The sequence below is a fragment of the Bacillus rossius genome, chromosome 2, assembly GCF_032445375.1.
Source record: "Bacillus rossius redtenbacheri isolate Brsri chromosome 2, Brsri_v3, whole genome shotgun sequence".
Classification (NCBI taxonomy): Eukaryota; Metazoa; Arthropoda; class Insecta; order Phasmatodea; family Bacillidae; genus Bacillus; species Bacillus rossius.
This window is the reverse complement of record NC_086331.1, coordinates 78,922,701-79,211,058: the sequence shown is the minus strand read 5'-3', so window position 1 is coordinate 79,211,058 and position 288,358 is coordinate 78,922,701. Positions and strand designations below refer to the sequence as shown.

The window sequence follows — 288,358 nt, the reverse complement described above, 5'->3', positions numbered from 1 at the left end:
CCTCAAGTTTCACTACAAATATCAAGTTGGTATTCAAACTCATCCCACACTTTGTGCAATGTATCAGCTTTGATGGACTCAATTGCCAATAAGATATGCTGCTTCAGATCTGGCAAAGATAGCAGCAGAGGTAGCACAAACACTTTGTCTTTGACATAACCGCATAGAAAAAATTGGATGGAGTTAAGTCTGGTGATTATAGTGACAACCTATACCACACCACGTTGTTGACACGTGCATGATCAAAACATATCCCAGGGAGAAGTGTACTTAGGTTAACCCTTACAGCCAAATGGAAGTGACACAGAGCAGCACCTTGTGCGAAGAAGAAGTCGTTTTAATCATCTCCTAACCGAGGAAGATGCCGAAAGGTAAGCATGTCGAGGCAGGAATGATATGTGCTAGTTTTTTCAACTGAAAAGAAGGCACATCCACATGGCACAGAACACATTCACGTTTGGGAAATCTTTCTAATGCTCGATGGTGACATAAGGATTTTCTGTTCCCCAAAAATGTACTTTGTAGCTATTCACTTTCCCATTCAATTTTAATGTGGCCTTTTGACTGTAAATTTATCTCATGGGTACGTTGGTGTTGTCGATCCTTGTTAGCTCCTCGGAGCAGCAGTTCCTGTCTAGCACTCGGGCTAGCAGGTCGATTTTTACACGAGCTCTGCACCCGAAGGACCAGCCAGGTATCTGAGGAAGGGTAGAGGTGGCCAGCCATCTCCCCTTCCTCCGGCCCAGTAAGCAGAGTGTAGACTTAAGGGGTGAGTCAGTCACACACAGCAGGTCCGCAGGGGCGACAATTCCCCCCCCCCTTTCCGTGCAGGACTCCTGTGTAATAGGATCTCGGCAGGATGTGCAACAAGGGCAAACTATCCCGAACTCGGGCTGCAGCGAGCTCGCCCCGAGACTCGAGACTCGAGTGGATCCAGTGATGAGGCCACAGATGAGCAGTCCCTGAGTGACTCGGAGTCTGATAAATTGCATCTGCTTGATGTTACCACCTGGTCATAGAGTGAGGACGAACAGTCAAGCCTAAGTGCGGCTCTCGCCGCACCTCTACCAAGCAACCTCTGCCACCACTGCCCCTCCCATGGACCAGGCGGTCTCTGTAAATGCAGATAGAGGCTTCCTCTTCTCAACCCAACTCACCCCAATCGTAATCCTTATGGGAGGTGCAGTCATACTCCCCTCAGTGCCAGGGCTTTCAACCCTTGGCCCATCGAATGGACCTGAGAGGTCAGTTAAATCCCAATCTGCCAATGAAGCTCAGTCTGTCGTCCTCGGCCCACCAGGGGAAAGATTATCAGTAACCGGCACTATCATCTCTCCTGGGGGGTCGGAAGGGGAGCAAACCCACCCAGTTTGTCCCCCAGTCAGCCCAGATCTGCCGGGCAATGCCTCTGATGACGATAGAGAGTATTTCACCGTCAAAAAAGGCAAAACAAAATTATGGGAAATGACTGGGAGAGACAACTAACACAGCTCCAGCCCCGAACAAGACTACCCAAAATAACACCCAGACAAAGCCCAGCATGCGGCATCGCCGGTGGTACGAGATAGTAGTGCAGGACGCCTTGCTGTACCTGAAGTTTGCACAAGTATGCAAGGAGAAGTGTAGAGCAAACTACACAATCGGATATACCTGGGGCAGAATGTTGCGGCTAAAATTTATGACTGTCCAGGACTTCGAGGAAATAAGAGACTTGGTGCGCAGATCGGACTACACGGCACACTGGTACTGCACCGACAGAGAGAAGTCGGTGTGCATCTGCGTCTGTAAGGTCCCGACCTGTGTAAAAGCAAATAAGCTCTTTCAGGCCTTTGTAGATGAAAGAATACCAGCTATCAGGTGCGAGAAGATCGCACAGGCGCTCACTTATGGTGCCTCTGACCAATGGCACATTCTGCCTACTCCAGTATACATACTGCACCTGACCGCAGGCACCGATGTGCAGCCTCTTTTAGCCATTCACCAGGTTGGCCATCTGTGGTGCAAACTCGTTCCCTACAGTCCGAGGACAACGCAGATTGCCCAGTGTCATAGATGCCAGCGCTATGATCACACCAAAAACAATTGCAACTGGCCTGTACACTGTGTAAAGTGTGTGGGGGTGCATGCCATGGTGGCCTGCACGAAAGACCCAATGATGCCACCGAAATGCTGCTTGTGCATTGGTTCTCACACAGCAAACTATAAACAGTTCCCTTGACACCTCGAGCTCCAGAGAGGTGCCTCGAGCAGGGTTCAGGCCTGGGCCTGCCGACAGGGAGCCAGCCAGCTCAGTGCGGAGCCCATGGCACCTGGAGGGGGTGTAGCGAGGGAGCATGGGGAGCAGCAGCAGCGGGCCCCAGGACTCACCCCCCCCCCCCTACTCAAGGCTACTCGGTGACAGCCAGGCAGAAGCAACATGCCAAAAGGTCCGTTCCTGCACAGACAAGGACACAAACAATGGTGCTGGCAGGGGCCAGGGGAAGCACAGGGCGTGTGGTGCAGAGCAAACACGGCCGAGCTTACAAGCAACCGCCTGCACACCAGTAGAATGCACCTCCTCCGTCTCCTCCATCAACCGTAACGGGACAGATAGAGAATGCCTGGCCTGGGCTGTTGAAACAGTGGCATGCAGCACAGCGGGACACAATGCGGAGCGAGGAGCAGGTAGCCCAGGGCTGACATCACCCTACCCCACCCCCACAGCACCTAACCATTACTACTCCCATCCCTGCCATGCCTGCTGCTCCAGAACATCAAGTCAGTTCCCAAACGCATGCTGAATACTCCCAGATGCCTCAAAACCTGGCCACAGCATCCCTAGGAGAGCTTTTTGCATTTCTGCGAGAGATGGACCTCCCGAGGATGCTGCATATCTTTCAACCACACCTGATTGCCATGCATTCGGTTACAGACCCGACGCAGCGCAAGATGGTGTTTCTATAGGCCATGTCCGAGTACATGATCTATCTCAATGACAGACACGACTGACGGGACTGACGAGACATTCAAAATACTATACTGTAACTCAAATGGACTGCGACCACAATTGCACAAGTTCAAATAAGTGCTAATAACATATGGAATTTCAATTGCACTTATCCACACAGTGTCTGAGCATTCCTGACTACATAATTTACAGAGACGACTCAGGCCGAGGTATAGATGTGCTCAAAAGCGTGGACTACAACATTATCTCATCACATTTACAAACTTACAAATCTAGAAATCTTCGCAGTTGTGTTGCCTTCACAGGCAGGGGACTTCTTAGTGGCCGCGGCATACAGGTCCCCCAATAAACGTTTCTACGAAGACGACCTTGACATGGTTGCAAGTCACTACCCTCACTTTTTATGGCAGGTTACAAAACACATAGATTGGTACTCCAGCATTATCTATACAGTATGCTGGCGACTAGCGACCTATGCAGCTGAAAAAACTACTTAGTTCGGGACCCAGAACTCCCAACGCACTTCCTGTATTCGCGGGGAGGGGAGCGGGGATGTACTGGATGTGGTTCTGACGAATGATATTAGATACCACTTTACTCTGACGTCACTAGACGAACTAGACTCGGACCACAGCACTGTGTTTAGTGAGATGCGGCTTCGAGCTGACGTGCAGCCTAGGGCCGAGATGAAATACTCAATTACAAACTGGACAGAATACTCTTACACTCTAGAGGACATAGTTCCCGGACATTGGCCTTGAGACCCCAGATGACGTATAGGTGGCTGTGGAGTGCTTCACAAACACACTTCACACAGCAGCATGCGATGCGACGACGCGCCTCACCAGGCGCGAGGTCCAGCGCACTCAGTACCCTGACCTCGACTACCACATTGCGGTGAAGAATGCAGAACGGTGGGAGTACCAGCGCACTCGCGCGCCCGCAGTCAAGACAGCCTACAACAGGCTCAAAGCACAGCTGAGACACACAACACCGTGACTCATAATCAGGTATTGGGAGGACCATATTCACGAGGCGGAGAGGACTGATGTCTGATTGTGGAAGCTGGCGAGCACACTGTGTGGCGCTAAGGCACGGTGTACCATCCCTGCAACCCATGGCTTGCACGGAATGGCATACACGGCCGAAGAAAAGGCAGAAGCTATTGCTGAATCACTCGAGCGTCAGTTCGAGCCGAACTCGAACCCCCAGGATGATGATGTTACAGATGAGGTGGAGCACACTGTGCGCCAATATCTCCGCACAACAGTCGCGCCTGAACTCGAACCCCAAGAACATGTCACGGTCGCCGAAGGCGTATAATGCGAGATTTTCCAGCACAGAGAGCTTCAGGGGCGGACCGAGTTTCCAACCTGATGCTAAAGAAACTGCCACCCTGTGCGGTGGAGTTCTTGGTTCGGGTTTTGAACGCGGTACTGCGAACTGGGGTATCCGCGTGCCTGGAAGGAGGCCCACATCATTACACAGCCTAAACCAGGCAATAACCCAATCTTCCCACAAAATCGCCACCCGATCAGCTTGCTGAGCTCGCTTAGCAAGCTGGCCGAAAAGTTAATTTTGAGTTGGCTGTCAGTGCATGCCACCGTGTTCGGGGTGCTACCGGACTTTCAATATGGCTTCCGGGAGATCCACTGAATGACACACCCTCTGACATGGATTGTCGAGTCGTCCACAGGTGCCTTCAATGCCCGGGAACACATAATGGGTGTGTCCCTGGATGTTGAAAAGTCATTTGGGAGGGCAAGCTGTCCAGGCCACTGCCAATCTCTAGTGGAGTGCAACAAGGGGTGTGGCTAAGCCCCTTCCTTTACAGTTTGTATGTCGCCGACATCCCCACAGCACCGTATGTGCGCATCCAGCTCTTCGCTGACGACACTGTGCTGTTGGCCACAGGTCCGGACATCGACCAGGTCCAACAGCACCTGCAGGACTACCTAGGGCTCTTCGAGTGGTGGCTTGAGAGATGGTGAATTAAGGCCAATGCTGAGAAATCTCAAGCCATCATCTTCACTGGTCGCAGGCCGGAACCACCTCTACCTCAGGATAGAGGTGGGTCGAAAAGTAACAACCTGATACTTTGTTACTGATACGCGCCTGTATCAGGAACGGCAAACGAGTACACTTGAAAAGTATCAGAGACTTTAGTATCAGTTCAGAATTCGCCTGGAACAACACCACGGCCAATGAGCGCAGTACCCGATCGCAGATGACGGTCACTTGGGCGGAGCTTGTGAAAGGGGAGGGAGCAGGAACGACGAATAAGGGATAAAGAAGGGAAAGAATGTAGTGGAGGAAGCGCAGGGGAAGGCGTTGAAGCCTTGAAGGAGAGGCGCAAAGCGATATTGTTACAAGCAGGGCTGCCACTCATGGGTTTTTCCACCCAGATCTGGGTTTTTCCAATGGTGTTTGGGTTTCTGGGTTTTTAAATAATGAATTCAAACAATTCTAGGTTTTTTATAATTTTAATTATTTTTATACCTAAAACAATAATAAAGGTAGTAGCTACTGTATCTGTTGCAATATCTGTTTGATAAATGCAAACAAGTCTATGTGTTCCACACACAAAAATACATATATACACAAAACTAGTTTTCAAGAAGCTAAGTCGAATATTAAATTAGACACATTCTTCAAAGAGGCTTGCAGAATACAAAACCAATGCAACAATTAACCTTCAAACCAATCTTGTAGAATCAGATTCTGAATAAAGACTAACGTACATGATGCAGTTTTATAAAAACAATTACCGGTTTAAAGAATGCAGTGATGGTGTTTGTTTTGTCATGTATATATTTGTAGGTTTTTTTATGATATGTGCTGGTCCAATAATTACTTATACAGCCATTTTGCTGCAGTGTAATTTTCTTGTATTGGTTGTATTTAACCGTTTTCAGTCTTGTAAGGTAATTAATTGTTTTATATTAAAACCAGTTATGTTTATATTTTTGAATTAGTACGCAAACATTTTCAACGATAGCATTTTAGACGCATCTGGGTTTTTTACCCATGTGTCTGGGTTTTTTTGTAGGTTATCTAGGTTTTTCATGAATATCAGAGTGGCAGCCCTGGTTACAAGTCATTTTGTTTATTGTCCTACTTCAAAGTACGCTCAGTGCGCAGTGCGTGCACCGTCTCGTTCAATAATAAAACTAATGAAATTTTAATATTAAAAAGTACATTAATACAAGATATAATATTTATATTTGTGCACCTAACAGCTATGAAAATGCAAATAAATTCTCAGTTGGCACTAATAACAGATGTAATCAACATATGGACTTTCTTTTTTCGAAAACAATTAGTAACTAGTGTTTTTATACATTAAAAATTCACGATTTTATCAAAAATAAAAAATAAAAAAACAGATAGGTACATTAGTGAGCATACTATATCAATGTTTTTTCAAATGTTTCTTCAGATTAGTCGATGATTTATAACTCAGTTTTTGTTTACACAAATTACAATTAGCAAACTCATTATTTTCCGTGAAAAAATTCCACACAAATGAAGTCTTTTTCGTGCACTTATCCATTCCTTATTTCACTATAAAGATACTAACTATAAAGCATGACAGCCCGCAACATGGTGATACACGGCCAGGACGAACTGCAGTGAATGTTGAACTGATTGATACTGGTTGTATCAGGCGGGCATGAGAGTATCAGAGGTAGAGAATTACCAGGCGTGATAAATAATGTATCAGATTCTCCTTCCGGTCGCACGGTCTGCGTACGCGGAGCTTTGTTGCCTCCTGGGACCGTCTGATACAGAAGTATCAGAGACCTGTAACATGGTACAATGCTGTATCAGTATCAGGTTGGAACAGATACCGAAAATTGCTGTAACAACCCACCTCTACCTCAGGAGGTATTTGTCATTTCCATTCCCCGAGGAGCCATGGCTAAATACCTGGGCCTAAATTTAGATTCCCTCACCTGGCAGCATCATGCAGCCAGCAGAGTAGCGGATTGCAAGAAGAGAGTGGGAGCACACTACCCACTACTGAAGGGCCGAGTACTGCCAGACAGGCTTAAAGTACGTATTTACAAAGCAGTTGTCCTGCCCGCAATGCCTTATGCCACCGATTTGTGGGGTTATGCAGCCAGCCGCACCATCAAACGACTCCATGTCACACAAAACCTAGCCCTACGACTCATCACTAGTATGGATCGTCTCAAACGCATTCGCATTCTTCACAGACTCACAAACATGCATCTCATCTCACAGCTGATCCTCACCAGAAACATCAAATTCTACAACTCTGCCATGGCGCACAGAAATGCTCTAATTCGCGAAATGGGGAGCTACGACCCAGAGGAGATCATTAGCTACAAACGCCCACGTCTCGCAGCACCCTGGGCGCTCCACAGATGCTGGTGGGACTCGTGCACTAGCTGCCCACAGCTACCGGATGTGGGAACCTCGCGAGCAGGAGCGCAACAACTAAATTTGCCCCCACTTAAAGGTTTCAGAGGGGGGCAAAATACCCTTGCCCCCCCCCCCCCCCCCTGTTGTTGCGCCCCTGCTCGCGAGGGAGATGAGCCACGCACCACAGACTCCGGGAACGATACCACACTCACACCTGAAAGAGAGGGAAGAGGGACACAACACTGCCAACCCACACTCGCTCCACAGCCACTCCACTCAGTGCGTGCTGCCCATGGTTCTCCGCGCTGAGGGTCAGCAGTGTGCGGCCACAGGAGGTCGACAAAGGCAAACCTAAGAGGACGCAGTCGTTAAAGGCACCTCAAAATGGTGCGGGGCAGGCAAGCACGGTGCTCAACATGCCACGGCTGTACTGGTGCCTGCAGCTCCCGCAGTGTGACAGCCGCGAGTTCTCTCGGGGGCTCAAAGCCGGTAGTTCCAGGCGAGACAGAAACAGCTGGGGTCACCGGTGCGCGAACCCACGACTCTGGAATTGACCGCAACGAGTGCATGGTGAGATGGGACAGTGGTGCCAACTCTCTCTCGTATCGGGAAACCCGACCGTGTTACTGCGCGAAAGCAGCGAGCCAGTACTGTCCGTGCTACACATGGCTAGCAGTCTCCTGGAGCGAGCGTAGGGCTCGAGAGATGGCCTCTTGCGGGGGAGCTCCCAGGGGCCGTATTGAGCGGGGCTGTCGCCCTGTGCAGTGTGTCATTTCACTCATCTCCATACGTAATCACCTACATCAGTTGCAGATGGTTTTAGGAAAAGAAGTGTTTTTTATCTTTATTCATCGCATTGCCCTCAGCAGCACGTGGGTTCGAGTTCCTCCCGCGATACCGCCAAAGAAACAAAATTTTACAACACCTTAGAAGTAACCCAGTATCATCCTTTTCATAGACATTCACACATATACTCTATTTCATACCAAGAGGTAGTGGTTAGCATTCCGCGGCCTGGAACTCTTCGCAGGCCCTTGGTTCGATGCTCGGCTCTAGCATACGGACTACGAGGCCCGCAATAGCTATGATGACAATACAGTTTGCTACACACTGTGACGCAGTGTTGTCTGATTAAGCAAACAGTCTGAGCATCCTCGAAGCAGAATGTGTAACGTGCACCGTAATCATTTCGTTTGAGTGTCTGGACCAACGCGAGTTTGTACAGTTTTATGCACAAACACTTGAGCAAGAGTTTTGATACTGTTGTTTGGAGCATCTGCGGTTCACGACATGCTCGCCTAGTTGATTTCCATTGGCTATGCAAAAATGATGCTCGAACGAGGTCTCCTCGGGCACAGAGGGCCGACCATGAGTCTTGCCTTTGCAAATGCATCCTTTCTCTTGAAACATCTTGTCTCAGGCATAAATAGATAGTCGGCTTAGTGGTTTCACGTTAAAATGTCAAAATATTCACCTGTCAGAACAGTCACTGATTCTCTTTTTTTCTAAGTTAAGCACAACCAACTGTTTTGCTGTGCAGTAGGAACCGAAACTGGCACTCGGGAGAGGTTATGGCTCATTGACTTTGAGAACTGCGATGCAATTTAGCATCAAAAAATTTAGTGCCGACTGGTGGCTAGGCCTGACCTAAGTTCTACTTTATAAAACACTAAATTGTAAACAATTGGAGTCTGGAAGTTACAAGACTCCAAATAATGTAAAATAACCTCATCATATGAGTGCAAAATAAACTTAAATTTTACAGAGAGTGGAAGAGATACCAGTAAAATGTTAAAATAAAGTATACCTAGGTATATATGTTACAGTGCTCAAGTTTTGTGTATGTATATGTACATAAGGTGGTGAAAATTTATGCTAACTGTAAAAATCAAAAGTGATTTAGTAATTTTTGTAAAATGACTTGTAGAAAATGTAAATACTTATAGTTCAGTTTTTAAAGTTTAATAATAAAACCTTATTTATGAAAATCTTTCTTTATATGAAGGTTTATTAAATATAATTATGCTCTTAAACGACTTACGTATATTAAATTTTGTAAATACAAAAATTATGCTTTATTATTTACATGTTAACATAGGCATAATTCGAGACTGACAAGATGTGGCATTTTCCACCCCAGAATTGTCCAGCCCAGTATTTAGCCATCCCATTTTGAAGTAAAAATATCAATCATTTATAAAACATTATTAAAATAATTGTACATAAACTGCATTTAATTATATTATTTATTATTAATCAAGCCTTGTACGGTAAATAATGTCTACTTTACAAAAGTTTTGTCTATTAATTAAAATACCGTAATTAACTATTAATATTTTACGTTTGACTGTGTAACTCCGTGCCTCTGGGTTAAAGCACGGATCACAGCCCTGTCCGCAGTATGCCGCGGCTTTGGGAATGATGTCATTTCCGCTCCGTGCGCGCGAGAGCAGTGCGCAGGCGTCCTGGTCTCCAGTTCTGTGCGAGCCACCTTCGAGACTAGACGCGGTCGCGAGACGCTCCATAAACTCGCCGTATTATCGCTTTTGGGTTCTGTTCTATAGTGTGTTATAATCTCTTTTATCGTTTTCTTTACCATGTGCGTAAGTGTTGTTTTGTATCTGGCGTGTCCGCGGGCCAAAACACGTGGACTAACACAACTAGCCTGCACCGCACATTTATCCAGCGCGGGAGACGTCCCTCGGGAGCTACACGGGCCGGACAGATGTTATCCAACCTTACGTTGGCGAAAATTGATTCACACTCAAATCCTCTTCAAGATGTAAGCCCTCTAGGGGTATACTTGAAGAAATTAATTCTTGTAATTCATTAATTCAGAAAGTGTTATGTTCTTCCTCTATGCTGATAAGTAGTTGGTTTTTCTTGGGTTTGAACTGAATCTTTTTATCTTCTATGCTGATAATATATATAAATATAATAATAATAATTTTGAATATATACTTCATTATTCTTCTTGGGAGTGGAATATAGAACTCCTCAAGATTAATACAAATTTATAACATAAAATAAAATATATGTTAGTATATAGTTATAGTTATGAATATGATTAAATAATTATGATTATACATTATAATAATAATAATAATCATGATCAACTTCGAAAACTTTAATATTGGTAAACCAGAGCTTACAAATTTTAAGCCTGTTTCAGAATTTCGAAGTTTATATATCAAAATTTCAAATTTCCATTTTCAAAGTTTCAAAGTTCCTCTTCAAAATTCCTCTTCTTCTTAATCCTCTTCGGCTTCATCTTCGCTATCTTCTTCGTTTTCATGTCCATCTTGTAGGGCGCGATCATCACTTTGATTTTGTTGTTCTTGAGAATTTCTCGTGACAAGCCATCTGTCAAAAGTTTCTAATCATTGTCCAATTTTTTTTATGTATTTCTTCCAGATTTGGAATACTTCTTTATTTTTAACTATATTTCTAAGATCACTGATGGTTACTTCGTTGTGGCTTATTTCCTGTTGGAATTGCACTCTTAAGTCTTCTATTTTGCCACATTCACGTAGTACATGTTCTGGAGTGTCTTCTGTTCCACAGGTTACACAAAAGGGGGAATCCACAAGATGGAATTGATGTAATTTGGCTTTGAAGTTTCCATGACTATTTAAGTATTGTGAGCTGTAATAATCAGTAGAGATCCATTTGTATTTCATTCTTTCCCTGACTGATGGTAAAATATTATAGGTATATCTTCCTTTATCGCTGCAGTCCCATCTATCTTGCCATTTCACTAATTGTTCTTCATGAATTTGCTTCTTTTTATTAGGTGATAGTTCATTGTTTCTTCGTGCCAGAGCTAAACTAGCTCTTTCAATAATCTGCAAATCTATTGGTAGAACACCAGCTGTTATCTGGAGCGCATCTAAAGACGTTGTTCTGTAAGATCTTGTTACTGTCAATAATACTGTGCGTTGAGATGAATTTAAATATCGTTGAACAATGAATAACTGTACTAGTTCAAACCATGTACTAGCGGCATAAGCAATAATATTGACATACACTCCTTTATAAATAATGAGAGTTCTTGCATTTAATCCCCAATTGGCAGGTGCCACGCTGTGTAATTTATGAAACAGTGAAGCTGCTTTGACGGAAGTTCTTTTAACATGTTCTTTATATGAGTTTCTTGTGGAGATATATACTGGTTTTTCAAATCTAAGATCCATTCCTTGTAGTTGTTCGTTTTCCGTTATCTTCTTGATGGTATCCACATCATCTGATTCAATTACCAGACCACCTTTTGAAATTTTCTTGACACTCTTCATGTGCAATTTTGATTGAACAGGGTCTAGTTTGTTAAATAATTCCCTTTTGGTGGTCTCACTTGATTGTGTCTCGTTTTTTGGATATATTACTAAGACTTCTCGTCTTGCTTTTGGTATTGGCCATTGCTTCTCAAGGCTTTTGTCAGCTGGAATTTTAGCCGAGACTTCAGCATACGAGGGACGACGACTTTCATTTCCTCCAGTCACAACTGCCTCAATTTTGCCTTTTAATCTAGAGTTCTCGATAAGAACTCTGTCCAGTAATCCTTTCAGTTGAACTATTTTAGGTAGGATATATTTTGTTGCAGCTTTATTCACACGGGATATCTCTATGGTGGAGTAGTTTGTAATTTCTGTCACAAGTTTTTCCGCTTTAGTCAGTAAGATAGTTTCAGTCCATTGTGCTTCTAATTCAATGTCTTCTTCCTCCATGTGAGAACTTTTCTCAGCGGACTTTTGTATGTCTCCTGATCTCATTACATCCGACAAAAACAGTTTAACAACTGTTATATCTTGTCCATACACAATAGGGCATACAGATAACAGCCATTTGCGTTCAATTGAAGAAGGAATTGGTTCTTTAGCAAAATTTGCTTTTTTCTCAAAAAGTTTGTCAATCAAATTATTTAATCACTTCAGTTCCAATCCTTTGTCTATTGTATAATCTCGAAGAAGCCCCTTCCGCTCTTCCCAGTCACCTTCAAAAAGATTATTAGATGCCTCTAATAAATCCTCGTACCATTGCTTTTTGTCAGTCATGTTGTTATGATCACCGAGCCCACTGTTATAACCAGGACTGTTGCCCGTCCGGCATCCACTGAGAAGCGGGGGACTGTAACCCTCTGCCGGCTGTCCTCTTCGCCGTCACCTGGACTTATGGCAACACACAACAGTACACTGTCGGTTGACTGATTGCCAGGTGAACGTTACACCCACTGGCCCACGATGAGGGGGGACAGTATCCAGAATACCCACACTTCTCCAATTCAATTCAATTCAACCTCAAACTACAGCTCAACTCCGGGATGAATGGCCCCCAAAATGAGAAGGAGAACCACGCAAATCAGAGACTCAGCCGCAGAGAGAGGGGGTTTAGCTCGGGGAGAATTTGTGGGCACAGTGAGAGATACACGGGCCGGACAGTCCACCCCTGCCTCCCCGCAGAAGGCTGCTCTACGCGAGAGAGCTGGCGCCGGGCAATACAAGAAAACTGCCGAAAGACGTCCGCCACATCTCCACGCATTCTACGGAGACGGGTACGCGACATGGTAAAAATAAAATGTTAGTAATTATTTTGTAAATTGTGGTACAAATAGTATTAAAAAGCTTTAAAAACTAACAATTTTGTGCCCCTTACACCAAGGGGCATTCCATACCCCCAGACCCCTGTATGGTATGCCTTGTCACCCCAGTTAAGGTGAAATTATGCCTCTGCATGTTATTAAACTTTCAAAGTAATATAAATACTAAAATTGTAGAAAAGGGTATTTTTTTAATATTTTAAATATCCGTACAATTAGAAAAGCTTCACTGAGACAGCCTGGATTCAACACAAGAGGTAAAGGAACAAGAATTTAATTCAACATTAGTGACAGGGATTCAGACTAAATGAGAGGCAAATAAATAATGTGTTCCGTAAGTAATGCGCAAATTTTTTAAAGGCGCGATGATACACCGCAGCATGTTCTAATCTTCTTGGCTAGGTGAAGGATGTGTTAGATTCAAAACACTCCTGGTCTAAGGTGCCACCGAACTGTCAGAGATTTAATACGTGCATTCCTGTAAACCTAGTTTTGAGTTAATGCAAAACTGCGTGATGGACCTTTTTTGAAAAAATGTTAAGCTATCAAACTTTGCAAGAAACTTGGAACATCCACCACCAAAATGTTTCCATTATTTCAGCAGACCTTTGGGAGTGATTATCTAAAATGCATGTTTATCGATATCACAAGTCGATCAAGGAAGGCCAAGAGGAGATTGCCAACGAACTCAACAGTGGATTTCTATCAACCTCTGGAATCTATGGAAAGGTAACGCATTTGACAACACCTTTGCTGTCTATGATTTAATGGCAAGTATCCCCAAATAATTAATCCCCCAGCCTCCTTTGAGTCCTTACTTAACTCCCACAGACCATTTTTTTTTGTTTCCTTGCTTAAAGGAGCCCAGAAAGAGAAGCATTGGAACACAATTGAAAACATTCAACTTTTGTTACACCTGTTCTAAAGGACATTCCATACAAGGACATCCATGATGCGTTTCAGGGCTGGAAATATCACTTACTGTAGTGAATCAATCCAGAGGGTGCTATTTCAAAGATTTTTTAATAACTGTACGAATATGTTCAATAAATGATTTCTTATGAATTCACTCACGTTATTGATGGAACCCATCCTGTAAGAAAACAATTTATTGTTTTATAAACTGTGCGAGAAAATTTAATCTATAGCTTAGATGCTGATTAAGATATTCTGTATGAATATTTTAACAAATAAAACATTCCAGAAGAAATTATTATTATTATGATAGCCTAGATGTGTGGGCAATCCAACCTAAACATACACAAATTTTTGAGAAAGTTTTTCGTTGCAGGTATGAGCGATGACACCATTTTCAGTGATCACGAAAATATCAAACTGAGTGAGACACAGTAATGGACAACATTTTTATAGTGGGACAGCTAACAATATTTATTAAAATATCTGTGCAATTTTCTTTTCCTAATTAGGTTATTTAACAATTTTATTTTTTGTCTAACCCGGCTAAATATTATGGAATTTTCATAATGGTTGATTTGATTCAAAATGTTGGTACACGGTAGTTTAAAGAGGTAGGTGAGGCAAATTTTATAGTGAAACCCGCCTTCCGATCAAATAGGAAGAGGGGTCCCGTCCCCGACTCACCCTGACAAAGACAAAGACAAAGAAAAGGCAAAATCTGAAATAGGTATTGCGCTCCAAAAGTTGCACCCGGCGGTCGAGCTATGAAAGGGAGTATAATGACAAACGTACACAGCAAGACTTTGGCTCAATAAAAACACAACGCAGATTAATGCTATCCAAAATTTTAATATCGGCATCATCTTTCGTAGGACTCATAAACAAAATTATTAAACAATCGTACATGGCATTTACCTAAACCTACCTTGACATTATATAATGAAAATATAAAGCTATTATAAAAATCAGAAAATACTAATACCATAAAAAATAGTAGGGGAGACCAGGGCAATATGATCCCCTTAAGCTTTGAAGCATTATTCCCAATTTATCAGTGCATGAAGCAATGTGAGGATTTGTTTGTGTATGAAGACATAATCAATGAACACTTACGAATTTTTTAAATATTTATGACATGAAAACTAAAATCCTTGAGAGTGATTAAATCTTATTATGCAAAAAGCTCATTTTGCACCGGAGTATGGGGCAAAATGATCCTTAACTTAATTTTCACATACAGAGGTGAATTTAAATCAAAATAAATTAATAAATTATGCACCATAACAAAGACATGAAGTAATATTACAACATTTGTAATTATGTTGATAAACATCAAGAAAAATATATTTTCACCATAGAACTGGCATGACATATTGGTTTTTAAAGTTATGTCCATTATCAAAATAATGTTTTAACCTCTAAACGAATCCTTCTCACATTCCCTTTTTAATGGCGACAATAATCACAACAGAAAACTGTATCATCTTCTTCAATGCCTGCACAATTTACATGAGCCCACTGTTTGCACGACTGACTTCACCCAAGGCTCACCTGCTACAGATTGAAGAAATGCTTCAGTGCAGTAAAAGCATAATGGATCATCGTCATCCTCACTATTATCTTGGTGTGGCATATCCACATGAAACTGACTAGGGATGCTGTTTTGTAAACAGCCTCCCTTATTCTTCTTCTTGAGAACTGATTTGGTCTGAAACTTAGTAGGCCTGCCCTTTTTTAGCATTCGGTTTTGTTCCTCGTCTTCTTTTTTCTTCTTTTCTTCCACTAACATATTTTTGTAGGGACTGCTTGTCAGAATTGCTGTAGCGCTCCACGTTTTCGTCTTAGTGTGGTGTTACACCTTGGGCCGCTGATTTTGGGAAGTGGACAGATGTCCCCTGGAGGTGAATTTGTAAATGCTGAAGGATGCTGACACATAAGCACAATCTTCACTTAAGCGTACAGTAGGTCGACATGAAGGGACATCAACCAAATTATGAGACAGCCCATCTGCTGCTGTATTTGCACTTGCAATGTCCTGATCTTGTGAACAACCTGCAGAAGAGGTCTCAGGGCGAGAAACAGGTAAAGTAGGCATAGAAGAATTACAGGGTTGAAGTTCAGTTTGATCTGTTGTTTCTGCAGGTGTAAAGTCACAGTCTTGGAACACATCAGGGTCGTATGGGTAAATTCCACACTTCTGAAAACCGTTCATAATATTGACAGGAGTACATGCTCTCAAAAATGCCTCGCCCAACAATTTACTTATCTGGTATAGAGTGACAACTCGGCCTGGATGATTGTTCAGCCATTTCTGAAGGGCTACATTGTAGTACTCACTCAGTGGAAACATTACTGCAACATCCAGGGGTTGGAGCCTGTGTGTACAGTGAGGTGGTAAGCAAATGATTGTGACATAACATTTCCTCGCTAGTTATATGACATCCAGGTTCTTTGTGTGACTCAAATGGCCATCCAGAATCAAAAGAACGGGATCATCACAGGTTGGTTTTGTATGGTGAACAAAATGATCAAACCAAGAAGAAAACACATTCAAATTCATCCACCCAGAGCTGTTACATGCAAATACTGAACCTGGAGGAGCTCCATCAGTCAGCTCCGCCTTCATTCGTTGGCGAGGGAATATGATCATTGGGGGAATATGAGCACCGCTAGCAGACACACACATAACAGCGGTAGACGACTCGCCTCTCTCAGCAGATACAATCCTACCAACTTGATGCTTTCCTTTCTGAGCCAATACTGCAGAATTTCTACTTGGAACAGTACCAATAGAAGTTTCATCAACATTGAAAATTCTATGTGGCGGAAAAGGTCTCTTTGAGTTCACATCCCCAAGAAGTTAAAAGAATTTCTCCACAACTGGCCGATTGAAAGCACGTGCTCTGGCAGCAGATGTGGATTCAGGAACCCTTAATGATAATTCTGGATGAAGACGTCGGAAACCAAGTAACCAGTCTTCTCCTGCAAGGCCCTCTTCACGGTTGAAAGGGTGTGCAATGCAATTCCTTTCTGCCAACTGAAATTCTAACTTGCGCACATCACGAGTAGTTAGACCATACATTGTGTTTTCCATCTGAAGTATGTGACTCACCAACTCTTGTTCTTGTTCTTCGTTAAAAACTTGTCTAAACCTACCTAACATTTTTTTTATTTGATGTTGCATCAATGTTTTTACCAGTGATTCGGCGCTTCAGTGACATTCTGGGGACACCAAATCTCCTGCTGGCTATCTTTACAGCCATGCCATTTCGTACAGCTTCAATGGCACTTGACATGTTTTCACTTCCCCAGCTTTGGCGAGTAGTTTTGCGTTTGTAGGTACGCACCATTTTGTAATCCTGAAAATAAACATCATGCAGCATAATAATAATGCTATGATAAATGTGTTAGCAATATATCTAAACATTAAAAAATAAGACAATTTTGGAATTGTGCTGTAATCAAAGTGTTATAGGCTGACGTTTTAAAGGTTTATATTTAAATTTTCTAAGAACAATGCATATTTTTAGTTCTACAATTTCATTGGTCTACAGTTTGTTAACTCACTACAACAAAACTTTGATGCAGACAAGCTAAACTATACGAAACCAAATCAAAATATTGAAACTTAACATTAATTATAATCATAAAAATGCAGTAAATTATTTTTAGTAATTATTTAGCCTTTATATAAAAAAACAACAGATAATTTCAATTCTAAAATGGGTAATAAGTATAAATATTCAAGTAGCTCACGTGTAATTCATTTTCTAGACACACAGAGACAGATAACCAATACACAAGTAACACCTATTAAATGTTAGGGGCAAAATAATCCCCGCGGGGTAAAACGATCCCACTGCGGGATTGTTTTGCCCCGGAGTGCGACAATTTGTTTCATTCTGACATCTGCATCCAACCGTCACAGATTTTTTGTTCATACTATTGTCTATTAAATGTATATTCCCCGCGTGTTTTGACAATACAAATCAATGCAATACTAAGAAAATATGCTAAGAATAAAAAATTATTGAAATGTGTGCTTACCTTAGATCAGCTCACCAATAAAATGGGTTTCTGTTGTCTACAGCTGCATGGTTAATCCGGAACGCACGAAACTTCTCACAACAGTGCTTCTCTATCAAAGACAAGTAGTGTGTATGCTAGCAGCTAGATAGCAGCACCTACAGGTTTTAAAACCAAGGGTGATCGTTTTGCCCCTGGGGATCATATTGCCCTGATCTCCCTTAATGACAAAATACTATATAAAAAAGGTATTAATTATGAAAGTTCAAAAAAAAGTCCTACTGGGAGCCGGATTTATACTCGCGCACGTCCATCAATACTTGCACGTCTAGTTGCTTAGAGTCAAACAGCTGTTAACCGTGACCTTCAGAAAATGCTTATATATAGTTCAGTAAAATGTGCCGTGAAAAGTCACTCAGTCTGGGCGGGGGCCTTCACTGAAAACCTTTTAGTTCCGTGGGCAAAACACGCAGGGAAACCATTTTTAAATTATAAATCTCTTGAGGTAATGACGTGAATTTCTACTAAAGTTTTGATGCACTCAACATTAATCAAAATCATGCAAAGTAGCTTGATCCGTTATAACAAATGGGATGGTCTAATCAGTAAGCTTCCTCTGTAATACGTGCTTCGTAGGTAAGTTCGATTTGTAAAGGTACCTATGCTTCATATGAATAATATATTCTTCATCCACAACCGCTACATCCAATGCTATGTGTCGCCTCTTTACCTTAGCGTAAATCTTGAATATATCGCCGTTGAACACGCCTCCGGGCAAGGCAAGGCCCCATCTCAGCAGGCCCCGGCAAGGGCTGGCCGGTGCAGAGTAGAAAAGCGGTTAGGCTTACCTCGCGACGTGGGCCCTCCACACGTCCGGTCGCGGGGACTCCCAAACCAACAGTCCCGCGGCCCACAGTTCACCTCGGCACCGCCGGCACTCGGGCGCTGATGACGTCATCAGTGAATCGAACTCGCGCCCCCAGTAGCCGACCATTGAAACACAATCGATAAATATATTGAATATGAATAAAACTAGAATGAAACCAAACTAAAATATAACTATAAAAGGAAATAATCACAATAATTAAATAATTAACCAAAAATACAGTAACTAAGATTTTACAAAATTTAAAAGGATTCTTTAAAATGCAAATAATTCGTAAAATCAATAACAGCTAAAAAAAATATTAAAATATCATAAATGTGGCCCGGGGGCCACAATAGAAACTATTCACATTTTTTTCCCACACATATCTGCAGTGCACTTACCTCGTTCGACTAGCTGTTAATTGAGCCTACGGGCTGCTGGGGGCAGAAACACCTCCGAAAGTTTTTGCAATATACATGGTAAGGTGGCCCAGAAGGAGAGGATGAACAAATCTCGTACACGCTTGATGGAAAGGGCTCTTCCGACTCTTAGATATTTCATTGTAGAGATGTTGAAGTTAATATTCCCAAGAGTAGGCATGGATAAAAACAAATGTAAGAAATCTATTGCACTGCATTATAACACAAAAGATTAAGAGCAAATATTTCCCAAAATCGCGACTACATTCTGTACAATCAGATTTTGTTATAGTTCTTTGGGTGTAAACAACAAGAAGATAGACGTGTCGATAGCGGTAGTCACTACACAATTGCATACTAGGGGCTGGTGGTTTGCGTAGTTAAAGATTCCACTCAGAAGCAGAAGAAAAGGGGGTGGGGGTAGCAAGTAGTTCCCGAAAAGAGCTGTATGTGGAGGACATAGCATGAAACAGACATAGCAGCCTCAATTTAGTTGCATAAGTGGTCGTGAGATGGCATACAGGATGTGAAATCAATCATAAAGGCTGGCAAAGAAGTATCAACTTTGGCCGACTGAGCAAGCACAATGGCTGTGTGGAGGAACCTAAGGTACAGTAAGTTTCACAAAGGGAAAGGTGAGTTAAACTTATTATTTAGATTGGCTTCCTGTGCCAATATCTTGTCAGCTCGGTGCATGGATTCCAGATCCTTGCTGAGTGAATAAGCAATATCGTGCTGCCTGCACATTTAGTCAAGAGAATTAATGCCCTTTTCACCTCAAGCTAGTCATTTGGTAAGTTCAGTGCCGGAGCCACAGAACTTTATGCCGGGAATGTATAGCTCTACAGGCAGATTGTTTATCAGCGAGTTTGCGAGTCCTTCTCCTGACTTGCAAAAATCATCACGGCATACTGAGCTAAAAATTAAACATATGTGTCTTTTATACAATATTTTGTCAGTACAATGCAGGTCGTCAAGCAATAACTGTGTTTGCCCATGCACATTATGCAAAATGATGTATTTAGTGGGCGTGAATCGTGACAGGGCTTACTGTTGCCTTCTACCATATGATGCATAACGGCGGTCCCGTCCAACTGTGGAAAAATGTGCGTTCTACTGAGTTTACTGGAAAAACCAAATGGCCTTAGGTTCGAAAATGTGTACCTTTATTCTAAATCGTTTCAGCAGCCGAATACCAGCGTCTAACTATGGTTCTAGGATCGGTTGATGGCCTGGAGCATTTCCCATTTTATGATAACGCAGATGTGGTGCTCCTAGCGAAGTGAGAGCAAATTCAGTGTTTGTTTTCGACGATGTAATGTGCGAGAAGCAAGGCATAATACAAGAGTACTTTTCCATAGGCAGACACACCAAAGTAGACTGCATTTACCTATGTCAGACGTACAGATGTATTACAAATAATCTCCTACGAGACAATGCGAATGTCATAGTAATTTTTCGCATGGACGAACTTTATTTACGTCACGCTTATGATAATCACGTAAACACCAACACGATGTTCCAGGAATTCAAAAATATGTGCTCCTTGTGTTGGAAAAACGAACATGGATTACTAGTTAGTTATAGTCAAGGACTCGCCTCTATATAAGGGCAGGTACAGACAAGGTTTCGATCAGTTTATCGTCAAACATGAGTCATAGCATTTAGAAATTCAGTCTTAGCAGTCGAGACCTTTGAATATATATACTGTATAGAAGTCGCGAGTGGATAGGATTTACTCTACGTTTTTCAGAAGCGTATGATGAGCAGCTTGGGAACTTCACCACTACAGTGCGCTGCCGTAACGCCCTGTATCGTCTTAGTTGTTATTTGCCCGTTAGAGCGCAGCACTTTCGCCCGCTGTCATTCCCCGCACCCCCCACCTATCATTCACTGCAGCTCAAGTTCGTTCTACAGGAGGGGGAAGGGGTGTTTGAAGAGTTCGACACTTGTCCGCTAGGGACCACCACAAGTCGATGCCCTAGAGATGGTGGCGATTGCGGCGGTGAATTAACCAACTACCTCAAACCGTATTAGAAATTTTAACCTGGGTTGGCGAATTCTATACAGTATATATATTCAAAGGTCGAGACCTATGTACTGCTAGAATGTGTACAAAAAATTAATTACTAAGAGTACCTGCTAGCCATCAACCAGCATGTGGAAGCCTGGGATTCTCAATTTCGCGACATGATCGAAGTATCCAATGCACAGAGACATGATGACCCAAAGTCGCTCTTTTCGAAACTTATTTCACGTCCTGTGAAAAAAAAGGATCTTCCCAGTATGCATGAATGAAAAAAAAAAAACGATTTATCTAAACAAATGCACAAGGTGATCGAAGCCATTCGTGCAAATAACTTGCTCGCAAAGCAGTATAGATTAGTCGGCGAGGTTCGTAAGAAGAGGAATTGAAACCCCTAAGTACACATCTGGATAGTTTGATATCTAAGAGGGAAGAAGAAAAGCAGGAGAAACCTTTCACAATCGAAATCAAGGAAGAGATACAACTTAAGCCCGCACCAAAGCATAAACGAAGTCTTGAACAAACGGATAATATCAGTATGGATTTTAGCCGAGACGTTATATAACATAGTAGAATTCCCAGGAAGAAAATACGTGACACGGGACCAGAACTCGGGCCGCTGGCAAACAAATACCTCGCCTCTTATGAGTCTGGAACCAGAGTCAATGGTGTGCATAAACACAGTAATAAATGGGTCCTTGTTTCGAAGGAAGTACATTTCTTGCCTACTGATAACATACAGTGCGGTAAAGGTATCATTAAACTAACTCTTAATCTGGGTGAATTTTTTTTTCGCAAAAAGCCGGGACAGTATTCGGAGATATACTTGCGAAAATATAATAAACTACTAAAAGCCACACATACAGTTTTCGTAAAAAAAACCCGAGGTCACGAAGATTTAAGGACTATGAACATGAAAAATATCCAATTATCGACAGTATTTTTCGGAAATAGTGGGGGCTGGACTACAAACTCGATACTGGTAAAAAATTTGACTAGGGTAAGTGTCCCAATTACCACCTATCATAACTATTCTTGTGTATCTCAGTCTCCTGGATTTCTAAATCAATCTGGAAGCTACATGAATAACCCTAGGAACTATCCTGATTTGGTTTGCAACCATTAAATCCCTCAGTATTTACACCATTTTAAAATAAATAGCAAAATTTGCAAAAAGTGATAAAGATAATATTTCCAAAGATATGTTCCTATTATCGCCTACACCTGTTCCTATGACCGCCCACCAGGCGAAAGTAGTCACATATGTTTGAAACGAGTTGCTAATAGAGTACACATGCCTTGTTATAAACATTGCAAATGTTTCATGTGAATAAAGGAAAATTTAAAAAAAAAAAAAAACTAGGTTAAACACAAAAGCTTCAGATGATGTATTAACTAATTTAAAAAATAAATATATGTAGGTCGAGGTATTTAGTAGGTCTACACTAAAGGCCTACATCAACATCTAGTCTAAAAACACACTCAGTCATTCAGACAATACGAACAAGTGTATTTTTTGCACTCGCCACTCGCTGCATCACAAAATTTGTGATTCCAGTTAAAACATGAAGAGCACATAACCCACTGCTACCCACTGAAATCGTCTGAAAACCTCTCTAACATAATGCGCAGATGGCATCCATAGAATCAGGGTCATTGATGTCCTCATTAAGGTCATCGTCGGTGTCCACTAGTAGAGGTTCATTTGTATCCTCACTGTCAGAGCTTGAGATGTTGCGCTTTCTTCCTTTCGAAGTGGGCCTAACCTTCTTCTTGTTAGCGGTAAGATTCCTCTTTTTTGCTGTAGGCCTATCACTAGTTGAAGGCTGATTAGAATTGTTTTGTCCTTTAGTAGGCCTAGTAGACCTCATCCTCTTTGGTGCTGTCCCGCTAGTTGAGGCCTGATTAAGCATAAATTTTTTTGCCCTTTAGCAGTATAAAAGTCTTCCAACTTATTCTTATAAGGAGAGCTATTCAACACAACACACTCCCCTATTTTCGTTTGCGAGATGGCGGTTGCACTTTTGGCACAGCCCTTATGTCCTTGGGTGAGATTGCCACAGAGCCAGATGGGGAATGTGCCTCAGATAGGGGTTCATCTTGACCAGTAATCTGAAATTGGTGGTCAATGATAGGTGGAAGAATAGTTGGCTCAACTCTGGTTGAAGGCCTGTCCCCAAGTAGGCCTAGTTGTGGTGCACACTCAGCATTGGAAATAGGTTCTGGACGGTTGGGCCTATTGTTCTCCTCAAGGAAATCTGCTTCAGTAAACAAAGAGTCATTAAAATTACAGATTCCAGTGGCACGAAAACCACTCACAGCATTACCCATTGTTGCAGCTCTGATGTAAGCTTTGCCCATGAGTTCAGCGACTTCATACTGTGTCACAATTCTGCCATCATTAGGCCTACTGGAGAGCCACTTCTCAATTTCTTGATTGTAGAATGTTTTGAATGGCTTCATGAATGCAACATCTAATGGCTGCATACAATGTGTGCTGTGAGGTGGCAGGCAGACCATTATGATGTGAGTTTCTCGAGCAAAGTTTATCACTTCCAAGTTTCTTGTGTGGTGGCCATCCAAGATAAGGACAACCGGGTCTTCTGCTGTAGGTTTGACCGAAGAAGCAAAATGTTTCATCCACTGACAGAATAAATCACACTGAATCCAGCCTGATGAGTGATATCTTGGAATAGATCCTGGAGGAGCACCTTTCATTAGCTTCAAGTCGTGTTTCTTTCTGGAAAAAAACTATCATGGGAGGCACATACTGTCTAGCAGCAGACATACAGGTGACAACGGTATTTAGTTTTCCCCTCTCTGTAGACGACATTTTGTAGACTGCTGGTTTCCCTTTAGTGCAAATCACTTGTACATTTTTGTTTTGAACTTTTGTGATGCCAGTTTCATCCACATTAAACATTCTGGCAGGGTTGAACTTAATTTTCTCAAGTTCTGCTTTAAGAATAGTGAAAAAAGCTTTCACTATGTCTTCAGTGAACCCTAAGATTCTGTCTCTAGACAAGGACTGTGGGGGTTCTTACTGTCAACTGGGAAGAGTGTCTTTTCAAAAACAAGTTCAACCACTTTCGACCTGCAGTGTTTTTTTTTATTTTAGAGAAGGGATGGGGAAGATTGTTTATTAAGGAAAGTTGGAAGGCCATCAGCTTTATGTAATTTCGAGTCAAACCATAATAATTATTTTCCATTTCCTTGCAGTACTCAACCAGTACTTTTTCTAAATCGGATGTCAGCACAGGTTTCCTGCCAAGTTGTTGTTTTACCACTGCACATACTTGATTTTCACCTTGTACACTTCTTTTAATGTAGTCTCGAATTGTTGTTCTCGGTACTCCAAACGCTTTAGATGCTCTCTGTGTCCCCATTTCTTTGTTCTGAACAGCTTGACATGCAGCCTCAAGACTTGAAGTGCTCCATATCTGTAGTTTCTTATCTTCCCTTGACATCTTAGAGCCCTGGCCTACGACAAATATAAACAAAGCTGTTATAAATAAGTTCACTGCAGTTTAATCATCTTGAGTCTTTAATTGCACCTCTGTACAAGCTTCCACGTTTTCATTGTTCCTGCCACACAACATGGCCGCCCGGATGTTGGTTAACATGTTACCAACATAACATCTTACATCTCCTTTACTATATATGGATTGACACTAATGATTGTTTACATAAAAAATTTACACCCAATAAACTACAACCAGTTCACATAGTTACATGGCTCAACAACAGTATCTGTTTACATTTCAAGTTTACATACAAAACACTACAATTCAGTAGCTCACATGCAACTGTGACTGTTTACATTTCCATATGTCTACAACTAATTTACATAATCCTCTAAATAGCGAGGCCTTCTAATAGCCCTTCCTGGCCTAAGGGTTGGCAAATGAATCGAGCATTTTTTCTTCACTACCACTGACGGAATCAGAACCCAGATCAATAATAGAAGTAGCACTTTCACAGTCTCTTGGCAAGTCAGTATCACAACCTGAAGGCACATTATTTACAAAGCCAGGTACTGTCCTTAAGTGTTTTCTGTTTCTCCGGTAGACAGTGCCATCTAATGTCTTAAGCAAATAAGAGCGAAGTGTATCATATTTACTAACAATAGTGGCTGGGTTCCACATATTACCTTGTTGAACTCTAACAAACTGATTTGGATGCAATTCAGGGAGGGCTTTCGCACTCCTATCAAAGTACAACTTCTGACTCTCCTGACGTGCCTGTAATCTATCTGGAACGTCAGCATGAATGTGTGGTTTAAGCAGATCTGAGTGAGTGGGAATTTTGGACTTCAATCGACGGTGCAACAGCATTTGAGCTGGGGAAAGTTGAATACCAGGAATAGGAGTATTTCTGTATTCAAGTAGTGCTAGAGATAAGGGGATTTTACACCCTGATACCTTCCGTAACATACGCTTTGTAATATCCACTGCTTTTTCAGCAAGCCCATTAGACTGAGGGTAGTGTGGACTAGTGGTTCGAACTTTAAAATTCCAACATCCAGCAAACTTCTTAAATCATAGCTGTTGAAAGACACATTATCAGAGAGAATTAAATCTGGACTACCTAAACTAGCAAAAACATGTTCCAACTGTTTGATTACTTCAGGTGATGATTTATCTGTAAGAAGTTTCACTTCTAACCATTTAGAGTAGTAATCGATGACAACTAAGAAATTCTTCCCTGCAAACTGTAAGATATCCATTCCCAAATGAGCCCAAGGCCGGTCAGGTATTGGATGTGGCAACAACGGTTCCTTAGTGTTGCATCTTTGATTGGTTTGACAAACTTCACATCTACCAACAAGTATTTCAATGTCCTGGGACATATTAGACCAGTAAAGTGCCTCTCTGGCTCTGGATTTACATTTACTGATCCCAAAATGAGTTTCATGGATTAAAGATAGCATGGCTGGTCTCAGAGATGCAGGCACAAATATTTTTAACCCAACAAAAAACAAGCCATCTACTACTTCCAACAAATGCTTTAACCTCCAAAACATTTTACAGGAATCAGCTAACAACTGTTTTGAAATAGGCCAGCCATCAGAAATAACCTTCATGAGGGCCGAGAGTTGGGGATCCTGTGCTGTAGCTTCTCTGAACTGCTCTTTTTTTCTTCAGACATGGGTAGATTGGAGACCAATGAATGAACTGAAAACTGCAAGTCATTATGGAAGTTATCATCACTTCTCAGAAATGCCCGAGACAAAGCATCTGCAACATACATTTCAGATCCTGGTTTGTGGACAACTGTTACTTAATATCGCAGCAATTTAAGCCTAATATTCTGAATGCGAAGTGTCAACACATTTAAGTCCTTATTCATGATGCCTACAAGTGGCTTATGATCACTGTGAACTGTTACTGGCCTCCCATACGTAAATTCATGAAACCTTTCACAAGCAAATTTTACAGCCAAAAATTCCATTTCAATTGGTGCCCACTTCTGTTTAGAGCTAGTTAGACTCCTTGATGCAAATGCAATCGGCTTGTCATTCTGTAAGGCACAGCAGCCTATTCCCAGAGAGGATGCATCAGTTTGGATTATGAGTTCCAGGCTTGGGTCATAGACCCCTAAAACAGGTGCAGAAGAAATGAGATTTTTTTAGCAATTCAAATGCTGAATCCTGTTCACCTGACCACTGCCAAGGTTCATCGCTGTGAGTAAGGAGTCTCAAAGGAGCAGAGACTTTTGCTAGATTAGGAATGAATCTTCCTACTGACGCCACTCCCGCTGCCTGTTTTAGTTTTTTAATTAAATATTAGCGTTGGAAAGAATCTCAGGAGTTTTAACGGGGGTTCGGCCTCGTGGCTGCAGGCAGGAGCGCGTCTCGGTTCGGAAATTACCTGGGCTGTTCAGGCCACCCAGGACGCCTGGTAAATGAATGGTAAACGAGTTACAGGACACTGCACTTTATTCAGTATTGATACACTTATTCGTCCCGATACTGGCCGCGTCCGTTGTCGGACCGCTGTGACACGCGTATCTCTGAACGTAACAGCGCGCGTGACCAAGATAGATTGCAAAGTAATATCGACAAGCTGAAACGGTGGATTCTCGTCCCTATGAAAGGTTTGACAGATAGTCATGGAACTGGTGTTGCCACAACTTAGGCTGACATGTAAATACGTAGAGAAGTTCCTATGTTCAGGATTGTTTGCAGTCTAGCCTGCGACGAAATATTAATGTCTCTAAAATTACGTGGACACGCCAGCTGGAGACGTACACGTAAAAGTCTCTTGGAGATGAAAGTTATTTAGTTAAAACACACGTTACAAATTACACGTTTAGAATGATGATAATTAAAAGGCGACAGTTAGTCAGTAGCATTCAACACTCGTTACAAAAAGACTACGGTAATAACGATTAACTGGCTATGAAGCCTAAAACTGCGTAACACTATACGCTGTCCTTAAACTGGACATGATATTACGTAGAACATGATAAAATTCCCTGTCGGGATAAAAATTGATAAGTTACGAGTCGCACGAAATATCGTGCGACTGAGGTGGGGTCGGCGCCGAGCAAGTTAAAAGATTTTAAAAGACTTACACTATTGCTGATATGGAGATGAAGCGCGAAAGTTGATGGCCCGACGTTCGCGGAGCGCCCGACCCCTTCGAGCTCCTGACGGTGACTGAGCGCGAGACCGCCCTGCGGCCTCGCGCCGAACCACGTGGAACGCGGGAAAACCGACCCGGCCAGTTTTGGACTTAAAGACAAGTTACACAATATATGCCTTTAAAGCAATTAGACATAATTTCCCTTACATGAATCCTCTTTTAAATTGTTATTAATTTAGTTGTTTTAATTTGACAAAATAATTATACAATTAATTAGGCGCATTGCCACACCCGGCCGGGCGCTGACGTCGCTCTGGTGTTCGTCGCGGCGCACTTTCACACACTCCGCGGTCATCACGCTCGGGCGTGTTCGATGCACTTAGGAGCAAGTGTTGCTGTGGCATAACGACCTTTGCGGACCAGAGGGAGCACCGGCGGTTGGCGTCACTACATACTTTACTAAGCCAAGAAAACGTAACAACTCTGTCTTATTACAGGGCACTGGCATGGACACAATAGCTTCAACATGTTTTGTTTCTGGCTCAATACCTTGTGCAGAGATTACATTTCCAACATAGCTTACACGAGATGCTTGATACTGAAACTTAGATTTATTAAGCTTGACATTACATTCTCTAGCTCTGCACAACACCTTACGAACTATTGACTATAAATCAGACTGAGGGTTTTCTCTCATAATAATGTCATCAAAGTATATCTCAACTCCATCAATATCACCAAATATCTTAGTTGTTTTCCTCTGAAATATCTCAGGAGCACAACTAATTCCAAAAGGTATGCGATTAAATTTAAACCTCCCAAACGGTGTTACAAAACAACACAGCTTTGAGCTTTCCTCATCAAGAGTGACCTGTAAAAAACCATTAGACAAATCACATGTTGCATAGTACTTGAACCCTGCCAGCCTTGAGGCGAGGTCTTCTGGAGAGGGAATAGGATGCATTTCCCGCTGAATGGCTTTATTAAGGCTATTGGGATCAAGACATATTCTCAGGTCCCCATTTGGTTTTTCAACTATCACCAGGTTGTTTACCCATGCCGTCGGACTGGTTACTTTGGAGATGACACCCGCCTTCTCAAGTTCTGTCAAAGCTATCTCCAGTCTATCAAATAAACTACGTGGAACTCTCCGACAAGGGTTAGCAACTGGAGATGCATTAGGATCAACATGAATAGTAAGTGGCTTACCAGGAAACTTTCCTAATCTTGTAAATACATATTGGTACTCATGTAGTAAGTCCTCCTTAGATGATACAAAATGTTGATTGATAGCACTGACACGCTGGACCAGGTGCAGTTTCTGGCAAGCTTCCAAACCCAGAAGAGGAACAGCTTTAGGAATGCCCACAACTTCAAACTGTAGGTAATGTAGATTATTGTGCACAACACATGGCAGTGTGATAGACCCTATGTGAGGTATTTCAAACTCCCCATATGCTCGCAAAACTGGGCCGTTCTTCAGAATGTGATTATCACCTACACCGAGTTTACCGAGCAGAACAAGCAGCAATGTGTTGACTTGCGCATCCGTGTCAAGCTTGAATTGTACAACTGTGGAGACAACAGTGATTGGTTCCCACCACAACTGATTATCACGAGCAGTGGGTACACCAACTTCAGATACCTATGTATAGGTACTGATTAGTATTATAGACAGTTTCATCTTGATGAGACAGTGATTCTACATCCACAGAGACAGCATTGGCTTGACGTAGGTTAGGCTGCCTATTGTGTTTACTATGATCTGTAGATTGTTCACGGGCCGATGGATTCTTACACACTGCAGCAAAATGATTTTTCTGGAGACATTTATCACATGTTTTATTAAAAGCCGGGCACTGCTTCTCACGTCCATGATTGTATCCACAATAACCACATTTACGACCGGGCAGTTGCCTAACATAACCTGATTTTCCCAGACTTTGGGGTGACTGAACTGACAATACATCCTTAGATGAACTTGCATTTGGATTCCCTGTGGTGCCTTGCATGGCTTTGAGCTGAATACGACTTGCTTCAACAGACCGGCACACATCTACAGCTTTGTCAAGAGTCAAGTCGTCTCCACCTTGAAGAAGCTTCTCTTGCATAACAGAGTCGTTAATTCCCGCCCCTAATATGTCCCGGCACAAAAAAAATTCTTGCTGGCCGAACTCACACACACGTGAAAGATTTTTAATATCAGTAAAAAACTGTTCTATTGCCATACCTTCTGGCCTCCTCGAAGTCAAGAACTGGAACCGATGATACAGTAAATTCTTTACGTAAAAGTTTGAGGCGACCACGTGTGTGGTCCGCCTCCTCAACTAAACCGATTCGTGCCTCAGGTGTTTTTAACAGTGTAAATGAAGGACTGTATGAGGACGTGTAACGTAGCAGTAAATAAAACCAACTTAATTGAGTCACGTGTCTTTGTGTTCAGGGGGGCCACGTGGGTCCTTAACCAGTCAGCGGCATGTGGGATGCCCTAAGAGCCCACTGCGGTTAATTAGAAGCGTGCCCGACGCTGAGAGCGGGCTTGGTTAGGGACAGGTGTTGGATTTAAAATCAGGAGGGCTAATATCTCGCCGCACATGGGCCACGTAACGCCCTGAGTTAGAGTTTCAAGCCAGGTCCATGTGCCCACTCACGTGGTGGCGCCCATTATTTTCCACCAGTATTCAAACCTTAACACCGGTACGCCCTCAACACGTTCGCTCCGCGGTTCAGTCCCGCTACAAAAACTCTCACCAACACTTTGCAACGTCTAGCGGTTACACAGTTACACTTACAAAACGATCAAAAAACAAAAACAAACACAACACTAAGCGACACTAAAATGATTACCACGGCATTCTCGCGGGACGTGGGTCAAGGCTCGCTGGAGACGGCCAGCGCCGAAAGTGAACGGGTGCATGGTGGTGGAGGTGGGGGGGGGGGGGCTCGATGAGCGGGCTCCTGAGTTCGGAGTTCGGAGTAACACTTACGTGATAGTGCAGCCGGCAGGTATATGCACGACGTCCTTAATTAAAATGTTCTCGCTGGAGTCGGCCAGTACCGTAAGTTTCGTGATCCCATTCGCAGCGCGGTATCATAATGAAGACGGTCGGGATATGCCCGGTTCCACAAAATAAGCGCCCAGTCGACGTGGGCAGCGGTGAATTAATAAAAGGATTTGGTTATGAAGGTATCATGCAGAATAAAAATAATCAGTGAAACCAACTTGAATGCTGCCCACGGACACACGTCTGTTCCCGGCGCGGAGTGATTGGAAACTGCCGAAAGATGGCCGATTCGCAAGGGAGGGAACTTTCACCTACATTGTGAGTCGGCGCCAAAAACTTATAACAACATAATTTGTTATACTATGAATAAAAAAAAACATGTTCCAGGTGCTTGATTAAAACTTTGCACCTGGTAAATAATTGCCTAAGGCTTAACAGTTGTTTTAAATGATTTAATAATTTAAAAAGCGGCACCAAGTTGGCGACTGTAAATTTAACTATAAATTGTCTCAATGTGTACTGTTTGGGTGTGAATTCCCTTAGTTTGGCTAGACTTCTATCACAGGCCAATTAATCAAGGCCAGTAGCCGCTGTGGCTAGTAACGAGGTTTGCTTTCCGTTCCATGCTTGCGCGGCACGCACGGAGTCTCTACGACGCACTTGCTCACTGCTTGTGATTAATTAATTTTGTCTTAATGCCTCGTTTGGGAATTGTTTTCCGTAGTCGAGCCCCTGGGGTTTCGTGTTCTGATGTTTAATTCAGTTAATTGAGGTCATGCCCGGGGCACTCGCTTGACTCATTCCCGCTGGGCTAGGGGTGCACTCCGAAAACGGGATCCGGTACTGGCGGAGCGGAGCACGGGCTTAAAGGCCATGGTCGGTACAACGTCAACTTTGCCATCTTGTAGTAGCAGGAGTTCCTCTGTTCCTGCACTAGATGATAGATAAGAAGGAATGTTAATTAATGATTGTAACAGAGGAGACGGAATTTCTGTTGGTGATTGGGTGGCTGTTCTATTTGAAAAATCTTGGTGCCCAGGACAAGTTACGGCTGTTGAGGTGACTGGTGAAAGGCAAAACTTGAAAATAAAATTTATGGTTAGGTCCAGAACTGTACTTTCTAACTCATTTTATTATAAAGAGTCCCGCAACAGTCATCAGAATATTTTTTCTGATGAAATACCGTACTATGTAAAATTTCACCTCCTCAACCAAAAGGAAAATATGAGCGTACATTTTTTTTCCCAAAGAATTTGAAAAGATAGAGAAATTAGTGTCACAAACTGAATCATGTTGATTTCTTTGAGATGTTGGTAATCTCTACTGACATATGAATGATACATTGTTTTGAGATTTAAAGCAAATTTTAAGTTTACGTCATTAAGCAAAATGGGACTAACTTAAAGATTCAGTGCTGCTACTCCTGAAAATAGTGTTAAGCTTTTATTTGTCAAATATACTAATGTGAATTTTCACAATTTTGTTACGTAAAATACCGTAAAACGGGGTGAATTGCAACAGGAGTGTGAATTGCAACAAAACATCGGAGTGTAATAATATCCTTCATGACGAAAAAACATATATCTTATGTGGTTTCTCGAATTCATTTTCATAATATACATAAAACAGGGTACCTAAAAAAATAATTTCCAATATGGCACCCGAATATTCCTTGGCGTGGCATTAACAGAATAAATAAGTAAAAATATATTACTTTTCAAAGAGGAAATAACTTTATCTAGAAAAATATTTTCCTCGTGTTAAGTTATATATTCAATGGTAAAAAATTATTCTTAGTGGTATCTTGTCATGATATTTAACTTAGGGAAACAACGTTGGAGGCTATTTAAATAGTTGAGAATTTTTTTCTGTAAAGTTAATCAAGCTGTCTAAAAGTGGGGTGAATTGCAACAGCTGTTTGTTGTGTGTGTTTGGCTAGAGGTTATGTCACAGGGTATACAATGTTAGTAATTTGATGTGTATTGACATCATAACAATAGTAAATCAGTGTAACTCGTTTCTCTAGTGTAATTATTGTTAAAATGCCGCGCGTTTATATTCGTGATTCATGCAGCAGACAATATAGAAAACATTCACAGGAAGTGTTGCAATGTGCAATGAGTGACATTGAAAAAGGCCTAGTATGCAGTGTCAGGAAAGCTGCTTTGAAATACAACCTTGACCATACAGTGCTTTCGCGATTCATAAAAAAGAGGAAAAAAGGTGAGACAATACGACAGATTGGAGGACAACAGGTTTTACCTCCTGAAGTGGAGACCCTTATTGTCGACAGGTTAGTACAGGTGAGCGAGTGGGGTTATTCAATGGATGGCTATGATTTACGAATGATAGTAAAACATTATTTAGACAAAAGTGGTCGTCGTGTGAGCAAGTTTGCAAACAACATGCCTGGGAAAGAATTTGCTAGGTTATTTTTGAAACGACATAAGGGTAGACTTTCAGAGCGCATGTGTCAGAACATCAAACGCAGCAGGGCAGGCGTTTCCTATGATGAATTGAAGCTGTATTTTTCCCATCTTGATATATCACTATGTGATGTTCCACCATCCCACATCATAAATTATGATGAATCTAACCTACAAGATGACCCTGGTAGAAAGAAAATCATCGCAAAACGAGGAATTAAATATCCAGAACGTGTTGTCAATCACAGCAAATCTGCAACATCTGTCATGTTTGCAGCAGCAGGTAATGGTGATGGCCTACCACCCTATGTTGTTTACAAGGCACAACATTTATATGAGTCTTGGACAGTAGGTGGACCAAAAGGAGCACGTTACAACAGAACCATCTCTGGCTGGTTTGATGCCTCTTGCTTTGAGGATTGGGTGTCGGAAATTGCAATAAAATATTGTAACAAATTAGGACCTGGGAAAAAAGTCCTAATAGGGGACAATTTGTCATCACATCTCTCTCTTGACACCATTCAGAAATGTACCGAACATGATATTTCATTTGTCTTTCTTCCAGCCAATTCAACTCACTTGACACAACCTTTAGATGTGGCATGTTTTAGACCACTGAAGATGGCTTGGCGTACAATACTAACAGAATGGAAAAAAGGTCCAGGTAGGAAGGAATCATCAGTTCCAAAAACCACTTTTCCACATCTGTTGAAAACACTGATGTCCAAGATCGAACCTAACCAGAAGAAGAATGTAGTATCAGGCTTCAGGAAATGTGGAATTATTCCGATAGATGCTGAGGCAGTTCTTTCTCGTTTGCCTAACCACAGTCTACATTCTAGAGAAACCAATGGTGCTGTTGTTGATGACGTTGTAGTAAACATATTGCAGTCAATGCGGTACAATGACCTACCAAAACAACGTCAACAAAGGAAAAAAGTTCAAGTCGTGCCAGGTCGAAGTGTCAAAGGAATGGATTTTTGTGGTGATTCGGAAGAAACTGATGATCCCGAGGAGTGTGTTGTGCGTGATATATCAGAACCAATCACTGATAGAATAGAAGAGTTGATATCGGAGTCACCATCCACATCCCTAGAGACATTGGCACAACCTCACGTGATGCGAAATGGCAAGACATTTAAAAATGTTTCTAGTGTACAGATTGATTGTGTGAAAGAAGGAGACTGGTTGCTAGTACAATTTCTTAGCCAGTTTTATATTGGTGTGGTGCAAAAATCACCAGAACAAAAAGATGGCATGTTTCAGGGGAGTTTTTTGAGAGAGAAAAAAGTTCATTCTAAAGATCTCATTGGTGGTGGTCTTTTTGTGTACCCTCTAGTCTTAGATATTTGTGCATTTTCTTTTTCTCAAATTATAGGCAGAGTGAAACCTCCTTCTGTCTTAAGAAGAGGAGTGTTGAAATTTTCAACATCATCAGAAAAGTGGAATCAATAAGATGTGGCTTGAAATCTGTGTTAATTTAGATCACAAAATTTGCAGCTATATATAAATGTAAACAAGTGCAATGCGCATTTATTTTGAAATAATATGTTAACTTGTGTAAATTAGGCCCTAATGTTTTGCTTTTTTTTTTAATTCTCTTAAGTTTTAATGATGGTAATGACTTGAAAATAATTTAATAAAAATCTATTCATGAATGTACTGTTGCATTTCACCCTTCCAGATGTCTTACTAGCAACATTCATAACAAAAACACTGTTGTTGCAATTCACCCCATTCGGGAGGTGAATTGCAACAGCAAAAAATTTATTAATTTATAATACTAATAATTTTAATTGCCGCATATACATTATAGATTTAGAAACTACCACCCAAGATAAGACTATAAAAATATATATGTTGGCAACATCATTATATACCAATGAACTTTGAGATTACAAAGTTTAAAATTGTTGCTATTCACCCCGTTTTACGGTACAAAATTGTGATTTTTTATGTTTAACATCATAATATGTTTTGCATTTACATAAGAATTGTTTCAAACAAACTACAGTGCATTTTTTCTGTTTCTTTTGGCTTGTTTTTTTATTTTGTTATTTGCATATTTGTAGTGTATTTATGGTTTTTTTAATGCATTTATCATTGCTGTATCGTATAATTGTGCTCTATGTGTTTGTTTCATAACTTAAAACTGTCCCTCAGATGTCACTTGTAACATAGTCTCCATTAACATGTTACATACTCTAATGTGTCAAGGTGTCCATTAACTGTCACAACTATCCCCACTAGTTCTTTGTTTCTAATATGAACAATTGTTTCATGAACATGTAAATAACACAAATTTATTGCAGACGCATATACAGGTTGCATCAAACTTCATGTTACAACGCTTGAGGGTAGAGAGCTCTTATTATTGGGGGGGCTGAAATGTATCCAATCGGAATGGTTACCATTCTGTAAATTATACATCCTCATGTGCCCAGAGCAATCCGGAATGGTTACTATTCAGGATTTACTGGCAAATATCGTATAATTGCAAATCCTGAAAAGTATCCACTGTATGAATGGTTACCATTCCGGCTTTTACTGCAAATGTGCTGCTAGAAAAAATCCGGAAAAGTGTCCGCAGTGTGAATGGTTACCATTCCGGATTGGATAGTTTTCCGTGTTCGTCTGCAAAATACGGAAAAGTATCCGCTGTCGGAATGGTAACCATTCCAGTTTTGTGTGCGCAGATATAAAAGGGGGCGACTGAAAAGTATCCAATCGGAATGGTTACCATTCCGTAAATTATACATCCTCATGTGCCCAGAGCATTCCGGAATGGTTACCATTCAGGATTTACTGGCAAATATCGTTTAATTGCAAAACCTGAAAAGTATCCACTGTATGAATGGTTACCATTCCGGCTTTTACTGCAAATGTGCTGCTAGAAAAAATCCGGAAAAGTGTCCGCAGTGTGAATGGTTACCATTCCGGATTGGATAGTTTTCCGTGTTCGTCTGCAAAATACGGAAAAGTATCCGCTGTCGGAATGGTAACCATTCAGGTTTTCCTTGCCAATGCACTTAATTTAAAAATACGGAAAAGTTCCCGCAGTGTGAATGGTTACCATTCCGGGTTTATTTGACAATGCACTTACTTTTAAAATCCTGAAAAATGCCCGCAGCCTGAATGGTTACCATTCCCGTTTTCGCCGCTGTTGAACGTCTCATAATAATCCTGAAAACTATCCATTCGGAAAAGAACTCCGCTAAGGGCGTGCAGTTGACTCATTTACCCGTTGCTAGATGGCAGCAGTGTTACCTGTACACGAGAGATGACGTGCACAAAACATTTGTATATGAATTTATGATCAATTATAATATATTTTCTTTTAGAAAGATTTACTACCCATATCTGTGTTGCGAATAACAGGTTAATGTCAACTGAAAAGAAATATTTAGTGTGAACAATATGTTTTGTAAAATATCTCTAAAAATGTCAATTAATTAACGGGACTGGACTTGTCTTTATCCTAAAAACACGCAATTAAAAACATTGTACGTATTTTAAATTTAATTTTTTATGTTTCAGAAATAATATGCCTACTACCAAATTATACTTGAGTGTTCATGAATACAAAAATATCTACACTAATGGATTTCTTAAAATCAATTTTGTTTGGGCAAAGGCAGAAAGTTAGTGATAATATTTCGGTAATCAATCAAGGTCTATATAACCAGGTCATTTCATCCCGCTATTTTGTTGTTATTGGTCAATCGCGTATGACGTACATGCCAGACCACAATACCGCGGGAATTCAAAATTTACACATGACTAAAAGGCCCGTGCTCAAATTTTCGTACTTCTTGTGTAATGTTGGCAGACATGATGTATGTGCGGCCTGCTGTTCTTGTAATACGTTCAACAGCACTGCGTAATTTAATGCTAATCTGATACATTTTTTTATTTGCCTTTGAAATAAATAATTACCATTGCTGAAAAATCATATTGAGTGTTATATTTTTACCACAAGATGCTACAGTGTCAATAAGCAATAGCCATTTGCAGTAGTAAACAAAGCTGCTCTGTGTATCAATGAGATTATTTAGAATAGCAGTTTGTATGATAGCATTTATTCTTGAAGATTAGTTGAGCAATAATTGGCTCTGTAAATCTTAAATATCATGTTTCTGTGCGGCAAAATTATCACACTTTTGGCTGGACTTCAGTATAAGCATTAGCTTTTCTTCATATATGCACATTTCCTTTAGCAGAGTAGCTTGTTTATTGCGTTTTCAAAGTGAAAATGTAATTTGATATATCTAATAACCTAGTAATTATGTATGAATTAAATGATTAAATATATGCTGTAATTCTCAGTGTGGCGACTTCTAAAAAATTGGTTGTCTGTAAAGTCGGTTTACGGACGATAGTTTAACGTGACGTCATAACAGCACATTGATGAAATTATTGCATACTTTAATGAATAAAATTTAATCATTTTTATTTTGATAATTAAAGAATAAATACTTGTAATTATACTAGTAATCAGATATTTAAAATGCAAAAATAATTAAACTTTATTGCCGAAATTGTTGTTGTAATAAGCAATGAAAACCACAGTAAGTTTTCACTTCACTTTATAAACAGTCGACGAAACAGTTCACATGTAAATGACTTGTAATTAATTTTAAAAACTGGCATTCAGCTATAAAGTTTAAATGTAATTATGAACAAGTTTTCATATAAATAATCTGTAATCAAATATCTATCATAAATTATATAAATCACCATAATTCTTTAGTCAATTGTAACATAACCGATTATTACTGCACTCGCCGACAGATGCTACTTTTTTTAATAATAAAAGAATAAATACTTGAAATTATACTAGTAATCAGATTTTTAAAATGCAAGAATAATTAACGTTTATTGCCGAAATTGTTGTTGAAATAAGCAAAGAAAACCATATTAACTTTTCGTTTAGATATAATTATGAACAAGTTTTCATATAAATAAAGTGTAATCAAATATCTAACATAACCTATTATCACTGCACTCGCCGACAGATGCTATTTTTTTTAATAATAAAAGAATAAATACTTGAAATTCTACTAGCAATCAGATTTTTAAAATGCAAAAATAATTTACCTTTATTGCCGAAATTGTTGTTTTAATAAGCAATGAAAACCAGAGATTAAAATCCGTCGAAAACATTTTTGTTTTTATTTCTTCCAGTGCTCAAAATGATATGCAATTGTGGCCCCGGCCACGAAATTTTATTTATATCTAATTCATTAATAATAACGCCCATCGCGATAAACAAAGGAAAATATGTATTAAGGAGTGCCTGGTTCCCGCGATAGCGGATAGATATCGCGATTCATTCGGTTCGCGTCCGTCACCGTAGATGAAAGCACGGTAGGGGAATAATATTATTTCGTTTTTATAACACGATTTTATAACAAATACGCATCCCAAATACACCAAACTTATTTATAATGTGTTACAATATTTTTTAAAACATTGTGGAAAAGATCCCGGGTGTAATTTGAATTATTAACTGTAAAACACCATTGTTTGTTAAAAACGTATTTGAATATTCAACATTACTTTTAAATAACCATACCGATTGTGCTGAAAATCGGTGGACAATCGTTAAATTACATAATATTAATAATTCAAACGACGAAAACTTGATTGAAAAGTCAAATCTATGGTTGTTCCAATCGAGTAGAAGAGAGAGGCCACGCATATGTACAATGAGCATAACAGGACACATCCGTAGTGGGACATCCGTAGTGGGACAATGTGCGTTACGGGACACTTTTTTGTGCGTAAAGCCGGCGTTCATCGATTTATTAGACGTTGTCACGTCAAAAAGAGTGATTAAATGACGCCACGTGTGTTTCAAGATAATTCCCGCTGGGATTATAATAGTTTGGCGGACTATTATTAAGTGATTTTACTACGAATTATACGTTTTTCCGAAGAGAAAAACGTGAGTTACCACAACAATTTAAGGCAAGTTGCGGGACGCATTTTACCGTGAGTTACGACGGTAATATAACTGGCAACTTTCTACTATCAACCAGGTATGGTTGTCGTGGTTAATCACTAGGGACGCCAACGTATATTTGCAGTAATCGTAACGCCGAGACAGTAAACTTTGACTATCCGACGGCAAATAAGTGATGTGCATTGAGTAAACATTAACTTAAAAAAAAATTTTTTATTCTACAACACAAACAGTCTTATTCACACAGGTCTAGAGGTCCTGAGTGCTAAGATCTCATGCTTGAGCTAACCGGAACATTTATAATATTAACAATTAGACTCTGACATATTTTAATAAATTAAATAATTAATTTAATTTTTTTTTGTTTTCTGAAATATATTGACTTTCTACAAGCTGTTCTATAGATTGTGATCAACATTAGTTAGTTAATATTTGAGCTTAATTTATTCATATTTATTAACTGGAGACTGATTGTACTTTTGATTTGTTTAATCAATAAAATAAATATTTCATATTTATTAGTGAATTAACATTTGTTGTATGTCATTTCTTTGGTTTTCCCAGCTCAGTATTATAGTTGAACAAGCGCCCAGGGTATTTAATTACTTATTTTTGTTCAGTCCTTTTAATTTTCTTTTTTTAAGTACGTTTGTGTACAGAAATGTGTACGAAATACACGTTTTCTTTACGAGACCATTCTACCTATTGTCAAAAACTTGTGTACTTCAGACGAGAACGAGTATGTAGACCTACTTTCAAGACGTCACGCGTATTGTAAATAAAGTTTCGGAGTCCTCAAACAGTCAAAAACTGTGTTTTCAGACAGCCCTATTTCAAAATATAACAATAATATATACATTAAACTACTTAATTGTCTTGCATTGAACTTTTATACATATTAAGAGAAGGCTATGCCTTAACATCGACATTCCAAAGACAAATAAATTAATATTTTATTATTTGGTTGCTACTGAAAGTCACATATTAGGCAAGAACAACACATTGAAAAAACACTAAGTTCAGAGCCTTGCGTGTTGAGGCGAAGGTACACTTGGTGCGCATAACCGTGTCGCCTTATCGCCCCCTCGTCAAAATACCTCGCACGCAAAAAATAACCACATTAAACTCAATTGTGCCGTTTTTTCTCAAATTAAATAATTTACATTCAGCATTTCTTACACATTACTATCATAAACAGTGGGTCTATAATAATGATACTATAATTAGGCGCTTAGAATTACTTAACTTTGAAACACAAACGGTCATACCGTTCACTTTATTTAAAAAAAAAAAACTGGAGTGCGATTAACTTTTGGGTCACTCCCGACTTTTCTTTTTAGCAAAAGTAGTAGATATAGGCTGCTGTTAACTAGTGAATAGATTCGGTTCTTCCATTCCGCCATCCCTTCATTACTACATCAGGTGTCACGATACTGATGTGGCCGTAAATGCTCCGTAGATGAGCATACATGTTAAAATACGAAACACGTGGCGTAGCCCGACTCGTTCTCAGGCGTGTTCTACAATGACACAGACACGTAAAAGCTCCGACACGGAACACGTAAGCGGAGCAAACTAGACGGCTGGGACAAAAATTTGTTTTCTACAACACAAAAGTAATGAATGGCAACCTTTGAAAAACCAAAGATAATTGTTTTTGAAAACAAACAAATCCTACGTTTTATAAAATATTCAACGTGCTTTTGATATTTGTTTATTGTTTTATAATTATAAATAATATTTTATTAATATGTTAATGCTTTTACGATTACAAAATACATCAAAAACCATGCATATTACTTTATGTTTTTAATGTGTATACCTTATTAGTTATTAATATTTAAAAAAAAGATAAAGTTCCGAAAACTTATTTTGTTCAGTTGTTTATCTCCACCGTTTTCTTCTAAACCATAATGGTGCCGAAATACTTGCTTCCTATTGGCTATATAAGGATTCTCGGGCACGCAATAGTTGGGAGTTGACGAGCTTTCTTCCGCGAATCCGTATGTTTCCGTGACCGGATACGTCCCACTGTGGAATAAACACAGACTACTTTACGTTTCGGCTTACGTGATCCGTGTTCCGCATCCGTGGAATTGTAGAACGGGCCTTGCAGAGACCGAGATAGATAACGGCAGCCATAACAAAGAAGTCACCCTAACAGATAATTAAAAATGTACAATAAACCATTATATTATTAACTTAGCCATTTCTAAGCTAAAGGCTAATCACTTTAAATCGATATAATACTATTACATACATAGTTACTTCACGTGTTAAGTAATTCTTATTGTGATTTATTGAAGTTTTATGTTATTGTGATTTTGGTATACGAGGATGTGTTAATGCTAAATAATAACATTGCAGATTTAGTCTTAGCTGGTCTGCAAACACTAAACAGTCATTTTGTGCTAGCCAGCAAGTTCACCCCACCTTGTTTTCACTCCCCCCTCCCAATCCCCTTATTCGCCAACACTTTAAACACGAGGCTGGCAGCGAATTAGTGCAACAATTACGTGACTCATCCCCATCCAGGTATCTCCGAAATGCAAACAATGTTCGTGTGAAATCACAGGTCTGTGTGAGATGCTGACTTCTTGTTTATTTAAGAGCCATTGGGGAGGGGGTGGAGGTAGGGAGAGAAAAAGTCATGCAACGGTTTTGATACTTCAATGGATTATGGATTTCTAAAAGCAAATAAATTACATTTGATTATAAATTCATATGCAACTGACTTGCGCAAGCGATCTCTCGTGTACAGTTAACACTGCTGCCATCTAGCGACGGGTAAATGAGTCAACTGCTCCCATCACAGGATAGTTTTCATGATTATTAAGAGATGTGCACCAGCGGCGAAAACGGGAATTTGTTCACCCCACATAAATTTAAAAAAAAATGGGCTTGTTGTATCGTCAAAGAACTTGTATGGATAAAAGAACAACAAGCCCCTAACAAGGTGCAACACCTTAATCACATTAAATGTAATCTTTAATTCCATTGATCGGAATAAGTGAGAAACCGATGATATTTCGGCATTTTGCAAGTGGAAATGCCATTGAATAAGAAGAGTTGGTTGGTGGTTTAGGTTGTTGGTGAGGGGTGCGACTGGCCTTCGGTTGGCTGCTACAAATAACTGAGGCGTGGTTTAAATTCGTATGGTCGAACGTCGCTGGCACCTCCTTCCAACAGCCGGAAATGACAATTCGCAAGGTGGGGTCTAGGCAACTAGTCGCACTGTAGAAACTGGTAATATAGTAAGGATGGTAGAGGTAACTAACAGCGACGTTGCCATAATCCCTGGGTGGACATATTGACGAAAGGAAAAATGTCTAATCTAACCACAAGTTACAGATTTATTTCAGGTCATTTTAAATTTCCAAATGTTTTTAAGGGAACGACACCAACGAACTGTCAATATTAATTTACCATACGCCTAAAATATTATGAACTAGCGGAAGTCAAGCCAGTTTTCAAAACGCGTTCATATTTTTATCGTTTTCGTGGCATTATTATATTCTACTTTAGTGAAAGAATTTTAACTGTTCCGTTGTGTGCCACAAACTTTGAACTCTTTTCAGTAACTTACCGGTAAACAAAAAAAAATCAAGCAAGTGGATTGATTGTGAAAACACGCTGAAATATAGTAATAACGAAATTAGAAGACATCCGCCAAAGGTTTGAGGAATATTTTATTAAACGTTAAGAAATTAGTGTTGTAAGATAAAACAAAGATTTAAAAATCCACTGATATTAATCTATATTGTTTATTTTCACATTACTTCTTGAAAATGAAATTTATACAAAGATCTAATTACAATATTAAACTGTTCATTATGTTTATTATGACAAGTAACCATCCCCTGTATCCCCACATTTACCTATTAAAGCAAACATAAGTTAAGTGAAACGTCAGTTAAGTTACCAATTCCGTTGTGATCATTTGTAGAAGTATTTTATTTATTTTTATTTTAATTAAATAAGTAATTGATCATACTAATAAGATGGTACATTTTAAAAGTTTGCAAAGGAATACATACACAAAAAGGATAAAAAAAAAAGTAATATTATATTTTTGCAGTTTTCCGAAAACATATTTACGAAAATAAACACCAGAGGAGGTGAAAGTTGGGCGCGGGCGTATCAAAAATTAAAATAATAATAATTTTTTTAACTAATCCTGAAGACTTGTTTGACCTACCAATATCTGGTAATAAGTATTAGTAATTAAGGCTACTTTCCAAGATTTTACACACAGAAATCTGATGACGATTAATTTGGAAGCAGTGCTAACGTCAAAAGCAAATTAAAATATGTAGTGCTATTGAATTTTTTTCATTACGCAACGTTAAAATATAAACTAAAAAAAAAAAAAGAATAACTACGTCCAGCGATATATTTGTTAGATTTGCTGTTAAAGTTCTTTTTGTTTTTTAAACTATAATTTATTTCTTGATGACGGGTATCCTATGTCATTTTCTGCACCTCTGACAACGTGTAAGAAAAATTGATGTTTATCGGTTGAGTAGTTAAGGCGTAAAAGCATAACAAACAAACCAACTCACATTTGCATTTATAGTATTAGTGGGCTAGTAGGATTCTCAGTGTTAATGGCAAGCCTTAAACCCAGATTCCACAGCACAGACAACCTTGGTGACAAGACTGCCGATTAACTCATTCCAGACCCAGGTTCAGACCAGTTCCAAGTGTTACAATGTAGGAAGTAATGGTTTTAACGAAAAAAATTGGTTGTCTGTAAAGTCGATTTACGGACGATAGTTTTTAATGTGACGTCGTCATAACAAAACATCAATGAAATGATTGCATACTTTTATGAACAAAATTGAATCATTTTTATTGAATTATCACTATTTTGTATGGATACAAAGAAGGAGTGAAATGAAATCTACAATTTTATTTGATAAATTTACTTTTATGTGCACTCATTAATTCAAATATGTTTATTACTTTAACGAACAGATTATTTTAACTATAACTTTTATACATATTTGCTATTTAACTTCTTACAATCTGTGTTATTCTGTTAAGGATAGGACGATGATAGGAATAGTAGGAAAAAAAATGGGAGTGTTTCAAGTTAAATGTGCCTCGAAAAAGTCAAATCGATGGTTGTTCCAAACGAGTGGAAGAAAGATAGATGCGGCGCAAGCGTACAATGAGCGTAACGAGACAATGTGCGTAACGGGACAATGGGCGTAACGGGACAATACTTTTACGTGCGTGCAGCTGGCGTTCATCAATTTATAAGACGTCACGTCAAAAATATATTTGTGTTGATGAGCAAGTTGTTATTGAGTTTTTTCTGTTACCTAGCCTTCAAATGAAATTTTAAAAAATTCGTTGTTAAGTAAACAATAGTTTACATGCTCAGATTTGTGTGTGCTAGCACTGGTATTACATTGATGACCGAAATATTGGCTGTATCCGAATACCTAGGGATGCATCCATTAAATTCACGTCCCTACATCCCAAAACAAATGCACCCACAATTTAAAGGTTCATTCTAGAGTATGTACGATATCCGAATAGTTATACAGCTAGCACTGCCTGTTGGTTTGTCATTGTACTAATGTGGATTGACCTTTTATATTCATGACATCTAAAGGTGGGCAAATAAAACGTTAATGAACAATCAAATTTCTAAATAATTTCAGATGTTTTAAATTATTGTTGGGAATTAAAATATAGAAGAAAATTTGAATCGGGCACTTGTTGTTCCTACAAATACAATTAATTTACTGTTTATGTGAATTATGTAACATATACTTATAGTATAAGCAAATATTGTAATAGGATAATATGGGAAACAGACAAAAGAAATGCGAGACATGTTTTTCAGCGAACCTGGCGGCGTGGACTGAACCTACGTTTTGGAAACGGCGGTAAAAGGCATTGAAGTGTGTTTGGTGTGATAAGATTATGGTTCTATTTGCGAATAAATGAACTCATTATTATGTGAACAGTAATTCAGAATGGCCGGAAATATTTGTGCGGTGTTTGGTTGCAAAAATTACAACGTATATATAGTTAAGACACTTACTATAGTTTCATGCAAATATATATATATTTATTTCAGAATAATGCACTTTTACAAATAATTTAGACTTGTGTATACATTTATAATATTTTTCAACTGTGAAATTGTTTTTGTTATGTTTTCTATTGATATAGTAAATGATGTTAACAAGACATTTTGTATTTTTACATTGACTATCTTCATATGGATAATTTTAATAATAAATATATGTCTGCTTGGAGAGCGATCAATGCCGAGATAAAAAATATAAAACATAAAAATAATGATACACCTATATCAGTTCAATGCTTTGCAAATGTTTGTGAAAATGCTAGGCCCCAATGATCATAGTGTTGATTTGGATAATGTTTTACAACTGTTAAGTCACAAACAAAAAAATGGTACATCAATTTTTAAATGTATTGAAATAACAGTAAGTGATGTAAACAATGTTTTCTTTAGTTTAAGTAATTCTCGTTCTGAGGATTATTATGGTTCTAATTAAATTATTAGGCAATTGCATGATGTATGACTAGTTCCTGTCACTTTCTTAATTAATTGGTTGTTTCAGGAAGGAGATTATCCAAGTTGTTTAAAGATATCTTTAAATTCTATAGGATGGAACATGGAATTAATGTTATTATCTTCTTATTTAAATGGATGCAAATTTTCAAAATAAAAGATAAAACATTAGGCATATTGGGCCTTAAAAAGTACCACAAGGATTAGTCCTTGGACCATTGTTTTTTTAATCTTCTTTAATGACTTACCTGATTATGTACAAAATGGGAAATGTATTTTATATGTTGTTTACACTAGTACCTTTATAAATAATGATAAATATCCAGATTTTTTTACATCTCACAATTTTACAAGCTTCTGATAAGTTTCATTACTGAGTTAAGATAAATAAGTTAGTTGTTAAACATGATAAAACAATTTTTTTTTTCTTTAAAAACTTAACAATTAAATACTGTAAATTTTTTTGGTATTTATCTTGAGAGTAATTTAAATTGGAATTCTTACACAAATGTCCTAACAAACGTCTTTCGAAGGTAACCTATTTACTAAGAAAATTGAAATATTGTACAAATCAACAACTAGTAATTAATTCCTACTACGCTTCATTTCATACTCATCTCCTTTATGGAATTAGAGTATGGAGTAATTCAGCTGGAGCGTATGGCTTTTTCTATGGCAGTAAAAAGTAATCAAAAGTATGGTAGGAATTTCTGACAGAATTATGTAGAGAGCATTTCATAAATCTTAAGATACTCATGTCGTTACCTTGTATTTTTATTTTACATTGTTTATTGTTTTTTAAAAGTAATTTAGCGACATATCTTAAGAAAAAGTGTGCATGATCACAATACTAGAAATAAGAGATTTAATTTATGTTAATTGCAGACTATTATCCAAGACTCAGATGAATTTAAATAACATAGGTGTAAAATTGTTGTAACAGGTTACAGTTAAGTATCTTTTAATAAGTTAAGATGATCTTTGGTACAGTGGTTTAAAACTTATGCACTGTATTCATTGGAAGAATGTAACAATTTAAATTTTAGTGACCTTATGTTTTTCTAAGTTATAATAATGTAATATTTTATTTGTATATATAAATGTTTCATGTACTTATATTGTAATGTGTTGACAATTTCTATTATACTTAACGAGTTTAATGACATTAAAGTTTATGTTTATGTTGCAACCTTAAGATGAAGTATCCAATTCATATAGTGGTTGAATGAATGAAGCTAGAAATGTGTCGAATTACATAAAATTGAAGCCAGCCAAGAAGAATGCTAATACATACATCTGAAATGTGTTGATTCTTTATATCATTGTGAAGAAAATTTTTTAATTTTGTGTCACACCTGCCGGTAAAATTGTTTGGTTGCTGTAGGTACGTCAAATTTTAAGTTACAGCTTAAAAAAAAATTGTAAGAATTAAATTTTTAAACTATCAAGTGTATTCTGTAATATTTCTAGAAGCAGATATTACAAATATTATGAATAATGCACTTAAAGGATTATGTTATGTAGTTACTTCTGCATTTTGAAAGTATGTAATTATGAAAATAAGGTTTGGTATAATTCTGTTATATTGAAATGTGTTTCATTAAAGTACAACAACTGTATTTCAATTTTTGATATTCAATTTGATGTCCTGTGTATTCATCCTGTAAAACCAACCTTAAAAAATATCTGATAACAAGAGATTATGCCCTAATATATCTTGATGACTAGTAATCCACAATTGAAAAAAAAAAAAAATTATAGCACAAATAAATATATAAAATTTGTGTGTGGAGGTTGTATTTTTATTTCTACAATCCCAACTTGCATGCTATTAGTGTTCCTATGGATATGAAGTTCTACATAAATGCTGACTAACCTCGCCCTCTTTAACATGCTCAACTAGTTTGAATCAAGTTAATTGTTGCATGATGAGACAGTATTTCTCGTATTGAAAATGTCATTTATTATAAAGAAATTAATTTTGTTCCATATTGTAACTGGAATGCACATTTCATATATACCAGTGGAAGTAAGTAAATTAAAAAAATTTCAGTACAGCTATTACATATGAGTGTCTGCATAACTAATATTGAAGGAATTCCCAAAATATTAAATGGAAGAAACCTGATATAACATGACATACATATTTATATACTAGACAAAGTCTAGTATTTACATGTCCACCAAGAATTTATTTCCTGTATATCAACTTTACTATATTATGTAGTGTGTGCAGGGGCGTAGCCAGGGGGGGGTTTTAGGGGTTCAAACCCCCCCCTTAGCACCAAATCTATAGTTAATTTCTTATTCATCACTCAAACAAATTTCATATTAAAATTAATAAAATTTTTACCATTACAATATTTACATTTAAGTAAGCTAAAATAGCACTATTTTACACCTTAAAATCCAAATTTTCCCGGGGGAGGACCCCCGGACCACCCACTTTAATACGGGGGGGGGGATCATGCTTCTTAACACCCCCCATACACAAATCCTGGCTACGCCACTGAGTGTGTGTAAATAGAAATACTTCCAATGGAGATGCACTGGTTGAGTGATAACACTCGCTTCCCAAGGTGACTGGGAATTGATTCCCAGCACAGATATTTAACTAATTGGAAACATGGTGGACGTTTGCATTCCCTGGGGGTTTTACCGGGGCACTCCCATTTTATTCACCATTCTTCAGGCTGGTGGGAACAACAGGTCTATCATTTGGGTACTTACACCTTGTCTCTTGCATGGAAACTAATATCGATTTACATTTTAATTTCCTAACATGAAAAGTACTGCCATAAAATTAATATATGCTTATAATTAGGTATAAAATTTTGTAATTATTGTAAAGTGAGCCATTTCCCTTGTATAATGGCAAGCTATGCAGAGATCACCTTCAAATTAACTGAACTCAACCTAACCTAACAATATTAAAAACAGCAGTTCCAGAATCACACTGCTTTGATGGAGAATAAAACTTATCCGCTACAGCATCCATAGTGAACAAAAATGTGGCATGCCTTAGACTACTATGGAATTAAGAAGGTTCTTGCTAATATACTACTGGTAGTAATTTATCTATTGCTAGACCATTTTTAATGTTAATAATAACAATGTGTTAACACTTGCAGCTAGGTTTTGTCATAATTACACTTATCCTATACCTTAAGTCTGTTTTGTTAAATAGGGTGTCAACATTTTTTGCCAATGACTATTGATGCTCAAAAGTCACTTCATATTTAACTATACAATTATGTATACAAAACTATAATAGTTATCAAAACTAATATTCTTTATTAATGTCTAGATCTTTCTTAAACAAACATGCAATGCTACACTTATAACCCCAGCCCAAAAAACATAACCTAACTCGGTGGTGACAACATAAGAACTTTTAATGATTTTAGTTTCTATGCACTTCTATAGCCTCCCGCTGTCTCCTTCTAATAAATCTCCCAATTTTAATATCACACTATCATCAAGTCTTCTAAACCTAATAAATAAATATATATATGTATGTATGTTTTCGGTTTCATTAAGGATTTTTATTTAAAATGCAGTCACATTTTCAGGTGAGAAGTTAATTTCATACATACAATTTACTTCCGTTACTAAAACTAGTTCTTGTTTCCTTAAAAATAAAACAGCTGGAAAACCAATTAGATACTACCTACTACTTGTTCAGTTATTTTGATAGATTATATTTTGCACATAATTACATATCTATCTTTGACACATACCTTTAAATAAAGCCTGAGAACAGTTCTGTATGAATAATAGCCTTTAAATTTGTTTGAATTTCTAGTTTTGGTAAAAACAGCACTTAATTGTGTAAACATGTTGCCTTTAATATGCACGTAAAATTGAATTACGCGGGGCTTTCTTCAGTCCACGCCGCTAGAATGCGCTGCAGTCTGGTGTCTCACGCTTCGCCAATGCTAATTGGCCTGAGTTTCCCATATTATCCTATTACAATATTTGGTATAAGTATTTATAAGTACCATAGTTACATTTTGCGTGATTATCTTCAAGTTCAAAATCCATTTTTATTACCTATCTCGTATCACACTCTCGTTTTCAAAGGGTTATGGTAACAATAACAAAGCTAAGGGATGTATGGACATATCAGTGGATGTGAGAGTCGCGTCCCTTAAAATCTCGAACTAATGGACGCATGAGGGATCCATTAGGCCACTATTCGGATACAGCTATTATCACTTATGTACTTTCTGCCTTTGCCCAAACAAAATTGATTTTAAGAACTCCATTAGTGTAGATATTTTTGTATTCATGAACACTCAAGTATAATTTGGCAGTAGGCATATTATTTCTGAAATATAAAAAATTAAATTTAAAATACGTACAATGTTTTTAATTGCGTGTTTCTAGGATAAAGACAAGTCCAGTCCCATTAATTAAAATACATTTTTAGAGATACTTTACAAAACATATTGATCACACTAAATATTTCTTTTCAGTTCACATTAACCAGTTATTCGCAACACAGATATGGGTAGTAAATCTTTCTAAAAGAAAATATATTATAATTGATCATAAATTCATATACAAATGTTTTGTGCACGCCATCTCTCGTGTACAGATAACACTGCTGCCATCTAGCAACGGGTAAATGAGTCAACTGCACGCCCTTAGCGGATACTTTTCCGAATGGATAGTTTACAGGATTATTATGAGACGTGCAACAGCGGCGAAAACGTGAATGGTAACCATTCAGGCTGCGGGCATTTTTCAGGATTTTAAAAGTAAGTGCATTGTCAAATAAACCCGGAATGGTAACCATTCACACTGCGGGAACTTTTCCGTATTTTTAAATTAAGTGCATTGGCAAGGAAAACCTGAATGGTTACCATTCCGACAGCGGATACTTTTCCGTATTTTGCAGACGAACACGGAAAACTATCCAATCCGGAATGGTAACCATTCACACTGCGGACACTTTTCCGGATTTTTCTAGCAGCACATTTGCAGTAAAAGCCGGAATGGTAACCATTCATACAGTGGATACTTTTCAGGTTTTGCAATTAAACGATATTTGCCAGTAAATCCTGAATGGTAACCATTCCGGAATGCTCTGGGCACATGAGGATGTATAATTTACGGAATGGTAACCATTCCGATTGGATACTTTTCAGTCGCCCCCTTTTATATCTGCGCACACAAAACTGGAATGGTTACCATTCCGACAGCGGATACTTTTCCGTATTTTGCAGACGAACACGGAAAACTATCCAATCCGGAATGGTAACCATTCACACTGCGGACACTTTTCCGGATTTTTTCTAGCAGCACATTTGCAGTAAAAGCCGGAATGGTAACCATTCATACAGTGGATACTTTTCAGGATTTGCAATTATACGATATTTGCCAGTAAATCCTGAATGGTAACCAATCCGGATTGCTCTGGGCACATGAGGATGTATAATTTACGGAATGGTAACCATTCCGATTGGATACTTTTCAGTCGCCCCTTATTATTTGCAACCATTTCTTCCAATAAACATGTTGCCGGAAATGCGTAGTTAAGCCCCTACAGCCCCAGAAAGAGTCAGCGTAGGCAACACGTTGTAGAGTGTTATGTTGTGGATGTGCGGGCATTCGAGTAGAGAAATAACCTTTTTAATCGTGGCACAGATTTTTTTTCACTCTGAAATCAATCACAGCTTCGGCTTTGTTTCACAACATTGAAATTGTTGCATACGTTTTAAGGACATGACAGCCTAAAGCAACGGCTTAAAAAAACGCCCACCTTGAACGACACAGAGGTGGCAACGGCGAATCATGTTTTCACGGATACGCTGGAGCATGTGTGGAGTCGACCTTATGATTTAGAACGCTTCAATGATTCGCTGGTAAGCTCTTCTACCGTTTCTACTGGCGTAGCGTATATAAGCCCTTTTACGCAACCCCACAGAAAGAAATATAACGGGGTTAGGTCCAGTGACATTAGCGGCCATGCGACAGGGCCCACTCGTCCAATCAGTCGATTTGGAAATGTTTGGTTTAAATACTCTCGCACTTGCAGGGAAAAATGAGCTGGTGCCCCTTCATGTTGGTACATCACACGTCGGACATGCAATGGAACCTCTTCAAGAAGACCTGGTAGTTCGTTCTGAAGGAAGTGGAGGTATCCGGCGCCGGAAAGTCGTGGCGGAAGAAAAAAAGACCCGATGAGTACGCCGTCAACAATACCGGCCCACACATTAACTGAAAAACGTTCCTGGCGAGCTGTAACACACATTGCATGCGGATTGACATCATTCCAAACATGACTGTTGTGCGAATTGAGAATAGCGTCTTGAGTGAACTTGGCTTCATCGCTGAATAAAACCGCTAACTCGGGGTTCCTCAATACTCTTCGAATGTTTAATACTTAATTAGAGGGTTTGCTGTTTTGGCATGCGCGTCTGGTTTTGTGTTCCTTTTTTTTCAGTTTGGTTTGCTTATCGTTCCTTCCCCCTCCTTCCTCGTCGCGGATGCCGTGCCCACAAGAGGATCTGCGCAGCTACGGACCTGAGGCTCCTCCACCTGCCCGCTCTGTCGTGGTCACTGGTGCCCGTCCGCTATTTGCTGCGTCTACGAGGCCGCCCGCCTCTTTCGCTGTCTGGGTCCGTGAATGCGCCCATGCGACTCTGTCATTCGGAGTTATGCATCAGCATGCTGCTGTGCGGCTCTTCCCTAGCTCGCCCTGAGGCACCTACTTGAGTTGCCGCGGTTGATGGATGCTGTCCCTCGGTGAGCGAGCGGCCGGCTGCTTTGCTGTGTTGGTGTGCCGGCGTGCTGGCGTGAGATTTCGCTCCGCCAGTCGCGAGCTGTGATGCATGCCGCATGCGAGCCTGCATGATGCACGCAATGGCATCTGGAAGCCCTCGTCCCCTGTGAGCATGCAACCCGCTTGACAGGGGTGCGAGGTGAAGAGTCGACCCTGCCAGGCGACATCGGCATCAGCTGCTGTAGGGACGCCTGCAGCGGTTACGTCCGGACTTGCGTCTGTCTGTCGACGTACGAGCTTTGGAGCTAGTTTCTACAAATTGTAACAAAAAAATGAACTTTCCTGGGACGTCCCTCAAGATCAAGAAAAGTCTTCAGCGCTGAAGATGCTCCTATTGGTCTTTGTATTTGACCTATGTAATCCTTCAAGAATCTTTGGCCATTATATACGGCGTGTAAACTTTGTATGTTAATAACTTTAGACTGACAGTTAAAATTGTGTTCGTCATGAAACTAAACAGTAACTTTGTTTTGGAAGATGGAGAAGGCAGCGGGTACCGTGGTTTAAGGGCAGGGGAGTTGTAGCGATTTGAACTGTGCGCGCCGCATCGGCCTCCGGCACTCCGCTCCCCTCCTTCTCCCTCCCCTCCCCTCCTAGTGGTTCTATGTCTACTCGTTCACCCCCCCCTCCTTGTGGATTGGCGCATGCGCGCGCTGCGGCACGATGTTATAAAAAGAGTTGTAACTTGGTCAGGAGCCTCTTTCTTTCTTGATTTTTGTCAGGCTCCGTTGTCAGCGTTGTAATCTACGAGCATGTAGTCGATTAGGTTGTTAGAACTACGTGTGTGTGTGTGCGACCTCAGGGGAAAAATGTAAGTTGGTTTGAGTTGTCTGTGAGGCGGTGGCCCTTGCCTTAATGTAGAGTCATATATTTGTAAATTTGTTTGTCTAAATTCCCTTTCGGCCGTCACCTTGAAAATTATTCTGTTTGGATTAATGTTTTAACGTAACTTAACTGGAAACTTAGTATTTTTTTTTGGTAAATATCTTCCCCTGAGACGTCGTCGCACGTATATGATCTTTTCTTTATAATGTAACAATTTTCTTTAAATGTAACTGCACTTTGCAGTAGTTTTGTCAATTTAACGCTTTTCCGTAATTGTAACTGCACCTTGCAGCAGTTTGTAAATAAGTTTGAACTGTAATGCATACTTGGCACTGCTTTTAATTTGCGTTACCGGCGCATTGTATAATGCGAACGCTTACACGGTGTAGCCGGCTTACCCTTGAAGCACGTTTTGTCTAGAATCATTGTTTTTGATTATTGTATTTAACCTTGCCTAAATTTGTATTGACTTAACTTCATCAGTAACCTTATGTTATGATTTGTTGTATGAATAAAATATCTGTGTACCTGATACCTTTTACCTTGCTTACCTAAACTGCTCCATTCACGTAAACCCCAGTCCTTGCCAGGTTCTGGCCATCTATCCCAATGCTCCAAAGCTAGCTAGACAAGCTTTACAGATCAGTCGCCTTTTTTTATTTTGCCCTTACCAGGTTCGAACCGAGGACTTTGAGCTCCATGATGCCTACCTGCCAACCATTACGGATTATCCATAATTATTACGGTGTAGTGACATATATTACTGAATTACGGGTCGGTAAGAAAGTATTACGGATTTTTTTTTTACAAAAACCACAAAAAGCTGTTTACGTAATATTTGTTTACTATAGAATGATATCGCTGCCACTGTGAGTACGATAGTTATTGCTGTAGATATATTCAGGGTGGCCACTCAATTCAGCTGAAAAAATTCCCTGACTTTTCCAGGTCTTTTTGACCAGTCAAAATCATCGGCAAAATTAATTTAAAAATAAGGCCCGTTGTAAACAACACATACATGCAGACAAATCATACTAAATATTTATTTCTAACAAAGAAAATTAAAAAGAGAAACAAATGCACAGTGTAGGCCTAGTTAAAATTCTAATATTAATTAAAGTTTAAAGCAAAAATTGAGATATATTCAGGCCTAGGTACATACCTATTCAAGCTGCTGGAACTTGCATTTTTTGTAGCATATCACACAACACAAACAAATTCTTCAACTTGACACTTTATTATTTAACACCCTCAAAAATTGAAAGTTCAAAAAATTATGTACATAAAAAAACACACACTAAATTAACCTTTCAATTTTTTTTATAAAGTCTATTTTTGCATTGATGGCATCAACTTCCTTCTTCATATCTTCTACCAGTTTCAATTTTTTTGTTTCCAACAATTCTAGTTCTTTTACTTGTCGCTTTTTGGTTTGGTGTTTATCATGTTCAATTTTGTCCAGCTCTTGCTGTGTCTGCAGAGCCTCAAGGTATTTTGCATGGGAATTCCTAACAAACTGCATAATTGATTTTGTTATTTTTACATGCTCAACCCCACCTGCTAAGGTAACTGCATTGTGCACATGTCTTAAAGACACAAGGCTGTGTTCTTTTTGATTTTCAATCAAACAGTCACCATTAACCGAAAATCCTCTCTCTAAACTAGCATTTCCATGAGAAATTATCAGTAGAAATTTAACAAAATTAACTACTTGGCTTGAAACATTGTGTGAACTAAACAACTTCATCCAATGATGATTGAGGCGAGAATGTTTTTCAAATGCAGTCATGCATCCAATCACTTCTTCTGACTCTATAAGATGATGTAATTCACGCTGAATGCTGTCGGCTTGCACACCAGATAACCAATTGTGTTTCACCAATATTTCCAAGCATGATGCCAAATTTTTCTTGAACAGAACAGATTTAGTAGCAACAGCAGGATCAAGAAATGTCAGTGCCTCAGTTAGTCTGAATTTCAGAGGAGACTTGTCCAACAATTTTGTGGTACATTGAGTTAGAGCTTGGCGACAACATTGCTTGAATTCCAAAATCTAAAGTTCTTTCACTCCTTTTGCTTTTTGTAATGCATCTCTTACAGCAAAACCAACATCAACATTTTTTGCATGTAGCAAGTTATCTGTGCTCAAAATAAGTTTGCCTGGTGAAAGAAAATTCTTCTTAATGACATATTCCTTAACAAAACCTACCATCAATGTGTGTACCAATGAGAAGAGAGCAGAATGAAGAAATGGAGCCACTGGAGATTCTGTCTGAAACTGTCAAGAAAGGCTAACAAACCTGCAAGAGAATAAAATAATGAAAGTTTTGCTCCAAACAGGTTGTCTGACACATCTTGAAACAACAGAAAAACATTCATTCTGTCTAGTATATGCTTTCTTATCCCGCACTGCACACTCCACAAATTTTGACAAACAAGGTAGAATTTCAATAGCTCGAAGTGCAACTTTGCTGTTCTCTACCCAACAAATAGAACAAAATTTCATAGGAAATATTCTTGTATCAATGTATTGTATATAATCTGCTCTTCGTGCAGGTACATTTTTGAATAAGTTGTAGACTGCTCTCAAAAATTCAACTATCTCCCACTTAGTTTCACGTATAGCTGCTTTAAAAGCACAAAGGACAGTGTGTAATCCAAAAGATCCTATATCTAGTAATGTCGGCTTACTAGGGTCGTCACCTTTTAAGTCAAACAACAAATCTTTCAAAAATCTATGATTGACATTTGGGTCATCCATTGACACTTGTGTAAGTTTACTTAAATTTATATCAGACAGACAGCTTTTAAAGTGGATAAGCAAATCAGCAGCCGTTGTATGACCAAGAAATGCAGACGTAAAGTACTGTGATGAAACTTCATTTTTTTCAGAGTCCCAAAATCTTACGAAAAGGTCCATCTGCTGCTTTTGAGCCACCTTGTTTAGACTCTCATCAAACCCTACAACCACATAGTTGCAATCTGAAATCAATTTCACCAGCTGTGTTTTGAAATAAGGCCCTAACCCATGTACTATTGTATATGCAACTTTAGTCCTCTTAAGTTGAATTTTCTTGGCTATTTCACTGTCAGGGAAAAGTATTGGAAAAAGGTCAGCACTTCTAGCACCACTCCTAAATGAATTATGTTCTGTCACAGAATGCAAACACCAATATATTTCAGACTTGGTTATGCTATCATTTAATAGAAAAGCATGCAAAGTTTTCTTAGGCATATCAGTCACTGGACTTGGACTAACAGGTTCAGTGGCATACGTTGGGTACTTACTTACCGAAGCTTCAGATGTGCTTTGTCCATGTTTTAATAGAACGTCTATTTCCACACACTTCTTACGGTTTGCAGCTGCTTCTTTGTGTTTTTTTCCATTCATATGGCTTATCACGGCTTGTTTTCCCATATTGCTTAGCAATAACAACACCGGGCTGAAAATTTATTCGACTCGTCTTCAAGTAACCATTGTGAAAAATCTTCACACGCAAGCCATTTATAATTAAAGCTAGTTTTTTTTTGTTTGGAGCACGACATGACGAAAACTTGTCACTTTGTCTTTACAAATAAATATTAACGTACCACAACTAAAAAGTTTGTCAGCCTAAATCAACATATTTACGTACCAAAACTAAAAACACTTGCCAGCCTTCATCGACGTATCCCGCCATTTTTACACAAAAACAAATAATGAAACGCAGTTCTTAAGGATTAATGTATACACATACACTAACTTGTTTTATTCACAATGTTAAAAAAAACACGCCACAAGAAAGTTTTACAACAAAAACTATCCATTTAACTGTAACAAGCCATGCGCAGATGGTTATATGCAAGGCCTAATAATCATGCAAACAACAGAACGGAATAACGGATTTACAAACCATAAAATAATAGCGAGACAGGTGCACCAACTTAATGTATGAAAGCCGCAAAATGTTATGAGACAACACGAGGTCTCGAAAACACAAATACAACATAAATCCTACCTTTAATTTTCTATTTTACTAGTAATATTGAAAAAAAATCCTGTTTCAACGAAAAATTTCCAGATTTTTTATGAAATTCCCTTTTCCCTGATTTTTCCCTGTAGCTACAAAATTCCCTGACATTTCCAGGTTTCCAGGTCGAGTGGCCACCCTGATCTTGCAATAGTAGCGCTGTTGCGGCGATTTTTTCAAGCAGTCTTGGCGTCCTTTTCGTGTTAACTGTAAACATGGCCGTTATGTTTGGATTGCGTGGGCGACGCGTCACTTATTTTACCGTTTAAGAGTGGCATTGAAAACACGATGAAGCGTGCTGCTGTGCAGAGTGAAAGTACTAGCAAAAGAACACCTGTATTACAAAAATACCGGGACATTTATGCAAGAGAATGGCCGTGTTTTTCACGTTCATCTGTGTCTGAGAATCACGTATTCTGCAACGTCTGTAATAGTGATTTTTTGGTTGCCCACGGAGGTAGAGACGACTGCCGAAGACATTTTGAATGTAAGAAACACAGAGATTATGCGAAAGTGAAATCAGACAATAAATCAATTTCGTCTTTTTTTGTAAACAGTGACGATACGGATGTTACGAATGCAGAGTTGTTAATCACTTCATTTCTAGTTGAGCATATGGTCTCCGATCACGTAGGTAATTTATTTAGGGCTATGTTTCCTGATTCAATGATTGCGCATAAATATGGTTGTGCTAGAACCAAGACGAATGCATTGGTTCAGCACATGGCAAGTGAATCAAAAAGAGAAATAGTTTCTATTTTGCAGCAGGTGCCGTTCTCGTTGACAACTGATGGAAGTACTGATTCCAATTCTGTGAAGCTGTACCCTTTGGTTGTTTTGTTTTTCAATCTAGCTCGAGATCAGGTATCTGTTGTACTTTTGTCGGTTTTGGAAACTAGTGACAACACCGGGTTAGGAATTTTTTGAGTTATCAATAAAGAACTCTCTTCTCTTAGAATTCCATGGGAAAACTGCATTGCATTTGCTTCAGATAATGCAAACACAATGACAGGTGAAACAAAAGGAACACCACCCTGCAGTTGTAATGCAGTGCTGTTAATGCAATTTAGTACATTTGGCAGCTCAGAAGGCATCCTCACATCTGTTAGTAAATGTTGAAAACTTCTTAATGAAACTATTTTATTACTTAGAAAAAAGCTCTAAGAGGAAGAATACTTTGAAGGTGTACCAGGAAATTTGTAGGATGAAAAGTCACAAAATTTTGAAGTTTATAAGTACACGTTGGCTTTCTTTCCTTGATTGTATTACTCGGGTTGTAGACCAGTGGGAAGCCTTACAAATGTTGTTCTGTCATGGTCCTCTTCTGAAAGTGGATTCAACAAATAAACAGCATTCAATGTTGATGTCATTAATGCAGGATCCTGTCACAAAGCTGTACTGTTATTTTTGGAGTCTGTTCTCCCAGTTTTTAATTCTGTTAATGTGTATTTACAGCAGGAAGCCCCTGTCATGCACATCTTGAGAAGAAAGTTTGTTGGTCTTCTGACAGACTTACTTATGAGGTTTATCAAACCATCTGCTCTGAAACTTGGAGTCACTTCAATCACAGAGGTTGAATTTCAGAAGGTTAAAAATCAAAAGTCTGATTCGGAGCTGGTGATTGGTACGAAAACTAGGGCATACTTACAGGAAAAGTCTGTAAAAGATATAGATATTAGAAATTTCTATTCTTCTGTGAGGGAGTTTTATGTTGCAGCTTGTATTTACATTTTGAAAAAGCGTCCTCTTACTGACGTATTCTTAAAACATGCAGAGGTAGCTGACATTTCTGTTACTTCTGTAGAGTATTTTGTCCATAGATTTCCAAAACTTATAGAAGAAAGTCAGTGTGACAGGCTTGAAGAAGAGTCTGCAGCGTATCAATTCGAAAATTTCACAGACATTGTAAATTTTTCAAGGTCTGATGAAAGTTGGTGGAAAATAAGTCAGTTGAAAAATGAAAGTGGTCAAATTAAATACAGTGCCCTAAGTAAAGTAATGTTTGCATTATTGAGTGTCCCTCATAGCAATGCCTCCACAAAGCGAATTTTTAGTTCTGTGCGAAAAAAATCATACTGAATTTAGGCCGTCATTATCAACAGAGTCTCTTTCTGCACTTCTAATTCAAAAAAGTAAAGACTGCATCAGATGGGGAAGTGTGCTTCAAAAAATATTTTTCCCAAAAACAGTTGCAGGCTGCAAAACATGCAACGAAACAACATCTGACTTCAAGAGTTTAATGTTAGTGTAAAGTGTATGACACAGACAACATTGACGTTTTATGTAAAGAGTGCAATTCTTCATTTCAAAATGCTGTTATCAGTAGGCCTATGCTGAAAAATCTAGCTTAATGTATGTTCTGTAGTGTTATTAATCAGGGTGTAGGGGATAGGGTGACTAAACACCCCCCCCCCCCCCCCAAGCCAACTCACCACACTGAATCCTGGATATGCCTCCGAGTGATTACAGCATAAAAAGTATGGATTATCAAGATGGTGGCTGTAATGAAAATTGCAATGGTGACATCATAATTCAAAATGGCAGAAAGTTTTAGAAAACAAAATGGCGGAATTCAAAATGGTGGAAAGTTCAAAAAAACAAAATGGCAGATCCAAGATGGCCACCGGGGTCAAGATCAAAGGTCAATGTCATCCAAGATGGCTGACATGACATCACAATTAAAGATGGTGGTTGGCACCTCGGCACCTCAGCAAGAAGCCAGTCCCAGAAAATGCATTTGTATACTACTCATCAATATCACAAGAAACAACAGGAAAGAGGAGAATGGAGTTAGCACACAACAAGTGCCAGCCAACCTTGTGGTAAGGACCATGTGATCAATACCCACCAGCCAACTTTTGTATTTTATTTTTGCCTTGCGTAGAAAATTACTTTCAATACATTTGAAGTTAAAAGTATTCACATACAACTAGTCAAACTATCAAAATTTAGGCTCATTTAACATCAGAGTTTCAACCATTTTCAAGGCTAGAGGCAGGCACTGGCTGAAAAAGGCACATCTACCGGTACCTGCAAATGAACATTGACTCCGTGCGCGAGAGTTGAAAGGTAGCAGAAGTGTCGGGTGACAGTACACCTGATCGCTCACTCAAGGCCTCGCTTCTCAACCTTCACGGCAATACATAAAAACAAGGTTGAAATCATACTCTTGTACATGTAAAACAGTAGGTACTTGTTTCAATGGCTTCAAAGTACGAAAAATGAAACGAGAGTAGAAAACTAGCTTACGAATGTAACATTTGCACCCCAAAAAATTCGGAAGTGCATTGACCAGAGTCGAACCCAGGCCATATGCATAAAAAAAGACATGGCCACGAATAAAAAGAAACAACAAATATTCATATTGACCAAGCATATTCAAACTAATAGGTATTTTTTGACGATACTGACGAACATTTTAAGCAGGCCATGTCCAGTATCAGGCGTTTAGACCACGCATCTCCAAACCACGATACCAATAATGTCCTGACTACAGTCTTGAGTATGCACATCAAATGAAACAACACACATTCAACAAAAGAAAAGGATGTGCAATGAGCAAGCAATACACACAGAGGATTTGCAATGAACATGCAATACACATTAAATTAACATTCAATACACACACAGGAATGCGATTGATGTGAAATGCACACTCTTGACACACTATGAACATGCAATACACACACAGGACACACAATACACATCCAAAACACACAATGAACACACAATTCACACGCAATGAACATGCAATGGATGCACAATACACTCACAGGACATGCAACTAATACACAATACACACACTTCAGATGTAATGAACACACAATACAAACACTGGACATGTCATGTAGACACCGAAAATGCAATGCAAATATTGAACATGCAGTTGTGAGAAATCAGTCTAAGAAATCAGAAATCGAGGAATAAAACAATAATTTTTTGAAATCCAAATTATAATTTAGTTTTTTTTTTAAATTTTATACAAATGCAGGTAAAACAAGTCATTATTATATGTAGCAAGCTTCCCTCAGTTCTTTGAGTATGAAGGCTATTTCATTGAGGTGTGAGCAGGGGCGTAGGAACCGGGGGGGACAGGGGGGACGTGTCCCCCTGAACTTTTTTGGTGGAGGGGACTGTCCCCCCCAACTTTCTAGACCGTGATATTTTTATTTTATAATATTATTCTGCCCAACTTTATTTGTAATTTCTTCACTCATCAAATTTTATCTTAAGGAAACAATAATAATTTTAACATCGATGTATCCAATGGTTAGATACAAAAACTGCTTAAAAAGGCGCTATTTTGCACTTTTAAAATCAAAATTTTCCGGTGGAGGACCCCCTGACCCCCCTTCTTAGTAAGAGGGGAATGGGTTTACATGACATCAAAATCATTATTTGTCCCCCCCAACATTATGAACATAGCTACGCCAATGGGTGTGAGTAGTTTCCTGTCATAAGTGAAACCATCAGTAGTGTCAGACGATCGAACAATATGTTAGGATCTTCCCATAATGTGTAATCGATCTCTTCTGCTGCTGTCATCTTCCTGGAATGTTTGTTATTAATATTTTTTAGATTATGATCATCCATGTGATCACTACAAGCTTAATAACAATAATTTATTTTATCATGTCGTTTCCATTGTTTTGGTCTCAGATTCATCACAGTCTTTGATCTTGTCAGCTTTAGGTGCTTCATCACAGTGGTTGGTCTTGTAACCAGCTTCAGAGTCATTGTTGCCATCATTATAGAAGTCAATGTCTTCACCTTGATTACTCAAAGAATTGGAAATCTTTGGCATCGAAGCTTCTTCATTGTTTACAAGCCTTCTTTTTAAGTGTCCATCATTTTTTCAAAGTATGGAGGATCTACTTGAAATAAACTTGAATGTATTCTCACTTTTCACGGTGATGATATTTCCATTGAATTCAGTCTTCCTTAAACTGTCAGCATTCTTCAATTTAAGCTCTTTGTCAAAATCAGGAGAACTACGAACATAATAACGTTCAAGACAAGGAAAATTATTTACATCATGAAGCACACACTTCCTTATTGTAGCGGCTTTATCGATGTTCTCTATATCAAAGGTGGGCTTGGCTTTACAAGTTCTGCCATGTCTTTTTAAGCTATCAATTCGTGTAAACAACCTGCTACACCGACCACAGCTAAACAATTTGCATTGTGGTTTTTTTGATGTCTAGCATTCCTTGCTGTAGTATCTACATTGGTGTCCTTCAGATCCAGCTGCAGGCAACGAAACAGGATCCATCTTAGCTTCTGTAACTAATGCCAAATGCAAAATATTTTTTTTTTTTAATTGGAGCATTTACTTAAATAGAATTTGTAATATTTTATCAGTGAGAGTTAATTTTTAATTTTGAAAGACTCATGGTCAAGTAGTTCTGCTTTTCAACAACAGATGTCAAACATATTGCGTGGATGTAAATATTTTTTTTTATGTGGAATGCTGGATGCTCACCTACGATCGCAAGAGTAGGGCTTCGCTAGACATCAAGGAGAAGGAAAATTTGTCTTGCATGATAGTGTTTCTCAGCTGTTTTAAGACACTGTAATGACTCGGTTATAAAAATTTTATTCGAAGTGTTGTACAGACAGTAACTGTTTATATGTAAGATGTGGGATGCTCACACATGATCGCAAGAGAAGGATAGCTTCGCTAGACCTCAAGGAGAAGGATGCTCGTCTTGCATGATAGTGTTTCTCAGCTGTCTCAAGCACAGTAATCAACTTAGCAATGAATTTCTTTTGTTATATTTCCACCTGATTAAAATATTGTAAGTGCTGATTTGGTAACAGGAATTCACTAAGTAAGGGATTTTGATGACGCGACACTTCAAAGGGCTACGAGACCTTTTCAGGGCAGGACTTGGCAGGTATATAAAAGGAGAGATCGACCTGCCCGAGCAGTGAAGTGAAAAGGGTGAGTGACCCCTTGATGAGTGGTAGTGGACAGCGGGCAACGGACTTTGTGTGCGAAGATTGGTGCATCGTAGACCGAAGCATCCGGGATGGTATTGTATGTGCGGCAGATGAGTGAATAGTTTGGGGTAGTGTATTGAGACAGAAGTGCCTGGTAAGAGACAATTAGTAGAGAGAGCGACTGTCAAGAGAAGCTCCAGTGGGGAGAGTAAATTGTGGACTTAATGAAAGAGTGATTAATTTGCAGACAGACATTAAAATTGGTTTTAATTAATAGTGTAAATATTTGCTAATGAATAAAATTGAAAATAACTAACTGGGCTATCCTTTCTGGACATCTATTTCCCACTAGTAAAAATATTTTAGTGTTTTTAACCAAAAATAAGTATAAATTATAATATGTACGTAAGTACATGCACACTTTTTTTACATTGTATCAATATGTTATTAAATGTGTAGATATTAAAATAAAGTTTTATTTGAGGTGTTTTTGATATGAACAAAAATGCTAACAATAACTTTTTTGATTAAGAGCAAATTTAAGGAATAAATGATAAGGCAAAAAATATTAGCCAGTTTATATGAATGAATTACAGTTTTTCATGTCAACATAGAGGTCATTAGAGACATGTAGGGGTGAAGTGATGATAATGGAGCATTGATGGAATCCATTAGTACCTAAAATCAGAGTACTTTGAGAAAACTCATTGGTTCATGGCAATGCTCACCACATTTCCCACTTATGAACAATACAGGTTTGACCCAGGTGAGAAATGAACCCGGATCACCTTGGTAGGAAGCAAGTGATCTGACCACTTACCTATTGTGGCCAGAGGAAAATTTAAAGATGCTGTCGTGGCTGTGAGACTTTTCATGAACACAAGGCTACCATGTTCAGCAGTTGGGGCAACTAGTTACAAACAGTTTGTTGTTGTATCATGGGCACTACAAAAGTACCTCCAGATAATGTTCCATGTAAGTAATAAAACATACTACATGGTGCTGAAACCCAGGAATTCTGTGTAAACTCAAAAAGAAAAGACCTTATTGGACGATTCTGCAGTCAACCTCAAACCTCCAAGACAGCTGTCAAACTCAGAAAATGGAATGTCATTCATGTATAAATCTTGCTAAAAACAGTTTGAGTATAATTCAACAGTAACCAATTTCAGGAAGAAACCTCCAGAGTTATAAGTTCCTGCGTTTACGACTGCTATAGTACCTGATGCCACCAATATATTCAACATATTTTCACTCACTCCAGCAGAAAGCAAAGATCTCAGCATCATTAATAAGTACATTTGGTGCACATTTCACTTAGAAAAACTAAACTACCTAAAAAAAACATAATTTAAAACAAAATAACACAAACAGAAGGTCAGCGTATGACAACTTATTAACTTCTTCAGTCAATCAAGGGATAAAATGTGAGTTTGAAGACCTATGTGACAGTTGGCTACATGACAAGGTTGCTGTGGGAATCCTCAATGATATGGTTACAGAAAACTCTTAGCAAACGGTAAAAATCTATAGAGCATGTGAAATGACCTAACATATACCGATCTACCTAAACAAACAAAAATCTCTCACCAACTTTGTTTGTTACTGCATTTTCTTATAAGAAATAGCCAAAATTTGTATGATAATTTTTTATTACATAAGTATTTTGAGAAAAGTTAAAAATTATGCATGTAAAATATTTAAATAATTTCACTAGTTTTTCCCAAAATTTCAATGAGTATGGGGTTGAGTGAACCCATCACTGTTGACCTTGCATTGATAAATTAAAAAAAATATTTTATGTCAAAGAGTAGCAGTCATATGATGTAACTAGCTGCCCGACCCGGCATCGCACGGCTATACTAATGGAAAAAAATTAAGCCACATTTCCCATTTACAGAAATGGTAAATAAAAAAAAATTCAGTGAAAATTTATTACAATGCTGTATAATGTACCGGAGAGAAAATGAATAGCACAGATGGTTTCCCGACTCGTGCACGCAACGTACAACTAATGTACCCGTACTTCGCTACGGCAGTCTACAGGCAGATCACTCTTGCGCCGCTCATTATACATGCCCCTCTTTGTGGGAGACGCAGAAGGCATGAACAATGCAAAATCCTGTTCTCATGCAGACAAAGTACCCACTGTTGCCTGGTTTTAACCACCCATGGGATCTAATTTTCGGAAAATGTCATCCTGCGTAACATAAGGAACATTACTGTGAAGTTTCAAGTCTGTAAAATATATATACTTGAAAAAAAGGTCAATAAAAAACAAATTAAACACAGAGAGAGGAAAAAAAAACAAAAGTTTAGGTTTGCGATTTAAAGTGATAAAAAGTATGCGGGTACTGATTGCTTCGTTGTTAATATCACACGGGTGTTTTTTACTTATGGGAAAATTAAGAATGATAAGGCATCTAGTGCGTGGCAACAATGTTAATAGGCAATAGGAAATAAACTTCTAGCGCCTGCGGCATTGTCAACACACACTTCGTACGTGTACTGCATGTTGTATCTCTCCAATGCATTTGATTCTAAATTGGACTTTTAGTAAGGATCCCTAATGTTATTGATAATATAATATAGCCTATAGCCTTCCTCGATAAATGTACTATCCAACACTCAAAGAATTTTTCAAATCGGACCAGTGGTTCCTGAGATTAGCGTGTTCATACAAACAAACAAACAAACAAACAAACAAACAAACAAACTCTTCAGCTTTATAATATTAGTATGGATGACAGTTAGGTGGTATTGGATTAACAAGTGTGTAAACACTGTAACTAGAGTGTGATTAATCATACAGGTGTGTGGCACCTGAGTGCCTGAGATATGAATTAAAACCAAATAGTGGAATTAAGACCTTCAATTAGTTGTGCAGCAGAAACTACTAGGTAAAATTTAATAATATATATATATTTTTTAAACTAAGATACTCTCTTTCACCATAATTTTAAACCTATTTCTTAAAATTCACATAAATATTAAACTTGTAATTGTGAAAAATTAAAACATGAAGGTGACTCAATTATCACAAGTATTTATGACTAAATTATCCAATCACTGAATGAAATGGTGCAAAGTAGAAATAAGCAAGGACTCAAAAACTTGAGCCAAGTTGAGCGAGTAGCTTCAGCTAGACTCGCTCGAAAGTCGTATTCATCGTACTTGACCACACGAGACTTGCGGTATTTTTTTTTAACTGGCTATATATTCAACAAGTGCAACGAACATAAAATCACGTATGACTATTATGCAAATATTTTACTGTGAAACTTCGTACTAAAGTTCCTGCTATTTAAGTTTACCTGCCATTTATGAAGTTTTATTAAAGTATGGTGTATTTTACATACTTCCAATACCTGGAAAATATGCAAGCCGCTATTTCCATCTCAAAACACTAGAAATTGACACCATTCTAGAATGAAATGCCAGCAGTATGCCACAGATTTTCAACACAGCAAACAATCTTGCTTTTAAATGTCTTTTGAAATGACCGATTTTCAATTTAGCATTAGTAAGTATTTGTATCATGCCAGAAGTTGGCTTTACATTTAAAATTAAAGAAATTTGTTTTCAAATGTCTTACAACCATAAGATTTAGAGAGAAACTTTTCAAACACACAGCCCTACTGGCTGTGTGTCTTTGTCTACAGATGTTTATCTCCCTCCCTTCTGCCTCCACGCACTACTTTCCTCGTTTCCCACACCAGGTTCCCTTCGGGGACTTCCCCTCCAGTGCTTGGATGGGTGAAGGAAGTAAAGCCAGCTCTCGCTTCCTTTGCAATCTATGACCCGCATGGCCTAGACCTGCTAAGGGACAATTTTACATTTTTCACCACTTTTCAACAATCCATTTTGTGTATTATTGAGGATCTTAAAGATGTTTGCTGTAATAAGTTTTTATAAAGTCAATGTTTTCACAACAGGCAAGTCTAACAACAGATAAATTCAAAGTACATAAGTAGTTATTGTTGGTGCAAGGGCTTCAGGTTCCCCCACTCTGGTCTCGCGGCTTTGGGTACAATCAGAACACGCAAAGATAGCAAAGTCCTATTTTTCAGTGTAAGAAGCAGACAATAGACAATGGATTATAGCATTTAAGAGATGAATGAAGAAAGAACGTTGTCTCAAAAATTTTGTGTTTGTTGGAAAACTAGTTAATTCTTCTGAAATAATGTATTCAAATAATCAATTCATAATCCAATTAAAATTTTTTTTTATCTCTCCAGAAAGTCGGGAGCCGACGATTCTCTTGGTTCCATGTAATATTCGTCCCTGGATGAATTACGATTATATGAATATTTGATACGGTTTCATTGAGAAGTATGTCCTAATGAACAAAAATGCCCTTGTTGCAACTGCCTAGGATGCACCATTTTAGCATGAAATGCATAATGTTTAAATGGAAATTATATAATGTTTAGAGGTAGGCAATACTTCTTCCACACAAAATGTATATTCACGCAAGCTCTCTCGCATTAAGTATAGTCAGCAGACTAATAAGAAAATGCACTCTTAACCTCCTCCTATCAAGTAATCCAAGTTATAAACAAGTTTAATTACATTGCATACATAATTCGGGATTTAATGCAACCTTTTATTTTACCATGAAATATCTATTTTTCTATTGCCAACAAATTTGAATATAAATATACAGATTATGATATGAAATCTTCAATCAGATTTATAAACTTTTATTTATATCCTGCTATAACACATAATTAGAAGAGCTGAGAACCATGACATATTTTTCATATGCACTGTAATCCAAATAATTATAAGATAACATAACTTCATTTATGTTCCCTCATTTTAAAACAATTACCTCATAATTCATAATAAAAAAAAACTAATTAAACATTATAAATTTTTAACAATTTTAGCACTTCAACAAACTGTACACATATTACAGTATTTTAAAAATTATTATTTTTTTTTGTAACTTAACTGTTTGTCCCCTCTAGCTATGAACAAGCTATGAGTGAAGGTGAGCAAGTGAAATGACATCATATTAATAGTTTCTTTCATGAAGCACAATGATTGGGTGTTCAGCAATGTAATGTGCCAACCACTCATCAAACACACATAGACACTACATGACATGCCTATTAGATGGACACACAATCCAGGAACATGACACCCTGCTAGCAGCTTTTATGTAAGGAGCATTTATATTGGCTCTGTTCTTAACTGAAACAGCTTGGTCACAGCAAGAGTAAAAAAAAAAATACAAACTATAAAAGGCATAGTTATATAAAATATTTAAATAATTTCATCTTTATACAAACACACACTATATGTACACAATAACAGCTATAAAATTTGATCATTGATGAGCTTATACATGATAGAAATACATACCTTCAATTATGCTACAAATTACATTTTCTATTACCGAAATTACATCCACAATTCAATTATTTTACAGTAAACAAATAACTACAGCATTTTTATTAAAATAGAGAACATAAATTAATTGAAAAGATCGTCTGAAATATGACTATGACCATTTTCTAATAAATTTCATACATGTACGTAAAATATTTGTTCTTGATCATATATCTAAGCTAATAACAATAAATTTTATACCAAGATGGAAACTGTTATCTTCTAACATACACAGGTACAAGACAATTCATGTCCATTATGTTCATTGATATTTTCTCTCATTTATACGCATATAGCATCACCAGTTTGATGTGATGAGGTTGCAAGTAACTTCCAAGACTGAGCAGCTGGATCAGCTGGGCACAAAGGCTGCACTGTGGCAACACTGAACCTACAACAAACAAGCAACTTGTCAATTGTGTAATGTAGATCTAAATACCACTCCAGAACCACAAAACACTCAAATACATTTCGTCTCTGAGCACCATGCAAGTAGTTCAAATTTGAGTATAATTAAATACATTTCTCTAATTTTTCATATTAAAATAAGAGTGGTAGGTACATGCTCTAATCATCATAAAGAAAAATGCAAAATTTCACAAAATGGAATTAGCTTACCATAGAAATTATTATTTTTTAACATAATGGCATTAAAGAAGTGAGAACTATTAACTATTAAAAAAACCAAAAGCACTTTTCAAGAACCAGCACAACTAAACCAAATTTAAAGTTTATACCAGTCTGTTGTTTTCTGAATTTAACTTTCAGCTTTCATCAAGTGACTTACTCTGTCTGAGCCTAATTTTAATCCCAAACAAACGAAAGGCTGAATAATGAGCAACTTAACAGAATTTTCCCTGTAGCAGCAGCTAATTAACAAATGATAGATGCTCAAAAATTTAAGAAACTGTGAGCAATCTAAATGTCAGTTAAACTGCACAATATTTTAGGGCGGTATTCCAAGATGTTCAGGTAAGGTAGCGAATACGCACTGCCTTGTTGAGATATAACCACAACCTAACTCGTGAGCCATATTCCAGAACCTGTCCAAACTAAATCCCAGTAATAGAACAGATCAGCAGCTGTTTTAGTAAACAGTGCCCAGACTGATGCTATAAACTGGTTCCAACGCATTCTAGCGGACGTTTCGCATCCACGGATACAATTGTTAAGCAAAATCCTAGAAATGCTGTAGAAGTTATGATAGCAATTAACCAAACACATAATACGTATTTATTTTACACTAACTATAGTGTTCATAATGCAATAATACATGTTACAAAAAATTTAAAAAAACTTCTCTCTCTGCCGGGTTTTGAAATTGCTACTACCCACTCTCTTAGGTCTGTACTGTGCATTTTCCTACTCTGCTACCAAAACCCTACAAACTAAAAGAAGAAACTATGTGAATTAAATGATTTTATTCTAATTTTCTCAAGTACTTTTTATGTTGTGATTATTTCTTGTTATTACATTTAAAGTGTACAAAATGTATTCCAGGATAGTTTCGCTACCATAAAGTTTCATTTGGCACACCAATATGCTAGGTACGTCCCCTGATGTTCACAAAAGTGAATATATAAGAGTTGATGATGCCCGACGCAGGTCAGCCATCTGGACGAAATCACCGAAGAAGTGAACTCTGCACATGCGCTGAAGTTTGGGCAACAGATAGGTTAAGAGTAGGACACCAAAATCTGTTATGTAAAAATAAGGGTCTGGCTTGTGCTATCCATGGGTTTGGGAGTGGTTTTTACACTTGAAATATGGTTCAAGTATAGGTGTAGCATATTCAACACCGAAACACTTATTTTTGTGTCTTGGAATACCGGCAAGACAGACCAGATAATCCAAACATGGCTAGTTCTAGAGCATGGCTAGAGCCTGTGACCTGATGTCTAACTAAGCTCTAACCACCATGAAACAGTGCAGATTTTATTATTAGGAGTGTGAAAATATACCAATAATGATGATAATTAAATTATTAATAACAACAACAATAAATAAAATATGTTGCACCACAGATGCACCACCTGTTCAATAAATGCAGCATATGTAATTAGAATTTAAAACCATAGTTTACTCCAAAACAGAGCATTATCAGTTTTGTCATTTTGTTCAACATCTCTTAGTTGTGAAAAAATTACAAAACACATTAAATGAAAATAATCCTAACCTAACACTTTAATTTAGAAACATTATTCTAAGCATATATGCACCCACAATGAGACTATAAAACTAACCAAGCTACAACTAAATTACACACTCTTTAGTGAACCCAGCAGTTAAGCTTAAAAGCAGTAGTTAAAGTTATGTATACTAGGGTTAAAAATGTAACCACCAGGCCATGCAGAATTCTGCTCCAAGCTAGTTTAACATATTATGACAAAGAAGCAAACACCACATCTATGCAGACACCACAACAATACACACTACAGACATTGCATGCTTAAGCATGACTGCAGGATCCTATAGTTAACACTTTAAAGACAACGGGCCAGACTTAAATTAATTTAAATAGTCGGCAATTGTATGTAGTGCACGCAAACACATTTAAGATACAAGAAAGTTGGTGCCTTTATAACGTAGGAGTGCCAAGTGACAGACTAAAACACTGAGCTTGTATCACACACGAAAATCGTCCCGGAAGTGTTAAGAGGCTAATGTTCCTTCATGCATTCAAGACTAAGCCAAACCAAATTTATCTACAAAACATGGGCGCAAAAGTTAAAAATAAAGCTGGTAACTTATTCAAAATAAATTATGCATGCATGTATGTGCATGTATGGATAGATGTATGTATAGTTGCATGCATGAATGTATATATTAGAGTTGGGCTGGATGGAAAATTTTGGTTGGGAAAAGATAGATGCATGCATGCATGCATGTATATATTAGGGCTGGGCTGGATGGAAAACTTTGATTGGGAAAAGAAAATACCTGTGGAAATGGGGCTGGATTAGGAATTATTTGAGGTTTTAAAGTCCAAAAATTTCCATACAATTACAAATAAAAAATGTTATAAATTTTGTTTGTACGCCCAAATCTAATGAAAATACATTAATAAAGGCAGGTAATTCCCAAGGACCACAAAATACCACAAAATTAGGATAATTTTATTTAATTTTACCATAACCACAAAATTAAAACAATCAGTTTGCAAAATAATGATGAACCAGCTCATATTTTAACTTTAACTCAAGTTAGTCACTTGTTTTAGTTATTTATGACAGCCACAAACCCATTCAGCAATATTACAAACACATTTACAGCGAATTTCCACTTGATTCTGGCACTTTCATTTACGTTTACACTTGTTTCTGTTTCCTTCAAGGCGCAAGTTGTCATAGATAAATGCAGCAAGTACACTCTACTGTGTGAAAATGGTGGTAGATTGACTGTAATAACTGATTTAAACATTGTTTCAACTACTGTGTTCACATTTTGTCCATAGCACAACAGGTCTCATGTTGTTTGTTAATTTAGTCCATGGTCATAGCCAATTATGTTATAGGTTGTTTTCTGGTATTAGCATGTGATATCAATCAAACAAATAACTGTTTTTTATGTGTTTAGTATGTCTAATATTCATATTTTCAATTGTGGGCAAGATTTACTTCACTACTGTTTCATAACAATTGTGAAATAACTTTGATAATTTGGTGTATGTTTCAAATGCTGAATAAATTGCTTGTTTACAATCATGCCTTTGAATAGTTTTCATACCACTGTTAATAGTTTGAATTTTAACAGCTAAAAATGGTGTGTTTTTGAGTTTTCATATATTGAATTAGGTTAAAGTGCAGGGTTTTCTTTGAAAATATGTAGTAAACAACAAGTTTGGCAATGGACATGTATCAAAATAAAATCAGGAAATGGAGAAAAAAAAAACATTTTCGCCCAAAGTTTCGGGAAAGGTACCTTCCCAGTTTTGCAAGAAAAACCGGGATCCTGCTCAGCTCTAATATATACATATATTTAGCAAAATTACTTTTATCGTTTTGGGTATAACGTCAAGTAACAGCTAGGATATTTAAATAACATCATATCAGTAAATAAAAATTCTCTTTTTTCTTACAGATTTTCAGTTTTTCCAAATTTACAACTAAAAAATACAGCTTAATGGCATTCAAAACATCTACTAAATGCAAACAAAAAAATACTCTTACTGAACTTAACTTAAAAATCATATTTACTACTTACACTGCATCTTGTGATGAGTAACTTTAATGGTGCAACAGTTGCCAATACACAGAATAGTTTAAACATTCAGCATTTTGTTTATAAGTTGTATGGTGTGAAGTGCTCTTCCTACTGACAGAAAATATAAACATGCATGTTCTTCAAATAAACAAAACTAGAAGCTTCTACATAATGCAAACCAAATTACAGGTGGCAGCATGACAATGAGCAATCTCCAATAGCAATACTCATTACTCACAACGAAGCAACCTTGTGGCAGGACACCTTTGAGCAACAGTCCTTACAGTCTAGGACAAGTGATATTTACAGTCAATCAGAAGCAAATTGCTCAAATCATTACTGAAAAATATTGTATAAACAATAAAAGCAATAAGTAGGAACTTGTGAACTTGGTTGACTATGCTACAAAAGCACATGTATATAAAGATTATAATTCAGTTTAACCACAACCCATGTTATAAAAGTAGAATTTTAACTGTCTAAGCAGAGTTTCCATAGTACTGGTAAAATTTTTCTGACTTTTCGAGAAACTTATCTTAACGATTGCTAACCACACAAAGAAAATATGTCTTCTTAAATTTTTACATTAAATATTGTAGGTTGGTTGTAAGTATATATGTATACATACATACATACAAATCACAGTCCCTTATTTATAATAGATTTGCACTTTCTGAAGTTTGTTGCAATGGAGAACTAAAAATAATTAATACTACAGAACAAAAGAAAACAAATGTAACTTAGATGTAAAAAAAACCCAAACACACTAAGAATCTTGAATTCTATCGCCATTTGTGATGGAAAAATGGTGACGAAACTACGGTGAAACAGGTTACGATGCACACTTGCATACTGATTGAAAGTTCAGAAACATACAAGGTTTTATTGATTAGACCACCTCTTGTCTTGCCTGATGTGTAGTTGAGGAGCTAGCAGTCAATGTTCTTTATTTTTCTCTCCCTGTGATGGTTACTATTCACAGTTTATTCTACAGAAATTATTTTACCTTTTAAAAATAGGGAATTTATATATACAGTGTAAACTCTTTATAACGTTACTCGATTTAACGACAAACTCCTTAAAACGTTGAAATTGCTTGACTTTGGTTGGTTTACCTTGTTTTCTATATAATAATACACTCTATATAGCGTTACGCTCAATCTATTTAACGACAATAATACGGCATTATAAATCATTAAGCAGTACTTTCTAAGTTGCCGAAGTTGATAAGAACTGCATCTGTGTACGTTTTTTTATTTGCTGTTTTGTTTTTATATTATCTAGGACGTGTTTACTTCGACTGACGTACCGGAGATGAACTTGCACATGTTTACCTCGGTCACTAGACTTTTTTCAAGTTGTTACACATTATCATTATCGCATTGCTTACATACTTTTGAACTGTAAACATGGCGAGTAAACGAAAATCTTTGTGTGTTGACAAAAAAGTTTTATTAATATGCTCAATAGAGGTGGGAGAAAAGATCAGTGATGTTGGAAGACGCTTTGGATTTAGCCACTCTACCGTGTCTACAATATGGAAAAACAAAGAAAAAATAACAGACTATACGCAATAAGTGTTGTTATTTGTATGAATATTAATGTTCGTGAGTAAAATGTGTACTATATTAGTAAATATATATTATTATAGAATAGTAAAATTATATATTTTATTTCTCTCCATTTAACGACCACTCTCTATAACGCCGAAAAATGCTCAGACCATTAAGTGTCGTTATATAGAGTTTACACTGTATATATAAATAATTCAGTGCTTTGTTGAACAAATATATCTTTTTTTATGCCAATAAAAGCTATCTCAAGCAAGTCTATCATAATATAGTAATGAAACTTTTCAACATCTTTCACAATGGTTTTTAATATGTATTGATACTAGTTTATTGATTACTGCCACAAAACTATATTTCCATAACATATTGTATCTAACTTTCTACATGTTTGAAATCATTAGAAACTGACCAGTTACATCACTGTGACAATTTATTAGGTAGTGTCAGATTTTTTTATCCCATCAAGCACTTTATAAAGATAATTCACTGTACTGTAGTAATGGGTGACAAACTTCTGCATTCAAAGATAGCAGTAAATAATACTGCCTGCACTAAATAATGCATTTAGTAAAACTAATTAAATCATTTCTAATCCATTTGTCACCAGCATTGCAAATAAAGGCAAAAATGTTTGCACTTATGAACCAAGTTTGCCAATAACATGTAGAAAATATTTATTGAGAAAATTTTGGAGAAAAGCACAAGTAACTTTATTATAGGATAATGTAATTTAGTTGCATTAATATGAGACCAAATAATAATTCTAGATAAAAACCTCATAACGGAAACCTAATGTGTTAACACACTATGTACTCTTTTTTCACATGATTGTAGAGGTTTATCGTTTTTACTAAAAAAATAAAATATATATTTGAGTAAAAGGATAAAAATGAGTTAGGTGACAAGCAGTATGTATTTTGAAGTAACTAACAAGCTACGATAGTTGATAATCCTTAGATGTAGAGATCTGCCCCCCAAGCGTAAACATTAGTCTGCAAGCCAAAGCACCAATCGCAAACACAAAGCATAGTGAAAACTAAAATCATTAACCTGGTGGTTGTCTGCTAATGTAACCTTCAGGTCCAATTAAAACTTTCCATTCAGATCTCTGGAACAAAAACACTGTGTTCAAAATGTAGTAATCCATTACATTTAAATTTGATATGGCACACACAGTACTAACAATTCAAATATTTTTTTTGTTAATTTACTGGACTGACTAGAAATAGAAAGTAGCTGAAGTGGTTATCCTTCTATTTTAGTGACCTGATCAAAAATAGACCAAAATAGCCAGTGTTTGGACATGACTATGATCTGTAATTCTCTTTGTGAAAATAGCTGCATAGGTCTAAAACTGTTTTCAATTAATAAAATAAAAAAAAATTATCATTCAGAATAGAAATAAAGATATAACCAATAAAATAATTATAATATCTGAAAAGCTACGACACAGTGTACACTTATTTAATGTACACAATTTTTTTTATACCATTAATGCTTAGACCATAATTTCTTTGTTTGCTACCAACTATCAGATCAAAAAGTTTTACAATCTATCAAACAAGTGGCAGTGAATTCTCAGCAATATAAACCTCAATACATGTGATTTGATTTTTTTATATAAGAGATACTATTACAAAAATATTCCAATTTATATTCTGATTCAAACTATTTGGATATATTTGGTGTTTGAATATTAAAAGTAATGCTGGAAATTGGGTAAATGTCATCACTAGTTCAACTTCACTGCCATATCAGTGCAATGTCTAAGTATGTGTAGACACCAACAACTCTCCAATAAGAAAAAGACATTGTGCTAATGCAGTTGTTAACCCAGAAATGAACTGTAGTCAACTCAGATATCATGCATAATTCACTGGGAATGGAGGTTTTTGGGCTGGCTAGCTCAGATCAAAAAGGAATAATGGCCTTTTTAAGATAGCTACTTAAGGTGAAAATTTATCAATTAATATTTTGATGAAATAAAAATAATATTTTGAAAATAATTTTTAAAAAATGTAAGTGAATTTATTACATATTATATACAGGTACCAACCACAGTGGTAGACTATACTTTTTCAGACAAAAATGTTAAGTTTAACAAGTTCTGAACAAAAATATAATATTTTCCTGTAACATGAGAACAGACAAAAACAAACAGATCACTTCATTACTACTGCATACAGCCAAACGGCAGACTAAGGAACTATTAGAAAAAAAATGAGACAATTTTTTTATAGCTATGTGATGTGTTTCAATAACATGTGATTATAGTTTAAATTATTTTACCTGAGGTTTCTTGGCTAGTGTTATTATAGTTTATGTTCCATAAGGTAAGTCATTCCTGTCCTCCAGGGGCCTATGCAGAAATTTTTTTCAGGGGGAGGGGTGAGGAATTAAAAAAAATATAATAATAAATAAAATTTGAACACACATATTAAAAAAAAATTACTATTGACACTAACTCACTGGCATATGGCCCTACAGTAGTAGCCGTAGGCAATGTGGCTTCTAACAGAGTAACATACTATCTTCACTGATAATTTGTATTATATTCATAACTTGAGGGGGGGGGGGGAGAGGAAATATCCCCCATATCCCCCTTCTGCACCCACCACTGCTGCTGTCCTCTGATCATTAAAAAAGAACTTTATTTAAAGAGTGTAATTTATATAAATATTTATTCCCTGAAAACAGCTGTACAATTTTGTTTTACCCACATGTATGTTAAATCACTAAAGTAATGAAGAAACTGTCTAGGTATTTCCAGATTGTTGGTTTTAATACAGCTTCAAGCTTTGCAAAGATTAATAACAGATTCAAACAAAACACAAATGATGTGCACTGAGCACCTCAAATATGTACACCACATTTACTGCACACTTGAAAAACTAAGTTCATAAATAACACACATAAACATGGTATCATATATATTTTCATTTGTGTTCTGAAATATTAGCATTATACTAATGCAACATTATCCAATTAGTTTCTGTATCAAAAGATTTCCTTAAGCTGTAGCATTCACCAGCTTACAGCAAATGATTGTCTTTGTGAGCAAAAAACTAGCTCTCCTAAGATTACATTTTTCTCATGTAATGTCCAGTTCTACTTTATTAACAATGTCTGGCAAAATTATCAATGTCATAATCTCTAAAACTGCTGCTCATTGCTTGTACTGCGTGAAGTCCTATCTTTTCATAAAACTTATTTTGTAATTTAAATTCTAATCTTCAGGGTGGCTTAGGAGAAATATTTCACTTAATAAATATAGTTTAAAAAACTAAAGAAACATGCTTTTAAAGATTATCAAACTAAAAAGTAAAAAATAATTTTAAAATTAAATTTATGACAATAGTATATAAGCAATACTAGTATAAATGAGAAAAAAGCTTGAGGCGCTTTGTGCCATATTTTTTGAATATTAAGCGCCCCATGCTTTTTTCTGATTTATACTAGTATTGCTTATATACTATTGTCATAAATTTAATTTTAAAATTATTTTTTACTTTTTAGTTTGATAATCTTTAAAAGCATGTTTCTTTAGTTTTTTAAACTATATTTATTTTTAACTTTTTAGTTTGATATTCTTTAAAAGCATGTTTTTTAGTTTTTTAAACTATATTTATTTTTAACTTTTTAGTTTGATATTCTTTAAAAGCATGTTTTTTTAGTTTTTTAAACTATATTTATGTATAATTATCATAGGGAAATGAGTTACCGACACTACCTATTACCATCTGAGATAACTATTTGGAGTTGCAACGTCACAAAGAAATGGTAAAGTCTCTACGAATCATTTGCAGTTAGATGTATGGATATAATATTAGAATTTACCGGGGAAAAAAAAACATTTTTTTTTTCGGCGTGGCCGGGAGTAGAACCCACGATCTTTGAATCCGAAAGCTGACGTCACAGAAGTCGCGCGCCTTAGACCGCTCGGCTAACGAACGTAATGAAATGGGTGGGACATTTTACTGTGATGAGTCACTCACTCTTAGTCGAAAGAGTTACAGACGGACAGACAGAGTTACAGACGGACAGACAAACATACAGGTGAAGCTAATATAAAGCATGTAAAAATTAGCCTAGGCTAGAGATAATAGATGAAGTAATACACTGAAAGTTGTTGTTAATCATCAAAACTGAAATGCAGTTTCTACTCCTGCAGCTCTTAAACAATCTTCACTGATGTTACAGAAGCATTCCAAATATCTCCTCAGAAGTGGGGCTGTAGGGAATTAATATGAAAGTTAATTTAATGGGGGAGAAATAAATGTTTAGAATCCTGGATGAAGAAATGAATCCAGAAAACATTTCACTGATTTTTACAGTTGCATTGCAGTGCCAGTGGTCATTGTTAATGTCTGAAATGCCAGAGAAAAGACTTTGGCAATCATTATTGAATGTTTTTAAAAAGGACTGCTTCAGTTGAAGAACAAATGAACGAACATTTACAATAGTCTCACTAATATGAACTAATTGGGGATTACCATATTTTCAGATTAGCCTAATTATTACAGTAATACAAGAGCACGTAATAAAATTATCTCTATAAGCATTAAGTTATCATGTTACCCAGCATATAACACTTTTAAAAGCACAAAAACACTTAACATATAAATTGGGTGAAGATATAAAAAATAATGTTTAAATTAAAACCATTAAAGTTTTTGTGTTTATTTTTAACTCTAAACTTGTTCAGATTAACCAGATTTTCAGTTTCATAGCGTTTGGAATAGCAGGACACTACTGTAATGTATAAGCCTTCAGAGTACCAGTAGGGAATTTTCTTAAGATGTTGTGGTTAATGTAGAATACAGTGAAATCTACCATCGCACTCATAAATGGAAGGCCTTATGCAAAACAATATTACTGAGCTGAGGAGTTGAATGGCTTCACATGCATTTAAAAAATGAACTTTCATAACCAATCCTAATTTTTCTTAAAAATTTATTTTATTTTATTTTTTTCATGAATATGATGATAGATACAAAGAATTTAAGTGGCAGTAAATGTTGAAAATTGATATTCTGTCAAAATGTTTGCCATAGAAATATATTTCTCTAATTTATTTTGTTGGTGTTAGGATAGTGATGTACCAATCGTTGGTATACAGACAAAGGTAACCAAGTTAAAAAGTGACAAAACTGAATACTGTGTTTTAACGCATAATCGTTGCACATTTTATACTAAACTCAAGTATGAAAAGTAGGGGAGCAATTTTTATGCAAAAAACAAAATGTTTTGTTAGGTAAAGTTATTCATAAAAATAAAACCTATTCATGGAAAGTACGTTTATTTAAAAAGTAGGGTATTTAAAAGCACGCCAAAAAATTTAAATTAATAAGTCTCGCAACAAAAACATTTTTTTTAAAAATTTAAACAGAAATATTGAAAACTGTGACTCGAACGTGAGCCGTAACTAACGCATAACTATCGTTGTCATACACAACCACAAAAAAGTGCGGACTATCAAATGTAGTTAAATCAGCTCTAGAGTCCTCTGTGTGCGCGTTGCATGCAATTGGCAAGCTATTGATGTCGATATTCGACTATGTGAGCATGTTCTATATGGGAATTAACCTAACCAAACATGAATGATGCCAACTAGCGCTGGCTACATTTCAACTTTAAAATACATTGTTTTTTTTCGGGAAAAATACATACACAAAGCGCTTGGAATCTAATAGCGGGACCAAAAACATCATGCAACGTTTATGGGAGAGTTTTTTTTATCCAAATGTTGATGTCCTAAAATAATGGAGCGACGATTATGCTCGTGCGATGATTATGCAATAGAATACGGTAAGTTTTTTTTTCATTTTATACACAAAATATTTTAGCTACTGAGACAAGGTCATAATAGTGACATTTTAATTCCTTGTCTACTGATTGCGATACTGCCTTGGGCATTTTTTCGAGTTATACTTCTGCCCTTTATTAGGCAGATAGTAATTTAATCTTATTTTGGCCATTTTTTTCACTTGGTCACTTTTGGCAGTATACTGATGAAATGGCGCTGCATTAAATAGTTGCAAATATCACTACATGGTAATCTGTTCAGGATTAGCTCTTCCTTGAGTTGATAGGATAGCTTTTCTTGTCTTCTTTACTTAATGGGAATTAATGATTCTTATATAAACATGTGGTCCTCTCTTCCAATACTCTATAAGATCAGTAACCATGCCAATCACAAATATAGCCCATATCATGCAAACATCTTTCAAAAATCTTAGCTACTGTTTTTCCACCTTAAGTTTAAGCATACACTAATCTGAAACACTAAAGCATTATTTAGCATACAGTGTTAGAAACTAAATAGATATTTTTTTCCATTCCATTGTGTTATTGAAGTTACACTGGTGAGTTTAGATATTAATAAATATGCAATATGTTATATCTTTGTAATAGTCTACTAACCATTAATATAATTTCAGTTTAAATTCCCCCAACGAATTATTTATATACTTTTGTATCTATTATTTTTTTGTTTCACAATTTTTAGCCTTTTGTATGTGTGATAACTTAGCCCTGGAAAGCGCAAGGCAGTATTTTCTGACACTGCAAGTTTGTAGGCCATGCCTTGCTCTCATTGATTTCTTATTCTTGACAGTGATAATTAGTCCGTCTGATAGAGAGTGCATATGCGCAGGATATCAATCATGGGTACAATGTTAATACACTTATTTCCTTTTTGTTGTGGTATTTAGTGGCAATACCTCTTTTGAACACATTTCTTTTTTAGATTTGTCCAAGTTATATTTTGACTGCAGCTATATAATTTTTGTTTGGTTAATGATCTTTCCTTGCAATTTGTTTGTTAAATGGCCTTTTACATAGCCTGTTTCTTTTGATTGTTTCTCATGATTGAATGTGATAGTTGGTGCCTGTTGGTACTCTCATTTAGCAATCATTAGTATTATTTCCCTTTAAATTGAACTCAGGGATAGCTTTATTTTACCACATTCATTGTTTGATCATTTAATATTTGCCCATTTGATCAACTATATGAACATTTTTTGTGCGGCATTCATTTCCTTGGGAACATCGAAGACATGACTGTATATTCCTGAACTCACTATTGTAATGTATGTAATCTAAATACTTTTTAATTCATGGGCCGAGACCTTGAATGCATGTAATGTTATTCAGATTAACCACATAACCTCTTATTTCTTGTTTGAATTGGAATCCATATTTTTGTACTCATATAATAATGCATTATGTTTTGCCCAAGAGTTTTGAGCTTATGATTTAAAATGCATGGTTACTTGTTTACTTGCATTTTGCTTCAGTATCACGGGGTTTGCTAGCACCTGGGTATATTGTATGTTACCATTTTCAATACGTACTTTGTACTGAATGATTGCATGGTCTGTGCTATGTTACTTGCTTCAACTAATGTGTTTAAATATTGCTATTTTGACAAAACACTCATATAATATCAAATATTTGTCTGATTACCACAGTGATCAATTACTAGCCATTTTTGTTGTTTGCTAAATAGTTGCTATGAAATATTTGTTCAAAGAGAGATCATTACTAGTAGAAATTCTAACGTCCTTTTCACAGAGTAATGCAGTTTTCTTCAGATTTCTTTTTTTTTTTTTACCAAGGGATCCACAGATTGTATTAATAGATCTGTGGTGCTATTCTACAAGAGTGGTGCTAAGTTTTGCATTTGCACATGGGATCCATCTTTCCCACATAATGCCACAGACGATTAAAACTATTCTTTAATACAAGGTTTGTGGTGTACATAATGTTTGTGAGTGCAAAATATTTGCACGGAAGCATAGTAGTTAACAATGCTGTTGCTAAAAAATATTTGTAATTTTATTTTATTAAGTTGCAATAATCAGTGAGTTTAAGAATAAAGTCAACAAAACATTCTTTAAATATAGGAAAAATATATTGCATTTAAAGATATATAAATTAAATGGTAATAAATAAATTGCTTGCATCAGTTAAAATTACAAGGGCTCATATGAAATTAATACTTTTTAATTTAATTCATATAATTACCATTATCTAAATAATGCTGTTATTGATAAGTATATATAATTATTTCTCAAAATTATACAAAATGAAATAGTATTTTCCTAACAGAATTCGTAGGTTATAGGGATCATACTATAGTAGATATTGTTTAGTATAAAACTATAGGGACAAAGGAATAGTTGTGAATCAACCAAAAATGTCAAGTAAGAAAAACATTTATCACTAACTGCTTGAATTTTTTAGAACCATACATATTTGCTCCAACCAAAACCCTACTCAATCCTTGCTGAGTTAACTCATAGAGCCGCAAGTCAGAATTTTGTCCAGGAAACACTTTAAAAACAGTAATATGCATTCTAATTAATATATCTGGGAAAAAAACAAACATGACGGCACAGATATTGAAACATATAACAAAGCTGAGAGAATACTGTACAATTGATGAATGAGTGACGAAGCAGCCCAAGAATATAATGGTTCCGGGAATCCTACTAATATTATAAACGTGAAAGTTTGTAAGTATGGATGGATGGATGTTTGTTACTCTTTCACGTAAAAACTACTGAATGGATTGAATGAAATTTGGCCTACAGCTTATAACCTGGATTAACACATAGATCCCATATTAATATGAAATTCCATCCCTAAGGAAGTGAAAAAGTGATAATTTCATTTTATAACAGAAAATATCATAGGTCATAGACATACAAATAGTGAGTGAGTGTCATTTCTCTATGTCTGACACATGATCATACACATAGTAAGGTCTGGCAAATTAATATTTTTCTCCTTGGTGAGACCAGTCCGCTTAGTGGAGCTCGCAGCGGCTAGCAAAATAAAGGTGCTAATAACAGTTTTGTTCTTAACTTCGTCAATAGATAGAGTTGCCTTGAATTTTAAACGCACCATCGTTTGATGCGTTTGTCATGTCTTTAATTTTCATTTGTTTGTACTGTATGCGTTCCTATACCATTCATCCGATTGCGATGAAATTTTGGTGATTTGTTATGCGCATGCCCATGAAGGTTACTGAGACGGTATAACTATTTTTCAATAGTTGGAGCACGAATCGTGTCAAAAAATGTGTTTATTTAATTTTATATAGTGGCACTTCATCTGCTTTTGTTGTATAAATGCGCATGCATGACACAATTTATTTAAATATAAAAGAGAGACAGAGATAGAGTGATATATATATATAGAGTGAGATAGAGACGGAGAGATAAGTTGAGATAGAGCAAGGTATAGAGAATGAAATGGGTTAGATAAAGAGATATACCTATAGATGTATAGAGCTATATAGAGACATATATAGAAGATATAGATAGAGATAGAGAGCTACATAGATGCATATAAATGTAGATAGAGATAAATATATATAGAGAGATGAATAGATGATTTGTATATGTGGACCTACTTCAAACATATTACAAAACAAAACTGAATGAGGCATTGCAATGCAGGCCGAGCATTAGCTAGATAATGGAATCTTTTCAATATTAGTAATCTATTATTTTTCAGCTTTTTTCTATATTGCTTTATAAAGTCTAAATTACATACAGACCAGGTAAATAACTATAAACTGTCAGAACGTCTGTCGGGATTTGAAAGTGATATAAATTAATTTTCACACTTGACATTCAAATTAAGAAGACAATTACTAACTACACCCTGTGTTCAGCCCGGGCAACGCCGGGTATTGCAGCTAGTAGAATTTAAATATACCTAACATCTTCCCGTCCAACTCCTGTCTGCTTTCTGTCAAGCCAATAAGATGGCTGTATTCAGTTTCCAAATGTATAACATGATAATACAAAATTGTCATAGCTCAGGCAATAAATGTTTAAGAATGACTACCACATCAAAATTTTTAACCCAAACAAAGAAAATATAATTTTTTTATATATTTATTTTTGCTTGCAATTCTGTTCCTTATGTATCATCAGAATATCATTCTGATGTGAATGTTAGTAGAGCTGGGCCGATACCAATTTCTGATTGATTAATTGGCTGATATTGTCTTCTTACCGATCGTCGTGATCTGAATCATGCTCATTGATATTTCATGCCTATCATCTACCGTATTGGCCGCCCCTGGGTATGGATCATATAAACTTGTGAGATAAACTTTATAAGTGTAATTTATGTTTGAGTAGAGTGTTTTTTTTTTTCCATTTGAGATCATATGCGCATCCTTACTAATCTCAAATATTTTATCTTGTACAGTAAAAAATACTAATAATTTATCTCTATCTATACCTAGTATGCAATCAATAAGTTTCAATTCTGTCACGTGTGGACTCCATGCACACACTTTTTTTTTGTTCCCCCGGAGGACCGCCCCTGGGTATGAGTAACATCTATAGTTTTGGACAAAAAAAATCTAACATTTTCATCGTAAGGTTTGCCCTTGAATATTATTTTTACCACATATCTGTCTTCATTATTAGAGTTCCATATATACAAGTTAAGTCTATGTTCTGCATCTCAGCTTATTGGGGTGTAAAAAATATGGTACTGGTGTTGACCCTTGGTCCTTTGTTTTCTGCCCTACTCCAGGAGGGGGTGAGGTGGCAGTCCCATGCCCACTTCTCTTCCCCCTTAAAACTTTATGGCCCAACCATTCACTGCACCACCACAAAATAAAATATCTGGTTCCCTTCCCGCCTATTATTTTTTACCTCTTTGTCAGTTGCTTTTATAAAAACTAGCTCACACATTACTTAATGTTTGCCAGCATGGGGAGTGGGGGAGGGGGGAGGAGGCCTGCAGTTTTGTCATAAAATGTTACAGTTGAAAGTCTGGGAAATCTCACGCAAAAACAATAATTTCTGAGCCATGTTAGATAGGAGATAGACACGTGAAGATGGTGTGTGGTGCAAATCCACGGACATTACAGCAATAGAGTGGGAGGGTGGGAGAGTGGCCACAAGCAATCACATAATGCACACACACTAAGTCTGGCTTGTTTATTTTTAGATTTTCCCCTCCTCCAGCCAGCCACGTCACTTACCAGTACAGACCTGGCTAGCCTGTCAGCAGCCGGCAGGTGGCGGACACAGCATAATGACACAGTTCAATAAAGTTAACATGCACTGCTGAAAAAATTAAATTTAACACTTAATACTTACTCCTAATGTTATATTTTTTAAAAGCCAACACAGGCTAGCTATTTAAGCACATATTCAACCAAAACCATTTGTAAACATAATTCAAAATGTATTTTCACCATCATTCTATGCATTATCAGCTGTAAAAAATTACTATAAGCAGCTGATATTTCAAATAATTATGCTGTTTATAAAACATTTTTCAATTACATTTCAGTGCCTATTTTTTTAATGCTACAGTTTTATTCTTCTTTCAGTACAGGTATTTGTGTGTGTGAATAGCTACAAACCATATAGTAAAGTGAATAGTCAATTAAAAACTTATATTTTTGTTCCAATTTTATTTTGTGTTGGTTTTGTTTTTTTAATCACTATTACCAACTTAATCTGTTAAAATATTTGTTTACGTGTCTCCAGTTATTTCTATAAAACGTATGAAGGCAAGAAACCAAAATGCTTCATGGTGTTTTAGTGTTTTTTGAAAGGATGATCAGTAATGGTTATCAGCACATCGGCAGCAACCCATCCGTATAGGCTTGACTACAAATTACCTAATCGGCCCAGCTCTAAATGTTAGCCATTCTCATCTTACTTTTGATGTATTGGCATCCCGTTCACAATCTCTTGATTTTCTCCCTTACATTTTATACTTAAACTCACTATGCATAAAATGTTATCTTTGTCCGTCCGGTAATTAGACATAGTGGTGAAACCCCATAATTATTAATGATTTCCAATTTTATTTTCTCTCTTTCTCATTTATTTAATGACAGCATTTATCTCTGACAATTTTTCACATGCAGGTTTTGATAGCGGTACAGCCTACCTATTTTTTGTGAACTATGAAACGCAACATACAAAATTAGGATAAAATTGAAAAAAAGTCACAAAACTGAAGTGAACTCATAAGCTACAAAAGAGAAAGCACAAAAGGGTTGACAAGAGATTGTAAACTGACTTATATTCTATAAGCATTTATCAAAAACTAAGTGTATTTACAGATTAGATTAAACAAACACTAATAGCCCAGTAAATAAAGGTTTTTTGTCGCAACTAATTCCGGGAAAGCTGAATTTTTGTCAGATGTTAGACCCTTATAAGACACGTATTTCCTCAAAAGTCCCCGCCTCTCCCCCTTGTGCTTTCCCCCCCAAACCTCTTGGAAGTTCTAAAATGTTGACCTTTACAGAATCACTTGTGAATACGTAAATAATTGTGTAAAGTAGTAAACATATAGCATATTTTGTTCACAAAAATCTGGTTTTTAATTTTGTTTCTGACAATATTTTCTGTAATGTTGATAGTTAAGGCGTTATAAAATCACAAACATAAAAAAACAAGTTTTTAATGTCAAACTGCGCATTTCTCGTTCTGGATGTTTTTAAATATTGGAAATACACAAAAAATCTTCAAGTAAATTTTGTAGCACACACTTCAAGCTTTAAAATGATGTATAGTTTATATCGGGGAATTCATTGGTTACTGCTGGGTAGGGGGGGAAGTGAGCGCATGCGTATGGCTAGCGTGCACCGACCTACTATGTGCATCCTTTTGTATTCGCAGTCCGTTTGCGTAGCCTTCATAATTATTTGAGGAATAATATATCTAGTTATAAACAGTATTCATTTTTATATAAAATAATTCATAAAACAACTAACATATTTTTTTTGCACTTAATGTTAATAATAATATTTATTAGCAAATACTTAATGCAATTCTGTGTACATAAATTCTTTACTTAAATACGCATAGCCAGATTTGGTTCGGGGGGGAAAGATACCCCTACCCAATTAAGGGCCTCCCATTATCCACCACCCGCCATGTCCCTGACTGGCTAAAACCGGTAGCTGTCATGATTATGAATAACTTTAAACAAGTAAAAAATGTTTTAAATATTAAATTGTAGTTTAGATGACAGCATCACGGACCACCCACCCTTCTCTAATATAAAAATTATGTATCCTTAATTATTAACAAATTGTCCTTAATCAATACATGTTGACCTTCATCTGCATCAGTCATTGGCATTTACAAACTTTACTATGACACTAGTTGTCTGAAGGAAGTTCAATTTCTTCGTCAAAATTTGGAGAGTTAAGACATGATAATCCATTACAGTTTCCACACATAGCAGAACAGCTTAGACCGGATTTTCTGCATTTGCAATTGTTACCGCATGAAGTATTACAGCTGCAGGAAACAAGACAAAGGTCGTCAGGGGCAAAGGCTTTGGTACTGGGAACAGGTTTTAAAACTTTATTTTTCCTGAAATTTTCCTTTACATATTCATGATTCCAACCCCAATCTGTAGGTGGAAGTTTATTGCCCATCCAATGTTGCACCTGGAGGTAAACTCGTAATAGATGTTGGTGAGCTGCTTCTGATGTGGGGGGGAAATTTTGATAAACCAAAGTTATATTTTAAAGCAGATTTACTTGTCATGGATGTATATTTGTAGTAGCGAGCTTCATTCAGATTAGAATATCTCCTAAGCCTGTACATTTCAAGTATGAATGTCTCTCCCTTTTCGAGTAATTAATCGCGAGATACATCTTTTTCCAAAAATAACTCTGCTTGAAGTTTGGCTTGTGGTACAACTTTGATCACATCAACAGATTTTGTCTTTCCCAAACCAAAAAATGACGAGGTGGTGTCACAGCCTGTAATTGCATATGCAAATAAAAGAAGTTTTCTGATGCTCTTGTGCACATTTACTAGTGTTTGTATGACATAATAAACAACGGAAGGATTTTTGCCACAGATTTCTTTTCGAAAGAATACAGAGTTATTTTCAGGCGCAAGTGCTACAAGCAGTACCAGAAGATCTGTCTGATCCCACAACTATGACTACATTGAATTTATTGAGATGTTCAATTCCTGTTTTTACGATGTAAGTCAGCATATCCCTCGGCTATGAAAGGACTTATTCCCCTTCTATTTTGTGCTTCAGACAGTTTCATAATAATTTTTTTTGTTATTCGTATTAGATATAAAAGCTTCCTTTTTCGTGATACATTTTGTATTTGTCTCAAATTCTAAGTTACATTATGAGTTTTTAGCAGATCTTCTTGACTGTTCTTCTCCCTTAGTTGTTGACTCTGAAGGGCACCCATCAAAAACAACAGTTGAGTTCATTCCATATTTTGTGACAATATATTTGCAGTAATTTTCAATGATTTCTCCAAACGTCTCTTCAATTGGCCATGTTACACTATGGAGGAGAAAGCCTCCATCAATAACTATACCAGTACCAGTATCTTGTTGGGGTTTAATTTCATCAGTAATGCCCTCAGAAAATACCTTCAGGAATGGTAACTTTGCTCCTTTACGTAAAGAAACATCATCGAATAAGGATGGTGGCCGAGAAGCCAGTTCGTACGAAAGGTAAACTTTTAATTTTGTCGGACCATCACACAAACAGAGTATTCGATTGAATAACTGTTGAGGATTCACAGTCACTCGCTTTGATCGAACAACCACAGATTTGTGACTAGATCGAGTCAGTACCATATCCTTCCTATGTAATTTCAGTTTTCTGAAAGACTGTCCCTATATTTTTTTATAGCAGCCCGCCCGCCACGACCCTAACCGCTAAACCACTCTTCACGCTATTGCCGAGATAAGACAAGAACGTGTAGCCCACTCCTGCTCCGTCATCGCGAAGACTTAATAAACGAGACGTAATAAGAATATGCATTCGTGGTGTGCCTGCCACTTAACCCAGTTCTTGCTGCCAAGGCTCAAACATATTAACCCTAAAAGCCACTTGAGCCTCATACGTTTTATGGCAAATTTACCATTATCTAAATAATTTCGAAACGGGGTTGCAGTGATCCAGTTCTTGCCTTTGTCAAAGGCGATTCAGGTTCGAAACCAAGCAGGAACTCCCAGATTTTCGTCAACAGGAATCGAGCCGAGGCTATGACGCAGGCCTAAGTGTTTCATCGGAGAGATCTCGTTCCTTCCGCCCGTAATATGTAAAAATAAACACCACCGAACAATTATTTTTGATTCCATTTTGTATTGCGAATGAATACATCAATATATTAATAATCAGCCTACTATTATATTTAGGTTCCTATTTAAATTTTAAAGCTTTAAATCCTGCATGTAACAGAAGAATATTAAAAATAACAATCTCATGATAAGAGTAGATTGTAGGGAAGCCGGGTAGATAAATGTAGCAGGTCGGAGTGTGCTAGCCATACGCATGCGCTCATTTGCCCCCATCCTCAGCAGTAACCAATGAATTCCCCGATATAAACTATAAATCATTTTAATGCTGGAAGTGTGTGCTACAAAATTTACTTGAAGATTTTGACGTGATAATGTCTAATAAATCGATGAACGCTGGCTGCACGCATGAAAAATTGTCCCACTATGGATGTCCCACTACGGATGTGTCCTGTTTACGCATGCGTGGCATCTCTCTGGTATGATGCGGACGGTAAAGAGAACTCGGCCGGGGTTCGAGGTTATTGTTGTGCACCGCGCCACGGGAGTATATTCGCAAGGAAATGGCGTCTTACAAGTACGTATTATTTTAATTACTAGTGTAAATCAGTATATTTAAACAGTGTTGTATGAGTATTGTTTTAGCTTTAGTTTGACATTGGTAATTATTTGTTATGAGTTATTATTTGATCAACTAAATCACACACCGTATTATAGTTATGAGCCCACGAGCGTGTAAATATTTCGAGTCCAACAGAGAATATGCTAGTTAAAAGAAATTCAAACAAATATTGTGCGTGGAATATTATTAATCTATAACATCTGAAACAATAGTTTCCAATATGGCTTTGTGGCTGTGCGGTTAGGTTGACGGATCAAATCCCGGCGGCTGAAGTTTTTTTTGTACTTGTAAAAATAAATACGGCGCGCACAACACTTCAAAAGTAATAAATATATTTGAATTAATGAATGCAAATAAAAGTAAATTTATTAATTAAATTGTAGATTTCATTTCACTCCTTCTTTGTATCCATACAAAATAGTGATAGTTCAATAAAAATGATTCAATTTTATTCATAAAAGTATGCAGAGGTAGATTTTATCGTACAAAATATAGAAAAATTAAAATAAATTCTTTTTCAAAGAATATAACATTTTTAATGCCTAAATGGTTTGGTTGCAAAAACCTATTACGGCTCAGTCTCAGGCCGAATATGATATTTCATTTTCTTCTGGATCAATCATTTCATCAATGTTTTGTTATGACGTTGTCACTTTAAACTATCGTCCGTAAACCAACTTTACAGACAACCAATTTTTTTTTGTAATTCCAATATTTAAAAACATCCAGAACGAGAACTGCGTATTTTGACATTAAAAACCCGTTTTTTTTGTGTTTGTGATTTTATAACGCCTTAACTATCAACATTAAAGAAAATATTGTCAGAAACAAAATTAAAAACCAGATTTTTGTGAACAAAATGTGCTATATGTTTACTACTTTACACAATTATTTACGTATTCACAAGTGATTCTGTAAAGGTCAACATTTTAGAACTTCCAAGAGGGGTGGGGGGGGAAAGCACAAGGGGGAGAGGCGGGGACTTTTGAGGAAATACGTGTCTTATAAGGGTCTAACATCTGACAAAAATTCAGCTTTCCCGGAATTAGTTGCGACAACAGGCGATTTTTGGCCTTCATTTACTGGGCTATAAGGGGATTAGGACAACTGGTAACCAGACATTCCCTGCTCAAAGCAGGTTGCTATCTGGCTGTTGGCAGGGTAGCGTAGACAAAAGGGATGACACGTTTAGACACTTTTATAGCTGGAGAGTTTAATCCTCTGTCATAAAACAAGTCTCAAAGACGTAAACAGTCTCCTTTCCTCCTCTACTAAAATGAGAAAATGTTCATTTTGCAGAAATTTAGTATGTATTACTAGTCGTTCTGAGCACTTTACTTTGAATATTCACAGAAAGTTTGAAATACAATTTTTTTACATTGTATAGGAAATTTAAGGGAAAGCAAAAATGTTTGAATTATCTGCAATATTGAATTTCAGAATTTTGAATTACATATTACATAAAAACAATTTTTCTGGCATAGTTGTCATTTTGTGTGAATTATTCACAAGCTTTTCAGTTCAAAGAAACATAGCTTGACAAAATAGTATTAGCCTATTCCAAATAGTTATGAACTAAACATTAAAGTAAAAACAAATCATACTCCCAATTATGGACGATAAGCAGTTACAATCAAAATTTATTTTGGATCCAAAAACCATTGGCTTTATTTTTATAAATAGTCATAAATATTTGAATCCTTGAGTCTTATACATAGTGCTTCTATGTTTTTGTTTGATTGAGTTGCATTTACATGATTGATAATAAAGTGAAAAATAAAATATTTATGCCATTATAAGTAATAGATTCACACAAAAAATAATGAAAAAAAAATATTTTTTGAGTTAAGAACAATCCTATAGTGTATTGATAATTTGCATTTAAAAATTAATAAAAGATTATCATATGTAACCAAATTCTAACCATCAGCCCAATATTTTCAAAAATATTTTAGAGCACTACACTCTTTCACTGAGCTACAATGACTGACAGAAGCTAATGGTAAATGTTATAGGGATTTGTTATTAGAGAATAAAAGTTTATATCACTAATTTAAAAAGATGTTCATTAGCATGAGATTGAATTAAGCACAAAAATTTATAATGCTTAATGCATACATGGGTCTGCCAGTTTGAAGAGCTCTGATGTAGCATCACCTGCACTGGCTTGAAAGACAGTGCAAACTAGAGTCAGTATGTTGCGCCTGCTAACTCTTAGCTGAGCTCTGCTAACGGATTTACCAAATCATTTTGGAGGCCCAAGCTTACAATTAGCAGCTAGTGCTAGATGCAAATTTTACTGGATTGCACCCCAGCAGAGCCACCGATGAGTACAAAAGAGGCAAAAGCTCAGGGGTTTGTTAGCCTAAAGAGCCCTGCTGGGAAGTGTTAAATAACTGGTTGGAAAAACATTTTCCTCCTACCAAAAAACATTTTATACTTTTTTACTGTTTTGTTTTCTGTGTTTCTAAAACACCTGCCAAACACCAATAACTTAACAGAACAGCATTAATAACATTCAGTTCACCAAAGTACTTGAGAAATAGCAGATACAAGCACGATAGGTTTACACCTTTCCAGTTTGTGCCAGTATCAGACTGGCAAATGTCTAATCTGGAAAAATTAAAAAATGGCAAACTTGTTTTGGTTTGAATATAGTTTCATGCCATTTTAAAACATTCCCCTTTTTAAAAATAGAGGGAGACTAAAAATGGTCATTTTATCTCAAAACGTGTATAGGGTAAGTGTCCCAAATACCGCCTATCATAACTATTCTTGTGTATCTCAGTCTCCTGGATTTCTAAATCAAGGTGGAAGCTACATGAATAACCCTAGGAACTATCCTGATTGGGTTTGCAACCATTAAATCCCTCTGTATTTACACCATTTTAAATTAAATAGCAAAATTTGCAAAAAGTGACAAAGATAATATTTCCAAAGATATGTCCCTATTATCGCCTACCCCTGTTCCTATGACTGCCCACCAGACGAAAGTAGTCACATATGTTTGAAACGAGTTGCTAATAGAGTACACATGCCTTTTTTCTAAACATTGCAAATGTTTCATGCGAATAAAAAAAAAAAAAAAAAATTAGGTTAAACACAAAAGCTTCAGATAATGTATTAACTAATTTAAAAAAGAAATATATGTAGGTCGAGGTATTTAGTAGGTCTACACTGAAGGCCTATATCAACATCTAGTCTAAAAACACATTCAGTCATTCAGACAATACGAACAAGTGTATTTTTTGCACTCGCCACTCGCTGCATCACAAAATTTGTGATTCCAGTTAAAACATGAAGAGCACATAACCCACTGCTGCCCACTGAAATCGTCTGAAAACCTCTCATTACAAAATGCGCAGATGGCATCCATAAAATCAGGGTCATTGATGTCCTCATCAAGGTCATCGTCGGTGTCCACTAGTAGAGGTTCATTTGTATCCTCACTGTCAGAGCTTGAGACGTTGCGCTTTCTTCCTTTCGAAGTGGGCCTAACCTTCTTGTTAGCGGCAAGATTCCTCTTCTTTGCTGTAGGCCTATCACTAGTTGAAGGCTGATTACAATTGTTTTGTCCTTTAGTAGGCCTAGTAGACCTCTTCCTCTTTGGTGCTGTCTCGCTAGTTAAGGCCTGATTAAGCATCAATTTTTTTGCCCTTTAGCAGTATAAAAGTCTTCCAACTTATTCTTATAAGGAGAGCTGGTCAATACAACACACTCCCCCCCTTTTCATTTGCGAGATGGCGGTTGCACTTTTGGCACATCCCTAATGTCCTTGGGTGAGACTGCCACAGAGCCAGATGGGGAATGTGCCTCAGATAGGGGTTCATCTTGACCAGTAATCTGAAATTGGCGGTCAATGATAGGTGGAAGAATAGTTGGCTCAAAAAAAAAAAAAAAAAAAAAAACACACGCATACACACACACACCCACCCACCCCCCCCCCACACACACACACAAACACACACACACAGTTGAACAAGTAGTGGAACTGCAGGATCAACATGGCCGTGAAATGGGAATTGCAGCAGTAGGTAATGTACTCTAGGCAGCAGGAACTTTTCACCTTGTGCCACCACCTTGGGGACGTTCATAGGCTTTATTGTGGTTGCACCTGAATTTATTCTATCATACTGAATCAATATTTAGGTAGGCAGCAGACTCGTAACTATCATGTCATGCACACCAGGTGACAGCACCATGGGCCTCTCTGGTAAGTAAGTTTAGGGGGGACATGGGATGTATATATATTTGGCAAATATAAGTAAAAATATCCAAATAGAATGTATTTTATGTAATGTAATGATAATAATAGTAACAATGTAATGTTGAATGAAGAATTGTGTAGAATGCTTTGGGACGAGAGAATTCTCACTTGGGAAAATAGTACACAAAATACACTTAATTCTGAGACAGAAACATTTCTTAAATGAAAGATATTTATTCTGAGAATCGTAGAAACTTAATAATAAGAAAAATTAAAAAAAATTACACTTGAGTGCTATTCTACTGAATATCACTCTCACTTCTTATGTATATAACAGTAAACATAGATAATGCAAAAATAATATTATAATAAACTGTCATAAATATTCAAATTTCAGTATGGGGGCATACAAATAGGTCAAAACATATCCGTTATAATTTAGGTTTCAAAAATATCTCACGATAGCTGAAAATAAAGTCACTTATCATTACAATATTAATTTTAAATTACATTCTTAAACAGAAATAAATATACTTACTTGGCAAAGTATATATGTAATACTATTACAAATGTTTAATAAATCAATTTATCTTTCAAACAGGTTGAGCACAGAAATAATTAACCTTCACGTGTATTAGAGTTCCAGTTAACAATAGGGCGTAGGGCCTATATAAATAATACACAACAATACCTTCACTTGAACAATGTTTAGATCATATAAGATTGTATAAATCAAAATATTAATATGTTTTCTTAAAATAAAGGTCTATGTACAACTTGTACCAAGTATGGTTCTCCGGCGATCATTTACTGCTATGAATTTGCCCATAAAATCACAAAGATTCAAGTTATCCAATAGATCCTGATGTGAATGGCAAATTGCCACATGGTTCAAGCGCTGTTGTGTCATATTGCTCCTCAGGTACGTCTTCAGGCGGCGTAATGAACTGAAACTTCGTTCTGCTTCGCAAGACGAACTGGGCACTACGATCAAGACACGAACCAAATTTTCGGTATTCTTGAACAAGGATCGCATTTATGGCACCATTTGCTTGAGTACATTTTGAGCATCGTTGACACACAAAACCTTATAATGAGTTTAAACATCTTCTATTCATTTTCTAGAGATGTAATATCTATCTCAGAATACAGTTGTAGTAAACCAGTCTGTATTTCTCCAGAAATCAGTGTTGATTCCAGCTCTTGCAAGAACTTCACTCCTTCTTGATCAAACCTGGATTTCAAGCCTTGTAGTGCTGCATCTATGATAGCATAATATTCTTTATGGTAATGTTGACGTACTGTTTCAGCAGTGAATAAATCTGCAGGACCTGTGTAGCGGCTTGGAGGTTTCTGTGACCTGGGAGTTAAGACAGGCTGTAAATTATTTTCAGCCACTTTCTTGTTTGCTTCCTTTAAAATCACATCGAGAACCTCTTCTTTCCGTAACTCTTCAATAGTCACAGTACATCGACAGGTTTCATGAGACCTGACACTATTTGTTGACGGCCTTGAAATGATTTGTTGAGAAGTTCGAGTGTGGTAATTATTTTCTGCCCTAACAATAATCCTAGTACTATTGTCCCTGATTCAAACACTGTAAGCAAGCCGCTAGAGTTTAACTGCTGGTTATTTTCTGCAGCAAGCTCTTCTAGTGTTTGTAATACAATATCATAACTGTCCAGAATTTATTTCATTTGTGACCCCCTGTAAAGCCATCGAGTAGGACAAAGGGGCTTTATCTTACCAATATTAGTCACAGGCCCTTCGGCTATGGATTCAGTGATGTGGATAAATTTTGATTTTACTTTTATTGATTTGCACAACAATACACCAAGCTCATGTGCCCAGTGCATGGCATTTCTTGTAATCACAGAAGAATCGCAACATTCTTTAGTGACCAAATTAATGCAGTGGGCTCCACAGTGTACAAACAACGCTAACGATTGTTTTTCCTTCATCAACGAGTGAACATCTTTCTTACTGCCGCTCATATTCACTGCGCCATTGTATATTTGTCCCCTTAACATACTGAGTGGAAGCTGCACTCATGCTAACACATCAACAATTACTGCTGCAATTGCCTCTCCAGATGTTTTTGTAGCACTGTAAAGTCTAATAAAACTTTCGTGTGGTTGAAAATTATCATCAACCCAACGAATACATATATTTAACTGTTCTATTCCACTTATTTCACATGTACCATCACAAACAACAGAAAAAAATTGGTGTTTCCTGTGACCGAATCTTGTTACAAATAAACCTTACAATTTCATTTGCCATCACTTCCAGTATTTCATTTTGTATAGAAGCACTAGTGAATGTCTCTCGTAATTTTGCTGTCCATTGTTGTAAATAAGGAAGGTCTTCATTTCTTAGCTTCAATAAATGTAACAAATTACCACTGTTTGAGCCTGGCGAGAAATCGGACAGAACCAAATATCTTCAGAAGACATTCAGTAGCTACTATTTGTTCTTTGCGTTTTGCGGAACAGAGTTGTACTTCAATGGGCTGTTGCAACTGACGATAACTCATGGTAGCTTGCATATGCAATTCTGATTTCTCATGTGTACAAAATTTGTCAAGGGCATGATTCCAATTTTTGAAGCCTCCTGTAGTAAAACAATGTTCAATTTTCCTAACAACAGTTTATCTAGTGACAAATGGCAATAACGATAACAACAGAAGCATGTAATTCAATAAACATTTGGTTGAACATGCAACCATTTGAAATTCTTGAACCAAGATACTTGAAATTGAAAGGTACGGCCTGTGAGTTTTTGTGTAGGAAATGAGTCTGGCAAGATAGTCGGTTGGTTTGGTGCTGGAACGTGTCAACATCTATTGACATTTGTGGATTATGCAACAATGATTCAGGCATATCGGTGATACTGCTACAACTACTAAACTCACAATTATTGTCTTTTAACTCTGTGTATGACACAATATTCTGACAAACATTTACCTGTTCAGATTTAGTAGTGTCAGTTTTAGAAGGTATGCAGGTTGAATCTTGAAATTCATCATATTTACGCTTTGTTTTCACTACAAATTTATCCATTACGAATCACTAATCAATAACAAAACTACCAAGTGCATGCAAAGTTGGTAAACAGGACAAAACAGTAAACAAGTTAGCAAGGGTACCAAATGCTGATGTTATCCTAGCAAGTAGTGTAGCGTTTAGCCAACCACGCTGGATGAAAAATCCGCTTAAGCACTAAGGGCGGTATTCCAAAACATTCAGGTAAGGTAGCGAATAAGCACTACCTTGTTGGGATACAACTGTAACCTATCTCGCAGACTGTATTCCAGAACGCGTCCCAACCCAATCCCTGTTAGGAAACCAAAAAAGGAACTGTTTTAATAAACTGTGCGCTGCACGAGGTAAGAAACTGATTTCAATGCATTCTAGCGGATGTTTGGCAACCATGGATGGATTTGCTACGCCAAAATCCTACAGATAGCAGCACTATCACACAAATTAATTGGCGTAGTTTTAGTTTTCTCAGGTAATTTTAAAGTTGTTGATTATTTGTTTTTATGACCATTAAAGTATTCAAATATATTCCAGAATAGTTTTTGCTATTATAAAGTTTTGTTTGACACACTAAAACACATTATACATCCCCCGATTATAAGTAAAATGACTATATATGAGTTAATGGCGCCAGATGCGATTCAGCCATCTGGGAGAAATCAACGAAAAAGTGAGCTCTGCATATGCACATGATTTTGGCAACGAAACGGCAACAGATAGGACACCAAAATCGGTTGCCTATAAACAATGGATTGGCTGTGTCCTATCTTCAACTGGGAATATGTTAGGGTAAAGGTGTAGCATATTCAACACCTAAACCCTTATTTTTGTGTTTTGGAATACTGGCCTAAGCGCTGTAGATCCAGGCGGTCACGGTATAGGGATAAACTGCTCTTGATAACCTTACTTACTCTATGGTCTTATATGAACTATTCCATTTTACTTCACCTTTTGGATCACTTACCATTTTTTTTTTTCCTTTCTTGAAGTTTTAACACAGTAACTGCACTGTATTTTTTAATAGTCTTTAAAAAATAAAAGTTTCCAGTTTCCACATATCTTTTGTTAGAATAAATCTAATGCTTTGCATTGCTTTAGCGAGTTTAGTTAACAAGAAACATGATGTTACAGAATTTGCGGCAGCGGCACCTAGTTTGTGTTGACATAACAATGGGTATATATGTATGTAGTACTGATCCCTCCGCTAGAGAGAATGGTAAACATGCCACGAAACCATGAAATTCCAAAGAGAAAACAAGTTAGATAAAAACCATGCCTTGTCGCTTCTGTTAGGTACTTATTTATTCTGTGATGCAGTGTTCAAAGTTTACCTCAAACAGTATAGAAACTTGTAATGAATCAAAACAGCATATCAATTTGTCCCTGTATCCCGTCCCTGTGTCCCCTCCACAATGAATTTTTGGAGGGGACATGTCCCCCCCATCCCCCCGCCAGAGAGGCCCATGGACAGCACTGTTTTCACATTAATCGTGTAACACCTACCTAAGATGGACCTCTTGTAAACAACAATAAACAGTATTATTATCAACAAACTAATGAACCTCTTTCACTACAAAACTGAAAAAAATAAAAATAAAAAAAACCCTGTGTTAAAGGTATATTTGATCCAGTATTATCTTTTGTGGACCCTAGACTTTCATAGAAAAAAAAAACTTGTGTAAGAAATTTTTTTGTTACGACCCTCTATTTTACAAGCAACATTTTTTGTAATACTCTATGTAAATTAAAGTAAATAACACATAAAACCCTTTAGATAATACACTGTAAAGTCCTATTTTTTAATTTCCTTATTTGACAGAAGCCTGTGAGAGTATTAATTTCTAAAAAAAAACCATTATAACAATTTAATAAAATTTTATTTTGGTATTCTATCCATGCATCATAAGGTAAAGACTAATGGTACATTAAATAGTAAAATTGTTTAATTTTTTTCCTTTTAAAAATATGAGTTTCTAATTTATTATCATGTATTTTTATATTTGTTACTATTTTGATTCAGTTAAACTATATTGTTTGTGCTTCACATAGTTATTTAACATTTGTCTGTACTTTCCTTTTGCTTATATTATCACAATATTTTATGTTTAAATTTGTTTTTAAAATTGAAGAGTATATACCAGTGGGGTGTGGACCATACATTTTCCTCTTCAGGACATTGTAAGTACCCAAAACTGTGGTATAGAATTCAGGAAAACAGTGTAAATATTAATAAGGTTGGTAAATTCACGTTTTCATTGATAGATGAATACAAATATGTGAATACGAATATATGAATTTAAATGTTTATACATATTTGCAAATATGAATATGCAAATACAAGTATTTTATTTGTGTAGCTGTATTTCCTAACATATGAATATAAATATTTATATTAAAACGTCAATACAAGCATAATCATACTCACACTTGTAAATATGAATGTATTAATATTTACACACATATATATATTCATATTTATAGAAATTAATCTTGATGAATACATTCGTATTCATATTCACAAATACATGGCCATCACTGCCATCAGGGACTTATCATTTATGACATTTGTAAGTCTTGCCTAGCCACATGTGTAAGCTGGGACACATCTAAATTGATTTTGCAACATGTGTTTTCTTCAACTTAATCAACATGTGTTAATGGATTTTCATGCAGTATATTTTCAAGAAATACATTTTTGAGCATACGAGCTAATCAGGTGTTATTTTCCAAGTTGTAATCCAATAACTATGCTTCACCCCTTACACCTCTAAAAATCACTTACAGTCAAACCTCATTATTACAAACCTAAAGGGACCATATTTTAGCACTTTGTAATAACGAGGGTTTGTATTAACCAAACTATTGGGATATCATGACAAAAAAAAATTGATTGAACTTTAAATGCCTATATTTACAATAATAAAGAAAATTATACACACCGTTGGTAGTATAAGCTGGCTTCACTACATGCATGACAATATGTAAACACTGAAGAAAACAAACACAATGCAACACTTACAGAATAAATCATAATACAAACTTCAATAAACTTTCATTCATGACACATTTTCAATTCAAACATTTGGTTTAAAAAAAAGCATCAATTCTGGTTTGCACTATCTTTTTCTTATAGGCATTGTTTACCACATTTAACTTTGGTCATATCTACTGCTGCCGACTCCCTACACATAGTTTTGCCAACAAGATTGTTGCGATCCTTAAACCGTTGTAGCCAACCATTGCTGAACTTGAAGTCTGAAATTCCTAACCTCAATGCTAGGTAGTCTGCCTTCTTCTGAATCATAGGTCCAGAAATTGGCAAGTTTGCTGCACGCATTTCTTAAAACCACTGCAACAAAATAGCTTCGATTTCTTGATGTTTTGGGCCTCGCATTCTTTTTCTTGTTGATAATCTGCACGAACTCGCAAAAGCCGATTCAATCTTTTCACAATTTTTTAATATTGTCGACAACGACGATTGCGGGATGTTAAATTCTCTCGCCCATTCAGTTTTCGTTTTCTCTCCATTGTCTACTTCTTCGATAATTTTAACTTTAACTTGCAATGTAAGTTCATTGCGTTTACGTTTCGCAGTCATATTACAAAACAACTAACACTCAAAATTAAGTTTAAGATATACGTGCGTGAACAATGGAAAATATCAGAACTTTTTTTCATAGATTGTTAAAACTTCTACGTTTGTACACTTCCGACGACTAATATTAATAAGGTATAGAGTTCTTTCCTTTCCGTTTTCCGTTTACAACATGGCATCTTTTCTAGTTTAGTTACTAACATCGCCACTAGAGTTGAACTTTTCATCTTGTTTTTCGACCATTTTGCGCTGTAGGATACATACATGTATCTTTGGAGAAACGTTTGTTTACATGACGGTTATGAAGACGATTTACTTTAGATTTCGGCGGTGAAATTTGTATTAACCGTTCACTTATACACGTTAACAGCTACTTGAGGGATCAAAACAACTTCGTAATTCATATTAACCGTATTTCATATTAAAAGTACTGAATAACATAGGAAATCATACTTTATTTTCCGGGACTGTGAAAGTACTTCGCATAAACGGGAATTTCGTACTAAGCGGATTCGTATTAATGAGGTTTGACTGTACTATGCACTGATAAATATTTTAAGTTTTTCATACTGTGGGACTTGTATATGTTAACCATTACACATGCTCGCACATTGCAGTAAATGCAAAATAATTCACCTTTTGCAACCAGAACAAGTTAGCATGCTAAGCTGAACATATCGAGACTAAGAGTAATAAAAGGCAGTCATTCAAAATAAACAATATTTAATTTTTTACACCCATTTTTATTGACAGGATTAAGATGTCCGTGGACAACTACCAGGGAAAGATTTCCACACCAGTGAATGTTGCCTAGGAGGTCTTTGTACGAGGTACTTAGAAATGTCTCGCTTCTGGTACCATAAAAAAGCCACAAGGCCCTAATCCCCACCCTGAAAACAATATCATGTTCTCCCGTGAGTTAGCCCACGACCAATCATCTTCCTTTTACATAGAATGGCACCACCCCGAGGTTACTACCGGAAGGTAACAATTCATTTCAAACTAAAATGTATCATGAACAGGATGTGGCTCATACAAATAAGAAGTCTTGAAACAAATAGAACTAAAATTAAGTTTATTTATTTTATCTCTCCCTGCAAACATGAGGTTGTGTGTGTCTGGAAAAAAGAAGTCTGTTGCCAAAAACTCTTCCCTCTTGCCCCATGATTTATGAGCCACAATGAGAGACTAGTGTCAGAACTGTCAAGAAGGTGAACACCTGCAATTATCTGTGAATCATTTTTAAATGAATTCATACCTCAAATACAAATAATTCACCCTAACACCAAATCTATATTAAACCAGTACTACATAATAAAAAACATAATTTTACAACCACACCAATGAATGAAGAATTATTAATAAAAAATGGAAGTAAATATTCTAGTAAAGAATATAATTTTACCAAACATATGCCATAAATACCACAGATTGCCACTCAGTCTGTATTTCTGCATTTCAGTGTGATGCTTTTGTGCACATGGCCAACAAGAATTAATATATTATATATATACCACCTTGTATCAAAATATCAATAAGAGATTGCTACAAAAAATAAAAAAGGCATGCAATTCAATAAAGGTGGTGTACAAATTCGTGGTTTTATATGTTTGTGTTTGCATTTTTATTTTACTATATTGAAAAACATTTCCTACCTAACCAAATAAAAAGAAAATAGTTATAGTAGTTTTTAGCACATTTTAAATTTCAATACCATAAACTACAATACACTTCTGGTAGACATTCATTAAAAAGCAAGATAAAGATGAGCTTAAAAAACAAAGAGGATATAGGAAATCTAGAATGAAAATTTGAATATGTTCCAAAACATAATGGCTAAAATGAAAAACTGTTTATGCCCACTTGCATGATTAATTTTCCCCAGATTTCATCGAACTTAAGAATTCACTGGAATTTAATATAATTTGCAGTTTTGATAAACAAAAGATGATATGGAAATATTTCTGAAAGTCAATAATTAGATTTTAACCATTATTATTCATAGTAACTTTGGTAAGAGAATATAAAAACAAAGGAAAAAAAAAACTACTTGGAAAAAAAAAGCTTAAAAATTCATAATTATGTTCATCAATATAGTATTTACGAAATACTGAGTCCTCTAAATTTAACATAACACAGACACAAAACTGTTATAAAAATTATTTTCATTAAAAAAATAGTAAGGACAACTTTGACCTGTAATTACTAAGTGATACACACCATGTAATCTGTAACATTGTCAATTTGGTAACTTACAAAACTTACAGTTGTATAATAAAACATTTAGTTATTAAGTTGTAAATTTGTAAACTCAAGTATTTATTTATACAAAAAAACAGTGATTCATTAGTGTTTAAGTTAAGCTAAAAATATAAATTTAAATCATTTGTATAGTCACTTTGTATTGTTTGAAAATATTACTATGAAGCAATGAACCAAGATTAAAAGGCAATACCAAATATCCAAAACTCAAAATGTTATTAATATAATTCAAAATCAATTTAAAGTTACTAACCGGCTTGGTTACTGTAAAATAAGTATGCATAAATGATTCACAGTTATATAAATTTACATGCAAATAGTACAAAAAGGTGATAGATAACTTAACAACTTTCAAAACAAATATCCACATAATTTTAAAGACATGATGCAATCAGCATGAACATCTCAGTATGCACATAAAATGCCTCACTCACGTTACAATTTCTAAGCCTCCAAATAAAGCCAATGCATACACACATCTATACTATGCATTCAAAGGTGTATGCATTAAGAGCCATGCACATCCATGCAAACACAAGAAAACAATCAAACCCTCCAAGGAAAACACAAAGCCTATATATTTGGGCAAGAATTATGTCCTTCAGAAAAAATTTAAAGAAGTAACTATCAAGCAGATTATCATAATTGACATTATAAAATGATATGCCTCCATTTGAGGCCCACCCTAAAAATAAAAAATGGCTAAGGGGCTGTTAAGCAGAAACAATTATAAAACTAAAGCATTTCTTTGTGTTTCCTCAAATAAGTTACAAACATCAAAAATCTCCCAAAGTGTATTATAAATTACATTCCAAACTAATCACTGGTCAAATGTACAAAATGAATATCTAAAATTTATATCAAAATTACCACTTCATAAAAATTAATTCTATGAGAATGTGTATAGTTTCCCGAAGAAGTCAAATAATGACTTATACGGATGTCTTATTGATATGGATGATCCTCTACATAAAAAAGTTAAACACACTTCATAAGACAAAATACTCTTATTTGAAAATCATGTTACTATAACCAAATATGAAGTTCAACAACCACACAAAAACTAAAAAAAATTACAACTTATGATTTTATTCAGGAGATAATGTATTGACAAGCATGTTTAGTTGTTCTTACTGTCAATGAAAGTCTAATCTTGAAATATTCTTACTGGCAATGAAAGTCTAATCTTGAAATATTGTAAATTAATGAATGTTTTCATGTTAGATTCAAAACTTTAGCACTTAACCAGTATTGATTAAAACCAACAAATAAAAATGCTGATTTTCCACCCCAAACTAAATAATTTAACTTCATAAAATAGTTTTTTTTTACATAAACCAGTCTTTCTCAAATACATTTCTTAAGACTCAATACAACGTGCATACTTACTGTCTGCAACAACATAACTTTTTAACAAAACCTTCAAAAGATGAACCATATTCTGATTGAAAAGACTCTGTTGATTTATCATCATTACAAGACGATATAAATATCTGGACATCACTCTTGGGAAACCCTGTTTTATAATAAAGCTGAAACAGTTACAACATAACACAAGTTAATGATTTCCATATTCAAAATACTGTAAACAGGAAAATGAGACACACATATACTTGGGGAATTGAACATTGTTACTTTACAAAATACTCATTACTCTCTAAATTTAAAAATCAAATATGCACAAATCACCATGTTTAGAGTTTAACACTATCAGCAAAAAAATACATCAACACCTTACAAAAAAAAAAGGTTATATTAAAAGTTAATAAGTAAATGCAGTACAATTAGTGTGATTATGTGTTGAGAGCATAAAAAATTAAGACGCATTAAAGGCACTTGTATCCTGCCATCAGCACTGAAAGTGATGACAAAATGCCAAACACGAACTGTGGGGTAATTTTTTTTTACATATTTCCACAAACTACAAAGTGCAGCATCATGAATACAACCATGATACAAAGAAATAAAGCCTTACTATCAACCACAGCAAAGGCAAGTTGGCAACAGAAGAACCAACTGTTACTGAATACAACTCTAATGCACACTCATCTCCATACTAAGTATGAGATATATCAACATACATTCTGGTAATTCATTAAGGTTATTTTCCTTGAAAGGACAGTGCTCTCCTGATAACTTAATAGGAACCTGTATTTTTAAAAGTAGACAAAAAGTTTTAAGCTTGCTCATTGAAGATTGTAAAACATTCAAGCAAAGCAGTAATTATCTGACTTGGGGATGACCAGCTATCACATGCTGCCATTGAACATATACATGTTCCTTTTCCAAGCAGAGTTGGTCATAGGTATTTGTAGCATGCCAATTAGCACAATTGGTTGTGTCTGTGCAGGAATAACTGCCCAACTTCAGCAAGCATGATGGCAGAGCAGCCAACATTATTTATTATGAAAAAAATAGGACAATGATTTCTGTGTGTTGACAAAACTAAAACAATTGATTATTGCATCAGCTAGCATCAGAACTTTGCCTGTTTGAACATGCACTAGCACAAGCCTTGCCCCTCTCTGCTAGTTAAGTTTGCAGTAGAAGTGCGACAGAGAAGGTTAGAAGAGGTGTTGTGACTTCTTTAAAAGCTTATTACCTACATAGCATTAGAGTTTGCGGCAAGCTTGTCACATGACTTAAATTAGACTTGCCGTGTAACTTAACACCTTAAGCTTGATTCAAGCTTTCTTTGAGCCATAAGATCAAGCTTTTTTTTATAAAAGCTTACCAAAGGCTTGAATTTGGCTTGCAGTGTTGTAGCTGTGTTGCATTCTGGATTTCACCAAATATACTTCCAGATTTGTGCACCATTTTGCTGAAGTTTGTTTTGGGAACAAGGTAAGTGGTATAAATTTGTACTAATTTGTTCTTTGTATGAATTATTTTATGAATAAATATTTGTATTAATATTTGTGTGACCTACCATTTATTAATTTTGTTCACATGGTAATAGGATTTTATTTTGACACTTAAGTTTTTACTTGAAGATATAAAAAATTTAGGATGTGCAAAAAATGATTATTGAATTTTTGGTAATGAAATTGAACTTTTGCATGATAAACTACTTACTTTAACAGTGGGGTCTGGTTTTTAAGCTGATATGTATTATTTGAATCAACTGCAGTAATTATTATTTATTTATTTGGGGGTTAAGAACAAAGGTGCATTTGGAAAAAAATTAAATAGAAACATTTTCTTACTTCATGTCATGTTTTCTAATTATTTTGTAAAATGGCACTATGATATGTTGAACAATTTTCTGGTAGTTTACCATTTTAATGGTTTAGGTACATTAAAAACCAGTTAAGGTAGCTACATTAAAATCCTACAAAATAGAGTGAATAATCAGTTAGGTTAACTACCCATATTTAAAATATGTAATTATAAACCATCCTTTCAAATTATTTTATAATATTAATTTAGCTAACCTTATATAATTAACACCACATAAGTGGAGCTTTGTAGTAAATAAAATTCCTAAAATATGAAAAGGGTGCTAAACCTGTTTTTTTTACTTATCGGTAACTTTTCTGTGAAACAGCGTCATTGCTATACTTCTAGTAATTTACCATTTTAATGACTTTTAGTTAGGTACCTACATTAGATAAAACCAATAGATGATTTGGAAGGAAAGCCTCTTTTTTTTACAAAAAAATAATCAACTCCAAAATGCTTTTTTTTTACCTCTAAGAACACGGTGTTATTTTATTAGTAGTTTACCATTTTAACAAATTGTAAAGTTAGGTACGGCTATATTAAAACTATTGTAAAATCATTAGACTTGTTGGTAAGGTTAGCTATATTGAAAATACAATTTAAGTGTGTGAATGATTGGTTAGGTTAGCTTAGCCACATCAAAAATACTTTGATCTTGTGTTGATAGTTCGTTATGAATTACATGTTCCAGTTGCTAACCTAACCTAAGCCACCGTCCATACAATTTCACAGTATTTGTAATACCTATACCTTAACACAAACATAATGATCATACTAATTAAAACCATGTGTGTAATTATCATAATATTGCAATGATATTAAAAATCATACAAGTTAAGGTAATCAATAAGGTGCATTGCTAGAGGTAAGCCCAGTGAAAAGTTGTTTAGTTCGAAGTGATTATAAAATTTAGTACGAATAATCTAGTTGAAAGCAAAAGACCAACTGTTCAAACAATTTCACAATATTTTATTATAACATTGCAATGATTATATTGAAAATCATATAAGTGCTAGAGGTAAACACAGTAAAATGTTGTTTAATTTAAATTGATTATAAAATTTAAAAAAGCCATTAAGAAGAAAAAACACAAACATTAAAAAAAAACCTGCTATTTAATCATATAAAATACACCATACGATCTAAGTGTGTCATCTCTGTATGCAAAATCCTAGATTATGCATTTACAAATGCAAGTTTTATTATTTCGATACATATCTTCTGATTCACTGTGGTTTCAAATCAAAGTTGTTGTTATCATTGGAGCAAGAAGTACAAAGCAGTGGTCCGAAACATAATGTGGAGAATATTTGCTGGCAAACCGGCTAGAGCCTTTTCATACTCTGGAAAAATTACCGAAAAAATCCACTTTGAAAATATCATTTGGGAAATCAGAAATATGCCATTGTAAATTTTTTTTATTTGTTAACTTGAGCCACACTTACTTTGCAAACCTTATTTTCATCAGGAATTTACACTTGAAAAGTAATTACTCATACAGTATATAAAGTAGAAAATCTTGGGTCTCCTTATTTAATAGATTATGACAGGATTCCACTCAATCATTTTCTACTACTGAACACACAAGACTACAGTCATTGAAATCTTTTCAAAAAAATTTTTAATACAATATGATGTGTTTTCTCACTTTTCACTAATGCTACCTGTACATAGCTTAAGTAGATTTGCATTTTATTTGAATCTGTGCTTTCACTTAACCAAAAGAGGTTGAAGATTTTTAATAAAAGCTTAGGTTTATGTGAATACTGATGACATTATGGTTAGTAATTATTGGTTTTTGCAGCTGCTGTCCTTACACCTCACAAATTTTCCTGAGCTCAAGTGAAAGAAAAAATTAGCCTGTGGCTCTAGCAGAGCAAAGCCAAACTAATTAGAGGTAAAACTGTTTTATACTTTAAATGTGCTAACCATGTTGGTAGATTTGTCTAATTGCTTGTTATGCATGTATGCATGAATTTATGCATGTATGAAGTAATTTATTTTGAATTGCATTTTACTATATCTTATATATAACTTTGGCAAACATGGATAAAATTATAAACAAAATCTGATAGGTGCAATCATGGTTTCCAGGTTTTACAGGTTTAAAATTTTCATCTGCTATATTAATAAAAATAACAACAGATCCATTGCTTAATAGTTGTCATTTCTTAGTATTTTTGCAACTAATAAATAAATCAGATCTAATTGCTTTAAAAATAATTACTTTTTTATTAATAGCATTAGATATTTTACAAATTTCTTCATAATTATGATAGTCTAAGCATAGAAAATGGCTACAAATTTTAACATCATATAAATATTTGTGTTTCATTTAAGGATGCTGGAAGTATTCACGCCGTGATTTTGTGTGGTTGGGGGAAAGAGCAAAATCTATGGCTGGAATTAAATATATTATTTTTAGCTAAGTTGATTTTACTTTAAAATGCATTCCATACAGCAATGAATATTGAACAATTTTGTATCTGTTTCATTATTGTGCAGGTATGGTTTTTAATGCCATAAATTGGCAGGCCCATGGTCCACTTCCACATTTGACTATCATTTAGTTTTTGAAAACATTTTCTCATCTCACAGTGTAAATGCCATAAAATTAAAAACATTCCATTTGAAATGAGACAAAGCACAATACACCTATCCCTCACTTAGCAAGACTAATTCTTTCCTAAAAATGCTCGTGTTATTCCAAATCACGTATTCTGAAGCATTAGTTTCCATAAATAGGAAGGATAATTTATTTAATGTGTTCCAAAATTGTGGAGGAAAATATACTTTACATAATATAAATGCATTAAATAACACTCAACTATAAATAATTCACACCATTTATCTTTATATGCCTCCCATCGCACTTTGTATGACAAATATGACACCACGTAATGGGAGATACGTGGTTATGTACTTTATCGTCAGTAAGCTGGCTGACTTTCCCGCTCGGGCGTGACCTTTAACTCATGTCGCGTACCTTTCCAAACCATCCTTTACTGACAGTGAAACCGATATTACTGTCCGGATAATTACATTTTAATTACCATTGTGCGCACAGTTGCCTTGCATAAAACTTAAGTGCGACTAACATAAGTGTGGTCTTCCTTACATTCTGCACGTCGTAATACTTATAGTTTGGTCTCAAATACTATAACATGATGCATTACGCTCTCATTTGGAAGCCATTATTCCAATGTGATTTCGACTTTAAGTGCTTACGCACGTGCAGTTACATGGTTTGTGTTTGTGCGTGCGAGTTCCCTGCCACTGGCTAAACTGAAGTTCATCACTGCCCGGTCTGTGGCCGGGCAACAACAGTATGACCTGGCGGTATATGCGCGGACTTAAAAACACTTGGTCCTTCACACTCCATAGCCACAACTTAACTTGCCATAGCTGATGTTTGTAAAACAGCCGATAGCGTAGTCTGACCTGCGAGCGCATCTCTTCCTCTGTATGCCACAGTACATCTGTTGTTTACAGAGTTGAAACAGACTTCATTGCAACATTTCCCGAACTTTTTTTGAGGTGTGGCTATTTCGTACTAACTGAAATTTACAGACATGCTATTCAAAACTGGCCATTATGCTGTGTGGAATTGTGTCTTTCCCTCGGGCAGCAGCAGGCTGGAGTCTGACCTTAAAGATTAGTCCCACAAATAAAAAATAATAAACTTGTCAAGGTTCAAGGGACAGAGTGAGCATCAGTAGGGGGAAGAAGAAGAAGGAGAAGAAGAAGAAGAAGAAGAAGAAGAAGAAGAAGAAGAAGTAAAGTGAATTTAAGTGAAGTTTGTGGAAATAAATGCAATTTTGGTTTTAGGTATTAAATTTGCTCACTGAGGTATTAATGGGTAAACAAATTCTAGGCAAACCTTGGGCTTCTTGTCCATGGAAATGAAACAAACAGGTGAAAGCTGTGAACAAGATATGGAGTAAAAACTAGAAAAGCAAGTAATATCAGCAATGAGGAAGAGGGGTATGCAAAAATCAATGCAAATTGAAAATGTAAAATTTAACGGATATTTTTGCAACTGAGCACTACAAAGTGTTGCTTCAAACTTAAGAGGCGAGAGCTATTTTCCCATACAGATTCAACAAAGTGTTAAATTCTAAATTTCAGCTGGTATTTTACTTTGTTGTTTGTTGTATTTATGTATGTTCAATTTTACATTTAATAAATGTAATTTTATAAGCATACTGAAGTTGGCTATCATTGTGTACTCGGGAGAACACCAGCTTAAGGTGCAAGAGGTTGCAGGTTCGAATACCGGCCACGTTTAGTTATTTTTTTTGGTCATAGATTTAAGTTAACATGTAACACGTTCCCATAAGAAATGCAGCTTATAAACCGAAGTAATATGCTAGATAATGTAAAGGTCCACTGAAACTTGATTTAACTTTATTTCATTGTTCATTTTTTTAGAATATTCTGGTGTGATTTCAGATGTACATACGTAGTTCTAGAATATGCTAGTTTGCCAACTATTCTGCGATGATAGAAAAAAAAAAGCATTTCATATTGCTGATAGAACTGAATCTATTTCATTCATTGATAGGAATCCTAATAATAATAAAAAACAACCAAGTTCAAGGGGTGAAGGAATTAGACAAAGGCATTTCCACCCTTAACATCATCATCACAAATTGTGACACATTTTACAGAAATGTGGCAGTGTCCCTTTAAAGAGAATTAAAATAGAAGCTGGAAGTACAAAGAAGTTGAAGAAATGTTATTGGCTTGGTTAAGCAAATTCAAGCATTGACTGTTGCCATCATTGGTTTTAACATTAAATTTATGTACATAGCTTGATGAGTACACTGGTAAAAAATTCAAAAAATATTTCCTGCTGTTTTTTTTCTTTTCCTTTTGCTCCCTTGAAAATTGTTATAACAGGGTTCTACAGTAAATCAAATAATAAAACATATACAGGTTAATGCTGCCACACACGGTTGGCTATCTGCACAACTTCGGCACGTGCGTAAAGCAAAAACATGGATGCGCTTTATATTTTATCATTTAAATTTCTGTCCACTTCAATGCATTTCTGCTGCTTAATAAAATTTCACCCTCAACATGCCGAAAGAAGTATAACTTCAAAAAATAATATTTCTTTTGTGTTGCAACTTACAGCTCATACATTGGTACTGTTGATTGGTGCTGAAGTAAAAAAAAAACAGTCATTTAAGATATAAAAATTCTCTGCTAGGAATTTTTTTTCTCAAGTTAGAAATAAACGATGTGCAGCATTATTATTTCCGAAATAGCATCAATCAACAAAATGTAAATAAGTTGTATTTTGTGCCAAATATTGATTTTCAACAAATATTATAAAATATGAAAAAAAATTAAAACAGCCAAATTTGTTTTATTTTGCAGTTTCATGCATCACCATTTTTTGGGGTCACAACATATTAATATTGATGTTAACTACATTCAAGTTGATGACTATATAGAATAAAAGTTAACCTACCTTTATTGTTTCGTAGGCATCCATGATGACAGAGATAAACAAACTTAGGACCACATATATATAGAGACTGATAAAGCCATACAGGTATATCCTACTGTACCACCAGAGCATGGAAGACTTGCTTGACATAATGGAGAAAGTGGCAAACATGTCATCTCCATTAATGAGTGAGAACAAGCACTCCGATGTGCTGGCCAGTGAGCGAAACTGCAAATAGAAACAAGTTGTCAAAATGCTTCTCCAAACTATACAACAATAGTTCTGTGAATAAAGGTTGCACCTATATTTATTATATATTCTTTAAAACTTAGAACGCGTATACCCAAAACTCAAGACTTTCAGAATTAATTTAATTGGTCAATTGGTTAAAATGATTTGCTGATCCAGTATCCTCTGGTCACACAGCTATTACTATATAACCTACAGACTTGTGTGTGCTATGTTATATAGACATTCTTATAGGCCCATTTCATTAATTTTATTAAATATTATAAATGTATTTAAGGTATCAGTGAGTTCATAATAAATGTTTTAATTAAAGATTTTACGTTAAATATTCAGTATTTAAAACCCTGCACTAAAGCAGGGCCAAACTGGAAACTTATAAAGAGGCAGTGGCGGGACAAGTATCTGTTGTCAAAGAACCTTCTGCTGGGCTGCACTCGAGGACTGCCGGAGCCAACCGTTCCAGCCAAGTGATTGAGCCATCTCTTTCTTCCCTTCTAGCCGATGGAAAAGCAGTTTTTGTTGGATTGTCAAATATTAATTATTAAACATTTTTCCAAAATATTATTCAAATATTATTTCTGATGTAGGAACTTCATGTAAAACAGTATAAAAATCCAAAGAGAACACAATAAAACTCTGCCCACAAATGTGAAATTTGGCTTCAGGGGTAGGGCTTAGGATTTTTGATGAGTGTTGGTTGATGGACCACGTGAGCTCTGGGTAACTGAACATGTCTCCTCAAGATACAATGTGTGAAGGTAAAAGAGGAATCTTAATACTGCCTCGGAGTAGTACTGACATGTCCAATCTTTGAAGGGTCAGCACTGTTTGGTATTTGATTCAGTTCTGGGGCCTGAAGCATTAACGCCAACCCCAGGGAATTTTATCAGCCTTAGGAGGGCACGAGAAAGTTTGATTTACTGAATCATAAGTCCGTTCGTGATTTTCAATAGAATCTTAAAGGTAAATGAGTAATAACACTGTTAAGTTAAGCATTAATTTAACCTCCAGCAGCCAAGTTTAACGAACAGCTATTTTTGAATTCAACTGTTGTTTCATTTGTCTGATCTTGCAACCACACTCTTGTGAATTTACCCTGAGCCTAGCTGTAGCAAGGACAAGTAAAAATGTAAGGACGTAACTGACATATACATGCATACAAATTCTGCAAATCCTGGACTAACAATACCCATCAAATGTCACACATTACCTTCACAATCACCTTACAACTGCAAAGATGCCAAGAATATTTTGTTATCCTCAATATAAGAATTTTTTTGACGTGACGTCTAATAAATCGATGAACGCCGGCTGCACGCACGAAAAAGTGTCCCGTAACGCACATTGTCCCACTACAATGTGTCCCATTATGCTCATTGTACGCTTGCGCCGCATCTCTCTTCCACTCGATTGGAACAACCATCGATTTGACTTTTCAATCATATTTTCGTCATTTGAATTATTAATATTATGTAATTTAACGATCATCCACCGATTTTCAGCACAATCGGTACGGTTATTTAAAAGTAATGTTGAATTTTGAAATACGTTTTTGTACGAACAATGGTGTTTTACAGTTACACATAATAATTCATATTACACCTGGGATCTTTTGCACAATGTTTTAAAAAATATTGTAACACATTATAAATAAGTTTGGTGTATTTGGGATGCGTATTTGTTATAAAATCGTATTATAAAAACAAAATAATATTATTCCCCTACGGTGTTACCGTCTATGGTGACGGACGTGAACCGAACGAATCGCGCTATCTAGCTGCTTCCGCGGCAACCAGGCACTCGTTAATACATATTTTCCTTTGTTTATCACGAGGGCCGTTATTATTAATGAATTATAAGTCAAATTTTGTGCCCGGGGCCACAATTGCATATCATTTTGAGCATTGGAAGACATAAAAACGTAAAATATTCTCGACGAATTTTAATCTCGGCCCCAGCGCACCATGAGCGTCTGGGTTGGAGATTAAAGCCGAAATTCTTTCTGAAACTTACTAATACTTTTTTATTAACTGCAAGGGCATTTTTATTAAATTCTACGTTTAATTTCGTCGTTAAATGTGTAATTGCGGAAAAGCGTAAAACATTCTCGATGATATTGAAGTTAAATATCAAACATGTATAAAAGTTATAGTTAAAATAATCTCTTCATTAAAGTAATAAACATATTTGAATTAATGAGTGCAAATAAAAGTAAATTTATCAATTAAATTGTAGATTTCATTTCACTCCTTCTTTGTATCCATACAAAATAGTGATAATTCAATAAAAATGATTAAATTTTATTCATAAAAGTATGCAATCATTTCATCAATGTTTTGTTATGACGTTGTCACGTTAAACTATCGTCCGTAAACCGACTTTACAGACAACTAATTTTTTTTGCAAATATTTTAACTTGGACTCCAAAAGGCTTTAACTAACTAAACTCAAGAATTTTAAACTAACAATTTCAAGAATCAAAATTATGACTTGCGCCACATAGTAAATAACCTATATTAAAACAAATGAGTTGGCCAACTCCAACCACCACCTTGTGCATAAATATATAAAAATTAGCTAATGTCATGATAATATTATTTGAGTTCAGTTCTAACTTATTTCCCACCTGAACTCTATGAAATAAAATTTTGTGTCATAGTAAAGGGATGTCAAAATTTTGTTAACAATTCACAAACCAGTTTGTCGGTAAATGTTTCATTTCCATATAAAATTTTGTCCACATTTGTTTTGCATGTTCCAGAAATCACTTTGTCCCACCTTCACGTAATGGCAGACACAAAACTACAAATAAATTGTATGAAAATGTGCTTTGTCCAGATTCTTACAAATGAAAGTGTGTGTGTTTATGACATCTTTCGGTAACAGCAGAGACACAAATATTCTGTGCAATATCTTATTCGTCCAGGATGTAAAAAAAGGTACAAATTTGACATTTTGTTCTTGGTATAAAAAGACAAACTCAAACAGTTAACAAAAATATTCCTAACAGGGGGTTGCTCCTGTTAAAAATAGAGGTGATACGTCTTCACATAAATACTATAAAAAAAGATTTTGGTTAAGACTTAAATACAGTCACTTACTTATTACTGTAGGTATAAGATTTCACAAAATAATTTTTCCTTGGAGAGTCACTGTCAAGAAACTCTGGCAAATATATTTATGTTAATGTTGATATTAAAGTAAGTATGAAATTTTTAGAACAATATTTGTTCAGGACTTAAATTTAAGTTTTTCTACCGCTGAGAATTTACGCTATTCGTTAGGTGGATGGCTGGACGTGGACTAGGATGTTAACTGGATGGGCACGTGGACCCAGAGAGAGACTCCTTTGAGCCGTGACATGGCCAGTGTGAGGCTAGGCTTAATTCCCCCTTTATGCCTATAAATAGACCCCACTAGCCTGTTCTGAGTGGCTTTCACGCTACCAAACGATGGTCGTGGGTGGGCTTTTTGGATATCCCACACGCCCCGGTCCCAAGGTAGGGAACACATGTGGACAAAGAACAAAGTGTGAACTGTCTCTGGTGGAGGTTTTATTCACAAGTTGTTACTCAAATTGACAATTAGTATCAACTTTAAACTTAATGAAACTGTAAAAACATACCAACGGCAATTCCTCCGGCTTACATGGGGACCAGGGCACCATGTAACCTGGTATAAAGTATGATTTGTGTTGTTTTGTTTAAAATGTCTTTAAAGAACTTAAATAACTTAGCTAAATGGTCTACCACCCGGAGTAAGCCTCAAAGATTAAGAATAAGGTTTCAAAATTAACGAAGCACAGCGGATGCTACCGGATCAAGTTAATACATACAGTGAAATTGATGAGGTGCGGAGGGCGTCCTACTCCGGGCAACAATAGAGAGAGACTGGTCTGTGGTCCAGGTGTCATGGCGGCAGGAAGCAGTGGCGTTACCGTTAGGTCATTTAGAATTACGTTACGAAACAAGACAACACTTTACAACCCTTCACATCTCTATTACTAATTTACAAATAATTATTATGTATTATTTTTACTTGTAATTTCATATAGTTATAATTTAAGTTTGAATGTAAACTGCTTGTGTGAGGGTGTGATCCGAAGTGCTCCATACTTATGGCATCAGGGTGGCCACAGAAATTTAGAAATGAAATTCCCTGACTTTTCCAGGTTTTCCCAGACTGTGCAAAAAAATTCCCTGACTACAATTTTTTTTAATTTACACAACCATGATTGCAATTTTATAAATATATTTTAAAACGAGAAATATAGGATCTCTGTTAGCAGTTTTGTTACGATTCTTTGGCATAAAAATTTCAACAGTAATAAAAACCATAAAAAATTAACTATTTCAGTACACTGGAATATGTCTTTCACTAATTCATTATGGAAATAAGGGGCTATGCCATGTAATATAATGTACCCAATTTTTGTTCTTTGCAGTTGCATTTTTTTTGGCAACTGATGAGTCGGGGAACATCATTTGCATCACAGTCACATCACTTGCTGCACAAGGCAAAGACTTATGTAATCAAACTGTTTGCATGCACCACAAAACTTCAGCCCCAGTCACCTCCTCATTTAAAACAAACGTGTTTATCCCAGACAGTGGCATTTTGCAAAGAGCTGTAGATTCCACAACTGACTGTTCACAATTTTTTTCAGGTTGCATTTTACTGACAACCCCCGACTGGTTACCAAGAACAGTAATCAGAAATAATAGTAGTAGTATACAACATGGAGGATGACTGTGAATCAGAATTACCACTGGCACTAGTAGAAGGCTTTGGCTTACAAGAAAAGTACATGCCCAAGTTACAACTGCTACGTTTGGAATATTCTTCTGCTTGCCCGTGTTTTTCACCATTCATGTGACTTGTGAGTGCACGTTTTCCCATGTTGCTGAGGGAGAATGTTTTCTGACACAGCGAACAACGAGCATGATTATTACTTCCGGTTTTAGGTCGTTCCAACCACAAACAAAATCTCTCATCTTGAAGCCAATCAACTTTGAAATTTGAAGTCTTTTTTGGAAATACCATGTTTCAGGGTCTCAAATTATTCGCAACTTACCATGAAACTGTTAACGAACTTTCGTTAAATTGTAATTTCTAAACTACGAAAATTTCGTCACACTTTAAATACTGAAACACAAAATTTTACGCAATCTTTTCACATGTAAACAAACAAATCGAACGTCTGTCACGTCTGTATAAAAATAGGTTAGCTAACTCTCTGAACAGCTAGCCAGCCATGTTAGACGTTTCATAATCCCCATTTACGATTCCTAAGAAGTAGCTCACTGCAGTAATAATCACTTCAATCACTACGTCTAACGAACACTACCCCTACAACTCCGTCGTAATAATTTCCGCAACACCAGCAATAGGTACTTTACAAGTGTACACAAAGGCAAATAAGCCAATATGGCGATCCCAGCCGAAACCGAAAGAAATAACGTCAAATTTACCCCACCACCGGCTTTTCATTTGCTTTTGATTTTCATTGCAATGTTTTAACACGTCAATTATTAAACCTTTTATTTTAGAAAAATCCCTACGAAATAATATGCATGATATAAGCGAAAATAAGAACTGAAAATATGCTGCCAAACAAAGTAGCCATTTGATTTTGTAGATTTCTTAGAATGTGCTCAAAAACAAGTACATTTGTTGGCAAAACCGAGAGCAGAAAAACCATACACACCAAATTATTATGGTACTGGTGTGCGACATTCAGCATGTAAAAAGAGATCTACGATAGTTATTCATGTTGCACGCAAGCCATTGTTTTCGTATTGTCGAACGACAACAGCATGTAAGAGCTGGATTACCGGTACGCATTACATTTGTTGGCAACACCGAGAGCAGAAAAACCATACACACCAAATTATTATGGTACTGGTGTGCAACATTTAGTATGTAAAAAGAGATCTACGATGGTTATTCATGTTGCACGCAAGCCATTGTTTTCGTACTGTCGAACGAGAACAGCACGTAAGAACTGGTTTACAGTACACATTCTAACATAACATGGCATATTCAAAGTTAATAACGCACGGTAGAAGAGAAAATTTTCCCTGACCTCTCAGGCGATTCCCTGACTTTTCCCGATTTTCCCTGACCATTTCTAAAATCCTTGACTTTTCCCGGTTTTACCGGTCTGTGGCCACCCTGGGCATGCCTGGAAAAATAAACACTTGGAGGGGATTGAAACAAAGGATATATATAAAAAATGACAATTAGTAAAATTAAGAAATTAGGGGTGTAAGTGGCTTTGGCTATTAGTGTACATCTTGCGGGGCGGACTAACACACGCAAACGTTGGCGGGTGGTTTGATTGGAGGGTGATGTTGGAAGAAGAGGCATGGAGCAGGCAAGGCATATCAGGCTTAAAGAAGGGCCTAGCCCTGGTCAAGGTCAAATTTTAGATATCAGCATCAGTCATGTGCTCAAACTGTCTACAGCTAAATTATCCAATCAAAGCATTATTTCGGTTATGTGGCAGATCCAAAGAGTTAAATGAGTTGATCATAGAAAAGAGGGCCTATAAGGTATGAGCAAATGCATTCTATCAACTACTTAAGAGAAGAAAAAGAAGGAGGTATAGCTTTCTCATTTCATTGTAAAAAAATATTTGATGACATTAAAACTTTGTGACCAAGGTAGTTTCTGTAGCCGCCAAATGTAAGTATATCATTTTATGAACTGCCAATTTTATGATCCACAAAATCAAATCAAAGAAAAACACTTCAAATCTAATTGCCTATTCTATAGTAAATAGATTGATCACTACAGATGTGACATGTATTAACACTGTTCGTTTGTTCTTTGATGGCTGCAGTGAGGAAAATAAAAATCTACCCTTGTTGGAATAACATGAATATGGCTCAGCCAGGCCCGAAAAAAATTTCAGCATGTTTGTTTTCCTATACAGGGTGGCCACTACATTTGTGATACAAAATTCCAGGTTTTTTCCAGGTTTTTCCAGGTTTTTTCAAGATTTTCCAGGTTTTGCAATATATACAAAATTACATGTTTTTATTTATGTAATACATGATACAAAGCACACATTTTAAAACACAGGAACTTTATAGTACTAAATATAGTAAAACAAAAATGCACAAAATGTGATACATACCTAACTAAAAAAACAGGTGACAGTCAGGGGCGCAACAACTAAATTTCCAAAGGGAAGGGGGAATATACCTTTTTATAAAGAATCATCGATCCCCCCTAATGAAGTGGGGGGTCCGGGGGCCCTGCCCAGGGAAAATTTGTATTTCAAGGTGGAAAATGGTGCTATTTAAGCAGTTTTATTATCTAAAAATTGATTACACAGCACTTTCTTTGCCCCTGTTTGCCCACACTTCAAGGTTTCAGAGGGGAGGGGGGGGGGCAAAATACCCTTGGCCCCCCCCCCCCCCCCCCTGTTGTTGCACCACTGGTGACAGTTTACTAAGTTTATATTTGCCACATAACTTTAACCTTATTTTGCGTTTCAAATTTCTTCGTCTATGAGAGCTGTCTGTTTTACGGCATCACTCATTATTTTGACTTTTTTTGTTTACGGCATCACTCATTATTTTGACTTTTTTTGTCTCAAGTCCCATGAGAGTCTTTTCAGCTAGTTTTTTTTTTTTTTTTAACCAAATATATCTGGTATATTTTGTGCATATTAAATAGAGCACAACACTGGCCGGCTGGTGGTTGTTTTCATTCAAAACGTGGCTAAATAACTTGCATGGATCAGACTGAAAACATCAGGCTGTAAGTTATAAGGAATCTTATTATCATGAATTGAGATATGTTTTTCCAGTAGATATACACAGCGACCTACCGGATGCTCGCCCGCGTCTTGTCTTAACTGTCGCAGCGATGTTTATTTTGACAGCTCAAGCAATTATCTTTTCCCGTGGGTTGATAGAAAAAGGTCGCTTCACCCAGCATAAAAAAAAGGGCTACGCCACTTATTCCCCACGCAGGAAACACACTGGCTGCCTTCTGTCATCCCCCGCATTTCTCCCTTTCTTTCTTTTAACATTCCACGTCTCGCCTCTCACGCGAGCAATAACGAAGCGATGTAGCAGTTGCACCACACATTGGGCCGTGTTTATGCTTTGTTTGGTGACCGCAGGAGGTCCAACATGCTTTTATTCGGTATATTCCCTTTTCATAGGACCACTGCTATTAAAATTCATTAATATTTAAGTTTGAAAGCTTGTAAATTCCTTGCCAGAGATGACTGAACTCTAACTTGGTCCCCCCCCCCCCCCTTCCCACAACTCTTCAGTACCCTATTCACAGTAGCCAAATTTTACGGGCGAAAGGAGGGTTAAAAGAGCAGTTTCTCACTGAAGGTTTTTCAAAGGGGAGGGATGTTGGGGTGTTATAAGGGAGGACACTAGATGGTTTGTGTGAGCTAGCCTTGAAGAATGTGACAGAGGGGAGGGCGTCATGAAGCCGCTGCCGCCAGCCAGCCGGGCGAGCTTAGTGTGCGCCCACTCGCGGTGCGTAACCTACCGCTGCCATATTTTTAAAGGAAATGTCCCATTTTTTTTTTTGTTATTCTTACATGAACATTATTGGAAGTGTTAAAGCCAACACAAAAATACGCTGTGTGTTAAAATTAAAAGATTTTAATGATCTTTCATTGCATTTTTTAAATATTTTTTTTCTGATTTTCACATTTTGGTCAAAATGTCCAATTTTTTGACGGTTCCCGAGAATGTATTCGTAAAATCACTGCTTAGTTAAATCCGGTGTTTGTGAAATCGGGGTTCTGGTGTACATAATTATTATACATTTAGTATTATTATTTTACAAATTTTAAGTGAACATAGCATTACCGACGTTAAGGTGCGTTAATGCGGAAGGTTTATCGGCTAGCCTCAACACACAGCTGTGAATATTCGTAAAAAAAAGCAGTGTTGTTAGTTACTGGACATATTTGACAGTTTATTGATAGGCGATGTATTACAAGACGTTGTAGTTTATAACACCGCTAAACCGTTGGAAGCTTCTAGTATAAATTAAAGTAATAAAAGTGCAAACGTAGGACTTCTTTGTTACAGGAAGCGTTGGTTTCATCCTGAGGAGGTTGAGTGGAAAAAAATTCTGTAACTTGCAGGTTTCTTGATTGGTTATTTATAACTCTAATGTGATTTTTAGATTTGGCATGGCTTGTAAATGCTCCCCTACCCATCGTATCGATCTTGAAACTTTTATTGCATATCTTGCATCTCGCACAAGTTCTGTCTTTCGCATCCTCAGTAGCCCATGGATACTCAGACTTGTAACGACAGGAATACCTAGTAGACATTGCCTCAATGGCTTCCTAACAAACTGCACAGCGTAAGACTAACATCGCTCGAAGACTTGTACTGAACAGAACAAATTAGAACAACATCCTGCATTGCACGCCGTAGTGCGGTTCATATTCCCCCTCCCCCTCTTAGTGACGTATTGCGTCTATGAGGAAAGAAGAAACATGACACGCCTGGGAACACTACAGCCGCTGCCAACATGACACTGTATAGATTTGCCGCGTGATTATCAGACGCCGCGATGTACGTCTTATATAAGTTGTGCGCATTTACACCGCAGCATTTGTCCAGGAAAGAAGTAAAATTCCAGACAGTTTCCCGGTTTTACCCGGGCCCTTTCAAATTCCCGACATTTTCCCGGTTTTTCCCGTTTTCCCGGTTTGGTGGCCACCCTGCTATACCAGGTTACTCTTACATTAATTATGACACACATAATTTTTAGTGGAATTTAAAAAGAACTGCACAAACTTGACACAGCAGTAGTGCTTCCTGGTTATTATTAAAGCATTTTAAGTGATCATGAAACTTTGCTTCACCCTACAGACCATTTTGTTTTTCATGACTAAAAGACAGCTATACCTAATGTGAAAAAACATTGAGGGCATTTCAAATATTCTCACTGTACGATATTGATCTTGACAAGATCATGTAAGAACCAAGCATTCCCTCTTGTTGTTCGAAACGAGTGATTTTACAAAACAGATTTAGGACACGGTAGAAATGTTTTTAAGCATGGATTTAATTTCAAATATTTAACACCTATGGTTTTGAGATCTGTAGTGCTATTGAACAAGAGTACCTACACAAAATGACATTATCAATCTTTTGTGTAAACATGTCGGGTACCGTTCGAAAGAAATAAAAAAAATATATTGATTTAACTACTACATCAACAGTCAGCACACAATGTAAATAACACATGCAAGCAAACAATTCACTGTATAGATAAACACTCTTAGTCATATTTTTATGGTTAAGTGTTCTATGAACACAACCACTGGGTTTTAGGGAACACGGGCGGTCTGTTTTCAGAAGCACAAAGATTGTATTCATTTATTTATTAGAATTTATAACAGACATTAAAAAAACCAGGGGGAATGAATCAAATAGTAAAGCCGGATTCTGTGGTCGCTATTTAAGGGAGAGACTCCTAGACCAGATGCCATCCAAGTATGTGGTTAAGAAACTAATAGAAATGATATTCCTGATTCAGGACAAAAACACTTGACTCTGTTTCGCACACTGTTAAAATACTTATTGAAAAGATAATTACATGAAAAATGACACTCGCCATCCTTACCGAGGAGCACTTGTACAAAAATATATTATTAAATTGCTCCTCAAACATGGTGGCCACTCACAGTCACCAAAAATATTCCCTGATTTTTCCCTGATTTCCCTGATTATAAATTCAAAATTTCCCTGATATTTACAATTACAAAAAAAAAAACATACTTTTGATGAAATAATATAATATTATAGAAAGAGATTACTCACATTTTAGCACCCTGCTGTATTTTCTTCATTATATACATACGGAAGTTCGTTAAATAACATAATACATTTTAAATGTCACTTTACATTATAGCATCCCTTTCAATGACCTGCAGTCTGTGTTTTGTTTTATGGCTCTACACAAATAACAAATAAAAATTAATTAAATACACACTAGCATATCTTGTTACAAATTGCAGCAATTTCAAATGCACACTACAGTTTTCATTTATGATAATGATAAATGATAATGATAAAGCAAACAAGCAAATTGTCAATAAACCAAAATGTTTTCTCCACAATACATGTATCACAGGAGCATCCTGTTGGAGAAATAAATTTATTTGGTTGAAAACAGGAAGTGAACTGCTAAGAAAATAACAGTAAAGTTTCGTAAGTGGATCCTGCATTAGAGTTTTTACATTTTCATACTGTGAAGTTGAAGACTCTTTTCAGGATCACTACAAAATAATAGCTTTAGTGCCTCCCATTATTCCAGCACTCTGTCAACTGAATCTAGGAGAGAGAGCTAACGTGTGCTAACATATTTCAAGATTTTGTGTGACTTTGCCTCACATACCTCTTGATACACTTACAGATGATTCTGGCGTTTTGAACTTTTTTCCAAGTACAGTAAACTCGCGATTATCCGGGCCTGGATTATCCGGTTTTCGGGTTATCCGTGCTTGATTTTTTTTATGAAGTTGTAAAAAAAAATGACGGGGTGTAGCTATGCCGCGACTGCGCTGAGGTTTTTTTTTTTTTTTTTTTTTACTGCTGACCCTTCAGACCCTCGTTCCCCCGCCACCTTCACCCGTCAATTTGTCACACTTTAAACCAAAAAGGAATGCCTTGACTGTTGCTTCCGGCTCAACTTCCCCCCCCCCCCCTTTTTTTTCTTTTTCTTTTCAAGCGTTCTTTTCAAAGCGCCCCGCCACGCTAAAAAAAAAAAAAAGAAAGGTCCCTCTACCTCTTTTACCTTCCCACACTCCGGACGGCTGGAAGAGGCATTTTTCACGCAGTTATTTACATCAGTTCTCCCAGGCACATTTGTTTTTGTAATCATGTCTGGTAAAAGGAAACGTAAAGTGCTGACAATAGCTTAGAAGTTGTGGACAGGTTAAGAAAAGGAGAAACTGCCGCGAAATTAGCACAGGAATATGAAATTGTAATCCAAAACCGTGCGAGACATTAATTAAAGTGAAGAAAAACTTTTGCAGTTTGCTAGTAGATCAGACAGTGTGGCACACACGTACATACACGGGGGGGGGGGGGGGGTTTAGGAATTTCCCCTCTACCGGCCGAAGCAGCCAGTAACACAATGGGAAGGGGAGGGCTTCTTGAAAATGCCGAGCGAGAGAGAGACAGAGAGAGAAAGGGAGCATGTTTGTCGCCACCAGACACCCCTTCCTCACCCAAAAAACCCCCACCCAACAACAGCCATCATTCTTTCTGGACAGCTAGGTGCGAGTCATGGTCTACAGCCCCGGCGCCAGCATAGCCACGGCCCTCTCTCTCTTTGCAGCCTTTGTTTATTGCGTGAACCTTTTTATCCTTCCAACTAACGGTATTTTTCCTTGTTTGAAGATGCCATTTAAATCACTCTTTCTTACGAAACAGCCAACAAGGAAGCACTCGTAATAACCAGATTAGTTTAGGATTACTATTTACGTAGTCAAACTGACGGTGCATTTCAAAACTCTCGTAACTTCGAAGGTCTCGTAGTATCCCATACTCGTAGTTATGACTGTAAAGTGCATCCTAATTTTAATAGGCGGAATTAACAAGAAACAATATCTTGCCGCGCGAGGTAGAAAAATAAAATGCAATAGCTGGAAGGGGGGGAAAAAGGTGTATAATATTGTGCTGTGGTTCAGACACTTATTTTGTAGTGACCCCGGATAATAGGTCGTTAAGGGGCCTCCCTAGTAAAAATGTTTAGCGCGGTGGGCCACTGGCCACGTGCTAATGCCAGTGGTTGGGCGTGGCGATATACCTGAGCCTGTCGCCTGCGCCGCGGTGGAGGGGGGAGAGGGCGTTTCAGCGAGGGGGGCGGAATAATGGGAGGGTTGTCATTGTGTGGACTTATACCTGCGTTATCTGCGAACAAGATCGTGGCAAGAAAGGTGACTGTTTTTCCCTTTCGCTACATTCAACCAAAAGATAATGTTCTCATATTGCCTTGCTTGCTTCCTGACAGTGTTTATTAACTTGAAACATTAAATTAGTGTTGCGATCCAGTCCATATCCATTAAATGCAAACAATCGTCAATTCTGTTAAAAACATTTATTTTTATTTTTTAATTATGTTCTACATAATTAATAGATTTACATACATTACAAAAAATTGTCACCAAAAATTGATGCGTTAGCTTGTGTTTTCAGAAAAAAAATTGTAAAAATTGTTATAATTAAAAAAAAATTTACAACGTTATACTTTAGAACTGACATTTGTGTGATGAATGGTTTTGCACGAACATTATGCTTTCATTCATAAAAGTCTTCCGCACCGCGACGAGAAATCACGTCCTACTAATAGATTGAGTAATAAAACTGGGAATAAAATGATGAAAATAATATTAAATATTTTTACTCTTAGACACAAATCAACCTTTGAAATCGCAATAACGACAAACAAATTTTTAACTTACTTCCTGAAGAAAAAGTGCATGTCAAACTCACTTTAAAATTCTGCAGAGAAAAAAATGTCAGGAACAAACAAGTGATCCCACCAACGACACATCGTCAACTTTGTATTCTAGGGTTCACGTCGTATTTAGTTACACTAAATATTACAGCATATTATTATTTTCTGGCACTTATTACATGTTTAGCATTTTATTTTTTTTAATATTTTTTAATGACTTTAACGTTGCATAATATGATGAATAAATATACACGAATGAACTGGAATCCCGTTCCGAGTTACATACAGACTGTTTACGAGCAGTGTAAATTTCTTAGCTGTTGCAACAGCGGCCTACAGGTGGATTCAGACTGCAGGCTTAGTCAGTCATGCTGAATCCACCTAAGTTCAGATTTTATCGAAGACAAGTGCGGGTGGTATGTAAGAACTCAGTGTGCACTGACTGTTGTGCTCAAGGTGTCAGTGAAATGTATAGCTGGAATCACGGGCGAAAATCTGTAGGATTCCCTTGAGGCCCGCGCGATAACGTGAAGATTTTGCAAATCCAAGCGGGCCCCCTCCGATGGGCTTTTTTTTTATTTCAGGGAGGTTCGGGCCACCCTGAGATTCTCCCCTCCTCTCGGAATGTACACATGCAGCTGGAATTAATTTTTAGCCAAGTACGTCATTTGGTGCTGTATTTAGGCTGTCAAAGAAGATACGAAACATGGCTGCTTTGATAATTGACGATAACTCCTTTTTATTGTGAAATAGTACCCATCTACAACGAAATCCCTACATATACCACCACTACTGTTGGGGATTTTCTATACAAACTATCAAAATAATTTTGGTTTCGTCACTGTCACTAGCTGTTATTGTATCATACGAAAACATGTTTGTTTTGTGTATTAATTTACGGTATTCATCTCTGTCAAAAAAAAATCCTTTTCGATAATAAAGTGTAAGCAAGGTAGAATATAAGGCTAATTTTAAAATAAAAATTGAATAAAGTATTTTTTGCTTGCAGTAGTTCAAATTTTTGAATTAATTTTGTTGTTTGTTAAAAAAGCCCTTCTAAAATCAAAGAAACTACCTACTTCCTAAATAGATAAATAGCGCTTTAAGAGTTCACACGCTTTTATAAATATTTAAACGCCAACATTTCAAATGTAGGTTTCACATAATGATAAAATCTTATCTATTTTCATGGTTACGCCTAATGGAAATAATACACAACAATTCGTCATAAATGTTTTTTATGCTTTTAATAACTACTCTACACATGAGCAAATTTCGATATACATAAAACTAAGGAACTCTGCATTACATTTTAAATCTGTGTACGACACTAACAGAAATTGAAGCATAAAATAACATTTTTATTTTTTAATTAATAAGTATTTCATCAACGTGAGCTATGCTTTCATCTCAATGAAGCCACGCTACATAGAGGAAGTGCACATGTATTCAGTCATAACAACAGACCCTGCGGATCACCGAGTAAACTAATGAATAGAATTCATAGCATTACCAGGGTTTTAAGACATATTTTCGCTTCTACTCAATCGCAACATCTCACTTAGCATGTATAATGATATTGTTTCAGTAAACATAACATAAGACATATTCGCCCCATTTACAGTAGAGGAAACTAAAATGTTTGGAACACTGTAAACTAATTGTATTGTCATTTCTGTAGTCGCTCGAAGCGGCAAACTATGTATTATTGTTCAATAAAACGAAATATTGAAACAAACAAACAATAACATTACGTTCAGACAATTCGTTTCGTGAAGTGAATGTAATAAAATACACAAGACAGTTTCTTATAAATACACACACCATTACCAAAACACAATCCCATAAAAATCATATAATATTCCATGTCGACTTAAAATTATTATCTATTATTCACCATGATAATTTCTTGCGGGTAGCCAGCAGCAAAGGGACACAATTTTTATTCATTTAATTAACTTTGACCAATCTTGTAAAACCTGGCATGAGCAAAGTAAGCTAATTCACAATTTTATTTTGCGTCACAATATTAAACATCAACTAGTAATGAATTAAGAGTTTGCTTCGCTTGGTAGAACATCGAATATAGTCATCTCCAGGTATTAAACTGAATTTTGAAAGAGGGACTCAAGTTTCTGAACAAGTTATTGACTTTCCTGATGATCCATCGACAGTTCGTAAACGGTCTCATCGTCGGGATGTCGATCTTGGGACCTTTTTCCTCACCATAGACCCGTGGTCTGTTCTACCATTCGCACAGCTATCCCAACCTATACAAATAGCCGAGTGCTACTACTCCCGTTGCTTCTATCATGGAGCTCGCCCGCAGTCGTACTTCCCTATCCAGCCTGCGTAATACACGCGTCCTACCTGCTAGCCGCCAAGAACGCGTCCATTTGTGAAAAAGCCTCACCCGCTAACAAATACTAACTCATTAATTATAATATGCAAAACATAAAAACATTACATATGCGATAAAACAAAATTTGCTGCTGTCATAAGCCGAAGAAAAAGAATCAAGTTGAAATACCTATAACATAGACAGATAAATCTAAAATAGAGTTATCGATAGTAATGTATGTCATATTACACTAAATACGTGTTCTTACTAACAACCGAATTTAAAAATAATATAAATTACTTTTTATCTTTTTCAACCATAACCGCATAGACGAAACAATAATTTTGATAAAACATTTTGTATAACTATACGACAGGACTAAAAGTACATTGTACGTAATAAGTATTTGCTTATAGGAATTAATGCTGCAGAATATACTAATAGATTCAAATGCATAGAATTTAATATATTTTGGAATTTATTTGGCAATATGCATGTACAAAAGATTGAATTTGAAATGAATTATCTGTTTTTAACTACAAATATAATTTTATCATTTCTCACTTTCATTCAAACTTCAGAGTGTCATTTTCAACAACAAAATAGCCACAACTTCACTTAAAAATATTTTAACTTGATACTTATATTGTATAACTTTTGATGAAATTAAATGTTAAGAGTTTCATTTAAGTTCGAAAGGAAACATAAATATTACGTTCAAAATAAATAACAAACGTTTTGTCTAGTTAGGAGTTCCGCGTCATGCAAATAAAGGAAAGTTAAACTTTTCAGTATACGGCTGCAATAATTATAGAGGAAAATGCTATTTATTCATTACATTTAATTCCCGTTTGAAGAAGAATAAATCGAAAAGTGCTATACCGAAAGTATAAAGTTGAAGTTCAATATTGCTTGTCAAGTAAGTTAAAGATCAAAATAAAAAAGAAGAAAATTTGTTTTCTTGAATATATTTTTTTCAGAAAAGTATACATACATACAATATTTCTTAAAACTAAAATAAACGTTTTTAGTCCTTGAGTATAAATTTACTGAAATATTTTTTTAGTTAATTAATTTTTTCATGCGAAGAAATATTTAATTGTTAAAATCACGAGAACATAATTTATTACGTTTATGTATTCTAAAGCTTATGTTAAAGATCGACTATATGCTATTCAATTTGCCCAAGAATTTTACTGCAATAGGAGAGCATTGCAAAAACACAATTTAACTAATAGGTAGGCCTATTATCACAATAAGTTATGTTCATAAACTATATTAAAGGGAAACAAATATTTATCATTTAATGATATGCAACTTTTTCCTTTGAGGTAAAAATTGAGGTATATTTAATGTAATAAGTAAATCCTCTCATAAAATTTACTGAAACTAATATTCTTCATTGTCAGTCATATTATGATTCCAAACAGTTCAAATCAACTGAAACATGAAATAAAATAGTAAGGTTAACCATGAGGTGTGGAAGAAATTAGAGAGTGCTTTGTAAAAAGTGTTAAAAATTTCTTATGAAATATTGTAATTATTATGTTCGTACATAATGTAATAAAAAATTCAATACATGAAATTCAACACATGGGTACTTTGTATTGCAAGTTATTAAACATACCTATATTTTAAAAACACATGTGCGTATCTAAGTCGAATTGTTATGTAATACATGATGAACAATAACATTACCAACACAACTTCCCTTCCAAATAACTTTCACACAAAGATAAGGCCGCGGACAAATTATACACACTGGTCGCACGAGGAGCTGAAATAAGTCTTATAAGAAAGCCGGCCGGAGTAATTCTTTTCAAGCCAAAGCTGAAAGTAATGGATGTTGTTTGTCTAAAGCAGGCAGTGAAATTACATACAAGTTTACAGAATAGCCATATAAGATCTTTGACGCTTCTTATCCCGTCAGTGGACTGTACGCGAAGAACCAACTGCATCATGGCCCGCCGCCAGTTATATACTTACGTATGAATACACTTGTAAACGATGGTTTGTATACTTATGTAGGTTGCCGACATCGATAGGTATTCTTTGGCAGCTCGATGTGGATTCATTCGAACACGTTTGCGCTAAACACGACATATTTTTACATAAGAGTGACATCGCGCACTGAAAAAAGTTGCAGGTCTGTAACGCAACAGTGATGCAAATATTACATAGTTCGAACATTTTCTGGAGCACGACATTCACTTTGGGTAATGCTAAGCTACTTGATAGGTATACTTTACCCGCTTTAAAAGTGATAGCTTAAAAAAAAGTGTACATGGAAGCAGACTCAGCCATATGTTTATTGCTGTTGTGTTTGTCATAAACCTAATAAGTTCAATACGGCCTGTAAGTAGAACCCATGTTTTTTTACGACTTGTGTACAAGCTGTGGTTGTAAAGCGAATTTATATTCTTAGTTAACAAACGTCTATCATAACAAATTTGGAATAAGGCTACCTTAATTTTTTTTCTAGAACGAAAATATCTGGAAATAAAAATCAAGGAAAAAAGCATGAAAGATTACGGATTTTTTTTCCAACAACAAATAATTTATGGTTTAACTGCTTTGTGTACTATATAAAAACATAACAAGATTTCAAAATTTTACATTTTTTTTACTATCCGTTATAGTTATGTTTTGTTTTAACTCATAAATATTTAAGTTGATTGCCAACGTCACGAGTGTACAATAATTTATGTCACACTGCTCCGGGTTGCAGGTAAAGTAACAGGCGTGAAATTTGATTAGAAACGCGTTCTATTAATTCAGGCCCTTTAATTGGGCGTGACGGACCATGTGCCAAATATGTAACAATTATAAGTAGGTGAAGTATTAAACAAAAAGAACTTGAATGCAAAATAATGCATCTAAAAAAAATAATTTGCAAGGTTCTTTCATGGATGTTGTAATGTATGGGCAATATTTACTTAATTTTTGTTTTTGGATAAATTAATTGTGGTTTGTAAAATTTTAATAATTTTGAATAATTGCTGTAAAAAATTTATTTCCTGGCCTTATTAATTAATCGAGCTGTAGAAATAAGTTTATCTGAAAATTTACGTCATCTTCATTAAACATTGCCACTATTTATACTTTTTAACTTCCAAATGGTTTTTGAATTTTGTAATTAATAACGTACCATCCATTATTACATATGTGAGCGATCGGTCACTGACCTCATCTTCAATACTCCTCGTGACTCCTGCGCCAGGAGGAACATATATATACTCCTGACTAGCTTATTTAATATAGATCTTCCCTTGTTTTTATTTTTTATTTATCATTCCATGAACATTTTTAAAACAGAGAAGACCATCAGATATCTATCTAGCCAAAAAGCATAGAAAAATAACATTTAGTTTTCAAAATATGATTTTTCTTTTAGTTTAAGATACATTTTATATGAACCTACATTTTTAAGTATGAAAACTTTTGTAAATAGTTAACCATTTGGTTAATACCAGTATAAATTTTTCTTCAGCGTTGTAAGATGTGTAAGATCATTTTGGAAAACTAAAATAATTAAAAAAAATATTGGGTAGTATAATAATTGTTTTTTGAATATTTATTAAAAATAGAAGGAAAACACTGAAGTGTATGTTCATGTTAAAAGTTAAATAAAATTTTTGTCGAATTAGCTAGCGAGACTGTAAAGCCACCAATAAATAGTTTGTAGGACAACTTTCAATGTGTTGATTGATTAGTTTCAATACTTTATTTCGTAATACATGATCTAGTATGGTAAGCTTTAGGATATTTGTAGTTTAAACAAAAGCAATGTTTTAGAGATACACGAATATAGTCACAGAGTAAGTCTAGCACATGGTACTGTGGCGAGGCACACTAAAAGCAATTCTGAGAATTTCTTTCTGTCATGGGATTATCTTTTACCGGTGCCGGTTGTGGGTTGTCTCCCTCTCACGCACGCACGCACACACAGGTAGCCTGCCTCCCCCCCGGGCCAGGGTCCACCACCACGCTACCTGTGCTGTGGCTGCGAGCTGGCTTCGCCGAGCGGCAGCACGAGACGGTGGAAAACTTTCAAGATTTGCAGAAATTGCGGAAAAGATATCTCGGAATTCAAAGCGATGACTATATGTTTTAAATACATGAATTTCTTCAGAAAAAAATTACATTTTTTTCTAGACTTGTACTTTTTTTCTGTCATTCTCCTAAGCAGTATAAAATGGCCCCAAAGTTGGACAAGTTGGTGATTTTTTATTTCATATTTTGATAGAAAAAAACATAAATGTAAAAGTACACAGACAGTTCGTGTAGTATCTTCTCGTGGGTGAAAAATTTTCAGATTCGTAGTGTCGATCAATAAAGTCCCATCATTATTTAAAAAACATAGTGTTCCGCTAACTTCTGAAGCTACTAGGGAGGCCCCTTAAAAGGGTGGAGGGAGATGCTGAGTTGGGACTGCCGCCGCTCTCCCTCCCGTAGCAATAAAGGGGACAGGAGAAGGATGGCGGCAACACAGTGCCAGTATTGTTTACGGTCCAATAAGCTGGGACGCGGTATACAAAGCCTTTGCTTGTACTCATAGAATTCTACTGAAGAGACACTCTTTTGCCAGTAAATACACAATTTTTAAGTGGTGAAACGGATTATCCTGGTTTTCTTATGGGCATTCAATTATCCGGGCATCGGAAGGTCCCAATTAACACGGATAATCGAGAGTTTACTGTAATAGAAAATATTAACCAAAAATGTCTCAATGCTAATTGTTAGCTGTGCACTGGCTTTTTTTTAGCAGATAGATAAATGAGGTGACATGAGCAGCCTTGCACAACAATAGCGGGATGTTTTTCTTTAACAAATGCCACCACATCTTTGTTTGTGCCAATGATAGTATTGGCATTGTCACATGCAAATGCTACACAATGTTTCCAAGAAATTCCAAAACGTTCAAATACCTTATTCAGCACAGAGAAAATACCATATCATGTGTTGTCTGTACTCTCAACAAGTGATAACAGTACAATGCAAATTTTACCTTGTGTTTGATTTAAAAATGAAACAACTAATGGATAAATCTTCACTGCATCACAATCAGTACTCCCATCGATAGCTAAAGCAAATGGTCCACTTACTAAAGATTCAACAATTTCACTTTTAGTTTCACCAGCCATATACTCCACTAAGGCAGATGTTTTTGTTCTCGCACAGCTGTATTTCTGTGCAATTTTTCAGTCCGGAAACATAGCTCTATACAAATTACCGGAATGATCGGCTACTGCTATCGGTAAATTGTGTTCTACTAGAAAACTTGCAAACAATAACTCTGCGTTTGTTACTTTCGTTTCTTCAGATGTAACGAAAAACGACGATATAGATTTATTGCTCGTCACGGCTTTAAAATGTTCGGCATGTTTCTTTGATTCAATATGCCATCTACAGTCATCCCTTCCACCATGTGCAATCGAAAAGTCACACGTGCATACATTACAAAATGCGTGGCGTTCCGAAACATTTTAAAATGACAAGCATGGCCATTCTTTTGAAAAGTTTGGTCAAAAGTTCTGAAGAATAACGTTCTCTTTTTTTGCCCCAGATACACATTGTTCTGTCACACGCTTCATTTCTACAACCGGTACTGAAGAACACAACACTATCGAACAACATAAAAAGGTTTCATGTCTGTAGACAAGACAAAAACACATTGATGAAAAAAATGGCTTTCAAGAAAGTAAATAAAACAACACAGGTTAGCCAAAGTACCATACAAAAATTATTGTGATGTAAGTAGCTAACAAACGATAAGTCAGAGAATATGTACTAGTTGTATCGTACAAAGGACGTAATACCATACAATTTATATTAAAAGACACAAGAATTAATCTACTTATTTCGACAGTACATGCGCACATTTATTAGTTCCGTTATCTGCGCAATCACGTGATGTATTCAAACTACGTTCACGAAACACGCACATCAGAAACGGAATTTTTTTTCCGTTACCATGAAGCACAAAGCCTCGTTTCCGTAATAAACCGGCGATTTTCCGTAATTCCGTGTTAAATCCGTAATGGTTGGCAGCTCTGCGGAAATATACATGACACAAATAATTCCCGGTTTTAAAAAAAATTCCCTGACATTTTCCTGATAATTCCCGATCAACGTGATTTCCCTGATAAATCCCGGTTTTCCCGGTTTTCCCGGTGAGTGGCCACCCTGTCAAAACTTAAGTTACATTGATTACGTTAAGTTTATCCTGGCTCAGTTCAAAAACAGTCTCCAGGTAATATGCATGTTATTGTTACAATCCAAGACCAAGGAGTGAGTTCTATAACCATCGCCAAGAGACGTGGCTCTTTTACTGATGAAGCTACTTGCCTGGTCTTGCGCAGCCTTTCCAGGTGCGCTGGGTTTGTGACAGCCTACCAGGGACAAATAATGCACCTCGCTGACTTGTCTGTCGCGTTTGTCCACCTCTACGGACCACAGCTCAGGGAGCAGTGCTGCCAGGCTGGTCATCGGGATAATTCCTCAATGGCCTTGTCTACTTCTCCATTGCAGATGGGCACTGGGCCAGCGAATGGGGGTCATTGTTAGCGGATTCCAACCAGCAAACACCCCCCCCCCTAGTTTTCGTGATATTAGTCATATCAGCGCAGTGGGCTGGAGTACCTCTACTCGCCCAGTGAGTAGTCGCTCACAGAAAGAGGACTCCAATGCGGACCCTCACATCCTTGCCACTTTGCTTGGTGGAGGACTGCAACCTGGACCCTCACTTTGCTTGCCACCTCATCGGTGGAATTTCAGTTCACTCGCTTTGTAGCTGTCAACTCATCCAGCGAGTGACTACTCGTTGCTAGTAAACTCGAACCAGCTACTCCTGTCATGGTGTAGAGGATCGTTTCGTTGGAGGAACTGAGCATTCCAAATTTTGGATGTCAACTCAGCCAGCAAGTTGCTACTCCTTGGTGGAGGACTCCAAACCTTGATCCATAGACGAGTCTCTCTACACTGCTTACTGCCATTGTCCGACAAGTCACACCATGTCAACAGTCATACTGACCAGCACATCATCGCCCTCTTTTGTGGTTGCGTTGGGCTTGTCTTGGCTGACTTCTAGCACCGTTGATTGTTAATGAACGCCTCCTGTTTGTTGGCCCCAGAGGGACTGAGTGTTAAAAAACAAAAAATTTAAAAAATTTAAAAAAAGATCTCGGCGGCCTTATATAATCGTTGGAAGTAACGGTCACTAAACCTGAGACCATATTTATACAGCCAGGAAACTATTGCAATCACTGATCCGGAGTCCGTGTCTGTTGCATCATACGAGCTTGCAGGTTATTTCACTGACGAGAGTCTAGTAACTCACTGTTGACATAGGCGGAGATATAACGGGCATGTGCCCCGTTACAGTATTTCACATTTTTGACAGTTATAAAGGAAAACAATAATAAACTTGCATGGTTATTAATAATACATATTTGTTCTAGACTATTTTCCCCAAATTGTAAACTACGCCAATCACTTAAACAAATAGCGAGGCAATTGCTAGATGCCCAAAACAGCTTATCAGTTGAAAGTGTTTAAGCCTATACACTGCAATTGCAGTTGTCATCAAACACAGAATATTCATTATGAAATAACAAAAAAATATTCAAAATTTGTTTTTAATTTTTTACAAATTTTTAAAATCTACATAGTATATATTAACCACACATAAAATAACTGTTTTCTCTATTACTTATATTCAATGATTTTGCAGTGTTCCTAATACATGCTAGTCGGCTGCTGAAAACTGAAGTTAACCTTTCATACTGTGCTCGAAATATTGTCTCTAAAACTGCAGTGTCAGTGAGTGTCTCCACAAATTTGTTCATGTATCAACATTATTTAGGTGAGCTATTTAAAAGGTACCATTTCTTATGCATTAGGACCGAAACAATAATGATTTGTTTGGACACTTTTATGGCCAGAGAATCCATTCCTCTGCCATGAAACAAGTCTCAAAGCTGTAAACAGTCTCCTTTCCTCCTCTACTAAAAAGGTATAATGTGGCATATTTTAACTACATGTTATGAGAATTTTAATTTCTATCATACAAATTAAATTTTAGGCACACAAATTTTTTTTTTTACATTGACTAGATGAGACATTCAAGAGACCACTAAAATTTTTCAAAATTATGCATGATTTTGAAATAGAGAATTTTGAGTTATACAGAATTTTACTATATTCTTATGTGAGAGCCTTCATATTTAAGTGGTTGGTTATAAAAATTTCATGATTACAGTTTCAACCCCATAACTTATGTTATTTGATTAAAATTGTTATTTTCAAGTCTTTATAGAAAATCCAATAAAGTGAATCACAAATAAGATTTTGTGGAGTCAACACTCATGTTTTAAAATAAACCTAAGCAATGAAACTGACTTATATAATTATAGTTTCATTCTATAGTTAAACATGGACCCTTGTGGTACTCAAGGAACATTCAAGGTTGAAGTAGGTGAAATTAACATTATTTTAAAAATTACAACAATGAACAAATGTTTTACATCAAAGTTTCAATAATGTTTTGACTGAAATATACGTCCCTCCTCTCTAATATAGTATTTTGGAAGACATATACCCACGTGGAAGTCTAAGGAGACAGGTATTTGGTTATAAAATGTCAGTGAACATTGTTAAATATCTGCAAAAACTTGGGTAAAGTTGTACGGTTAATTAACTTTTTAATGAAAAAGAGTTGATAGCTTTTCTTAATATATTTTCAGTAAATTTGAAAAATAACTTGGATGGAATAAATCTGCACAAAAGACTACCATATGTATGATTCTGACACCAATTAATGTATTAAATAAATAAAACTAACTAAATTTTAATAATCTTCCTTGAAACATATATTGGTGTTCAAAATTTAATAAGAATGCTAGTTTTGAATGGAAAAGGTTGAGGGAGAATCTAAACTATGTAATGACACTAACAGGCACTGAATATAAATATTTTATGTTGCACCAAGTATATGTATCACTAAGAGTAGGAATGCAGTTCACTGGATACCCCTTCCCCCACATACTACAGTGTCACATCAGCAAAGTCAGCCAGCACCGTGCTGGCAGCCGGTCACGAGGTAGAGAGGACGGTTGCGATTCACCCACCAGTCATAAGTCATTGAGCCATGATTTGCATGATTACTAGTGTAGGAATCAGGGTGTGTGTGCAGGAGTTTTCGGTTCAAATCAAGTTAGGGCTAGTAGCTCGCTGCAGTACATCACTGTGCAGTGGGTGTGCAGTTATTGATATGCAGAATTAAAACAGGATTCTTGTAACATAGAATTTAAAGATTACTTATTTCTTATTAAGACCCTAACTTCCAGCCTTCCCTAGTGACTATAGTGACATAGGTGTTAATTATATATCATTATAATGCATAGATAAATTATATTTAATACACTTAAAATAGTCTTTCATCTTTTCAAAAAATTTACATAAATTAATTACATTTTAAAGGAAAAACTTAAAGGTTAACAATATCATAAACTTAATACCAGAAGAAAATCTGTTTCCAAGTTTACCTTCATATGATATGGACCCAAAATGAGCCAACCACAAAATGTAAATCCCGCATATATGAGCAAAGCACATAGCAAGAACCTTGCAACCTTAGGTGCTGCTTTCTTCAAAGTGAGAATGACAACCTGGCAACATAAAAAAAATAATACACAGCCTCATAAATCTTAAAAAAGGTAGGTACTCACAAGGCACATTAACATCAATTTATGTATTTTTAAATAAGATACACAAATTCAAAAAGTTATGTTATTTTTGAAATAATTAATTTACTGGTATGAATAAATTATTACAACTTGAAACATTTACACTCTGAAAAAAAAATGTAATTTATGCTCTTTATACAACTTTAGTGTTAGCAAAATGCCATGGCACAATTTAAAGCAGTGGGAATGGCTGCTGTAAATCACTAGCCACCGCCAACAGTCCAGAAACTAAAATTTAAGCCATTTATTCCACTTAATAAACAACGAAAAAAATTAACAAACCTTCAACACATCAACAGAGTTAACACATTGTTTACATTTCACAATCCCTCATTTAAACAGTCCACCATGGTGATGATGACAGCATCAGTTGGCAACTGTTCTGAGCCAGTACATAAGTTGTTTATATTCTGAAATAATTGTTCCTTGGTTTGTATCTCCAAAAGCACACACTATTATATCAATTAGAAATGAGTCTTAGGATGGTATTAAGCACGTCCACTCAAGTGCAGAGCATGCTGTTGGTTGGACACCCCCCCCCCGCCCCCACGCGAGCAGGGGGTCAAATTCATGACATTAGAATGTTACTTCACAAATGAAATAGCAACAAATAGAATGCATAATGCCAATATTCTAGGGTAGTCTGTGTACCTACAGTGGTGATATCACAGCAGGCAGCCACAACTAGAGATATGCAAGGTATACTTTGAATGGAAGGGTTATGGTTAAAGCATTTTAGTTTAAGTGATTTGAGTACACTTGTAGGTAAGAGAAAGCATGGAAATGAATAATCAAATACGAATTATACTGAAAATTGTAGGAAAACCTCAAAAACAACTTCTTTCTACAAATAGTCAAATTGAAGTACTAGTTACTTATTCATTTTTCTATTTATTTGCAGCTATTTTATTGCATTTGAACTGCACTAACTTTTATATTTATCTTTCATTTTAAGTTTTGTACTTAGTCAAGACTGAATAATTTTAAAAGTGAATAAATATTGATATTTCACCTAAAGTTTTAAATAACTTTATTTCCATTTATTTAATTAGTTATTAATATTGCTTATAAGAAAAATTTTTAATGTATAATTTCATGAAAAAAATCTCCAGAATATAAGTTTAAAACTGGAATATAGAATACAAATGTTAATAAAAATCTACAAATTACTCTCAGTGAATATGGTATGCATTTGTTTCACTTTAAATTAATGTGTAAAATCAATATCATAAATACTCAAACATTTATGGCGGCACTACACCCAGCTAAACAATACCTTTGAGTTTGCATATGTATTTTCAAGGTTACTGTTCTACATTTGCTAAAAATTGTGACCAAGTTGCTGATTAAAATGAATACATTTTATAAAATTTGACAAATAACTCCCCTGATTAATCAAAATAGTAATATTTTTAAACTTCTTACAAACAATTTGAGTAATTGATCAAATAAATGCCCAAAAATTTATATAAATTTTTTTTTGGAGACAGAAAACATTTTCACTTTTCACTCTAAAAAAATATTTGTGTGCCTGTCTCCCTCTTCTTTAAAAAGTTCTAAATATACCACAACCATCACCCTACACAAATCACATAAATAGAAGTTTATTATGAGTGCTTCTCACTATGAAACAAAATTATTAAATAATTGGCAGTGTGGACTTTGTATTGTTTATGAGCGTGCATAAAACTGGATAGTCAAATGCACTTATTCATGACAGAAATGTGCCCACAGTTATGTTAAATATAAATCCTTGATCATGATCGTCATTTTGATAAGATGTTTCACAAATGATATAAAATTATATTTTTTATTTTAAATTAAATGTAATAAGTAAGATAATTTTACATCATTAAATAGTATATTACAGTACAATATGCATAGTTTTACTTACGTTATAAGTTTTGAAGAACCCAAGGTATCGCAGAACTCCAAACCAAACCAACAGATTTCCAGTGCCCAAGAAGACACTGCAAATATTCCACTGGTCACCTGCAAATTGCTGTTGAAATATCACACAGTCTTATTTAAGCATGACATAATATATTTAAATTTTTAACTCTTAGTCAAGAACTTTATTAAGGGTAAAACAATGTATCCATCTGATATTACTGTTTTGTCAAACACTGTCAAATTTTTGTACACCTATCCCTCACTTAGCACGTCTTCAGATTGCGTGAATTCAATTAGAGCGATGTTAATTTTACTGCCCCAGTCTTGAATAGCACATCTGTAAATATCAGCGCGAATTCTCTGCAGGCAAAAAAAAGTTGGTATGATGCCATGAAGTCTGTTTCAACTTTTGTAAACAACAGATGTGCCATGGCATACAGTTAGCCATACAAGGGGGGAAGAGATGCGCGCGCAGGTCTAACTATGCTATCGGCTGTTATACAAATATCAGCTATGGCAAGTTAAGTTGTAGCTATGGAGTGTAAAGGACCAAATGTTTTTTCCTCCGCGCGTATGCCGCCATGCCGTACCGTTGTCTCCCGGCCTCAGACTGGGCCGTGATAAATTCAGTCTAGCCAGTGGCAGGGAACTCCCACAAACACATGCAATGTCTGCCCATTCATCTGCCGGTAACTGTACTGTACCTGTAGTTGGAATCATAGAGGAGTCGCGGCTTCCAAGTGAGAGCATAATGCTTCATGTTCAAGTTCAAGTAAGTATTACGGCGTGCAGATTGTCATGAAGACCACACTTATATTGGTCGCACTTTAGTTTTAAGCAAGTCAACTGTGCGCACAATCGTACAAAATAAGGACTCTATCAAACATTTATATAAGTCTGATGCTGTTGGTTGTACTAGTGAGAATATATTTAACATTAGATACCAGAACAGAAATGAACAGATGATTCAAATGTAAAAGGTTGTTAAATTAATGGTGCAATGAAAAAAAATCACGGGCCTGACAGGATTGATGTGAACCAAGCATAGATACACGAATAAGCACTTTAATTTTTGAAAAATGAAAATGTTAATATCCAGAAAGTAATATAATTTTCATTGCCAGTAAAGGATGGTTTGGAAAGTTTGCGGAAAGGTAAGCGACGTGAGTTGTAGGTCACGGCCGGGCGGGCAAGTTAACCAGCCAACTGATGATAACTATCTCCCGTTACACTGTGTCGAATTTGTCATATAAAGTATTCAATGGTAGGCTTATAAAGATAAATGGTGTGACATATTTATCATTGAGTGTTATTCTACGGATTTATATTAAGTGAAGAATATTTCCCTACACATTTTGGAACACATTAAGTAAATTAGCCTTGCTATTTATGGAGACCAATCCTTAAGAATATGCGATTTCAGATAACACAAACATTTCTAGGAATGCATTAGTCGTGCTAAGTGAGGGATTGGTGTACATTTAAAATTTCTCAGTGACATATTTTTTTGCAAAATTAAGCTTCAACTCTTATAACTTAACAGGTTTTATGATGTACTAACACAAGAAAGCCAAGCCAATTGCCAAAATAATTCAGACTGTGCTATAATTTAGAGCTGTGCTATAATTTAGAGCTGTACTATAATTTAGAGCTACGAATTAGACGAATTAAAAAAAAAATTGTATAAATACATTTCAATAGTGAAGCAGACGCTTCTGCTTCCAGCCGCAGCACAGCGCTCCTCTCCTATTTTCCCCTCCTTTCCCCCACCCTGCCACCTCCTTCCTTCCCTTAATTACCCCACTGCTGTCTTTTCCTTCCCCGCCCGCCGCTACACCATCATTGCTGGTGTAGTAGTTTCCAGTGCTAAATTAGCCCACGCTTATTAGCACTCGTCGCTGTCTTCACTCATTAGGAGTTGTTGACAGTCCATCGGGCATCAGTCTTGTCTTCCTCCGCGGCATTCGGCGAAGCCATGTCCGAATTCAACCTGACACTCTTGTTCGCACGTAGTTATCGCGTCTCTTGGTATCTTGGATACGGCCAGTCGTATTAATAATTTTCAGTCTTGCGTCCCTGTTAGTTTGTATGTTTCCGTGCTTAATATTGCTTCATCGAGTGTCTTTTACTTGGGTCATACAAATTGCGTATCGATAGCTTACCCTCTTTTCACGTCTAAGATTTTAGGCGACTGTGCGCGACTGCTATGATGGCCAGCGACGCGTCACGTCAAGCCACGCTTACACTTGCCTTTGTAGGGATCCTGGATGATTAAGAGCCCTCTGCTCAGCCTAGCGGCCCGCTGTTTTGTATCAGTATTATCTTTAAACTATTCTTCTGTGCCCGATGCGTTATCTACTCTTTTGAATGTCTATTAAAACGCGATGTGTCGCACATGTATATATGTGAGGTTTTGCTTAATAGTTGTGTAGGTTACTTGGTTCGTAACTGCTAGCCATGTACTCCGCCCATAAATGTGTAAATTATATTTAAGTAGCCTTACGCTAAACATATCTAGCTTTGTATTTCTTCATGACTCTATATGGATGTTACTTTGTTGTAAAATAACGTATTAAGAATTACGGTGTAAGAGCTTATAACGTTTTTGTAACATATATTATTTAACAGTTGTATCTTATGTATAGATATTTGTAAGCATTTATTACATCTTTACGTAAATTGTTATGTTGAAGCTGTTAAAGATCATCTATAACAAAATTCTATTTTTCCGAGCTTTTTCTTTGAATACGCTACAAACTCCGCAAAGTTAGGTTCCATAACCTTCCTATATATGTTCACTGGAGTCAGGCCGTGTGTCTAGTGCCTAGGCCTGGCTTCAATAGAACAATACAATTAAGTCAAATGAAAATAATTAATATAAAAACTACATTTAAGGAAATTTCGACATGGTAAAGATAGTATTCTTGCTAAATATTTAGCAAAAGCCTGAGCGGGCAAAAGAAAAGTTGTTTATTTACTTCTCTTTAGCAGTGAGGCTGCCCAGACAACTATTTTATTTTCATGCGTTCCTAAAGTTGTTATTGTCAAGTCATGTTAATGTTATTGCTCCTAATAACTTGTTTGTCTACAACCTCTAAATGTTATCCTAAAATCTACCTGAGAAAAAATGTACAATATGTAATACAAATCTTTCTTTTAATGCACAATTTTTAACCTTCACAAGGGTGACTTTTAAAAACAAAAACACAAGGAATTTAACGTGTTTAAATACTTTCCGGTATTGATGTACAAATAGTTCTCTCGTCTTATCATAATCACACCACTGATGTTCTTTATATTTTGCCTAGTCTAGACCATGCTAATCAGCAAAAAAACTGGTTGAGCATAAGTTTAATATTATCCTAAAAATGTTTCATTGCTCCATTACAGTTTTATATAAACTGTAAAGCATCGTAGCTTCAATCGTTACTATAAAAACTGGTTTTAGTCCTTTCACACCTTACCTATTATGTTTTTGGTATAGCTAAAAATAATTTTTCTGTTTCTACCATAGTTCCTGTTTATCTTGTTCCTGTTTATCTTGTTCTTGTTTTCTAATTTTATGGTTGATGATAAACAAATTCTGTACTAGAACCCAATGATTTCCTCAATGTAGTTTCATGTCATTCTATATTTCATGTTAAAAAGTTAGCAATACCTGCTTATGTTTTTTACCTGGTATAAATTACCATTTTTTTCACAGTTGTTCTATAAAGTCTGTATTAGTATAGGTGACTTGAGTTCATACTGTTTCAACTTCCTCTCTCTACAATTTTACTTGTTTCAGGTAATTTTAGTTGTAGTGAAAAAGATGGGAGTTACATCTGAAAGTAGTTTGCTTGTCTTCCATTTCATTAAACCTGCTTTTAGTTTTTCCCCCTGAGTGTTCAATAAACTAGATACTATTTTCAATTTTTCCCAATGTTTGATTATTCTGTACCATCATGACCCTGAGAACATCCACCTCCTCATGTACACTATGGCTTAGTGTGCAGCTCCACACCCATCTCAGTCATCCCAACCCACCATCATTCACCCTGTCATCCCTGTATTCTACCTCCACCAGGCAGTAGGCGTCAGAAGTTCGAAAAAACTGTTTTTATGGGGGTGGAAAACTGTGGTGTGGGTTGTGTCTAGTCCAAATGTTGCTTGAATGAATGGAAAAGTATGCTCTAAACTGTAACTGCTAGCATATAGAATAACCCTTAAGCCTTTGTTGTTTTCTCGCTTGCAGCGCCACCTACCAAAAATGGTGACTTTTAAGCGTAAATTGTTTTGTGTTCTGCAATTTGCTAAGAGTGAATCTGTAATTTCAGTTCAACGTGTATTTTATTTAAAGTTTAATTGTGATCTCCCATGTAACAAAAACATCCGCCGATGGTTGCGGTAATTTGAAACAACCAGATGTGTTTGTAAAGGAAAAAGCACGGGATGACAAAAAGTGTTTGTAAAGGATGTTGACCATGTCATAGCATCTTTACTGCACAGTCTTAATAAATCTGTTCGGAACGCAAGTCTTGAACTTCAGTTGCTAAAGATGACTATGTGGAAGATTTACAAACAAGTTTACACATGTGTCTATACCGGTTGCAATTGCTACATGCTTTAAAGCCAGATGAATATGGTCCCCACTTGAATTTCTTTGTAAAAGAGTGGTTGAAAGCTGAAGTCCCTGATCGTTTGATTGGTTGTAGTGACTGAGCTCTTTTTCGCTGGCCTTCATGTTCACCTGACATAACGCCATGTGGTTTTTTCCTCTGGGGCTTTATAAAACAGGGTGTCTACAGGCAACAGAAAAATTAATTTGGTGACTTTTTGGTGACCTTTTGGTGACCTTTTCAAGAAAAGTTGATACTTCGAATTACACGTTTCATTTTTAGGTAAAAAGTTTTCAGAAACGTTTCACATTATACCACACAAAAAAAAGGAATATTTTTAATGCAACTTATTGACTATGTAATAACATACACTATTGAAAATAACGAAAAAGCAACAAAATATACTAAAAAATATTACACAGTTTTATGTGCTTACCTTTTAATAGTCCCGGGTGTTAGCAGTTGTTATACAAGACCACAATTTCAACACTGGCCAAAAAACACTGACAGTTAATATTTAAATTTGTAGGCCTATGTGTTTCTGCACTGTGGATATGGATAGAAACATAATTCATAATTTTAAGGCTGCTTTTTCAAAAATGTTATCCTATCCTCCATGCTGGTCATTTCCTCCTTATGCATTTCTAACATCCTGCGTTTTGTAGCTTGCAGTTCCTTCAGTTCTGACTTGGCTTTCCTCTTTGCTTCTACTTCCTCATCTTTCTTCATGTTTTTCATCCTGAGTGCTTCCTGTCTCCTGGCAGATGCATTCCTTACAGAATGGATCATTTTTTTAGTGATTTGGACATTTTTAACTCCACCTTCTGAATGAACAGAATCATACACACATCTCTGTGCTATCAAAGAGGCTTCCGAAAAGTTTTCTACCAGACATTCTCTGTTCACTGAAAACCCCCTCTCAACTGCAGCATTGCCATGAAACATAACTAAAATCTTCTTGCAAAACTGAATCAGGGCAGCATTGTCCACCTTCGCCATAGAAATTAATTCCAAAACAAGGGCATCCAATTTTTGAGACCTCCAATCATATGTCTCTATAGCATCTTTAACAGCTGCATTGTCACAAACAATCAAGTAATCTCGTTTGATGCAGTCTGCTACATGTGGAGCCATGTGTCCATTTGACACAAAAATGTCTAATGCAGTGGTAATGCGTGAGTTTCTTAATAGACTACTTCTGATGACTTCAGGCGATAAACAGGATGCTCCTTTAACAATTTTACTTTTCAGTGGAGACTTCACAGTAAACTTTGAAAATATATGTTGTAAGTAACACCTGCATTCATTTCTAAACAACAACACTACAACCTCTTTAAGGTCTTTGCATGCTGCTTTGGCACCAAATCCTATATCTATATTGCTCACAGCTTTCAAGACATCTGAATTGTAAACATCAACATTTGTCAGCTGAACACCCGATTTGATGTCTTCTACCACATTTTTCTTCAAGATGCGAGTGTCAATGCCTATCAAGAGAGACAACGTATCTTGATAGAGCAGCGGAAATAAAGCATCATTGGACTGGAATTTCGTTAGAAAAGGCTCTAGCTGCAATGAAACTGATAGAATAAATTCCAACTTTGCAAATAATAGCTTATCTTTCAAGGCTTCTTTCACTCTTACATAACACTGAGAATTCGGGGGATTTTTCTCTACTGCACTGACATATTTCACAAGTGATGGAAACATCTCAATGGCTCTTTGAAGTACTCTTGAATTTTCAACCCATCTAACTTGGCAGAACTTGAGTGGGAAAACTTCAGAAGCAGTCTTCAGAGTGTATTCAGCTCTTCTAACCGGAAAATCCCTGAACAGATAGTACACAGATCGCAAAAATGCATGTATTTTCCATCCTACTGTAGTGTGTGCTGTTTTATAAGCCCCTTGCACAACATGTAAAGGGCATGTTCCAGTATCAAAAGGCTTTCCATTTCCATCCAGCTCGTTACCAATACTGTCTTGCAAGTCACGTAAAAACTTTAAGTTCACGTTAGGCCCATCAACAGATACTTGCAAAATGTGATTTAGGGGCAAACCTAGATTGGCCATAGTAGTTGTGAAAGTTTCCAACAAATCTTTTGCTGTTGCTCGTTGAAGAAATGTTGATGTCAGGTACTTGGTCACAACTGCATTGCAATCTTTATCCCAGAAACGTACAATCAGATCCATTTGACCTTTCTGACTAATTTTATTTAAACTTTCATCGAGGGAAATAGCAAAAAAATGTGCATTTTTTACTTCATCTACAAGTTTACTTTGAAAATAAGGTCCAAGACCATAAGTAATAACATAGGACAATTTGTCCTTTTGCATCATGAAATTTTTTGCAATCAAACTACCGGGGAACATGTACGGAAACAGTTCAGAACTTGATCCTGAGCCACGTGAAGACCCATGAGTAACTACTTTATTTAAAGCCCAAACAATTTCTGCCTTTCATGGTGGCCACTCACAGTCACCAAAAATATTCCCTGATTTTTCCCTGATTTCCCTGATTAAAAATTCAAAATTTCCCTGATATTTACAATTACAAAAAAAAAACATACTTTTGATGAAAAAATATATTATAGAAAGAGATTACTCATATTTTAGTACCCTGCTGTATTTTCTTCATTATATACATACGGAAGTTCGTTAAATAACAAATACATTTTAAATATGTCACTTTACATTATAGCATCCCGTTCAATGACATGCAGTCTGTGTTTTGTTTTATGTAATGGGGTATTTCAGTGGCGAGTGCTCAAACATTTTTTTCACACAACTTTTGATAACTGTTCTTTAATTCATTTTTGAAGTGTAACATTTCTAGTTGTGAAACAACTAATTGATAAATCTTCACTGCATTACAATCAGTACTCCCATCTGTAGCTAAAGCAAATGGTCCACTTACTAAAGATTCAACAGTTTCAATTTAGTTTCACCAGCCATATACTCCACTAAAGCAGATGTTTTTGCTCTCGCACAGCTGTATTTCTGTGCAATTTTTGAGTCCGGAAACATAGCTCTATACAAATTATCCGAATGATCGGCTACTGCTATTGGTAAATTGTGTTCTACCAAAAAAACTTGTAAACAATAACTCTGCGTTTGTTACTTTCGTTTCTTCAGATGTAGCGAAAAACGACGATATAGATTTATTGCTCGTCACGACTTTAAAATGTTCTGCATGTTTCTTTGATTCAATATGCCGTCCTCAGTCATCCCTTCCACCATGCGCAATCGAAAAGTCACACGTGCATACATTACAAAAAGCGTGGCGTTCCAAAACATTTGAAGATGACAAGCATGGCCATTCTTTTATATAGTTTGGTCGAAAGTTCTGAAGAATAACGTTCTTTTTTTTTTTTTTGACCCAGATACACATTGTTCTGTCACACGCTTCATTTCTACAACCGGCACTGAAGAACACAACACTATCGAACAACATAAAAAGGTTTCATGTCTGTACACACGACAAAAACACTTTGATGGAAAAAATGGCTTTCAAGAAAGTAAACAACACAAGACAGGTTAGCCAAAGTACCGTACAAAAATTATCGTGATGTAAGTAGCTAACAGACGAAAAGTCCGAGAATATGTACTAGTTGTATCGTACAACGGACGTAATACCGTACCATTTCTATTACAAAACACAACAATTAATCTACTTATTTCGACAGTACATGCACACATTTATCAGTTCCGTTATCTGCGCAACCACGTGATGTATTCGAACTGCGTTCACGAAACACGCACACCAGAAACGGAATTTTTTTTCCGTTACCCAGCAGCACAAAGCCTCGTTTCCGTAATAAACCAGCGATGTTCCGTAATTCCGTAATATTGTGTTAAATCCGTAATAATAACGGAAAATCCGTAATGGTTGGCAGGGAAATATAAATGACACAAAAAATTCCCGGTTATTAAAAAAATTCCCTGACATTTCCCTGATAATTCCCGATCAACGTGATTTCCCTGATAAATCCCGGTTTTCCCGGTTTTCCCGGTGAGTGGCCACCCTGGCCTTTGCTACGTCATCCTTCAAAATGAAATTGCCTAGGCCTATGCCAGAAGTACCTGCACATTCAGTTCTTTTAGTATCACTATTAGTTGTTCCGCTAGAACAGTCATTCTGTGTTTCAGTGTTCATTGGTGAAGTGCCTGTTGCCAACACAGATGTAGCATCATTTTTCTTAGAAAATTGCAGTAATGTTTGCTTACCTTTAGAGATTTCCAGGAGTTTCTGAACATGTTTTTTCCCCTTTTCATGAACTTTAACACAGTATACACCACCATGGGAAATACCAAAGTCGCTTCTACAAATAGTGCAATAAGCTTTGTATTGTGACTTTTCTACAGGCCTAAGCCAAGACGTCCAATTTCCTTCTATTGCGCAAGGCATTTTGAACCACTGATCTTGGAAACTGCACTTTCCAGGCATTTCTTTTATATTTCACACATATAAATACATAAACACGTGAAGACGTGTCAATCAGAATTTCCAGAACTTAAGTAAATAATTAACTGTAACTTTTTGTTACAACTAACTCTTCCATGTTCCTAAATAGCACATGATACATAAAAGTCAAGAAATATTTTGCACCAATTACAGAAAACACCTTTTGGCCGATCTATAATTAGTACCACGTGCTAAAACGTTGCAGTGGCGATTAATTAGAAAAGCACACATCGATTTACTGGTAAATAACGCACGGAACGTTTTTACTATAAACTCAGTTAACTGGCACACAAACGAAAACGTTTTCTTTCCGGTTTTATATTCACAAGAATTACAACTACATGACGTTATAATTAGTAAAATCCACGCCACTTTACACAACACAAGTCGGCAGCCATTACAAATCTATGTACAAATCCAAACATCCGTGTTTCGAAGACAAAGGAAACAGCAAACAGGAAAGCACTATCGATTAGAAGATATCAACGTCTGCTTCCGCGAGACTATCGATGCGCATATGTCGATTTCTACAACCGCAAACTATCGATTTGTATCGAAACGTTACGTACGACGGGTAAATAAACATTAATCCGTGACTTCCACAACAATTGCGCCACTTTTTCGGTACTTCCGTGACCAGCGCTTCATTTTAGTTACTTTTTGGTGACTTCCGTGACTTCCGTGACCTGTAGACACCCTGTAAAAGATTGTGTCTATGTTTTGCCGCTACCTTATTGTATGCAGTATAAGTGAAGGTGCACATAGTGAACACTTGTAAGTAAAACTATGTTATTTTACCTTCAATTTGATGTATGATGTCATAAAAAGTCTAAATTAGTAAACTAAACTGTTTCATCGTGAAAAGAATAAAAGCCAAAATTCAATTCTAACTCTTTTATTTAAATTCAACCAATAACCGTTTTCGAATAGCTGAATGATCATAAACAGAACTTAACATCTAACTACCTGCAACAGTGGATGAGAGAATTTGTAAGTTTGATTTGATAAACTTTTTGCATCAAAATGAGCACAGGTAGTTCACGGGGGAAGATTTTCTGGGGTTTCCTGAAAATTCAGAAAATCTGGAAAAACATCAACAATAACAGAGAGATTTTTCATATCACCTGAAAAATTCGGTAAATATGGAACATCCCTCAGAACATCTTGCGTCAAGTAATAAAGTTGATGTTAATAAGGGGGGTTAGAAAAGTAAAATCAATTAATGATTGAAAGATTACTGGAAATATGCAGGGCATGACACACAAAATGGAACAGGGTCAAAAAGAAATCAGGCATGACATGAAACAGGATACACATGAATTGAAACAAAAATTAGGAAAAAAAATTGAAACAATAGCACGAAAACAACATAACTTAGCACAAGAGCAACATAACCTAGATCAAAAAATTGAACACACAGCCCAAACACTTGAACAAAATCAAAGTGAGATTCAACAGGAAAGTCTGCAGGCGAGAGAACAGTTAATAAGACAGGTACAACAGGAGTTATCAAAAGTATAAACTTGAATAAAAAATATCAGCAGAGACATAAATAAACAAATTTCCAAATTGGAGATAAGTTTGAAAAGTTAAGCGATCATGTGGGGAGAGAATCTCTGAAGAAAATGGTAAAAAATCATGCATACTTAGATGTGATGTATGTGGTAATAATCATAGTTCTGTACTTTTGGTTGATGAGGTAAATACATTCAATAAACAGTACCAAAATTCTATGGTACACATACCAATTTATCATCATGTGGGATAAAGTTTTCAGATATTTGAAGGGCTCTGATGAATAAAAAGTAGAACTGTTTGTGACAAAATTGGAGGGTACTGCATTGCAGAGGGGGGGGGGATGCAAAAGGCGAGTGAGCGGAAGAATTTTGCGGATGCTAACAGGCCTTTTCAGATAAATATTGGGGAATTTATGTACAGGATGATTTCAGGTATTATTTGTTTTGGGATAGACACAGAGGCTGGCCTATTATAATGAATTATTACTTAAATTAATAGCAATTCTACTGAAACAAAATACAAATAAGAGTTAGCAATAATTGAACTCTAACGAAAGCTGGCTTTTACATGTAAAAAATTTGTTAGTAGTGCACAATGATAAATTGTTCCCAACCTCACACCAACAAACATTGTGTAGAGAAGATCCAATGATCCTGCCTTGTTCCTTGTTTTGATTAAAGCCAGCTTTTATAAAAATTAGAGTTACAACCTTGTAATGGGTGGCTATTCAACTAATGACTTCAAAAAAGTGCCTTAGATGAAACAATTATAAATGTCAGATAAGACAGTTTCTAAAGTGTACAATCTTTAAAAAAATGTGATTCTACACAGTTAAAAACTAGAAAACACATATTAGTATCTACTTATAAAAGTTTTAAATTTGCCATACAAACCTTTTTCTCAATTTGTTCTTTTATTGCTGAACCCATCGTAATAAGAATGTCATTTGCAATTATCATAACATACCATAGGTTTAGAAACTCAAGACGGCCTTGCATACTTAAATCCTTGCCATAAGTAGTTTTAAAAAAAAGTACAGTTTCCTGGAACAGAGTACAAAAAAAGACACACACTGATGCTCTGTGATGATTTTTCATTAAACTAATAATCACTTATTTTACACCACAGTACATGGTAAGTAACGTATTTTTATTGCCAGAGGTAGTAAAAAAACAGGACGATTGCCCTTGTGTACATGTGTTAGAAGTTATATTTATTTATTTATTTATTTATTTATTTATTTATTTATTTGAATTTGAATTTGTTACATGCTCATCAACAGTCGTAGACTTTAGTGATGGGCACTACATGTAATACAGGAACACAGTTATCACTACCAGTGTATGGACTCCCACCTCTGTCGGTACCATAGGAGGAAAACATCTACAGAAGGCCAGCAAATGAGAGCAAGAGTACCACACACTAGCAGTGATAATAACAAAACAGACAAAACACTAACAAAGGTTAAAGAACCATTACACATAACACATAAAACGTATAGGTAAAATCATATTATTAAATTTTAAGAGAGATGGAATTACTAAAAAAATTACCTGAAACATTTTAAAACACATATTACTACGATAGGTCTACGTTAGTAAATTTATTTTTGATTTAAAGACTTAAATAAGGCTGTAAATACTTCCTACAAACCTTAACCTTACTGACCTGATTTAACTTTTAAGATTTTACAGTAAAAATTTCATCACAAAACACTTTCATTCAATATTGATTCAAATAAATGTAACAAATAATTTTGTGAGTCTCTAACGTGTGATGAATGCTGTGCTATCTTTTGCTTTTGATGTTAACTACAGTTATAACTAACACATTTTTTTAGTCACCATTATTTCTTGTAATGATTAAAAATTTTATTTTAGTTATTTGGAATCTGAGTGCCTGTCAACAGTCAAAGCCTTTAAGAGGCAGGCACTTAAAAATTAATACATACAAGGGGAAAAAAAAAAGAACATAACATACAATAAAATAAATATAAAGGTTATGACAAACACAAGATAAGAACCATAACAAAGAATAAAACATATTCTAAATTATATGTTAAGTGAGATTATATATTAGTATAAATAATAATTATGTGAAATATTCACAAAACAAAATAATTTTTTATGTCTTTCATTGAAAGTTTTCATTTTATAAACGGATCCAGACCTTTAAGACAAGTGTTAGATTTATTTGTGCAGTATTTTGTCAGTTCTTGACTTATGTAGCTTATCAGAACTAAGTCCAATTTTTTCGAAGACTTGGAGCTATGGTAAACACGTAAAAAAGAATTTATTACAAAAACAGCATCAACTTCTTTTCTTCTAAACTGCAATGTATGTGTGTCCAGAGCATTAAGGGTTTCATCATTGTCAAATTTCTCAGAAAGGTTATTAGATAAGTGTTTATTAAAAATGTATCCAAACAGATTTTTATTGTTTTAAATCTATTGGCATCAGTAATGGTTAAGTAGTTCCAGATGACTGAGCCATTTTCTAAGCTGGACCTTACTAAAGTTAAACAGAGACTTAGTATACAGACAGGAGAGTTAATCAAATACATAAATAAGATATTTATCAGCCCTACAAATTTGTTTACACTAGCAATTAAGCTATCAACACGATGATAAAAGTAAATTTTAGAATTTAAAAGGACACCAAAATCACGCATACATTGAGTTTGCTGTAGCATATTGTTAATTATTGCATAGTTAAATTTTATAATAATTGTCTACTGGGAAAAGGTTATTATTTTAATATAAAAGTCATTCAATTCAATTTCATTTGACTAGTTATGCACCATTTTGTTACATGATTTATATCAGCTTGCATCAACATACATTCAATTGGTGTTTGTTCTTACAGCTGAGTAGATTTTTAAGTTGTCAGCATAGAGCAAAGATTTGCAGTGCTATACTTCAGTACATTGACTATATCGTTAATGAATATATCAAACAACAGATGTTATAAGGTTCCAGCTTGAAGTACACCTGAGGGTACAACAATGGAAGATGAAGTCATAATCCCAATTCTTACAGAAAGCGATCTTTCATTTAAATAACTATGCACCTAATTAGTTACTATTAAAAAATGCTTACACATGTCAAAAGCTTTACTCAAGTCAAAATATACTGCATGAACCTGCCCACATGATAATATCTCACCTAGGTGTAATTGACAAATGAAAATAAATTTTTTTATCATTGTTTTACATTGTACAAAGCCATGTTGGCATTATGAAATTAGATGGGAAGTACGAAAGGTGAAATGTTTATGAATAATTTTTCCAAACACTTTAGAAAAACCAAACAAAAGTGAAATATGTCTACTGTTTGTAACTGTCTTATTTTGAAGTGAAACTTCTTGGCACGGTCGGTGATCGCTGGAGCAGCCTTGAGCGGGCACATGGTGGCGTGCGGCTCAGGTTGAACCCTGCCATGCTGCAGGAATAGGCAGGTAACGGCGCCTGATGCTACCCCGACTTTGGACATAGGGTAACACAACTGTATTTGAGCTTATTGTTGTGCATCGTGCCACGGACCATATTAGAAAGGAAATATTGTTTTTTTTTTTATGTATGTATTATTAATTTAATTACTTGTGTAAATCAGTATTTTTAAACAGTGTTATGAGTAGAGACCAGGTTATATGCAATTGCTTATTTGCATATCCATTCGCATATTTGGCCCATTTTCGTTGGTTATTGCATATTTTACCTAAAATCTTCTGATGATGCATATTTTCGCTATATTTGTAATATTTCTGGATAGGATAGTTAATGATTGGTAATGAACAAATGAAATCTTACGTTGTAGCTGGCCATATCGATTAGCCGCACGGTCCTTTGAGTGCACTTAGCAGCCGCCCGGCTATTGTTTTGGTAGAATAATATTACTCGAGGTCAGTCGCGCCAGTTAATTGTTTTCAGAATACAAACCTCTTGGGTTTGTTTTTGTTGGTTCAACTGTTAACAGTTTGGAATATAACCATACACCACTTCACTAGGCAATTAAATTACGCATGTTATTGCTGACACGCTCTCACTGCATTTGTGTGGTGTTTTGTATGTTTGTGCAAAAAAAAAAAAAGCTTTTTTTTTTCACAGATAGCAGACTATCCTAAAATATTTACATATGAAGGAAGTGTTTTATATTGTAGAGTTTGCGAGGAAAATATTCCGTGTGCAATGTGAAGCATTGCTTGCGAGTAATATTCCTCTTCAAAAACTTACAAATACTACTTTCAAAAATTTTCTGCGGAAATATTGCTTCAATCAAAATATAGCAAACGAATCAAATTTGCGTAAACATTACATTCCAATAATTTACCTACATGTTGTGGAAAAAATACGCAATGAACTCCAGGATAGCATTATTTGGATTTCAGCTGATGAAACTACCGAAAGTTGTGGCCGCTACATTGCAAATTTAATTGTCGGTTTATTAATACTAGAGCCTTCTGCTTCCTATCTTGTGGCTTGCAAAGAACTTGAAAATACAAATCATTCAACAATGGCCAGATTTGTGAATGAGGGTATTAAAAAAATAGTTCCTGAAGCTTCTGCAGATGAAAGAGTGTTTATATTTCTCTCAGATGCTGCTCCCTATATGATCAAGGCAGCCAAAGCCCTTCAAGTATTTCATCCCAATTTGATTCATTTGACATGCTTTGCTCATGGAGTACATCGATTCGCTGAAGAAGTACGATCCACGTTTGGAAATGTAAACAAACTGATTTTGTCAACAAAAAAAGTGTTACTTAAGGCACCTGCTCGCATTAAGGCTTATAAAGAAAAACTGCCAAATATCCCTTTACCTCCTGAACCAGTAGTCAGGGCCGCTGAGAGAATTTGTGGGCCCCTGGGCAGCTGGGGTAGTAGGCCCCTTCCTTTTTTTTTTTTTTCATACCACTACTATGTAGGCCTATACCATAAATATATATGGTATCGTAAAATTGCATCCTTCATTTGAACATACATAACGATTTCCTAGTTACGCAAAAAAAAAAAAAGAGAGCATTTGCATGTATTATCTCAGTGCACTTTTACATTGTTAATCCCATCAAAATACAAATAATAATTAATTTTGATGTATATATTGCTAAAAAAAAAAAAAAAAAAAAAAAATCTTAAATGGTAATCAGAAATTGCATTATTATATGAGTGTTTAAAATACATAAGTATAATAAATTATTCTGAATGTAAATATTATTAAAATAATGTAAAGTAATAATCAATTTTTTACTTCGAAAACATCAAACACACTGAATCACATTGATTACATTGAAAAATTTGTAATACATTTTAATTATTTATAACGTTCCAGGGACGTTGGAACGTTTTCATTAGGGGGGGGGGGGGCGAACAAATTATCACACTTACCTCAGTCATAGAGTGGGGGGTCGGGGGGCTTTCCCCCGGAAAAATTTGGAATTTTAGATGCAAAATTGTTCTATTTAATTAGTTTCCCAACCAAAATATTAAATATACCATTCCAAGAATTTGATGACGTAGTATGTATTAAATACCACTCTGACAGTAGATGTAGTACAATTTAAATAAAATACCATATAGGAATTTGCAATCATTTTACAGTATATTAACAATCATAAATTTGATTTTCTAATCAATGTGATCACCAATGCAACGTTTGTAACTACTGGTTGAGAAAAATACTACTACGAACAAACATTTATCCTGGGAAAAGGAGGGGGGCGAAATGCTACTCTCGCCCCCCCCCCCCCCCATGCATAACAGCACGGGGGCGACTAGCCCCTCGCCCCTGCTGCCCCCCTGTTCCGACGTCCCTGTAACGATCCCATTTCTGCTACTACTAAAGTATTTTGGTGTGAACTGAATGTTACAAGTACATACTGCTCGGTTAGGTTATTGGTTAATCACTGTAGTTTTAGGAACACACAAAACAATTTTATATATATATATATATATATATATATATATATATATATATATATATATATATATATAACAAGTTGTTTTAATAGCAGGGGGAAAATGTTTTTCCAGCCATTTATTTTCCACTTCCCAGCCGGGCGCCCGGGCCCCTAAGGCTACCGGGCCCCTGGGCATTTGCCCCTTTTGCCCCCCCCCCCTCTCGGCGGCCCTGCCAGTAGTAACTCCATGGGGTACATGGATTGAAGAAGCTGTTCTGTTTTACAACTAACATTACGAGGACATCAAAAGTGTACTAAATGACTTCGATAGTGCAGAGGCTATGGCAATTTGTCAGTCGAAGGAAACATTTAACGATTCTAGTATTAAAAAACACATAGCAGTGATTCGCACACACTTTTCCCATATACCTGTGAGTATTAAAAAGCTTGAAACTCAAGGTTTGGCGTTGACTGAATCAATTCAGTCAATGAATAAATTCCATAAAATGAACTCCACATTGCCAGATGTGTTCCCATGTAAACTTAAAGAAAAGTTTGAAAACATTTTGAACAAAAACCCAGGCTTTGAAACTTTGTGTCAAATTTATAGTTTTATTAATGGGACGGGTGAACTTTAGCCAGGAACAATAAGTGCTAACAAAGCACCTAAATTAAAATACTGCCCAGTTACCTCAGTTACCTCAGTGGATGTCCATTTATAAAAATATTTTGAGTGATCGAAGCCACAATTTTAGTTACAAACATTTGGAACAGTACCTGATTGTTAATGTCTACAAGAATACAAAATGTTAAATAATTCTTAATTTACTGTCGATATCTTACTAATTATATGTGATTTTGAAGTAAAAAAACTAAAGACAACAATTTTTTTATTATTTGATGTTGCATATTTTGACACTTTTCATGCATATTTTAAGCATTTTTCATGCATATTTGCATGCATATTTCAAGCTTTTTATACAGTATTGCATATAATCCAGTCTCTAGTTATGAGTATTGTTTAAGATGTGTAACTAAATATTTCTGCTGGTATAATTCTTTTCATGCTTTAGTTTGACATGGGTAATTATTTGTAACGACTTATTTGATTAAATAAAGCACACATCCTACTGGCCTTAGCACCATACCCAAGCATATCGAGCGGTGACAGACTACACACCAATCCTGGCGTGACTAATTCAGATTATTTGTTTCATCTTAATACCATGTATTGTATTATACGCGCGGTACTGTGCAGAGTTGGCGGAATGGTAAGAGAATCGTCCTTAGAACAGTACAGGACACTTGGCCATGATTGAGCAAGCATGGTAAAAACCACCGGACCGGACTATGCGAAATGCAGGATGTGACAGAAAAACCCATGAAGGCAGCTGGTGCTGGAAATGTCGCGCATTCAAATACTTTGCATGTCTTGCTAAAATCCAAATTCCATCTTTCGAGACAGTTAGTACACATGCCAGTGGTGCCACAATGTGAGACAATTGATAAGCGAAACTCCCAGCCAAGCTTCAAATATTACCATCCCTTCACATGCCAGATTAATTCCCGTAGCCTATGTCAAACTGCCTGAATTCCTGGAAGAACCAGTGACAACCCACGGAAATTTGTAAAGACTTGTCTAGATAGGCTGAGTCGATACGGAGTGCTGGACATAGAGTGGTCAGAATGCATGGGAGGTGTTCTTAAGGGCAACGCCAAGACAAGGTGGAACATTGTGCATGAGTATGATATGCCATGAAAGGAGTTTTCCAGACAGTTCAGTCCCAGTTTGCAGACGTTAGGTCGGAAATGAAAGTGCAGACGGAAATGCACTGTCTTGAACAGGGGCAGATGGAGACAGCCAATGCATTCATCTTGAAAAAGATCAGCTAGTGGTAGTGACTGTTTTCTGCAAGCAAGCCGAAGGAGATGTTAGAGCATGTGGTGGAACTGATGCAGCCGGAGCCTGTACTAGTGTCCTGTGACACGCCAAATAGCCAAGAAATTCATACAGTATGCCTGCATGGTGGAACAGGACCCGAGAGCCACGGAACCAAACAAAACAAACATCACGCCATTTACACGAATCGAGACCATGATGTCAGCCGACAAGAAGGCACTCGTGCTGTATGTCATACATAAAAACAACAACACCATCAACAACAATGTGTAACGTGATTACCTTCGTACACACTCAGAATCATCATTGCCCCTAACATGTCTGTGGATGCCGCCTGCACAACACTGAGCGCGGGGGCTTTCAACGCTGCGGCTGGTGGTCGGGCTTCTTCGGAAGCAGACGGGCATCATCGGTTGCGCGCCGATTCGCCGGAAAAGGAAGTCGGCCATTGTTCTCCCAAACGTACGAGACCATTCTGTTCTAGCCTGGTAAGGAGTTCTGCGAGTATAAAAGGGCAATGCTTCGAGTCAACAGAAGGCAGATCAACTGGGACTTTACCGAGGCAGGCCGCTGCGCTGCTCGGACACCGCTCGCCGCCCTACGCTGAACAACTTGGTGAACGTCTTAGCATAGTTAGGGTACTTGTGAGTGTAGCTGTCGCAGGGTGTCGCAGGACACAAACTCCCATCACCATCTCCATCGAGTTCACGTCATCTCCGCTAGATGGCAGCATCGGCCGCGCGCCGTGCTGCCGCCTATCATGCTGCTGCTAGACTACTTCGCCCTCGCTGATGTCCTGAATCTCCGACTGGTGTTTTCGCTATTCCTATGCTGATCGTCTCTGCTTCTCGCTGTTTTCGCTGTTTGTCTGTGTGGAACGCCAGTCCTTTTGCTGTTTGTGATGTCACTTGTGCCTCGTCTTTTCATTTTTGTTGGTTTTTCGCCTCGGCTCTGATTTTTTCCCGCTGATGTTATTCTCCTCCTGCTGCTACTTATACTTGTGGGTTTATGTGTTATGCATTTTGCTGCCTAGGTGCTGTTTACTTTTGCCTCACTTGTGCAGTCCCTTGTTGCTTCGCGCCGTGTGGTTTCTTTTCTTTTGCTGTGTATTGTGCTGCCAGTGCTTTTCTTTCATTGAGAGTTTGTATATTTTTTCTGTGCTGCTGTTCGCTGCTTTTGTTTTGTGCTTCTGTTTTTGCTGTTCGTTCTGCGCTGGGTCCTGTTGTGGTCTCTTGTTGTTTTTTGCCCTATTGTGTCTGTTGCTGATTGCGTTTTCTGTCGCCTGCTGTTTGTGTCGCCTCTTGCTGTTCACTGTTTTCGGCTGTGCTTTGTGCATCCACTATGGCTGACCGCCCTTTCCGGAGGCAACCGCATGCTGCTCGTTCAGCTGAGTCCATCCCGGACTCTGCGCCGTACTTTTTGCTGCCCACAAGCAATCAATTTGCTGCGCTTGCCGACGATGCTGCCAGTCAAGGCTCGATGCTGGGTCTGCGAAGTCCGCCGCTGCGCGCCGCGGGAGAGGACACAGGCGTCCTCAGGCGCCCTCCGCCTCCGACCAGTTCGCTGCGGCTGGCTGTGGCCGCGTCCCCACTCGCCCGATGTCGATGCAGCCACCGCAGCGGTCTCAATCCAGCCGCACGTCGTGCAGCTCGAGCAAATTTTCCCATGCAGCTTCCTCATCATCCCTGGATGAATCGGACGGTGCTGCCCTTTCCCAGGAGGTGAAGAGTGCTGCCTCTGGACTGCATCACATCCCCGCATCGCCGTCTTCTACAGCGGGGGACCTGCCAGTGCCGGCCTCGTCACCCACGAAAACACTGACCACGAGCACTTACCCGACCACTGACTGCTCCACGCGCATGTCTACTGCTGCATCTCTGTCTCAGCTGTACACCAGGTCCTCTACTGTTTCCGACCAGTCTCCTTTCCTGTCGCAGACGTCTGTCTCGCTCTCGGTGACTGCTCCGCACCCTTCTGGCGAGTCGCACAGCCTCCCTGACCCGAGTCTCTCTTTCCCGGGCCAGTCGGCCGCCCCTTTCATTCTGCTCTCGTCGCCGTCAGAGGATTTTATCTCTGCCTCGCCTGCTGGTCTTGCTGTTCCAGCTGCTGCGCCGCTTGGAGTTGTGCTACCCCAACCTGAGGCGGCTTTGACTATGCAGTCTTCGCTGCCTGCCCTCTCCTCTGCTGAGGCGCTCTCTCCGTTGCCACTGCCACCTCCGCAACAAGCTGGCGCTGTTATGGGCCCGCCCGTGCCACCTGCCTACCGATACACCAACTCGTTGGTTCAGCTGCCTCGTCCTGAACACATGGATGTGGCCGAAGGGCGACTTGGCAAACGCCCAGGCCCGACGGCTTGGTGTGAAGACTCCGATGACTGGACTGCCTCTAAACCCAAGCACCAACGTGCCAAGTCTTCCAGCGCGGCTCAAGTTTCTGCTCATTCATCTGCTGGGGTCCCTGGGGCCGGAAGCCGTGACGTCACGCCGGCCCGTTCCGAATCTCCTGCTTCTAGCCAACCGTCGGCCAGTCCTGCTGGGGCCCGTTCCACGTCAGCCCGTGATCTCGCCCCGTACGCACGGGGGCGTGCTGTCTCTCCTTCTGTCCCTGTTGGCTCGCGCCCTTCTACCTCTGATACTCTTCCTGGACGTTCTCCTTCCGTCCATGCGTCCCGTCCGTCCTCTTCTGACTCCCGCCAGGTCGCTCCGTCTCAACAGCCGTGCGCCCCGCCTGCGGACGAACGCTTAGCGCGGACACGCCGGCCGCCTCATATTGTCTGTTGTGGTGGCTTACCGCCAACTGCCATCAAGGAAATGTCTGCCTTGCGTGCCGAGTTTGGTGCCGATTTCGTTGCTGCGTACTACGATTCCTTTACCTTCCAGATGGCCAATAAAGCCGACCATGTCAAGATGATGGACCTCCTCCGGCAACGCTGCTAATCCAGCCCATCTCCCACACACTCCCAGATGACACTGGATCAATCAATGACAGTGGGGCCCCTCTTGGATACCGTGGATGCGATGGGAGACAAGCTACTCTGGATCTTGATTGTTGTCCATGGACGTGCTGTCAAAGCCCTTGTGGACACTGTCGCCAACTACAACTGCGTCGCGGCGAGACTTGTTAAACCATCTCAGTTCAAGCCCAGGCCAGGTTGACTCCAGCTGGCCACCACTGGAAATGCCGGTCACGAGAACCCCTACAACTTTCAGATCATACTTGCTGAGAAATAGGACGGGAAGTTACGTTTCTGCGTAAACTTTGAGGAGATAAACAAAGTAACGGTAAACGCTCCACCACCCTTGTTGAACATCTCAGACATACTGGATGGGTTAGGGAGTACAAAAATATTTTCGTCACTAGATTTATAATCTGGATATTGGCAGGTGCCAATATGGCCTAAAGACCACATGAAAACATCCTTCACGAACCCAGTCGGATGTAAATTTCAGTTCTGTGCGATGCCTTTCGACCTATAGATTCACCAACAACGTTTCAAAGCATGACATGAATACTAGACAATAACTCAGAGAAATTTGCGGCCACATAACTGGATGATAAGCATCTTCCCCTGCACTGACTCATCTGCAATCATGAAAAATGTCACTTGGCACCAGGAAGCTGGACTTCCTAGGTTTAGTCGTCAATGCCGAGGGGAAAAGGCCCGACGGACAAACAGCTGGGAGTAATAATCAACAAAGACCCTCCATACACATGAAAAAAAAATTCAGCAGTTCCTGGGACTGATGAATTGACTGCGCTAATTTATTTCGGAATTCTCCCTAGTAGCAGTACCATTGACAGAAATACTGTCCCCAAAGAAGCACTTCCGGTGGACCGAGGCTGTCCAGCTTGCATTTGACAAACTGAAACACTGGTTTCAGCAATGCCACCTGCTAGCCCGGCTGGGCCCAAACTAACAGCTGATAGTTTAAGACAGACGTGAGTTAAGAAGGCATTAAGCACCATCCTATTACAACTCAGTAATAACGAGCCTATAATAATCAAGTATGCTAGCACTAAATTCAGCGATGTCAAGAGGAGGTACAGTGTCAGCAACTACAAATGCTTGGGCGTCATGTGGATTCTTTGACGCTACCCATCACACCTAGAGGGCCCAAAGTTCCTGCTATGGATGGACAACCAGTGTCTAGAATGGCTAGCAACCATGTAAGACAGATGGTCAAACCTTACACATTGGGTAATGCTCCTTCAGCTCTGGACTTTGTTGTAGAACACATACTAGGGAAGCAGAATGAGCTAGCGGACGAATTGTCCAGGAATCCCGACTCCACAACAACTGAGTGTGATGACACCAAGTGGGAAGAGCTGCTACCGCCCACTAGTGGATGCACAACCACTGACTAGCCCATATCTATGCCGAGCGTGACTCAGTGTACTGTCTTCCCGATCGCCCCACCCACTCTTCTTCCGGAAGCCAAGCTAGATGACCTGTATGAGTAGATGAGAGCTATCCAGCTCACGGATGTGGACACTCAGGAAATTGTACACCACTGCAACAAGGAGAAATACGAGGCATAAAGGATAGTAGACAGCTGTCTACAAGCATGGCCTACAAGAGGTGCCAGACCGTAGAAAACGTTTGCACCAAGAACGACGAGGCTTGTAATTTTTAACATGTTGCATGTAAACAAACTCACCGGACATCCATGTACATACCATACCACACACAATATCCGCGAAATATTTTAATGACTAGGAGTCAACAAGTACGTAAGGAGCAGCGTGTGCAGCTGCAGGCACTGCCAGAGATACAAGACATGATGGCAAAGTGCAACAAGTATCAAGACAGCCCACTGACCCATTCCACAGTCGCACTAGATCTGATGGGTCCACATCCACGGTTAACATGAGGGATGAGATTCTTGTTAGAAGTGACAGACTGGTACACAAGCTGGGTAGAGGCACTCCCACTAACGCCCATGTTAGCACAATCACAGATGTGCTGGAAACTGAGTTTTTTCTGAGGTGGGGGTATCCATTAGTCATACTGTCAGATAACGCCACACAGTTCTCCGGACACAAGTGGACCCAGCGCAGGTCAGGCACTGAAGAGGATAGGTCGTGTGTGTGTTACGCACAGGAACCACTGCAGTCGTGATAGAGTAACCTACATGTCCCACGGTAAAGTTCCGCAGGAATAACATACGGATCATACATGAGGCAGAAGAGCAGCAAGCTGAACAGACAGAAGATGAGCCGGAGACTCTAATGTGCCAGACGGATGGGTCAGCAACTGAACCAACCACGTCAACCCCAACAGACGCAGAGGAGGAAATCCTCTGATTTTTCAGAGAAGGAAATAAGCTCGAGTCCTAGTCCTGGAATTACAACAGAGAGAGAGGTAACTGACGACGACACGCCTTTTCACGGGTTCATCGACTTGACGAGCTAGGAAGTGGCTTTTCATGGGCTCAACGACAGTACGGACGAGGTAAAGATCAGCTGCAGCACCTTCCCCCCTCCCTCCCAGATTATGTTGAGGAGAGACCAGAAATGGCAGATCGGAATGAGCCACTATGGCCGCTGCATTAATCGCTAGAGGGTTCGAAGTTTTGAGCAATCATTGAGGAACCTGAGGCGGAGAGACAGCCATGAGTCAGAGATGGGAGTACCAACAAAAGGATCCAGATACAACCTTAGATCCCGTAGGAAGGCCGCAGCTCCTAGATGTTGCACGATACGGAATCAGGGTTCAGAAGATACTACTGATATGGAAACACCCACTTTACCGCAGGCAGCCACCTTGTCATACCAAGCTACTTCAGCCCACATGAGCCTGGTAATAGTCCGCTCCTTCCCTGACCTTCACCATCCTTTCCTGGCATTTGTACCACCACAGTACGCAAGTTTAGGTGAGTTTAAACAGTGCGCCAAGACTCCGGAAGTCATCCTGTCATGCAGTGCTTCATACTGCTTTTATGTAGACCAGTAACGTAAGTGTAACTCCATGTTTTGGTCCCTATGGCTATGTTTTTTCAGAAGACTGGCTTGAAGTTCCCCAAAAACTTATTTTATTCAGTTAGAAAATTTAAAGAAAAATAAGCCCAACTATCCCAAACGGACCCGAAGTTGGCTGAAGCGGACCACATGTTAAATATTAATAACTAAACTACTATACGTTAATTAATAACGAAGGTGTGAGAGAATGTGCCTCATTTATATTATGTATTTCCTTTTTAATCAATCATAACACGAATTTGAATAAGCATAACTGATTTCTTACATGGCTCGAAGACGCCATGATACCATGGAGAGTTTTTGATTAGCCAGGATCTTTCGACATATTAAATTAAAACAGCAAACATCATCTACTACAGCATCAATGTATACTGTATCATGCCATCATGGTCAAGGGATAAATTTGGATACAGTATACAGAATGATTACAATTTTATATGTAGTTAAATCTTAAGGGGCCCGCCTCGTCAGGGGTGTATGTGTGTTAGTGAGGCGGGATGATAAGCGCGACGCTCGATGGTATTTCTAGCGCGGTATCACCTCTAAGCACAAGGCTCTGAGTTGACGCGTAGTCTTGTCGTCGTCACAGGATAACTGTGAAATTTGAGCGGTGACCGCAACATTATATGGCAGATAAATGAAGATAAAGGTGTAATGTAAGCCCCTTAAGTGCTTTTAATAATCTGTACTGGTTGTTTTACGCCTAAAAATTACTCTGAAAACATGCGTTTTAGCCATTTTAACTCTTATAGAAATACAGTTTAAAAACATGATCCAAAATTAAAAGTACTTTTCGGGCCTCAGCGAACTCTTAAATGCTTTTCGTAAACATACCCCACTCGGATATCTTGAGTAGTTTTGAAATCGCGTTGTTTTTCCTGAAGCTCTGCGCACCGTCTGTGTGACCAGGTAGGCGGAGCCCTTAAGATTTAAGGCATTAAAATTTAATTACACTATACACCATAGCCCAGTAAAGATAGCTCAAAAAATGGGGTTGGGTTGCAAAAGGCGGAGTAATTATATTTTTTGGTATATTGTATATATTCACCACATACTGAAAAATCAACGTTTTCAACCTTCTACTACTTGTGCATTTTCTGCTATCTTGAAAAAACCTTACAGAAAAGGCACTTTCTTCAGTTTTTCCTCAATAACTTGCTTCCAGTGCATTTTAAGAAAAAAAAAAAAAAAAGCATTACTAACAATTTTAAAGAGCATTAAATGTCCTGCAACTCTCATGCGTAACATGTTAAAAATTCTGAATAGGTACTGACATATGGAACTGTGAAAAACTTCAACAATTAAAAAAAAAAAGCAAAAATTAAGAATTGTCACTGGTTTCACCTGAATAACATTCTTATCTGTGCAGTTTAAGGCGAAGATCCATAGTTTTGCAGCCACCAGGGAAATTATTTCTCCCATGAATATCATTGTAGGTAAACAATCATAATAGACATAGTTTTGTAAAGAAAGCTTTGAATTATTAAAATATTATAGAAAAAAAATTCTAAAAAAGTTATTTTTTAAAAAATTTTTATTAAAAAAATTTTAAAACTAAATATTAGGTATTTATAAATCCTGTACAAGGCTTTTGCTTTGCACACAATGTAAATGAAGTATCCTGAACATTTCTAAGTTGCTTAAATGTTTACATACCGTACAGAATTTAAATTTCTTGAGTTTAAAACTTGTCATTCAACCGACGCGTGTAGCTGAACCAACGAACGAATGATGTGCGAGTTCAGCATTACGCCGCTAGACGTAGGGCACATTATTCCACGATGAGTTTAGAGTTTGCCCGCTAGATGTCCCAACTATCGCAGAGCAGTTCTGGACGAAATAACATTGTTTTTGAAACGACTGACTACAAAACTGGTGTCGGTGACAGTAAGTCGTTGTATTTTGAAGATAGAAAGAAGCTAACCGACGAAAACTCTTCCATTTCCTTTGAACTATTTTTAAAATTGGAATATTTTTTTCCTAATATTTCACAGGCACGATTTGACGGTACTCTGTAAAACTTTAATTGTTAACAATTTATTCTCTATTGTGGGAAAATTTATTGTATTTATATTAATAGTTCTATTGCGTGAACCAAACGTGACCTAATACAGTAGAACCCCGATTATCCGTGTTAATGAAGGGGACGAGTGAGTCGGATAATCGAAAATCGCGGTTAGCCGAGTCATGCTTGCCTCAAAGGTCATTAGACCACAGACAGCCATCTGTGGACATTCGGAGATTACATATACACATGCTTTGTGTGCGTGTGCGTTGTTGACATAGAAGCGGACTGCTTAGTGCTGGGCAGCAGTGGTTTTTAAGTATTTCGTGTGCGGAGACGTGGGCACGCGAGTCGTTGCACCGAGGTGTATGACTAGCCGCCCGCCAGTCCGAGGGCCCAAGACAGCTGATAGCTGCCAAGGTCACGCATTCTTTTCATCGCCCGTAAGCGCAGGGTTGTTAGACGTACCATTTTCATGGTACTTGCACCATAATTTGACCTAGTGTACCATGTACCATGGCAAGGTCGTCATGGTACGCAAATGTACCATAATCTGACTATCCATCAGGTTTCTGGCGATTTTTGTTATATATTATATTCGCCATATCGGCTTCCTTGTAGATAAAATGTGCCCAGTGTGTATTCTGATTTCGTAGTGTCGCCTGTTCACACGCCTGCTTACTTATCTGTAATATAATACTCCAATTGAGCTGCCGGGACTGTCAGATCATTTGATGGCAGTTCCCGCGTTGCTCAAATCTTAGCGGGAAGGGGGAAGGAAAGGCAGGAAAGCTTATCACACTGAACATGAAACAAATTACAGCACATTGTTGATTGTTTTCAGTAGTTAGTTACCTCGCCTCGCCGGTGGAGTGATATCTGTTCCGTAATAATATTTTATAAAGTCGGAATTATCGGAATTATAGGTACATCAAAAGTTCATATTGCTAGCTGCCTTTTTAGTGTTGTTTTTAGAGATTAGAGGTAGTGTGTGCTAACATAATGAGTTCATGTGGAGAAGATAGTGATTATCTTTGAGTACCTTCTCCTATTAAGAAAAAATGTGCTCTCAAAGGTGATAAAAAAAACGTGTTCAGAAATATCGTCGGGAATGGGAAAAATTGGTTGACATGAAACTGTGGGTGAGTCCAGTCCTGGAAGACTGTTTTAAAGCAAAATGTAAAATTTGTAGTGTTGAAATGAAAGTTGACATATCTGTTTTAAAACTGCATGGAAACTCGGGCAAACATTCAAAATCTAAGAAGGATGCGAACATGAAATCAGTAAACTGTATGAGTTTTTTCTTAAACCAGAGTAAATCTTTTACACCTCATCAAAACCAGGTAAAAGAAGTAGAAATAAGGATTGCAGCATATTTTGCTGCTCACAATATTCCTTTCTCTGCGATGGATCATTTCTAAATTTTGATTTTAGACAATTTTTTTATGCACCATATTTTTTACAAATGTACCATAATTTTGAATGCGCAGTACCATTACAGAAGCACATCTATCTAACATCACTGCGTAAGCGACGCTGCCACACTTAGCTCATTACTCTGTTGTCAGTAACACCATCAGGCTGGTTATTGTTTTACAGAACGACTGCCTTCAAAATTCTTTTCGAGATAAGATTTTTCATACCAGTGCATTGAGACTTGATTTGATGGTTTTGAAACGGTGTCTGTCTCGTATAATTCACGGTGTTTTTATCCCCCTTTATTTGTATGAATTTTAAATGTTAGATTTTTTATTTTTAGCTTGCTGAACGTGGAATTAGTGCAAAAACGGCCTATTATGACTTAGTGTTGCAGATGGGTCGGAAATCTTATAACGACCACCTCTCTATAACGACCCTAATCTCGGGAACCGTGAGGGGTCGTTATATCTATTCTCCGTTCACTCTTAGCTGAGTTTTGAAATAAACAAACACCGTCGTATCACTGCGCCGCGTCAGCAAGTGATAGGCTGAATTTATCTTGCGTGCCAAGCACTAGTTACAACACACACACTTCCGTACAGTCGGTGCTAATAAAATAACGGAGAAGTAATATAACAGGAAAATGGTTCTTCTGTCAAGCCTAGTTTTTTTTAAAAAAAATACGTCTGCTGTGATAAAATTACGCCACTTAATGGTACACCCTCCGACCTTTTCTGTTGAAACCATCCAAACAAACAAGTGTCCAAGCTGCTAAATGTGGATTCTTTCATCGTCTTGCGTTTATTTAATCCACTTGAAGTGTCAGGCTGTGAAGCAAACTCAAGGATTTTTTCGCGATTTTTTATGATGTCGCGCCGTGTTGTGTTACCGTCATTAAACTCAGTCGCAAGTTTGCAATCGTTTCTCCACTCTGAAATCTTTCTATAATTTTTGTTTTGCTGTCGATGGACAGTACCACTCGCTTTCTTTTCTGTTCATTTGATGACATGATGAAATGTTGCGCTCAACACTTCCGCACAACACAACGGTATAATCCGTCGGAATGCAGATCACTGTTACAATACATAAAATTATCACCACCTTCACGCTTCAACAACGTACACTAATGGACTGTCTCCATGTGCCGGGTAATCTCTGTGACACGGCGCCGTGCTGCGCGCGGGAGTGTACAGTCCGGTCATGCGGACATGGAATCGCGCACCAGTGTATAATCTATTCACGTAACATGGAACACAAAAATATTATGTACATACGTATGTATGTACTAGTATTTTTTTTAAAACTTTCTGTGTATATAAACATAACTGAGTCAAAGTACTTTGACCAACATACATTTTGCAAAGCATTTTAACATTTATATACATTTTGAATCATTGGTTATATGTAACTAAAAAATTGGACTTGATGGACATAAATCGCGGTTAATCCGCGAATCGGATGATCAAGTCGCGGATAATCGGGGTTCTACTGTATATAATATACTTTCAAAATATATTATACATGAGAGCAGAAATTATGTGGTTAAGAATCTGAAAAATGTACTAGCAAAACTGTGCCATACCAATGTAGCAGTTGTACGCTTACAAACGTGCAGTGTTTGCTAACACATTTGAATTATTTGGTTTCAAAACCACATAAATGTTTTTTTCTTTATTTTACTTTTGACAGCAACACACGTCCTCTTTCGCTCCATGGTCCGCTCTGTGAATATCAGGTCACGCAATATTTTGAATGTTATTGTAATTTTGGCAATTTTAAATCTGTGATTTATGTGTAGTAAAGTAATTTTTAATGTTTAAAATTTAATTTTTTTTTATAGTTGGTTGGTTTTGTAATAGTATATACATTCCTTTATTTCATATAATAAACTCATATTTTACTGCTGGAATCTTTACATAATATCTCCAAGCTGAAATAACTATTTCTCTTGTAGCCAATTTCAGCAAGCCCCGGCGGCCCGCCAATACTTTCCCCGCCCTCCCCTTCTTAAACTTGCCCGCCCCACCTCTAGTCCAGCTATGCCGCCCCTCCTTCCCCTCTTTTCTCCTCCTTTCCCCTGTGTACCGCGATTTTAGCGCCCCTATCGGCTTAGTTTTTGCTGGTATTTAAGCCCCTGGCCTGAGGCTATTCCTTGCAGTCATCGCTCCCTCTGAGCAAGGCTGTCCACCGACATGTGCACTACGAGCTCGTTCTGACACCGTTACTATGCCCGTCGGCTCCTTGATCGCCCTTATGGCAGTGGTTGTAAGCCGTTACTATGTTGGAACATAGAGCCGCGTCCTTATTAGCTGCGCTTTATTTGCTGCGCCTGTTTCCTTTTGCAAACACAGCAAGTACTTGGACTTTCCGTTTTTCGGTGTCTGTCTTTGACGGTCTTTGTGCTACACATGTCCGGTGTTTCTATTGTAATTTCGGGTATAGTACCTCCTTACGTTCTTAAATTTGCTAGGGGCTGTTAGGCTCATCTAACTTTAGTAGGAGATGCATTCTGTTTTATTCGTGTTGTGTATTAAGAGTTCTTAATTACAGATATGTATACGGGTATATTTATATTTGTTCATGATAATTTACTTAGCTACCAAACACTTGAATGGCGTACATAAGTATGCGTTTAAGGCATGTACTGTTTGTACAAGTGCGTTGATTTGTATATGCGCTCTAACTTATCGTATTACTAACGTTATTAAGGCTAAGGTCTAGAGGAAGTAAGTCAGATTTTGCAGACATATATATGTGTTGCATTTGTAATTCGTATGTGACTGTGCGCCCGTATGTATAGCGCAATTCATATTGACATGGGCGTTTAACATAAATTTGTTTATATGAATGTATCTGTTTCCACTATATAAATATCTTATACATTTGTTATTTGTGATGATATTGTTCTGATTTGTTATAAAATAAAATTTATATTTTGGTACCTCTTGTATTAAGTCTGTTCGTTAGGGTCAGCCCCATTACGTCTTTAACTCACACTTACAGTGCTTGCCGAACTAGTGTTTCACTAGTGAAGTGTATAAGGGTGATATGTCCGCTTAGTGGTTGTGGCCGACCTGGTGTGTCCGGATCGGTTACAATTACTGCGCTACTCTGCTAGGGCAGCTCTTACAGTGTGTGTTCTGTTTTTTGTTCCATGGCAACTTCCGGGCGTGGCGAGGGTACTGGATGGGTCTATCGATTGCATAAACCAGACCTAATCCAGTATCTAGAAGAAAATGGGCTGCCTACAGACCCCGCCGAAACGTATATCCGAGACTCCCTGGCGGACACTCCTGGCATCCAAGTCGGAAATCCCAGACCTACTGATATTGAAGTAAGTGTCACTTCAGACCCTTTTTCACACAAGTTATTCCTGTCCGTTCTTAAGAATGTGCCCACACTAGAGTCTAGTGACCCTAAATAAGTTTTAGACTTTTTCTTACAAGCGGATAGGTTACATAAGTTACAGCTTATTCCGCATGACTCATTCCTTAAGGCCCTATTGTCGAAATGCACTGGTGTTTACGTCAGTGCGTTAACAGATACAATTGTTAAGAAGTAATCGTATGCAGCTTTTAAAGCCGCTGTTCTTCAATTTGTGTGTCCACCCCTGGTAGTTGAACATTGTAAGCGAGATTATGTCTTGCGCCTTCAACTGTCCAACGAGACAGTTTCACAATACGTTGACAGTGTATTATCGTACGCACAGGTGTTAGATTTAAGATACGACGAAAAAGAACTCGTCGAACTTATCTTGGGGAATGTGTGGCCTGAAGCCATTAGCTTGGCAAGTATGTTACCTCTGCCGATTACGTATGAAACTTTACGTAAGTGGGCAAACGACGTGGACACACGGATTAATGCTCGGCAAAGGTTTTACCAGTCTGCTTCAATCGGCGGGAACGCCCAGCTTATCAATAGTGACCGTAAAGCCAAGGCTGCGGCTATGTCTATGTACCACGATAAAACCCTGCGGCATACTGTAACTCCGACCCCGGAGCGGTGTGTCATGAGCGATCATCGCGAGCCGCGCGCCGCGGCTAGGGTAAGGGCGCCCGAAGCTGACTCCGGCGCGCGCTGCGTCACCGCTGAGGTGGCGCGGCAGGGCGGGCAACCCGACCTAGAGTTTGTACACCGTAGATGTGCCAACTGCACGCAGTTTGGTCATGCAGTTGTTAACTGTTCGGCTCCCAGGGTAGAAATAAACAACCGCACGTGTTTTAAATGTAAACAACCAGGACACTACAGGGCTTTGTGTCCGGAAAACCGGCCTTGACGGGGCGCAAAATAGGTCGCCGCCGTCGTTTTCTCCGCAAAGCCTCTTGTCAAAATAAAATCTATTTACATTTCCTTCAAGTCCAAATTCAGAATAAGTATTTCCCGGCCCTGGTTGACACTGGTGCCACGTGCTCCGCCATAAGTTTAAATTTTTTGAATAGTCTAAAGGCTTTATTTCCAAAATTAATAAACTCCACGTCATTTGTGCGACAACCTACAACCATATGCGTTGCTAATGGTAATTGCATATCTTCGGAAGAGTCCGTAATCTTGCACTTTAAAATCAAACACTTTTCGTGGTCGTGGTGTTTTGCTGTGGTCCCCGGGATAAATCCCGACTTCATTTTAGGCTTGGATTTCTTAAGTCATACGAGAGCCGTATTGGATATAAACAAACATGAACTTTTTTTTTATTTTGCTCAAACTTGTAAGATTCCCTTACAATTTAAACAGGATTGCGAAACTATATTTGTTTGCCCGGAGGTACACAATCATGTACCCGCTTGTTCTCTCGAAGAAGTGGTTTCGCGTTATCCTGACGTCATTACCAAGACTATAGGCAAATGTGACGTGTTACCGTATCGATTCTACCTTATGGATGAAGTCCCGGTGCGGAGTAAGGCATACCAGGCCTCACCCCCAAAGCTCCAGGCTATGCGTGAGATTATTGAAAACCTCCTTAAGGCTAAAGTAATTACAGCATCAAATTCAGATTTCAGCTCGCCCACATTTTTAGTGCGTAAAAAAGACGGGATTAGTTGGCGTTTGGCTCACAATTATATCCCATTAAATAAAAAAATTATCTACAACGACGTATATCCCCTTCCGACAGTAGAATGTGCACTGCAACATTTGGGTAAAGCCAAAATATTTTCCATCATTGACCTTAATAATAGTTTTCATCAGCTTCTGTTAGACCCGGCTTGTAGAAAGTATACAGCGTTCTCGACCCCCTTTGGACATTATGAGTTCAATAGGATACCCATGGGGGTAACATTTGGGTCTCAGGCCATGAGTAGAGTCTTAGATCATATATTGGCCAATATCAAGTATAAATTTGTGTTTAACTACATTGATGATATAATAATATATAGCAATTCGATGCAGGAACACATTACTCACGTGACCGAGGTCCTAGATCGTTTGCGGAGAGCTAAGTTGACCATTAATCCCAAGAAGGTGGAGTGGGGTAAGACGTCAGTCACCTTTTTAGGGTACGTTATTTATCAGGGACAATTGCTTATGAACCCAGAAAAGATTGCCCCAATAACACAATTTCATAGGCCTATAAATGTTAAGGGGATTCAACGCTTCCTAGGTTTGATAGGATATTTCGCTCGGTTCATTCCTAACTATGCCACCATTTCCGCTCCCTTAAACGAGTTACGTAAGAAAAAGGTAACGTTTAAGTGGGAACAGGCACAAGAAGAAGCCTTTAATAAATTAAAAAAGGCCATCAGCTCTCCTCCAGTCTTGATTCTTCCAGATTTTGACAAGAGATTTGCCGTACATGTGGATGCCTCAAGTATAGCTATGGGCGCTGTATTAGGACACTTGGAAGGGAATAAAATGCGACCTATTTGCTATGCGAGTAAGACCCTATCAGAATCAGAGCGCCGTTTAGGGGTATATGAGAAAGAAGCCCTAGCGTGCCTATTCGCCTTGGAAAAATTCGAGTCATACCTGGATAACCGGGAGTTCGATTTATTCACGGATAATCAGGCCCTAAGCTGGTTATTTAACCATCCGCAGCAGTTAGGCAAGTTAGGTAGATGGATTCTGAGGTTATCACGATTTAGGTTTGTAATACATCACCTTCCCGGTAATCAGAATATTGTTGCAGACACCCTTTCTCGTATGTTCAACCCTGACGAGTTCAATATAAATACAATCTCAGAAACAGATAATGTGAATAGCATTAACGCATTTAGACTTTTTCCAGAATCCTATATAAATATCCGCCAGTATCAACAAGATGACTTATTTTGTAAGGAATTAATACGTGATATTAAGGCTAAGAAAACAAATGAATTTATAGTTGAAAATGGATTGATATATCATACAGGTAAAAATGGTAGGGCACGAAGGGCGGTGGTACCTAAGGTCCTGCGCCCTATGATCCTGCAGTATTTTCACACTTCTCTTATAGGTTGTCACCTAGGGATTGATAAAACACTTCAACGTATTTCTTCTCATTTTTTTTGGCCCGAGATGCGCCAGGATACACGAGAGTTTGTGAAAACCTGTATCGATTGTCAACTCTCTAAGCCCCCCCACAATACTAAGAAGGGTTTGTATGCGGCTGACCCACCTAAGGCTCCATGGCATTGCATTCATGTCGATATCTTTGGGCCACTGACACGGTCAAAGAAGGGCAATGTGTGCCTTTTAGTAGTTATTGATATCTTTACCAAATTTGTTATCCTGCTACCTATGCGTAACATGAAGGCTGAAACCATAGTAAGATCTTTAGCAGATTACGTTTTTAAATTTTTTGGACCTCCAAATTTGATAGTTTCAGACAACGCGCCTTACTTTCAGTCCGCTATTTATAAAGACTTTGCTTTCCAGTGGGCCATTAAACCTATTTATAGCTCTCCATACTTCCCGCAAGGGAATATGGTTGAACGGGTAAACAAAGTGATCAAAAGTATTCTTATTTCTTTTTATCGACATGATCAAACCTTGTGGGACACCGACATCCCATTCCTTAATATAGGGCTCAATTCCACTCCTCATTCTGCTACTGGGTTCCCTCCCTGCGTTCCATTCCTGGGCAGGGAGGTGTCCCACCCTCTCCTTAACCAATGGGGTCTTCCTCCCATAGATTCTAACTTGGATGCCAGGGAGCTGAAAGACATTTTAGATTCTGTTTCTTGCAACCTTACCAAGGCACGCCTAGATGTTGCCCAGGCTTATAATAAGAATAGGAGTGACCATGCTTATCAAGTAGGTGATCTTGTTTTAGTTAGGAGTTTCAAATTGCCTAGTTTAGCTTCGCAGCTCAATGTTAAGCTTATGCCCCCTTATGCAGGTCCTTTTGTTATAGATCGTTTTCTTGGTAAGAACACTGTTCTGCTTAATGATTGTAAAAATCCTAGAAAATCTCGCAAGGCCCATGTGGAGCAGATAAAGCCCTTCTATGGCAATAAAGCAGTTTAGGAGCCCCTTTTTTGTATATGTAGGTATAAGAGTGTTCTCTCCATGTTTGTTCGGTGCTGTGCGGCTCCCCCCCACCTCTGTTACCTGTTTTAGCCTGGTCGCGCCCGCCCTTGTTTTCTTCTTCGTCCTTTCCTGGCGCAGTCACGCCGGGGCTAATCTTCGTGGGATCGCCTCGTCGGGACAGTGACAGAGACGTCTGTTTGATCCCGTTCTTCTCCCTCCTGCTAGAGTGTACCTCGCCTGCGGGATGGATTTCTCGTCGAGATCAACACATCGGTCCACCCCGGAATGGGTGGCGTGAGTGGATGCAAGATTAACTAGATTCTGGCTTTCTGCGTTTCTCCGACTTCCCGAGTTTGGTGGATGTCTGGAGGCGTTTGATTTGGGTCAGCGATCGTTTTCTGTGCCTTTTCTTGCAGGCCTCAAGAGGGGTACCGGTGGGATGGTTAGCCGCTCCTTGGCGCCCCCATGAGATGATTTTGGTACCTGTGCCTGATATGTGTTATGACTGACCCTGCTACTGTGAACGTTTATCCATGCTGAAATGGGTCAAGCTCAATACAACTTCAAACTTAGATGATGTGAGAAAATGCGACGTAGTCTTACCAGTCACGCTTCAAGATTAATGATTGCACAGAGACTGGACGTTGCCGAATCTTTTTGCACTGACGTTCCCCGCAGGCTTGAGGAGCTTAGGGAGGGGGGAGTTGTAGCCAATTTCAGCAAGCCCCGGCGGCCCGCCAATACTTTCCCCGCCCTCCCCTTCTTAAACTTGCCCGCCCCACCTCTAGTCCAGCTATGCCGCCCCTCCTTCCCCTCTTTTCTCCTCCTTTCCCCTGTGTACCGCGATTTTAGCGCCCCTATCGGCTTAGTTTTTGCTGGTATTTAAGCCCCTGGCCTGAGGCTATTCCTTGCAGTCATCGCTCCCTCTGAGCAAGGCTGTCCACCGACATGTGCACTACGAGCTCGTTCTGACACCGTTACTATGCCCGTCGGCTCCTTGATCGCCCTTATGGCAGTGGTTGTAAGCCGTTACTATGTTGGAACATAGAGCCGCGTCCTTATTAGCTGCGCTTTATTTGCTGCGCCTGTTTCCTTTTGCAAACACAGCAAGTACTTGGACTTTCCGTTTTTCGGTGTCTGTCTTTGACGGTCTTTGTGCTACACATGTCCGGTGTTTCTATTGTAATTTCGGGTATAGTACCTCCTTACGTTCTTAAATTTGCTAGGGGCTGTTAGGCTCATCTAACTTTAGTAGGAGATGCATTCTGTTTTATTCGTGTTGTGTATTAAGAGTTCTTAATTACAGATATGTATACGGGTATATTTATATTTGTTCATGATAATTTACTTAGCTACCAAACACTTGAATGGCGTACATAAGTATGCGTTTAAGGCATGTACTGTTTGTACAAGTGCGTTGATTTGTATATGCGCTCTAACTTATCGTATTACTAACGTTATTAAGGCTAAGGTCTAGAGGAAGTAAGTCAGATTTTGCAGACATATATATGTGTTGCATTTGTAATTCGTATGTGACTGTGCGCCCGTATGTATAGCACAATTCATATTGACATGGGCGTTTAACATAAATTTGTTTATATGAATGTATCTGTTTCCACTATATAAATATCTTATACATTTGTTATTTGTGATGATATTGTTCTGATTTGTTATAAAATAAAATTTATATTTTGGTACCTCTTGTATTAAGTCTGTTCGTTAGGGTCAGCCCCATTACGTCTTTAACTCACACTTACAGTGCTTGCCGAACTAGTGTTTCACTAGTGAAGTGTATAAGGGTGATATGTCCGCTTAGTGGTTGTGGCCGACCTGGTGTGTCCGGATCGGTTACACTCTGCATAAGAAAGGTAATAAATCCAATATATAAAATTAACTTCCGATAGCAGATACGTCTAGTTTCACAAAAATATTTTAACACTGTGTTAAAATTATATGTATCAAAATAATAAAATACTATCACATTTACAACAGCTAGAAGCACCGAAAAAGCTTTAACTGATTTTTTTTCTATATATAAAGATAACTATACATGGCAATTGATGATAAATCACTAGGAATTTTTTGCAAAGCATCTAAGACATTTGACATGATTAATCAAGATATAATATTGAGTAAAAATAATTAAATTTAACTCGGAATAGTATAAAAATACACAAATTATTATAGTATTATCTTAATGACATGAAGCGTATAGTACCCATTCAGCTCAGCCTGAATGATTAAGTCCACATTGTCAATTCTGATATCCAAACAACTATCGGGGTTGCCCAAGGAAGCATTGTCTTGTCCTATTAATGAATACGGGAATGCTGTAATGTAAGAAAGTTTGTTTCAGAGAAACGTTTTAGATACTATTTAGAAGATTTACAATAAATTTTATCAGATTTGGTAGTGAATTTAGTAAGGTAGTTAAGAAATGTTTTGTTCTTTAGTCACTGTTTTTTTTTTCAATCCCTTACAGTATTGGTTGGTCATATATGGTTTTATTTCAGACGAAAGTGGTAGATAATATTTATTAAGTTTGCAGAAAATAAGAATGTATTTTATATTTTATATGTCAAGAATATTATAATTTTTGTTTGTATTTCAATCCCAATCGTTTGAACTCCTAGCAACATTGGTTAGACTGATCAAAAATTGTTTAATAAACCGTTTTTAGATAACATCTAACGTTTACAAACTATTTAAAATAAACTGATTTGATGGCGTGCCTACTATGGAAGTTAAGATATTTTTTTGTCCTCTAAGCCATTTTTATTTATTCTTGCAGTTATTTTGACAAAAGGTTTTTGGTATAAATTTAACGAGATAAACAATAACTCTTCATATGGATGCGGGGGTTATAGCAATTGTCCTATATAACAAAATAAACCTTCCCCATTTCTGCCCCTTTGGTCGTATTTTTGCCATAACAAACTCAACCGAGATTTCCCAATGCTTTTTTTTTGTATTCGTTTGGAAATGTTTTGTGCAAAATTACATCAGTTATCGTGTGACCATTTTAGGGACACTGAACCATGTAACTAAAAATTTTGTAAAAAATTTCCGGAAGTCACACAGTCGTAACTACTACAATAGGAAGTCTTTCTCCGAAATCTACATAAATAGAAAAAAAAGATTACTTTTATTTCAATGATTTAAAGGCTAGGATTATCATTTCAATACAATTGCATACAAACAGCATTTTTTTCCCCTTTGATTCACTCTATTAGTTGCGGCATTAATTTTTAGAGTTATAAACAAATCCAACTCAAACAAAAAAAAACAGTAAGGATTTAAATGAATAAACCACCTCAGAGTAACTACAGAGAACTATTAAAATAGTTAAGATTCATCCTGTTCCTTGTATTTTTATCTTTGTATACATTTTATATATCTAAACATGAAAAAAAAATTTATTATCTAAACCAGAAACCACCACAAACTACACATGCAGAGAACCACAACAAATACTGCCATGGCAAGTGTTTATGCAGTGGATTTAAACTTTATGATAGCCTTCCATGTTTCATAAAATCAATTTTAAATTCTATAAAATTAAAATTAATTCTCCTAGATAAATTGAAGATTGTAAGGCCTTGTCCTTATTCGCCTGAAGTATATAACACTATACGTACTTGTCCCTCAAAGAGACATCACAAAGGCTGCCTAACTGGAAATTAAGTATGTTATACAAGTACGCAAGTAAACAAATCTGTATACTTCTCACGTGCTTCCAGTTGAAAATACGTCACCATTTAAAAAAGAAAAAAGGTTTTTTATGTTATATTTGATATTACAAATTTAAGAACTCTTAAAAACATAAACAATTTTGATTATACATCGGATGAAAACATTAATTTATACACGTTTACAAAGAAGTTTCAACAAACATGCACATACACAGCCTACCGATCGTTACTACCAAACGTAGGTAAAATAATAAATTAAATTGCTGTAAATTCGCAGGACAGCATTTAAGTGTTATAAATTACTATTTTCAACTTAACATTTTTTCTCAATAAAAATTGTGAGCAAAAAAATAATGTAAACATCCTTTTTGACTGGATAGTACCATGTGAAGAGGCCAAACATTGAACCCGTCCGGATACGTCAAGGGCAAGTGAAGTACGCAAGATTGCAAGCACATAACTGCATACTTGAATTCGCATCGGCCTAAATAAACATGTTAGTAGTAATATAGTTTTGCCCTCACCGGGTTCGAACCGAGGATTCCGAGCTCCATGATGTAAATACGTTTTTTAAATAATAATTTATTAAAATTTTATTAATTAACTTTTATAAATTTGAAAACTTTTCTTATTAAAATCTGATAATAACTACGGATTTTCAAGATGGCAGTAGTGATGTCATAATCTAAGATGGCTTAGTGATTTTATTTCAACTTTTATTAATTTTTATAAAAAAAATTTCTTTATTTGGATAATAATTACGGTTTTTCAAGATGGCGGCCGTAACGATAATTGCAATGTTCTATAATCCAAGATGGTGGGCATGAAAACTGCAATGATGACGTTATACACATCCAATATAGCGTATGTAGCGAAACATGCAACATTTCTAGAATCCCAGATGGTAGCCGTAACGATATGTTAAACAGTGTTTTTAAATAATTTTTTAGTTAAAATTTTATTAATTAAATTTTTATATAATTTTTTTTAAGTTTTTCACAATTTTCTAGCATAAAAAAATACAGATTTTCAATATGGTAGGTGTACTGATAATTGCAACAGTTACGATATAATTCAAATTGGCGGTGACGTCATCCTAATTTTCAAGGACCTCGGTGGCTTAGAGCGGATTGACAATAAGGAATTGAAGCAGCTTTTAGGAATTTTCAAGCCGTTGACATTTTTGAGGTCTAAAACGGGAAATTTTCGGGAATTTTTCCCTCGAAATGGGGAATTTTGTTTTTAGGAATTTTGAGGAATATTGACACCAAAAATGGTTGCCATGACTTCACAGCAATCGGTCATTGACCCCATCCTCAATCCTCAAACTGAAGCCTGGGCTCGGAGTAACCAAACTGTAGTACTCATGTTGTAATGCTATTAGAGCCTACTTCAATTTCAGAGTCATTTTAATAAAATTATGTTTACCTCCAAAATAGTTTGTTCAAATTAGTATTGTATTGGTGTTTGTATGCTACATAAACAGGGTAGATTTTAGTGTAAATCAATTAATTTTTGTTATGTTCTGTGCCTTATACGTTTATGCCCTTATGTATTCTTGATTAAAAAGTGAAAATGTATTATTGACAGGGCCCATAGCATAATTATGTGAACCAGTTGTCGAAAATATAATGTAATGATACTTGTATATATAAGAAAAATTATATTTTTTTATTAAATTGCAATGAATGTGTAATTATTTTTCTACATACATGTTTTATGCATTGCTATTTGAATAAATTACTTGTCCTCAAATTGTTTTATTTCCGTTTGTCCGAAGACATTTAATTATATACTAAGCTTACTAATTGTTACTGCTTCTCAATTTTTCTTTATTATGCAATTTTAAAATGTAAATTTGGCATGGAGCAATTACAATTTCAAAAAGTGAGTATAAATTACTATAAAACTACGTCAATGACTTATATTTATTGTACTAGTATTCCTCGCTTCTAATCAGTTAGACTCTGGTTGAAGTTCAGTTAAGTACTTAAACATTTTATTTCCGTAGATAACATCAGTGGACGTAATTTATGCACACCTTTTTTCCTACTTAAATGATCCATGTCCAGATCTGAAGCAGTGTTTTCCATGTGGTGACGTGTCGATTGTTTTTTTAGCTGTTGGGGAGGGGGAGGAATTACTGCTCTTCGCGTTATCACTTTATCTAGCCACCTCTGAAATATTATTTTGTTACCTATGACAATTAGCCTACTCCCTACATATTTTCATTCCGACACTTCTTACTGGGTAGCGAAGGCGGTTCGTGGTAAAGGCATGTGACCTTTTCAGATTTAAATTTTAATTATAGAAATATTAATTATTAATTACAACATATGTTATTTCGTGCCTATATGAACTGCAGTACATAAATACCTACAAGGCAAACTACCGGTGATGGTTGACATCACCCGTAGGGATAGCATGAAGTCGCTCTCCATTTCGTCAGACGCGACCGCCAATATTTATGTTGCAATAATAAATTACTACATGATAGCATATTTTGTAAATTTTAATTACGTATTTTTAAAAGATGTTGGTATTTGCATGAGTAATTAACAAGTATTAATATAAATATAAATAGGCTTACCCGTTTTAGTTGCTGAGCTCTGAAGATAGCTCGTCCACAAAGAATCATTGATATGCTGCAAATGAGAATCACCAGGGAGTTTAGAATGCTTCGAAGAATGTAGTCCAGCCGATTGTCCACTACAAAATCAATAATACATTTTTTAATACATAAGAAATAAAAATCAACTTATCACATTACATAAAATATGGATACTAAATAAATATAAGTAAAAAAATGAGCTTAGTATTTTGGAAGTGGAAATATACATTTAAAGAGGAAATAATCTTTACAAAGTGTTAATTAAAATTAACTTAAATAATCATTTGCAAAAATAATGAAGCCACTTTTTTAACATAAAGATTTGGCCATTCTATAAAAAATTAAACCTGCATCTTAAATTTTTTATGATAGTCTCTAACTTTATGGCCCAGTGGTCAGTATGCTATACAGTAGTGCACCCCTCAACCGGAATCATTGGGGGGAGGTCTATTCCGGTTATGGGAAAATTCCGGGTAAGGGGAGTTGCGGTAGGACCGGCCTCCCGGCCGGTTGAATGACCATTCAAGCAAGCTGGCAGACACGTGTTTCTTATCACTGTGGTTGGTGCGTGCGTGAGGAAAGAGGAAGAAACAGAGTGGTCAGGGGAGGTATTAGGACTACAGCTTGCGTTGTGGTGTTACTTCTGTGTTGACGTGCAAATGATTCACACTTCCGGGAGAGTGTATAGTCACTGCCACGCACAGTTTACATTTCACATACACAAGAATAACACTTCAAGCATCTCGTTTAAAAACACAGAGATAGAGAAATACAGGTAAATGTAGACTGTTTAACCATATATTAACGTATAAATATGTACATAATACATATTTGTATACTAAATTATTGTCTACAAACTGAAAGCATCACACGTTGGAAGTAAATGTTACTGGCTTTCACGTGTGTCAGCGTGTGTAGTGGTAGTCGGTGTACATTCTCGGGCCGGCCGGAATTTTCCGTTTACTTGACATAATGAAACAATAAAACTACTTATAGCATAAACATCTTTATAGTAATACACGTCCGACAAGAAAACCAGCGGTGTATTTACGCAATGCGTGGGAAAGACTGGCTATAATTAGCTCTCTGACAGACGTGCGCGTGCGCGCCTACAAGACATGTACAATAAGGCAAAAGCAAAAAAAAAAAAACCTCGTTCCAGTGCGGAAATGTTTTAATTTTTTTTGGAAAATTAGTTCCGGATATCAGGAGTTCCGTTTGTGGGAATTACGGTTGAGGGGTGCTCTACTGTACTGGTTAATCAGAGGTCCTGGTTACAATTTCCAGCCAGTTGGAAGATATTTCAGATTGCTAAATTCCTTCACAAGCCAGAGTTTCAGAGTTTCATGCTAGTGAAAGTGCATTAAACAGATCCATTTGTATTATGGTACATTTGAGACCGGTGGTCACAATAGCTCTTCTGGCCCAGTTTGGACCAGCTAGCCATTTCAGTAACCAGAGGAGACTGAGACAAATGGTTCGAATCAATGGCCAAGAAGTTTCTCACTGGTAAATGCTACCTTACTTTATTGAACACAGCTGTAAACAGATGGTCAGGTAAATGCTTTTACCACTCAAAATAAATAGCTGGATGTTAAAATGGAACGTGGTTCAAAAACTGTACACTTGAAGTACTAGTTGAAATTTTATTTAAAAAAATATGCACTCATTGTATTTGTCAACCCGGGCTATACAAATACAATCCATAAAAAACCACTCTTCCAAACCATTGATTTAAGGTAAAAAAAAGTTAGGTCCTACAAGTATCTTAATTAAATTATGTGTACTGCATATATGAAGCAACATCCATCCTATCTAAGTTCCTTGAAAATCACATCTGCAAGGTTGGAAGTGTTGTGAATCATAAATATGTACCATTTAACAAAGAAAACTAATGTCTGAAAATCAGTTACAAATAACTTTAGGATTGCATCATATGACAGCTTCAGTTAATCAAACATAGATGTTACTTGGGTACAAAACATAATTTGTTCCTAAAACATTTTAAAACCATGGTATATTGCAATCCATGAATAAATTTCAAAATAAAGAAGAAACCAAGTTCAAAAGAATGCAAAACCATGATTTTATATTAATGTCTGATATGTTACATACCACTAAATCATACTTTAAAGAAAACAGCATGCAGCCATTTCTCCTTTCTTTTATCAGTCTGCAAGAGTAACATTCTATTTCTTTCTTAGTTAGAGTAAACAGCTATCTTTGACATTAACACTCTTCCCTTCTACTGAAAAAGCCTTCATGTTCATTCCTTAGAAACAAAACTTATTTACTTAATTAACTTCTCAAATGTCTGTTTTCTTTCATACAACACTGTCTGTGGTGGAAGGTGTCAGGCCAATTGTTTATGGTAGATGAGAAAAGATATATCACCACCTGCTCTGGGAAAAATAGATTGAGATGTATGTAGTGGGTATGTAATTGACGTCAGCCAGGGCTTCGCCCCATGATCCTGATCATCTTCCGTTCCCTTTCCCACACCTTTCCTACCCGGCATTTGTACCGTGACGTACGTAGTCAGCAGTAGTCAACAGTAGTGAGCATTTAAACTGCGCGCCACGAACTACCGCAAGAGGGCGCTTAGCTGCAGTGCGCCGCACCCCTAAAATAGTATCACGACGAGTCAGTAAGCGAGTGTCGTTTGTTTTATTTATATATTATATTTTGTAATAAAGTACGTGCAAGCACGGACAAGCTCGCTCCCTAGCGGGCGAAGACGGAACCAACATATAACTTTATTCAAACTAATTTACCACATAAGTAATTATTACAGACGGTCTGGTCGTGGATGTGTATCTGGTAATTTTATAAAGGGTTCATGTCATTTTCTATAATAACCCGGGGCACGCAATAGCTAAGATGTTAACGGTAATTGTGTTGGGCGCGAAGGGCGCCATGTTTCCTGCCGCGAGCCCTTGTCTCACCCCAGTCTCCTTCTACAGCCGGCCGAGAGCGGACGTCTCTGCAGACACCCCGAGGACATCACCGTTGTCTCACCGATAAGTAATTCTGTTAGTTTAAATAATTCAAATTGTTTTCTTTTCATCCTCGGGGCCTCTCTCGGTCGGTGGGGCTGCTTAATTAGTGATTTCTATGTTCTCAGGAGTTTTTTAACCACTTGTGCTTTACGTAAAAGTTTGAGGCGACCACGTGTGTGGTCCGCCTCCTCAACTAAACCGATTCGTGCCTCAGGCGTTTTTAACAGTGTAAAGGAAGGACTGTATGAGGACGTGTAACGTAGCAGTAAATAAAACCAACTTAATTGAGTCACGTGTCTTTGTGTTCGGGGGGGCCACGTGGGTCCTTAACACAGTCAGCAGCATGTGGGACGCCCTAAGAGCCCACTGCGGTTAAGTAGAAGTGTGCCCGACGCTGAGAGCGGGCTCGGTTAGGAACAGCTGTGGAATTAGGTATCAGGAGGGCTAATATCTCACCACACACAGGCCACGTAACGCCCTGAGTAAGAGCATCAAGCCGGGTCCACGTGCCCACTCACGTGGTGGCGCCCACAATTTCCACCAATAATTCAGATCGTAACACCGGTACACCCTCATAATAAAGAAAAAATTATCAAAAAAGTCTAACTACCTTGATTATAGTCAAAAGTTTAAGAGATAAGTCCATGCAGAGGCTATATACCTTTAATGTACACATGTATCTAATAAATTATAAAGGATGACTGTATAATTAATGATTAAACTATTAAGAATTTTAAAAGAAAATTTGATACAGTTTCTACAGATGCAAAAGTTTTGATGTGCCTACACCCCTCATTTCAAAAGTAATTTTAAGGTTGAGGAAGGTTTTTTTTTTTGCCTCTTGACTGTTAACAGATTGATATTGTATACAAAAATTTATTCTGCCATAAAGCTGAACATTGATATTGAAAGTTTTACATATGTGTTTATTTTTGCATTACATGAGTGCATATTGTGTTTGTGCATTCTCCTTTATTTCACAACATTGCTTAAGCGATACGATAAGTATAGCATTATAGGAAATGAAGACTAAGCCTAAGTCTAAGCCTAAGTCTAGAGAAAAAAAATGTAACTCTTTTTAATGACTTGGATCCCCTGCATGGGGCCAGACTGTTTTCTGCTTTAAGAGTACTATATAATAAGAGATTTGTAGCTGTTATTTATTTTTTAGTTTCTTTTTCACATCATAACTAAATATAACCCTAAGTTGTTGGAATATGACGTACACCTTATCGTCAGACAAGCCAGCTTACTGTTGAAATTTAAAGATTTTGCTTACATAAGTGTGGATTAATTCAACTTTATATTGCAAATAAAAATTATGCTGAATAAAATTGATTGAGTTTTATATAAAACTATTTTGGTTTTTTGGTTCTGTGTGTGTATTTTTCATAATGCATGGTAAAACAAATACTCTAAACTGTCATAAACAAAGTCGCATTACATTAATAAAAACCATGAGCTTTTGGCAAGTCAAAAAGATGGCACCCAATTTCAAACAAATCGATAATAGAACTGCAACACAAGAAGTATGCACTGCTCTATGCGTGCACGCACAGGTGGAGGAAGGAGCCATTTACAGTCTTGTGTGTTGCCATGACCAAATCTACCACAATCTAATGCCGTGGTGCTTTGGGAAAGGATTTTTAAGTGAGAAATAATTGGGCCAGGCACTTACCTGGTGACGTCATCCGAGTATTAAATATATTTTTTCTTCCTATTGCTCCGATTATTTTTCCATTATAATTTCTTTCAATTGACATACAGATTAACTTGGGGCAGAGGCTTGTTCCCTGTGATAGTACACAAGCTACCTGGATCTTCCTAACTCCAACTCTAGCTATGCTTTGCTGAGCAAAGTGTATTAATATAACTAAATTCTCAGTTTCATACCAAGCAGAGTCTACAGCAGTTTTACCAAAATATTAATAAAGGTACAAAAGTTACAATTGTATATTGGCTTACTCTTGGTAAGAAGGTATAGAGACAAGTTAGACACCAATCATGTGCTGAATATTTAAAAACTGCAGGGTCCAGTCCAAACATAGCTAGGGCTCACTCAACCTTTTTCCTCAACAAGTCTCCAGAGGATGGCAATATTACACACTCCCTAAACTAAATCCATTCCAAAGCCATGTACTCCTTTCCAAAAGCAACAAGATACTAGAATCTCTACAGACTCACAGTTCTAGGGTAATAGATATTTCAATAAAGAACCTAAATACTAATTAAAATGATGATTACTTACCTAAATATTCAATATTTCCCTGGCAATCCAAACGAACTGCTTGAGCATCAAGTGATAATATCATTTGTCCATCCTGATCCTGATTATTAAATAATATCTGGAACACATAAAAGCAAAGCGAACAATTCATTCATTCTTCTAGCAGTTGCAACTCACGTGCAGCCCAACCTAAAAGAAAAATTATGGATATAATGCTGGCTTTATTGATGTGTCTGCTTTCTTCATTTACCTAACTACCCATCTTTGCATTAACATTATAACAAAGTCAGGGATTGAATTTTCAAATTTAGGAACACATTTTTACCAATTACAGTCAATTCTCAATTATCCATTGACAGATTATCCTATGCGTGGCATTTTTAGGACCGTCAAATAAGCTTATTTTATTCCTAAAAATTCTTATTACAACTGGAAAAAAATTGTCAATGAAGATTCTTCTGCTAACCATCCTTAATTAAATATAGGTGTTGTATTGTTTTCTAATTTTAATTTATATGCCTCAGTGTAAAAAATAAAATGCATTTTAAAAAAATTCTATTAAAAACTGCAGTCACTGTGGTTTATAACCACTCCAGTAACACTACGAGAGTTGCCAGCCAGCTAGAAGCAGGTCCCCATGCAACATTGCAGCACAATTTGTTCTACAATTGGTACTTCCTACCCTGCTAGTAGAGATGACCATACTGCTGGTAGTCTTATCCACTTATCCCTCCATTACCACATGCAAGCCTAGCAGAATTGCAGACAATCAAGCAAGAGAGACAAAAAATGTATCACCAAATACACTAAGTTAGTCCGGACCACCTCACCATAATTTTTACACTTAAGGTAACATTTTTGTTGTTTTATGGTATGATTTTTTCCAAAATGTTAATATACTAAAATTAATTCGTCAACTTTACTGTATGAAACCACAAAAAATGAACTTCAATACAATTGCTAAAACTTATGTATTACTAAAAAGAAACCTCCTTGTAACGAAACAGTAAATATTTCCTTATGAAGTAATGTCACTAAGAGTCACTTGTTCTTTAGAGTAAAATTTCATATTTCCTTGCAAAGAGTCAATAAAAATGGACTTTGCACAGGCAGGTTGCTAAAAGTTAGGACCATTTTATTCGGAAGATAACTACTGAATCACAAAAAAATTCATATGAATTAAATTAATGATCCTGTTAAACATTACTGAACGTGGACCTTGCCCATGAATTTCATTAAACCTTAATCGTCACTCTGTGCTTATGCTTGCTTTTTGCAATAAAAAGATGTTGTATCATTGGAACAGATAAAAAAAACTAAATAAATTACAACTATAACATTAAAATCATTAACTTTCTTAGAACAAACCACAGAACATTGTCTTTGTGGTGGCCGCTCATTAAATATTTGTCACAATTCTGTGTTTATGCTTTCCTTTGATGTCGCCGGGGGTTGTCGAGCATTAGAGAGATGTTAAATAAGAAGGGCACCACCGTGTCTAGGATGGCACAGACCCCGATGAGACTCTTAACTCTGGGCGTGACGTCGCCTATGTGGGGACATGACTCGACCCCCGTGCACTGCCTACAGAATAATTGACCTGGGCCCACTCTCAGCGACAAGTATGATATGTATTAACGCCGTGGGCTCTTATGGTGTCCCACACGCCAACCTGGAGTGCACACATGATCAAACGAAAAGAGACAAGTTCGTTAACGCTGTGATTATTGCAGACTACATGGTACAATTCCCGCTTGAGCGCGTTACATAAAGAACTTAAAATACGTTGAAACTGTCTAAAAGCCTTGCGGTGTGATCGGTTTACGGGCTGTTCAGCCACCACGTGGTCAGACGTTATGTTCGTGGTGATTTCTGAACTCCTTAAGGATTACAAGGTAATTAATGAAACAGCTGATCCCCGAGGTAGGCTTCGAGGATAGCGAAAATGATTAAGAAGAATTACACAGAACAGAATTACTGTTTCAGTATAGTGAAGTTGAAGTCCTCGGAGTGCAGAGCGCGTCCTACCTTGGGTGGTGATGCGAAGCGACTGGGGCGAGCAATGGCCGCCGGGGTGGAAGGACAAAGGTGTTGCGCGTCAAGATGGATAGTACTGTTATTCCGAACTGTATCGCGCCGTGGCATATTTAATAAAACCAATTAAGTCACCAAAAACCCTTTTACATTTTACCCTTGCCGTTCATGAACCGCAACCACATAACAATTAAGTTAAACAAGAAAGAATTAAATAAAGTTACAGTAACTGGACAGCCTTCGGCAAGTCTGAGTCTGTAACGGCCCTTTAATATTTCTTCCGAAAGGAAAACAAACAAAATAAAGTATTATGCCCTGCTGAAACTTACATACACAACAATAGGGATAATTAAAGAAATACAATAATGATAATTAAATTTAAATTAGGAGGGAACGAGGCACTGGCTCGACTCTGCCTCTTGCCGGGCGTACAAACATGCACACAGACATACGTCGGCCGCGGGAGATTTGAATGTACGGGACGGATGAAAGAGGGGTAGGAGGGTGGTAACATATCGGGCTCTAAGGGGCGTAGCCCCGTTCGACGTCACCTTTGTTTGATAAACTATCTAATGTTTTCATTATAAACTACTAAAGGTCTAAGACAAACATTAAAACAGTGTGAGTTTAAATGTTTTGGTAAGCCAATGTATCCCAAGTACATTAACTAACAGATCATTTGCGATTTTGGACTATTCACAATATCACTTCCCTTAAATAGCGCAAATAATTGGGAGTATACTTTATATTACCAAAACATTGCTATGAAAACAGTTTGTTTAACTTTTTATTTGTTGCCTGGCCACCATATTGTTTTAAGTCTGAAAAAACACTGCATGGTATAAAAATATCAAGTTTCTACACACTCTTTATTTTTTTAGGGCAATGAAAACAAACAAGCACTATTTAATATATAAAAAAATTTAGTTCTGTACATGGGAACAAAGTTTTCATTTTATAAAATGTCATCAAATTCTAACTTTTTAATTATCTATTGAAGCTTGATATCCCTGACAATTCCCAATTGTTAACAGAACATACTTGAAAAATGTTTACCTCTATATCAAATTTGTAGCAATCTGGTGGTGTTATTGGACCAGCAGCTTTAAAGCTGACAGTTTTCACAGAAAACAACAGTGTTGCAAACACCAATGCTGAGAAATTTATGGTAATTCCATGTGCGCGCAAAAATCTTTTGCTTGAAAACTTTTCAATTCTGGTTTTGCTTATAGTAATATTTATGCAATCTGAAAGAAAAAAGTTCACTTATTTTAAAACACACACAATAATCCAACTAATCATAAAATATATTATAGACTAATATTTCAAAGATAATAATTCACAAAACTCTAATTAAATTATAAATATAAATAATTAATTTAACAAAATCAGAATATCATAACAAAAGCTTTAAAAAGACAACATTCTAATTTTGAGTAATTGTCTTTTCGTGATTAGCAACAATCTAAGAAAATAAAACAATTTAAAAACATTATGAACAACAAAATAAGTTAACAAGCTAAACACAAGCTATCAAAAATGTAATCACTAAAATATATTCATGGACAAAATGCTGTACGCAAAGTAAACATTTATTAGCATTTACCTTCAACTATTTTACTATTAAAAATGTAACTTTCATTAAATCCATATATTATGCCTTCTTTATAATGACGGAGACATAGTACAGGTGCAGCCATAGAATTATCATCTTCAGTATATGAATATGGACCCACTGCATTATCAAGATTTGAGTACTGCAAACAAATCATATATTATTATTCACATGAAAAAATTTCAAAAGCTGATATTTACCAAAAATACAACAAATACATCAAAATCTGAAACAACATAGTTTCAAATAGTGCACATTCTGATATACAGTGGGTAAGATTGTATGGCTCAACAGCAAAATATGCATGCATGATAAGTGGACATTTTTAGGCTTTGGTAGTAATAGTGCAGGGTTATTCTTTCTCTTCATAGGTGGCATTGTTTAGTTGTAATTAGTTTCCATTGCTTCTCTTTGTTCATTGGAAGAAATGGAAATTGTAACCGAAAAAATATCTGTAGGTTGAAGAAGGTGAGGCTAAAGCACTCTTATCTAGTAAATGCAGTGTCTCTGATGAATCAATTAAAGGAAGGGAAAAAGAATAATATTTAGAAGTTTGAGAAATGCATGAGCACTTATACAAAAATATTCCCAGAAAAAACATTTTTTGCTCTTCTATACCCGAGGTTGACACTATTTTATTAGCCAAGCCAAGCCAAGCCGAGCCAAGCCAAGCCATAGATTATAGAGATCTGTCAAAAAGGTATCAGAGACAAGGTGGAGAAGAGAATGTATATACTAAAAAAAGGTTGTATAGTGTGATCCAAATAAAACAACCATTTGGAATCAACCTGAAACTTATGTGTCAACAACTGCACAAACTTTAAATAGTTTAGCTTACAACTATTCCAAATAATCACGTATCATACGTAGTTTCATATTTGTCTAATTTACTGAAATAAAACTTAAGTGTTCAGATATGCTAGGATGCATTATGGTGTATTGTGCTTAGGTCTATATACCAAATATAACTCTTAACATATATAGTAGCTATAACATAGAGCTCTTAAGAGTCTTGATTGAGGAAGCTTTAATGTCATCCTGTTGATGTGGTGGGCCACTGCTCAAGCCTACGTGGACAATAAAATATCCTGCAAGTAGGAGCGTACGCAAAATTTTCATTTTGGAATTGTTGTGCATTGTGCAAAGCTCCCCAAAGTGTACTATAATAATATAGCTTTGTAAATGGTCAGAATTGTGGGTTCGACAAGCAAGCCAAGCTTGAAGTATGCTGTGTAGGGAAACAAGCGATACAGCAATAAAAGTTTTCCTTAAAAAAAAGTATTACATGATCGGAAGCCAGACTGTGGCGAGCAGCTGGTCGGCAATGGAAGAATGTTCTCAGCCCAGTTCATGGCAGTGTATGCTGGGTACAAATACCCCCTGCCCACACTTTCTGAAAGCAGAGGCTCACCGATGACCACTGAGGAACAACGAGCCACACCAAAGCTCCAGCCTGCTGCCGGCCCACACCATTACACTCCATGAACTGCCGCCACGAACTTTGAAAACCTGGTATGACGTTGCTACTTAACTTAAGTTTGGTAATAGAATTATTTTACAAAATCACAGTAAAGGTGATTAAATATTTCCGAACAATCAGAGTGGGTAATTGAAAAATTTACAAGTGCAAATTGGGACATACTCTTTTGGAGTGTCTGCACTGTAGCAATGTAATTTACATAGCTGAAACATACTGCTGTATTGACTTGGCATAATTTGAAAGACGCGGGCGGTGGTGATGTTGTTGAGCTCCAGTTGGCAATTTCAGTTATGAGTTAACCTACTCATAAGGACTTTACTTTAGGGAAGGCACCTGTCTAGTCTTTGGGCTATGAATACAACTGATGTAAGGAGTCTTAAGCTTACGTAATACAAGAAGTAGGCTTTACCTGTGTGGTGAAGCAGCTCCTACTTGCCCATAATGAGTATTCATTTGATTGGATTTTGGTGAAAGTTCCAAATGAACGTACGTAATGTGATATAAGTTATGTATGAACAGTTCCTAAGCTCAGTGGAAACATACGCAGAATACGTGACAATATAGGAGTTGGTGTGCAGAGGATATGTTGGGCACGTCAGATGACATGTGATGTGCTGAAGTTGTGTCCAAAACTGAAGTTAATTTGAGTTGAGTTGAATACAGGATCACTTACATCTACGATAACACAGTGGCACTGCCGTCACAGGGGCCAATACAGAAAAAAGACGAAGGCAGAACTTCAATGCAGTCCGTGGTACTGGGGCGAGATAGCTGGCAAGCAACAAGCGGGTGAAGACCCCTCTACTTGGTATGAGGGAACGAGTCACGCAACTATCCTGACTTTAACCCTGGGACGAGTGAGGACTTTCTGGGGTACATCAGGCAAGTTATGATAACCCGTCAACACAACCACTAGTCTGGTGGCCTCTTAGCTTCACTGAATAAATGCAATTTTTTTTAATAGTCATAATTTGTAAATTTATGCACCTTCATAAATTCTGTACTAGCCTTTTTTATCATATTTAAAGTTGATAAGGGATTGAAAATATTTTTAATAATCTCTTTTTAAATATTAATTTTAATCTTTTTTCTTATAACATTAATGGCTGTGGCTTTGTGGTAGCCAAGTTATTAAGACCTTCGAGACACTTAAATATCTTGGTGCTCATTCTTAAGAATGAAATTTCCAACCAGTTTCACATAGAGTTCAATCTTTTTTAGAACATTATTTGCTTAAACCTTATCTTGACTTGAGTGGTATATCCCCACTCCATACTTGGCTAGGCAAGTTTTTTGCAAGCCTTAATATTACGCAAGCTAGGAGCACGTGGTCTCTTGGCAGTGGCTGCGAGGGGCAGTTTTTCAGGCATGGAACTCCTTAAATGCAGCGGAAGCAGGAAGCAATGCCCTTGCTGGAATAGGGAATGTGGGAGGAGGGGGGCGATGGGCACAAAGGTTGCATGGTGGGAGGGAGAAAGCTAGAACAGGATTGGTTGGTTTGGTAGCACGTGGAAGCGATCAGGACAATCAGGGCGCAGGTTTGTGGAGTTCAGAGTGGCGTGGGTTTTTGTGTTTGGCAAGAGGGGAACCATGGCAAGACAATGGAGGTGTTAGAAATATTTTAAGTGGTTTAATCATTTTTGTGAGAAGAAATGGTGATCAGCCCAAAGGAGGCAGCAGAGTCGATGGTCAGAATGCGATGAGTAGAGATATATTTTAACTCAGACTAGCTTAACTCTACAGATATGTATTAAGTAGAAATTAATGATGGTTTATTCATGGCAGGCATCTCATGTGTGTAAGGTAAGCTATTTGAATAACTCAATAGCTTTAATTATGTAATTTTTGTTACAGAAGAACTCTTTTAATTACTTTACGTATTTTTTTAGTTTTTTTGTCAACCATGAAGAAAAATTAATTTTCAAGTTTAAAGTCACATGTCGATTTTTAAAGCTGTGTTGCACCAGAGTTTTGAGCTTGGTGCGAACTTAGGTTCTGTTTTAGGTTTTTTTTCCTGTTTCAGCATGGTTAAAGGTTCTGTTAGTTTGATTTGCATTTGTTCGTAACTCATATGAGTTATCTAGTCGTTTGAACATTATAGAGTTCCTAGGTTGTACAAGGTTTCAGTTAAGGGAATTTTCTTTTGCTTTGTTGATGTCAATCTTTGAAATTTGTTTTAACTGATGTTAAGTTCAGTTGTTTTAAGTTATACAGTATCCACTATGAGGAAACATTTTATAACAAGTTATTGCTGTTCATTTTGAAACCTAGTTAGGTTTGTTGCCGTTTGAAATGGGGTCTTGGTGTTGTGGTTATGGCGTGGCCAAATAAATGTTAGTATGTGTTGTTGGGAATTTCGGCCTATTTATTTCTATTTAATTGTAAGTGTAAAGGCTTGACATCGCCATGTTGAGATGCTAAAACGTATATAACCGTCAGCCTTGCCTGTAAGCTTCGGCTATGGGTCATTAGGGCAGTTCCAACTACTCTCCAGCAAAAACCAACAGCTTCCCCTCTCTTTCATGAACCTTTTGGTAAATGAGTTAATCTATTGGTCTGAACATTCGTAGACTTTGGTAGTTTGTGACAAAACTATCTGGTGGAGGCTTTTTGTTTGGTTAAGATATTTTTATGTAAAGTGAGGTTTCACAACTATACAGACACCTAGGTTCAGTCTGAGTACAAATATAAATTTTGTTTTGTCACGGTGAAAAACTAGCATTTCCTTTTTTATTATCCTTTCAGATCAAGTAGGTTTTTCTAAAAATACTCCCTATGTATGTGTACAACATATTATTTCTTGAAAGGAAACTACCACAACACAATAGTTTGAACTGACAAATATTTTAACTCAAGCAAACAATATTTAAAATTTGTGCAATATATTTCTACACTCCACTTTAATCGCACATGTGAAGTAAATTACATGTAAACCTAGACCACTCATTCAATGTAAAATAAATGATTTTAAATAAACTAATTCAACCAGAGCAAAGCCATATTAGTTTCAATCAATGAAAAGGAGCCTAGAAACAGATATATAAGCTAGGCGAAAAGTGAGCTTAGGTAGTTAAGTGACTTGATAGAAGCACAAACACCAATATATTATATATTTGAATGCATAAAGCAGCACAAATTGTACTAGTTTTATGAATTGTTTTTTGAATTTAAGCTTCTGTTGTAGACCAACTACATATTCATTGTAGTTTTAATGATGTCTTGATGTTATCATTTATTTTACTTTAAAATTAACAAAAATTACAAATAAAAGTATTATGTACCTAGTAGAAAAACCTTCCAAGCAGTAAGAATGACAGCTAAATCACAATAAATTATTTCCAATACCTAAAATAATAACAAATTACATGTAAACATTTTCAGCACATACACAATCCCATTTAAAATATACAAATAGTTGTTTGTTTTCCTGTCATAAAATAGCCAGTGTAGGTTTTACTATTAAGGATATAATTCACAACACAATGAGTATTTACAAAAAGAATAAATACAATAGCATGCTTTTAATTTAAGTTTCGAGAAATTTTTTTACACCTATGAGCAATACAACTAAACACTCCATGGCCACACTAAAACAAAAACAATGTCTTAGTTAACATATGCGATAACATCCTACTCCCTGCAATAGTAAGTACGTTGTTTTTAATGTTAGTGGCAGTCTCCAAAAATTTTACATTTTAACACACAATAAATTGAAAACTTAAGAGCTAACAGAAAATGATGTGTGGTTTAATTACAAAGGTATTCATTTAAATGATATTTCACTATATAAAATACATTTTTTAGAATTATCCTAGATGAAGGAATTAGAACCATTAACCACAAATCAGAGGACATACAATGGAACTTACCCCAGCAACTGCATAATCTATTGTAGCAAAAAATTCATCCTGTTTGTACAAAGCCAATGCTCCAACAGCCGGTGGATAAGCATTCACTTCTCTTGTCGCATCCCAGCCTTTTAAAAACAAGTGAGAAAATGCAATCCTATTGTCCCACGTGTAATTTACATGATTATATCTGCTGTGTGCAAACAAACATAACTGAAACAAAAGAGAACATCTACATGAGACATAATAAATTACAATCCAACATAATTTTTAGATTAAAAATATAAGAACCCAGTAACAATTTAAATGGAAAAGCTAGCAGGAATAAGAGAATGATTGATAAAGTGCATTTCACGTTAGTTCATTAATTTCGACCAATACTGTGGTGGACAAAAAAAATTTCTTAACATATAAATACTCAAATACGTATTGATGAATGTGTTAGGCGACACTCTATGTATGTTTCAGGCATAAAGACTTGGTGGCAACGACTGCGTCCCAAGATAGGACATCAACAACATGGCTGATGAAAGTGTCTGATAAATCTTAAAACCCTATGTGACTAACCTCTCCATTATACGTACCATGGATATTATTATTAATAAATACTGCCCTGCAACTACTCTCCATGCATCCCACAAGCCTTGACACACTGCGTTACTCTCTCGCAACTTAATGAATGAGTTAACATATATTAAAAATGCTTTAGACATTTTTATGTCAGAAAAACTCAGGCAGTTATACTGGATTGAATGTACCCAGCTAAATGGACAGCCTGGCCAAGCCATGTGGTCAGGAAGTTCACGAGTGCAGACAACACATCTTCTGGTGGCAAATAACAATTGGCATCAGCAAGCATGCTAGTGCTATGTATATGCCAGTCAAACAAGATATTGCTTACACAACAATATAAAACAAAGTTAAAAATTAAAAAAATGGTAAATTTAAAAATACACATAAAAACCGTTATAAAAATAAATAATATATAATAAATATATAGCTATATAAATATATATACACTAAATGAATAAATTAATTAAGGTGATGATGTCTCAAAGTCATTTTATTATTTGTCACTATTACTGTAAATAAAAAAGAAACGAACATGAAACAAAGACACACTACTTCTACACACATTAGCCATGCAAGCTGCCAGCAACGTGTTTAAAAAAGGCAACTCATGCACATGTAGTAACATGCAGTGGTTGATAAACCAGATAAACACAGGTCATCTGACTTAAGGGAAGAGCATGGTCAATGTCTGGTGTTAGGTTAGATATAAGTAAAAAAAGCCTGAGGCCGGAAAAAGTCTAAAGCCTGAAAAAGCCTGAAGCTTTAGGATCTAGTTTTATTTTGTTTATATTCTAAAATCATGTTCAATTTCTGCAGAGTTTTAAAGTACTTGCAAAACCAAGAAGGGAAGGACACACATGAGGCAATGCATTGAGCAGATTAGGATTGTGTTAGTAATAGTCACGACAGATTGGATCAGCACATGCAACACTGGCGAATATGATGGGTGGTATATGGTGGTATATGGTGGTATATGGTGGTATATGGTGGTACCTAGTGGCAGTTGCTGAGAAGTAGTGGTATTAGGTTTCCCTGCCATTCCTGTGCACAAATAAAGTGAGCATGCAGCATCAAAGAACAATCAATACTAACAGTTTTCAAAATATGACAGTGAGAGAATTATTGTGGTGGGCCTATCACAATTGTGGGTTATTCTACAGTGAAAGTGGTTCTTGTATTGGAAGAAATGCAAGCACAGGAAGCAGATATGGGATTAGTGGGTCACGGAAGGACTGACTGGACTATGTGCATGAAGCCAACAGCACTATCGCATCAATGAACACAAGGACTTATTGTGTGCATGGTCATTATAGACCATACAGTCACATCAACCACCTTATCTCAGGAGATAATATATTTGGCACATCAATCTGTGTCCGCATGCATGTTTAGTTACATCTGCAGCAAGTGGTTAGCAAACCTGTGATGAAAAATTCCCTGACTTCACCCTGACTTTTCCAGGTTTGAAAAGAAGTTCCTAACCACTGATATAATTCAGTTGCCAATAACTAACAAAAATTCAAGTTGAAAACCACAACTTGTAGGCATACAACACTTCACTATTGCAGCAGGAAATTATAAATTATATTATCAAACTACCGTCGATAACACTGAATAAAATGAGCATGGTCTAAGTGTTGATATATGTAATTATGAAGCAAAAAGGAATGGGAGAAAAAAATTTGTAACACTTAGGTACAGGATGGAAAGGGGGAAGAAAGGATGTGTATATTCAAACAATAAAAATCAAATAAATCGGTCTTATAATTTTAATTTTTCATTAAACTCGAAATCAAAAATTGTCATTAAATACTCATAAAAAATTCCCTGTCTACCTAAGTATTCCCCTGATTGTTTCATGTTTCTGAAAATTCCTTGACTTTTCCAGGTTTTCCCTGTTTTACTTGTTGCTAGCCACATGTGCAGTTTTAGGGCATTTTTTCCAGTTGCCCATTACTGCAGATGCTGCTGATTTATCACAGGTGCTTGAGGCAAACGACCTGCCATCATCATCTCTCGCAAATCTCACTTCTGCTTGCAGCATCAAGATAGAAGCATCTTTCTCTGGTGATATTGTGGCGCACAACTAGCCCAAACCTGCATAATGCATTATCATACAAGCCCAGCACCTGTCACCTAGTCCACATTACTGATACGTTAAACAGCAACTGGTTACATTATGGTGGTGTTGGAGCCTTTTCTTGTTACTAACTGTGAGGAATATTCTTCCCCAAGTTATGTGACTATAGGATAGTAATTGCTCATTTATATTTTAATATCTATTTAGAATTATTTCTTGAAATTTAGATTGTTATCTCTAAGATTTTTTAAAATAAATTTAATTTGACTGACTAGCTATGTATCTTTGAATTTAAAGTTTTTACTGACAGCCAATAATAGTAAGTAAAGTTTGTGATTTTCTAAATTTCATATTTTAATATTTTTAAATAATCATTTAATAACAACGGTCTAATATTTCTTACAAATGGTTATTTTAATGCAGAGTATGTTATACCATATTTTTCCACATGCAAAATGACATGTGCAAAAAGTTTTAATATGTTTTTAGAAGTATTATAAATTTGTAACATGAACTCTGATCGGCTAATCAATTCTTAGGAGGAATGAGGTATCCAAGCACAACTGTTGGGGAAGTTCAGTTGATGTCCAGCCACAGCGAATGACAGTTCTGTTTTAGTTGAGTCTAACTATTGAAACATTTATATTGGACAACATGTTATAGAAGATTACTAAAATGATAATAGTCAATTTGGATTACATCTTGCAAACATTATACTAAATTTTTTTTAAATTTGGGAAGAAATTCAACCTTTTCTCTGTTGGATTGAATAAATATGCTACTACAATAAAACATTTTAAGATATGACGTATTGATGAATTCCACAAATTTTGTTAAAGTTTTGGAATTGTAAAAAAGAACTATATTCAATAAAATTCTGACTTTCTTAACTTTCTGGACTATTATGATTCTATCAAGTTGAATTGTGCATCGTCTACCACAGTGATATTTCTGCCAATCTACTACACAGTATGTATCCAGTATGAATGATTTCAATCTACTAGTCGGAGAGGAAGACTGTTTGAGTTCAACTATCACAGTCCAGTTCTACAAGAAAGTCACATCTCTGAATTGGTACATTGCCAAAACAACTGCAGCAGTATCGTGAGCCAATCAGCTTGATCTAAGGAAACAGTGGACTTGACCATTTGTAAATTCCCATCGGGGAATAAATGGTACGTACAAATGCTATGTAATAGTGTCAACTGAATATCAGGTATAGTCTGCAGTTCAGCTTTATTATAATTTTAGCTTTAATCTTTCATTGTTTCTGCAATCAATTTGAGTTTTGTATTTCTTTCAACATAACCAGTGGTATAACTGAGAAGTTGAGTCTATATTAGAGGTGGGACGATAACACACTTTCGATACTCGATTCTGTATTGTTTTTTCAGTTTGATACTTTCGATACTCCAGGGAAAAATATTTTCCCATTAAGTAACAATTATTACAAATAACATAAATTAGTTTTAAACTATATAAATTCCCTCTTTATTACAAAAATCTAAACTGCAAACAACTTTAAAGACTTGAGTATAAAAGTCAATATAAAAAATAGAAGCGAAATACAAACTATCTTCAAGAGAGTTAGCCCTTTATTTTCCAGTACACTTTTTTTTTACCGCAAACAAATGTCAATAAAGATAGCACTCTCTTAAATAAAATTGCCGCAAACAATGATAGTTAGCGCTAGTGGCGCCAATTTACGTCACTATACGACTGCGGCAATTGAAAACATTCATAATATCGATACAAATCTCTGGTACTTACCATACACGAGAGAAGAGACACGTACTTACTCTATGATGTTGACTGTTATTACTAGGCGTGTTATTGTTACTATTGCGACGGATTGCGAGTGGAGTCAATTAATGTGAATTTTAAGATATTTCTACAATCTTTTTTTCCAAATTTCCTGTGAATTCAATGTCAGAAGTGTTACGTACGAAAAACGTAACTTCTTGAACACGAAACAAAAACAACTTAACCTTACTTTAACGTTTGTTTACTATTGGCAAGTTGCAGTAACGACTTATATAATTATAATTTACTCTCATGTAAGCCTATTGGTTATCATAATTACGGCTAATAAGCTGTTCTAGTACAGTAGAACCCCTGTCATACACTTTTCAACGGAGGGCACAAAAATGGTGTATGATGCGGGAAAGTGTATGAAAAGGGAATGGCAATAATAAAAAAAATTTTCAATCTAGCATATCAGCACAATGTCAGATTAAACTTAAATACATAATGTGTAAATAATTGCATTATACTAATGAAATATATGAATTCATCATTATATATACATATAATAAAACCACCAGAAATGTAAAATACAGTCCATAATCAAGTAAAGCTGACATGAGAAACAATGGCCTTACAAAATTCCTTTCTTGGAGGGGGAGGGGGGGGGGGGGGGGGGGGGAAAGTCACCAAGCCTAAATTAGAAATTTAAAAAAATAGGCTATTGTAAAAAGAAAATCAGAAATTTTTGCTTGTTTGTTTCCTATTACAAACAACTTTATGCAACAGAAATTTTTTGAATAAAATTTTAACTTGAAAAACGTAAAATACAAAACAATCCGATCGTAAGAAAACAATAACAAACGGGTATATTCAGTTCAAAGATTAATGAATGCACAAAATATGAGATCCATTCCTTGGTAAAGCGCGTGCACCATTTTCATAATCATTGCTAGTTTGTGCCACTAGTCTCGCTTGGTGCTGGCCATAGATGCTACTAGCGAAGTGCACATTCCTGATACTATCAATATCTATGGTGCGATAAAGTTATTTTCTTACGTTTGCAAAGGTAAACAATGAACGTTTTTAAAATAAAAGCATTAAAACGTAGTTTATCAGGAGGAATATAACAAAAAAATTTGTGAATTTTAGGACTTTTCCGCTTCGTAAAAATGTATGAAACGGGAAATTAATGATTTTATAAGTGTATGTTCCGGGAAATTAAACCATTGTAAATATAGCACTTTCGGCGGGACCAAAATTAATCTGCGTATGACACGGGAAAATGTATGAAACGGGAACGTATCATCGAGGTTCTACTGTAGTTGTATTTGGTACGATGGCGACTCAAAACTTAATTCAATACAAATGAACAAGCATTCCGGTATCGAAAAAATGTATCGAACTTACAGTTTCAATACTCGATACTTTGCGATACCGTCAAGTATCGAAGGTATTGAGGTATCAAAGTATCGAAAATCCCATCACTAGTCTATATCAATTGCTTACACTGAACTAGTATATGTTATTTGAAGTAAGTTAGTTTTAACATTAATTTAAAGTAATTTTCAGTTTTAATTAACTTGACACAATATTTGATTGTTTAAAATTATAATACATTTGCTTTGAACATATGATTCTTTTGTGAAATGATAATAGTAATTTGGCTAATCATATGTCATTGTGACATACTTATTCAGAAGCTCTAACAAATTGGACACTTAACTATTTGGTGATGGATATTTTGTGTAAATAAGTGAACTGTGTGTTAACATTTCCTTTTAATATTATTTGTTCTCAACAAATTATTATGATGAATTACATAATTGAAAATATACAGTAATCTAGATCACAGAATTAATACAAATATTTTATGAATCTCACATCTTGCAATCTTGATACATAGAAATAATAATAGAAAATATCCTACATTATATTCAGAATGGGAGCGCATGTCTTCTTGAGTAGGCAAATGTGCCCACTTCGCCTATTGCGCACTTTAGGTGCACCAATTGCTAAAATTTCGTACACGCTGTCTTGAACTGTTCACTTCCTGCTTTCGATCTGTCCCAGAAAAAGAGTTCTCGCTGTAAGTGAGCCGAGCATTACAGGACTCAATGTCTGGGAAAGAATTTGTGTTTGCACAATCCAATGGCCGACGTGAAAGTTAATTCAGAAAATCCATGACCAAATGTTTCCTCAATATTGTCGCATGTCAAAATTTTCCAGGGTATTTTGAAATCAAATTTTAGGATTTTACTGATGGAACTCTGGGCTGGCTGCTCTGTCCACTCACCGTGCAGATGGCATAACCGGGTAATTGGGGAACAGCGCTGACGTGGTGTGCTGCAGGCATGCAGATTGCACAAATTCTTTTGTAGTTTCTTTGTTTGGCCGCACGCTTGCGCAGTCTTTGGCCGCGGTTATTGGGTCGTACTAGCACAGCAGGCCGTGCGATGTGGCAGCACCCTCAGGTGGAGGGGGGAGCCTGCTCAGCTGTCCTGGTTAGTTGTTTGTAAATTTTCTTTCAATAACCATGGATTGTTCTGGTAGGCGGTGTGTAGCGATTTAAGCAGGAGTGAGTTAGAGTTAGAGGCTCACTACGGCAGAGGTTATGCCTCTAGCTGATGGAAATGAGTCGAAGTTCACGAGAATCATGTTTGGCTCTCTCAACGAGGGGAGTCTTCGGGGCTCGAGGCTTCGAGAAGGGGAGAAGAAAGGAAGAGTTAAGATGAAATAAGTCTAATTTTTCACTTAGTCAGTCGAGGCCCAAGAAGCTCATATAATCAGCTTTTGAGGTACTGTAATGAAGTTCACTATATTTATTAAAAATACAACTGACTGGTGTAGCTCTAACAGAGGAGATGTACTGTAAAAGTTATGGTCCTGAGAATTTATTAAGTTGAAAACTACTAAGATTTAATATAAGTTTCTGATACTCCCTCAGGTGCGTAAGGTCAACACAAAGTCGTAAGAAATTGTTCTTTTTAAACCTTGATACCTGAACTAGTACTGATCTTTTGTAAAATTTGCAAGCAAAATTTCCCTTTATGGTCAGGTACTGAATAGTGTGTTGTGATTGGTCAGTTGGCCCACGGGGTTGCTTTGTTTCTAACTTTGTAAAGGAAGGTAACTGCGTGGTGCACGGCAATGGTTGCTCGATGGTCGCTGCGTGTGGTTGCGTCGTCGGCAACTCATGAACTCATAAAGAGAATGTACTACGTGACAATTTAACGCTTGCTGGTCAAGGTCAGGCCAAGTTTCAATTTGTTATTATTTTTTTGGACATTAATTAATTAGAAATTTGACCCCAAGCATTGGTATTGGCCCAGGGTGACGGTCATCACCCAACCGGGAAAAATTTCCGCGGAAGGACGTACCTAGTTAAGTGAACTTAACCCAGGGACTTAATATTTTTTAATATTGAGTGATAGAAAGTTGTGAAGTACGACTGGAACAGTGTTAGTATTATAATTTTTTTTCTTTTTTTCAGAAAGTAATCCAACCAGTATGAAAAGTTTTTTGGACTTTGATAAGAGGACTGAACTGATGTTGGTACTGTGTGTAAGTTCAAGTAGTGTTTTTTTTTTTGGAGGTAATAAACAAAGGAAGTTTGAAAACAATTTTATTTTTCAAAATAAAAACTTTTACCAATTAACTCATTTTGGTTAAAAGACGTAACTTAAAAACAATCTTTAAGTAACTACCGACAACAGTAAGTTTTAACGTGTATTGTTATTTTTATGGGTTGTTTTGCCGGGCCAACCTAAAATGTAACAATATGGCTGTTCAACGTGGTGCGGTTTGTATTTTACATGCCCTGAGAACCAAAATCTTCTGAATCGTGGAGTGAAATTTCTGGCAAAATCATATAACTTACTCGTATTGTAACAATATAGTTTCCCAATCACGAGGCACGAAGATTGTATGTCGCCCTGAGAACTGTTCATTATGAATTTTAAACTATTTTGAATTAGCCAAAGTAATCATCAGTGAACTGTATGTATGTGTGTGCGGAACATTCCATTTGAACATTTAATTTGAACATTGTAAGGTTTTAGGCACAACAAGAAACTACATTTCTGTTATGGTTATAGAGAGGCATCACTGGTACCAATCTTGGGATTGCATCGAATCGGCACGGGACTTTGTGGGATACTTAACCTCAACAACGCAGATTGCAGTACATCAAGACATCGCGGGATGCTTAAACATCAATGCAGAACATCGTGGGATCTATGCCGGAGAACTGGAAGTTAAAAAAGTAAAAACTAATGTTATTGTGTAGATTTTTGGCAATCAGGTCTGTTTATTTTGCTGATCTAAATGTGGCCTTCCATCAGTGCGCTTTAGAACAAAATAGCCAAGCCTACACAGGATCCGTTACTTCCTGGGGTTAGTACAAATGTTGAAGGGTACCATTTGGAGTTAATTTTGGGGCCCAGTGCTTATCTTGCATTCTAGGGCAGATTTTACAGGATTATCAGTATAAATTTTTGTTGAGCTTTCTAGAAGATATTTGTGTTTATTCTCCAGCATCTGCGACTGGTACTGCAATAGTTGAGGGAAGCAGGCTTCACTGTAAATCTAGACAAAGTTGTATGGGCCAGTAGACAGATTAGTTTCCTAAGGTTTTTTATTGGAGAAAGTAAGATGGTAATGGACCCCCAGAGAATAGCCCCTATTGTTAATTATCTGCCCCCTAAGAATGCAAAGGGAGTTATGCATTTTTTAGGAATGCTCGGGTACTTTAGTCGGTTTATCCCAGAGTATGCTAACGTAAAATAAAAGGAGTGGAATTTACCTGGGGAGAGGAAGAAAACAGAACTTTTAATAACTTGAAGCATGCCATTTCGCAACCACCTGTGTTAGCTTTGTCTAATTTTAAAAAGAAATTCATAGTGCAAGTAGATGCCTTGAGAATGGCCTTAGGGGCAGTTTTGATGCATGAGAGAGAAGAGGATCTACAGCCAGTCACATTGTCCAGCCACACACTGAATCTCAATGAACAGCGATACAGTGAGTATGAGAAAGAGGCACTGGCGTATATTTATGCGGTAGAGAAATTCGAAAATTTCCTGGAATATGATGAATTTTAACTTTTCACGGACAATCAGGGCCTTACATGGTTGTCTGCCCATCCCCGGCAACTTGGCAAATAGGGAGATGGATTAGGCGCCTGACACGTTTTCAATTTAAAATAAAACATGTAAAGGATAGTGAAAATGTCATTGCAGATGTGTTATCTCGTATTTATGATCTGGGAGAGTAAGTAAAAAAAGAGGAAAGTGATGAGGACGAGAATCAGGAAGCTTGGGAGGTAGAACAAATAAACATTTTGGGGTATTTCCCTGAGAGTTTTACCAGTATTCACAATTGGCAAGAGATATATGAGGACATTGCTAAAATATGTAGTAGCCTAAAAGAGCCTTAGGGCCTATTACAAAGATTTTGAAATGATAAAAGGCATTTTGTATGTAAAACAGGATAAAGTCAGGAAAGTGTATTTGCTGAAATCTTTAGTCAATATGGTATTACAATATTTTCATGGCTCTGTGGTAGGTGCTCGTGGTGGCATTGACAAGACTTAAGATAAAAATAAAGATCAATTCTTTTGGTCTAATATGTGAAAGGAAGTGGAAAAATATGTGCGTGAGTGTGAATTATGTCAACTCACCACAGCTATGAAATAGCAAAGTGGGGAAATTTTCTGTACATAGTTTGAAACGGCCCTGGGAACAAGTGTATGTTGACATTTTTGGGCCTTTACCTAGATCGCTTAAAGGAAATAATTGTTTGCTCATGCTAGTAGATGGCTTTAGTAATTTTGTATTTATATGGGTTGATAGATATGAAGAGTACGCAAGTCATTAACAGGATGTCTACCAGATCTAGTAAATGAAATTCCCTGATTTTTCCAGATTTTCCAGGTCTGAAACTGAATTTTTCCAGGTTTTCTTTAACACGAAACTGAAAAAACTGCATAACAGTACATTGACGGGTTTCAAAGTTTTTCAACTCACTTAAATTAGTAAAAAAATTACCTTCTTCCAGACGTGGCCAAAGTGACTCAATTGATTGCAAAAAAAAAAAAAACATGCTGCTACAAATATTTCAAACACTTAGTTTTGCAAAAACATTAGTAAAAGGAAGCGCCCATCAATTTCGCAGTGACTCAACTTAAGCGTCTATTGCACTTGCTTCAGAACGAGCCAAATCTAACATGCGAGACTTCTTCAACTGCAATGCCTTGATCTCCTCTTCAACTCTTCTTTTTTCTTCCTTCTTCTTGTTGCATACTTGCCAACTTTTCCAAATAAGAATTAGTAAAACTCTCGAAAATATTAAATTTTAGCGTAAACTCCACGCGGCATTTTTTCATTTAAAAAATAAATGATCCTACAAATGCATATATATTTGTTTTAAATATTAAAAACACCCTATTTCTAAAATAAACCCATAAGACATTTACTAAAACCCACTTAAACAAACTGACAAACACTTTAGGCCTAAACACTGATGTTCACACATTTCATCCAAAAATTGGCATTAAAAGTGTACCTGATTACAATTTTTGCAGTACCATAGGCTTAATTACAATAAGGATTAAGTTATATCCTTTTTTTCAAATATTTGTTAAACATCACCAATATATGTACTAATGTAGACCCTCAGATATTAAAACACATTCAAATTATAGTAAAATTTTTAGAGCACACATAAAAAATATTCTTATGACTAAAACTGTAAAAAAACTTATATTAATTACATGAAATGCAGCAGAGTACTATTGTCACCAGTCAGTTATAAAATAAACTTCAGCACAATCTAGTTCACAAAATGACTCCCTGATTATTACTTATTACTAAGTCCTAGTTATGTGTAACAAAAAACCGAAGACTTTGATGAACTTCCGAAGGAAAAAATAGTCATTACTAAAGGCCTGAACACAATGAAGCAGACCGACAAAAATGTCACTACCAAGTCCCAAACATACTGATAAAACACATACAAAGAACTAATAAAGATAATGTTATGAAGGTTGGGAAAAAAAAGTCTTAACTACATCTGTTACTTTTTTAAGTACAGTGCTGTTGCTTTCTTAGCCTTCTTTAAAAATTGTTCACTGAACATGTGTTCAAAACACTTGTCTGAATGTTTGCTTTTTATTACAGAAATATTTTCCAGTACTCTGGTTGATAACAAAGACCTAAACTGGGACCTATTCTTTTTCACCAGACTGAACACACGTTCACACTCCGCGTTGCTGTGTGGTATTGTCAACACACCAAACATTACATTGCAAAGTCTGTCGTACTTAGGCTGCCCACAAACATTTTTTGCATGTGATATACTAACCCATTTTTTCACTACAGTGTCATCTTTAGGGACTAACAAATCTATGTTTTCAAGTTCCAGACTGGTAAACTGGCTTTGAAGAGAATCCAAGGCTGATTCTCTGGTTTCGTTCTCATCTACTGGTAGCAAAAATGGAAATAAGTCTACGAAAAACTTGACATCACAAAAACTGGTATTTTCTACATTCTCCACCAATGCTACTCTTGCTTTGCTAATAAGTTCATCTTCAATGGGAAATTTGTTTAAAATGTAATCACAAGAAGCTGCAAAATAACTTCTGACAGATGAGAAAAATAGTTTCTTATCTTTGTCATTCAATGTATCAACAAACTCTGATGTTGCTGTACCAACTATCAACTCACTGTCTTGCCTCTGATTATCAGCATGATGATACTTTATATCAAACAAAGATGAATTTTTAAATGCAACTGGTTTGACAAATCGAAGTAATAAATCTTTATACAAATCACAAATTAATTCTCCCAAAATATGAATCTGTGGATGTGAAGACTGCAAAATGGTGTTAAATTTATCAAATGTGGGAATTACATTAAGTAAAAACAAGCAAAATGCTTTGTTCACAGATGATGATAAAAACATGAACAGTTTTTCTTCACGACTTAAACTGCCACTGGTAATGTTTACGAGAGACTTTTGATTTTCTGATATAACTGAAGGAAATGTACTTTTACCTTCATTATGTGAAGTACCAGTTTTTTTGGTAATTATCTTATCTTCACTTTCTGAGTGTTTCCTTTTTAGGGAAAAGCCCTGTTGTGAGGATTTAGATGACTTTGAAACTAATGGCTGAACTGAATGATCTGAAGCTGGCTGTTTTGGTATTGTGAATGAACTTATCCCCACAGAACATGATGGTTTCACACATTTTACTTGGTCTTTGAAAAAACTTAACAAAGGGTCCCACTGCTCTACTAATCTTGTCAAACTTTTTCCCAGGGATAACCATCTCGTACAGACATGTTTTAAAATTTTTCTGGTTTCACAACCATGCAAGTTTTGGAATTTTTTAAGGCAATCTTTCCGCTTACCACTCTTTTCAAGGTAATAAAAAATGTCGGTCAAAGCCTCTTCAACATTCAGTGGCAAATTGTCAGTACCCTTCTCGGCAGCTAAATTAATGCGGTGACAAAGGCAACCCATCACAAAAAGGTTTTCTTGTCGATTTTTTAAAACCGCAACTACACCATTTTTCTTACCCATCATAACTGCCGCATTGTCTGCCGAAAAAGCAATCATGTTTTTTAAAAGAATATTGAAACGTTCAAATTTGTTTATGATTAAATTTCCAATATTTAGTCCGGTAGAATCGCCCTGCAAATCTGGCAGTGAAAGTACAGAAGACACAATGTTTTCAATATTTTTATCAAAATACGTCACAACAATCGGGTACAATTTGGAGTCTGTATCGTTTGTACCATCAGTTGACAAAGAGAACGGACCTGTTTGCAGATGTTTAACGACGTCGTCCCTTGAATCTTTCGCCATTTCTTCAACAATTGCAGTTGTTTTGGTCCGGCCACACGCATACTTTTGTGCTTCTTCTGATTTCGGAAACATTTTCCGGAATAAAGGGCCCGCGTGGTCTGCTGCACTTAATGGAACGTTGTGTTCAATCAAAAAATACGTAAACAAACACTCGGCACGTGTGACGCTATCTTCGCTTGAACTGTTTGTGAAGAACGTGCTGATTTTTTGGCTGTTTTCGGAATTTTGAACGTTGCCTGCATGCTTATTAGACTTAACATGAAGTAATATGTCACTTCTTCCGCCATGAGAAATACTAATATTGCACCTACACACACTGCAGAATGCATATTTCTGACCTTTGTCCGACTTCAAAATGAACGAGAATTCTTCCGAATAATCTTTACGAAAACACTGCCAATAATGTTTTTTTACGCCACCGCCCATTGCAGATGCTACGCAATCAATCCATGCCAAATAAAAACCACCCGAAACGCTTACGAACAGACGATCAACAATAGACAACACGATATCAAAGACACAACATGGCGGCGTAACCAACCAAAAACGATTCGTAAACGATCAAGCGTTCGATTTATCGATCGACTTGGAACAAAATAGGTCGCAACAATCGATATCAGAAGTGTCAACAAAAACTGGAAAAATTCGTAAAAAATTTATAAGATTCGTAAAATCGTAAAGACGTATGTTTTTCGTAAATTTTACGAAAAAATCGTAAAAGTTGGCAAGTATGTTGTTGTAGCCTCCATTTCTTTTTGTTTTGTTTGCAGGGCTTCCTTATGCCTACAACTAGCATTTCTTACATACTGTAATATGGACTTGTGATATCAGCATGCTCTACACCTCCAGAACGTTGAACAAAGTCGTACACTTGTCTTTGTGCAATCAGTGTTTCTTCCTGCAAGTTTTCAGTCAGCAGATTAGAATTCACTGAAAATCCTCTTTCCAATGATGCATTTCCATGGGAAAGCACCAACATCATCCTCACAAACTTTAGAAAGCTTGTTTTGGTAGCTACTGTATGTGAGAAAAAAACGAGAATTGTGCTTCAGAATCTGGCGAGAAACATACCAACTCATATGATCGCTCAATGTTATCAGCTTCTTGTCCTGAGAGCCACCTGTTTTGAAGACAACATTCTAAACTGTACTTCACACGCTGCGCTGTTTCCTCACACCCAAATTTAAAGCCACAGACAGACATAGCAGGAAATTCCCTTGGTAAGTTTATAATTCAGGGGATCTTTGTCTTGAAGTTTTTTTACCATAACCTTTAGACAAGTCCTAACATAATTTTTCAGTAACAGGACAGACTTTTCTCGTACTTTCTCTTACTTGATGGCATGGCGTACTGCTTAACCCAACTTGATATTGTTAGCAGTAAATAGATTTTCCTGGTTATCTACATCAAATCGAGATACATTGCATTTCTCCCTAAAGGTAAAGCTTTTCAGTACCTCTGGTTTCACAAACTTTCCTGCCAAAGCTAATAAAATGTCTACCAGTGAATCATAGAGAAAAGATGCCATGGGTGCTTCACTTTGGAACATTGTCAGAAACAATTCCAGCTCTGATGCCAAAAAGGGGAATAATGTCAATTTGACTTCTAAAAGATTATCTTCAAGAGCACTTTTCCCTACATTGAAAGAGACAGATGAAATAGAAACTTCACTAAAAAATTTCTTTAGGTGGGGTAACGTTTTCATGGCACGCTCAGCAACTGCTGTATTTTCTAACCATCTGGTTGCACAAAATGTCTTGGGAAAAAGCTCTGATCCAGATATTCTAATGTAATCTGCCCTCCTTGCAGGTACATACTTAAACAAATAGTAACCGTGCCTCAAAAAACTAACAACGTCCCATTGTGTAGCATGAATTCCAGTTTTGAAAGCACCATGGATCGTATGTAGCCCACAGCTACCAATTTATAGCAATGATGGGGAATCTTCGCCTAAAGTGTCTGTGATATGTATTTTCAAAGCTAACAAAAATGGCCATTTTACGTTGGGGCCCTCCACAGATACCTGCAGAATATTTCGAATGTCAACAGAGGAGAGAGCTCCCAAAAATGCTTGCAGTAAACACTGAAATTTGGTATGCCCCAGAACACTGATGTTAAGTAAGCTGAAACAACTTGGTCTTCAGCGCAAAACCTAGCACTGAGGTCCATTTGTTCTTTTTAAGAGACTTTGTTGAATGACACGTCAAAAAACTTGATGCTTGTATAGACTTCAGTAACTAATACTCCACATAAGGATCCAAACCATGACTTATCACATAGCCCACCTTATCTTTTTGAAGAGTAAGTTTCTTTGCTACCTTACTGTCAGGGAAAATATTGAAGCAAGATTAACAAGTCTTTCGACAGATCTTGCTGATTGTGACCACACTACAGCGTTGAGTATTAGAACTTCTGCCGTTGTCACAGAATCAGTTTCCAAAAAGTTGAAATGGTACTCCTTTGAACACACTCAAAATTTTTCTCTGCAGATGTATGAAGCTCATTTGGTTGACTGATAAAACTTATCTTAGATGGACCTGGCTGGACTTTTGGCTGGTCACTGTTAGTATCAGGGTTTTTTGCCTCCTCAAGTAAAACTAAAGAAAAGGAAAATAATAATAATAATAAATTAGAAATAGAGGAGTGGCGTCCATATCAATTATAACTTAAAATGCTTGATCGAAATAGTAAAATGGTTAATATCCTGTATAGCTTATTTTATGTGCAGCCTAAAATGTTCAATCTAGAAGCATAGTTTGAATAAAAATTCTTCTTGATGCTCTGAGGTGGGGCATGCAAAAAAAACTGGAAAAAGTTAGAAAATTTAGGTTTTTTTTTTATTTGGGGTTCAAAACTTACATTATGCATACTAACCTAACCTCATTTAACTTCACATAATCTAACTTAAACAAACCTAATCTAACTTAAATATTCTTGAATGCTTTGCCCACCCTTTAAAAACTTCAAGTGGAACAAAATTAAATTCATCACAATATCTGCACTGATTTTAGGCCTACTTGAAATATGCACATTGTTAGGCCTAACCAATTAAACTATTTATTATTAAATAATCGCTCTTTTCCATTAACCTTCAAATTATACACATGCGCACATTTCATTTTACCATTCCAGTTAATAAAACAAATATGACATTTGAATTTCCTTTGTTTCTGCTTAAAAATGAAGATATATTCGGCGTACACAGCTTGTTCTTGAAATATTGCTGGTGTTTTTTGCCACTCACGTGGCTTACAAGAGCAGTTACTCACATTTTGCTCAATGAAAATGTTGAATTACACACCTTGCACAACACATGATTTTCATCTTTGTCTCGTGCTACCCATTGGGCGAAAACGTGGATTTAAATTATAGTCTAGCCAAGAAATTTGAAATTTTACTAAACTGGATGTCGGTTTATTTGGAGACAATTTTTTGACCTGTGATGTAGGATGTAGCATAATATTAATTCGTGAGGTTTTCCGTTACTAAATGCGGGTGGAAACAATAGCCAACGTAATGAAAAAAATGGCTTTTGAACTCTTTTCAATCATTTAAATCATACAGAAATTTCCGCTTTGTTTACTTCATGTATCTGCATCTATTTGAAAAACTTAAATATGAGTTTTCATTGACTTTTACAATGCCAATGCTTAAAATTAAATTCACCTGTCGGTATAATCCGAGCGCGGGAAGCACAAGCCGTAGCAAGTCATGTCAGCAGTATAACAGACCAGCTTGAACCAGTTTGTATCAAGTGATTTGACGTCTCTTCCGAATCCGATAGCGAACAAAAGAAAATGGACGTGGGAACTGTTCGTTATTTGTCATTAAAAATTAAAAACGTGAGGGGATACACTTGATGCTACGTCAATGCGAGCTGATCAATAAACAAAAAACATATTGCCAACTACAGCCTACCAAACAAAAATTCCCTGATTTTTAAAAATATCCCTGATATTTAAAAATATCCCTGATTTTTCCCTGATTATTCCCTGATCACAATATTCCCTGCTTTTTCCAGGTTTTCCAGGTTTTCCAGGGTCGGTAGACACCCTGCATTAAGGTTTTAACTGAGAAAGTATGGGTACTGTTTGAGGGGGCATAGGAAATTGTTTTGGATAACACGAGTTATTTCACTAGTAAAATTTTCAATAATGTTGGTTTCGAATGGGGGATTCAACACCTCATTACTTAACTTCATTACCCCCAACCAAATCTGGTTAAACGCAAGAACAAGAATACAAAAATTGCTTTGAGTATTTTCCACCATAGAGAGCCTAGGAAGTGGAACAAATCTATTCATTTCTTAAATCTGGGATTTAAAATCATGAAGCATAGTTCCACTGAGTTTACCCCTGCTCAAACCTTTTTGGGTCGGGATTTGAGTCACCCCTCATTAAAAAGCTGGGGAATAGAGTTGAGTAATCTTTCAGTGAATAGTTCTAGAACGCTTGAAAAGCTGTGGTTGAACGTGGTTCAAAATCTGGATAAGGCGCGTAGTAAAATTATGGCGCGGTATGATAAGGATCGGCTGCCAAATCCTTTTTCCATTGGGCAGGAGGTTTTGTGCTGACAATATGTGTTAAGTGACAAAGCAAAGTTTGTATCCAGTAAGCTGCAACATGCCTTTTCAGGTCCTTTTAGGATTAATAAATTTTTAGGACCAGTAACAGTTTTACCAGAAGATGTTACGATAAATTTAAAGTTAAAAAGGCTCATTTGAGCCAAGTCAAACCTTTTTGTAAGCTGTTGCCTTAAGTTTGGTGTTAGTCCCTGATTATGGCCTGTCCTAGGTAATTTTTAATTTTTTGGTTGCAGTTGTTTTGCCTTTAAGTTAATTAATTTTTTTAATAATGAATGCTTCAGGTATTTAACTATTTAGGATTCCTATTTGTTTGTAAGATGTTAGGTGCTGTCTTGTGAAAATGGTACTGTGTGTCTTCGATTTTGGTGTTTTTACATTTTTCTACATGCTTTAATCTTTTACAATATTTCATACTTAATCTATTAATTGTTTCTTTTAAATGTTTATCTTGTTGTTTGAGGTAAATAGCTAAGACTCTGGAAGCAATTTTTTTTTTTAAAGAGGGGATTTGTGGCCAGTGCAACTGATCTCGCAAATCAAACAACTGTTCAGATTAATTTTTAAATTAAGATTAATAATAACTTATTTTATGTATCTGCCACGAATTAATTTAATGGTATTATGGTTCTTTGTGCCTATCAGGTTGGCAACATGATCGCCATACTAACGAGAACCTTCTATAGACTCAGAGATTTTAATGTATATTTTTTTGTTAAGTTTAAGTTATTTTTTAATTGTACTAGTTCTAAGTATTATTTTATATTTAATTTTCCATGGACAGCATATATATACATACTTGGGCATGCCTAAAGAAGAGTGAGAAAGTGAAAGACTGGAACTATTTTCTTTGGCGCACGACTGCGGCCAAGTCGCGGACAGGTGGAAAGAAGTCACTCTTGGCTCGGGCGGTCATGAAGCCAGAACTAGCGCAGAAAAGTCATGTAAAATATTAACGACATGACATTTATAAGTCCGGGTGTACTGTACGTTTAACAGGGTGTTTAACGTAAGGACGGAGCTTATTGAAAACTGTCGCTGTGAAATCATTAAAGACGTAATTGATATTTCTGCAAAATACACCCCGTGGTAATTGCAAGTTGGTGTGCAATTTTCAATGAATTTGTCAGCGGGCGGCAATTCGTAAACTGTAGCACCAAGTTTCGATACACCGCTACGAGGAAAGTCTGTGTAGCAGCCAAGCAACTGGGTGCTTGGAACCTGCAGTAATAAAAGTGTGTGTTACAATTTTACGCCCTCACGCATCACCGGCGCGCTGGCCAGTGATTTGTCATGTAAGTTACCAGCTGGTAGAACTTTAGTGACGGTGATTTAAAGAAATAATATTGCATGGTGCACATGATTTAACAATGACCTGTCCATCAGTACTTCAAGAAACGTTAAGTCCACGCCACAAACTTTCGTGGAACAAACTTTGGATTTTTTTTTTGCAAGTTACCATTTTTTAAAGTTGTGTCTAAAAATTTTTTGTGTGTGGGCTGCCCCAACGAGGCTGAATTTAAGTTGGAACGTTTTAAAGGAATAGTAGGAAAAAGTCGTATATAACTATTGTAAATATACATATATTTTTTTTAAATATAAAATCTACACATGTATTTGAATTTATACATACATATTTTACCTCGTTGTCGTATCAGTAATTTAAATAATTTAAAAAATTTGGCCAGATAATTTTTTGTAAATGTAAAAAAGGTTTTTAATTTCTTATAATTTTTAGTGATTTCAAATGATGTAAATATTAATGTATGCAAGTTGAGAACTTTAATACTCATGGTCGGCGGTATTCTCTTTTGTATGCAGAAGCTAACAAAAAGTAAAAGCACCAATAAATTATACTTTAACCTTTTTATTTTTGTTATTTCAGCTATTACTATTGCTAGGTGCTTCTTAAATTTACTGCTGCTGTTGCTTAAGGCCTAAGATCTTAAAATATGGGTAACGGTCAAGGTATTTGCGGAGTTAAGTTGAAAATTATTTTAATGAATTTCTTTTACGATGTTTGAGCCTCTGCGGATAAATAAGACTGTTCCTGGTAAGACGTGGGGACTGTCACTGTCTGTTGTCCCATCAGGGGACAGTGACACTACTAAGAAAATAATAGATCACATTAATTCAATATTCTAGCTTATTTTTATTTAGTCTGCTTTGCCTTATTTTGTTTGTATAATTTTAATTTTGGTTCCTTTGTGTACTGTTCTTTGGTGTTTGTGTATCTGTCCGTTTTTGTTATGTATAAACTTGTTTGTGTGGTTTTGTTTTGTCTTTGTGTGTTATTTATTGTATCAATGTTGAGCTTAACAATTAAGACCAATCATTTGCTGTTTGTTGGCATGGTACAATTATTAAATAAAAAATGTTCAGATTAATAGATTGCAGAAAAAAATAAACAAATGGAGCTGTTAAAATTGAACTTAATTATAAAATGTACTTAGTAATAATTTAGGCATTTGGAACATTATGTCCATTCACACTGGAGCAAGCAATATAAATTTATATCTTTAAGTAACAGGCTTGAAGCAAACTTATCTTCTTGCCAGTTACATGGTGAAGATTGTGATACATAATCGAAAAGATATGAGGCCAGCCCAAGAGAAAGGGGACCGGCAAAACAAGGGCTACAGGGGTCCGAGTTTGCACAAAGAATTTGTTAGCTGACCGATCACATGAATTGAGCCAGAAGAGATGATGAACCGCAATCGAGGGATGGAGTTGGACCCACACTACGCAGATAAAATGATTATGCATAATGAGCAAAAAGTAAATAAGTCTCAAAAAGGGCAAAATTAGAACCAAAAATAAAAGCTGAAAGTAAAAGGAAATCTCACCATTTGTGGTGGGTATCACTGAATTTACAGCACATTTATGTGACAGGAAACACCCACAAATGCAAAAGATGAACCTTGACGTTAAAAAAAAACTAACTCACTACATATGAAGGAAAAATCAGGGGGAAAAGCACTCCCCTTTTACATGACTACATGCCTAGCCAAGTTTTTCTCCCGAACTAGTCACGAAGTGAAACTCCAAACACTGACAGTGTGCACGCATGGGAGAAGACTGCCCCGGAGGGAGGATTGCCCCACCTAATTAAAGGTGGCAATCCAAGAAAAAAAAACTAAAGAGGGGGGAGAAGAAAAGGAAAGCACTCAGCACAGTACTGGGTTCTTAGAACCACCAGATGGGAAGGAGCGGGAGAGTTGGCACTGCGCTACGCCAGCTGCGTTCAGGCACAGCAGGCACATCAAAATGCTACTCCAGTCGAGCTTGAGCAGGCGAAGGTGTGACGAGAAGTGCAACGCACCATCAAGTTAAGTGGCCACGGTTGTGACTGGACCGGAGACGCTGTATACTTGCTACCACGTCTATACGTGAATACATGCGGGGGAAACATTACCTGCTGCTAACCCAGCATTGGACAGTGGTAAATCTGAGCCACTTAATGCTCGTCGAACTTTTGAATAAATGAAAAGAGTCAAACTGTGCCGAGAAGTCACCGATCTGCGGCACAGTGTACAAAATAGTGTTTATCCCCTTCAATGGAAAACTGCTAAAATGATAAAAAAACATAAAAAAGACAGCAAGCTAGATCTTAAATGGTATTGCCAAAGTGTTAATTCAAACTGATATTAATGTGGTCAACCAATGGTGCATAGTAATCTGGTTAAACTTAACACTATAAACCAAGATGATAACCTTTTCCAAGAAATATCACCCTGTTAAATTTGACTACAAGCTAGAAAATACTTTAATCTCTAAACCCTCCTTTACAAATGAATTTGGTATCATTTTAGATTAGAAATAATTTTTCCACAAGCACTCATAGAACCATTGCTTTAATTAAATATATTACTTTCTATGCTACCATTTCTGACAATTCTTTCACTCTACTTTGTACTGATAAGATCTAAATTAGAACACTGCTCAATTGTTTGGAATAATATATCACTGTCTGAGAACAATAAAATAGAAACAGATTGTAACCCTTACTAATTTTTTTTTTCATATGTCACATAGTACAGATCGTATCTATTCATTAGCAGCTTACAGTGAAGTTACAAAAATGTAGTGTGTATATGTCCTTCTTACAGGAAGTCTACTGTATTAACAAAATTAATTATCTAATAAATATAGTTTAAAAAACTAAAGAAACATGCTTTTAAAGATTATCAAACTAAAACGTAAAAAATAATTTTAAAATTAAATTTATGACAATAGTATATAAGCAATACTAGTATAAATAAGAAAAAATCTTGAGGCGCTTTGTGCCATATTTTTTGTATATTAAGCGCCCTATGCTTTTTTCTCATTTATACTAGTATTGCTTATATACTATTGTCATAAATTAAATTTTAAAATTATTTTTTACTTTTTAGTTTGATAATCTTTAAAAGCATGTTTCTTTAGTTTTTTAAACTATATTTATTTTTAACTTTTTAGTTTGATATTCTTTAAAAGCATGTTTTTTAGTTTTTTAAACTATATTTATTTTTAACTTTTTAGTTTGATATTCTTTAAAAGCATGTTTTTTTAGTTTTTTAAACTATATTTATGTATAATTATCATAGGGAAATGAGTTACCGACACTACCTATTACCATCTGAGATAACTATTTGGAGTTGCAACGTCACAAAGAAATGGTAAAGTCTCTACGAATCATTTGCAGTTAGATGTATGGATATAATATTAGAATTTACCGGGGAAAAAAAAAACATTTTTTTTTTCGGCGTGGCCGGGAGTAGAACCCACGATCGCTGAATCCGAAAGCTGACGTCACAGAAGTCGCACGCCTTAGACCGCTCGGCTAACGAACGTAATGAAATGGGTGGGACATTTTACAGTGATGAGACACTCACTCTTAGTCGAAAGAGTTACAGACGGACAGACAGAGTTACAGACGGACAGACAAACATACAGGTGAAGCTAATATAAAGCATGTAAAAAAGCAATAGAATTAAATATGCCAAAAAAATGTTTTTACATAGTTTACTATGGTTTCTTCATTTGTAGATTAACAAATTATTTTTTCCCAGGGGAACATTAAAAATCTTTAACAATAAAATAGGGGGCATGCATAGATGCATCAATTAATCAATATTGTTCATTTTTCTTAAATTAATATGTATATGTTACTTCATCAGTTTATTTTTAGTTCACTGTCAATAAAACAAAAAAAAACATTCTATCAGTAACAAATTTAAAGGTTTAAAGTTTTATTTTGTATTTTTGATGCACTGTTATATTTTAAAAGTTTTAAGCCATAAAATTAACAAAACATGATCTTATTGCATGCTATAAGCTGGCAGTTTCAATGCTTAGTTTAGACGAGTACTGCATGGCAATAAATTTATAGTATGTATCAAGAAAATATATTCTCACCTGAACAGTAACCAAAAGGATCTTGATGACTTGAACCACAAATTTGTATGGAAAACGACGTTTTGTCTGCCATTTTTCTATAGGATTCATGAAAAAGAAACGCAGCTTTCTTCTCATTCTTTCTTCAGACTGATCAAGACCAGAGGGATATTGAGAAGAACTGTTGCAGCCACTATCAATGACAAGTGGCTGGAATTCTGAAAAATAGCAAAAATTAATTATAATTTGTAGGGCTGCATACATAAAGTTAAAACGATTAGGATTAGTTAAGGTGTTAAATCGCCTACAGAATATAAAGGCTAAAAACCGCTAGTCTCCAAATTTATAGTAAACTCCAATAATTATAAAGTTTGAAACTAATCCAACGGATATCATTACATTTTTTACTGTTGAAATACAGTGACAGCTCTCATTATGTAAGTCTTTGTGTGTTATATTTTTTTAATGATATATTCCCACATTTTTCTGTACATGCTGGTGCAACTCTAAGATGTATTTAAGTACAAATATATCTGCTATAAAGCAAAGTTCAATGACAGATTTAACAGGTTACTGAACCCAGAACACGAAAATAGTGTTCTACTTGTGCACGTCTCATTAAAAAGTTGTATTTATGATGACGGTGGAAGTTAAGGTTATGCAGCAGCATGATTTTCCATAATCTTGCTGCAAGTCAGTGAATGTGTTATTTCAAAAGAATTATGCTTGCTGTGTTTTTCATATAATTTTTTTTTGTTTGTTTACAATTAATTGTGTGAAAGTGCAGGTATGTTGTTATGAAATCAAACAGTGATACTGATACAACTAATATCACTACAAACACAATGGCTGGCAGTAGATCTCTGACTGTTTTTGAAAAACTGGAAGGTTCAAACCATTACTATAACTAAAAGTTTCAAATGGTACTTTATTTATTCATGAGGATTTGTGGGAAATGTATAGAACCGACTTAACTTGAAGCACCTACTGATAAGAAGAAGGATCAGAAGGCATGTGCCATAATTGGTCTAATGGTGTAAGCACAGTGTCTTGTGCATACATGTTAACGGTGCGTGGTTCGCTCCACTGTTGGAGAATTCCGCGTATCTGCGCTAGTGGTACTGTTCAGGTAGCAGGTATCGCTCGTGTCTCTGTCTCTATCCCGCGTGGGACCTCTCTTCTATCAGGCTTGGGCTTTCCCGGGTGAGATAATCTCCGAAGTCCCATGACAGGGAGAGGGGCAGATTGCCATGTTGCCAAACGTAAATGCTAGCAGGTAAAGACATTCTAGGAAAAAAGGTCATTTACCCTAGCCTTTCTATTGTTCCAAGACATCACAGCTGTCTGTGTTTCCTCTTTGCTGCTAGACAAGCCAGGCTGTGGGTTTTAGGGTGAAGTGCAACATCCCATGACATAGTTGTTAACATGTAAACAATAAGAAAATGGTTGTAGCATCTAATAAAATTATAGATATTATTGAATGGTGCAACATTCAAACGAGCATAAATTATGGAGCAAATGTCTCAGAAATAAAATATGAAGGCATTGATTCGTTCATTTAATAAATGGGTTTTCAGCAACCCTTTTTTGCCCTAAATTTTAAAAAGAACTTTTAAGCAGAACAATTGGATGCTGTTTAATAATTTTAGGTCTTTAGCCACATAATTATTAAGTTCTTTTGATTTAAAAAATTATAATATACAGTATTGAGCTAACATGATCCTTGGAGCTGATTTGGGTATGCATATACACACACCACAGGAGTTTTCAATAACATTATAATTTTAATTAATGTGATTTTGAACATAAATATACAGCTGAAATGCTAAATTTTTTTTGCTATAAATAACACATAAATCATACCCACATATGTTATTATATTCTGTTTAAACTCAATAAAATAATAATTAAGGTTAAAGGCGTATGTGACTGTGTACAGTGATTTCACACTTTATAAGAACACTTTTTAATTGAACACGTAAAAAAATCTCTGCCCGTAACTACATACAATTAAACTTTAACATTGCTTTGTAAACACACCGCCAAATTGGCAACGAATGCACAAAAGTAGTTCTGTGTAATAAATGTCTTAAAGAATATTATTATATTAGTGACCCCCGGAATCGGTTTATGACTGCTATATGTAAACTAGAGTAAGAATTGGTGTCTCATCAACTTTTGAAAGTTTGTAATATTTTTACATTTCCTATGATAGGCATATAGGCATGAGCTTTACACCCTTGACAATGTTAATTTGACACACGGGCAGAATAAAAATACAAAACAAGATACAGAAGATAGTAAGCAGGGCTTTCAAAAGTTTTCAGACAAGCCTGACTAGACTGTGTAGATATAAAAAATTTATTTTTAAATCACCACCACAAAATACAGACTAAAAATATTCTGTGATCACAAAATAACTAAATTTACATTGCGGGACTTCACTCTATCCAAAATGTGGATATTATACGTTTGTATTTACAATGTAGAAGAATACATAGTTTTTATGAATGTTACAGTTGTTTATGTCTTTTTGAGTTCACATAATTTAAGAATTGATACTGATGGTTGTATGCCCAGCTTAAATAAATAGCAAAACTATAAAATTATGATGCCCAACTACATTCATAGTTTGTTATGCAAAATTGCTGCACGAATCAGCTATACTTATCTTCGAGTGAACTCAAAAAAAGTACATTTATCCCAGATTTGTCTCACTGAATTACTTTTGTACTGGAGATACTTAAAATTACCAGAGATAAAATTAACCTTAATAATATAATTTGGTGATGAAAATGTAGGTTTTGACAGTGCATGAGTAACTTCAAGCGAAAACTTTAAAAACAAGTGTCTTTAATTTGTATGCAAACCGTTATTCTTATTTTATAATTAAAATAAAATTATTCAATAAACTACAGAGGCCAGGAAGAGCTTTGCAGACATATTTAAATACCTTGTAAATTTATCAACAACCATGGTGATACAATGCACTTTGTTTAAAGAAGTACTAATACCTAACAGTCAGTTAACAGTGTGTTGAATGCATCATCAGGCATCTACAAAGGAAATGGAAAGATGCTGTAAGCAAATAAAGGCCTTTCCCCCTCCTTCTCCTCACCTAAAATTGTTTAGTACTATGAATGATTTTGTTACAATGTAAAGAATCATAAAGAATAATTTGTAAAGAATAAACAAACAGAAATGAAAAATGTATAGGATTTAGTCACTGAAACGTAGATAAAACACTGCATGAAAAAATATTGAATTTTTTTCTTATGCAAAGTTTTTTTACGTTTCGAGAAATAAGGTTTGTAATAACAATCTTTGACAAAGTTTCCTCTTTATCTAATAAACACTGCACACATATGATTTTCTTAAACAATATATCACCAAAATTACAACTAGGCCTACAGGTATTGAAATATATGTGTATCTTGCTGGCCATCAAAATTAATTTCTCATCACTCCACACCAATGCAATATAACTTTTATGTGAAATTTGTAAACCAGAATTTGAAATGCATTAGGAGTCTCGTACACAAATGTTAAAGACGTTATTAAAACTATCAGTACGACAAATTAACATTTGGAAACATATCACTCTGACAGTGAAATCAACCTTAAAACTCATTATAAATTATCACAAACAATGGTAAGATATTCTTGGTTATGACAATAAAGTGGTTATTTTGTACCAGTATTTTTTTTAAAATAGGTTATTGCATATGTTAAAATAACAACAACTTGCAGTTATTGTTTGTCTTGTTAATAATTGTTTAATATCAAAGTGGTACATAATATTTGTAAGATTTACAAAAAATGTGAACGGATTTAAGTGTGCATACTACAGGAGTTACGAATTTTTTTGGCCTTCAACCCTTGTTTTTTCCAACCCTTGAAGTAATGGTTGGTCATTTAAAAAATTATTATACACGAAAGTTTTAGATAATATTTTAAGGTTTTACAATAAATAAGAACAGATTTAATAGTGTACATGGTATGGGAATAAGGTTTTTTTTAAATTCCACACCTATTTTTTAACCCCTTGCCGCAATAGTTCATCTTATCAAAGATTTTTTCTGACAAAGTTTTAGATAAAAATTATAAGATTTACGAACAATTTGAACAATTTCAATGTTGTCCCTACTAAGGGAGTTATGCATTTTTTTGTCCTCCAAATCTTGTTTTTTCCATCCATTGCAGTTATGGTTGTTCATTTCACAAATTTGTTTGGACAAAAGTTTTTGGTACTACTCAAAATTAGAATACGTTCAAACGGATGTGACATCCATCATATAATGGGAGCTGTAATAATTTTTCTGTTTTTAAAAAAAAAACCTTCCCTATTTCTACCCATTGGTTGGATTTTGCCCATTAACGAACTTGATTGAGATTTTCTATTTCTACATTTTATGAATCAGTTTTGGAGTGACGTGTGAAAAAAATAACTGCAGTTATTGTGTCCATAAAAATGTGATTATATATATATATATATACATATATATACACACACACATATATATACATACACACACACATACATACACACACACATACACACACACACAAAGTTTTGAGTTGATGATTTTAGGGTTTACGGACCATTTAAACAAAAAAAAATTAAAATTTTCCTGAAATTGCACTATGGTAAAGGCTGCAATACATAGTATTTCTTCAAAATCTACCTAAATCAAGCCAAAATCAGCTGATATCAAATGTACAAGGTCATAAACAGCACAGGGAATTCCGTGGAAGGAATTAGTCACAAAAAATATCACACCACATACGAACACAGTGAACTGACAATGATGAGACAGTTGTAACAAGAATAATAAATGCAGATGGATAACACCCTTGGACAACACAGCGACAAAACATATGGATGCAACAATGGTACAAAAACAGATCATCTGACAACCCAACAACACAGTGACGCACTAGTGAATCCAGCAATTAAACTAAACACATTCTGGACTAAAGAATGACGACGGCACAGACGTCGTCCAGAATACCTGTCTAGTTTCATTTTCTGTGTGATTGTGTATTCAACTTTTTCTGTCCATTCTTGTAGTTTCTCTATGAAATGCAGTGAAAACCAAATAAAGTTTTAAATCAATATTCCCCATTGCAACTCATTCAAAGTTCGTAAAATAATACAGTTCGACAGCATTCGGCAACCTAAAGACGTTCACAAAGGCCACAGAAATATATTATGCCTCAAAATGATTTTAACAGTACCTACACTCCACAGCTAAAATAATGTTGCACTAACAATAATTTTAAGACCAATAAAACACACAGATTCATAGAGTCATTGTAATAGATTGAGTAAATATTTTTTGTAGCTTCAGGAAAAACCAACAATTTTTTTTTTGAAAGTCAAAATTCAGCAAAGATAAAATAATTTATAGTAATCATGAACTTTCAGTGACAAACTATTTTAATGTATCAAAGTAAAATTTAGTTTTGGCTCTTGTAACTAAATGTTAGGCAGAATTTCAAAGTAAAGGTTTACATCACTATTAAAGAAATTGACATTAGTGGTAATGTTTTTTTTATTAATTGAGTAGGTATTAAGTTAGTGTAAGTATTGAATGTTGAGTTTGGAAAAATTAGAACCGTCTCTCTAAAGTAACATAAAATTTAAGTTTCTTCAAAATGAAATAATGTTGTGTATAAAAATGCTAGACATCTATTCTTCAATTGGCCTTATTTCTTGCATGTACATACAACAATTATGAATGGTTACCTCTCTAAGGTTTTTAAGCATTCTGGTAGTTTCAAAATGGTGGAGTTATACCCTTAGTTAAAATGCATTTAATCTAGTGATAAACTGCTTAAATGCATTCAACCCCATATAAACCAATAAAATTTGTGGCACAACATACAAATATCAAGTGTGTGTGAAGTTATAATAAAATAATTACCAATCAAACCATCATTAAATAATAAAAATATTCATGAAATCAGCCTCAAAGTAATAACATAAAATGTTAAAAGATGCAAAAAAAATATCAGTAAACATTTCCCTTCATTCTCTTGGAAATAAAATAATAAGCAAAAAAATACCATAATTAAATGAAATACATTCTCATTTCACACATGAGTAAATTACAGTGACGAGAGTCAAACGTTCCAGAAGTAAAAATAATAGGTAGCTCATAGATGTTCCACGCCACGTTACAAACCATATATGTACATGACTTCCATTTTCTCTTTCTGTGATAAATGCTGGTAAGCAAGTCGTGTTTTATTTTGAATGGAATTTTAATTTTTTTGAAAATAAGCTGTAGGTACACACAAACTGGCCTGTTAGAAATTTGTTTTATCCTGTACATGCATGCTCTTGTAATATCAATTTTATCCACAGAACTTAACCTAAGTGACCAAATATTTTAGGCTGAATTCGGCATCTCTTTGGGACTTCATTCTAAAACTTGTTCACATATGAGAATTAATCTCTTTGACTGCTTCAGCCATACTTTGATGCAAAAAATTACCAACTATTATAATTTTTTAAAAGAAGTCAATGTAGTACCATTTAGAAATCTTGCTTAAATTAGCCACAATTTTGAATAACTTGCAAAGCAAAAAGTAAATAATTTTTACTATATGATCAGTCAAAATCACCCAATCAAAAATCTTTTCCGCATGTCATGAAAATAAATTTTTTCTTCAAAAGTACAGGAGAAGGGGGCACATTTCAAAAAATTTTATTGTATAATTTTTTTAAATCAAACATTTAATTTTTTATCTTGGTTATTAGCATCATTAGTTTTAATAGTATGTTGAGCAGCTTGTTAATTTTTACTGCGGTCTCTAATCTCAACTATGAGGTTATATTTTATATTTTATGAACTGCTTACATTTGTTGAATTGTACCCCTACCATGGGGCACATTCCAACAGGTGGTGGGGTACCTTTCAACAAATAAATAATATTTGTTTTTACTTTCAAATCAATAAAACATTTATTGGAATAAGTCAAATAAGCTACTATATGTATAACAATATACAAATGCAACAAAATAAAATTATAAATAAAATTAATAGTTATGGTTAAATCATCTTATTCACTTAAAGCATAACATTTATGTTTTACATTATTTTCTTGTTAACTGAAGGTAAGTTTACAGAAAATGCCATAGAAGAAATGGCTCGAGATGTTCCTCCACTCATGGTTGGCTGCGGGAGTTTCATCATAATGTCACTTCTGTCAACAATGTAATATCGTCTTTTTCAGGGAAATAAAATGTCTACTAGTCTTCATTCCTTTGCATGAGTGTAACTTTGTAATTGTTTTCTTCTTGGTCTTCTACTTTCCCTACAAATAGGACTTTGTACTTCTTTCCTGCAAAAGAAACTAGCACAAAATCATTTACATATTTGAATTACTGTATCATTATTTTCCAAATATACATTTTCTTCAAACTCTGATGTGGAAATCAAAAGTTGATCTATATATCTTTACAATCAGACTCGTCTTGCAAAAGAATTTCACTACCTTCACTATCACAAGATTCATCATTGAAACATTTTCTTGCAGCCTTATGTTTTCCAGTTTTGATTATTTTCTCTAATTACATTTTCTTCGTGCCTAGTTTTGACTTTTCTAACCTTTCCTTTCCGTTTCCTCTTCAACTCTGTGTTTTTTCCCAGTAAGTATTGATTACTTCTTTTTCTTTTTTCCTCCAATTTTTCTTCTTGGTTCTGCTATTGGAAAAGACCAAACATCTTCAGGTGTCAGAATTCCATCAGGTCTACTTGTGTTTCTTTCACAGTGTTTTGATTTTTCTGGTGTGAAGTTTGAAACAGCAGAATCGTCTTAAGACGAGACACTTGCCAAGTACATGTTGCTTTAAAAGCTGCTGTGATGTTTTAGGAATAAATGAAGCAATATATGCTGTTTTCGTCAAAGCAGCTAGGTTATGAATGGTTACCGTTTTGCCAGGATATGATAACCGTCAATCATTTTCAGCAATTTTCAGTTCAAATTTAAATGGTCAATTCAGTTATAATGTAAATACACAGTTAATCCATTATTGTTTACCCTAATTTTGATATTTTATTATAATTTTGAGTTGGAATACTGAGAAAACAAAAGGTATAAGTATTAACATTACATACACATGCCTAATATTTTAATGATAGTTAACTTATTTTAGGCATAGCATTTGACTTAGCCATTTTATTTTGGGCCTAGGCATATTGAACTCTACAAACGGCTGTAATAGTCCTATGTTATTGCTTAAACGAACCATATACATGTAAAGGGGTACATTTCAACAATGTTGAAATCTACCCCCAGCAGTTTGTTGATATCTGCCCCATTAGCAATCATTGAAGTTATTGTAATGTTACTACTTTTAGAAACTGTTTTTAAACATGTTCATATTATTTTTTGAAGCAGTATTTCTTATTTAATTGGGTAAATAGATCCTACTTACATCCATCAACGTAGAGACTGTAAAATGCAGTGCTGAAAACAATAATCACTTTTTACTTTGCAACACATAAAACAGTGTTTACTGAATCACAAAGCACTTATGAAAAGAAATGGAGGGAAATCCATTGCTAGCTGTTGTTCTGTTGTGGAACTTGATTAGTTTCCCATTAACCAATCAAAATAAGGCTCCATTGGTATAAAATTCAAGCTGTTGAAAGGTGCCCCATGTTGAAATGTGCCCCCCTCTCTCCTATAACATGTTTGATTTATTTTTAATTGTGATCAGTAGAAGTGTTGTATAGGATTGCATAACTCATGTTTTAATACTATTATATGTAAACTTGTGGTCACAGTAACTAATCACTAAATGCAAGGTGAGGATTCTAAAAATTTTTTTTTTTTGAAAAATTGCATATAACTCGAAAACTACGACAAATTTTCTTATCAGAACCGTCATAAATGGCCTAGGTACCATTTGTTTTGGTCTGGGATGTGGCGTACATAAATTTACAACACATGCATAATAATAAATATACACACAAAATTTGCCTACATACACTATACATACCTGCAATTTTTTCATTAAGGTACTGGTACTGAGACCACAAACCAATTGCTTTTATTATCAGTTTGACTTATCTTTCAACACTTCTAGTTTTTGTCTTTTAATCAATTTTAATCACATTTGTATAGCTAGTAATATTTTATTTTAGCATTAACTGGCTAAATGCACTTCTTGCTAATTTTACCATAGCATTAGCTATAGCAACCTAAATGCAACTAATTCTTTCAATTAAAGTGTATCCAATACTTGCTGTTTGATATTATTTATGCTATGTAACACATCAATGTAAGCTTTGACTTGATGTAAGCTTTTGGACATACGCCATTGCTAAGCACATCCCAAAACAACAAAAACTGGCATAATTCACACACTAACCAACCGAGCTGAGATTATTTGTTCTGATGAGAAATCTATTGCGGTTGAACACAATCATATAAAAAAGGAACTCATAGCCAATGGTTACCCTGTCAACACCATCAAACAGCATATGAAATCCAACAAAACACTCAAATCCACAGAAACCGAGAAACCGGCAGGAACCCTAGTCATTCCGTATGTTCATGGGCTTTCAGAAAAAATAAGGCACCTAGGAAACAAATATGGACTTAAAACAGCATTCCGTTCTAAATCTCCTATTAAAAGTATTGTTACTAAGGTGAAACCAGCCACAGAAAAATTACAAACTCACAACTGTGTGTATCAGATCCCCTGTTAATGTGGCCACGTGTACGTAGGTGAAACTGGCAGAGCTCTATCCACCCGAATCAAAGAACACAAAAACAACTGCAAGAAGGGTGAAACCCTAAAATCCAGACTTGCTGAACATACATGGGAAAATATTCCACAAAATTCTCTGGGAAGACTCCACACCACTCATACAGGAACCCGATAAAATAAAAAGGAAAATCAAAGAATCAGCCTTCATTAATAGCAATAAAAATATTTTCAGCCAGCAGAGCATTGAATTAAAAAATATGTGGATCCCTTTGATTAAGAGAGAAACATCCCTGCAGCACAAAACAATAGCCAATACTCAACCTACCATAACCAATCCGCTTTAACTCCATGGTGCAGAGCCAATGGGGAGTCAGCTTGTCTGCCATTGGCTGAGCAAGATGTAGTCCATTCTCTGATAAATACCCTCATTTTTCCAGCCCCTACTCAACTAACTGAGGGGAAAGGGTGACCTCCCCCCGCCTGACACCTACACTATTAAAAATAGAGCCAAGCAACATGCGACAGCTATTTTACTTCTTCTGGACCGTGAGCCACCTTTAATCTTAAAATCGCACACATCGCGCCCCGCCGACGTTTCCAATGATTCGATCAAAGTGACGGGGTTGCACTATTTATATTGGCGACCACATAGCGAGTTATGGGAACGTAATAGTTCCCGGTATCGCTGTCACACGCTCCCGGCCGAGCATATGAGGAAACGGCGGCCAGCCCCTACTCAGTCGCACCTGTGTTTTCGTACCATGTGCGTCTTTGCCTGAAGACGGTAGCAGATAGCAGTTCCCGAAAAGTCGCTTGTTTCTGTTTTAGAAAACTATTGTGTTTGTTTCGTCTTTTCGTTTTGTCGTGTTTTTGTCTCGTTTCAACTGTTGTGCTGAATTTTTTTGGGTTCAATATTTTTGTGCTGTCATCATTTGTGGGGGTATTTTCGTTCTGTTAGTCCATGTTTCTTTGTTTTTTCTTTGTTTGTTGACCATATTCCTGTTATAGAATATTATGTGTTGACAACAGCAATTTTTTGCTTAATTTGTGTTTTTGTGTTTTGTGTTTTTTGTAGTTTTCTTCTACAGACATACATGTGCTTAGCAATGGCGTATGTCCAAAAGCTTACATCAAGTCATGCACTCCCAATTGCACAAATCTTTCAAAGATAATAATGTAAGCTTTGTAATCATTATCACATTCCTATGGAAATCTTAAGAAAATATAAACACTTAAAGAGAACAATAATTATGTAACTTTTGAACAACCAAACTTTATAAAATGTTCAATACTAAGTAATGAAAATATGGTGTAAAGTATTCAGAATACATTTTTAATTAATACAAGTAAATTTAAACTTAAATGAAAATAATACATTAAATAAAAAATTTTCCTTGCCTTTGACTAGCCTTTTTAGGTACCAACAATAACAATAAGATATCTACTTAAGAACAATTAAACTATAAGCTATATATTCTAAATTTTTATCCAGATTTTTTGCTATTTAAAGATGTAAAAAAATTCACAAAAACTCATTTTGAAAATAATGGCAAACAAATTGCAAAAAAAAAAATAAAGCTTTCTGAATGCAGTCAGTGATATTGAGCCAGGTGCAACATAGTAAATATGAGTTATTTATGTAAAGACATTAAAGGAATTAAAAAATGACTTCACTATGCCATATAATCAATTAAAACAGAGTACAGGTAACTTTACCACTTGTTGCCTTATCTGATCATGATGGCCAATAATAATAATTTTATCTAATCAAATTAGGCATACATTTATGAAGAATAAATACTTAAAAAAGAGGGTTTGGCTTTATAAAAAAGTAAATTTAGAGTCTTTCATCAAGGAAATCTACAACCAAGATTGGAGGTTAGTTTATGAATGTAGTAATACTATAGATAAATTTAATGTATTCCATTCTATTTTTATTCAATTATTTGAAAAACATTTTCCTTTTAAATATATTCCTATCTGTAGTACTTCAAATGGTAACAAGGCATGGATTACAACAGGGATAAGAAACTCTTGTATAACTAAAAAACTACTTTATTTGGAATGTAGGAAAAGTAATGATCCTAATTTAAAAAAGCATTACAATGTTTATTGTAAAATCTTACATAGAGTCATATGCCAGGCCAAACGGATATATTTTGATAATATACTTACAGTCTCAAAAAATAAGGCCAAAACCAGTTGGACCATAATTAAAAACCAGTTAAATAAATCAACTGACAAGAAAGACATATCACTTAATGTGAATAATATTATTTTGAATGACTCTGATAAAATTGCTGAAACATTTAATCATTATTTTGTTACAGCTGTAGATAAACTAGTGGATCATGATACTGATTTGACGGCATTCCTACAATACCTTTCTGTTTTAGAAAACTGTTGTTTGTTTCGTCTTTTCGTTTAGTCGTGTTTTTGTCTCGTTTTGACTGTTGTGCTGAATTTTTTTGGGTTCAATATTTTTGTGCTGTCATCATTTGTGGGGGTTTTTTCATTTTTTTCGTTTCTCTTTTGCTTTTTGTTTTTGGAAAACTATTGTGTTTGTTTCGTCTTTTCGTTTTGCTGTGTTTTTGTCTCGTTTCAACTGTTGTGCTGAATATTTTGGGATCGGAATTTTTGTGCTGTCATCATTTGTGGGGGTTTTAACGTTCTGTTAGTCCATTTTTCTCTGTTTTTTCTTTGTTTGTTGACCATATTCCTGTTGTGGAATATTGTGTGGCGTTAAATCCTGACAACAGCAATTTTTGCTTAATTTGTGTTTTTTGTCATTTGGTTTTTTTTGTAGTTTTCTTATGCAGACATACATGTGCTAAGCAATGGTGTATGTCCAAAAGCTTACATCAAGTCATGTACTCCACACTCTGCACCTCTCTTTCCCTATCACTTTTTCCTTATCTCTGACTCTCTCGAACCTGGTTTGTTGGTAATCAACTACCAGAAGCGTATGAAGATGTTGTCATAACACCAGTTATTCTAGGAGATACTTCTGATTTAGGTATATTTCTTTTCAATAGTTTAATAAAATGCTTTTCATGGAATAAATAAAATATTGTTAAGTGGTATAACATTTTCTTGTTACAGAAATGGAAACCACAATTAATATTGACAATCCAATTAAATCCGTAGATTTGCAGTACAACGATAATTCCTCGGATAATGATGAAGATTGAAAAAAAAATTATTTTCAACAGTTACATTTTTTTAACCCTTTTTTTCTTCCGAATATATTATATTTCTAAATACCTACATAATTTTTCGTGCTTTTATTTGTCACATTTCATGGTTATTGAAAAGAAAAACATTCATAACATAATAATTTTTCTAGCCATCAGATTAAGAATTCCCCTTAAATAATTATCAGATTTTAGGCTAGCACGACTGGGACATCAAGTTGAACAGTCTGTATAAAAATCTGACACCCTCAAGTATTTCAATATGGTGATTTTTTTTTTTGTTTTTTCTAAAATTTGCTATGAGCTTGCTTCTCCATCTGACGTGTTCAATTTTTTTTTTCCCCTTATTTTCTACTCTACCAGATGGCCACCCCCACCATGCAAGCCAGCAGATTAAGATATTTTTGATATCAGAGACACATTGGGGCACCTAAACTACCAATATCTGATCTGCTCAAATATTTCTGTGTGATGACTTTTTTTTTAAGAAAAAAACCTGTAGAAGCTTCCCTCACCGTTGAAAGAGAAAACATTATATAACCTTTTATTCTTCCTATCATCTAATGTTCAAAATCCAAGAGGTCCCCACGATGCTCTAGCAAATCCATTCAGCCTCAGGGATGCTACTATAACGGTTGTGCAGATATGCTTTCTTATTTTGGAATACACAATGTGTTTGTAATGCACATTTTATAAAGGTTTAAGAATCATGTATTGTGTGATTATGATAATTAATTTTAATATTTCACTGAATTCAACGTACACTGTGATTTTATTTTCTGACACAGCATACCTACAAATGTGCAAGACATTTTAAGTATTGATATTGAGTCCAAAAGGATGAGTTTATTAAGAGTTTTTTTGCAATTTTAATGTTTTTCATTGTCATTGTTTGGTTTTTCTGAAAATGCTAGGTGTTTGCAGCACTTGATCATAACAAAATTGAAGAGCTGATTAAGTTAGGGGTGATTGTCTAGATAGCAGCTTGTGCGCAAAACTTCAAAATACATTTCAAATGTGTTAGGCTATATTTTATTTCTACTAACCATTGTGGTGGTTCTATAGAGTCAGCAGTACAAGATTTTGAGATTTTAATTACCTGCAAAAGGTTTACGGTTAAAATGGTGTGTTGACATAGGTACGTACTTCATTAGTGCCATTTTAACTGTTTTTTTTTTTGTCGTAGTTGTGTCAAGTGGTAATTTATTAACTATGAAATGGGTTTTATAAATGGTTATACAGTAGTGTACATGATTCCAACAACATAGAAATGTTATTTTTTTACTAGATTTCAATTAATTTCAAATTGTACAATATTTCGTATTACAGCAGATTTGTACTGTTTGTATTTTAAGAAGTATTTTGACCCTCATAAAGTTATGGAGGCAAGAATTGTCAAAATAAATTTTCTGTTCATGTAGCATTTGGTGTGTAAATTGTTAAATGAATGCATCAATTAGCAGGGGAAAAAATTTATGGGCTTTTATAGAGGATCAGTTTTGTACCATTTTATTTTCTGATGTAAGCATGGCTGGTGTTTATGGGAGTATTTCATGTGAAGCTGAATGTACCTTGGTATGGTCGGCGAATCCCTAATTACATTGAGTACCTTGCGGAATTCTCAACAAAGGTTCTAAAATATCACGAACATTTCCTACTTACAGTGAAAAAGATGTAAATGCATACGACATGTGTGAATGTTCACCGTTTAAGTTTTGTTGTTATGTGTCATATCCAGATCTTGTGCATTTGATTCTGATGGTATGATCATATAGTACGTGATGCTTGTTTTAATTTAGCACATCAAAAAATCCTGTACATTTTATACTGATGGCATGATTCTGTATATATTGATCCTGTGGGGCATGATGTTTGCTGTTTAATTTACTAAGTCAAAAATCCTTCCCACTCAATCCTGATAGCATGATACTTTAAGAAACTTGGTACTGGAAAACGGCCTTGCATCTGCAAAACTGACGTGGTTTAGGAAGTTGAAAACAAAAAAACATGGATATAAAATTACTACGTTGGCTGTAATATTATGCTCCAGCAATTCTAATAATAGTCCAACCAATATTTTTCTTAAAATTTCCTTGACTTCGTAGCCCTGCTTACAAGAAAGTTTTTCAGAATCCAGAAGGAAAATTTATAAACTGCTGATTTCAGGTAAAATAGTAGTGCTCAAAAATATAATCTCAGAAATTTTTTTTTCCCTATTAAAAAGCCACCAATCTAGAAAATTACTGACTGGAATCTGGAAATTCAAGTAAAAAAATTTAAATCGAGGAAAAATTATGTTTTATCACCAATTAAAAACTAGTAAATATTGATGGAAAATAATTAAATTTCTGAAAATATTTTGTTCTAGACATTGTAATAATATTGACTTTGAAGTTTTTTATTTCATAATAATATTTACCACAGAATTCCCCTGGACATAATCAGCATTCCCACTAGGTACAGAGTACCTACTTTTTGGATCAAGTTGCAATTAAAAAATGCCCTTTTGTGGGATAAAAAGCAACATTAATTAGTAGGTACCTAAAATACAATTTTCAGAATTACTGACATGAAACTTCGATAATCAAGCCAAAACATATGGGTAGGTAAGTTACTATGATAGAAAAGTTAGACAGTCATGAAATGGGTGTATAAAAATTAGCTCACCTTAACCACTTCCTAACTATTAACCTCTGTGTTGTTTCTTAGAATAATATAGTTAGTTCACTAATATGAGTTTGGGTCACCAGTGAGCATGACTGCAGGAAAAGAATTTGGGTGGGAGGGCAGCTTACTTATCAAAACTTGTGTTGTCTTTCTCGTTTAGTGAAAAATAATGATCCTAATGTAGCAGCACAGTGTTTCAGGTTTCTGTAGCAATTTGTAGCGATTGACTTAAATATGTGTACTTAGGGGTGTGTTTCTTTGTAAAAACTTAAGTGTGCAAAAAACTTGAAAAAATCAGTAGCTACCTATGTCAGCCTCAACCCACATAAGTGCCAACAAAAAATGTAGATTACATACATTCTTGGAAAGAGGCTCCAGGTCACACACAGGCATCCCACTGTCTTGCACTGAAGGAGCAAAATGGTTTTGGGAAGGTGGAAAATTTGACGCGATGCAATACTTAATGACAGCACAGCACATCAACTGCAGTCAATTCTCACTTTCATTTCAATCCAATATGCTCAAAGTGACTATTGTAGGAGTAACTTCCAACATTTAACCTACTAAATTTGTGCTTTATAACGGGCAACATTATTTTGATATTTATTAATATTCAAAATAATAAATTTGATGACTTACCATCGTTTCTTGTATTCGTAGACCAATCGTTTTCTTCGTCCCGACAATTTTCACACCTTTCTTTTAACGAATGGTTACTTCTAGTTTCATGGTCGGTAGCATAAAAATTGTCACTTGATGTCATTATTTTAGTTTTGGATGCAGACATTAGTGTTTTGGTTTTGTGTACAGATTTCAAAATCAGTAATTCACACCTCTTTGGGGTCTACATTGCCAACGCACGTGTTTGACAATACAGTATTGACAATATTTCGCATTAGTAAGCAAGAAACATCACATTAAATTTTAATCACAAACGTCACTGGTATATCATTGGATTTTCGAAACATTACATGTCAATACTACAAAAGGATAGGCACCTTCACGGCATTCTGTCAACATCAGCTGATTCCATTTCTCATTTGCAACAATATCATTGCCCATAAATTGTTTAGGTACTATAATACAATCAATAATAAGGAATTTTTAGAGATGTTTAAATTTCCAATGTAACAAATTTCACTTACTTAAAATCTATATATTAAACAAAACAACCCTCTATTTCAGTCGTTACGCCCCCAACCATAGGAAAGGGAATGTATGGATCGGAAAGTCCAATGCTAAAAACTAAGTATAAGTTTTAGCGCTCCAAGTGGAAATGCAGTGAAATAACACTAATGCGGCAGGCGCAAGAGAGGCACATGTGAACAATTATGTTGACCACGGTCGTATAGATGGGTCTGGCACTTAAGGCCCTGTCACACTGTCAAATATATTGTATCCAATAAATTGGACAACAAAATTTGAAGGGTGATTTTGGATTAAATACGTCTTCAAATATATTGTATTCAATATTATTTGACGAGCAATGTAAAATATATTTGAAGTCATTTCACACTATCAATTTTCTTTGAGTGAGCTCGTTTTACCAAACATTCTGTAGAGAACTGTAAATGACAGTATTTAGAATCAAAAAACAAATTTTGGGTCAAGGAACGCGGGCTTTTTTAAGTAAGTTATATTCCAATTTAGGTATATTGTGATCATACACAGTTTAAAATTTACGTTTTCCAGGTGTTTGCAATGCCTGCATTAAGAGCATCAAAGTGTTTCAAAAGCTGTAGCTGTAATTGCAATTGTAGCAAGTCTCAGTAAACTAGAAGAGAAATCTAAGAAAAGGAAACGCAGATGGTGGACGAGACAGTGGATACTTTCCCGGCAAACAAATGGTGTTTTACCCCTTTTTGTCATGAACTTCGATACGAAGATGCCGATTCATTTCCGAACTATGTAATAATGGATTCTGAAAGTTTTGATCTTCTTCTTTCAATTGTGGAGTCTCGCATTGCAAAGAAGGATACTCATTTGTGCCAGTCTATACCAGCAAAGCAGAGGCTGGCAGTTACATTAAGATTTTTGGCGACAGGGGAATCATTTAAGTCCCTTATGTTCTCTACAAGTATTCCACACAACACCATCTCAAAAATTTTACCTGAAATTTGTACCTAGTGCAATTTATAGTGCTCTTCAAAAACAATATTTAAAGGTATGTTTAGTAAGAATAAAACATATAATTAAATGTAAATCTGCAAGTAGGCATATCCCTTCTCATTCCCGCTTATTTTCTCACCCAACTAGCTGCTGTTGTATGGACACTTTCACTTGTATTTCATCAAAATTGTTCCTATACTTTAAAGTGAATGTGTTGATTTTTGCTGTGTTTAGAAATTGGCAATTTTGTTTTATTTTGAATTAAGTGTATTTACTGTTACAAACCTCAACCTGAGCCGTTAAGCTAACTTCACCTCAGTCACATTATCTCTTTAAAATAATTTTTTAACGAGATATTAGACCAGGTATGCTTGTTTCGTACAGCCTGGCAAGGCATCTATTGTCAGGAAATTATGAGTCTATATTCCAGAAAATTCCAGACAATACTTACAGAGTAGCAGCTATTGTGAAATAAGGAGAACAATGACTTATAAGAAAGATTGATTGGGTAAGCCAAAATAATTTTAGTTACATTAAGTCTCTGAATTGAAATATTTTAAAATTTATTTTAGGTGTTATTAATTTGGATTTGTAGGTAAAAGTTCCGAAATGCATATCCTAGTTTTGATACCTCATTCCTGATGGCACATTTTGTACGCAATGCTTGCTGTTTTAATTTAGTGTATCAACAATACCTGAACATAAGCAAAACTGGTATAGCAATCAAATAATGATCGTAAGTTGAATAGAAGATGTTTTCTGGTTTAAGGACCATAATATTCCGAAACTACAGTAACTTCTTTTAGTCAAATATATTAACCTGCACTTCCGTACATACAGATTCAATTGGAGGAAAATATACAATAACAATTACATATTCCAGCAGGAAATAAAATAGTATTAATTCAATTACTGCATTTATTTCCCATTCGCCATTGCTGATATTTAAACTATTACACTTCGGAAACGGAAACAAAAGCGGCCGCTTTATTTTAGATAACTCTGATTGGCTGATCCCATCCAACATCCAACATATTTTAGAACCAGTCCTATACGTAAAATATTTGAAGGAAACTCTAGACATTCAATCTCTCAAATAAACATGGCTGCGATAGTGACGTTGAACGTGACGTCACAACCCTCAAAGATATTGAATCCAACATATTGGAAGGAGTTGGAAGCTAAAATTTGACAGTGTGACAGGGCCTTTACCTTCACTCTCTGTTGGCTTAGTGAAGTTAGCGGCGGCCTGCGAACTAACGGTGCTATTAGTGTCACTTTAATTAACATTTGATTAATAATAAATTTAACATAAAACAAGGTATATTTTATAAGAAACTGTTTCGTTTTAAAAATACCCGCAAAGTTTAAGGTTCTTAATTGATTTGGAAGCTTTGAATGGTTTAAATCCAAAGCAATTACGTGTAACTTTGCCGCAATTGTTAGTTAAAATTTTAATAAAACAAAAATACTTTTTAACCGAATTTTTTTCTTTAAATGTCAAGTCAGCAGTGTAGTAATATTCAAATGGGTAGGGTTCGATTCTTGCTAGAATCTCATTTTTACATTTTCATTTTAATATTCCTCGCAAAAATAAACTTTTAAGTTCAGATATTAAATTTGTTTAAACAGTTAAATTACCTAATCAGGTGAGATTTTGAATAAAATAAACATTCATGAAAATTCTACTCTGCTTTTTATTTATTATCAGTAGACACATTACAAGCATTATACAATAGTTCCTTCTGGCTCAGGCTACAGGCTGTGGATTGTGGATTGCCACTGCCAACTGGGATAGTGATGTATTGCGGCCATCTTGGGCTCAAAATTCCTCAAAACTTTAAAAAGACCCAAATTCGTAGACATTTCCCTATTTCTAGGGTAAAATACCTATTTTGAGCGTAAATTTCCTATTTTATTCCTCAAAAATTAAAAAATTCGGAATTTGAAAAACTCGAAAGAATTTGCCTTAGAAAGAACCCAAATTCCTAAAAATGGCTTAAGACTCCTAAAAGTAAGCTAATCCTAAGCCACCTTGACCATAAAATTAAAATCTTTAATTTTTGACATAAAATTCAGAAACAAATATTTAAAAAAAAACTGCTTAGGTACCTACTTCAAATGTTTAGTTACTTAATCGATTTCAGTCCTTTGTTCGGATCCTGGCGAAAGTAAACATGTAATTAGTTAATAATAAACTAAAAAAAAGAGTCTTACTAATAATTTATTACCTCACAACCACCTTTTTTTTTAATTTGGACCTAACCACTGAAATTTTCGTTCTGGCTGCCATATTGAAAATCCAAAATTTTTATGCTAAAAATTTGGAAGAAATTTTAAAATTAAATAATTAATTAATCAAATTTTTTACAAAATATTATTTTAAAAATGCAGTTGTACATTTTGCAACAGTCGCCATCTTGGATTATAGAAAATGTTGCATTTTTCATTTTGCATGCCATCTTGGATGTGTATGAAGTCGTTGCAGTTTATTTACAGCCGCTATCTTGGATTCTCAATCGTGGCAATTTTCGTTACTACCGCCATTTTTAAAATTCATAATTTATAATCTAAAAATCAGGAAAAAATTTTAAATTAAAAAAAATGTATTAATAAAATTTTAATAAAAACACTCCACCATATAGGACTATGATTCACGATAGCTATATTGAAAATCCACAATTATTAACTAAAACAATTCCAAAAAGATTTCAAATTTATAAAAAAAATTATTAATCATATTTCAGTAAAATATTATTTTAAAAATGCACTTATATGTTGATACTTGGAGTCCTAGGTTCAAACCCAGCGAGGGCAAAAATAAAAAAAGGTGATGGATCCTTGCTGCATTGAAGCTGCTGGCAGACTGACCTCCCACCACTTATTCCACCAGTATGATGTAATGGCTACCATCTTGTTTTTGTCTGCTGAAGACCACCATCTTAGATACAACATATTTTTTTCATCTGCTAGTGTGTGCTACTGACATGTTAGTTTAATTTTATCAGCTAGAGTGCAGGAATAATGTATTGCCAAGGCAACCACCATCTTGAATTCTGTACAACATCTTATTAATTCGTAATAATTAACCTATAAATTCAGAAAAAATTAAAATTAATCAGATATATTGCTTATTAATTTACTCATTGATTCGATCGATTCCGGTCCTTGGTTCGATACCTAGGCGATGAAAAGACATAATTTTATGTAAATAACTTATTTAATAAAACATGGCGAAATCCTAAAAGAATGCAAGGATATCAGACCCGAACTAGATGATGATGTCGCTGTAATTGTACCAAATCCTGATGTACTCTTATGCATATCGATGGATTGTTGCAGAGAAACCTTAATTTTTTGTTGTGCAGCACAACTTCTGCATGTCTTCATGTGTGTTTTTATAGTATTTTTTCTGGTAAACTGCTTATGACAGTTCTCAAAGCCAAACATTTTGCGAGGAGGATTCTTAGCACATTCTCTCTTCTCATGTCAGTAGTATATGAATGAGGTTCCTGCACCAGGCTGAGGAGCCAAGGAGCCGACTGCCATCTTAGATTGTGATGTCCCAGTGACCATCTTGGGTGACTTTGACCTTGACCTTGATATTGAACCTGGTGGCTATCTTGGATCTGCCATTTTGATTTATGCCATTTTGTTTTCTAGAACTTTCCACTATCTAGGAAACGAATAACCCACTCCCCAATGTTACAATTTTCATCATGGACACCATTTTAAAATTTCGTAATTTTTATGGTAGAAATTTGGGAAAATAATATTAATTTTTTAAAAAAAATTAAATTAATCAAAATTTAATAAAATGTTATTTATAAACACCATCGCAATTTTCATAAGGCTGCCATCTTGAAAATCCATAATTATTATTAAAAAATTCGGAAAAGTTTTAATATTTATAAAAAAATTATATAGTAATATATTAATAAAATATTATTCAAAAAATTTACTTATGTCATGAAGCTCAGGGTCCTCAGTTCGAACCCAGTGAGGGCAAAAATAAAAAAAAATGGCTACCAATTCTTCCTCTATGGAAGTGATCGTCAGACTGACCTCCCACCACTAATGCCAAGGTATATATCACAAATGTCATGTTGCCAATTGCTGCCATGGCTGGCCAATCCCCCTCCTTAGCACATATGCATGTTCCCCTCTCCGCATGGTACCCACTGCATGAGTAGAGCATATAGGCTTCGGCCTGAGACGCACTTAGAGTCTCTCCCTAACCCAGACCCCTCCCAAACATACTTAGTAATTAATTTAGGTTAGGAAAATAAATCGTATGATATTATGTTCGCCATTTTGTTTTCATCTTGTTTAATTTTTGTCACTGGAGTGCAGTATTCATTTATAACTGTGGTGTTCATCATCTTGAAATTTGAGTGCCATCTTCGAAATTCGTAATTATTTGACTAGAAATTTGAGAACAATTCCAAAATTCATTAAATAAATATGTTATTAATATACTTATTGATTTGATCGACTCCTGTCCTTGGTTCAATCCCTCGGCAATGCAAACAATTTTAATTTTATGTAAAAAATATTAATTTTAATAAATAATATAGAAAGACATAAAATAAGCTTAAATTCATCTTATACCAGCCTCTAGTAAGCTGTTGACATATTAACCATCATCTTGAAAATTCATTATAATTAACACAGAAATTCGGGGGAAAAATCTAAAAAACATCAAAAAAATCACTTTTCATTTACTGATTAAATCGATAGATCCTTTTTTTGCTTCAATCCTTTGTCAATACAAAAAAAATTATATAAATTGAAACTACCACAAAGGTAACAGGTTCGAGAAATAAAATACCACAAGTTCTCTTACAAACATAAATTTCATTACATAAATTATACATTTCTACAAAAAAGCCCAAGCTATTTATTTAAAAAGTAGATTATCTAAACAAATTCTGTTCAATATTTATTTCCACATTTAATTTTGAGCAGTTGAAGACACTGTATAGCTGTTAGCTCCGATTTTCAAGTTTGATCAAAGAAATACTTAAAGCACATCTTACACACATAAAACTTGTGCTGATATTTTGTAACCTGAGGTATCACAAGACGGGAAAAGTTTTTGATGTAACAGTAGTGTGCAGCATTGCTTTCTTTTGTTACAAGCAACAAATTGAAATGATCTTTTCTTTCTTGTTTAGTTACACGAATCGGACACACCTTATTATACTCATTTATCACATACACATTAACTGAAACTTCAGGGTTATTTTTCTCCAAAAGATTTATCTGATTTAATGGTAGTCGATACTAAAGGCCATCAAAGTCGTACTTATTCGCCAAAGCATAATACCTCTTATCAACACGGTTTTGATGACTACTTTCGAGAAATCTTGTAAAAATACTCAATTTAAAACCAAAATGATCATTCAAGTTTAGGCAAATGACTACTGCTCTTTTGTTAACTATTGACTCAGGTAAAGCAATAAATGATGATGCCTGATGGTATGGAATCATACTAGTACTTGTTTGTATTCCTATGCACATCTTCTGGTGACTACCCAGACTAATACAATGTGAAAAACTGGCGAAACTTCAATCGATGGAACAGCACAAGATTGAATCGAAATGTCTGCAGTTGATGGTAAGGATAACGTAGGGATCTCCGTGGTTGCCGGCACTGCTGCCTTTGAACTGTCCGCTGTCGTCGGTGTCGCTGCTGTCGTTGTCGGTGCCATCTGCGTCCCTGATGTCGATGGTAGATCGTCCATCAAGGTAGACATTGAAACAGCAACTAAATCTCACAAAACTTACTGAAGAGAGCCGATCCATACTGCACCACGGCCAGAGGTTGACTGAGGTTATTGTCGTCTGGACCTAACTTATATATTCGCGGCCTACTGGTATACTAAATGAGTCGAAATATTGACTTCATTTAAAAATTAATTTTTTTATTAGGTTAATATTCAGGTACCTTAAAATTATAAAAATAAAAACACACAAGTTCAAGTTTTACCCATTTATTTAGAAAAATTACACAAATTCATATTAGGTTAAAGCATTTGCATTTTCATAAGCAAAGTCTTTAACGCTGTGCGAACTGTCACGTCGACTCCGATTACTGTTTCGTCGATTCCGGTTCAACTAATTCGCAGCACACAGTCTCAGGAACACAGGTTTCCGACGGGACACCTTCTGCGGCAACGACTGCTTCGGTGAATCATAGACAACGACGTCTGAGACCACGGCTGCAAAGTGGCTTTGCCTCGGTGCTTGTTGGGACAGGTTCACTGACTAAAGTACGACGAGACGCACGTCGTTTGGGCATCTGCGTAGATGTATTGCAGGTTGCAACATGTTGCAACACACCCATGTTTGTTGTTGCACATGAAAATGAGGCGACTACTTCGTTTATGCTAGCTAGAAGGATTGTGTGTGGTCTTATGTGATAGACTACACCGGTTCCAGGTTCGCATCAATATAATAGCTGCTGAGTCAGTTCGAAGGAAACAGGAAAGTGCGAAAACCGCCAGTGCTCAGGGCCTTCACCACAGATTTCCGTATATGTGCGTAGATTCCCAGGATCCTAGTAGGTTTACTCGACACTGCTGAAGCTAGGTCTCACGCTCACGTACAAGTTAGAAGGATGAAACGAAAACATCTTCTTGCAGGTCGAACGATAACTGAAAGCACGAACAGATGCACACCTTTTATATATGCAGGCTCCTAATCACACTGAAAATGTATTTCCACATTAGCTGAGAGTTTGTACAAACACCTACTATAAACCTACAATACCTACAATACCTACAATAAACATTATTAATTGAAATTTATCTTGTTTGTTTTGCTGATTCAAATAATCAATTTTATACGTGTGTTTAAATTAATATTAAATACCTAGTATTTATATGAAAAAATTATATTGATAGAATTCATACTTTACCAATAGTGTTTATAATATCATTCCAGTAATTTTATTTCCATTATTTATTTGCTTGCAAACCTTTAATTTTTTTTACCGCAACTTTTTTAACTGGAAACAGAACACACTGAAACACAGACAGCGCTAATGGCAGAAATTGAGCAGTGGAAAGAGAAGTGTAAATGCCCATTACAGTACGCAATGCAAACTTAGGATGAAACCCACTATTATCCTGATTTATCAAGGTTTTCAATAATTTTCCACTGAAAAACAAACTATACAAACTTGTATAGCTGCATGCCATAAATTGCACTAAGCTTGTGAAGAGAACGACAGCCATAGTCGGTCTGCAGGTCTACAATTTAAACTGATGCTTCATTCAAATTCCTCAGCCATTTCTTCTGCTCAGATCCGGCGACATAAATTATGCCACATGGATTCTGCAGTAGCAAATCGTCTAGAGTGTTTTTCACTTGGTGGTACGGAATTTTACCTTCGTCCCACTTCAGGCCATCGTAGTATTTGCATAGCCAATCGTTTGAGCATTTACTTTTTTCGTCCAATATTTTCCCAGGGATACAGAGGTAGGAAGGTGCGGGTTATAATTCTGCCGTTGTCCTCGTAGGTAATGCCAATATTCTTGAGCACGAATCCACTTTGGCTCTGGAAGCCTTGCAAGTTGCATTACGTCTTGTCGCTAGCAATACTCGGTCATAACTAAATTAATATCACAAACGAAACAGTATTTATGAGAGAATTTTTACAAGCTTGTCTCGGCAATTGTACGATGCAAGCCTGTCATGAAGTATCAGACAAAAAGCATAAGTGTTTGGTAGAACATTTCCACTAGTCGATATCTCGATCCTATAGTCGATGATGTTTGAATTTATTCGATCATCCCATTTATAAATGTCAAACACCATTAACAGAGCCTTGTTCTTGAAACTGTTGGGAATCAGTATCGGTAACTGTCCGCGACCATAATATGCTTGCTGAAACTTAGCATACATTTGATATGCGAGAAGAAATCTTCTGTTTTCAAAGTCCATGTTCATATCAACATATGGGTAACTATCGCTGTTTAAAATCTTCCGGTCTGAAGCCCGACGATGATGTATCTTGGTTTTCCTGTAGCGAAGCTGGACTTTACTAACCAATTGATACGCTGACTATGAGGCAAGCCAGGATAAGTTTTCAGGCTCCAGGATCGGAATGGTACATCAATGTTCTTGCCATTTTCTACATTCTTCAGCATCTTCATACGTAAAACCGTGCTCACTTGGATTTGAGGCAACATCCACTCGATAGACTGTGACGCCACTCCCGCTGCCTGTCTAAGTTTTTTAAGTACTTGTTAATTCGAAAAGTGATCTCAGGGGCTATAACGGGGGTTCGGCTTCGTGGCTGCAGGTAGGAGCGCGTCGCGGTTCGAAATCTACCCGGGCTGTTCAGGCCACCCAGGACGCCTTATAAATAAATAGAAAACTGATTGACACGACACTGCACTTTATTAAGAACCGTTACACACACTGGTCCAAGTACTGGCCGCGTCTGTTGTCTGACCATCGCGGCACGCGAGTCTCTATGTGTGAACGATACGCGCGACCAGGATAGACGTCAAAACGGTATATGCGAACTTATGCTGTGGCCGTTATCGACGTGAAAGATGCGGCGGATAGTCGCGGAGCTACTATGCTGCGACAGCTTATGCGGAGGTTGACGTTATTATGTAAAATGGCACATACAGATGAATGTTCTAAAGTTATTCGCAATCTAACCTGTTGCAAAACATGAAAGTCCCGAAAAGTACGTAGGCCCGGTTAGATGAAAACATACAAGTTGCAGTAACTTATTAAACAGTTATTACTTGGTTAGATTGCACCTTACAAGATACACATTTAAATACGATGAAAGTTAGATACGTAGATTAACGAGTAAGAACGCGACACACATGGCTGGCTAGGAGCCTTCGACGATAATGATTACTTGGCTTCGAAGCCGGAAAACTGCGTAACTCATTTACACTGTCCTTAAACTCTGGACATGAAAAATACGTAATAAATGCAAAACTCCCTGTTGGGATAAAATGATTAGTTAACGAGTCGCACGAAAAGACGTGCGACTGAGTGGGGTCGGCGCAGAGCTGGTAAAAGAATTTGAAGAACTTACACTATTGCTGAGACTTGAATGAGGCGCGAAATCTGAAGGCTCTGCGTTCGCGGAGCGACCGACCCCTGCGAGCTCCCGACGGCAACTGAGTCCGGGGGCGCCCTGCGACCTCGCGCCGAGACACGTGAAGCGCGGGAAAACAGCTCCGACCAGTTTTGGACTTAAATGACATATTTCACAATATATGATTATTGAACAATTGATCATAATTTCCCTTGAATTAATTATCTTTTAATTGTTATTAATTTGTTTGTTTTTTGAGTTAAAAGAATAATTACTGATTTAGTTTAGCACATTGCCACACCCGGCCGGGTGCTGTAATCGACTTGGCGTTCGTCACGGTGCACTTACACTCACTCGGCGGACATCACGCTTGGGCGTGTTCGATGCTCTTAAGAGTAAGTGTTGTTGTGACATAACGGCCTTTGCGGACCAGAGGAAGCACCGGCGGTTGGCGTCAAATGTAGTGTTAGCGAAACATCCTGTGGGTTTTCTGCAGCAGCTACAATTGCATTAATGTGCGTGTTGGCTAGGAACAGTACGAGCTATTGTTTCTTTGCGGTAATTCGACCCGTTTATATCCTGGGGGGACAATTGGCCAAAACTCGTGCAGCATGTTGTTTAGTCTTCCGTTGAGATATGTTCCACTTGCCAAATTAAAGTTTATTCTTATGACATTCACAGACAATAAGTTTACTGCACTCGTAGATTCGTACGTTCTATCTGCATCATACACCTATGGTTTGAATCCGAGCATCGTACCTACAGTCCCAGGTTTCATAAAGTCGATATTTTCACTACATGTTAAAATGTTTTTTTGAGTGTTTGGATTTCCACGCACTTGAAAGTCTACACCCTATGGTATCATTTCCCTGATGTAATTTGCAATATCGTCAATTTCGTAAGAGGCAACAGGTAACTGTATTTTTTTAGTGGTCCCATCACTTTTCAGGAAGCAGATCTTGCAATTTTCTTCTTAGATATTCGGTATGGCTTTTTATACATTTGAAAATCTACGAGTCCGATACACCATTCACTTAGTAAATCCAGGGGAAATGGACTGCCGGTAGCTCTGATGCGTGAATTGTCAATGTAAGTGTTATCGACATGAGTGATTAGTTTTCATATTATTCAGTTATTTTATAAGCAAAATTTTGTTGTTAGCTACAAATATTTTAGCTATAAAGTGAAGGCACAAGTGACCACAGTTTATTTGGCTAGGCGACTGTTCGGTTTCGTAATTGTAAAACAATGTAGTGTTCCAGCAAAGGCACCCTCTAAATTCTGGCGAAGGTCTTAGATTTCCAAAACTGTTGTAGTACTCAGCCATTTTTCAAGACTTTATGTACACTGCCCAGTGCGTTTCACGACCTGTAGATACATCTAAATTAATAATGGCACACTCACGATTCTTTTGCTTGCTGGGTAAAGTGCCTCGCATAAACACACCTCGGAAATTTGGTATTTTCACTTTTCGAGCGTACTTAATTATATCTACATTGGTGAGCGGATGTTTTGGCAAAAAACTTAAGATTTTTTCACTTTTTTCTTTCTCATGCCTCGACATAATTTGTGAGGTTGCAAGTAGAGTCCTGAGCCGTTTTATTTTACCCATGGCAATGGCTTGCATGCTGGCATTGTGTCATTGTGCTTCCTTTAAATCCTTGCACTCATTCTTCGAAGCGTAGACTGCCCGCACTATACCGGTCGTTGCACTGGTGAGGCCACCGAGAGCACCCAATGCAGGCAAAAGTAAAGGAATATATCCTCCAATAATCTTCCTGTCGAGAGTCTGTATTTTTTGCTTGGCTTTTTACATGCCTGCACTTGTCTTGCGCTTGGTTTTGAGTGAATTAAGACTTTGATTTGTTGGAAGTGGCTCGATGAGCACCCATTTCTAATTTCGTCTTGGCCTTCATGATTTTGGATATGCCCCACACCGCGATTTTTTCTCCAAGTCCTGTGTCTGGTGATTTAATTATATCTTCGACTTTCTGTGCCAATATCTCGTCAGCTCGGTGCCTTGATTGTAGATCCTTGCTGAGGGAATAGGCAATATCGTGCTGCTTGCACTTTTCGTCCAGAGAATTAATGCCCATTTCACCGGGAGTTTGGTTAGTTTCGATCCTGGACTGCAGAACCTGTAGCCGGGAATGTGTAACCCGAAATGCAGATTGTTTACCAGCGAGTTCACTAGTTCTTTACCGATTTTTATTTTCTTTTTACCTCTTCGAGTCATTATACACAACAGACCATTAAGTATAAATGTGTTTGCTTTTATACAATTTCGCCAGTATAATGCAATTCGTCAAGCAAGAATCTTGTTTGCCCGTGCGCATTACGAAAGATGACCTAGCCAGTACATGCGAATCGTGGTGCGACTTGCTGTTGCCTTCTACCATACAATGCATAATGGCGGGCCCGTCCAACTGCTGCAAAATGTGCGTTCTACTGAGTTTGCTGGAAGAATCAAATGGTATTAGGTTCGAAAATGTGTACCTCTATTCAAAATCTCTGCAACAGCCAAAGTACCAGTGTCTAGCAGTAGTATAGGATAGGGCATCCGGGGACTGGCTTCTGGCTGAGGAGCCTGAGGAGACGATCCGCCATATTGGATTGTGACGTCACGGCGGCCATCTTGGATGGTTGTGACCTTGACCTTTGACCTTGACCTTGACCCCGACGGCCATTTTGGATCCGCCATCTTGGATGACGTCATTGTGTTCTCGAAAATTCCGGCGATGTGTTTTCCGCCATTTTGAATGATGACGTCACCGTTGCAATTTTCGTTACGGCCGCCATCTTTAACTTTTTTTATTTATTATCCGATTTTAATGAAATTTTTTTAAAAATTATAAAAAAATTAAATAATAAAATTTTAATAAAATACTTATAAAAAACAAACATTTACGACACGGAGTTCGGAGTCCTCGGTTCGAACCCGACGAGTGCAAAAAAAAAAAAACAGCGACCGATCCTTCCCTCGTGGTGGGTGCTGGCAGACTGACTCCCACCACTTTTTTTCAAAGCATATATAACATCATCTAGTATGACGTCATGACCGCCATCTTGTCTGCGATGCTGGAAGCCATCATCATTGTATCGTCGGCTAGAGTGCACCGACGCCATGTTAGTTTAATTCTTACCCGCTAGAGTGCAGTAATAATTTATTATTGCTGTGACACCCGCCATCTTGTCATTTGGCCGCCATCTTGTCATTTGGCCGCCATCTTGAAAATCCGCAATTATTTAGCTAGAAATTCGGGAAAAGTTCCAAAATTCATTAAATAAATTTGTAATCTATATACTGATTGATTAGATCGAATAAGGTCCTTGGTTCGATCCCTGGCCGATACAAAACAACTTTAATTTTAAAAAATACTACAAAAGCGACAGGTTTGAGAAAATAAAAACACCGCAAGTTCTTTTAAAAACTTTTATTACACAAATTCAGTACACTACTACAAGTACAAAAAATACACAGACAAATTACTAAAGCCTTGTGGATTTCTCGATTGAAACAGTCTTCTTACTATACGGACTAGTCCTTTACATGACTTTAAATGTCTATTCAGTTTATCAGGTCGACATATTGGTACACCACAATTTTCACACAAAGCCGAATTATCGACTTCATTAAAAGGACAGTGATATATTTCGTGTCGTTGTGCACTCTGAATATTTACCAATGTTTTGTTACAAAATATACAGCTTGATACCGATGAATGTACAGCCAGTCTATCACAATTCCTGAGGTGCCGTTTTAATCTTCCATATTGTACAAACTTGCTTAAACATCTGTTGCACTGATATTTAATACGTTCAGAGTTATTACTACAATTGTGTATTACATAATCACGTATTTCAAGTTTTTGATCTTCTCGTAGTACGTGCAGCCGGATGATGGAACACCGTTGGATGCACCTTCCTTCATCAATGCCACTGGAACTGTTGACAACCATTGTAACACTGCTGACATGTTAACTTCTGAAGCCGTTGAGGTCTGCTCTGCAGAAGATGTTGCACGCGTCGAAATCTCCCGCTGTGCTGAGAGAGCAGGTGTAGCTGTAGACATCGTTGTCATCGGGCTCTGCACTGATGATGGTAGACCTTCGATCCAGGTTGGTGTTGATATTGGTAATGATGCCATCGAGTTCTCAAGAATAGATAGATACTGGTCCATTATGTTATACAAGTCTAACTATCCGAGCCGTTCATCACCGCAGCCAGAGACGGACTGAAGTCCATATCACCTGGGGTCTCACTTATATAGTCTCATTAGCCGGTACATCACATGAGTCAAATCAATAACCATGTTCATTATACGTCTCGGAGCATTTTTTATAATGACGATGTAAGCTATCGAGACGTGAAATTAGTTTATTGCACTTTTTGCACTGAAACAGTATTCTTTGAGCATTATTCTGACAGCTGCTTCTTTCATGTCTGCGCGCATTTGAAGTGAAAGTAAATGATGCGTCACAATATTTGCATTGATGCGATGTATGCTCTTCATTACTTGATGTCTGGAATGCAGATGATGAAACGTCAGCTGATGGTGGAACTGCACGTATCGTTGTCTCCTCTGCAGCAGGTATCGGGATCTCCACCGCCGCCGTGGTCTCCTCTGCAGTCGGTATCGGGATCTCCGACTCCATCATCGTTGCTGCCATCGAGGTCCCCGCTGCTGTCGGTAAACATTCTATTCCGGTCGACATAACTAAACCTCACGAAACTTAATGGAGAGAGCACGTCCGTACTGCACCGCGACCAGAGGTGAACTGCGGGTTCAGTCGTCTGAACCTCGCTTATATACCCGTGGTCTACTGGTATACCTCATGAGTCAAAATAATGTCTGTATTTAAAAATTTTTTTTTCCTATTAGGTACCTAAAAATTGTAGAAATAAAAAGCATACGAGTTCAAGTTTTACACATTTATTTATAAAAATTACACAAATACATATTAGGTTAAGGAATCAAGCATTTTCACAAGCACAGTCTTTAATGCCGCACGAACTGACACGTCGACTCCGGTTCCAACTGGTTCGTTGACTCCGGTTCCAACTGGTTCGCAGGCCACAGGATCAGGAACACAGGTTTCCAGCTGGTCATCTTCTGCGACGTTGACAACTCCGACAAGACATGGTCGATGACGTCTGTGACCACGTCTACGCCTTGGCTTTGGCTCAGTGCTAGTTGGGACAGATTCACTGCCTGAACTGCGATGACGAGACGCACACCGTTTGGACGTCTGCGTAGATGCATCACAGGTCGCAACAGGTTGCAACACGTCCATGTTTGGTGTTGCACATGCAGACGAGGCGACTACCTCAGCGATGCTAGCAGGAAGGATTGTGTGTGGTCTCATTTGATAGACGGCACAGTTTCCAGGTTCGCAACAAGCTACCAGCTGCTGAGTCGGTTCGTAGGACACAGGAAAGTGAGCAAACCGCCAATGCTGAGCACCTCCATCACAGGTTTCTGTATATGTACGTAGATATCCGGAATCCCAGTAGCTGTACTCGACACTGCTGAAGCTAGGTCTTGCGCTCACGTACACGTTAGCAGGATGAAACGTAAACATCTTCTTGCAGGTCGAACGTCAACTGAAGGCACGTACGTAGGTACGCCATTTATATATGCAGGCTCCTACTAACATTGTGTGTGCCATTTCTGGATTAACTGCGAGTTTGTACAGGCACAGACACGTTCAAACTTGTCACGTGGCTGCATGTCATATATTGCACTAAGCTTGCGCAGGGAAAGACAGCCGTAGTCGGTCTGTATATCTACGATTTCAGCTGCTCCGTCGTCACACAACTTGCTCAGCCATTTCTTCTGTTCAGGTCCGGCGACGTAGATCATTTCGTTTTGCAGTAGTAAATCTTCAATAGTGTTTTTCACTTGGTGGTACGGAATTTTTCCTTCGTCCCACTCCAGGCCATGGTAGTATTTACATAGCCATTCATTCGACCGTTTACTTTTTTCGTCTAGTAGTTTCCAAGGATACGGAGGTCGGAAAGTGCGTGTTTGAGTCTTGTCTCCGGAGGTGACGCTAATTTCCTTGAGCACGAACCCATTTTGGCTCTGGAAACCTTGCAGGTTGCAGTACATCTTGTCGCTAGCAATGCTCGGTCGTAACTAAATTACTATCGGAAACGAAACGGTATTTATGTCAGAATTTTCACAAGTTTGTCTCGACAATTGTACGAAGCAAGCCGATCGTGAAGTATCAGACAAAAAGCGTAGGTGTTTGGGGGAATATTTCCGCTAGTCGTTATCTCGATCCTACAGTCGATGATGTTTGAATTTATTCGATCATCCTGTTTGGAAACGTCAAACACCATTAACGGAGCCTTGTTCTTGAAACTGTCGGGACTCAGTATCGGTGACTGTCTCCGCCCATAGTAAGCTTGGTGAAACTTGGCATACATTTGATATGCGAGAAGAAATCTTCCACTTTCAAAGTCCATGTTCATGTCAACGTACGGATAACTTTCGCTGTTTAAAAATATTTTTACATTACGTATTTGACAGTTATCGAATACGGAGCGACTTACTCCTGCATTGAGCTGTCTTCCGGTCTGAAGCCCGACAATGATGTATCTTGGTTTTTCCGTAGCGAAGCTGGACTTTACTATCCAATTGATACGCTGACTATGAGGCAAGCCAGGATAAGTTTCCAGGCTCCAGGATCGGAATGGTACATCGAAATTCTTGCCATTTTCTATGTTCTTCAACATCTTGACTCGTTCAACGGTGCTCACTTGGATGTGGGGCAGCATCCACTCGATAGACTGTAGTGTTAGCGAGACATCTTGAGGGTTTTCTGCAGCGGCGACAATTGCATTAATTTGCGTGTTGGCTAGAAGCAGTACGAGCTCTTGTTTCGAATTAATGATTATATGCTTGTAGTCCTCAGCGAATCCGAGAAGCATGGACAGAGGAACACAAACTTCGAACTTCCCTTCGGCATAAACCGGAAGCTTATATTCATCCTCGAGAGCCCAACCGGCCATCTTTGCAGCAGACAGTTCATTTGGAGTGAGCGAAAGGTAATTTTTCATAGCAGATGTTATGCCTACATCTCTCGTCTGGTCTACCTCGACGCCATTGAGTACATACGTAATGCGCTCGATTAGGTGTAGAATACCATTGCAGGATATTGACGTCGTTGTCGGATGCGTACCATCCGCTTTTGTAAGTGTGCCTCTTATACATAGAAATGACTGCGAAGGTAAAGTACAAATATCTTGGTGCTGTACTGCAATGCGTACTTCTGATGGTAGTGCGTACGGTCCGAGCAGGAAAGGCTGGTACTCGTGCAATTCCATTTTCGTAATGCTGTCATCAAAAATGACCGTATCTTCCACGTTGAGGATTTCGTCTTCCATATTTATTCGTCACTTGTCCAATACTGAGAAGATACTTTATGTTGTCAGGTGTTAATGCACCGATGTCTGGTAGAGAACTGTTCTTATTCACGGCAATACGATTTCTTTTATAATTGTTCGGTGTTACGAACTTTATGCCCATCCCTTCAAGTGCAGACGTAATGTAATTTCTTCGTCTTGAAAATTCACCAATCGTCCTCGCTGGTCAACGATTCGGACGACGACTTCGTGTGCGCACTTCACGACGACTGGAACGTAAATGATACTTTGCGGTACTTCTACCAGTTTATATCCTGGCGGGACCATCGGCGAAAACTCGTGCAGCATGTTGCTTAGTCTTCCGTTGAGATACGTTCCACTTGCCAAATTACAGTTTATTCTTATGACATTCACAGGTAAAATGTTTACTGCGCGCGTAGATTCGTACGTTCTTCCCGTATCATAAACCTTTGATTCGAATCCGAGCATCGTACCTATGGTGCCAGGTTTCGTAAAGTCGACATTTTCACTGCATGTTAGAATGCTTTTTTGAGTGTTTGGATTTCCACGCAGTTGAAAGTCTACATCCTGTTGTAACATATCCCTGATGTAATTTGCAATGTCGTCAATTTCGTAAGAGCCAACAGGTAACCGTATTTCATGAGCAGTCCCATCGCTTTTCAGGAAGCAGATCTTGCAATTTTCTTCGTCGATATTAGGTATGGCATTATACGTTTGAAAATCTACGAGACCGATACACCATTCTCCGTCTAAATCCAGAGGCGGGAAATGAACCGCCCGCAGCTCAGATGCGTGACCTGTCAAGGTAAGTGTTATAGACATGACTAATAAATTATCATCACTGCACAACCTTTAAGTAGCAATTTATGTTTGTCAGCTAATTTTTGTTTGTTAAAAAGCGAAGACACAAGTGTCCGAAGTTTGTTTGATTAGGCTTCTGTTCCGTTTCGTAATTGTAAAACAACGTAGTGGACCGGCCCAGGTACTGTCGCAGTTCTGGCGGAGGCCGTAAATTACCGAAACTGTCGTAGTAAGTGGCTTTTTTTCCAGACTTTATGTACGCCACCCAGTGCGTGCCTCGACCCGACGACGTGTCTAAATTAATTATGGCGCGCTCACGTGTCTTTGGCTTGCTGGGCAAAGTGTCTCGCATAAACACACCCCGGAAATTTGGTATTTTCAGTTTGCGTGCGTACTTTATTAAATCTACGTTGGTGAGCGGTCGTTTCGGTAGGGAACTTAGGATTTTTTCATTCGTTTCTTTCTCATGCCTCGGCCTGTCTTGTGAGGTCGCAAGTAGAGTCCTGCACCGTTTTTTTTACCGATGGCAATGGCTTCCATGCTAGCATTGTGTCGCTGTGCTTCTTTTAACTGCTTGCGCTCATTCTTCGAAGTGTTGACTGCCCGCACTTTACCGCTCGTTGCACCGATGAGGCCGCCGAGAGCACCCAATGCAGGCAAAAGCAAAGGAAGAAATCCTCCTATAATCTTCTTGTCGAGAGTCTGTAATTTTTGCTTGGCTTTTTGCACGCCTGCACCGATCTTGCGTTTGGTCTTGCGTGAGTTAGTCTTTGACTTGATGTAGCTGGTTCGACGAGCACCCAGTCCTAATTTCGTCTTTGCCTTCATGATCTTAGATACGCCCCACGCTGCGATTTTCTCTCCTAGTCCCGCGTTCGACGATTTGCTTATATCTTCGGCTTCCTGTGCCAATATCTGATCTGCTCTGTGCCTGGATTGTAGATCCTTGCTTAATGAATATGCGATATCGTGCTGCTTGCACTTTTCGTCGAGAGAATTAATGCCCACGTCACCGCGAGCTAACCTTTTCGCTAGTTTAGTGCCGGGGCCGCATAATCTGTAGCCGGGAATGTGTAGCTCGAATGGTAGATTGTTTATCAGCGAGTTCACGAGTCCTGCACCGATGTGTTTTTTGTTCTTACCTCTTCGAGTCATTACGCACAACTGACCAGAAAGTATAAATACGCTTCTTTTATACAAATACTTTAGTACAATGCAGGTCGTCAAGCAAGACGTGTGTTTGCCCGTACGCATTACGCAAGACGATGTATTTAGTGCGTGTGAATCACGACATGGCTTACTGTTGCCTTCTGCCGTACGATGCATAATGGCGGGTCCGTCAAACTGCGGCAAGACGTGTGTTTTACTGAGTTTACTGGAGGAACCAAACGGTCTTCGGTTCGAGAACGTTTACTTGTATTCCAAGTCGTTGCAACAGCCAAAGTACCAACGCCTAGCCGCCGTTCTACGCTCGGTGGATGGTCTGGAGTATTTTCCGTTTAGCGATAATACCGATGTTGTACCTCCAAGCGAAGCAAAAGCCAATTCTGTGTTTGTTTTCGACGATGTAATGTGCGAGAAACAAGGCATAATACAAGAGTACTTTTCCATGGGCAGACACGCCAAGGTAGACTGCGTTTACCTGTGTCAGACGTACAGTCGTATTCCAAAACATCTCCTACGAGACAACGCAAACGTCATAGTTTTGTTTCGCATGGACGAACTTAATTTACGCCACGCTTATGATGATCACGTAAACACCGACATGACATTCCAGGAATTCAAAGACATGTGCTCCTTGTGTTGGAAAGAAGAACACGGATTCCTAGTTATAGTCAAAGACTGGCCTCTATATAAGGGCAGGTACAGACGAGGTTTCGATCAGTTTATCGCCAAACATGAGTCATAGCATTTCGAAATTCGGTCGTAGCAGTCGAGACTTACGTACTGCTCTCAAGTCTCATGACGACGTTATCCGCAAATACATTTCGCTACTGGCTCAAAAAATAGACGGGGTGAAAAAGGAATTACTTGAGTACCTCGTAGCCATAGACCAGCGCGTGGAAGCTTCGGATTCTCGCATTCGCGACATGATCGAAGTATCGAATGCACAAAGACGGGACGATCTGAGGACTTTTCAAAGTAGTCTGAAAGCATCACTATCTCACTTGTCAACAAATTCAGATTTGGCCAAACACAAGAAAGAAGTTTCTGCGAACGAATAAAAAAAGTATAAAAGGAGGTCTTGCAATACGTTTTCAGCCAGTACAATGTCGGACCTGGCCAGTGACCTTCATCGAGCTATACAGTCTGTTCGCGAAAAATATTTACTTGCTAGACGAACCAGACTTGCACGTGAGATGGAAAATGAGGAGATATTTAAACCAATCACTAGTCGCCTCGACGAACTTAAAAACAAGGAAGAACCAGCCATCATTGTGAAGACAGAAGTTGAAGATGAAATGCCGACTGTAAAGAAGAGAAGGTATGAACCAGATCGAGAAGAAGAGGACTTAACAAGTACAGAGTCCATGCACAAGAAAAAAATACCGAAAAAGGGACATCAAGTTAATGCAATGGTTCGACCATACCTGATATCGTTTACGAGCCGGAATAATGACACGACCTACGGAGTGTACGGAAAACATAATAAATGGTTCCTCGGTGCTAAAGAAATAGACTTTCTACCAGGAAATATCGTGCGGGTAGCAGAGTTCAAATCGCGCGGGACTCCGGGTCTGTACGAATTGCTGTTTCGCAGGGAGCCTAAAGGATATTCTCACAACGACTTACAAGAGTACAAAAAACTGCTAGAGCTAACCAATGCACATTTTCGCGATAACGATCCAGATAGTGGTGTATATAAAGACGTAGATCATGAAAAAATCGACATTCTCGCTAATCTCTTCAGTGAACTAACAATACATGGCGAAGGTTTAAAAAAGCTAGAAAGTGGTCAGACATTTGACTATGTATATTGGGACGACCCTAATGAATTAGTTGATCGCCTTAGAATTCTACATGCATCGCTTAGTGTAGGAAACTATTCGCACATCAACGAAATAGTCTCCATACTTGAAGAACTGAAGGAAGCCGGATACATACAATGAGTCGAACCGGAATCGCTCGCGAACTTCATGCTCCTGCTAGACGGAAATACCTTTGTCGCAAAGTCATAGTTCGTGGAATTGATGATTTATTCCAGGCGGACCTTGTTGAGATGATACCGTATTCCCGATTGAATAAAGGTTTCAAGTACATGTTGACATTCATCGATGTTTATAGCAAGTTCGCTTGGGCTAGACCTGTCAAATCAAAGACTGCAACTGACGTAGCCAAGGCCATGAACAATATTTTGCGTGATGGACGTGTACCGTCGCACCTGCAAACGGACCTCGGGAAAGAATTCTACAATGCGACCTTCAAGGCTTTGATGAAGAAGTATGGCATCAAACACTACTCTACATTTAGTAACGTCAAAGCCTCCGTTGTCGAAAGGTTTAACAGAACTTTGCGTTCCAAGATGTGGCGACAGTTCACGGCTAACGGAAATTACAAGTGGCTTGACATCTTGCCGAAACTAATAAGCGAGTATAATTCCACTGTGCATTCTACCACGAAAATGAAGCCAAAGGGCGTAAAGGACAATCGCCTGCTTCAAAAAAATGTTTTCCAACACGAAGAAGAAAGATCCACGAAAGCGTAAAGCTAACGTCGGCGACATTGTGCGAATCTCCAAGCAGAAAGGTATCTTCGAGAAAGGTTTCACTGCGAACTGGAGTCCCGAAATTTTCCGTGTGACACATGTTCGTGAATCAGAGCCTAGGACCTACTACCTCGAAGATTTGGACCACAAACCTATCCATGGCGGCTTCTATGCCGAAGAGATTCAGCCTACGTTGTATCCCGATACGTACTTGGTGGAGAAGATTATAAAACGAAGAAATGGACTGTCCTACGTCAAGTGGTGGGGCTTTCCACCTCGCTTTAATTCGTGGGTGGCAGATGCAGACGTCGAGAAATCAACAAGGCTTTAGTAATTTGTCTGTGTATTTTTTTGTACTTGTAGTAGTGTACTGAATTTGTGTAATAAAAGTTTTTAAAAGAACTTGCGGTGTTTTTATTTTCTCAAACCTGTCGCTTTTGTGGTATTTTTTAAAATTAAAGTTGTTTTGTATCGGCCAGGGATCGAAGCAAGGACCTTATTCGATCTAATCAATCAGTATATAGATTACAAATTTATTTAATGAATTTTGGAACTTTTCCCGAATTTCTAGCTAAATAATTGCGGATTTTCAAGATGGCGGCCAAATGACAAGATGGCGGCCAAATGACAAGATGGCGGGTGTCACAGCAATAATAAATGATTACTGCACTCTAGCGGGTAAGAATTAAACTAACATGGCGTCGGTGCACTCTAGCCGACGATACAATGATGATGGCTTCCAGCATCGCAGACAAGATGGCGGTCATGACGTCATACTAGATGATGTTATATATGCTTTGAAAAAAAGTGGTGGGAGTCAGTCTGCCAGCACCCACCACGAGGGAAGGATCGGTCGCCGTTTTTTTTTTTTTGCACTCGTCGGGTTCGAACCGAGGACTCCGAACTCCGTGTCGTAAATGTTTGTTTTTTATAAGTATTTTATTAAAATTTTATTATTTAATTTTTTTTATAATTTTTAAAAAAATTTCATTAAAATCGGATAATAAATAAAAAAGTTAAAGATGGCGGCCGTAACGAAAATTGCAACGGTGACGTCATCATTCAAAATGGCGGAAAACACATCGCCGGAATTTTCGAGAACACAATGACGTCATCCAAGATGGCGGATCCAAGATGGCGGATCCAAAATGGCCGTCGGGGTCAAGGTCAAGGTCAAAGGTCAAGGTCACAACCATCCAAGATGGCCGCCGTGATGTCACAATCCAATATGGCGGATCGTCTCCTCAGGCTCCTCAGCCAGAATTCAGTCCCCGGATGCCCTATCCTATACTACTTCTAGCTACGGTTTTAGGATCGGCTGATAGCCTGGAGTATTTTCCATTTAATGATAATGCAAATGTGGAGCCCCCTAGTGAAGCGCGAACCAATTCTGTGTTTGTTTTCGACGATGTCATGTGCGAGAAGCAACGCATAATACAAGAGTACTTTTCCATGGGCATACACGCTAAAGTAGACTGTATTTACCAGCTCAGAATGTTTACTTAATCAGACAACACTGTGACACAGTGTGCCGCAAACTGTATTGTCATCATAGCTATTGCAGGCCTCGTGGTTCGTATGCCAGAACCGAGCATCGAACCAAGGGCCCGCGAAGAGTTTCAGGCCGCGGAATGCCGCCCACTACCTCTTGTAAAAATTTAGTTTATGCGTGGATGTCTCTGCATTTACCTGTGTCAGATGTACAGTTGTATTCCAAAACATCTCTTACGGGACAACGCGAACATCGTAGTACTTTTTCGCATGGTCGAATTTAATTGATGTCATGCTTATGACGATCACGTAATTACTGATAATACTTTCCAGGAATGTGCTCCGTGTGTTGGAAAAACGAACATGGATTCCTAGGTATAGTCAAGGACTGGCTTCTATATACGGGCAGGTACAGACAAGGTTTCGATCAGTTTATCATCAAACATGAATCATAGCTTTTCGAAATTCCATCGTAGCAGTCGAGACTTATGAACTGTTCTCAAGTCTCACGACGCCAATATATACAAATACATTTCACTACTGGCTCAGAAAGTACGAACAGTGAAAAACTAATTACTAGAGTAGGCTACCTGCTAGCCATCGAACAACATGTGGAAGCCTCGGATTCTCGAATTCGTGACATGATCGAAATATCCAACCACAAAGACACGACGATTTGAGGACTTTCTAAAGTAGTCTGAATGCATTAGTTACTCACTTGGGAACAAAATCAGATCTTTCCGAACACAAGAAAGAAGTTTCTGCGGACGAATATAAAAGTATGAAAGGAAGTCTTGCAAAATGGTTTCAGCCAGTTCAATGTTGGACTTGGCCAGTGAGTGACCTTCATCGAGTTATACAGTCTGTTCGTGAAAAATATCTTCTTGCTAGAAGAACCAGACATGCACGCGAGATAGAAAATGAAGAAATATTTGTACCAATTACTAGTTGTCTCGACGAACTTAAAATAAGGAAGAACGAACCATCACTGTGAAAATCGAAGTTGATAACAAAATGTCAACTATAAAGAAGAGGAAATATGAGCCAGATCGAGAAGAAGAGGACTTTACGAGTACAGAGTCTATACACAAGAAAAAATTACGGAAAAGGGGACACAAAGTTAATGCAATGGTCCAACCGTAGGTACCTGATATCTTTCACGAGTCGGAATAATGACACGACCTATGGAGTGTACAGAAAACATAATGTGTGGTTCATCGATGTTAAAAAATATACTTTTTAACAGAAAATATCGTGCGCATAGAAGAATTCAAAACACACGGACTCCGGGTCCGCACGAATTGCTGTTTCGCAGGGAGCCTAAAGATTATTCTAACTAAGATTTACAAGAGTACTGCTAGAGCTGTGACGCACAATCCAAAATGGCTGTCGGCACCTCGGCACCTCAGCCTTGAAGACTGACCCAGATAATACTTTCCTATACTACTACCTTGGTAAATACAAAAAGTTTATGTAGTAACTAAAATTACCAAAAACGTATCAAGTTTGAGAAATAAAACAACAAAATTACAAACAAAAAAAGTATTTCATAAATCCATTATTACTACAGGAATACTTGCTAAAGTTAGCAATCTAAAAAACATTTAGTTCTGCATTGGATTGAACTGACTAATTCTCAGCTCCAAATGTTTACTGAAGACAGAGACCAACCAGATACTTTTCTTACATAGTCATTTTCTTCCCGACAGAATTTCTCGATACTGTGTTTAACATACTGCGTCATATCGTCGGAATTGTAAATGGGAGTATTCACTCTATTGAATTCGCACTTCTTCACTTAGTCCTTGAACATGTGTGGTTTACCATACATGCAGTTCAGCCACAAGTTATATTTTAAAGCACCGTACATTGAAACTTCATTAGTAAGATTTTTTAAATGTTCTGCTCGATATCGTCAAAAAAGGCAAATTTCTTTGCCTCCAACTGTCTTTAGCCCCAACATTTTTTAGTTAGAACTGTATGTTGCTACAACAGTCTTTAGTTTCAATTGACTTTGGTTCCAACAGTTTTTAGCTCCAACTGTCTTGGCTTCAATAGTCATTGGCTCCACCAGTCTTTGGCTTCAAATGTCATTGGCTACAAAATATATTGGAACAAGCAATCTTTAGCTCCAACAGTCTATGGCTCCAAGAATTACTGACTCCAAAAGTAGTTGCCTCCAACAGTCTTTTTATAAGTCTTTGCCTCCAACAGCTCCAAAATGTTTCAAGTGCTCCTACTGTCTTTGGCTCCGTAGTCATTGGCTCCCAAATTCAATGCTCCAATGCTTCAATTGCTACAACAGCTCCAAGTGCTCCAATTTTCCAATTTTTCCAAGAGCTCCAGGCTCAGGGTTAATTGCGTAATGAAGCAACCCCAAGCAGTCGTCACGACAGACTGACAGGGATTTCAGCATCGCCCGTGCGGGCCTAGGGGCCGAGTACCAAGACTTGGCATCGAACCCCGAGGCCCATTAAGGAGTCCCAGATCGCCTAAGTGCGACCCCCAACCTCCTGATTGGATTGCTGTAAGTTTTGTTTTGGTGTTTTGTATACAATGTTTCTAGAAAATGCTGCGAATCAGTGGAGATTGCAAGTGGCCGATAAAATTAATTTTAACTTCGTGGGATGAATTTATATTTTACTTTAAAATCGTAGGGTTGTTCAGCTATACCTTTAAATGTAAAAGGACGATGGGTTAATTTAGTTTTAGCTGAGCAGCTGGCCTTAGTTGCTCAGGTAATCATGATATTATTTAGTATAATTTACTGTGGTTTTTATTTAAAATTATTTTTGCTTGTAGGCAAAGGCTGGACTAATTTATCTGTTTATCTAGGTGTTGTAGGTTGGGCGAGGTTCCTGAGACTGTGCACCACTGACCCCCTCCCTTTAACGGGGGATAGGGCTAGGCCGGCGGAGGGTACGAGTCCCCTCGACCCACGGCTGGCTCGCTGTGTACCTAGGGCGGCTCATAACTGCAGTTAGCATTTCTGCCAACTGCAGCACCACGCCGCACGGGATAGACTGCAGCTTGGTGCGGCCCCAGACCCTGGGGAGCTGCGGTCTGGTGTGGGCTGGTTCAGCCACTAGGTGGGCGCCCTGGATGACGAGTCCGTTCCCCCAGAAGTCGAGTGGCCTCTTCTGAAGTGGCAAAAGCCACTCAGTGGAGGCCGGTGGGGCACCCTGTTTCCCGGCTGCGGATGCGCCAGCACTTGGCTTGTGGCCGGCCTCACACAGTGCAGTCTCCACTTCTTCAGTCGGCACCCCGGCCCCTCTGTCACCCCGAAGAACGACAAAGTGCCAGGACACTCCCTTCTGCCATGGCGGCCACTGGTGTCTCTTTTCAGCAGGCTGTCTTTGTGGTTCCCACACAGCTGTGGCCTCCTCCCTCTTCTTGGCGGGGTCGGCTCTCGGTGTCGACAGCTGTTGTTGGAGAGCTGTGACGTCTGTACGAGCAGTGCTGGTACCTTTCTCTGACGTAAGAACGGCTGTTTGTGTGAACGAGTGTTTCCACTCGGCTGGGGCGGGTGTCTGACACGAGGTGTGTCGGAGCTTCGTTGGTTGGTCCATCTGAGTGCTGCACTTTCGCAGCTCTGGGATGTTCTGTGACGACTGAAATGAGCTGTTGTTGTTGTTGTACTTGAGCAGGACTAATTCTTCGCATTTAACAACATCCCAGTACGGGCCTCACGAGAGGTACTCCGCCGGGTCTGTTGTGATGCGAACGGCCGCGTGGGAGGTATGTATGCAGTCTCTGGAGTCTCGTACTCTTTGGAGCCTGTCCATAAAGTATGCCTCTCGCAAATACACCAATGCTTCTGTGCTGCCTGGTGTGCTGTGTGTCACTACTACCTCAGCTTCAACTTGGTGATCGTCGTCGTAGTCTTCTATGTAGGCGAGGATTTGCTCGCGCAGTTTCTGTGCTGCCTGATGTGCTGTGTGTCACTACTACCTCAGCTTCAACTTGGTGATCGTCGTCGTAGTCTTCTACGTAGGCGAGGATTTGCTCGCGCAGTTTCTCCGGCTCGATGGTGTTCCTCCAAGTGACCTTGGTGCAGAAGGCCGGAAAGCCATTGTCCGCAGGCATATGGACTTCATACATGCCCTCGAAAAAGGTGACAAGTGTACCGCACCGCGATAGGCTCGGCGACACATCCATGCCGAAGTCTGCCTCTTGCTCTAGACTTGAGTCGCGCTGCTCTAGATGCTTGTGGCTGATTTTCTTTCCCCTCTTACTTCGGCGCGGGTTTGGCATTTTGTCTGGAGTGAAGAGAGAGATCGTCAGCTCAGGCTGGCAGCTAGGGCGCGACTCCCTCCAAGAGCTCCAATTGCCTCAATTTGACAAAAAGCTCCAAGTGCTCCAAAGCTCCAAATGCTCCAATTGATCCAACAGCTGCAACTGCTCCAATTCCTCCACGTGCTCCAATTGTTCTAAAGGATCCAACAGCTCAATGTTCCAATTGCTACAACTACCCTAATTGCTCCAAGTACTCCAAGTGCTCCAATTGCTCTAAGTGCTCCAACCACTCCTTTAACATTTATTTCCAACTGATTTTAATTGAATTTTTATCGAACTATGCCTAATTGCTGGTATTACTTTATTATTACTTTCCATTTTGTCTGTCAATGGTGATGATTTTTGCTTTTTTAAGTTAGACGTTGTATTACGAAAACTTGGCATTATATAGAAATCATATTTCGAGAAATGAAACAATCACCTTTGAAATCCAAGATATTGTTCATTTTTCTCAATTTTTTACACATGCAGTAATACAAGTCATAATTGTATCTAGCCAGCTTCTCTCAGTTATTTGAGCATAAAGGATACTTCTTTGATTTGCGAAGTTTCCTGCACAAAGTGAAGCATGTAGAAGTCTTAACCTGTCGACCAATATATCAGGATCTTTCCATGGTGCATAATCAATCTCTTCTGCTGCTGTCATCTTCCTGGCATGTTTAAATAAATATTTTTAAGATCTCTGGATTCTTCCATTTTAAAACCAGCCTCATGGTCAGTTTCTTCGATCGTGTCAGCTGTAGGTCGTTCTCCATTGTTGATATTTTCATGGAGGTGACTAGAATTCGGTGTAAATATCTTTCATTTCCCATGAAGTTAATACTTGGTTCGTTAGTTTTAAATTTTAAATTATCTTCGAGATCTAGAATAGTATTTTCAGCAATAGCATTTTTAAATTCTTCGTAACAATTATAGTCGAATAATATTTTGCCTTCGTTCCTCTTTCTTGGTGTTGTAGACCAGTCTTCTTAACTTTAGTCAGCTTAGTTGTACAGGTTTTGCAAGGTCTATTCAAGAAATATCTTCGACTAAAGGATTTCTGACACTGACTGCAACTAAATGGTTTTTGACAAGGACCCAAAATACACTCGCTTCGCTCATGATGTTTTGCCTTTTATCTCAAGGTAAGCTCCTTGCCACAGTATCTACAGTGATGACTTTTGATGCAGTTACAGACAACGCACTAGGATACATATTAGATTCTGCAACTAATGCCAGATGCAAACTGAGAGTTTAGAATTGGACAATTACTTAAATAGAATTTTTGTTAATTTTTCATTAGCGAGAGTTATTTATATCATACAAGAAACTTGTCGCAAGTAGTCTGCATATCAACAGCAGATGTCGCCACATGTTGCGTGGAGGTAAATATTATTTATTTTTCTTGTGGGATGTGGGATGCTCACTCTCGATCGAAAGAGAACGAGGGCTTTGCTAGACCACAAGGAGAAGGAAATTCGTCTTCCATAATTGTGATTATCAACCATCTTAACACATATTATTGGAATGAGTAATGATATATTTGTTTGAATTCCACCTGATAAAAATATTTAAGTGCTGATTTAGTAACAGAAATTCACTAATTAAATGTATCTCTAAATAAAATTACATGACTCATTAACTAAAACATTTTCATACAGAGATATTGATCCCTCAGAAATATCCAGACGCACTCGAAGAACACCAGCAGATGTCTAGCCAGGAATAATCAGGAGCACTCGGAGTAAACAAACAATATATTGACCGGAATAATCAGGAGCTCATGGAGAAAACTAACAATCACATGTTTTTATGAATCTAGATTAGTAAAATACTAAAATAAAAAATAACAAAACATTTCTGAAAAAAAATATTTGGGCTTGTACTAGAACTCTATCCTTGCTGTACAAAGGTGCAGTTGACAGGCTGGTAGAAGTTGTTTTTGTAAATTTTGGCATATTTTGATTCTCTTTGGCAAATTTTGCCACATTTTGAAGGTCAAGTTCAAGATTAATATTGTCACAAGGCTCAAAATTATAATTAATTTATTTAATTAGTTTATTTGTAGAAAATAAAATTTTAAATTCTTTTCGCTAGTTCGGGACTTGGTTTCCCTCACGCTAAGATGGGGTAACACCTTTGTTTGATTTGGGTCTCTGCGGGGCTGGAAGAGTGCGAGTCTTGCACGTCTTTGTCTGGGAACGCAGGCGTGACCGCGTTTCAGCCAGGCCAGCTGACACGTTGTTTGCTGCAATTCCAGAGAAACGCGGCGCAAACTTGTTTACCGTTCTTCTTTTGAGGCCAGCTGGGAATGAGGTTGTGCGCACGCGCTTTGCGCAGGGCGAGTGTGGCAACCTGGTGGCAGGTTTTCTGACTACGTGGACAACCCGGCGCGGCCGACCGCGCGGCCGGCTTGTTGTAATATCTTTACGTGTTTGTAAAACACAGAAAAACTTCCCGTCAGGATGTTTTCCCCGTAGGGGTTTTGCGGCCAAGCAAATGGCTTAAAAAGAGATGTAAAATGTTTTCGCGGGGCTGTAATCCTGTGGAAGGCTGTTATGCTGCCCGGCCGTGCGGCGACTTGGTAATGGTTAGGTGAGTTCTATCGAAAAATGGCGTCTGAGATGCCGAACTCTTAGTCTTCCTCACCTTCATGTTTCTTCGTAGTTAACTTTAAATTTCTCGTTTGGTGTATTATCTGATCTCTTAAATAATTTGTTTTCAAAGCTTGGTGTTATTAACGTGTAATGAGTTGAGCCCTACAGTTTCCTTTTTATTTTCAAGTATAACTCGGTAATTTGTTTGTATCACGATCCTTGTCTTTTCATGTTTATGATGATGTTATAAACTTAAACTAAATAATTTTTAAAATCAGTTTCGAAGTAGTGAATGTTATTAATAATTTTTAAAATGAAGTTGTGGAAGAACTAATGAAGTTTGGTATCATTGGGTGGCCTGGAGGAAATTATTAGGATAATGTTAGTGAATTAGTACTAATAAGGATAATGTTAGTGAATTAGTACTAATAATAAAATCTAAATCCGAATTTGAATATGTTATGTCTGAATATTTAAGGCTGGTAGCGGACATGGAAGGTGCTTCAGTATTTGTCAGCTCTATTTACTTGTTATAAATAAATGTGATTGTTCTATTGTTTTTAGGTTTCTCTTATTTTTTTTCTCAGTATCCTGATTTTCTATTCTTGTATAAGAATACACCTACTAAGATTCAATCCTCAGTGAAATGCTCTATGGCTAACTAATGTTTTGAGGTTATAATTTATCTGAGCTACATTTTTGAAGAATTGAACCCCCCTCTGAAAGTGAGACGTGACAGAAATGGTGGAGGCGCCGGGTAGTAGGTATAAAGAATGTTGGGATACTGAAAAATAAATTAAGATAAGAGTGTTATGTGTGGTCTAACATTTTGATTTATTTTAGTGAAGAAGAAGAGCATGCAGGGCAGCTGGTGTATGAAGATAGATGTGTTTATAGGATTAATTGTTTAATTATAATAAAATTTATTATTTATTTTAGATTATTTCAGGAAACCAGTGGGAGACCAGGGATGGCTGTATTTGTCTAACAATAATTATTTTAAGGTGAAATGTGAAATGTATGCTTAAGTTAAGGACTAATGAAAATAAGTTAAGGTGGAGTCTATTAGGAACATGAATTTTGTGTTAACAAGGGATGGCTAGTAAATACACAATTGAAATATTGGATGACAAAGTAAAAAACCCTGAGGACAGTGATAGTAGTTCATCTTCAGAGGATGAATCATTGAAAGCATTAAAAGATAAATTAAGCGACATAAAACCAGAATTGAAAGATCAGAATTTAAACATGGAGACAGACAGGTGTTTTGTGGACCCGGGATATTTTTTTGGAAAGAGATGTGAGGAGGTTGAGGAATTTTTAAAACAGTTTCGCAGAGCAGCCAAGGTAAATGGGTGGAATGAGCAAAAATGTTTGTCATACTTGCCTACATTTTTGAGAGGGCCTGCTTTAAAATGGTATGACAGCTGTGAGAGCACATTGGAGAATTTAACTACATTTGAGGAATTAGCAAATAAATTAAGGGATGCGTTTGTGAGAGTGGGTCACATAGAGGACTTAGAGTTAAGATTGCAGGCGCGAGTACAAGCAGTAGAGGAACCTTTCGAGTCGTTTGTGTACGACATATTGAATCTTTGTAACCGACTTGATTCTAAGATGAATGAAGCTAGTAAGGTTAGATATGTATTGCGTGGGTTAAGGCCAGACATTGTAGAGAAAGTTATGCTTTTCCCAAATAATACTGTGGAACAGTTACTAGGTAATTTGAGGAATATTGAGGCAGGTCTGTATTACGCTAAAAATCATGAGAGGACACAGTGGGTAAATTCGAAACAGGAACAAGTACCTATCAGAAATCTTAAAGAAATTCAAACACCAGAAAGAGAATTGTCATCTATCAACACGAGAATTGAGGACAGTTTGATAGAGTTTAATAAACAATTAAAACAATTACGCGGGGAACTGGATACCATGAGATTACAGGCACAACCAAAGTCACAGTTTAGAACTCAGGGAGGAAATTACAAAAATAACAGTACACCAACACAATACCATCGAAATCAGAACAACAATTTTTTCAGGCAGACCCCAAGTAATTCATTTCCAAAAATAACTGACAGACCACAGTGGACCTCAGATGGTAGGCCGATTTGTTTGAAATGCAAACGACCAGGTCACTTGATACGAGATTGCAAAACATCACAACAGGGAAACTAAATAGGGCGAGAGTCGGTCGGGGTGACAACTCGTCCCTTGTTAACCAAATGTCTCTTTTACAAAGTGACGGTATTTTAAGTCAGAAGACAAAAATGTTTGGAAAAGAAATCCCCGTTTTTATCGATACAGGAGCTGCGGTATCACTAATAGAGGATAGATTAGTACCGAAAAGTTGTTGGAAACCCGCAGAACCAAGAGATTTTACAGGAGTCTCAGGAAGAGTTCAGAAACTTACTAAGATGACCAAATTAAGATTTAAATTAGGACAGTATGTTTATTCACATGCGGTAGGTCTGGTGGAAGCCCCAATAAAAGGGATAATTTTAGGATGTGATTTTTTAACCAAATATGGAGCAGAAATTTCTTGTAAGGGAGGCCAGAAAATGTCATTGACCATAACGCGTCCCGATTGCTTCGTAAATACCACAAATACCATAATAAGGGAGGTAAAAAGCAAAACCAAAGTAAAAAGAGACAAAATTCAAGTAGATCAAAACCAAAATCTGGTTAATCATAATGTAGGTCAGGATGGAACACAGGAGTTAAGCCAAATCGAGCCAGAAAATATTTTAAGGTTAGGTTGTGTGACAGTTCACAATCATGTTAGAGTAGAGCCAAGGATGCATCATCTAATCGAAATTAATTTTGAAGGAAATAATTTACCTGATGAGGTGCTGATAGAGCCTAAGGAGGATATTTACAACAGATATTCTATACTTGTACCTAGGAGTATTGTAAACAGAAAACATCATACTCACATTTGGGTCACTAATACTACTAACCAGTCAGTTACTCTTCATAAGGGAATGAAATTAGGATATTTAAATGAGTTTGAGGAAACACCCAGTATTGAGAACAAAGAAGTAACTAAGGTATTACAAGCTAGAGATAAAAATCATGTTGATTTTGATGTATCTAAATTAAACATTAATCCAGAGTTACCAGAGGAACTAAAAACAGACTAGTAGAGTTGTTGTATAAATATCAAAATGTTTTCAGTTGGGACCCCATCCAGATAGGGAGAACAAAGAGGAAGTAGTTTTTCTGGATACAGGGGACAGCACACCCATATCATCTGTACCTTATCGAGTTTCTCCTGGGGAACGGGAAATTATTCATAACATAGTACAAGAACACATTAAGAATGGGATTGTGAGACCCTGTGACACGAGTTGGTGTTCACCAGTTGTTCTTGTTAGAAAAAAAGATAACGATTATAGGATGTGTGTGGACTACCGTCGTTTTAACACTATTCTTAAGGATAATAAATACCCCCTTCCTCGAATAGATGATTTCTTAAGTCACTTGACTGGTGCTAAGTATTTTACTCACTTGGATATGAATTCAGGATACCACCAATTGAGAGTAGCTGAACAGGATCAGGAAAAAACTGCATTTGTTACCACCGATGGTACTTTTTGTTTTGAAACCCTTCCTTTTGGTTTGAAAACCGCTCCGTCAATTTTTCAGAGATACATGGATAAGACTTTGGCAGGGTTAAAGTGGGGTTCATGCTTAGTCTATTTGGATGACATTCTAGTAGTGGGCAGTACGTTTAATCAACATCTTGACCGATTAGAACAAGTTTTTAAAAGGATGCAAAATGCTAATTTAACCTTGAAACCGTCAAAATGTACCTTCGGTTATTTTGAAACCGATGTGTTGGGACATTTGGTTAACCATGAAGGGATTAGACCCCACCCCGATAAAGTAGTAGCAGTGAAAAAATTTCCTACACCTAAGGACCAACGAGGGGTGAGAAGCTTTTTAGGCCTAGCTTCTTTCTATCGTAAGTTTATAGCAAATTTCTCTCAGATTGCGAAACCCTTGTCGACATTGCTAAAGAAAAATGAAAAGTTTATCTGGACAGACAAGCAAGAACAAGCATTCCAAATTTTGAAAGAAAAGCTGATTTCTTCCCCCGTGTTAGCTCACTTCCAGGAAAACCAGCCCATTGAAATACATACAGATGCTAGTACATTAGGGATAGGAGCCACATTGTTACAAAGAATTGATGGAAAATTACAACCTATTGCCTATGCCAGTCGAACTCTCACGTCAGCAGAGACTAGATATCCTATAACTCACCTTGAATGTTTAGCCTTGATTTATGCTTTAGACCAGTTTCGGCCTTACATTTACCTGAAGCCATTCAAAATTGTAACCGATCATCATAGCCTATGTTATTTGGATCGTTTGAAATTTAATGCTCATAGCGCAGGAAGGTTAACCAGGTGGGCATTGAAATTGATGGAGTATGAGTACACTGTATGTTATAGTAGTGGAAAAACTCATGTACATGTAGATAGTTTGAGTATAAATGCTGTCAACACAGGGACAGCCCTTGACGAAGAAAAATCCCTTGAGTTACCTGTTTTTGTGATGCATGATGTGGATTTAGCTAAACTGCAGTATTCTGATGTGAGTCTAAGACCTTTAATTTCTGAGTTGACTCAACCGTCAGGAATCGATAATAAGTTAAGCCGACAAGCGAAAAATTTTTCTTTGTTAAATGGTGTTTTGTACAAAAATAACTCTAACCCAGGTGGTAGAGACAAGCTATTGGTAGTCCCAGAAAGCTTAAAGGCTGAAATTTTGAGGGAAAGTCACGACAATCCCACTTTTGGCGGTCACTTAGGAGTAGTTCGCACCACAGACAAAATTATACGTCGTTATTATTGGACCAATATGCTAAAAGAGATTCAGGCCTATGTGAGGAGTTGTAGGGGATGTCAGGGGAAAAAGGGAGTTCCTCAAAAGAAAGCAGGGTTATTAGAACCATTACCTATCTGTGAACCTTTCGAACGTATTGGTGTCGATATTTTAGGCCCTTTTCCAAAAACCATGTCAGGAAACAAATACATTCTTGTTGCTATTGATTACGGTACTCGATGGGCGGAGACTAAAGCCACCCCCACTAGTAACGCCAATGACGTAGCTAAGTTTTTACTAGAAAACATAATTTGCCGCCATTCTGTACCATGTTCCATATTGACAGATAGAGGAAAAGTTTTTACTTCCAAAGTCGTTAATGAATTACTGCGGTTAATGGATGTACAAAGTTTAAAAACCTCAGGATACAGGCCAAACACAAATGGATTATGTGAAAGATTAAATGGAACAATAGCAATGATGCTATCTCAGTATGTGGCATCCTCACAACGTAATTGGGATGAATATGTACCCTTGGTCACGTTGGCATACAACACGGCGAGGCAGGAAACATTAAAATTTAGCCCATTTGTGCTCATGTATGGTAGAGAACCTGTATTACCCTCAGATGTTCAATTAAGTCAGCCTGTAGAAGATGAGGACAGCCTTCGACTGCGTACTCGTTGGAAGGAGATCCTGCGACAGTCCAGAGAGAATTTAAAAAGACAACAGGGTATCGATAAAAAAAGGTATGACCGCAGACGACGAGCGGTGACCTATAAGATAGGACAGGAGGTTATGGTGTACACACCTGTTCGAAAAAAGGGTTTGTCAGAGAAACTATTGCATAAATGGTTCGGTCCTTATGTTGTGGTGGACAAATTGTCTAATAACCTGTATAGGTTAAAGAAGACGAGTCGAGGCAGAGATGTTTACGAAGTTACAAACGTAGAGAGAATGAAATTTTTTTACAGTGTATAAGTTATGATAAGTTATGTAATAGAGATTTTTTTTGGTTGTGGATAACTAAATAAAACAAAGAGAGAGAGAGAAAAGAAATTGGAGAGTTTTGTAACATTTGAAAAAAAAAATCGAGCCTGTATAATATTTAGTTTTGTATAGAATTTTTATAGAGTCATAAGGCGTGATCATCTTCCGTCCTGACGATGAGGATGCTACACATCGTCCTGGTGCTCCTGCAGCTGGGAAGCAGCAGACAACATCGACCACTACCTGAAGGAGTAGTGGGAGTGGTTGCGGGAGCGCATTTCGAGCCGATACCTCAGGTAACATTGTACACTTCATCGGTACCAGTAAATTTTAAGGTTGCTTGGCCAATGCAATTAGATGACATTCAGGATAGTATCAAAGAAATCACTTCTTGTCCCTCCAATAGTTCAAGTGAATGGTGTGTTATTTTTAAAGAATTAAAACATAGCTTAATTTATACTGACATGCTAATTAATAAGGTAAACGAAGCAGCAGGGGATGACGTATTGGATTTTCAGTCTCAAGTTAGGGAAAAACGAGGATTAAATTTCATTGGAGAGTTTTTTCATTGGTGTTGTGACATTGCCGTCAATAGTCAATTGAATAATCTTTTCCTAAATGAACAACAAATGTCAGAACACATAAACAAGATGGAATCACAAATTTTAAACACTCATGAGGCACTGGCAAATATGAGCAACACTATTTTTGTTATAAACGAGGGAATGACCGGAATTCTAAAAAGAGTACAATCAAAATTCACAAATCTGTCTAATTACTTAAAAGACCTCCGAGAGACTATGATGACTAAGTTTTCAGGAATGGTTCAAGACATAGGACATTCATTCCAGTTTCAGGTACTGTTGGCCTCTCAATTAGCCAAACAAGCGCATACATTTACAAGATTAGAGATTCTGGACCAATGCCGGTCAAATAAAATACCTGCCATTGTAGTTACACCAGCTCAATTGAAGGAGAAATTAAATATGCTAAATGAAATTCTTAATAGGGATGGTTATGCGTTGTCCATAAGTGTGTCAGAAGTTCAGAAATATTTTAATTTACCCATTTGTAAGTGTCAAGTTTACAAGGAAAATTTATACCTTCAAATTAAAGTACCAATTGTTAAACTAAATTCCAATTGGAGATTGTTTCAGTTCGTCGCAGTCCCATTTCAGTGGAAGAACTCAACTTGTCATTTGGATCATGCTCCAAATTTTCTGGCAGTGGATGGAGACCATCTAATCACTATTCAGGGTAGAAATTTATTGGATTGCAGACCATTTGAAGATAAACTGTGTTTTGTTCCCAGGTTCTCCGGAGACACCCTAGGTAGTGCTTTGTGTCCAAAGGCTCTTTTTCAGGGGATTACCGTTGAAAACCTTAGTACCACATGTGCGTTTCGATGCCATTCCGGAAACCAACTGATGATCACCCAGGCTGGACCAGAGCGGTACTTCCTAACAAACCCTTCAGGAAAATTAGACTTGCAATGCATGAAACATAACAATGAATCTTTATTTTTAGGAAGTGGAGACATCCTCGGAGCTATAGATATAGAAGTACCGTGTGATTGTCGTTTGTATTTAAACCAAGAACTTAAAATTAACGAGTTGTATCCATGTGATGCGTTAACAAAATCTAAATTTCAATTAGTACATGTAATACCAGCTGCTTGGACGAAGTTACGTAAATTGAAAATTTTCCCTCATCCTACGTCAACACATACAGTTTTTCCATCCTTAATGGATTGTTTAGATGAAAATTGGCCAACTCTAATACCACATTTAAATTTTTCTTTGTCAAAGTTTGAAACCCCTTTGGACCCGATTCATTTAAGAGAACCAGAAAACGTACCTAGATTTGTAATGAAAAATTTGCAGAGTATTGCACTTTCCATTGTAAGTAGTGTATTATTATTAATTATTATTAAAAATCCATATCTAGTAGGTATTGGAACGCTACCAAGAGTATCCGCCTTGGACAATGTTACTACCCTTGGCATAGAAATACGTGTAACTGTAATTACTATATTGGTAATAGTTGGAATGTTTTTATTTCTGTTATTAAAATATCTGAGAAATCGGAAACCCCTCAGTATGTCTGTAGAAATGTCGACTACAGTGGAAAATTCTGTTCCTTCTACCAGTGGAAAGGTAGAATTAAAAGACATACTAGCCAGAGATAATGGTTGTGTAGCGAAGTTATCCAGTGAAACTGGGGAGGAATTGAAAGTAACCATTTCTGTTTGTGATGATCAGTAGTAAATGAATTTTTTTCAATGTAAAGCTTTACCTACGATTAGAGAATTAGAATTTGATTAATGTTTATGTGAAGGGGCATGCGCCCATAAATAATTTTTATAGAACCAAATAACGATGGAGGGAGAATACCAGGTTCAATAAGGGGAATTATGATGTCAGGACTAATCATTGAAAATGTGGGTGGGATCCTTTCCGTATTCCCATTTTCCACTATAACCCCCCCCCCCCCCGTTTTTTTTTTATTATTCAAGAAGTGACATTGATAGTTATCGTCAATCGAAGAAAATGACTTTTGAGGCGGACTTGTTAAGTGCAATTTCAAAAGGAGTGCTGTGGTGCAGCTCCATCCAGAACACTTGTCCCTTCTCGAGTTGGGAGAAGGCGCGTCGTTAAGGGTCAGCCAGATACCACGTGGGCCAGTTGGGAGAAGAGGACCCTCATCTACCCATTGCTGCGGGCTGGGGCTCATATCGTCGAATCGTGTGGTGAAGCACGATTACCAAGCGTATCAGCGGTTTGGGAGTGGCCATGTCCAAGGACAGTGATTACCCATCGCGGTAGGGTGTGGCCCCCCTAACAACAAATTTATCTAGAAGACTAGAGTTATACGTAGTTTGGGACTACTGACCTGACTTTCAAAACAAAGTGTATAGCAAGACAATGCCAGTGTAATTATAAACTTTCAACCTACATGTGGACACAGTCAAGTTTTTGTTGTAAATTTTCCTAGTAGGTACCTTACCTTATCCTTCCTCTATGAAATGTGGGGGGGGGGGGGGGGTAGGCTTTTCTTCAAGATGTTGAATATTGCAGATGAGTTACGAGTTTAGTTTTTGAATAGTTACTTGTATTAAGAATCTTTAACAGTTATTTTTGTGTTGATACCTGGTATGACCCTCCTTGGTTAGTGTGTTGATCTATGTTGATCTCATGAATACTTCTTGATAAACACATGAAAATACATCATTAATTTAAATAAGATAATTTAATTGTTTGATTTGTTCACTATTATTTTGATATTTGAGAGTTTTTTTTAGTTGTTTGTAATTGTATGACTCCTGATGCTGCTCATGTATTTTGTGTAGGAATGGTGTTGTGTACCGTGGATGACGAGCAGTTGGGACGAACGACGTCGGGATGAACCGGCTGGGAGAGGCAGAAGTTGGAGTGGGGTGTGATTCTGCAGCTCACAGTTCCGCTGGCTGTTCCTGTCTCTGCCCTGAGTTGGTGCATCTCTTCGCCGTATCCCTCCTGGCTGCTTGCTGTCCCAAGCAGTGCTAACATGTGAAATTTTGTAAAACCCACTTGTCCTCCGAGAGGAAATTGTCAATAAGTGCTAGAAGAACTTAGAGTTGGTATTTATACATTGTAACACCCCTCGTGCCTCAAAATAGAATTATTTGGAATTAATTAAAAAAGCCTTGGTAACTTGCTGGATACAAAAAAATAAGTTAAATAAATAAATGGATTTACCAGAGGCGGCACGAGTTGGGGAACAAACAAAATTTAGGAACTTCCTGTAACAAGCAAGGAGGAAGTTGGTGTGGATCGATAAAATCAATAAATAAAAACTACACGATTAACTTGATCTATAGTTTCCCTGTTTTATTTGCCCTGAAGAATTATCTTATTTCCATTATTTTACACACACAAGGTTTTAACAATTTTCAAAGATTAACAAAAAGAAAAACGAAAATGGGGGGCCGGCCCGCGAATCTTTAAACACATTACATTCTTAGTTTGACATATAAACATTTGCATTATAAGTTTCACACCCAAAGTTGTATGGATCCGATGATTACATTGATAATTAGTTCTATTCGCTCTACATTTTCTTGAGAAAAACACTGGTCGCTGGTGGTTTGGTCATCCGCTTAAAATAGTTCGTAGCTAGGTAAGAGGGAAATGTTGAATTTACATTACCACCCGGGGTATTCAAACGATCACGTCGGGTAGTAGAAGCGTTTCTTCAAATGTGACCCACGGAACAGAAAGGGGGGGGGGGGGTGGCCACGAGATGAGAACAATCAATCTCTCCCCGTCATCGACCCTGTCAAAACAGGGGAGTTTCCCAGCACGCTGCCATCGTGGAGTCAGCCAGGGTCTGGAGCTCGCGAATTGCGCGGCAGGACGCGGATGATTTCTTCATGATTAAAATTTAAAATAGAAAAAATTATAAGGCAAATAACTAAACTATGCAGACAGACTAATCTACTAGAATTGACTTGAGGGATAGCATCCCTTATACAAAGCGACTACATAGCGGTCGGATGAAGTCTTGCCGATTCGCCGATACTCGATGGAGGTCTGTCTGCGGACGCGACGCGAGTTGATCTGTGTCGCGGGAAACGGCGTCTCGTAATTAAAAGTGCCCACCGGCTCTAACAGTTGGAAGGGGGGGTGTCTGGGCCGGCGAAAAATACCGAACTTGCCCGAATACGGGCGGAGAAAAAAACTCTAGCAGGAGTCTTGAAGTTGGCCCCACTGGGCGACCGTAGAGAACTCTGTCGGAGGAGGCTGAGTTGAAAAGAATCGACTCGCGCCGGGCGTCCATATAACTCAAGGGAAAGCAAGTGCTGCTCTCTGGCGCCTTAGGGGGTAGGCAAGCGGAGAAGTTCGCGACTTGGTCGCTAGGTAGTGCTTGCTGTCAGTTCTGGCGCCTTCGTTTTTGCGGGTAGACCTTGAGAACGGTCACCGGTGCCCAGGGGGTTACGACCGGTCATTGGTCTTACTTGGAACTGAGAAGGGGGGGGGGGGATAACATGCAACGACGATGAGAACAAGCGTCCCTTCGTGGCTGCAGGGGAGCGAACATAACACTAAAACGTGATGAAAAACGCGAATCTCAGCTCGTCTCTGCGAACTGGTCGCCTGCAAGCTACAGGCTTGCCTATGCAGTTAGGGTCATGAAGAGAAATGATATTACAGGCTTGAGGCGTGACTGAAGGCGGGGGAAACGGTAAGCTGTCTGCCAGTCAGGGATTAGGCCAGCAAAATATCTGATACGCCGATGGGAAAAGGGGCTTCAGGGCACGGAGACAAAGTTTAACTCAGAGGAGTACACCAGACTAACAAATTAAAATTACACTATAGTAGAGCAAATAAAATTTCCATACAAAATTTAAAATCATAATAAAAATTTAAAATATATCGTGTCGAATTTACTAATTAACGGCACATACTTCCCCCCTGAAAGACGGAGTCAGGGTGGCCCACTCGAGCCACCAAAAACCTGGGTTCCAGAAACTTACCCTGTACCAGGATCTACTGTAGTAAACTACTTACAATGGCTAACAATTCTTACGTGTTTAACTAAAAGCTAAAACTTACGGATAACTTATTGAATTAGGGGCGCCCCTTTAAACTAGACAACTTAGCATAACACTTCTTAACCTAAATTTCTTATAAACTAGTACCATGGATTTTTTATATTACTTATAATTATGACCTAGGTTTTTTGTTATATGAACACGTTGGTTGAGTATGGCATGCCGTAGTAGGAACGCTGTTCCTTGTATAAAGAAACACAGTGAAGAGTGCCCTCACTTTAGGTTGGGGTGTACTTTCTTCAACTGAGAAATGTGCGCGCGCGCGCGATATTCGCCGGAGCTGGGGTCGGCTAACGCGACCGTGACTGGCGTGAGGTATCGCTGGATCTGCCAGGGGCCATTCCAACGATATGAAAGCTTGGCTGACCTCTTGTCGATCGCCTTGCTGAGTGTGTGTGCTCTGCACAACACTAAATCTCCTACTCTGTAGGGATTGGGATAGCGTTTTTTGTTATATTTTTGCCTGCTTGCCTCGTGGGCCAAGTTCAGGTTTTTACGAGCTCTACTCCAGACTTCCTTAATGTTCCTGGGGTCGTCTGGCAGTAACTCTTTTAACGTCCATTGATTAGAGAGTGGGGTGTTGGGCTGGTATGTAAACATGAGTTCAAACGGTGTTGTTTTGTGACTTTCATGTCTGGCGGAATTGAAAGCCATTTGCAACCACACGAGATTGGAATCCCACCTATCCTGCGAGTTCGCATGGAATGCTATTAAGGCAGACCGGAGGTTTCGGTTGAAACGCTCCGCATGCGAAGGCTGGGGGTAGTAGGGAGTCGTGGTCACGTGCTGAATCCCGTGTGAAAAACACATGTTTTTGAACTGAGTCGATTTAAAGTTTGTGGCATTATCGGAAACAATGATGGAAGTTACCCCGGATATTTTGAAAATATAATTTTGGAGGACTCGAATGGTGATTTCGGCCGTGGCTCTTCTAACAGGGATTAGCCACACAAATTTTGAGAATGCATCTACGCATACTAGAAGCATCGAATTTCCGTCTTTTGACCTTGGGAAGGGTCCCACAAAATCTATGAAAAGCTTTTGCATGGGCCTTTCGGCCACGTCAGAACTTAAATAGCCGAACTGGGTCTGCTGCGCAGGTTTACTCAATGCACATAATTTGCACAATTTCACCCTTTGCGTTATATCCTTGTGCATTCCGTCCCAGATAAAATTCCTGCGAATGTTTTCAATTGTTTTGAAAATTCCTAAGTGTGCGCCCAAAGGTGACGAGTGGTAATATTGAAAAACCGTGTCCCTGAGATTCTGAGGTAGGGCTATTCTGAAATTTTTTGCTTGTTGTGTCCTTCGGTAAAGTATGCCTTTTGAAAGTTTGTAATATTTTGGAGGTGAGCCTGATTTTATTTGGTTAATTATGTCGGACAATTGTGGGTCAGAATTTTGATTTGATTGTATGTCGGAAAATGCTAGAGGAAAATCTGTTAACAATGCGTGGCAGGACATAGGATTGTTTTCCTGAATCTCGGAGTTGGAAGGATTCTCGAACATTCGAGAAAGAGTATCTGCCACGATGTTCTGTGAACCACGAATATGTTGGATTTGAAATTTCAGAGAAGCAATCTTGACAATCCAGCGTCCTAATTTACCTAATTGCTTGGGGTGAGCCAAAAGCCAAGCAAGGGCCTGATTATCGGTTTCCAGCAGAAATTCTTTATGTTCCAAATAGGGCCGGAACTTGTCTATGCCGAAAACTACAGCGAGGCACTCGAGTTCATGCACCGAAGAGGCTTTTCTTTCCTGGTGCGTTAAGGTGCGGGAGGCGAAAGCTATAGGCTGCCTGCAGCCATCGAATTCTTGTGACAACACGGCCCCAATGGCCACACTGGATGCATCGGTTTGCAAAATAAAAGGTTTACTGAAATCAGCCATTCTAAGTACTGGAGGGCTCGCTATTGCATGTTTTAGAAAATCAAAAGCTTTGTCCTGTTCTGGACCCCAATTGAAAACGGAATTTTTTTTACGTAGAGCATTCAGTGGTGCTGCATGCTCAGCAAAATTAGGTATGAATTAGGCGTAAAAATTTTCCATGCCAATAAACCTGGAAATGCCCTTAGCATCTTTAGGGGGATGGAAATCCTTTATCGCTTGTGTGCGATTAGGGTCAATGGTCACTCCTCGACTTGAAATCAGGTGTCCGAGAAAATAAATTTCCTGCACTGCAAATTTCACCTTCTTTGTATTAACAGTGAGGCCGGATTTACGTAGGCGCTTAAGGACTTCTTGCAAATGAGCCATATGCTCTTCAAAGGATTCTGAATAAACAACGACGTCATCAAGATAATTAAACACAAATTTGAATTTCAGATCGCCGAAAATTTGGTCTAGAAGGCGTGTTAACACTTGGGCGCCTGTGGCTAGGCCAAAGGGTACTACCTTGTATTGATACAGATTCCACGGAACGCAGAAACTTGTGACGTGTTTTGACTCTGGTGTTAGTGGTATTTGATGATAGGCCGAATTTAGGTCAAACACACTGAAAAATTTGGCTTTACTAAACCAGTGACATGCCGAATTTAGGTCTGGTAATGGCGTCATCTCTACTTCAATTTGCCGATTTACGCGGCGGAAATCGACCACCATGCGGTGACCTTGGCCTTGGTCCTTGGGTACTAAAAATGCCGGGGAGGCGAAACTGGAAGTGGAAGGTTCGATAACATCTTTGTCCAATAAGTTTTGTATGTGATCCCGCATTATCTGCATTTTAGGTCCTAATAATTGGTAAGGGTGACACCTAACTGGGGTTTTGTCCAAAAGCTTAATTTCATATTGGGTGAGATGGGTGCGCCCTAATTTTTCACTCAAAACGTCGGGAAAGTTACTGCATAACTTCTCTATTTCTCGTTTCTGTTCAAAGTTAAGATGGGTTAGTGAAATGTTATTATCACCTTTAGCCTCTGTGTGGATGGCATTTACTTTGCTCTGACATTTTGCGTCAGGTGACACAAAAGAAACAAAAACTTGGTTGTTAAATTTAAAGTGAATTCTTCGTGCTTTCAAATCAATTATCATGCCTGTTTTTGCAATAAAATCGGAACCAAAAATTAAATCTGTGGCCAAATCCTCTGCTACTAAGAATGGGAAAGACCAAGAAAACAAATCGATTTTTACTTTAACAAAAACAATACGATTTACCTTCAAAGGCTGTTCAGCAGCTGTAAAACACTTTATTTTTATTGGCTCTACCTTTTGAATCAAACGGTCTTGTTGTAATTTCCTGAATAGCTGGCCTGACACGAATGATCGCACGGATCCAGTATCTATTAGGCCTGGAACTTCTTGTTTTCCAATTATTGTGTTGGCGTAGGGCAAAACTGTGGGTATATTAGCTAGAATATTATGACATGTTCTTTTGTCCGTGGTTCGCGGACAATTACATTGTCTGCACATAGGCCTAAACATGTTACAGTTTTCCGTTTGCTTGTCTTGACGAGCTTTGTCTTTCTTAGCTCGCCTTTGTTTCTGTTTTCTTCTTTTGTTTTTTCCTCTGTGTGGGGAAGCGGTGTTTTGTTGAACTTTTTGTTCGTAATTTTTATTAGGGCCTTGGTGAAGGGAAAAATTCCTAATGGTTGTTTGGGTGGCTGGCTCAGAAAAAATTTTTTCTGGCCAGCGGTTTACACGTTTTTTGGATTCTGAGAATTTTGATAGTTTGGGCGATAGTTTTTTGCGCGACACTTTTCAATGTAGTGCCCGGGTTTTTTGCAGTACCTGCAGACAGGTATCCGTTCATCTTTATTTTGAGGCTTAGCGACTTGTTCATTGCTGTTTTTGTGTTGCGAATTTTTGTTATAATACTGCTGTTTATTTTCTGCTATTCTGGTATTGTTGTGGGCGTAGACATTAGCTTCTCTATTTCGCTGTTGGTCTGCGTATTCTACATTTGTGTTGGAGATGCACAAGCGATCAAGCTCGGCAAAATTTTGTGGTCGGGCCTGAAAAACTGCCCTCGATCGTTCCTGCGGATTAATTCCATCGAGGATGTTTGAGACTATCTCACTCTCAGATACTCGCAACCGAAGAATTTGAGCGGCTAGTTTGATGTCTGCTATGTAATTAGGTAAGGCTTCATTTCTTTGTTGTAGCCTGTTGTACCATTCCAACCTGATGTTGGTCATCAAACGGGCTGGAATAAAATAATTTAGAATGTCCTCATGAAATTGGTCAAAAGAATAATTTTGCTCAATGGCGAACGTCACTCGCTCGCTCAAGGGTGGTTGTGTAAAGGGGAAAATAACTTCTAGGAGTTCCCTGTCTGGAAGGTTTGCCTTTTGTTTGATTTTGAACAAGTTCTTTAGGAAGTCGATTAGGCTCCTGGGCTCCAACCCTGTGGTTTCCTTAAAATTAGCCAGCAGTCTTTCAACGGGATTAGGTATCTTAGCGTAAAAACTACCTCCAGTTGTCTGATTGAAGGTAGGAACCACAGGTACTGGGTTCGGTGCTAGATTAGAGGCGTGAGGTGTGACTGGTGGAGGTTGAGTTTGGTTTTGAAGTTGGTATACCTGCGGGCCCAATGGCAGGTATGTGGTGGCGGGGCTGGGGTACGGAAGTTGTGATTCTATCCTGCCACCAGGGTGCACAGGGGCTGGTTGTGGTAGCGTAGCTGCCAGGGTGGACGGAAAGGCTGTCAGTGGCGAAACTGACCTTCCACTGGCCGAGGAGGTGGGAAGGGCTTCCAGAGAGGTATGGAGGGATGAGAAGGCTGACCGGAATTCATGATAGGGGTTGAAAATGTCGGGTGAGGTGGAGGGTAGGTATATGGGTTGGGGCATGTAAACAGGATGAGCTGAGAGCGAATGCATAGGATAGGCGAAGGTGACATTGGTGCTCGGGTGGGTACCAGTCGCCATGACAGTCGCAGATGGAAAATGAGATGGTGTGAATGTCGAAGTCAATGCCCGGCGACGTGATGTCACGGGGGGTGAGGGTGGTGGGGAGGGTAAAGGAGGTGGGGTAGGGACTGGGCTGCCTCCAGTGTGCATTTGTTTTGGGGGTTCCTGTACTTGACTGTCAGTTACTCCTCCTGCCACTGCCTCTACGGGTTCAAGTGTTCTTTGGTCGATTGCGGCTAGTTTGCTCCGCAATTGGAAATTTAGACCAGGAATCTGTTGCCTACATTTCTCGATCTCCTTTTGGTAGATCCCATTTAATTTCTTAGTGGCTACTATTGTGAGGTTGGTAAACCTCGTGCCAATATGACTCAAGCGAGTTAGCGCACGTAAGATATTGTTTTTATTTGTCTCATCTCCTACAGAATTAGTGTAACTTTGGAGTTCCTGAAATTTATTGCAAACACAGTTAAATTCCTCCAAAGAGTCCAAGTCAGCGAGATTAGTGATTTGTGGTTGAATTTCGTCGGCACACGCAGCTCGGAATCTTCTCCGGAGCATGCCCATGTTACCGAGGATTGACAAACCTCGAAATCGGAGTTCGTACTCCAGCTCGTCACGGAGGAGGTACTCCGGCGTGAGCATTGTGTCCCTTTCGTAGGTGGAGCTTGGTCCAGTCTTACGAGGACAGCAAAATATATACAAAAATTTACGTTGATTGGTCAACCAACAAAGGCTTAAAACTATGGTTGAAACAGTACCTTAAATTCTACACAAGACACTCTTAATTTAACTTAGCTTAATAATATCGTAGTTGCTCCGACGGGTCGGAAGTATGTGCCCAGAATAATGAAAAATATATAAGTTTAGTCAACATTAATTTGGTACTTCTGCTGCTCGAGAAAAGAAAAGAACAAGGCCACGGCGGGCGGACAGTGGTCTGTGAAGGTCGCGCAGAACGCACAGGGCGGTGAACTGAACTCGACGCGACCACGCGCGCCGTGAGAGATAAGCAGCGCGCAGTGACGGGGGAGGGGTGGCTACGACCTTGTCAACAGCACGTTCGGGGACGCGCGGTGGGGGGGACAGCTGGCTGGCTGCCGGACGTCTCGCGCGCTACGCGCTAGCCTAAGTCCAAACGGAAATTTAACTCAAGATTAATTTAAAAATTTAACTCATTATAACTAGGGGTGTACCAGCGATCAGTTTACAATATTATTACAAAATTGTTATTATCAAACATTAATTTAAAAAATTTTTTGTACTTTTATTTTTATTTTAGATATGCTTATATTATTCAAGTATGCCAATAGATCAAGGAAACCATGGCAATTATGCTCTGCTACCAAGTTGTAACACCCCTCGTGCCTCAAAATAGAATTATTTGGAATTAATTAAAAAAGCCTTGGTAACTTGCTGGATACAAAAAAATAAGTTAAATAAATAAATGGATTTACCAGAGGCGGCACGAGTTGGGGAACAAACAAAATTTAGGAACTTCCTGTAACAAGCAAGGAGGAAGTTGGTGTGGATCGATAAAATCAATAAATAAAAACTACACGATTAACTTGATCTATAGTTTCCCTGTTTTATTTGCCCTGAAGAATTATCTTATTTCCATTATTTTACACACACAAGGTTTTAACAATTTTCAAAGATTAACAAAAAGAAAAACGAAAATGGGGGGCCGGCCCGCGAATCTTTAAACACTTTACATTCTTAGTTTGACATATAAACATTTGCATTATAAGTTTCACACCCAAAGTTGTATGGATCCGATGATTACATTGATAATTAGTTCTATTCGCTCTACATTTTCTTGAGAAAAACACTGGTCGCTGGTGGTTTGGTCATCCGCTTAAAATAGTTCGTAGCTAGGTAAGGGGGAAATGTTGAATTTACATTACCACCCGGGGTCTTCAAACGATCACGTCGGGTAGTAGAAGCGTTTCTTAAAATGTGACCCACGGAACAGAAAGGGGGGGGGGGGGTAGCCACGAGATGAGAACAATCAATCTCTCCCCGTCATCGACCCTGTCAAAACAGGGGAGTTGCCCAGCACGCTGCCATCGTGGAGTCAGCCAGGGTCTGGAGCTCGCGAATTGCGCGGCAGGACGCGGATGATTTCTTCATGATTAAAATTTAAAATAGAAAAAATTATAAGGCAAATAACTAAACTATGCAGACAGACTAATCTACTAGAATTGACTTGAGGGATAGCATCCCTTATACAAAGCGACTACATAGCGGTCGGATGAAGTCTTGCCGATTCGCCGATACTCGATGGAGGTCTGTCTGCGGACGCGACGCGAGTTGATCTGTGTCGCGGGAAACGGCGTCTCGTAATTAAAAGTGCCCACCGGCTCTAACAGGTGGAAGGGGGGGTGTCTGGGCCGGCGAAAAATACCGAACTTGCCCGAATACGGGCAGAGAAAAAAACTCTAGCAGGAGTCTTGAAGTTGGCCCCACTGGGCGACCGTAGAGAACTCTGTCGGAGGAGGCTGAGTTGAAAAGAATCGACTCGCGCCGGGCGTCCATATAACTCAAGGGAAAGCAAGTGCTGCTCTCTGGCGCCCTAGGGGGTAGGCAAGCGGAGAAGTTCGCGACTTGGTCGCTAGGTAGTGCTTGCTGTCAGTTCTGGCGCCTTCGTTTTTGCGGGTAGACCTTGAGAACGGTCACCGGTGCCCAGGGGGTTACGACCGGTCATTGGTCTTACTTGGAACTGAGAAGGGGGGGGGGGGATAACATGCAACGACGCTGAGAACAAGCGTCGCTTCGTGGCTGCAGGGGAGCGAACATAACACTAAAACATGATGAAAAACGCGAATCTCAGCTCGTCTCTGCGAACTGGTCGCCTGCAAGCTACAGGCTTGCCTATGCAGTTAGGGTCACGAAGAGAAATGATATTACAGGCTTGAGGCGTGACTGAAGGCGGGGGAAACGGTAAGCTGTCTGCCAGTCAGGGATTAGGCCAGCAAAATATCCGATACGCCGATGGGAAAAGGGGCTACAGGGCACGGAGACAAAGTTTAACTCAGAGGAGTACACCAGACTAACAAATTAAAATTACACTATAGTAGAGCAAATAAAATTTCCATACAAAATTTAAAATCATAATAAAAATTTAAAATATATCGTGTCGAATTTACTAATTAACGGCACAACATAAACAGCAACCACTGTAATCACCAACTTTAATTTATAACTGTAACTGGATCACATAGAAATGATAGTGACAATTGGTTTTTTTTGAAGCAAACTTAAATATTCCCCAAGCATTGTTGTAAGCTTGTGGGGCACAAGCTCCTGCCGCCCGGGGTGATGTCACGGGGCTCAAAATTATCATTAATTTATTTAATTAGTTTATTTGTAGAAAATAAAATTTTAAATTCTTTTCGCTAGTTCGGGACTTGGTTTCCCTCACGCTAAGATGGGGTAACACCTTTGTTTGATTTGGGTCTCCGCGGGGCTGGAAGAGTGCGAGTCTTGCACGTCTTTGTCTGGGAACGCAGGCGTAACCGCGTTTCAGCCAGGCCAGCTGACACGTTGTTTGCTGCAATTCCAGAGAAACGCGGCGCAAACTTGTTTACCGTTCTTTTTTTGAGGCCAGCTGGGAATGAGGTTGTGCGCACGCGCTTTGTGCAGGGCGAGTGTGGCAACCTGGTGGCAGGTTTCCTGACTACGTGGACAACCCGGCGCGGCCGACCGCGCGGCCGGCTTGTTGTAATAACTTTACGTGTTTGTAAAACACAGAAAAACTTCCCGTCAGGATGTTTTCCCCGTAGGGGTTTTGCGGCCAAGCAAATGGCTTAAAAAGAGATGTAAAATGTTTTCGCGGGGCTGTAATCCTGTGGAAGGCTGTTATGCTGCCCGGCCGTGCGGCGACTTGGTAATGGTTAGGTGAGTTCTATCGAAAAATGGCGTCTGAGATGCCGAACTCTTAGTCTTCCTCACCTTCATGTTTCTTCGTAGTTAACTTTAAATTTCTCGTTTGGTGTATTATCTGATCTTTTAAATAATTTGTTTTCAAAGCTTGGTGTTATTAACGTGTAATGAGTTGAGCCCTACAGTTTCCTTTTTATTTTCAAGTATAACTCGGTAATTTGTTTGTATCACGATCCTTGTCTTTTCATGTTTATGATGACGTTATAAACTTAAACTAAATAATTTTTAAAATCAGTTTCGAAGTAGTGAATGTTATTAATAATTTTTAAAATGAAGTTGTGGAAGAACTAATGAAGTTTGGTATCATTGGGTGGCCTGGAGGAAATTATTAGGATAATGTTAGTGAATTAGTACTAATAAGGATAATGTTAGTGAATTAGTACTAATAATAAAATCTAAATCCGAATTTGAATATGTTATGTCTGAATATTTAAGGCTGGTAGCGGACATGGAAGGTGCTTCAGTATTTGTCAGCTCTATTTACTTGTTATAAATAAATGTGATTGTTCTATTGTTTTTAGGTTTCTCTTATTTTTTCTTCTCAGTATCCTGATTTTCTATTCTTGTATAAGAATACACCTACTAAGATTCAATCCTCAGTGAATTGCTCTATGGCTAACTAATGTTTTGAGGTTATAATTTATCTGAGCTACATTTTTGAAGAATTGAACCCCCCTCTGAAAGTGAGACGTGACAATATCATCCAATATAGCTGCTGTGACATCACAATACAAAATAGCGGATAGACACCAGACACAACAGCCAGAAGCCAGTCATCGCATCGTCTATTATATGTTATATACTACTCTTCATAATGCCTTAATGCTTCTCTGATATTTTGTGCTTGGTTCAATTTTGAATAATAATTCATAAAGACCTGAAGCTGCTTACCGCATGAATCACAGAGTTACCAACCTAGGCTACATTATTAGCAAGGGAAAAAAAAACGATTTCTATCTCCCAATAATTAGGTTGTATCTTGAGACTTAGATGTATGAATAAGAAGATAAATAACCACGAACAAATGCGCTATTTAGTATTTCCCTCTCCCTTTTTAGGTCTTAATACAGTCAGGGGAATATATTCCTTATCACGAGGTTTAGCCAATTGTTTCATATATTTCAGAAACCTTTAAGTAGGTTCCCTCATTTACTTGTACGGATATTGCCGTTGGTTGTCAATTGTTAATTCATGAAGGAATTGGTTTAAAAGCTTTTTTATTAACAATATCACACTATTCGCACTCGCTTAGCTAACATGTGTTTTACAGGCTCACTTTGATTCGTATGGTGTAAGTCATTTGCTGCATCAACCGTTATATTAATTTATAGATACAGAGAAGATAAAAAAGTTTATATATTCTTTCTGTGGTGTGATTTTTTATTTGATACTTTACGGTCATGCGTCAAGACATTTACTGGTGCTGGGTCGTTCAGGTGCGAGTCTGAATCTGCAGCAAGCAAATTGATGAAATATATAATTGTATCTTCAATTTTTACTATTCGTCATACTGTGGCACTCTGTACTTTGCCCATCATTTGTCATGTCCACCAGTTTGGCCTCGGCTGTTATGATAGAGCAAGCACCAAGTGTGCCACCCATCCTACATAATCTATGGGGAGGAAAGTTAGTTCGCCACCCACCCCTAGATGGCAGACAAAGGATAATGTAAATAAAGGAAACTTTGTCAACCTGCCCAGCATAATTCAGGACAAATATGTAAATACCCAGTGTTGTAACAAGAAGCCTTTGAATTATACAAGTGAATGTAACTATTATTGTAATTCTACTATGTATGCACAGGAATGGTACAGGTGTGCCCACCCTGATGAATATGTACATGCATTGTATATTTACTCTGGCTGAGCTAAGCCAGGGAGAAAAGCTCTTCCCAGTAATTTCTGGGTAGATGGAGTGCGCTGGTTTCCCTTCAAAGGCATAGAATTGTTCAGGGGAATTTTTGCAAGCTATTTGAAGCAAATCAGTGCACTTTCGGCTTTATACTAACTGATTTCCTTTCAGCGATTTTAGCGAGCTGCCGAGACTTGCTGCTGCATATTCCTGAGTCGACCACCAGGGGTGCTCTTGTCGTAGATCTAGCTCTTAGCACCTAGATGCTCTTCTTGTGAGTGCTGTGTGCTACCGAATCGTAGCCTATAGGGGAGGTCGAGGGGGGGATCTGGAATGGATCCCCACCCGACGACGCCGAACCTGGGCGGAGGCGATCTCGGTCCGAGGCCTTCGGCCGAAGCCGCCATGTTGACCGACCGACCAACGCCGACGAAACCTTATGGACGACCAGCGAAAGCAACTGCATCTTCGCAACCATCGACGACGAAGCTGACCGCGCCTGGTGTGGCGGCCTCTTCCGCGTCGGGGGGGGGGGGGGCTCTGCCTTCGCCCTCGGCACCGGCGGGGGTCCGCCCCCAGAGCGCCAACATCAAGGTCAGCGACTCGAAACACCTCGCCGGCATCGACCTGTCCACTATTCCGACTGCTACCTCGTCTCCTACTCTGTCTGTCTACACCACTACCACCACCACTGCCTC

The 288,358-nt window shown here is 37.2% G+C and overlaps 1 protein-coding gene across 4 annotated transcripts; it reads right to left on the bottom strand.

Annotated features, from left to right (window-relative positions):
* Positions 1-67,980: 67,980 nt before the first annotated feature.
* LOC134529395 (mucolipin-3-like) lies at positions 67,981-235,386 on the bottom strand. Of its 4 annotated transcripts, none has more exons than XM_063363418.1 (14): positions 234,803-235,386; positions 218,597-218,793; positions 195,378-195,569; positions 190,020-190,170; positions 189,470-189,660; positions 186,401-186,497; positions 181,133-181,251; positions 151,107-151,256; positions 139,637-139,744; positions 137,542-137,664; positions 111,961-112,167; positions 104,649-104,791; positions 75,515-75,572; positions 72,894-73,001 (listed from the first exon to the last, which is right to left on the bottom strand). In XM_063363418.1, exons 1-13 carry the CDS (start codon positions 234,948-234,950, stop codon positions 75,551-75,553), a joined length of 1,848 nt encoding a protein of 615 aa, XP_063219488.1. In that variant the 5' UTR covers positions 234,951-235,386; the 3' UTR covers positions 72,894-73,001; positions 75,515-75,550. The 4 variants fall into 4 exon arrangements, with proteins under 4 accessions (XP_063219486.1, XP_063219488.1, XP_063219487.1 ...); XM_063363419.1 differs by having other exon boundaries at positions 72,917-73,004; XM_063363416.1 differs by lacking the exons at positions 72,894-73,001; positions 75,515-75,572 and adding an exon at positions 67,981-69,081.
* Positions 235,387-288,358: the final 52,972 nt, after the last annotated feature.

Excerpts from the sequence above, each read along its gene's own strand:
- LOC134529395 (XM_063363416.1), bottom strand. The coding sequence starts at position 234,950 with ATGTCTGCATCCAAAACTAAAATAATGACATCAAGTGACAATTTTTAT. Across the intron at positions 190,171-195,377 it reads TAGATTATGCAGTTGCTGGG|TACTCAAATCTTGATAATGC; the intron begins GTAAGTTCCATT and ends ATTTGTTTGCAG. Across the intron at positions 112,168-137,541 it reads TGGGTCCATATCATATGAAG|TTTCGCTCACTGGCCAGCAC; the intron begins GTAAACTTGGAA and ends TTCTATTTGCAG.